Below are 288,358 nucleotides of genomic sequence, written 5' to 3'. Positions count from 1 at the left end.
CATGAATGGTTCATCGCCAGGAAAATCACACTTTCAGATTCAGAATGTCAGGGAACACACTTTTAGGTTCGATATGTAGAAGAACCATAAATGCTCATCCCTAAAATGGTAAGTTAAACCTTAATGGTTAAAGAATTTTTCAGAAATCACACCTTCAGATTCAACATGTCAGGGAACACACTTTCAGCTTCAACATGTTGGGGAACCCTGAATGCTCATCCATAAAACGGGAAGTTAACCCTAAAAGGTTAAAGAATTTTTCTGAAATCATACTTTCAGATTCAGCATGTCAGGGAACACACTTTCAGCTTGAATATGTTGGAGAACCCTAAGAACTCATCCCTATAAAGGTAAGTTAGTTCTAAAAGGTTAAAGAATTTATCTGAAATCACACTTTTAGATTCAGCATGACAGAGAAGTCATACATTACTTTTCAACTTCTTTTATATCTAAACACCAAATTTTCGCAATGAAAAAGAAATATATTACAGATGAATTCTAATTTTTTCCTGAAAAAATAAAAAGGTTCTACTTCAGTTCTTAATTTCTCAAAGACATACAAAATTTAAAGTTCTGTTCTAAATTTTTACATCGAAGAAAGAAAAAGTCATAGTATGATCGTGAATATTTTCAATGAAGATAAAAAGTTTCACTTTAATTCTTAATTTTCTTAAATTCAGTTTCGATTTTTTCTCAAAGCGATGAAAAAAATTTAAAGTTTTGTTCAAAACTCTTCATCTAAGATAGAAAAAGTTGTACTATGATCGGGATTATTTTAAATGAAGATAAAAAACACCAGTGTGAATATTTTCACTAAAGACAAAGTTGTACTTCAATTTTAAATCTTTTAAACAAAGTGAAGAAAAATTCCGCCTCTTTTCTGAATTTTTTCAATAAGAAAAGAAGATAGTTTTTAATTAAATCTATCTTTCCATATAATATAAAAAGGCTTCACTTCAGTTCAGATTTTTCCCCAAAGACATAAATTTAAGGTTTTCATCCACATTTTTTGTAGAAGATATAAAAATTTACACATTTATCGTGAATATTTCACTATAAAGATAAGGAGCTCCACTTTAATTCTGAGATTTTTCCCAAAGACATAAACAAATTTAAAGTAATGTTCTAAATTTTAGTGTTGAAGATAGGAAAAGCTATACTATGAATGTGAATATTTTCCAGGAAGGTAAAAAGCTTCATTTTATTTCTAATTTTCTCAACAAGGTGGAGAAAAGTTCAAGTTCTTTTCTGAATTTTCTCAATGAAAAAAGAACTAAGTTACAGATCAATTCTATTTTTCCAGAGGAAATAAAAATTTTCCACTTCAGTTCAGATTTTCCCAAAGAGATGTAAAAATTTAAAGTACTGTTCCAAATTTTTCATAGAAGATAGAAAAAGTTATACTTTGATCATGAAAAGTTAACTCAATTCCGAATTTTATTAAAGAACTTACAATTCAATTCTAATTTCTCCAGAGAAAAATAAAAATCTTCCACATCAGTTTTAAGTTCATCAAGACATAAAAAAAATTTAAAATTCTATTCTAAATTTTTTCATAGAAGTTAGAAAAGTCATACTATGAATGTTAATATTTTCCAAGAAGATGAAAAGCTTCAATTTGTTTCAAATTTTCTCAACGAAATGAAGGACAGTTCAAGTTCTTCTCTGAATTTTATCAATGAAAAAAGAAATAAGTAACTGATGAATTCTATTTTTTGCAGAGAAAATAAAGATTTTCCACTTCAGTTCAGATTTTCACAAGGAGATGGAAAAATTTAAAGTACTGTTCCAAATTTTTCATATAACCTAGAAAAAGTTATAATTTGATCATAAAAAGTTAACTCAATTCTGAATTTTATTAAAGAACTTACAATTCAATTCTAATTTCTCCAGAGAAAAATAAAATATCTTCCACATTGGTTTTTTAAAGTTCATCAAGACAAAGAAATTAAAGTTCTATTCTAAATTTTACCGTAGAAGATAGAAAAAGTTTTTATATCTTTTCAGAACAAGTTCTTTTCTTAATTTCCCCCCTAAACCAATTTTACAACTTGAACTTCTCATTCTTTTCACACAAAACTCTACTTTATTACTTTTTGAATACCCAACATCAAGTAATACTTTCAAAAGGCTTTTATATATCCTTTCAGAACCAGTTCTTTTCTTAATGTCCCCCCTGAACCAAGTTTACTGGTTGAATTTTTATATTTTTTCAGAACAAGTTCCTTTCTTAATGTCCCCCCCCCCTAAACCAATTTTACAACTTGAAGTACTCATTCTTTTCACCCACAACTCTACTGTATGGCTTTTTGAATACCCCAACACCAATCAGAGTTTATACGACAAAGTGAAGAAAAAGTTCAAGTTATCTTCTGAATTTTCTCGAGAAAAGGAAAAAAGTTATAGTCCAATTCTAATTTTTTCCAAAGAAAATAAAAAAATCTCCGACTTTTCTAATACATTCTAAGCATTGACTTGCTAACGTATCCTAAAATAATAGAAATATAACAAAGTAATGCATAAAATATTTTTATTGAAATAACAACATGTAGAATATTAACATAAAAGACACTACACTACATACATTATTAGACACTTTTCATATTATTGAGCCACTTTGAACATTTTTGATTCTGATCCAATAAAATAAATCATTAGATTCTCTCTTGACACTAAAGTTACTCACTTCTCTTAGCTCATAATCCCCTTGGATAATAATCATTATTCCATTCTGAGTCATATACAATTTTTACTGGGATGTCACATACAGGTTCAATACACATTTAATCCTTGCAATTATTTAATTCAATGACCTTATGATCTTTGGTAGTAATAATGTTCACTTACACTTTATTCTCCATTAATTTATCTTGACATTCATTAGTGATATTGGCTGCCAATGCTCTTTTTATTTTGACTGTGATGTCATTGTCTATTATCACATTATTTTTACAGAGGTAACAGTTCTGGCACGTAGACAAGATATGATTTATGATGTTGGTGCAGCAGTATGCATGTCTTCTATTTCCTTTTGCTTTCATTCGAATGCTAACACCGGAAAGATGACTATAAGATCTATCAACAGCTAACATGTTACCAGAACCATTAGCTAGAAGTTGTCCCTTTTCATCAACTATTATTTTTATGTTAGCATTCTCTTTGAGTACTAACTTCTCTGAAAATGATACTTTCTTATATCCGCCAATTGACATACGGAAATTCTTGAGTACTCCAAAGGAATTTCCAAAGGAACTCCTCACTTTCGTGACAACGTATGCATACATTCCCAATAAGATCTCCACAACTACTTTTTTCATAGTTCAAATATATCTCTTTGTCAGCATTCAAGGCAACGATGACTTTATCATGCATACACACATTTCTTGAATAATTCATTTTCACTTCTTTTTAAATTTGATGTCGATGTTTATCCGTTCAATGGATGAAAATTACTAATCTAATACATGCAATTAACTAGATAGTCTCGATAAACTACCATGGAGTACCACTGGGAAAACCACTTCCAATGTAAGAGCAAGCATAGAGTACGATCGCTATAGCCGCAAGCTTATTTAATGGTGTCATAGATGGCAGCACACCTGCTCAGACACACACTCATAGTGAGAGACAGGCAAAAAGTTAGGTTATTTTAGGTTCACTTAGGTTAGGTTAGGTGAGAGACAGGCAAAAAGTTAGGTGTATGGTTAGGTTAGGTTAGGCTAGATTAAGTTAAGTTAGGTTAGGTTAAGTTAGGTTATATCAGGTCAGCTTACGTACGCGCGCGTACGTAGGCTAACCTAACCTAACTTAACCTAACCTAACTTAATCTAGCCTAACCTAACCATACACCTAACTTTTTGCCTGTCTCTCACCTAACCTAACCTAAGTGAACCTAAAATAACCTAACTTTTTGCCTGTCTCTCACTATGAGTGTGTGTCTGAGCAGGTGTGCTGCCATCTATGACAACATCAAATATGCTTGCGGCTATAGCAATCGTACTCTATGCTTGCTTTTACATTGGAAGTGGCTTTACCAGTGGTACTCCATGGTAGGTTATTGAGACTATCTAGTTTAATGCATGTATTAGATTAGTAATTTTCATCCATTGAACGGATAAACATCGACATCATATTTAAAAAGAAGTGAAAATGAATTATTCAAGAAACGTGTGTATGCATGATAAAGTCATCGTTGCCTTGAATGCTGACAAAGAGATATATTTGAACTATGAAAAAAGTAGTTGTGGAGATCTTATTGGGAATGTATGCCTACGTTGTTACGAAAGTGAGGAGTTAAATTCCTTTGGAGTACTCAAGAATTTCCGTATGTCAATTGGCGGATATAAGAAAGTATCATTTCCAGAGAAGTTAGTACTCAAAGAGAATGCTAACATAAAAATAATAGTTGATGAAAAGGGACAACTTCTAGCTAATGGTTCTGGTAACATGTTGGCTGTTGATAGATCTTATCGTCGTCTTTCCGGTGCTAGCATTCGAATGAAAGCAAAGAGAAAAAGACGACATGCATACTGCTGCACCAACACCATAAATCATATATTGTCAACATACAAGAACTGTTACCTCTGTAAAAATAATGTGTTAATAGATAAATAAATAACAGACGAAATGAAAAGAGCATTGGAAGCCAATATCACTAATGAATGTCCATATAAATTAATGGAGAATAAAGCATAAGTGAACATTATTACTACCAAAGATCATATGGTCATTGAATTAAATAATTCCAAGGATGAAATGTGTATTGAACCTATATGTGACATCCCAGTAAAAATTGTATATGACTCAGAATGGAATAATGATTCTTATTCAAGTGGTTATGAACTAAGAGAAGTGAGTAACTCTAGTGCCAAGAGAGAAGCTTATGATTTATTTTATGGATCAGATTCAAAAATGTTCAAAGTGGCTCAATAATATTAATAGTGTCTAATAATGTATGTAGTGTAGTGTCTTTTATCTTAATATTCTACATTTTGTTATTTCAATAAAAATATTTTATGCATTACTTTGTTAGATTTCTATTATTTTAGGATACGTTAGCATGTCAACGCTTAGAAGGTTTATAAAGAAGTCGGAGATTTTTTATTTTTTTTTGGAAAAAATTAGAATTGGACTATAACTTTTTTCTTTTCTTTGAGAGAATTCAGAAGAGAACTTGAAATTTTTCTTCACTTTGTTGTGTAAGCTCTGCTTGGTGTTGGGGTTTTCAAAAAGCCATAAAGTAGAGTTGTGGGTGAAAAGAATGAGTACTTCAAGCTTTAAATTTAGTTTAGGGGGGGGGCATTAAGTAAGGAACTTGTTCTGAAAAAATTTAAAAATTCAAGCTGTAAAATTGGTTCAGGGGGGACATTAAGAAAAGAACTGGTTCTGAAAGGATATATAAAAGCCTTTTGAAAGTATTGCTTGATGTTGGGTATTCAAAAAGTCATAAAGTAGAGTTTTGTGTGAAAAGAATGAGTAGTTCAAGTTTTAAAATTGGTTTAGGGGGAAAATTAAGAAAAGTACTTGTTCTGAAAAGATATAAAAACTTTTTCTATCTTCTATGGTAAAATTTAGAATAGAATTTTAAATTTCTTTATGTCTTGATGAGCTTAAAAAAACTGATGTGGAAGATTTTTATTTTTCTCTGGAGAAATTAGAATTGAATTGTAAGTTCTTTAATAAAATTCGGAATTGAGTTAACTTTTTATGATCAAATTATAACTTTTTCTATCTTATATGAAAAATTTGGAACAGTACTTTAAATTTTTCCATCTCCTTGTGAAAATCTGAACTGAAGTGGAAAATTTTTATTTTCTCTGGAAAAAATAGAATTAATCTGTACCTTATCTCTTTTCTTCATTGAGGAAATTCTGAAGAGAACTTGAACTTTTCTTCACCTCGTTGAGAAAACTAGAAATAAAATGAAGCTTTTTGTCTTCCTGGAAAATATTCACATTCGTAGTATAACTTTTCCTATCTTCTACGGAAAAATTTAGAATACAACTTTAAATTTCTTTATGTCTTGATGAACTTAAAAAAACTGATGTGGAAGATTTTTATTTTTCTCTGGAGAAATTAGAATTGAATTGTAAGTTCTTTAATAAAATTCGGAATTGAGTTAACTTTTCATGATCAAAGTATAACTTTTTCTATGTTATATGAAAAATTTGGAACAGTACTTTAAATTTTTACATCTCTTTGAGAAAATCTGAACTGAAGTGGAAAATTTTTATTTTCTCTGGAAAAAATTGAATTGATCTGTAACTTATTTCTTTTTTCATTGAGAAAATTCAGAAGAGAACTTGAACTTTTCTCCACCTTGTTGAGAAAATTAGAAATAAAATGAAGCTTTTTACCTTCCTGGAAAATATTCACATTCATAGTATAACTTTTCATATCTTATACACTAAAATTTAGAACATTACTTTAAATTTGTTTATGTCTTTGGGAAAAATCTCAGAATTAATATGGAGCTCCTTATCTTCATAGTGAAATATTCACGATCAATGTGTAACTTTTTATATCTTCTACATAAAATCTGGATGAAAACCTTAAATTTATGTCTTTGGGGAAAAATCTTAATTGAAGTGAAGCATTTATATATTATATGGAAAAATACAATTAATTAATAACTAACTTCTTTTCTTATTGAGAAAATTCGGAAAAGAGGCGGAATTTTTCTTCACTTTGTTGAAAAGATTTAAAATTGAAGTACAACGTTGTGTTTCGGGAAAATATTCAAACTTGAGTTTTTTATCTTCATTTAAAATAATCACTATAATATTATAACTTTTTCTATCTTAGATTAAAAATTTAGAACAGAACTTTAATTTTATTTTTCGATCTCTTTGAGAAAAAATCGAAACTGAATTTAAGAAAATTTAGAATTAAAGTGAAACTTTTTATCTTCATTGAAAATATTCACAATCATAGTATGACTTTTCCTATCTTCTATGTAAAAATTTAGAACAGAACTTTAAATTTTTTATGTCTTAGAGAAATTAAGAACTGAAGTAGAGCATTTTTATTTTCTGAGGAAAAAATTAGAATGCATCTGTAATATATTTCTTTTTCATTGCGAAAATTTGGTTTTTAGATATAAAAGAATTTGAAAAAGTAATGTATGACTTCTCTGTCATGCTGAATCTGAAAGTGTAATTTCAGAAAAATCCTTTAACCTTTTAGAGTTAGCTTGCCTTTTTAAGGATGAGTATTTGGGGTTCTCCAACATGTTGAACCTGAAAGTGTGTTCCCTGACATGCTGAATCTGAAAGTGTGATTTCAGGAAAATTCTTTAACCTTTTAGGGTTAACTTACCTTTTTAGGAATGAGCATTCAGGGTTCTCCAACATGTTGAAGCTGAAAGTGTGGTCCCTGACATGCTGAATCTGAAGGTGTGATTTCAGAAAAATTCTTTAACCATTTAGGGTTAACTTACCTTTTTAGGGATGAGCATTTATGGTTCTCCTACATATCGACCCTGAAAGTGTGTTCCCTGACATGCTGAATCTGAAAGTGTGATTTTCATGGTGATGAACTATTCTCTAGAATAAAGATGGTTGAGGCTTAAGATGTTTATTGCTTAAACATATTAAAAACATTTTGAAAAAATACATATTGACATATTATAAAAAAAAGCTTAATCCATTTGATATGAGGAAGAGCATGATTTTAGGTTTTTTGATATCTGATGCATTTTTCCATTTCAGGTATCTTTTCGAGCACCCATTGAGCGAAATATCTAACTTCATCTACTGGATCATGTACTGATTGCAGGTATTTCTCACATTTGAAGTCTTCTAAATTGAATAATGCTATGTCTTTATCACATTTTTCTAGTAAGAGTTTATCAGTTGGTACGTTTCCCTTAACATATACAGCTTGCACACCGAAAAAACTGCATATTTCCTGAATTTCCTCTTGTACATGGTTTATTTCATAACCATTTTCATTACGTGGTCTTATGTTTTTAACATAAAAGCCGTTTTGATTTAAAAAATTTAGTGTTGGACTCCATCTGTTTTTCTCGTACTTATACATATTGTATATGACGTTCCATTTATAGCTATGAATTTCACGCCATTGTTCATCTAGGAGTAAGAATGCTGCTTCGAAAATAATGCCAGTTGAGGAATATTTCAGACCAATATATTCTGTGTCAATCACACCAAACATTATTATATCTGAAAAAAAGGGCTTAAATTAAAATAATATGTATTGTTTCTGAAACTCTAACAAATACAGCTCACTTTCTTAGAATAAATCATTTTCACTTAAGGAGGTTGGGTAACATTAAATCTACACTTAAAAACTACTGCTTTGCACAACGAAATATAAATTATAAATATAACCGCATAAAAAAAGTTAATGTTGAGTTGTTGACCAAAAAACTGCCCACTGTCCCTTAAAGACACTTCCCTCCTCCCCTGGAGTTCTCTTTTCTCATTTTCCCTTAAATCGAGTGTTTTATTGTTTTTTATTTTATTCTTTTATAACCCTTTTCTTCATAATTGGCCTTAAAAGAAGAAAAAATTTAGTATTGAAATAATTTTTCTCTTTTTTTTACAGAAGAAAAATTAGTACCCCCTAACCCCCTAACCAAAATTTTGTCTAGAAAGCATTTATCACAAAGAAGTCCCCCTCCTCAGCATTTTCAGTAAAGCAAAAGGTAAAATTTTCGACAGTCAGAAATGCTCCTATTTTTACCATGCTCAGAAAAATTAAATACACAACTTGTGAGAAATAAACCCGAAAAGCGTAGAAATCCTATTTTTACCATTTAGAAAATAAATTAAAAAAAACTTTCATTATTCCTTAGGGCCAAAAGCTGCATCAAATCAAATACAAACTTCAGGGTTATAAATATATAGGAATGACTACATTAGTTTTCTTGTCAAAGGGTGTACATGTCTGCACAATGAATCCATCCCCTTGTAGTTCACGGAGGGACACAGTTTTTTTTCACCTTGCAGCGAGGCACTGCCCCTTCCCCACCCTTTTCTTCATAATTGGCCTTAAAGAAGAGAAAAAGTTAGTATCGAAATAATTTCCCCCTTTTTTACAGAAGGACAATTAGTATCCCCCTCCCCCGAACCCTAAGTTTGTCTAATTTGCATTTATCACTATGAAGCCCCCGCACCCTAAGCCAAAAGCAAATCAACAATTAGCATTTGCGAGAAATGCTCCTATTTTTACCTGATTGAGAAATTTTTTTAAATGTTCCCTTCTATAGGCTTTAAAATAAAAAAATATTGTATCGAAATAATTTCCCCCTTTTTACAGAATAAAAATTAGTACCCCCATCCCCCTAGCCATAATTTTGTCTATAAAACATTTATCGCTATGAAGCCTCCTCCCCTAAGCCAAAATCAAGGCAAAAGATAGAATTTATGAGAAATAGTCCTATTTTTCCCTTGTTGAGAAATTTGTTTTAAATGTTCCTTGCTATAGGCCTTAAAATAGAAAAAAGATTGTTAACTCAGTAGCTCATAGGCTTAAATTTACAATCTTAGACGTAAATGGTATTCAATTTACACATAATAAATCTATGTATTCAGTTTCTTAGAAATCCCAGCCCCTTACTTTTCATGTGAAGAAACAGTTTGTTTTCACATTATAATGCGGTTGATAGATTTGAGGCATAACCCCTCCCCCCTTTTTTACATAGTGTCCTAAAATATATTGTTAGCACTCATTTTGGGGGGTAACTCGGTTCATTCTTCCATATAGGTTGCGTAGGCCTAGCTTAATTATTACAATCTCATTTTGCTTGCAACTGTTTTATTTTGACGGGGGAAACAATCCTTTTGGATCTGTGAAACCTTTCGGCTAAACTGCTAACATAAACAAACAGGAAGTGCTTTAGAAAGGGTGTCAGCTAATTATAACCTTACGGAAAGCTTATGTCAAACCAGAGTGGCTTAATAACTAAGAGTTGACGGATGTTGTCTGCCCCTTTTAGCTAGAAATAGAGAAAGCATGAATTTATCGAGAAACAGAGTTATTTCTAACGCAAGAATTAGTCTTTAACAGTGGGGGGGGGGGCTTATGTGGTAAAAAAGAACGTACTTTAAGTTTTCTAGTAATTATAAAGATAGTATAGTGGAGTTTGTATTGTGTGTGGGTGGGTGGGGGGTTTATGTGGTAAAAAGAGCATACTTTACGTTTTCTAGCGAGTATAAAGATAGCATAGTGAAGTTTGTATTAGAGTGGGAGGGGGGGATTTACCTGAATATACTGGAGGGTGACCAAGGAAAATAATTTTATTTTGAAAATAAAGAATGAAAGTGTACTCACATTGTAAATCGATGTTGCCAAGGCTTCTAACTCATCAATAATTTCAGGTGCTCTATCCATTGTGTCTTGGAACTATATGATAATTTAATCACAACGCATGTCCGTTATATATGAAATCTCAAGGGTGAATTGCGATGTAATGGGGGAAACAATATGTAACCAGCCCTCTGATTGGCTTAGACGGAGATGTACCCGACTCTCTGATTGGTTTAGAAGGAGGCATATACTTCCTGTTTCCTATTCCCGGATCAAAACATTCTTCCTAGCGTTAATGCGCATGTGCAAACTTCGCCCCGGAGACAATACACTTGGAAACAACAAATAAATCGACCATGAAACCTCCATCAAAGTTAGAAAAATCCTGTTTTTTCATTCTCAGTGACAAAAACCATAAAACAGACATAAATTGCTGTTGACATCCAAGAAAAACAACAAATAAATTGACAAACACTCATAACCATCAATGAAACATCCATCAATGTGAGAAAAATCCTTTTTTTTCATTCTCAGTGACAAAAACCATAAAAAAGACATAAATTGCTGTTGACATCCATGAAAAATAACAAATAAATTGACTAACACTCATAACCATCCAAGAAACATCCATAAAAGTGAGAAAAATCCTGTTTTTCAAGTGAGAAAAATCCTTTTTTTTCATTCTCAGTGACAAAAACCATAAATTATGTCCTGTCAACGTTAAACTAAATTGTAGATCGCAGCACATGTGTTCTCGTGGAAGATATTATGGCCCTTCTGTTAATATGACCACCCTTCCACAAAAACCCTATATTCTAATAATAGGCAACTTATATAAGTTACAATCCTTGCCCAGGGGGCTATGGAGGATTTCTCAACCCTTAAGCTATAGTTCTTTGAATTTAGGATTATTTTGAACAAAATAGCTATTTGAAAATTTTTATAAGATGCATTTGGGGAAAACAGGCACAAGGGAGGGGGGGTGATGCTAAGGCTTGGGAAGGACTGGCTGTGTACAACCTTCTCGTAGTGGCCCTGTTTTTACTAATCTTAGTGCATAACTAAAAAAAAACAATAAAATGTCAAAACCTTATTGCCTTTATGACCCTTAGAATTCTATTGTCTAAAATTTAGTAACTGAAAAAAAAAATTAATTACGAAAAACAAAAATAAATTACATAAGAGATAACCATTCACAAGCTGTTGGCTATATAGAACTATCCTCTCATTTTCGCTACAAATTAGATGATATTAGGGAGTTGGATTGAATGCTAGGGGGTGTGTCATTTGAGTCCCCTCCAAAGTTTATACGACCACCTCCTCCATAAGAACCTTATATGCCCCCGCAGCATAAGTTAGAGCCCGCACTCTGGGGGGGGGGGGCTGGTTATGTTGAACCAAAGTTTTGTTATCTGATCGTTGGACTACTTCTAACAAACTAGCAATCTCAAAATTTTTATCAGATGCATTTGGGGAAAAAACGTGCGTGTGGGTATGGGGGGGGTAGATGCCTTCTGATACCTTTTGAATCAGAGAAAGGTAACTAGAACTTTCAATTTTAAATCAAATGAGCCACTTCTGAAGTTTATACCACCTCTCTTTGCATAAAAACCTTATATGCCCCGGGGTATAACTTGAAACACTTGCCCTTGGGCTCTGGGGGTTTGTGTCAACCTTGGAGTTTTTATTATCTTATGTTTTAACTGTTTTTACGAAAGTACTATCTTAAAAAAAATTTACATGGGTTGGGGAAAAATAGAGTTGGGGGGGATCTAATTGCCCTTCGATCTCTTTTGACTCTTCAAAATTGAATTAGAACTTTAAATTTACAATCAAATGAGCCCTCTCTGAAGCTTATACGAGTATCCCTCCTAAAAGAACCATATATGTGCCCATGACATAACTTACAACGCCTGTCCCCGGCCCTGGGGGGTTGTGGCGGCCCTGGAATTTTAATATCTGGTGTTTGAACTATTTAAAAAAAAATGGCAATGTAGAAAATTTTATCCGATTAGTCTGGGGGGAAAGGCGTGGAGGGGGGCTAGTTTCCCTCCGTTCTCTTTTGACTCTGAACAAGTGAACTACAACTTTTAATTTTCAATCAAATGAGCCCTCTCTGAAGTTTATACGTACATCCCTTCTATAAGAACCATATTTTCCCCAGGGCATTACTTAAAACGCCTACCCCCGGGCCCTGGAGGGTTGTGTCGACACCGGATTTTTTGTTATTTGGCCTTTGAACTATTTTTGACAAAATTTCATTTCAAAATTTTTATCAGATGGGTTTGGGGGAAAAGGCATAGAGGGGGGAGGGGCTTGTTGTCCTATGATCACTTTTGACTCTTAAAAACTGAACTAGATCTTTCAACTTCCAATCAATTGAGCCCTGTCTGAAATTTATACAAGCATCCCTTCCATAAGAAGTATATATGCCCCCAGGGCATAACTTACAACGCCTACCCCCGGACCCTTGGGGGTTGTGTCGATACCGGGGTTTTTGTTATCTGATGTTTGAAGTATTTAAAAAAAAATGGCTTTCTCGAAATTTATTCGAATGGTTTTGGGGAAAAAAGGGTGTGGGGATGTGCTAGTTGCCCTTGGGTCTCTTTTGACTCTAAAAGGTGAACTAAAACTTTCAATTTTCAATCAAATGAGCCCTCTCTGAGGTTTATACGAGCATCCCTTCCATAGGAACCATATATGCCCCCAAGGCATAATTTGCAATGACTGCCCCCGGGATTTGGGGAATTATGTCGACACCAGAGTTTTTGTTATCTGACATTTTAGCTATTTTTAACAAAATAGCAATCTCAAAATTTGTATCTGAGACATTTGGCGAAAAGGGTGGGGGGGGTGGGTGTAATTTCCCTCCAATATCCTTTGACTCATAGAAAGTGAACAAGAACTTTCACTTTCCAAACAAATTAGCCCTCTCTCAAGTATATATTAGAATTCCTTCCATAAGAACCGTATTTGCCCCAGGGAAAGTTTTGAAAATTTTGTTATCTCACCCTTGAGCATTTTTAACAAAATGGCTATATCGAAATTTTTATCTGATGCGTAACGGCCCTGGGGGGTTGTGTTGACCCCGGAGTTTTTGTTATATGATCTTTGAACTATTTGTAACGAAATGACTACTTATAATTTTTATCGGATGTATTTGGGGGAAAATGACGAGGGGGGGGGGGTGCTAGCTGCCTTTCGATCACTTTTAACTCTTAAAAAGTGAACTAGAATTTTCAATATCCAATCAAATGAGCCCTCTCTGAAGTTTGTGCGAGGATCCCTTCCATAAAAACCTCATATGCCCTAAGGGCATAGCTTACAGTGCCTGTCACCGGGCCCTAGGGGGTTGTGTCGATATCGGAGTTTTGTTATCTGACCGTTGAACTATTTTCAAAAAATGAATATCTCTAAATTTCTATAGAATGTATTTGGGGAAAAAAGGCGAGGGGGGCTAGCTTCCCTCCTATCACTTTTGACTCTTAAAAAGTGAACTAGAACTTTCAATTTCTAATTATATGAGCCGTCTCTGAAGCTTATACAAGCATCCCTTCAATAAGAACCTTATATGCCCAAACGGCATAACTTACAATGCCTGCCCCTGGGCCCTAAGGGGTTGTTTCGACATCAGAGTTTTATTATCTGATCTCTGAACTATTTTTAACAAAACCTCAATATCAAAATTTTCATTTGATGTATTTGGGGAAAATAGGAGGGTGGGGGGTCTAGTTGCCCTCCGATCTCTTTTGACTCTGAAGAAGTGAAGTATAACTTTTAATTTCCAATTAAATGAGCGCTTTCTGAAGTTTATACCAGCATCCCTTCCATAAGAACCATATTTGCCCCCAGGGCATAACTTACAACGCCTGCTCCCGGGCCCTCAGGGTTGTGTTGACTGCGGAGTTTTTGTTATATGATCTTTGAACTATTTTTAACAAAATGGCTACCTCAAAATTTTTATCGGATATATTTGGGGGAAAAGGGCGTGGGAGGGCTACGTGTCCTTCGATCACTTTTGACTCTTAAAAATTGAATTATAAATTTAAATTTCCAGGCAAATGAGCCCTCTCTGAAGTTTACACGAACATCCTTTCCATAAGAACCTTATATGCCCCAAGGGCATAACTTACAATACCTGTCCCCAGGCCCTAGGGGGTTGCATCGACATAGGATTTTTTTTATCTGACCTTTGAACTATTTTTAACAAAATGACTATCTCAAAAAAACTTCTGGTGTATTTGGGGAAAAGGGCAGTAGGGGGGCTAGTTGCCGTACGATCTCTTTTGACTCTGAAAAAATGAACTAAAACTTTTAATTTCCATTCAAATGAGCCCTTTCTGAAGTATTTACGAGCATCCCTTCTATAAGAATCTTATTTGCCCCCAGGGCATAACTTACAACACCTGCCCCCGGGCCCTGGGGGATTGTGTCGACCCAGAGTTTTTGTTATATGATCTTTGAACTATTTTTATCAAAATTGCTACCTCAATAGCTACCATTCAGTCAAATGAGCCCTCTCTGAAGTTTATGCGAGCATCTCTTCCATAAGAACCTCATATGCCTCAAGAGCATAACTTACAATGCCTTTTCCCTGGCCCTAGGGGGTTGTGTCGACAACGGGGCTTTGTTATCTGACCTTTGAACTATTTTTAACAAAATGGCTATCTCAAAATTTTTTCTGATACATTTGAGGAAAAAGAGCAGGAGGAATGGGGGGGCTAGTTGCCCTCCGATCTCTTTTGAATCTGAAAAACTTAACTAGAACTTTCAATTTCCAATCAAATGAGCCCTCTTTGAAGTTTATACGAGCATCCCTTCCATAAGACCCTTATATACCCCCAAGGCATAACTAACAACGCCTGTCTCCGGGCCCTGGAGGTGTGGGGGGGGGTGTCGACATCGTAGGTTTGTTATCTTACCTTTGAACTATTTTTAAAAGAATGACTATCTGAAAATTTTTAACTGATGTATTTGGCGGTAAAAGAGCGCGAGGGGGGGGGCTAATTACCCTTTAATCTCTTTTGACTCTAAGAAGTTAACTAGAACTTTTAATTTCCAATCAAATGAGCCCTCACTGAAGTTTTTATGAGCATCCCTTCTATAAGAACCATATTTGCCCCCAGGGCATAACTTACAACGCCTGCCCCCGGGTCCTGGGGTCTTGTGTCGACCCCGGAGTTTTTGTTATATGATCTTTGATCTATTTTTAACAAAATGGCCACATCGAAATTTTTATCCGATTTATTTGGGGGAAAAGGGTTGGGGGGGGGGGCTAGATGTTCTCCGATCACTTTTGACTCTTAAAAAGGGCACAAGATCTCGTTTTCAAATAGAATTAGCCCCTTTTGAAGTTGCTACGACGACCCTACCATATGAAGTGCCTCTTGGAAAAAAATATTAAATAAATAATAAAACATTGGAGCCGTATGGCCTTTACTATAGGCAACGCTATAGCATTGCCTCTGATTATCACTTGTTTACATAAATTTCATAATTAATTCGTGAGAAGAAATACAACATTTTATGTGTAGAAAATTGAAGTTGGACCTTTCTTTAAAGTAGAATATATTTTTTGTTCATTATTTGCATTGTTCTATACATCTTTTATTCATTAAACTCAGGACTTTTATTACAAGTACCTTAGAGATGCTAATTGTGATGTGAAAATGAAGACATTAACCCAAAAATAATCTGTAAGTAACGCTGAGCTCATCTATGGCAAAGCCATATATATGACTAGCTAAACTTCCATACCTTATCCCGTGATTTCCCAGACATCTGTGACTAGGAGAATTTCCTCGCATGTAGAATTCAGTGGATTATGGCCACTAATATTTGGTAAAAATGTATCCACACTTGAAAACCTTCTGTTGAATTTGTTGGTTACATTAATTTTAAAACTTAAAAAAAACAAAATAAATATGAAGTAAGTTCATATTCAATTCAATTCAATTCAATTTATTAAATACTACAATAAATACATAAATGCACTTAAGCGCTAGAGGTCCCAAGAAGCATAGCTTGTAGAGGACCTCGTAACAATCACATAATCCACACAAAACAAATCAGGGAAGGAAAAAAAAATACAACCACATCTCAAAATATAAACACAATGCGAGAAAAATAAACAAAAAAAACAACAACAAAAAACAAACAACTGCTACACAATAACCTTTGACTCAATTTTATCTGAACTAAAAATGTCCTGTAATTTATTAAAAATCCAAACCAAAAATAATACTATTAAACACCGGGGTTCAAATCTCATTCAACATATTGAGAGAGGAGAAAAGAAAAAAAAACTACATAAAGTAAATCGGAATAAATAGATAAAGCAAAATGAATAAAGAAATAAAGAAAAAAAACGAAATTACTTCACGCCTTAGAGAATATTTTTCTGCAAAGGGACGAAGAGTTTTTGATAAGGTAAAGTCCACTGGGAATAGAGTTCCAAAGAGCAATTGCTCTATAAATTGGTGACCTCTGAGCTGCTGAGGATACCCTTTTAGGCAGCCGAAATTGGTGAACAGAGCTCCGAAAAAAAGTCTGGCACTTACGTGTTGATGCTAGATCGAAGTAGGATAAGATGTTTGGAGGAAGCGAGAAATTGAAGGCTAGATGAACTAGTTTTAGGTTCAGCTTCTTGATAACCACATCTAAGGCATCTAGACCTGTATGACTGTAAAAACTAGTTGTAGGATAGAGTCAGTGAAGGTGAAAAGTTGCCTTCATAGCTCTATTTTGTGTTCTTCGGAGTTGCCGAAAGGAAGAATAGTTAGTGTTGCCCCATAGAGTGCAGCAATAAGAAAGATAAGGAAGGACAAATGCATAGTAAAGAGAAAGCATTACATCGGGAGGAAGAAATTGATTGGCACGATGAAGCATAGACACTTGACGAGAAATTATAGAATGTGCATAGGAAATATGAGTTTTGAAAGAAAGAAAACAATCAACATGTACGCCAAGAAGTTTAACACAAGAGCACAGGAGAATCATATCAGTACCATAAAAAACAAGGGTTGTTGGGGAAGGTTCCGACATGGGGCATGGGGTTCGAAAATGAATGATGCTACTCTTGGAGCTATTCAACAGCAACCCCTTCTGGTCACACCAATCACACACATGGTTGAGCAGAAGCTGAGCCTTAGCAACAGCAGAGGGCAGATCATTGGAAACCACGAAAAATTACTATCGTCTGCAAACATAACAGTGTGGGTATCAAGGTTGGGAGATGGAGGAAGGTCATTAATATAAATAAGAAAGAGGAGTGGTCCCAAAACTGAGCCTTGAGGTACCCCTTTGGAAACCGAAGCTAGATCAGAACAATTCCCATCATAACACAAAAACTGAGATCTATTAGACAGGTAAGATTTAAACCATTCAAAGGCAATTCCCCGAACTCCAAGTAGAGACAGTTTTCCCAGTAAGACAAAATGATCTACCATATTGAAAGCATTATAATAATCAAGAAACAGTCCTAGAACACAACAACCCTTGTCTATGTTAACACGCACGAATTCTGTAATGTCAACTAGAGCACATGCAGTAGAGAGTTTAGGTCGGAAGCCATACTGATGATCAGACAGAACAGAACCACTTCCAACTGAAGCACCAGTAAACAGGAATGAAAAAAGCCTCTTATGCACAACTTTTTCAAGTAATTTCAAGAAAATTGGGAGAATTGATATAGGTCTATTATTTGACACTAAGCTGGGGTCACCCTTTTTAAAAAGAGGGATTACTTTGGCAATTTTAAACAAATCAGGGTATACACCTTTTGAAAAAGATGGATTAAAAATATGGGTAAGAGGTTCAACAACATAAGAAGAAACAGACTTGAGCACATGGTTTGTTAGTCCAAGCGCATCAGCTGTATTACTGCTACTTAAAGAAGAAATAAAATCACAGATCTCTATGCTTGTACAAGGAGTTAGAAAAATACTTCTCTCAGCTGGTGAAGATTTACCTAGTTTAGGAAAGGAGGGGGTCTTAACAGTTGGTAGGGTGGTAAAGTAAGAGTTGAAGGCACTAGATACAGCTGCTTTTTCAATAGTTGAACTGTCTGCATTCTTGAAGGCCGTAGGCTGTTTCTTTGATTGTTTCGTACGAGATAAAGCTTCATTAACTACACTCCGAACTGTCTGTAAATTACCTTTTCATTCCTGAATTTTCAACAAAAAATTATTCTTCTTAGCTAGTCTAATTGTTGATGTTAGTACATTCTTATAATGCTTATAGTTTGATAAATCATCAGGATCAAGGCTGTTGCAAGCCAGCTTAAAAAGCTCTGACTTCTGAATTGTTGATCTCACAAGACTAGGAGACATCCAAGGCATCTTGGGTTTATATTTACTTGAAGATTTTACAAGGGGAAATTTTTTTTCAATTAGTGTTGTCAGTCGACTTATTAATGAGGCTGAAGCCCTATTAACATAATCAGAATTCATTACGGAACACCAATCACTAGCACTAAGATCAGACATAAGGTTATGAACATTGCTTTGACTATAAATTCTTGAATAAGACTCACCTCTGGTATCCTCATGGCTCAGCATTTTCAATTTGGGAAAAGAACAATAAATTGGAAAATGGTCAGAAAGATCAGAGAAAATAATACCAGAGGAAAATTTAATATCATTTTTAGAAGACAGAAAAATGTTGTCAAAACAGATTTGCAGAATATCTGACTGAATCAACACGAGTAGAAAAGAAAGTGCAAGGAACAAGGCCAGGGGAAGCAGTGGATTAAAAAAAACGGCCAGACTCACTGTCACACCCTATTTTCAATAAATTGCAGTTAAAGTCTCCAAGCATAAGAACATTTCTTGAAGCGAGCTTATCAACTGAGTACATTTCATCAATTAATTCAGAAAATTTCGCAATTGGGAAAGGTGGAGGCTTATAAAATAAACAAATATTGTCACAACTTACTGTATCACATGACAGATCAACAATCAAAGCATACACACTTCTATTATTTATGACTGGATCAAAAATCTTCTCAAGATCTGTACGTCTCCCAACATTAAGATTACTTCTGACAAAAAGGGATATACCACCAGAGCACATAGTTAGAGATCTGGTTGAGTGGTATGCAGTAAAACCTGGTATGTCATACACAGACATATCATCACTTGAAGACAGCCAGGTCTCTGTGAGACCTACTACATCATAAGGGCAGTTGATACCACCAATATATTGCAGAACATTATCCCATTTGTACCTTAAACCTTGCTCATTCAAAGTAAACACATTAAAGTCTTTAACAGAAGACATTGAAATCAACACTTTGTCGAAATAACACTGATAAGAATAGAAAAAACAGTTATACCTATGAAGAGGTTGTGACAGAGGACTATTTTCACGATCATCCTCGGATACAAAAGTTGATTGGAAACAGACTGACTTAAAAAGAAAAAGTTTAGTTGGGGAACAGAAAGAATCTTGAGTATCATCCTGAGTATCAGCCCCCGGGCCCTGGGGGATTGTGTCGACCCAGAGTTTTTGTTATATGATCTTTGAACTATTTTTATCAAAATTGCTACCTCAATGGCTACCATTCAGTCAAATGAGCACTCTCTGAAGTTTATGCGAGCATCTCTTCCATAAGAACCTCATATGCCTCAAGAGCATAACTTACAATGCCTTTTCCCGGGCCCTAGGGGGCTGTGTCGACAACGGGGCTTTGTTATCTGACCTTTGAACTATTTTTAACAAAATGGCTATCTCAAAATTTTTTCTGATACATTTGAGGAAAAAGAGCAGGAGGGATGGGGGGGCTAGTTGCCCTCCGATCTCTTTTGAATCTGAAAAACTTAACTAGAACTTTCAATTTCCAATCAAATGAGCCCTCTTTGAAGTTTATACGAGCATCCCTTCCATAAGACCCTTATATACCCCCAAGGCATAACTAACAACGCCTGCCTCCGGGCCCTGGAGGGGGTTGTCGACATCGTAGGTTTGTTATCTTACCTTTGAACTATTTTTAAAAGAATGACTATCTGAAAATTTTTAACTGATGTATTTGGCGGTAAAAGAGCGCGAGGGGGGGGGCTAATTGCCCTTCGATCTCTTTTGGCTCTAAAAAAGTGAACTAAAACGTTTAATTTCCAATCAAATGAGCCCTCTCTGAAGTGTATATGAGCATTCCTTCTATAAGACCCATCTATGCACACAGGGTATAACTTACAACGCCTGTCCCCAGGTCTTGGTATGTCGTGTCGAACCCAGAGTTTTGTTATATAATGTCTGAACTATTTGTGACAAGATTGCCACATCAAAATTTTTATCGGATGTATTTGGGGAGAAAAGGGCGTGGGGGGGCTAGATGTTCTCCGATCACTTTTGACTCTTAAAAAGGGCACTAGATCTCGTTTTCAAATAGAATTAGCCCCTTTTGAAGTTGCTACGACGACCCTACCATATGAAGTGCCTCTTGGAAAAAAATATTAAATAAATAATAAAACATTGGAGCCGTATGGCCTTTACTATAGGCAACGCTATAGCATTGCCTCTGATTATCACTTGTTTATATAAATTTCATAATTAATTCGTGAGAAAAAATACAACCTTTTATGTGTAGAAAATTGAAGTTGGACCTTTCTTTAAAGTAGAATATATTTTTTGTTCATTATTTGCATTGTTCTATACATCTTTTATTCATTAAACTCAGGACTTTTATTACAAGTACCTTAGAGATGCTAATTGTGATGTGAAAATGAAGACATTAACCCAAAAATAATCCGCAAGTAACGCTGAGCTCATCTATGGCAAAGCCATATATATGACTAGCTAAACTTCCATACCTTATCCCGTGATTTCCCAGACATCTGTGACTAGGAGAATTTCCTCGCATGTAGAATTCAGTGGATTATGGCCACTAATATTTGGTAAAAATGTATCCACACTTGAAAACCTTCTGTTGAATTTGTTGGTTACATTAATTTTAAAACTTAAAAAAAAACAAAATAAATATGAATTAAGTTCATATTATGAATACAATCCAGAAAGATAAAGGACTCCCTACTTTGCATTGTTATTTGTTAAATAGCTGTCCCCGCGTGGGATGGACTTCAAAAAATTTTCAGTTTCGTCTGACAAAAGAGAAAAAATCTTGTTCCTTAAAGCATTTCTTAATCCACAAATTACAAGTTCTATAAATTAGTCGTAGCACCAAGTCACCTAAAACCAACACAATTATGCATTTTCCTCCTCCACTCCAATGTTTTCAACGCTTCACTCTTTACTCTATCCTACAAAGCGTCTGTATTATTTAGATTATTTTTTTACCTCTACACCCTATTAGGGGAAACCATTGTTTTCATTGGTCCCATATCGATGACCAAAAAAGATAATTTTTGGCAACCTTTCATCCTTAATCTGTGAAATTTGATCCATCTATCTCAATTCTTGCTTTTATTACAGCCACAGAAAAGGGAATCGAATAATATTTTTGCAATGCTTATTGTTTTATTTTCAGTCATTCAAACAAGTAGGTAAACGATCTTTACATATTTCCTCTTGAAAATAACTTGGCTCAACCTTTTAAAGGACCCGCGTTTCAAAGCCAAACTTGACCTTTGTCACTACCATGGCTTCTAGTTTCCTTGTTTTTGTTTGAAGATTTGTCTTCCTATTCTTCCAAGATTTTTTTTTCCGTCGTTAAAAAAAAAAGAAAAAAAGTGCCTTGACCAATCTACGTTTTACTTATTCGGCGGATCCACCATCTTTACTAATAATGCGACCTATGTCATCAACTTCTCCACTCTGTTGATTTATGCCTAACATTACCTCTGTATCCTAATTTATTCGTACCTTAAGTGACTTAGTCTTCTAATATCAATTTTTAAATCTATTATTGCACCTTGAACTTTTAAAACTTTTGAAAATTCATTCATTTAGCTAATATTTTAATCTAGGATTTTCAATATTAACAATCTTGTAATTGTGGTCAACAAAGCACTATTAACTATTGGATACTCGGGAAAATTCAGGATACCTCTACTATTTCACAAAGACAACAGTACGTCTTGCTTGTTAAGAGAATCAAATCTCCAAAAAAGATGAGTTTTTGCAAGGGAATTTTTTAGTATAAATTAAAAAAAGGTCCGGCTGAAAATAAATTTTACTTTCCTATACCAAAAAATCCGTTAAACACTAAATAAAGTAAAAAAGAACTAAATAATTGAAATATTTATAGAATAAAAATGGAAAGTGCGACAAAACTTACGGTTATTCAAGGAAGAATTTTATGCATGACCTGTTTCTTGTATTTTGGATGACTTATGTCTCGGTAGTTTATTATATTGTCACCCTTCGTTACCGCTGGATTTTATAACAGGGGTAACTGTTACTTCTTTGGTAAATTTTCTTTTCTTTTCTAGGTCAAAGAATTACAGTGGTCATCAGTTACAGGTTGGGTTGGCCAAGGTGGTGCCTTCCTTGGCACAAAACGAACCCTCCCCGAAGGGAATTATGAGAAGATAGCCAAAACTATAAATAAACACAATATCAATGGGCTGTTAGTCATTGGTGGTTTTGAAGCCTATAATGCGGTCCTTCAGCTAGCACAGCAGAAGAAAACTTATAAAGAATTTTGTATACCGATACTTGTAATACCATCTACAATCAGTAATAATGTACCAGGAACAGATATCTCACTTGGGTCTGATACTGCGTTGAATGAAATTACTGAGGTATACACTTTAATTGTATGATTAATTTAACTCATATGCTAACTTCTATACATTAAAAAATGAAACTTCCAAAGAAAACAAAGTCTTTTCATTTCAGAGTTTATATTGAAATAGATTAATGCAAAATGATTACTTCCAGAAGTCAAACATGTTATGTACAGCAAGCAAGTTTTAAGTGATTATAGTGTGAGATTACTATGCTATATTGAAAACGAAGGTAAAAGATACGTCTAAATTAAAGTGAATTGGATACGAAACTTCAACGCATTTCCAAAACTTTAAAAATAGATACAGATGCATTGATGACATTATATGGTGCATTTAAGGCAAAACCATAAAAATACATATAATCTATACTGAGTTGGTAGATAATTCTGTTGCGTCCGGGAGAAGATTTGATAATTCAATTGTTTTTAATAATATATTTTTATAGTTCCACTCCGTCAACCTTTTTCAATCCGGGAGCATTTCACATCACAATGAGATGCTCCAAGACAGAGATCGCTGTTATTTACTCTAAGGTTTTAGTAAGATCTAGAAGCGGTGAGATTTTGGGGAAGAGAGGGTGACAAAAAAAATATTTTTCTGCATAAATTACATATCACGGATTTTTGGACATATCACGGATTTCTTGCCCAGGTGTTTTAAAACCTAGTTTTTTCAAGGAGGTTTGTCCCTGAACTAACTTTTAGGGAGGAGGGGTCATATTTAGTCTTTACACCCTACCTTCTATCATGGGCGAGCACGGCATCAAGTACACCTAAAACCCTTCGCCTATAGCAGACAACAAACAATATCACTTTTAGTTTTGTAGTAGAGTTATGGTATTTCATTTTAAAACTTACAGTTATTCTAGTTCTTCTATAAGGGGAGAATGTAAAATAAAGCTATTAAGGTAATTGACAGATCTTTTGGTCAGCGCCTAAAGGCTTATAGTAAAATAGAAAAAAAGATCAGTGCAAGAACTCAGATGATTTTCCTGAACTTTGACAAATTTAAACCATTTAATAAGAACTTTCTACTTAGCGCTGTTATTATCACTTGCTTAGAAATCAAATACTAATAGAAATATTATTGCAGTAAAATATAAAACAGTCTTCAATAATGTTACAACTTACAATTGTCTTGTAAGAATAATTCATCAGTTTTTAAACCATGAACAAATGCGTGCCAACCGCATCACATCTACAAATATACTATTATATGTAACCATATAACCAATCTACCCAAGTAGTCTCCATGTACGTCTCCAAGTAATTTAATGGAACTGGACATCAAATGAATAACTCTAAAACATGTATATCGCCGTAAGCCCATCTCTGTTTTTGGTATGTACATAATTGATTTTAGTTTTTATTATGAATAAACTTGCAACTTTTAAAAATCTGATCGAAATCATTATGGGACATATTGATGTTTAAGAATCAAAAATAAAAGAATCAAAAATTTTAAAGAATTAAAAACCAATAAAGAAAAAATTAATTTGAGTCTACAGAATAGTCTAGAATACAAGACTTGGAACTATGAAAACAGTATAGAAATCCTATAAATCCAATTCTACACTTCAGCTCAGTTATAATACCCAAACAGAATGGCTCATGTATTGTAAGTTCATTTCTAAACTTAGCCTACCTAGACAAAAAACTTGTCGTCAAACTAGGCAAGCCTATAACTTAGCCTGTCTGAAATAATACCAATATTCTTCATCCAATTAGAAATCTATGCTTTTAGTTCAATTAAAAGTTTCCTTAAATTACCGTTTTTGCTCCATTTTAAGTCAGTTTTTTTTTTCGTTGATGCTGAGTAATCATCCTTTACAAATGGCTCTGTACTACTACCTTTATTATTCGCATTTAAATTTAATAGCGCATAAGAAAGGGGAATCGGTGACATCAAAATATTTTTTGCCTTGTTTTTAATTACAGGAAAAAGCAGGAGTGAATTGCATCAAACGGGTACCATAGGAGGATGGGTGGCACTAAGATTTTCCTTGTCCTGATTTTCCTTCATAAGATTTCGCGATTTTTATCATTAATATTTGTATCAACTTTTTGGTGGTGCTAAGATCTCAAGCAGGAGTTAAAATCCATCTAATAATCATGGTCTTCATTGCTAATAAACAGTTTATTTGATAATTGGTGCTGTGAACCAGGATTGTTAATGAAAGTTAACATTAATGAATGAACAGTGCGAATTAGCTGCCTATTCCAGTGAATGCTATTTTTGTGGCAAAAATATATTTTAATTCCATCAAAACCACTTCCGAATATTATAAATTATGATAATTGAACATTCGTTCTTTATTATACGGTTAAGGGGTCTGTCTACTTCCTTCTGCTAAAATTAGTTAAATACTGTACAAAAACAACGTTGCTTACCATTCTTTATAATTTTATGGGTGTTCGTGTGGCTGAACCACTGCTTAACTGAACCACAAGCAACAGAATCCCTGTAACTGAACCACGGTGTAACTGAACCACCGTGTAACTGAACCACCGTGCAACTGAACTCCTGTATAACTGAACCCCCTGTGCAACTGAACCCTCGTGTAACTGAACAACCAGGCAACTAAACCCCATTTGACTAAACTCTCGTGCAACTACAACTCCGTGCAGCTCGGCCCCATTTAACTGAACCCCCGTGTAACTGAACCCCCATGCAACTGGACCACCGTACAACTGAACCACCGTGTAACTGAACCACCGTGTAACTGAACCACCATGAAACTGAACTACCGTGCAACACAACACCTTGTAACTGAACCCTTGGGTAACTGAACCATCGTCCCACTCAACCACTGAACTCACTTCTTCAATATTCTACAAATATGAGGCAATATCATTTGGTAAAGCACAAGTTATAATTTTTACATGTTCAACCTTGTTGGAATTGTTGGTTTCTTAAAATAATTATGCCACCGTGTAACCACTTAAAAAGAAAGATCACTGTAAATTAGCCCGTAAATCAGCGCTGTAGATGAGCCTGTCAAGATCAGTCATAAAAAAGCGTGTTAAAATATTTGACCTTTGTGAATCTAGATAACGAATTTTGATCAGATGTCTTTGAAGAGATTGCAGCTAAAAAGAATATGGTAGGGGGACTGGTTACACTCCAGCTTTTTTTTTTCAATATCCCTTCAACATAACCAGAAAATTTAAACTTCATTCCCTCAGGTCGATAACCTCAGATGTTCTCGACATATTGCAAATACGTCGTCTTGTAAAATTGGATGTACAAAGTACCTCTTGATTTAGTTGAGAATGCTCCTAAACATTTTCCGACCGATGTGGCGGCTGATACCATCAGCCATTGTAGATATTGTCGGTATTTCCTTTTCACAACCAATAAAGGAAATAACATCTTTTGATTGTGTTTGGTATTCTTCTTTACATTTCCCTAAGGTTTGCTCCATGCTTCTTTTTTTTATTTATAGGATCAAACCCGCCCTCTTTTCTTGAAAAAACACCTTGTATATTAGTAATAGGCAACTTGTATAATTTACAGCCCTTGTACCAGGGGCTAGAGGGCTAGGGGTTGTGAACCCTGGAGGCATAGTTATTTAACCTTTGATCTGTTTTAAATAAAATGGTCATCCTAAATTATCGATCGGATGTATTTGGGGAAAAAAGAGGGTGGGGGTGGAAGCCCTTCGATCACTTTTAACTCTTAAAAAGTGCAGTGGAACTTTTGATTTCCAAACAAATGAGCCCCCGCCCCTCCTTGTTCATACAAAAATCTTTTTCATAAAAACCTTATGTGATAACAGTGAATAACTAGCTTCATTTATAGCCCTTGCTCCAGGAGCTGCTGGTGGGGCTGTTAACACCAGAGGCATGGTTATTTGACCTTTAGACTATTTTGAAAATTTTTTTTTTTTAATTTTGATCGGATGCATTTGGGGGGAAAATAGCGGTTAAGATTAAGAGGCTGGTTGTCCTCTGATTACCTATGATTCTTCAAAATTGAACTTGAAATTTCAATTTCAAATTGAATAAGCCCTCTCCAAAGTTTGTACGACCATCCCTTCTATAAAATCCTTGAATTTTAACAAAAAGTAACTTGCAATATCCTACAGCCCTTGCCCCAAGGACTATGTTTTTTTTTTGTTTATCACGTTTATTAATCGCATCTTATTGTTCGATTGGAAATTGAAAGTTTTAGTGCCTTTTTAACTGTCGAAAGTGGTTGAAGGGCAACCAGCCCCCCTCCCCGGAAAAACACCTCCTGTGGAAAATCTCCCCCTGAAAAATACCTCTTGCAGTTGGTTGGTATCCAATCACTTTCAACTTATAAAAAAAGACTAGAACTACCTGGCTAATTTCTAATTATAACTAATTTCTACCTCCATCCTCCTCTGGTCTCTCCCCTAGAGCTAATTCTGTATTAATCCGAAGGCGCAATGAGATTTAAGATGTTTTGGCATTAAAGTGTACCCTTTGAGGTATCTCCCTCTCTCCTCAGCTACAAAACAATCAGAGAAGCCCATTTCTGAGTGGATTATACGAGGGGGGGGAGAGAGTTTCTGGAGGATTTTCCATGAGAAAAATACTTTCGCACAGAGGAGGGGGGGGGGCAAGACTTACATAAATTCCTCTTTTCAACTTTCCTTAGCACTTCTTAGCTAAACTAACAGAACCCAAATAAAATATTCCAATTTGGAAAACCATATTTTCCGCAGACATAAAAAAGGAGAAATAAATCTGGCTTTAAGAGTTGTCAACGTCTAATTTTCTTTGTTTTTGTGACAACAAAACAGAGCTTTTTTATTAATCCTATTGATTATCATCCACATCACGACTTTAAAAAGCGAGGAAAACCCGCAAGGTTGAACATGTACAAAGTCGAACTTATGTTTTACCCAATGTAAGTACGGTGGTTGAGTTGCACGAGAGTTCAGTTATACAAGGGTTCAGTTGCACGGTGGTTAAGTTGCACGGGGAACCAGTTGCACGGTGGTTCAGTTGCACGGTGGTTCAGTTGCACGGGGGTTCAGTTGCACGGGGGCTCAGTTACACGGGGGTTTAGTTAAATGGTGTTGATTTATACGGAAATTGAGTTGCACGAGAGCTCAGTTAAACGGGGTTCAGTTGCATGAGGGTTCCGTCAAACGACGGTGCATTTACACGGGGGTTCACTTGCACGGTGGTTCAGCTGCATGGTGCTTCAGCTGCATGGTGGTTGAGTTGTACAGTGGTTCAGTTACAGTGGCTCAGTTGCTAGGAGTTTAGTTGCACGGTTGATCAGTTGCAATGGAACTAATTTTATGATTTTTGTTTATTTTTCTAATAAAATCTAATGACAGTCTTATATAGTATGACTTTAAAAAGCAAACAATTCCAACAAGGTTGAACATGTACAAAGTAGAACTTATGTTTTACCCAATGTAAGTACGGTGGTTGAGTTGCACGAGAGTTCAGTTATACAAGGGTTCAGTTGAACGGTGGTTTAGTTGCATGGTGGTTCAGTTGCATGGTGGTTCAGTTGCACGGGGGTCCAGTTGCACGATGGTTCAGTTACACGGTCGTTCAGTGGCAAGGGGGTTCAGTTGCACGGGGGTTCAGTTAAACGTGGGTTTAGTTAAATGAAGTTGATTTACACGGAACTTTAGTTGCACGAGGGCTCAGTTAAATGGGGTTCAGCTGCATGAGGGTTCAGTCACAAGACGGTTCAGTTACATGGGGGCTCAGTTGCACGGGGGTTCACTTGCACGGTGGTTCAGTTGCATGGTGCTTCAGCTGTAGGGTGGTTGAGTTGTACGGTGGTTCAGTTACAGTGGCTCAGTTGCTTGGGGTTTAGTTGCACGGTAGATCAGTTGCAATGGAACTAATTTTATGATTTTTGTTAATTTTTCAAGTTGTACGGTGGTGCCAGCCATATAGCTGGGCAATATGGGATATTTGATTCCCATGAGCTTTAGTATGTACAAATATAATTAAACCTTTCTAGATATGTGACGGAATCCGTCAGTCGGCTCAAGGTACGAAGCGTCGTGTGTTCATTGTTGAAACAATGGGGGGTTACTGTGGTTACTTGGCAACCATGGCAGGACTCGCCGGAGGTGCTGACCAAGCCTATATCTTTGAAGAAACTTTTGGGGCGAAAGACCTTCTAGATGACATTGAGTATATGATCAGCAAAATGAATGATGGTGTTCAACGTGGACTTTTTTTGAGGTGAGATTTAATTCTAGCCTTAATATCTAAACTAGTATAGATGTCTAAAGAAGATGTATAACAATCGTTCCTACCACTTAATTTAGATTAGACAGTAAAATATGAACTAAGGGTAAAATATAACAGTGACCGTAATCAGTAATAATATTTCGGTCACTGCATATGTGACCGAAATATCTGGTATTTTTGTGAATTTCTATCACTGTTTGTGAAACACTGTCTACTAAAAGGATTTTATCCCTATTTGAACTTTTATTTATTGAGCTATTAGCTTATGTTCTTTCGGTAGCATGATGATGCTTTTTAGACTGAGAGATGCTTTAGACAAAGTTTTAGGACAAGAACAGGGTGGTTTTAGGAAGGGTAGAGGGTTTGTCAACCAAATTTTCATTCTTAGGTTAATAATTGAGAAATGCCTGAGTCATCAAACACCTTTAGTCCTCAGTTTTATAGATTATGAACAGGTGTTCGATTTAGCTGATAGGAGAGCTGTCGCAAAAGTTTTATCCTTATATGGTATTTATACGGGACGTGATCGTCACTTACTAGGCTGCAAGTTACTGCTGCAGCCCGGATTGCAAACTACCGCTGCAACCCGGAAAACTATATAGATCCCTTATGGAATGATACCACGAACTGTTTGATTTCATATTAAAAGGTTTACTGTGCCTGGCTATGGCAGTTGGCTCGAGTTTGATTCCCGGAATGTGAAATTTTTACTTATGATGATTTCTTTAGAAATATACTTAAAATAGTCATATATACGAAGCAATGTACATAGTAAAGACATATAAAGTTTCAATATATTATATTCTTTCTCCAATAGGCACTTCCATTGGAAGGGGCGCTCGTGTAAACTTCGAACGAGGCTTGTTCGATTGGAAGTTGTAATTTTTAGTGCACTGTTTGGAATCAAAAGTGATTGGTCGGCAACTAGCCCCCTTCCTCAAGCCCTATTTTCTCAAAATGTATCCAATCAAAATTTTGAGACGGCCATTTTGTTTGAAATAGTCAAAAGGCCAAAACAAGATGCAAAACCACTCTAACGTACTTCACTGGTTTATTTTGAATTGGAATCGGGTTTCTGAATGTTTTTACAAGTGGGGATACCCCCATTCCAAACATATCTAACCGGTTCCTGTTTGTCATTGAACTTATTGGTTTTTTAGAACATTTTTTTTTGCCAAGAGTCTCCAGTCCCGGATTATTGCAATCTGCCATGCCACAATACGTCCATACCACCTGGATTTTTAATTGCTCCACCTCGTTTTCCGGGAAACCAATAGAGGAGATTTTTTTCTTTTTCTTACGAAATCTTTGACCACTATAAGATTTGAACCTGCATCGCAAACATAAATAGCTGAGACACTAACCGAGATAGTTGTCAAACTGCTGTTATAGAATTGTTCTAACTAATCCATTTCAAAGGTTTTGCATATTTTCGCAAAGAATTATGCAAATCCTTTCTCGTGATTAGAGAACCCTCTCAAGTTTCTATTTAACTAAAATCGGTCATATAGGTGAAATATGGTACATGGTCTGTCATCAAATTGGAACACTATGTTGTATGGCTTCATACTAATCCTAAGAATATTGCTCTCCTCAATTATCCAGAAAGTACATGTTTGGTTACCATGGAAACTAAGTCTTTTAAAAGTAAAAAAAAACGAGAATAGTTTTTTTTTTGTATTTCAAGCAAAGGCGCCTGAAATCTTCATTGTCCAAATATTACTTGAGATATATTTTTAAGAATAGAATGCCGTTTGAGGTATGAAGGTACATTTTTTCTAAAAATATTCTAACAAAAGTAATAAAATTGAATATATTTTAAGCAAATGCATCTGAAATGTTCATGGTCAACAAGTTATTTGAGATGTATGTGTTAAGTATAGACTGCTGTTTTGAAACTTTTCCGAAAGGTACATTTTACTAAAACTGTTCTAACATTAGTATTAAAAACGGATATATTTTAAGAAAATACGTCTGAAATATTCAAGGAACACAAGTTACATGAGATATATTTTTTAAGCATAGGACGCTGTTATGAGGCATGAAGGTGCATTTTTTCTCAAAATGTTCAAATAGTAGCAATAAAAATGTGATATTTCTTAAGCAAATGAATCTGAAATGATCAAATTCCACTTACATTTAGGCAATATTAAAAAAGAACTTTAAAAATCTAGACATGAACACAGTTAATGAGCCTCTCAGATAAAATTAAGTGAAAGAACCGGAAGTAATTATTTTGTTCTTACTAAATATGTTAATCCGAATTTTAATGATTTATTATTTCTGCTGATGAAGATTGTCGTATATGTCAAAATATCCAGACTTTTATATTTGTTTTCACTGTCTTATAATTGGACCTATCCCATTTGAACGTTTAGTTGTTCGTCATGGAAAGTCACACTGACTGAGAGATGGTGTAGACAAAGTAATAAGAGAAGAACAGTGCGGTTTTAGAAACGGTAGTTGATGTGTTGACCAAATTTTTACTCTTAGGTTAATAATTGGTCAGGGACTGAGTTATCAAACACCCTTGGTCCCCAGTCTTAGAGATTATGAGCAAGTGTTTTATTCTGTTGGTAGAAGAGCTTTAGCGAAGATCTTATCCTTGCATAGTATATTAGAAAAAAAAGTGACTAATATTTCCCATGTAACATTATTTAAAAGGTTGTAATTTTCATTCAGATTCATCTGAATTTACTTTGTAATTATTAGAAGAGGTATTGAGAATAAAAATAAATTTGATGCCGCTAAGAAATTACGACATTAGTAAATTAATATTTTTTTTATCCAAGTGGCTCTACTTGAATGGCTTCTCACCAGTGTGGATCTTCCCATGTTTGATAAGACTACTACTTTGAGAAAAGCTCTTGTCACTTGTATGGCTTTTCACCGGTGTGGGTTCTCATATGTGTGGCAAGAGTATTCTTGTGACTGAAACTTTGCTTGCATACTTCACAATTGAATGGCTTTTCACCGGTGTGGGTTCTCATATGTATGGCAAGAGTATTTTTGTGACTAAAACTTTGCTTGCATACTTCACAATTGAATGGCTTTTCACCGGTGTGGGTTCTCATATGTATGACAAGAGAATTCTTGCGACTAAAACTTTGCTTGCATACTTCACAATTGAATGGCCTTTCACCGGTGTGGGTTCTCATATGTGTGGCAAGAGTATTCTTGTGACTGAAACTTTGCTGTGGCTAAAACTTTGCTTGCATACTTCACAATTGAATGGCTTTTTGCCGGTGTGTGTTCTCATATGTATGGAAAGATTACTCTTGTTATTAAAACTGCGCATGCATACGTCCCACTTGAATGGCTTCTCACCAATCTGGATCCTCACATGTTTGATAAGATTACTATTTTGAGAAAAGCTCTTGTTACATGTATTGCACTTGAATAGCTTTTCGTCGGTGTGTGTTCTCATATGTATGGAAAGATTACTCTTATTATTAAAACTGCGCTTGCATACGTCACACTTGAATGGCTTCTCATCGGTGTGGGTTCTCATATGTATGGAAAGATTTCTCTTGGGATTAAGACTGCGTTTGCATACGTCACACTTGAATGGCTTTTCACCGTGTGTTCTCATATGTACGGAAAGATTACTCTTATTATTAAAACTGCGCTTGCATACGTCACACTTGAATGGCTCCTCACCAGTGTGGATCCTCACATGTTGAATGAGATGACTATTGTGCAAAAAGCTCTTATTACATGTATTGCACTTGTATGGTTTTTCAATGGCGTGGGTTGTCATGTCTATGGCAAGAGTATTCTTAAGATTATTGCATATAGATCGTTTCTCGTCAATTTGAAAAGATATTTCAATCTTCTGATTTGCCGCGTCCTCCTCTTTTTGTCAGGTAGTTTCTTCTTCTGGTTAGTCAGCTTCTTTGTGTCTGGATTTTCATCAAAAATGTCTACTGGTGAGATATTTGTATTAGATAGCTCAGTTACAGTACAGTCCGTTAGAAACCGATTGGACGGATTGGCTCCATTTGCAAAAATGATCGCATGATCACAGTCTTGTTCATTCAGTGAATTCATCTTTGAGGGTTCAAACCTGTAAGCTTAATCACGTATCGAGCTGTTTTTATCCAATGAAAAACAAACTAATTTTCAAATGTCAGGTATTTTTCTAATTTGAATTAAAACATTAAAATTATTGCTCAGGTACCATAAATAATTTTGCAGTTTACATAATAACTTTAGCGATTCTGAACTGAACTTAAAACTTTGTTCATCTTTTTTTCTCATGCCTTTAAAAAACATTGTGTGTACCTTAAAAAAATTGTTAATAATGTTTCTGGAATATGAAATGAAAATGGTATACGTATGCTGCTTGGGATTTTTTTCTTTCAGAATAACAACATTTGTAGACGTGTTATTTTTTAATTTAAAACGCTTTTTAAACATTTGGTAACGATGGGTTGCGGTTCACCTTTTACTAGGTTGCAGCTAGAGGTGCAACCATGATTATCTGAGGGATTGCACCGAGTCCGAAGAAATCTTTGGGAATTAGTGATCAAACTTGGAGTAAATTATTATTAATTATATTTATAAATTATGGAGGACAAATTATTCTTCGAAGAACAAATTCTTGTAGAAACTTGTAGAGTAAAAAATGAAAGAAAAAAAATATTATATTTAAAATCTTTTAAATTAAAGAATACCGAGGAAAGTATCTAAACCGACCAACAAAAAATTTCCTTCAAAACACAGCATTACAGATAAAGATATAGATAGCATTATGAAATATAATTTTTGGTTTTGTTTACTATGGACTACGGACCGCAGTCCAAAATATAAATGTTTTTACTTTTATAGCTTTAATAAATCAAGTAATATTAACATTTTTATTACTAAATATCAGTACATGTATATTAAACTGACAATGCTTATTCATCTGTATTTTTTTCAGTAAAGTGCAAATTATGTTCTGGCCTTGAGAAGGCATAGGGGTTTTGAGCCCAACTTATGTTAATTTCTACTCGTTTTGAGTTTGACTCGGTTATTTATTGTAATTTCTGTTCGTTTTGGGTTTCATTTAATATCGATGCTGATCTGCGGTAGTTTCACGCTTGGTAGATTATTTGATTTTATTTTTGCTCATTTTTTGTTTAATGGAGTTCTTTACTTTTCTTTGAAAAACTTATTTTGTGGAAAAAGTTTTTTTAATTAATTTCTGTTTGTTTTATATTGACATAGTCTTTTCAGGGAAAAAAAATAATACTTTAAATCTTTTCGTTTTTTAAGACTTTATAGTTTGGCCTGCTATTTGTATGCTGGAGAAAAAAATTTCAGCAATTTTTAACAAAATACACCCTTTTAAAAATCTGGACACAAATATTAGTGTTTAATTTCGTTTAATACCTCCTCTAGTTGACCTGAAATGGAAAACTTGATAGCATTCGCAAAAAAAATCTGCTTACTTTCTTTGATAGCTTGGATACAATTACGCTATTTTGACTGGGCTCAATTTTAAGAGCAGAAGTAGCCCCGAAAGTTTGAACATAATACCCTCAGTCGCTCTTGGGATATTGCTGAGATGCCTTATTGCAAATTAGCATTAACACAGTGCATTTTGATTTAATCTTAAGGCAACATTAGTAGAGAGGGAGGTGCTACTCCGATCGCTCACCCCTGCTGCCACCTACAACTTTTTTTAACACCAAATATGGGCATAGCCTCCCACGCGAACCACGTGGTTTATGGTTTTTGTCAGTGAGAATTTGAAAAACAGGAATTTTATCACATTTATGTCTGTTTTCTTGGATGGTTATGTGTGTTGGTCGATTTATTTGATGTTTTTCATGGATGGATATGGATGATTTATGGTTTTTGTCAGTGAGAATGAAAAAACAGTATTTTTCTCACCTGAAAAACAGGAATTTTCTCACATTTATGGATGTTTTCATGGATGGTTATGTGTGTTGGTCAATTTATTTGATGTTTTTCATGGATGGTTATGGATGATTTATGGTTTTTGTCAGTGAGAATGAAAAAACAGGAACTTTCTCACATTTATGTTTGTTTTTATGGTTTTTGTCAGTGAGAATGGAAAAACAGGAACTTTCTCACATTTATGTCTGTTTGTTGTCAGTGAGAATGGAAAAACAGGAACTTTGTCACTTTAATGGATTATTGAGTCTAATGGGAGCAGGTCAATGACACTTCCTTCTTGTTGTTGCTCGAGGCAAGTGTTATGAGTTTCCAGAAATTTGGAACACCTGTGCTGTCGACCTCAATTCCCCTATCGTGAATCAATAATTCCCCTTAGAAACAACAAATTAATTCCCTTTTCTTGACAGATCAATCAACCAATGACATCATCTGTCAGACTTTAAAATTTTCGCCTAGAAACGATTCTCCAGGAATAGATCCAAGTCATTAATGTCTTTGCCTCGGAAACAACTCTACTGGTCGAACTCCAAAAGATATTAATAACCAAACGCCATGGAAACAATTCTCCAAGAAACATCTTAGTGATGAATTGTTTTAGCGCGGGAATCAGGTCTCTTAGTAATTTGAAATGCGTCAGCGCAGAGATGCCAAAAACAAAAGGAACACGCTGAAATTACGTTTAGGGATTATTTGGGCGAAACCGTTTTAGACAGGTTATGGAATTATTTCGGCGAAACAGTTAGAGACATTTTAAAAGATGATTTAAAAGATGATTTTAGAAGAGGATTTGAGGGTGAAACTCTGTGGTCGTTATAATACATAAGCTGTATTTGAACAGTGTCGTGAGGTCCCCTACCCAAAACCCAAAGCGTTCCGATCCCCCAAGCCCTACTCCGAAGGAAGCCCCCGGACAGCCAAGGTTGTCTGGATTCCCAAAGGGCTCCCTGCGCCCCAAAGGCTCCTGAGCCTCCATTTTAAAACTTTTTAAGGCTTTATTATATCTTTTCAGAACAAATTATTATTTTAGGGAATTATTTCGGCGAAACAGTTAGAGACATTTTAAAAGATGATTTAAAAGATGATTTTAGAAGAGAATTTAAGGGTGAAACTCTGTGGTCGTTATAATACACAAGTTGTATTTTAACAGTGTCGTGAGGTCCCCTACCCCAACCCCAAAGGGTTCCTACCACCCTACCCCAACCCCAAAGGGTTCCAATCCCCCTACCCCAACCCCGAAGGAAGCCCCCGGTACTCAAAGGTCCCCCAAGCTCCCAAAAGGGCCCCCGGATCCCCTAACACCCTCCCCGGGCCCCCAAAGGCCCTCCCCCGGTCCTCAAAGGTCCGCGAGGCTCCCAAAGGGCTCCCGGACCCCCAAAGGCCCTCCCCGGGCCCCCAAAGGCCCTCCCCCAGCCCCCAAAGGACCACCCAGCCCTCAAGAGCCCTCCGGATTCCCAAACGACCTCCCTGGGTCCCCAAAGAGCCCCATCCCCATTTTATTAATACTTTTTTTGTGCATTTGAGACACAGAAGGGTCCCCACATTTCAAAGGGCTTTATTATATTTTTTCAGAACAAGTTTTTTTCTTAATGTCCTTCATAAATCAATTTTACAACTTGAAGTAGTTATCTTTTCCCCCACAACTTTACTATAAGGCTTTTTGAATTACCCAATATCATGCAATACTTTTCAAAGGCATTTCAGAACATGTTTTTTTCTTAAGATCCTTCCTAAACCCATTTTACATGTTGAAGTACTTATCTTTTCCCCCCAACTTTACTTTACGACTCTTTTGCACACCCAAACATCAAGCAATACTTTCCAAAAGGCTTTATTATATCTTTTCAGTACAAGTTCTTTTCTTAATAACCTTCTTAAACCAATTTTACAAATTCTAAATTTTTCCTTAGTAGAAGAAAAAGCTATATCATAGTTGCGAATATTTTCTCGGAAGATAAGTAGTTCTATTTCAATTTTAAATTTTATCAATGAAATTAAGAAAAGTTAAAGTTCTCTTCTGAATTTTCTCAATGAAAAAGAAATTAGTTATTAATCAATTCTATTTTTTCCAAATAATATAAATAATTTTCACTTCGGATAAAATTTTTCTCAAAGAGAAGAAAAAAATTTTAAATAATGTTCCTAATGTGTCACGGAAGATAGAAAAGTTCAAGTTCTCTTCTGAATTTTACCAAAGAACACACTCCAACTGTAATTTCTCCAGAGAAAATAAAAATCTTCCACTTCAGTTTTAAGTTCACCAAAGACATAAAGAAATTTAAAGTTCTATTCTAAATTTTTCCGTAGTAGATAGAAAAAGCTATAGCATACTTGTGAATATTTTTCCAGAAGATAAAAAGTTCTACTTCAATTTTTAATTTTCTCAACGAAGTGAAGAAAAGTTCAACTTCTATTCTGAATTTTTTCAATGAAAAAGAAATTAGTTATTGATCATTTCCATTTTTCCAAATAATCTAAATATTTTCCAACTTCAAAATGTGCAAACACAAAAAAACTTAAACACACACACACACACACAAACTTACACACACACACAGACACACACACACAAACTTACACACACACACACACACACACACAAAAACTTACAAAGACACACACACAAACTGACACGCACACAAAAACATACACACGCACACAAAAACTTACACACACACACAAAAAACTTACACAAAAAAACTTACACACACACAAAAACTTACACACACAAAAACTTACACACGCAAAAAAAAACTTGCACACACACACACAAAAATTTACACACACAAAAACTTACACAGACAAAAAAACTTACACACACAAAAAATTACACACACACACAAACTTACACCCAAACACAAAAACTTACACACACACACACACACAAAAAAACTCACACACACAAAAAATATTACACACACAAAAAATTTTACACACACACACAAAAACTTACACACACACACAAAAACTAACACACACACTCAAAAACTAACACACACACACAAATACTTACACACACACACACAAAAAAACTCACACATTCAAACAAAAACTTACACACACAAAAACTTACACACACACACAGAAAATGACACACACACAAAAAAACGTACACCCACACACAAAAACTTACACACACATAAAAACTTACACACACACAAAAACTTACACCCACACACAAAAACTTACACACACACAAAAACTAACACACACACGCCAAAACTTACACACACACAAAAACTTAAACACACATATAAAAAATTACACACGCACACAAAAAATTACACACACACAAAAAAAATCACAAACACAAACAAAAAACTTACACACACACACACACACACACACACACAAAAACTTACACAGACACAAAAACTTACACACACACAAACACAAAAACTTACACACACACACACAAATTTACACACACACACACAATTAGACAAAAATTACGATATTTATGCACAGTTTCAACTAACTACGGCTAAGTATCTTAAAAGTCGAGGTATTTTTCTTGCGAGAACACAAAAAATCATTAAGTGGTATTAATGAAAATGATGATAATCAACTGAAAACCGTCAACGAGAACACCGATTAACCATCACAAAGTGTCACAATGCCGTCAGTGTGTCGACATCCCTCGGAAAATAGGGGGGTAATGATCAACTGCGAAGATATTTAGCCTACAGAAAAAAATTGCTCATTGTTCCTTTAATAGCCACGCAATTAGACTAAAAATTATTATATTTATGCAGAGTTTCAACTAACTACGGCTAAGTATGTTAAAAGCGAGCCATTTTCTTGCGAGAAAACAAAAATCAGTACACACACACACAAAAACTTACACACGCACACAAAAACTTACACACACAAAAACTTACACACACACACAAAAACTTACACACACACACAAAAACTTACACCCACAATTACAATTACGATATTTATGCACAGTTTCAACTAACTACGGCTAAGTATCTTAAAAGGCGAGGTATTTTTCTTGCGAGAACACAAAAAATCATTAAGTGGTATTAATGAAAATGATGATAATCAACTGAAAACCGTCAACGAGAACACCGATTAACCATCACAAAGTGTCACAATGCCGTCAGTGTGTCGACACCCCTCGGAAAATAGGGGGGTAATGGTCAACTGCGAATATATTTAGCCTACAGAAAAAAATTGCTCATTGTTCCTTTAGTAGCCACCCAATTAGACTAAAAATTATGATATTTATGCACAGTTTCAACTAACTACGGCTAAGTATGTTAAAGGCGAGCCATTTTCTTGCGAGAACACAAAAATCAGAACACACACACACAAAAACTTACACACGCACACAAAAACTTGCACACACAAAAACTTACACACACACACAAAAACTTACACACACACACAAAAACTTACACCCACACACAAAAACTTACACACACACGAAAACTAACACACACACAAAAAATTACACAAACACACAAGAAAAATTACACACACACAAAAAATTACACACACACTCAAAAAATAACACACACACAAAAACTTACACACACACACCAAAACATACACACACACACACACAAAATAAAAAACACACAAAAACTAACACACACACACACAAAAACTTACACACACACACACACACAAAAAAACTTACACACACTAAAACACATACACACACAAAAACTTACGCACACACGCACGCACCCAAAAACACAAATACACACACACACACACACAAATATACACACACAGACAATTAGACAAAAATTAATATATTTATTAACAGTTTAAAATAACTACGGCTCAGTCTTTTAAGAGGCGAGGTATTTTTCTTGCGAGAACACAAAAAAATCATTAAGTGGTATTAATGAAAATGATGATAATCCACCGAAAACCGTCAACGTGAACACCGATTAACCATCACCAAAGTGTCACAATGCCGTCAGTGTGTCAACACCCCTCGGAAAATAGGGGGGTAATGGTCAACTGCGAAGATATTTAGCCTACAGAAAAAATTGCTCATTGTTCCTTTAGTAGCCACGCAATTAGACTAAAAATTATTATATTTATGCACAGTTTCAATTAACTACGGCTAAGTATGTTAAAGGCGAGCCATTTTCAAGCGATTACACCAAAATCAGAACACACACACACAAAAACTTACACACACACACAAAAACTAAAACACACACAAAAACTAAAAAACACACAAAAACTTACACACACACAAAAACTTACACACACACACACACAAAAACTTACCCACACACACACAAACTTCCCCACACACACAAAAACTCACATACACACAGACAAAAAACTTACACACACAAAAAATTGCACACACACAAAAACTTACACACACACACAAAATTACACACACACAAAAATTTACACACACACACACACACAATTAGACAAAAATTACGATATTTATGCACAGTTTCAACTAACTACGGCTAAGTATCTTAAAAGGCGAGGTATTTTTCTTGCGAGAACACAAAAAATCATTAAGTGGTATTAATGAAAATGATGATAATCAACCAAAAACCGTCAAAGAGAACACCGATTAACCATACACCAAAGTGTCACAATGCCGTCAGTGTGTCAACACCCCTCTGAAAATAGGGGGTAAAAGTCAATTGTGAAGATATTTAGCCTAAGAAACTAGAATATGACATTACAACCCTTCGCTAATAACTAGTAAAAACCAAGAACTCAAACGCAGATGAACTACTGTTCGCTATTTACTACATTGCAACTACTGTTGCAACATGATAACATGATAATCATTTCTAATTTTAACAATTCCTTGCATACATCCTTCAAACATAATAAACTCAGCCTTGGAGAGATTTGAGATTGAACACTAAATTAAACAAATTAAAGAATTCACATTTTAGAGTTAAAAAGTGCGCACAGAAAAAAAAGCAAATATAATAGTCGTTTAAAATCCACCCCCCCCCAACCAAACTCAAAAATTTCTGGGGGAACGTATTTTCAAGGTTTTCTTCTAAGTGAACGATCTTACCTTTTCAGGAGTGAGGAGTCGTTCACATTGGATTGGGAATAAAAGTCAAACTTATGCGCAAAGAGCGAGAAGTTTTAGTTTTGCTTCTTACTTCCAACTGAAAACTTATTTTTAATTTGATGTTTTACCATTTTTTCAAATCATGCCATAAATATCCGTTTGAATAGACCCTCACTTATCAGTTTAACACGATTCGAGTACCGGTTCGATTCGAACAGCAAACATTCTTTCTAATCTTTAGACTTTTCAAGCATAATAAACTTGATTACGATACGTAATTTGTAGGACCGGTGGTCTTTTCCTTCAAAAACTTTCTCGTACAGCTAACCGTTGATGTGAAACTATAAAACTAATTCATTTTAAATATTTGCAATTGGAATAAAAAGCAAATTTTGTGTGGACTTACTAGCTACCACAAACACAGATGGGCTGAATTAACATTTTAGAGAAAAAAAGTGCACAAAAAAAAACCGAATATAATAGAAATTTAAAATCCCCCCCTCCCCAACCTAAAAACTTAAAGGGGGGGGGGGCATATTTTAAATTTAGTTTTTATATTTTGTTTAGAAAACGCATCGAAAAGCCATATCAAGAGCTAAATTTGTGAGTTTTTTTTCACTGACAATTCCTTTTTTTTGTCAAGCCTTAACCTCCCTAATTGAAAGATATGAATTATAATCAAGAAACACAGTTCCTCATATTTTACATATTTTTGGATGGAAAACACACTGAAAATACATATTATTTGAACTTACATCAAATGTTGGAGGGTATACATTTGAGGAACCTTCCATTATTTTCTATCTTGTTCTATATTTCAGCCTATACTGACTTTTAAACCTTTCAAAACCCTGAAATATACTAACCTAACGGTTATTTATTTACGAAATCGTGCAAACTGATGATTTAAGAACAATAGTTACCTTTCTATATATCACTTAACACTCACTGGAATTGCCACTTATCACTCACGGAGAAAGGATTCAAAACAATACTTCTTACATCACATAGTCTAATTGCGTCAAACGAGACATCTTCAATGCAGATTAATTAATTGTTACGCCCGATTTTGTTTTGGACATAGGAAAGCGTAGATGGGAGTGAGAATTTCTGTAAAACTATCAAAGATTGATCAACTCTGTGATTTCACAGTTCTTGTGTAATCAGAAAGAAAAAAGAAGAATAATTGATAAAAGATATTTTGAAATATGTCCCAAAATCAGAGCTATTACAACTTAAATGACGCGAGGGGGGGGATCAGGTTTAAGAATATCCTGGATATGTCATTTTTATATTATCTAAGTACTCACAGAAGGAGTCATCACAGGAACTTTGAAAAGGGCTCATTTGATTGGTAATTAAAGTGGCTAGCACCCAATTCACAGGAGGGGGCGTGAAAACTATGGTTTTTAACTTTGATATGCAAGACTAGAAAGAAAAGTTCTTAGGTGTGGGGCTGCCCCCGCCTCAACCCTCGCTCTTGAAATTCCCCCCCCAACTCAACTTTTCCAGAGGATTTCAAAATCCCCCCTCCAAACTCAAAAATTTCTAGGAACGTATTTTCATCATATTTAAATATTTACCCACGTACGCATCACTTAGGTTAGATTAGATTAGGTGAGAGACAGGCAAAAAGTTAGGTGTATGGTTAGGTTAGGTTAGATTATGTTAGGTTAGGTTATGTTAGGTTAGGTTAATTTAGGTTAGACTAGGTTAGCCTACGTACGCGCTTGTACGTAGGCTAACCTAGTCTAACCAAAATTAACCTAACCTAACATAATCAAACCTAACCTAACCATACACCTAACTTTTTGCCTGTCTCTCACCTAATCTAATCTAACCTAAGTGATGCGTACGTGGGTAAATATTTAAATATGATGAAAATACGTTCCTAGAAATTTTTGAGTTTGGAGGGGAGATTTTGAAATCCTCTGGAAAAGTTGAGTTGGGGGGGAAATTTCAAGAGCGAGGGTTGAGGGGGGGGCAGCCCCACACCTAAGAACTTTTCTTTCTAGTCTTGCATATCAAAGTTTAAAACCATAGTTTTCACGTCCACTCCTGTGAATTGGGGCCTAGCCACTTCAATTACCAATCAAATGAACCCTGTTCAAAGTTTCTACGATGACTCCTTTTGTGAGTACTTAGATAATATAAAAATGACATATCCAGGATATTCTTAAACCTGATCCCCCCCCTCGCGTCATTTAAGTTGTAATAGCTCTGATTTTGGGAGATATTTCAAAATATCTTTTATCAAGTATTCTTCTTTTTTTCTTTCTGATTACACAAGAACTGTGAAATCACAGAGTTGATCAATCTTTGATAGTTTTACAGAAATTCTCACTCCCATCTACGCTTTCTTATGTCCAAAACAAAATCGGGCGTAACAATTAATTAATCTGCATTGAAGAGGTCTCGTTTGACGCAATTAGACTATGTGATGTAAGAAGTATTGTTTTGAATCCTTTCTCCGTGAGTGATAAGTGGCAATTCCAGTGAGTGTTAAGTGATATATAGAAAGGTAATTATTGTTCTAAAATCATCAGTTTGCACGATTTCGTAAATAAATAACCGTTAGGTTAGTATATTTCAGGGTTTTGAAAGGTTTAAAAGTCAGTATAGGCTGAAATATAGAACAAGATAGAAAATAACGAAGGTTCCTCAAATGTATGCCCTCCAACGTTTGATATAAGTTCAAATAATATGTCTTTTCAGTGTGTTTTCCATCCAAAAATATGTAAAATATGATGAACTATGTTCCTTGATTATAATTCATATCTTTCAATTAGGGAGGTTAAGGCTTGGCAAATAAAAAAGGAATTGTCAGTGAAAAAAAACTCACAAATTTAGCTCTTGATATGGCTTTTCGATGCGTTTTGTAAAGAAAATATACAAACTACAATGAAAATAAGCCCCCCCCTGAAATTTTTGAGTTTGGGGAGGGGGAGATTTTAAATTACTATTATATTCGCTTTTTTTGTGTGCACTTTTTGTCTCTTAAATGTTAATTCAGCCCTTCTGGGTCTGTGGTAGCTAGTAAATCCACACAAAAATTGCTTTTTATTCCAATTGCAAATATTTAAAATGAATTAGTCTTATAGTTTCACATCAACGGTTAGCTGTACGAGAAAGTTTTTGAAGGAAAAGACCACCGGTCCTACAAATTACATATCGTAATAAAGTTTATTATGCTTGAAAAGTCTAAAGATTAGAAAGAATGTTTGCTGTTCGAATCGAACCGTTACTCGAATCGTGTTAAATTGATAAGTGAGGGTCTATTCGAACTTATATTTATGGAAGGATTTGAAAAAATGTAAAAACATCAAATTAAAAATAAGTTATCAGTTGGAAGTAATAAGCAAAACTTGAACTTCTTGCTCTTTGTGCATAAGTTTAACTTTTATTCCCAATCTGATCTGAACGACTCCTCACTCCTGAAAAGGTAAGATCGTTCATTTAGAATAAAACCTTGAAAATACGTTCCCCCAGAAATTTTTGAGTTTGGTTGGGGGGTGGGGGTGGGGGGGGGTTGTGGATTTTAAACGACTATTATATTTGCTTTTTTTTCTGTGCGAACTTTTTAACTATAAAATGTGAATTCTTTCATTTGTTTAATTTAGTGTTCAATCTCAAATCTCTCCAAGGCTGAGTTTATTATGTTTGAAGGATGTATGCAAGGAATTGTTAAAATTAGAAATGATTATCATGTTATCATGTTGCAACAGTAGTTGCAATGTAGTAAATAGCGAACAGTAGTTCATCTGTGTTTGAGTTCTTGGTTTTCACTAGTTATTAGCGAAGGGTTGTAATGTCATATTCTAGTTTCTTAGGCTAAATATCTTCGCAATTGACCTTTGACCCCTATTTTCCGAGGGGTGTTGACACACTGACGGTATTGTGACACTTTGGTGATGGATAATCGGTGTTCTCGTTGACGGTTTTCAGTTGATTATCATCCTTTTCATTAATACCACTTAATGATTTTTTGTGTTCTCGCAAGAAAAATACCTCGCCTTTTAAGATACTTAGCCGTAGTTACTTGAAACTGTGCATAAATATCGTAATTTTTGTCTAATTGTGTGTGTGTGTGTGTGTAAATTTTTGTGTGTGTGTAATTTTTTTTGTGTGTGTAAGTTTTTATGTGTGTGTAATTTTTTGTGTGTGTAAGTTTTGTGTGTGTGTGTGTGTGAGTTTTTGTGTGTGTGAGTTTTTGTGTATGTGTGAGTTTTTGTGTGTGTGTGTAAGTTTGTGTGTGTGTGTAAATTTTTGTGTGTGTGTAAGTTTTTGTGTGTGTATGTTTTCGTGTGTGTGTGTGTGTAAGTTTTTGTGTGTGTGTGTTCTGATTTTTGTGTTCTCGCAAGAAAATGGCTCGCCTTTAACATACTTAGCCCTAGTTAGTTGAAACTGTGCATAAATATAATAATTTTTAGTCTAATTGCGTGGCTACTAAAGGAACAATGAGCAATTTTTTTCTGTAGGCTAAATATCTTCGCAGTTGACCATTACCCCCCTATTTTCCGAGGGGTGTTGACACACTGACGGCATTGTGACACTTTGGTGATGGTTAATCGGTGTTCACGTTGACGGTTTTCGGTGGATTATCATCATTTTCATTAATACCACTTAATGATTTTTTGTGTTTTCGCAAGAAAAGTACCTCGCCTTTTAAGATACTTAGCCGTAGTTAGTTGAAACTGTGCATAAATATCGTAATTTTGTCTAATTGTCTGTGTGTGTAAATTTGTGTGTGTGTGTGTGTGTAAGTTTTTGTGTGTGTGTGTGTTTGTGTGTGTGTAAGTTTTTGTGTGTTTTTTTTTTTGTGTGTGTTTATGTTTGTTTGTGTTTGTGTGTGTGTGTGTGTAAGTTTTTGTGTGTGTGTGCTTATTTTTTTGTGTGAGTGTAATTTTGTGTGTGTGTGTAATATTGTGTGTGTGTGTGTGTGTTATTTTTTGTGTGTGTGTAAGTTTTTGAGTGTGTGTGTAAGTTTTTGTGTGTGTGTAAGTTTTGTTGTGTGTGGGTGTAAGTTTTTGTGTGTGTGTAAGATTTTGTGTGTGTGTAAGTTTTTGCGTGTGTGTGTAAGTTTTTGTGTGTGTGTGTAAGTTTTTTTGAGTGTGTGTAAGTTTTTGTGTGTGTAAGTTTTTGTGTGCGTGTGTAAGTTTTTGTGTGTGTGTGTACTGATTTTTGTTTTCTCGCAAGAAAATGGCTCGCCTTTAACATACTTAGCCATAGTTAGTTGAAACTCTACATAAATATAATAATTTTTAGTCTAATTGTATAGCTTCTAAAGGAACAATGAGAAATTTCTTTCTGTAGGCTAAATATCTTTGCAGTTGATCATTACCCCCCTATTTTCCGAGGGGTGTCGATACACTGACGGCATTGTGACACTTTGTGATGGTTAATCGGTGTTCTCGTTGACGGTTTTCAGTTGATTATCATCATTTTCATTAATACCACTTAATGATTTTTTGTGTTCTCGCAAGAAAAATACCTCGCCTTTTAAGATACTTAGCCGTAGTTAATTGAAACTGTGCATAAATATCGTAATTTTTGTCTAATTGTGTGTGTGTGTGTAAATTTGTGTGTGTGTGTGTAAGTTTTTGTGTTTGTGTGTGTGTGTGTGTAAGTTTTTGTGAGTGTAAGTTTTTTTGTGTGTGTAAGTTTTTGTTTGTGTTAGTTTGTGTGTGCGTGTGTAAGTTTTTGGGTGTGTGTTCTGATTTTTGTGTTCTCGCAAGAAAATGGCTCGCCTTTAACATACTTAGCCGTAGTTAGTTGAAACTGTGCATAAATATCATAATTTTTAGTCTAATTGCGTGGCTACTAAAGGAACAATGAGCAATTTTTGTCTTTAGGCTAAATATCTTCGCAGTTGTCCATTACCCCCCTATTTTTCGAGGGGTGTTGATACATTGACGGCATTGTGACACTTTGTGATGGTTAATCGGTGTTCTCGTTGACGGTTTACGGTTGATTTTCATCATTTTCATTAATACCACTTAATGATTTTTTGTGTTCTCGCAAGAAAAATACCTCGACTTTTAAGATACTTAGCTGTAGTTAGTTGTAACTGTGCATAAATATCTCAATTTTTTTCTGATTGTGCGTGTGTGTGTAAATTTGTGTGTGTGTGTTTGTGTGTATAAGTGTGTGTGTTTGTGTTTGTGTGTGTATTTGTTTGTGTGTGTATGTGTTTGTGTGTGTGTGTGTGTGTGTCTATGTGTTTTTGTGTGTGTGTGTATGTTTTTGTGTGTGTGTAATTTTTTGTGTGTGTGTAATTGTTTGTGTGTGTGTGTATTTTTTTGTGTGTTTGTAATTTTTTGCGTGTGTGTGTAAGTTTTTGTGTGTTTGTAAGTTTTTGTGTGTGGGTGTTAGTTTTTGTTTGTGTGTAAGTTTTTGTGTGTGTGTAAGTTATTGTGTGTGTGTGTAAGTTTTTGTGTGTGTGTGTAAGTTTGTGTGTGTGTGTGTAAGTTTTTGTGTGTGTAAGTTTTTGTGTGCGTGTGTTAGTTTTTGTGTGTGTATGTGTGTAAGTTTTTATGTGTGTGTGTAAGTTTTTGCGTGTGTGTGTTATTTTTTGGTTGTGTGTGTAATTTTTTTTGTGTCTGTGTTTTTTTTTTTATGTTTTTGTAAGTTTTTTTGTGTGTGTGAGTTTTTTTGTGTGTGTGTGTGTGTGTGTAAGTTTTTGTGTTTGGGTGTCGGTTTGTGTGTCTGTGTAATTTTTTGTGTGTGTAAGTTTTTTTGTCTGTGTAAGTTTTTGTGTGAGTAAATTTTTGTGTGTGTGTGTGTGCAAGTTTTTTTTTTTCGTTTGTAAGTTTTTGTGTGTGTAATTTTGTGTGTGTGTGTAAGTTTTTTTGTGTAAGTTTTTTGTGTGTGTGTGTAAGTTTTTGTGTACGTGTTTAAGTTTTTGTGTGAGTGTTATTTTTTGTGTGTGTGTGTAAGTTTTTTTGTGTGTGTGTGTGTGTGTGTAAGTTTGTGTGTGTGTGTGTGTGTGTGTGTGTGTAAGTTTGTGTGTTTGTGAGTGTGTTTTTAAGTTTTTGTGTGTGCCCATTTTGAAGTTGGAAAATATTTATATTATTTGGAAAAATGGAAATGATCAATAACTAATTTCTTTTTCATTGAAAAAATTCAGAATAGAAGTTGAACTTTTCTTCACTTCGTTGAGAAAATGAAAAATTGAAGTAGAACTTTTTATCTTCTGGGAAAATATTCACAAATATGCTATAGTTTTTTCTATCTACTACGGAAAAATTTAGAATAGAACTCCGAATTTCTTTATGTCTTTGGTGAACTTAAAACTGAAGTGGAAGATTTTTATTTTCTCTGGAGAAATTACAATTGGAGTGTGTTCTTTGGTAAAATTCAGAAGAGAACTTGAACTTTTCTATCTTCCGTGAAAAATTAGGAACAGTATTTAAATTTTTTTCATCTCTTTGAGAAAAATTTGATCCGAAGTGAAAAATTTTTATATTATTCGGAAAAAATAGAATTGATTAATAACTAATTTCTTTTTCATTGAGAAAATTCAGAAGAGAACTTTAACTTTTCTTAACTTCATTGATAAAATTTTAAATTGAAATAGAACTACTTATCTTCCGAGAAAATATTCGCAACTATGATATAGCTTTTTCTTCTACTAAGGAAAAATTTAGAATTTGTAAAATTGGTTTAAGAAGGTTATTAAGAAAAGAACTTGTACTGAAAAGATATAATAAAGCCTTTTGGAAAGTATTGCTTGATGTTTGGGTGTGCAAAAAAGTCGTAAAGTAAAGTTGTGGGGAAAAGATAAGTACTTCAACATGTAAAATGTGCTTAGGAAGGACCTTAAGAAAAAAATATGTTCTGAAATGCCTTTGAAAAGTATTGCATGATATTGGGTAATTCAAAAAGCCTTATAGTAAAGTTGTGGGGGAAAAGATAACTACTTCAAGTTTTAAAATTGGTTTATGAAGGACATTAAGAAATAAACTTGTTCTGAAAAAATATAATAAAGCCCTTTGAAATGTGGGGACCCTTCTGTGTCTCAAATGCACAAAAAAGTATTAACAAAATGGGGATGGGGCTCTTTGGGGACCCGGGGAGGGCTTTTGGGGATCCGGAGGGCTCTTGAGGGCTGGGTGGTCTTTTGGGGGCTGGGGGAGGGCCTTTGGGGTCCCGGGGAGGGCCTTTGGGGGTCCGGGGGCCCTTTGGGAGCCTGGGGGACCTTTGAGGACCGGGGGAGGGCCTTTGGGGGCCCGGGGAGGGAGTTTGGGGATCCAGGGGCCCTTTTGGGAGCTTGGGGGACCTTTGAGTACCGGGGGCTTCCTTCGGGGTTGGGGTAGGGGGATTGGAACCCTTTGGGGTTGAGGTAGGAGGGTAGGAACCCTTTGGGGTTGGGGTAGAGGACCTCACGACACTGTTAAAATACAACTTGTGTATTATAACGACCACAGAGTTTCACCCTTAAATTCTCTTCTAAAATCATCTTTTAAATCATCTTTTAAAATGTCTCTAACTGTTTCGCCGAAATAATTCCCTAAAATAATAATTTGTTCTGAAAAGATATAATAAAGCCTTAAAAAAGTATTAAAATGGAGGCTCAGGAGCCTTTGGGGCGCCGGGGGCCCTTTGGGAATCCAGAGAACCTTTGCTGTCCGGGGGCTTCCTTCGGGGTTGGGCTAGGGGTATCGGAACGCTTTGGGGTTGGGGTAGGGGACCTCACGACACTGTTAAAATACAACTTGTGTATTATAACGACCACAGAGTTTCACCCTCAAATCCTCTTCTAAAATCATCTTTTAAATCATCTTTTAAAATGTCTCTAACTGTTTCGCCGAAATAATTCCATAACCTGTGTAAAACGGTTTCGCCCAAAAAATCCCTAAACGTAATTTCAGCGTGTTCCTTTTGTTTTTTGCATCTCTGCGCTGACGCATTTCAAATTACTAAGAAACCTGATTCCCGTGCTAAAACAATTCATCGCTAAGATGTTTCTTGGAGAATTGTTTCCATGGCGTTTGGTTATTAATATCTTTTGGAGTTCGACCAGTAGAGTTGTTTCCGAGGCAAAGACATTAATGACTTGGATCTATTCCTGGAGAATCGTTTCTAGGCGAAAATTTTAAAGTCTGACAGATGATGTCATTGGTTGATTGATCTGTCAACAAAAGAGAATTAATTTGTTGTTTCTAAGGGGAATTATTGATTCACGATAGGGGAATTGAGGTCGACAGCACAGGTGTTCCAAATTCCTGGAAACTCATAACACTTGCCTCGAGCAACAACAACAGCATGAAGGAAGTGTCTTTGACCTGCCCCCATTAGACTCAATAATCCATCAAAGTGACAAAGTTCCTATTTTTTCTTTTTCACTGACAACAAACAGACATAAATGTGAAAAAGTTCCTGTTTTTTCAAATTCTCACTGACAAAAACCACAAAAACAGACAAAAATGTGAGAAAGCTCCTGTTTTTTCATTCTCACTGACAAAAACCATAAATCATCCATAACCATCCATGAAAAACATCAAATAAATTGACCAACACACATAACCATCCATGAAAACATCCATAAATGTGAGAAAATTCCTGTTTTTCAGGTGAGAAAAATACTGTTTTTTCATTCTCACTGACAAAAACCATAAATCATCCATATCCATCCATGAAAAACATCAAATAAATCGACCAACACACATAACCATCCAAGAAAACAGACATAAATGTGATAAAATTCCTGTTTTTCAAATTCTCACTGACAAAAACCATAAACCACGTCGTTCGCGTGGGAGGCTATGCCCATATTTGGTGTTAAAAACAGTTGTAGGTGGCAGCAGGGGTGAGCGTGGGAGTAGCACCCCCCTCTCTACTAACATTTAGTTTTTAAACATAAAGGTAAATGGGTGGGTGGGCGTGGGAGGGGGATTAGTTTCCCTCTAATCACTTTCGACTATTAAAAAGGGCATCAGCCCTTTCTATATTCAATCGAATGAGTCCTTTTCGAAGTTCCTACGACAAAAACAAATCACACATTATACCCACATCGATCTTTACTATAAAAATTTCAAGCCTTTCCAATCCCTTTCGACTATTAAAAAGGGCGCTAGGCCTTTCGGTTCCCAATCTAATGAGCCGTTTTTGAGTTTCTACGATACGGCTTTCTATAAACACCTTATATGCCCCCAGGGCATAAATTACAACACTTCCCCTAAGGGCTGTTAGGGTGGTTGTCATCCTCTAAGAAATAATTTCCAGAACTTTCAACTACGTTAAACAAAATGGCTATCTCAAAATTTTGATTATGTTGGGAAAATATAGTTGATGTAGTTGGGAAAATGGTGGATGTGAGAGGGGCGTTAGTCACTCTCCCATCTCTTTCAACTATTAAAATAGGCCCTATCCCTTTCAATTTAGAATCAAATGAGATCTTTTGAGTTTTCTAAGACAACGATTTCAATAAAAACCTTATATGCCCCCAGGGCATAACTTACAACCCTTTCCCTTAGGGCCGGTGGGGGGGGGAGAGTTCATCCTCAAGGACCTAATTTCCAGAACTTTCTACTACGTTGAACAAAATGGCTATCTGAAAATTTGAATTGGATGTGTTTTGGGGAATGGTGCGCGTGAGAGGGTTGTTAGTTAAACTTCAATCACTTTCGACTATTAAAAAGGGCACTAGCCCTCTCAATTTTCAATTGAATGAGACCTTTTTGAAGATTTTACGACAACTCTATCTATAAAAACCTTATATGCCCCCAGGGCATAACTTACAACCTTTGCCCTGGGGGGTTTGTCATCCTTAAATATATAATTTCCAGAACTTTCAACTACGTTGAACAAAATGACTATCTCTAAACTTTTATTGAATGTGTTTGGGAAAATAGTTGGCGTGAGAGGGGGGTCAATTACTCTCCACTCACTTTCAACTATTAAAAAGGACAATTTTGAATTTCAAAACAAATGAGCCTTTTTTGTAATTTCTACAACAACTTCCTATATAAACCTTATATTCTCCCAGAGCATAAATAACAACCCTTGCAATGAGGCCTCTGAAGGGGTTATCATTCTAAAAGACATAATTTCTAGAATTTTCGACTTCGTTGAAAAAAATGGATATCTCAAAATTTTGATTGGATGTGTTTGGGGAAATGGTGAGCGTGAGAAAGGGGGTTGTTGCCCTTCAATCACTTTTGATTTTTAAAAAGAGCACTAGCCCTTTGAATTTCCAATTAAATGATCCCTTTTTGATGTTTTTGCAACATCGCTTTCTATAAAAACCTTAAAAGCCCCCCAGGGCATCACTTACAACCCTTGCCCTGAGGGTTGTGGGAGGGGGGAGGGGTTGTCATCCTTAAAGACCTAATTTCCAAAACTTTTAAATACGTTGAATAAAATGGATATCTAAAAACTTTGATTGGAAGTGTTTGGGGAAAAGGTGGGCGTGAGAGGGGGGTTAGTTGCCCTCAAATCACTTTCGACATATAAAAAGGGCACTATCCCTTTAAATTTCCAATCGAAAGAGCTCTTTTTCAAGTTTCTACGACAAAGATTTTAATAAAAACTTACATGCCCCCAGGGCATAACTTATAACCCATGCCCTGAAGATTTTTGGGGGAGTGTCCTGCTCAAAGGTATAATTTCATGAACTTTAAACTGCGTGAAACAAAATGGCTATCTCAAAATTTTGATTGGATGTTTTTGGGGAAAAGGTGGGCGTGAGAGGAGGGTTAGTTGCCCTCAAATCACTTTCGACTATTAAAAGAGCACTAGCACTTTGAATTTCCAATCGAATGAGCTCTTTTTCAAGTTTCTACAACAAACATTTCAATAAAAACCTTTTAAGCACCCAGGGCCTGACTTAAAACGCTTGCCCTGAAGACAGTGGTGGGAGTATCCAGCTCAAAGATGTAATTTCCTGAACTTTAAGCTGCGTGGAACAAAATGACTATCTCAACATTTTGATTGGATGCGTTTGGGGAAATGTTGGGCGTGGAAGAGGTGTTAGTTGCCTTCCAATCACTATCGACTATTAAAAAGGGCACTAGCCATTTCAATTTCCAATCGAATAAGCCCTTTTTGAAGTTTCTACGACAACTCGCTCTATAAAAACCTTATATGCCCTCAGGGCATAAATTACAACCCTTGCCCTGAGGGCGTAGGTGGAGTATCCTCCTCAAAAACATAATTTCTATCTAAAAATCAACTACGCCGAACAAAATGGCTATCTAAAAATTTGCATTTGGATGCGTTTGAGGAAAAGGTGGGCGTGAGAGGGGGGTTAGTTGCCCTCAAATCACTTTTGACTATTAAAAAGGGCACTAGACCTTTGAATTTCCAATCGAATGAGCCCTTTTTCAAGTTTCTACGATAAAGATTTCAATAAAAACTTATATCCCCCATGGCATAACTTATAACTCTTGCCCTGAAGACTGTGGGGGAGTGTCCTGCTCAAAGGTATAATTTCCTGAACTTTAAATTGCGTGGAAAAAAATGGCAATCTAAAAATTTTGATTGGATGTGTTTGGACAAATGCTGGGCGTGGAAGGGGTGTTAGTTGCCTTCCAATAACTTTCGGCTATTGAAAAGAGCACTAGCCTTTTCAATTTCCAATCGAGTGAGCCCTTTTTGAAGTTTCTACGACAACGTGTTCTATAAAAACCTTATATGCCCCCAGGGCATAACTTACAACCCTTGCCCTAGGGGCTCTGGGGGTTTTTTCATCCTTAAATATATAATTTCCAGAACTTTCAACTACGTTGAACAAAATGGCTATCTCAAAACTTTGATTGAATGTGTTTGGGGAAATAGTTGGCGTGAGAGGGGGGTTCAATTACTCTCCACTCACTTTCAACTATTAAAAACGACAATTTCAATTTCAAAACAAATGAGCCTTTTTTGTAATTTCTACAACAACTTCCTCAATAAACCTTATATTCCCCCAGAGCATATATTACAACCCTTGCACTGAGGGCTTTGAAGGGGTTATCATTCCAAAAGACCTAATTTCTAGAATTTTCGACTTGGTTGAAAAAAATGGATATCTCAAAATTTTGATTGGATGTGTTTGGGAAAATGATGGGCGTGAGAGGGGGGTTAGTTGCCCTTCAATCACTTTCGACTATTAAAAAGGGCACTAGCCCTTTGAATTTCCAATTAAATTAGCCCTTTTTGATGTTTTTGCAAAATCGCTTTCTATAAAAACCTTACATACCCCCAGGGGCATAACTCACCACCCTTGCTATGATGGCTGTGGGGGGAGGGGTTGTTAAGCTTAAGGACCTTATTTCCAAAAGTTTTCACTACGCTGATTGAAATGGATATATCAAAATTTTGATTGGATGTGTTTGGGGAAAAAGTGGGTGTGAGATGGGGTTTAGTTGACCTCAAATCACTTTCGACCATTAAAAATGGCACTCTCCCTTTTAATTTGCAATCGAAAGAGCCCTTTTTCAAGTTTCTACGACAAAGATTTTAATAAAAACTTACATGTCCCCAGGGCATAAATTATAACCCTTGCCCTGAAGACTGTTGGGGGAGTGTCCTGCTCAAAGGTATAATTTCCTAAACTTTAAACTGCGTGAAACAAAATGGCTATCTCAAAATTTTGATTGGATGTGTTTGGGGAAAAGGTGGGCGTGAGAGGGGGTTAGTTGCCCTCAAATCACTTTCGACTATTAAAAGAGCACTAGCCCGTGGAATTTCCAATCGAATGAGGCCTTTTTCAAGTTTCTACGGCAAACATTTCGATAAAAGCCTTATATGCCCCCAGGGCATAAATTCTAACCCTTGCCTTGAAGACTGTGGGGGGAGAGTCCTGCCCAAAGGTATAATTTTCTGAACTTTGATCTGAGTGGAACAAAATGGCTATCTCAAAATTTTGATTGGATGTGTTTGGGGAAATGTTGGGCGTGGAAGGGGTGTTAGTTGCCGTCCAATCACTATCGACTATTAAAAAGGACACTAGCCATTTCAATTTCCAATCGAATAAGCCCTTTTTGAAGTTTTTACGACAACTCGCTCTATAAAAACCTTATAGGCCCTCAGGGCATAAATTACAACCCTTGCCCTGAGGGCGTAGGTGGAGTATCCTCCTCAAAAACATAATTTCTATCTGAAAATCAACTACGCCGAACAAAATGGTTATCTAAGAATTTTGATTGGTTGTGTTTGGGGAAAAGGTGGGCGAGTATGGAGGGCTAGTTGCCCTCTAATCACTTTCGACTATTCAAAACGGCACTAGACCTTCGAATTTCCAATCCAATGAGCTCTTTTTCAAATTACTATGATAAAGATTTCAATAAAAACTTATATCCCCCATTACATAACTTATAACTCTTGCCCTGAAGACTGTGGGGGAGTGTCCTGCTCAAAGGTATAATTTCCTGAACTTTAAATTGCGTGGAACAAAATGGCAATCTCAAAATTTTGATTGGATGTGTTTGGGCAAATGCTGGGCTTGGAAGGGTTGTTAGTTGCCTTCCAATCACTTTCGACTATTAAAAAGGGCACTAGCCATTTCAATTTCCAATCGAACTAGCCCTTTTTGAAGTTACTACGACAACACATTCTAAAAAAACCTTATATGCCCCCAGGGCATAACTTACAACCTTTGCCCTAGGGGCTCTGGGGGGTTTGTCATCCTTAAATATATAATTTCCAGAAATTTCAACTACGTTGAACAAAATGGCTATCTCTAAACTTTGATTGAATATTTTCGGGAAAATGGTGGGCGTGAGAGGGGGGTCAATTACTCTCCACTCACTTTCAACTATTAAAAAGGACAATTTCAATTTCAAAACAAATGAGCCTTTTTTGTAATTTCTACAACAACTTCCTAAATAAACCTTATAATCCCCCAGAGCATAAATTACAACCCTTGCACTGAGGGCTTTGAAGGGGTTATCATTCCAAAAGACCTAATTTCTAGAATTTTCGACTTGGTTGAAAAAAATGGATATCTCAAAATTTTGATTGGATGTGTTTGGGAAAATGATGGGCGTGAGAGGGGGGTTAGTTGCTCTCCAATCACTTTAAACTATTAAAAAGGGCACTAGCCCTTTGAATTTCCAATTAAATTAGCCCTTTTTGATGTTTTTGCAACATCGCTTTCTATAAAAACTTTACATGCCCCCAGGACATAACTTACAACCCTTGCCCTGAGGGTTGTGGGAGGGGGAGGAATTGTCATCCTTAAAGACCTAATTTCCAAAACTTTTAAATACGTTGAATAAAATGGATATCTAAAAATTTTGATTGGATGTGTTTGGGGAAATGGTGGGCGTGAGAGGGGGGTTAGTTGCCCTCAAATCAATTTCGACTATTAAAAACGGCACTATCCCTTTGAATTTCCAATCAAAAGAGCTCTTTTTCAAGTTTTCAAAGATTTCAATAAAAACTTATAAGCCCCCAGGGCATAACTTATAACCCTTATTTTTTGATTTTTGGGGGAGTGTCCTGCTCAAATGTATAATTTCCTGAACTTTAAACTACGTGAAAAAAAATAGCTATCTCAAAATTTTCATTGGATGTGTTTGGGGAAAAGGTGGGCGTGAGAGGGGGGTTAGTTGCCCTCAAATAACTTTCGACAATTAAAAGAGTACTAGCCCTTTGAATTTGCAATCGAATGAGCCCTTTTTCAAGTTTCTACGACAAAGATTTCAATAAAAGCCTTTTATGCCCTCAGGGCATAACTTATAACCCTTGCCCTGAAGACTGTGGGGGGAGTGTCTGCTCAAAGGTATAATTTCCTGAACTTTAAACTGTGTGGAACAAAATGGCTATCTCAAAATTTTGATTGGATGCGTTTGGGGAAAAGTTGGGTGTGGAAGAGGTGTTAGTTGCCTTCCAATCACTATCGACTATTAAAAAGGGCACTAGCCATTTCAATTTCCAATCGAATAAGCCCTTTTTGAAGTTTCTACGACAACTCGCTCTATAAAAACCTTATATGCCCTCAGGGCATAAATTACAACCCTTGCCCTGAGGGCTTTGGGGGAGTGTCATCCTCAAAAACATAATTTCTATCTGAAAATCAACTACGCCAAACAAAATGGCTATCTAAAAATTGTGATTGGATGTGTTTGGGGAAAAGGTGGGCATGAGAGGGGGGTTAGTTACCCTCAAATCACTTTTGACTATTAAAAAGGGCACTATCCCTTTGAATTTCCAATCGAAAGAGCTCTTTTTCAAGTCTCTGAGACAAAGACTTCAATAAAAACTTATATGCCCCCAGGGAATAACTTATAACCCTTGCCCGGAAGATTTTTGGGGGAGTGTCCTGCTCAAAGGTATAATTTCCTGAACTTTAAACTACGTGAAACAAAATGGCTATCTCATAATTTTGATTGGATGTCTTTGGAGAAAAGGTGGGCGTCAGTAAAAAGGTTAGTTGCCCTCAAATCACTTTTGACTATTAAAAGGGCACTAGCCCTTTGAATTTCCGATTGAATGAGCTCTTTTTCAATTTTTTACGACAAGGTTTTCAAAAAATACCTTATATGCACCCAGGACCTAATTTATAACCCTTGCCCTGAAGACTGTGGGGGGAGTCTCCTGCTCAAAGGTATCATTTCCTGAACTTTAAATTGCGTGGAATAAAATGGCTATGTCAAAATTTTGATTGGATGCGTTTGGGGAAATGTTGGGCTTGGAAGAGGTGTTAGTTGCCTTCCAATCACTATCGACTATTAAAAAGGGCACTAGCCATTTCAATTTCCAATCGAATAGGCCCTTTTTGAAGTTTTTACAACAAATCGCTCTATAAAAACCTTATATGCCCTCAGGGCATAAATTACAACCCTTGCCCAGAGGGCTTTGGGGGAGTGTCCTCCTCAAAAACATAATTTCTATTTGAAAATCAAGTACGCCGAACAAAATGGCTATCTAAAAATTTTGATTGGATGTGTTTGGGGAAGAGGTGGGCGCGAGAGGGGGGCTAGTTGCCCTCAAATCACTTTCGACTATTAAAAAGGGCACTAGACCTTTGAATTTCCAATCAAATGAGCCCTTTTTCAAGTTTCTACGACAAAGATTTCAATAAAAACTTATATGCCCCCAGGGCATAACTTAAAACCCTTATTTTTTTATTTTTGGGGAAGTGTCCTGCTCAAAGGTATAATTTCCTGAACTTTAAACTACGTGAAAAAAAATAGCTATCTCAAAATTTTCATTGGATGTGTTTGGGGAAAAGGTGGGCGTGAGAGGGGGGTTAGTTGCCCTCAAATAACTTTCGACAATTAAAAGAGTACTAGCCCTTTGAATTTGCAGTCGAATGAGCCCTTTTTCAAGTTTCTACGACAAAGATTTCAATAAAAGCCTTTTATGCCCTCAGGGCATAACTTATAACCCTTGCCCTGAAGACTGTGGGGGGAGTGTCTGCTCAAAGGTATAATTTCCTGAACTTTAAACTGTGTGGAACAAAATGGCTATCTCAAAATTTTGATTGGATGCGTTTGGGGAAATGTTGGGTGTGGAAGAGGTGTTAGTTGCCTTCCAATCACTATCGACTATTAAAAAGGGCACTAGCCATTTCAATTTCCAATCCAATAAGCCCTTTTTGAAGTTTCTACGACAACCCGCTCTATAAAAACCTTATGTGCCGTCAGGGCATAAATTACAACCCTTGCCCTGAGGGCTTTGGGGGAGTGTCCTCCTCAAAAACATAATTTCTATCTGAAAATCAACAACGCCGAACAAAATGGCTATCTAAAAATTGTGATTGGATGTGTTTGGGGAAAAGGTGGGCATGAGAGGGGGGTTAGTTACCCTCAAATCACTTTTGACTATTAAAAAGGGCACTAGCCCTTTGAATTTCCAATCGAAAGATCTTTTTTTCAAGTTTCTAAGACAAAGACTTCAATAAAAACTTATATGCCCCCAGGGCATAACTTATAACCCTTGCCCTGAAGATTGTGGGGGGAGTGTCCTGCTCAAAGGTATAATTTCCTGAACTTTATACTGCGTGAAACAAAATGGCTATCTCATAATTTTGATTGGATGTCTTTGGAGAAAAGGTGGGCGTCAGTAAAAAGGTTAGTTGCCCTCAAATCACTTTCGACTATTAAAAGAGCAATAGCCCTTTGAATTTCCAATTGAATGAGCCCTTTTTCAAGTTTCTACGACAAAGATTTCAATAAAAACCTTTTATGCACCCAGGACATAACTTATAACCCTTGCCCTGAAGACTCTGGGGGGAGTTTCCTGCTCAAAGGTATAATTTCCTGAACTTTAAACTGCGTGGAACAAAATGGCTATGTCAAAATTTTCATTGGATGTGTTTGGGGAAATGGTGGGCTTGGAAGAGGTGTTAGTTGCCTTCCAATCACTATCGACTATTAAAAAGGGCACTAGCCATTTCAATTTCCAATCGAATAGGCCCTTTTTGAAGTTTCTACGACAAATCGCTCTATAAAAACCTTATATGCCCCAGGGCATAAATTACAGCCCTTTCCCTGAGGGCTTTGGGGGAGTGTCATCCTCAATAACATAATTTCTATCTGAAAATCAACTACGCCAAACAAAATGGCTATCTACAAATTTTGATTGGCTGTGTTTTGGGAAAAGGTGAGCGCGAGAGCGGGGTCAGTTGCCCTCAAATAACTTTTGACTATTAAAAAGGGTATTAGCCATTTGAATTTCCAATCAAATGAGCCCTTTTTCAAGTTTCTACGACAAAGATTTCAATAAAAACTTATATCCCCCATGGCATAACTTATAACTCTTGCCCTAAAGACTTTGGCGGAGTGTCCTGCTCAAAGGTATAATTTACTGAACTTTAAATTGCGTGGAACAAATTGGCCATCTAAAAATTTTGGTTGGATGTGTTTGGGGAAGTGGTGGGCATGGAAGGGGTGTTAGTTGCCTTCCAATCACTTTCGACTATTAAAAAGGGCACTAGCCATTTCAATTTCCAATCGAATGAGCCCTTTTTGAAGTTACTACGACAACACGTTCTAAAAAAACCTTATATGTCCCCAGGGCATAACTTACAACCCTTGCCCTGAGGGCGGTGGGGGGGGCGGGGGTCTTCATCGCCAAAGACCTAATTTCCAGAACTTAAGACTACAGTGAATAAAAAGGCTATCTCAAAATTTTGACTGGATGTGTTTTGGGAAATGCTGGGCTTGGAAGGGTTGTTAGTTGCCTTCAAATCACTTTTGACTATTAAAAAGGGCACTAGCCATTTCAATTTCCAATCGAATGAGCCCTTTTTGAAGTTACTACGACAACTCGTTCTACAAAAACCTTATATGCCCCCAGGGCATAACTTACAACCTTTGCCCTGAGGGCTCATAATTTCCAGAACTTTCAACTACGTTGAACAAAATGACTATCTCTAAACTTTTATTGAATATGTTTGGGGAAATGGTTGGCGTGAGAGGGGGGTCAATTACTCTCCACTCACTTTCGACTATTATAAAGGACAATTTCAATTTCAAAACAAATGAGCCTTTTTGTAATTTCTACAACATTTTCCTATATAAACCTTATATCCCCCTTGGAAATTCAAAGGGCTAGTGCTCTTTTAATAGTCGAAAGTGATTTGATATCTCAAAATTTTGGTTGGATATGTTTGGGGAAACGGTGGGCGTGAGAGGGGAGTTAGTTGCCCTTCAATCACTTTCTACTATTAAAAAGAGCACTAGCCCTTTCAATTTCCAATTGAATGAGCCCTTTTTGATGTTTTTCAACATTGCTTTCTATAAAAACCTCACATGCCCCCAGGGCATAACTTACAACCCTTGCCCTGAGGGTTGTATGGGTGGGGGGATGGTGGTCATCCTTGAAGACCTAATTTCCAAAACTTTTAAATACGTTGAATAAAATGGATATCTAAAAACTTTGATTGGATGTGTTTGGGGAAAAGCTGGGCGTGAGAGGGGGGTTAGTTGCCCTCAAATCACTTTCGACTATTAAAAAGGACACTATCCCTTTGAATTTCCAATCGAAAGAGCTGTTTTTCAAGTTTCTACGACAAAGATTTCAATAAAAACTTATATGCCCCCAGGGCATAACTTATAACCCTTGCCCTGAAGATTTTTGGGGGAGTGTTCTGCTCAAAGGTATAATTTCCAGAAGTTTAAACTGCGTGAAACCAAATGGCTATCTCATAATTTTGATTGGATGTGTTTGGGGAAAAGGTGGGCGTCAGAGGGGGGTTAGTTACCCTCAAATCACTTTTGACTATTAAAAGAGCACTAGTCCTTTGAATTTCCAATCGAATGAGCCCTTTTTCAAGTTTCTATGACAAAGATTACAATAAAAAACCTTTTATGCCCCCAAGGCATAACTTATAACCCTTGCCCTGAAGACTGTGGGAGGAGTGTCCTGCTCAAAGGTATAATTTCCTGAACTTTAAACTGCGTGGAACAAAATAGCTATCTCAAAATATTGATTGGATGCGTGTGGGGAAATTTTGGGCGGGGAAGAGGTGTTAGCTGCCTTCCAATCACTATCGACTAGAAAAAAGGGCACTAGCCATTTCAATTTCCAATCGAATAAGCCCTTTTTGAAGTTTCTACGACAACTCGCTCTATAAAAACCTTATATACCCTCTGGGCATAATTTACAACTCTCCGTAAGGGCTCTGGGGGAGTGTCCTCCTCAAAAACATAATATCTGTCTGAAAATCAACTACGCCAAACAAAATGGCTATCTACAAATTTTGATTGGATGTGTTTGGGGAAAAGGTGGGCTTGAGAGGGGGGTTAGTTGCCCTCAAATCACTTTCGATTATTAAAAAGGGCACTAGACCTTTGAATTTCCAATCGAATGAGCCCTTTTTCAAGTTTCTACGACAAAGATTTCGATAAAAACTTATATCCCCTATGGCATAACTTATAACTCTTTCCCTGAAGACTCTGGGGGAGTATCCTGCTCAAAAGTATAGTTTCCTGAACTTTAAATTGTGTGGAACAAAATGGCAATCTTAAAATTTTGATCGGATGTGTTTGGGGAAATGCTGGGCTTGGAAGGCTTGTTAGTTGCCTTCCAATCACTTTCGACTATTAAAAAGGGCACTAGCCATTTCAATTTCCAATCGAATGAGCCCTTTTTGAAGTTACTACGACAACGTATTCTAAAAAAACGTTATATGCCCCCAGGGCATAACTTACAACCCTTCCCCTGAGGGCTCTGGGGGGGGGGGGGGGTCGTCATCCTCAAAGACCTAATTTCCAGAACTTAAAACTACGTTGAATAAAATGGCTATCTAAAAATTTTGATTGGATGTGTTTGGGGAAAAGGTGGTCGCAAGAGGGGGGTTAGTTACCCTCCAATCACTTTCGACTATTAAAAATTGCTCTAGCCTTTTGAATTTCTAATCAAATGAGCCTTTTCTGAAATTTCTACGACAACGCCTTCTATAAAAACCTTATATGCCCCCAGGGTATAACTTACAACCCTTGCCCTGAAGGCTGTGGGGGATTGTTCTCCTCAAAAACTTAATTTCTATCTGGAAATTAATTACGCTGAAGAAAATGGCTATCTTAAAATTTTGATTGGATTCGTTTCGGGAAATGGTGGGCGTGTAAGGGGTGTTAGTGGCCTTCCAATCACTTTCGACTATTAAAAAGGGCACAAGTCGCTCCAATTTCCAATTGAATGAGCCCATTTCGAAGTTTCTATGATAACTTCTTCGATACGAAGTGCCCTGCACTAAAGGGAAAAAAAATAATAAATAATACATTGTGCCAACATCGTTCTTATATACCCCCAGGGCATAACTTAAAAACCTTGCCCTGAGGATTGTGGGGGAGTGTCCTCCTCAAAAACATATTTTCTATCGGAAAATCAACTACGCTGAACATAATAGCTATCTCAAAATTTTGATTGGATGTGTTTGGGGGTATGTTGGGGGGGGGTGGGGGGGTGCTAGTTGCCCTTCAATCACTTTTGACTATTAAAAAGGCACTAGCCACTCCAATTTCCAATCGAGTGAGGCCTTTTCAAAGTTTCTACAACAACTCCTTCGATACGAAGTGCCCGGGTATGGAAAAAAAATAGTAATACATTGTGCCAACATCGTTCTCTACTTAGGCAGCGCTATTGCGCTGCCTATGATTTTTTCAAAATAAACTTAATTACTTTTTTTTTGGAACGTGAAGATTTGTAGGTAGTACTTCGTCTTCTTGAGGGAAGGAGAAGGGGTGGGTTAAACACAGGCAACTCAGGCATGGCTGGCAACCCTGCTCCTGAGACCATGTACGTATATAAGAATTTAGTAGGGAAGGGTGGATTAAAAATAAAAAAGACAACAACAGAGAAAATAATTTTAAAAAGGAAGAAATTATAGAAGAAATTCAAAAGAAAATACAAATCCATTCAAGCACTTTATACTCGAGCCATTTGTGAATCTTCGCCCCTGATTATAATGTTTAGCTGAAAAGCAGTGAGGATGTAGAGCAGGCAGCGTTTTGTCAAAGTCGCTAATCACAACCGGTTTACTATACCAAGGAGTGAGCACAGGTGGCGTTTTATTAGCAGGAAAGCAATTTACTGGTACTAAGCAACTTGGTCTACGCGGTAAGACTTTAGTCTTGGTCCTAGTTGAAATTAACACTTGTATCTTCATCCACTTTTTGAGTCTACCTCCACGTTTCCCGCTGAGTGTTTGATAGATTTTGTGGTTATGGTATTGCTATCTGGTGGCACTTGTAGAAGTCCAAATTGCAGTAAACTATAAAATGTAGATGGCAGCGCCACCAAGCAAGGTGAATAAAGTTCAAATAAAGTTCAGTATCTAGCTATTGCAGAGTGAACTCCTATAATCAGATTACTTTTTCAAGTTAAAAGGATTAAATTTGACATTGTTTTGGACTTTGCCATTGCGTAATTTGATGCAAGTATAGACTTCTACGTGCGGATTATAGCACTCATTATGGCTGTCACTCAAGCAAAATTTGATGAAAGAATGAAACGGATTCAGGCGTGGCTGGATGAAATATTAGCAGAGCAGAAAAGTTTTTCTGTGTCACTAATTTCCTTTCAAGATGAAGTAAGGAAAACGTCATCTGAAAATGTAAATGAACAAGAGGACTCTAAAAGGCTTTAAAATGATCTGTAGCAATAAAAATTGTAGAAAAACGATTTTGAGAATAAGTTCCTTGGCACCGAAGTGAGAAAAAGAAAGTTTAGTTTGATTGTTCATAGTCTGCCTACTGAAAAGCATCAATCAGTGACTAGCAACTTAAAGTCTCTTCTATCTGACAAATTGCAAGTTACCGAGGACATTTCTCTTACCAAGTGTTATCGCCTTGCGAGAAATAGCAGTTCAAACATCACTAGTAGGAAAACTAGTGTTCGACCGGCCCCTGTTTTTATATCGCTAGACACAGATCATAGCATTCAGGCGATTCTTAGTGAGGTGAATAAGTTGAAGGGTAGTGGGATTCGGATTTGCACTGATCTCCCACCAAAGCTAAATTTCCTACGGAATGAGCTATTGTCTAATAGAAAGTACAAGCGTAATTTGGGTTCAATTGATCTTACTCGTATTGAACAAAAAGGGAGCAAACTACGGCTCGAGTATAAAAAGTTTCCATTTTCAAAGTGGGTTAAGATTGACTAGTTACGTTGATTAATAATGACATTCGTTTGGTGAGATTATTTTTATTACTTTATGTAATGTTTCTCTGTTCATAGGATCTATTATTTTTATTTCTTGTGAGGTTTTTTTGCCCCTCTGTAGACTTATTATAAGTTTATTTTCTGTTTTTTTGTGTGTTTCTATTATTTTTATTTCTTGTGAGGTTTTTTGTCCCTCTGTAGCTTATTATAAATTTATTTTCTGTCTTTTTTGTGTGTTTCTATTTATATGAAGTAATTGAGTACAATAATTGTTTCTGTATCCGCATTTCATGTTACAAGGAATAAGTTCAGTTTCTTTCCCTTTTTTCTATTTATTTTCAAGCAGTTTCTTTTTCTTTCATCATTATTTTCGAGTTCTCGCTGGTTCAGTTGTTTTTGCTACGTTAAGACTCAGACGGTGTGCATTTTGCGTAAGTTTCTGCTAGTCCTGATCATAATTCTGATTATTTACATTGGATGATAATTGTATTGGGGATAGACTGAGAGACCTAGAGTCTAACCCTTTTGACTTTTCCATTTTCCAAAGCCATGATAAATTTTTTGGAAATGAGATAAATGATGGTGGGCTAATTAATTTTCCAAAATGTAGATATAAATTACCTTCCGAGGTTTCTGATCTTCCCAGTACCGGGGTTGTGAGAACAGGATTTTTAAATTGTAAAGGTTTTTTTGTTCGCAGGATGATCTTGTCGATGTAGTTCATAAGCTATCTTGTCATGTCGTTGGATTCTGTGAGACTTTTCTTATAGACACGGCTCCTCATATTGCTTTGCCTGGATATCAATTTACTTTCAAAAACCGACTGACAAGGCGCCAAGGTGGTTTGGCAGGATTAGCTAAAGATGGTATCTCTTTTCGACGCCTTGTAAATCTAGAAGGTTCTCATGAGGAAATGCTTTTTGAAGTAATGGTAACTGAAATTAGTCTTAGAAAAAATTATATAGTTTTTTGCGAAGTATACCGACCTCCTTCTTCTCCAGTCAAGTCTTTCCTCTCTAAACTCCATGATTTTTTGCATCAACCTCATTTTCAAAATAAAGATGTTATCCTCTCCGGAGATTTCAACATTGACCTTCTAGAAGCTTCAAATAAAGCTTCTGTTGATTTATTGTCTTCTTGCTTTTCTGCATATCTGCTTCCTACTTGCCTGATACCTACAAGAATTTCACCTAGTTCTGCTTCTCTCATTGATAATATTTTTACATCCTTACCAATTAAAGCAAATTTTGCTGTTTTAAGTGATATATCAGATCATTTCCGGCTGGTTTCAGATTTAGCTTTTACTTATAAAATACCGCAGGTAAGTAGGGAACGTCAAGTACGGTTAATAAATAAAATAACATTAGAGCACCTGAATGAAAGCCTTGGTCTATTGGATTGGCAGGATGTAATATCCACGGAGGATACAGATGTGGCAACTGATACTTTCCTAAGAAATTTCAATTGCTGCCTTGATTCTAGTTGCCCATTTGTTACGAAGAAAATTTGCAGAGAAAAATTTCCTATAAGGCCGTGGATCACGTCTGGAATTTTGATATCAGTTAATAAAAAAAACCAGTTATTTAAAATACAGTTAAAGAATCCAACTGATTATAATATTAAAAATTTTAAAATCTTCAAAAATAAATTAACCGCACTAATACGACTGTCGAAACATAGGTATTATAAAGAGTCTTTCGAAGAAGCTCAAAATTCTCCCCACAAAACGTGGTCTTTAATTAATTCTATTATAAAAAAGCAAAGGAATTCTAAGTTTCCTGAAGTTATTAGTTTAGAAAATGCATCGACTACTAACAAATTGGAGAAAGTGGCTGATGTTTTGAATACTTATTTCGCTAGTATAAGAGAGAAAATTGTTTCATCGGTAATGAACCAATTTGATTCACATAGTAATAAACATTTTTCTTCATACCTTCCATCTCCTCAAAGTAATTCAATTTTTCTTGCGCCTATTTCTCGGTCTGAAATAACAAAAATAGTGTGTGATCTAAATCTATGTAATTCAGGGGGAATTGACGGGTGTAGCTCTATAATTGTTAAAGAAATATTGTCTGCAGTAATTTTGCCATTACAGCATATAATTAATCTTTCATTTCAAAATGGAGTTTTCCCGTCTGCTTTTAAAGAAGCAAGGATAATTCCGCTTCACAAAGGTGACTCTCCTGAAAACCCATCAAATTACCGCCCTATTTCTATTTTGTCAGCATTTTCTAAAATATTTGAGAAGGCGATTTATAAGAGGATCTATGACTTTCTTAAATCGTTTAATTTTTTCACAAATTCCCAGTTTGGTTTTAGGTCTGGACACAATACTAAGCACGCTATCATTGCTCTCATCCAATATATTCATGAATGCTTAGATAGAGGTGAAATTCCAGCAACAATATACTTGGATTTCAAAAAAGCATTCGATACAATATCCCATTGTATACTTTTTCGTAAATTGAATAATTGTGGTGTGCGCGGACCGGCGTTGGATCTAGTTAAATCTTATCTTGATAAGAGAAAGCAACGAATAGATGGAGGTAATTTTCTCTCTTCGCCTGTTCCTCAGTCCTCGATGGTTGGGGTGCCTCAGGGCTCTGTCCTAGGTCCTCTGCTTTTTCTAGTTTATATAAATGATTTTTACCGCGCTTTGGCAATCCCATGTCTCAGCACACATTTTGCAGATGATACGGCAGTTTCAATTTCTGAGAGGAATGACGAGGAGTTGTAGGCAAAACTTGATACTGCATTTTCTAATGTTCTTGAATGGTGTTCTGCAAATTTTATTGCTTTGACTTTATCAAAAATTAATTTCATAATTTACGGCAGGAAGTCAAATATATGCCCTCGTATTACCCGAGTTACTTCTTCAAAGTATCTATTATCAATATCTTGGGTGAATGTGATAAAGTACCTTGGACTTATGATTGATGAAAGATTATCTTTTAAAACACCCATTCAAAATATACGCTTAAAGATTTCAAGGTAAGTTGGTTTAATGCGGAGGTTGAAGCATTATTTGCCCTACTCTGCTTTACGAAGCATTTATTTTGCTCTGATTCAGTCTAATATTAATTATTGTTCTCTAGTATATTTATCTACATTTAAAAGCCTTATTAAACCAATACAGATTTTACAAAATAAAGCAGTAAGAACCCTCAAACTTTTTATTTCATCGCCTATTTCACTTCCAAATAAGTCTTCTACAGCATCTTTATATACTTATTTAGACATACTTCCAGTTTCTCAACAATTTACTTTTGGAGCAATTATTTTCAAATTTAATTATGACATTAAGAAATTACCGCCATATTACCTTAATCAAAGTTTGTTCTCCCAAACACAAGATTTACATCGTTATATTATGACACGCGACAAAAAAAAGAGTATCTACATTGACAAGTATAGTACTGAGAGATCTAAATTCGCCCCGTTTGTGTCAATAGCCCGGTGCTGGGATGCTCACAAGGATTTTATTGATAAATTTTCTTCTATCCATTTAATAAAAAGGAATCTTAAATTTCATTTAGTTCACGATTACTTTTAATTAAGTGTCTTTTTAATATGACTAAGTTATTTGTTTGGATTGTTGTTCTAAGTGAATTTGGGCCTCTCGGCTATCTTTTAGTATGAATTTATATTTAATAATATTGATCTTTTTTTTATATATATTTATATTTATATTTGGATCCCGGGCTAGCTACTACTTTCATATTATTGCTGTATTATTGTATCTTTGCCGTCGTAATTATCTTTGTATTGTAGCGTAATTTTTTATTGTATCTTTGTCTAGGCCTAGTTTTTCGAGCTTGTCTCCCCATGGGCCTATGTCAATTATATACATGTATATGTTAATAATAAAATGATTGAACTTGAAATAGGGTGATCTTCTCGTATTTAATTTGCATGACAATAGTATTAAGCAAGGTCTGGAACACTAAGGCTTTGGTTACTTAAACCATCACTGCAGGAAACTCGGAAAAAAACAGGACAAAAAGAGCTACAAAATGTAGCTGGCGCCACCACCAAGCAAGGTGAATAACGCTAAAATAAGGTGATCTTCTCTTGTATAATAATATATTATTTGGATGTTCCTTTGTTTTTAAGCCGAGGCAGATTTTCTCTAATACGATGAATCTGATAGTTTGATTTTCTATAAAATTCTTTGACTTTTAGGTGGTGTTTTCCCCCTTTCTCGAAATCCGGCAAATTTTCTCAAGCTCGTAGCTTTTGATGGGTAATACTAATCTTGTCCATGCGTGAAGAACGACAACTGTTCCTTGGATATGGTACTGTTGCTACTGCACGATGGCATATAGTAAAAAAAAAACTATTTTAGATAACAGTCTTCGGTGACATTGAATCGTTCCAAGTTCTTTACATTGTTTTTACATTAATTTGAAAATCCTCTTCCCTGATTAATAATAATAGGAATAAATTCTTGATTTTTTTTTTCGTCCCCTTTACGCTCGCTATTTTTTCAGGACTTAAGGCCCGTTTTAGGGGGGTGAGGGGGCATCTGCCCCAAGTGCAGAAATTTTAGGAGCGCAGAATTTCAAATAAATAATCGAAAAGTTATAATCAATTATAATTTTCCCTCCAAAATTTCCCCCCTCCATAAGAGGCATGAACCAAGGAGGGGCCTAATCCCTGCAGGTGCATAATAAAACTGGGGAACCTTCGCCCGGGGGTCGTAAATACAGGCAGAGAAGGAAGAAGGTCTTTCGAACTTACACTCAGAAAGGGCCCGCCGGTGTGTAGACAAAGATAATTTCTTTAAGAACTAATTAAAACTATATATAATTTCTTTTGCTTCCCTCATGTTGTGTTTTAGCCTTCTTCCATAGATGCTTAGGCTTCCTATGTTCTTATAGAAAATGCTGTACCAACATTGTCCTTGTCTCATTCGTAAACAAAAAGAAAAAAAAGGATAAATTGAAAATTTCCAGACAAATAAATCGTTTTAACTTTTTTTTTTATTAATATACATTAAGGAACGAACTGTAGCCCATAGTAACTGAAGTATTAAAATAAATCATTATTTAGATGACAAAATTTAGATGGCAGTTTTGACTAACTTCCATTCAAAAGATGATTTTATTATCTTAGCTTTTAGTTACTATGTGCCGTGCTTTGTTCTTTACTGGGTTTTCATTTATATCCGATGAAACTAGTATAGGCCCCATTTATAATGAAATGTATCGGTCTTTTATGTAAATTACATTAATAATTATTTTTTTTATTACAAAAGATTTCTATATACAGCAATTTCGTTTAAAATGAGCCATTACACAGCTCTATATTATTATGATTTTCAAAATTAAATTAGTTACTATAGCCTAGACTTCGTTCTTTACCATAACAAACAGGAAAAAGCCTACAGCTTTTTCTTCTTCGGACTAGTAAGAGACGATCTTCAAGGAATCAGGCAGATAACTGAGTCCATAATTTGTTCTTTAGCATAGACTTCATTAATCAGATATTTTAATATATTGGTTAATATATTGTTTGTCTAGTGGACTGGATAGCTGACTCTCACCCAGCGGGCTCGAGTTCTATTCTCATTATGGGAAATTTTTATTTATGATGATTTCATAAGGAATACAATTAAAATAATATATAATGATTCCCTTTATTACTTCAGTTACTATTGGCTACAGTTCGTTGCTTGACGTAAAAAAAAGATACCTTTTATGCAGGATATCGTAGTAGCCACCTCTTTTCTTGATTCTCAAGCTTTTATATTTCCCTTGTTGTTCAATTCAAGGGATGGTAAGTTTCCTATATAGGGGTTTTGGACAAGATATCTCTAACGGTGTACTTTTTGTTTTGATCTTACTCTTTTTTTTAGGAGTTATGGGTTATTATATTTTTAGCATCGGAAATGATTGTCTCTGACTAGGTTGCCAGCTACCGCTTCAACCTGGATTGCCAGCTATCGCATCAACCTGGATAGTTCTTTACTATAAAATAGGATTTATATCGTTCTTTGCTATATCTCTTACTAGGCTGCTAGCTACCTCTGTAATACGGAAAGCTGTTCGGATTTATTTAAAATCAAATGTAACCTCGTATGACGTCATATATACCACAAACCTATTTTTCTTTTCCCTGTTGTATCAGGCACTATGAGATAGACTTCAGTCCTTACTGTAACCTTGCTGTTAAAGTCAAATGACAGAAAGTTTCCTCTAATGGTATACTTTTTGTTTTGATCTGACTTTTTTTTAGGAGTTATGGGTTTTTATATTTCTTAACATTGGACGTGATCGTCTCTTGCTAGCTAGGTTGCTATCTACCACTGCAACCCGGAATAGCCACATTAATGTCCTTTAAAATGAGTGATTAAACAGCTCTCTATGATGTTCCAGTGCAAATCTGTCTGACGGGGAAAAGAAATAACACTACTTATGATTAACTTGACTGATCCTTTATACAATAATAATTACTAAGGGTTTGAGTTCGTTCTTTAATATAATTAAATAAAAAAAACAAGTTTTTTAAACTGAAAGTAAGGAGCGACATTAAAACTTAAAACGAACAGAAATTACGCCGTATATGAAAGGGGCTGTCCCCTCCTCAACGCCTCGCTCTTTACGCTAAAGTTTTTTATTGTTTTAAAAAATAAAGTTATGAGACAAAGTCAAACTTTAGCATAAAGAGCGAGGCGTTGAGGAGGTGACAACCCTTTTCATATACTGAATAATTTCTGTTCGTTTTATGTTTTAATGTTGCTGCTTACTTTCAGTTTAAGAAACTTGTTTTTTTTGTTTAATTTCTGATCGGTTTTTAGTTAACGCAGCTTTTATTTTAACTCACAGTAATTGAATAAGTAAACAAAATTTGCGTAAAAATTTTACTTTTCTTTTGCTAAATAGATGTCTCTAAATTTGGTTACGACGTAGTTTACAAATTAACTTACGCAACTAACTTCTATATTCGTATATTTTTCTTCTAGCAAAAAATACAAAGTTGAAGATTTTTGCAGATATGAGCTTGAAACCTATGTAATAGGGTTTTCTGATACGCTGAATCTGACGGTGTGATTTTCATTAAAATTCTTTCACCTGTAGGGGATGTTTCCCCTCTCTTTAAAAAATCGGGTAAATTTTCTCAGGCTCGTGGCCTTTGATGAGTAATACTAAACTTAATAAAATTTATATATTTAGATTCAGCATTATAAACCCATTCTTTGATACATTTATTGACATCAAAATTCCGTTTTTAAAAGTTTCAATCACTATTGAGCCGTATCGCTTTTTTTTTTATTGTTTTTTTTTTATTACGTACATGTTATAACGTATATGAGGGGGGTCTCCCCTTAGTCAAGACCCCGTTCTTAACATTAAAATTTAAAAACAAATTTAATTAACAAACCCCTGAATCACAAAGGCCGTTTAGTTAGAATAGATAGCTCTTTTGAAAGTACTAAAAAAAACTGTAGCGTAAAGAGCGAGGTATTGACTTGGGGAGAACCCCCTCATATACGTTATAATCTCTGTTCGTTTTAAGTTCTAATGTTGCTTCTTATTTTCAGTTGAAAAAAACTTGTTTTTTTTTAATTTAGTTTCTGATGGTTTTTTTAATAATGCTTGGAAATCCGGCGCCCCCTTCATAGAAATGTCCCCTACGCCAAAGAAACTACCTCCACGGAAAGATTTTCCTGAGTAACTCCCTCCTCCAGAAAAAAATCCTTCCTGAAAATGTCTGTATACTTCCCAATAACCAATAAATAATGCTGGCAAGTCTGGCGCCCCCTTCATGGCAATTCCCCTTCCCCCATGAAAACTTTCTTCATGTACAGATCCTGCAACGTAACCCCGACCCATCCCCCCCCCCTCCCACCGATAAAAAAACCTCCTGAAAACGTCTGTATACTTCCCAATAACTAATACTATATGTTAACATTGGGTAAAGTTCATAACTTTTAGCCCTCCCCCGGGGACTTCGGGGGATTAAATCATCCTAAAAGACATATTTATCATATTTTTGACCATGATGAACAAAATGGCTATCTCAAAATTTTGATCGGATGACTTTGGGAAAAAAATGAGCGTGGGAGGGGGCCTAGTTGCACTCCATTTTTTTGTCACTTAGAAAGGACACTAAAACTTTAAATATCCGTTCAAATGAACCCTCCTACGATATTCTAGGACCACTGGGTTGATACGATCACCCCTGGGAAAAAAAAACAAAAAAAAAACAAATAAACACGCATCCGTGATCATTCTTCTGGCAAAAAATGCAAAATTCCACATTTTTGTAGATAGGAGCTTGAAACCTCTATAGTAGGGTTCTCTGATACGCTGAATATAATGGTGCGATTTTCATTAAAGTTCTATAGCTTTTAGGGGGTCTTTCCCCCTATTTTTGAAAATCAGCCAAATTTTCTCAGGCGCGTAACTATTGATGGGTAGCACTAAACTTAATGAAAGTTATATATTTGAAATCAGCATTGCAATTTGATTCTTTTGATGTATCTATTGGTATCAAAAACCCGTTTTCTAGAGTTTCGGTTACCATTGAGCCGGGTCGCTCCTTACTTACAGTTCGTTACCACGAACTGTTTGAAATACAAATATAATTTCAATATCAAAAAGTTTTCAACCCCTTCAATTTCCTTTTCAATTAACTATTAAATTAGGTCTCTACGATGTTCCAAAGGTAAGCTATCTGTCAAAAAAAGATACCGTACATAGAGTATATCATGGTTGCAGGCACTTTTCTTGACATTCAGCTCAGTATATTTCCCTTGTTGTTCAAGCCAAGGGACGGTAGTTTTCTACATAGGGGGTTTCGGACAAGGCGGTTCTTATAGTGTTCTTTGCTTTTGATCTGATTCTAGTTTTAGGATTATGGGCTTTTTCACTTTTCACTATGGGGTATGATCGTCTTTTACTAGGTTTCCAGCTACCGCTGCAACCTGGATCATATATATAATGATTTATTTTACTACTCCAGTTACTATGGGCAACAGTTCATCCTTTAATGTAAAAAAATCAAATATCTTTGAAAAGACTGCAGTATGAAAAGACATCAAAAATGCAGCTTTTAGTGGAAAAGTATATTCTGTTTTAAAAATAATTTGTTTAAGTTACAAAAGGTTTTTAACCTCATTAATTTCCTTTAAAATGAGCTATTAAACAACTTTTTACGATGTTCCAGTGCCAAGCTATCTGTGGAAAAGAAAAAAAAAGAAAAAAAGATGCCGTTTAAGCAGAATGCTGTAGTAGCTGCCACTTTTCTTGATTTTCAAGCCAATATATTTTCCTTTTTGTTCAAGCCAAGGGACAGAAAGTTTCCTATACAGGTACTTCGGAAAAGGCGGTTCTAATGGTGTACTTTTTTTCTGATCTGACTCTTTTTTTAGGAGTTATGGGGTTTCATATTTCTTAACATTGGACGTGATCGTCTCTTACTAGGTTGCTAGCTATCAATCTAACCTGAGAGAAATTCAAACTTCTTTTAGACTTTTCAGGTATTTCTCTAATTTCAATTAAAACATTAGAATTAGTGATGAGACATCGGAAATATTTTTGGAGTTTACATAATAACTAACTATATCTATAACGATTTAAAGAGTAGAATTTGTGCTCAAACACTAAAGAATTTTTTTTTCTCCATTTGAGTCTTAAATTATAATCTTATTTTAGTTACTATGGGCTGGAAGTTTGTTTTTTACTGTAATTTTCTAGTTTCAGTTAACAAATAAACTTGTTTGTTAAAACCCCCCAAAAATTACTGCATTTTACATAATAAAGGATAATTATATAAAAAAAAAACCTAATTGACAAATACCATTTATGATGAACTATATCGGTCTTTTATGTAAATCATTTTTTAACCTGTCTTCGGTGTCAACATTTAAAAATATGTTTGTTTGCGTCTAGCAAATCCTCCATAGCATCTGATGCTCTGTCAATGACTCCTCACTGAATTGCATTTTCTGGGTCATCTTCAATATTTTCATCAATATTTTCTGCCTTCAGAATTTCTTTTGCACGTTCTCGGACCCTTTCTTCAAATTCAATATCGCTTTTCCTCTTAACAACAAATTTTTCGTGGTAAACTACCATGTCGGGATAGTTTACACTTTCAACGCAGTAGGTTTCGTAGTTGCTATTTCCACTGACTGCTAGTTCATTTTCATTTCACCAAGGTTTAAACAATTTTAAGATACTTGCAACGCTGTTTAATGGTGGACATTTTCCGAAACTAATTTAACAATTTTGTTATTTTTGGTCGGAAAAAGTTCGATAATTTGTTTTTTTGTGGGTTGAAAGGAGAGAAAAAATTGTCGTGAGCAGAGTGATAAGTGTTTTAAAATTTGTATTTGTGTTTAAATTTGTATGAGTGCGTTTTTGTGTTTGATGTTGAGATAGGAAAGGTGAGTCATTGATGACGTGTAGTTTGTGTTCTTAGTGCGCAGGGTTGCCAGCGTGGATGTTTGGCAGGAGAGCCTTGCGCGTCTAAAGATAAGTTTTTTGGGTGCTTTTTTGAGAAGTGATTTTTTTTTCTGGGTGAGAGGAGAGCTTGTGTTTTGTTGTGAGAGTGTGAGATCGTGAATATTTAGGGTTTTGTAAAGGAGAGAGAAAATTGTCGTGAGTAGAGTGATAAGCGTTTTTAAATTTGTATGAGTGCGTTTTTGTGTTTGATATTGAGATAGGAAAGATGAGTCATTGATGACGTGTCGTTTGTGTACTTAGTGCGCAGGGTTTCCAGCGTGGATGTGTGGCAGGAGAGCCTTGCGCGTCTAAAGATAAGTTTTTTGGGTGTTTTTTTTTAGAAGTGAGTTTTTTTTGGGTGAGAGGAAAGCGTTTGTTTTGTTGTGAGAGTGTGAGATCGTGAATATTTAGGGTTTTGTAAGGTATTTGGATTTTTTTTTATTTTTTTCTTTTATTGTGATAAGATGAGTAGGAACACAGTGGTTTTCGCTTTTCGCTCGATGGATGATGGGGCCATGAGTGAAGTTAGAGAGATGAATATTCACAGGTTTCTGAAGCAGCTGAATCTTAACCGTGGGAACGTGAGGGTGATAGATTCAGATGATTTCAAGTGCTTTGGTCAAGTGCGAGTAACAATGAATTCCGCGGTGTTGGCGGATGACCTAGTAGCGCACAGCAAGACGCAAGAACCAAAGATGGGCTTCAGAAACGGTTTTTGTCCGGTAAGTGTTGATAGAACCGGGAGACGCCCTGTAGTCATGCAGCTAAGAAGGGTCCCAGGAGAAGCAACTAGCGATGAGATAAAGAGGCAACTCCAGATTTACTGAACAGTTCTAAACATAAGGAGAAAAGTGTATACTGGAAATGAGTTTATCGAGGTATATACGGGAAGAGCAACAGCTTTAATGTATCTCGATACCCCCATCCCGCCGTCTATTCAGGTTCTTGGGGGGGAGGAGAAAATTAACGTCTTTTATCCCGATCAGCCGAAAGCGTGTTTTATTTGCCACGGCGAGGATCATGAGGCCAAGGACTGTCAGAGAAATCGTAAAAATCAAAGAAGGCAGAGTGTCCTGAGTCCAAACCCGGAAAGTTTAGTTTTGGCTTGGGGACCACAACCTATAGCAACACCGAATCCACTGCAAGGAAATGAAGAAGTTAGAGGCATTAGCGCACTCTTACCATCAGCTGCGGTAAACATGGTACTGGAAAGTGCAAAGATAAATGCTAAGAAAGGAGGTGGAACAAAAAAAAACCGGACCCAACAAAAGAAGCGGCAGAAAGTGGACCAGCAACCAAATAAGCAGAGAAACATGGCAATTCAGAAGCAAGAGCAAGCAAACAAGTAGCAGAAAACCAAAAGTGGGTTTTGAGACCACCAACCAGAACCCAACAAGACCAAGTACAAAAAGGAGCAACAAACCAAAATGTACCTTCACCAAAGAGAACCCATAGTCAGCATCCCTTGGTAGCACGGGGTGTAATCAATCAAAGGAGAGGAAAACAGAAGGAAGGGGTATCGAAAAAGAAACTGGAAATAGAGAAAAAAAGAGGATATAGGTGAAAAGGAAGAAAAGTTTTGTTTTTCTTTTTTAAGTAACTAAATGCGGATAGCTACATTAAACGTGAATGGAGCAAAACAAGCAAAAAGACAGAGTTTCAATACAGAATTTGTGAGAAAACAGAATATAGATGTGGCGTGTCTATAAGAAGTTGACTTGAAAAAGTTCAAAGCCCCGACAGGTTACCAGTATGTTTATGGAGGGCTCAAGCCAGACGTTGGTTTCCTTTTAAAAGACAGTGTACAGTGTGATCAAGGAAGTATGAGTTTTGAAGATGAGGGAAGCATTTGTAGTTTGCGTTGTGGGTCATTGGCAATAGTAAACGTCCACCTCCCGTCAGGAAGGGGTTACTTCACACAACAGGAAAATGCCAATCATGAAATATTGCAAAGGTTCCTTTGTGAAGAAAATTTGATAATGTTGGAGGATTTTAATTGTATCGTGTCCAAAGCGGATGCCTTAGGAAGGAATGGAACAGTAGCAAGAAGAAGATGCAGCGAAGGTTTAAAAATGTTGATAAGTGCTTGGAATTTGAAAGATGTGTGGGTTCATTTTGGGAAAGGATCTGGATTCACCAGAATGGATAACCGAGGATTATTTGGTTTATTTGTTTTATTATTTTTTATATTAATTAGTTTATTTTGATTTTTTTTATTATTATTATTTGTTTTTATAGGACACACGTAGGATCACCATCCGGAAGAGTTTAGATGTATGGTAAGAAATAGCCACCGTATGAAGGGCTTCCTGTTGGGGGAGGACGCCCTTTTCCACGGGAATGGCAAAAGTTTTTCTTTTTTTTATTGAATGGTTTTTGGTAGTGTATGCATGGGCGTAGGGAGGGTGGGGCGGGGGGGGCAGCTGCCCCCCCCCCTAGACCTTCAAATTTACATTAGATATGGCTGAAAAAGCAGATGGTTTGGAAAAAGCAGTTGATAAAACTCCATCACACTATCGACTGCCCCCCCTCTAGACAATATCTGCCCCCCCCCCTAGACAATATGCTGCCTACGCCCATGAGTATATGGTGACTTGAAATGTGTCCAGTTCGGCTACTATTTAATAAAAAGAGTAGGCGATGTCTAAAGTTAAACTTAGATATATTTTGAATTTAAAATTTGTCGTCACTGAGAGGAGAGGAAATGGGTTTAAAAAAAAACTAAAAAAAAAAAAAAAAAAATCTCCATAGTAAGCATTCTTCTTCTCGTCAGATTCAAATGGGTTTACCTTTCTGTGCTGTATGATCTACGGTTTAAAAAGCCTTTTTCTGAGGTAGAAGGACCTGTCACTTAACGTCATATTATCATCAGAACCATTACACTCCCGTTCGTACCAAGACAATAACTGAAAAAGACTGATGTTTTCCTTATGTTCCGGTCTTTTAGGGTGGATATCAATAACCCAGTGGGCAATGTACAAATCACTACTTTGTGGATCGTTTTTAGCAGGCTTTTCAAGCTCCTCATACCTTCTCAGTGTTCTCTTCACGTCGCTCTGTTTCGCGAGGTCAATATATCTAAATTGCCTAGAAATACTATACAATTTAGTACCAAGAAGCCTATCAGCAGCTTCAACTGCTCCAACTTGACGGGTTTTATGGACTTCAACAAGTAGGACATAGTTCGTTGACCCAGACTTTTGCCTGCATTATTCACTTCCTCCCACATTGCTTCTATTTCGACACTCTCTGCTTTAGTCATGTAATCGATAATGTAATACGTCAATTTAGAGCCCAAATGGCCAATATATTGAACATCAATGTTTGCTTGATTAGCAATTAGTAACGCAGGAGAATAGTCATTTATATAACGCTCGTCATCTCTTCGAAGCAGATGATATATTCTTTTTCTTGGCTTTTTACGGTCTGTACCATGAGCCGAGCAGTCAAGGATGTCATATAATTCTGTTTGTTCCTTTGTAGGACGAGGGAAGCCAAACTTACAATACGTAGCCCATCTTCCTCTTTTTCTCTTATATTTTCTTTGACAGTATTTATTACAGTGGTGCACTTGATGGTCTTTGACTAGTTTGTGAAGAGTTGGACTTGTCAATCTATTTGGTATTTCACAAGTTATAATACTATCAATATACTGAATCACTTCAGATGCTGTTGATTTCCCAATAATAGGAGCATCTTCAATCCACAACACACAGTGTACATGAGGCACGCCTCGTTTCTGATACTAGATACGCCAGAAATGATCCTTAATTTTACCAAACAAAGGATTTGTCTTTGAACAAATTAGCTCATTAAATATAGGTGTCCATTTTTTGTCAAAGTGCATGGAAACTGCAGCTGGATCTAGACATGTCAACTCTGCTGGAGTCATTTTTACCACACCAGGTACGTCTTTATGGACAGTCCGTAAATAGTCAATAAATTCAGGAGAGTACCACTAAGCACATGAAACTGTCAGAAACAAAGTCGGTGGACCCAATTGCTCAATCATTGACTTTACTTTATAGGAAAGAGATTAAAAATACAGCTGAGATCCTCTGATTTTTGACTGAACAGAAAACAAAGTAGCTTCCATCTCTCCATCACGGGAATGAAGCCTGTCTATAAATTGACGAGCATTTTGATTTGGTTTCACAGTTCGCAACATATGACCGACGCTATTACACATGTAAGAGAATTCTTGCAATTGGAAGCTGTGAAAAAGAAACAGTTTGTCAAGACGAAACTTATTATGTCTCCTAAGAAGCCTTGATCTAAAATATTCTGCATTCCTAATCAGAAAAGGTCTCGCCTTGTCACGCAAGCCATATTTGCCTTTCGGGAAAAGATTTGGAAACATTTTTAGATCAAGTTCTTCCTGAAATAAGTCTTCGCTTTCACCTTTTAGTTTCTTGATTTGAAATTGGTCAGTATCAAGATCTTTCATTTGCTTAAAATCTTCTATGAAGTCTTTTGGAACAGCTGAATTGAGCGGCTGGACAGAAAAATGTTCAAAACATTTTTGAACATTTGAATTTGAACAAAATGTTCAAATTTTTTATTTAAATCTTCTAGGGTGTATGCACGTATTGTCTTATAGAGACTGTTGTTCTTTCTTAACCACAACAGTGCTTCATGGACTTTTCTCAAATCTATTAGTGCAGTCCAAACATTCTTGTTATAAGTAGGCTGACCATTGACAATGAATACAAAACTATCAATATTAAGAAGTTTTTCAGGCTGAATTTCTGCATTTGCTTGCACATCAACAGGTAGATATACTATTCTACCCTTAAGAGGGTCAACAAGTTCTGTTCTAGGTCGCTTCAACGCAGTTACTTGCCCTAATCTGACGATCGTATGACAAGGCATTACAAATCGAATCATTGCCATTTCAAAATTATTTATACACTTCATACATTCCGGTGTACAGTCGATATAAAGGTTATTTAATACTGATCGGACATTCTCCTGTCTTTTCAACATTTTCCCAGCACAGTAATCACAGACAGAGAATGAATCTATGTACAATGAATCAGCTGTTCTCTGTCATCTTTGGGTATGTCTTGTTGGAGGTGTTCTAAAATCGTGGCCAACATTACATCAAAACCTTTCCTATTTGAAAGGGATCTTAAACTCTTCAATTGGCATTTTGTTTTTACCTGCTCGCAATGAAAATCACATCATCAGAGAACCCTACTAAAGAAGTTAAAAGCTCCTATCTGGAGGCTCATTCGAACGGAAGTTAAAAGTTCTAATGTCCTTTTTAAGTAGCCAAAAAAAAAGAAAAATGGAGGGCCCCTAAGCATCCTCCCCCGCTCATTTTTTCCTCAAATCATCCGCCCTGACATCGGCATTAGACAAACCCCGTGTATAGCAAGGTCCAGTGAAATTTAATCCCCTCCTCAAAAACTCTCCCAGTCGTTGTCACACGCAAGCTTTTCTTTCAAACCAGAAAGATACATCATTTTAGGAAAAAGCTTGATTCTGAATGATAAAAAACTGTTTTTCAAAACAATTAAAACTTGTAAACATACCCATGGAGGAGAGATTTTATTTACATAATAGAAAAAAGCGTGCTTTGCCGTTTCTATCGAATATAGTCGTCATATTCTTAAGATTTTGTATCGTTGGAGGGGAGGGGGGCTAAGTCCCTCTGAAATTTGAATTTACTAGTAAAATGTTTTTCTTTAATTTTTTTTTTGGGAAATAAAAGAATGAAATGTGTATCCACATTGAAAATTGGGGAATCTATTATTTTCAAAAGATAATAATATATGGTGTACTATAAACAATGTCTTAAAGCATAATGAAAATAGGAATGCAGTGTACGGACATTATATGGTTTTTTTTTTAAATTGAGTACATTATATCTTGGCAAGTTTTTTTAAGAAAAACCGACCAATCAAGTTATTATATGGGACTAACCACCAAGCTTTCTCTAATCGCCTGACGCACAAAAAATGAATGACATAATAGAAAACCCGTCTGCCTCCCCAAGTAGAGTTCATTGTAATAGGCATAGGCCCTGGTAACCCAATTACTTGAAAATTTACACACATATCCATGCCTCAGGCTTGTAAAAGTGCATGTGTATTCAGTGGTAATTGGGGCTTTACTACTAACGTCATACTGTTCTTGTTTTTGTCCGTATTTTCTACCGTCTTTATTTGGGCAATTGGTGCTATAGTGGCCGCTCAAGTTACAGTGGTAGCATGTTACTTCTCCTTGTGTTTGCCATATTTGGCTAGCATTCTTTTTATTTTCTGTGTACGGGTATTCTTTTCTACCATTTCCTCCTAACCTTGGTTTTTGTGGGAAATCCTCCCTTTTAATTTCAGTGTGCCTGTCTGCTAATTCGGACATTTCTTCAATTATTTGTGGGTTTTTCTCTTTTAAGTACATCCTCATATTTGGATAGGTATTTTCTAAGAATTGTTCCATCGTTGTTTTATTAACTATTCCCGTTATTTTATCTTTTATTTCTTCCGGGTCTTCTAATATTGTATAGTTCTCTATCTCTAGCCATTTTAAACACATATCTTTCAATTTGTACCCGTCTTCTTTATAAGTTTCGTTGTCTCGTTTTCTTTCGCTTCTAAACCTTCTTTGAAAGTGCTCGGGGACGAGTTGAAATTTTTCAAAAATGGCTTGTTTTAGCCTTTCAAAATCTCTTGAGTATTCCATTGGTAATGCTTTATATGAAAGTTGTGCTTTGTAGTTAAGGAGGGGCTGTATTCTTGTCACCCAATTTTCTCTTGGTAATCCGCTTAATTCCGCTGTTTTATCAAAATTATATATTTCTAAATGGACATCTTCCTTTTCCTTCATTGGTTGAAGGTTTATTGCCTGCATTATCTCTATTGTAGACGGTTTCTGAGGCTCTTGGTAATTTCTCCCTGCAATCATTTCCATTATGTATTTTCTTTCCTCTCTGTCTGCCTCCTCCTTTTTTTCCCTGGCTATCCTATCAGCCTCTTCCTTTTTTCTCTGGCTATCCTATCAGCCTCCTCCTTTTTTTCCCTGGCTATCTCTCTGTCTCTCATGAAATTTAATATTTGTTGCGTTGTATCTACTTGAGTACTTTTTCGTGAGCTTTTACTGGAAATTGAGCTTCTACTACTCCTGCTACTTGGCCTACTCTGGATATCACTGTTTTTATATTCTCTTAACTCGTTTTCTGAGTCTACTCGTTGTATAATATTTTCTTCTCCCCCCAACTCCCCTACTTTTTGTACCTTCTTTGAAGGGTGAATTTGTTTTGTTATACCCGTTCTTTCTTGTAATAATTTTTCCTCATATATTATTGCCACTGTTTCTTTTGTTTCGATTTCCCTATCTGCGAGCAATTCTTTCTGCACTGGTTTTAGACTTTTCTCTTCTTCTCTGGTTCGTACCGGGGATCGCTATATTACTGATTTTGGTTTGAAGATATTCTCTTTACGTGTCCCAGAAATGTCTATTTCACCTGTTGAGTGATATATGGTTCTATCTGATGGTGTTTTTCTTATGGTAGTTCCAGCGGGAGTCGCATATAATTGTGTGTCTGAATCTACTTTTTGTTTTACCGCGGTAGATTTTGTCTGAATTCTTCGTTTGTCCGCCATTATTTCAAAGTTTATTTAGCGTCTTTTATTCAAATGAAAATTCTTTTATCAATGTCTCTTTTTATCCTTTTGTGAAAAATTATTTTCTTTTAATTTGTTGATTATTTTTGGGTGGCGCAGCCTCCCTTGTCTCAGAAGTTAATTATTCGCGTGATTTATTGATTATTAAATTTTTTTATCTATTATTATCCGACTAGGAACAGCTCAGATAAAAAATTTCTCCTTACGATTTTTATATATAGCCTCTGTAACTACAATAGGCTACTTTTGTAGGCTAAATTACCCTGTCTCTTCGAAAGCGCGGAATTCTTTTATTATCAGATTTACTGATAGGACCTTAACTCGCTGCCACCACTTATTGGATGTTTACCGTGCGGGGTCACGACTTTTAAAGGCCAAAATGGCGCAAGGAGTTGCTATGCCACTTACTGGAGGGGGAAGATCCCTCTTTGGCCCCAAATTAGTGGGATTTCCGCTGTTACTCCAATGGTTCCGTATACTAACGTGATCGGATGGTCTATGGCCACATTTAAAGCCAAAGTTTACCGATAATATTTCTAACTAACTCTTTTAGATTTTACCTAAGCTGAAAAATTAAAAGAGTACATAGAAAAATCTTACTGTATTAACAATCACGCTGTGTAAAAAGAACTGAACTCAAAACTCTCTTTCTTCCAGCCCGCTAGCCGCGTGCTTCGGCGGGGGTTACTAGGGTGGTAAATGAATCTTTCCAGCCAATCCTAGGACTACTAATTTACTGGTCAACCTCCCTAACTGCGCAATTCTTTACCTCGTGGTCTATTAAACACGTACGCAGGTAAGAGGACCCAAAATGGCGTCAAAAAATAATACGAAAATTAATATTTATTTTTTAAGGAAGGAAAATAATTAAGGGGCCAAAAGAAATGAATCTGGGAGGGACATTTATCTGACAAAACAGGGACCAAGGGTTCCAACACTACGAGTATCGACAACCTAGCTGAATCAGATCCTGTCATTTTTTATTTATTAATAATGGGATCTTTCATACCATTGTTTTTTGTTTTTGTTTTTTTATTGTTATTGAAGATGCAGAAGAGAATTTGACTGTTAAATAAAAATTGCCCAAGATTAAGAAAATTGCTTTAATATCTAAATAATGAGAAGAAATAAAATACAGACCCCATTCTGATTGGAAAAAAAAACTTGAGGTAAAGCTACATAACTAAAAACGAGTTTTCTCGTTAAACAAATCATTAAGACAAACTACACTGTCAAACATGCAGATTTAGGCAAACGGACAGATTTTGTAATACTTTCTTGACAAAGAGGGATCTAAGGACCATAAGAAACATTCAGGAAGATGCTCAAGCAGTTTCAAATGGACACCATGAACCTCAGCTTTAACCTTATTATTAATAATATTTGAAAGCAAGGATCAAACACTAAAAGTTGACATTTTTCCAGCCAAGAAATTCAAGGACTACTCTCATGTTTCTTTATGACTTCCCGAGTTTTTCATTTTAAATCCTAAGGAAATCTTATTTTTTCTAGTTTGAAGGAAACCCTGAAATTATTGCTTACTTTTTGTGTAGTTGGAGATTTTTTTTTTAACTTTCTTAAATATTTCTTTTTGAGCGACTGTAACCTGACTATTACCATCTTATGTGATCTACCATCATTTCATAAAATGATGAAAGTATTTCCGATTCATTGGTAGAATTAATACTTTTTACATGTTAATTAATCTTAAATGAATGAATGATCAATCTATTGAAAAAGGTATAGCATTTTTCATTGAAACTTGAAGCGTTTTTTCTAGAAATGGAATACAGTAAAAAAAAGTGACTTATATTATTTGATATAAAAATTGTAAATATCTAAGGAAGGTGTGTCATTACAGTAGAATCCGGGTTACAGCGGTAGCTAGCAACCTTGTAAGAGATCACGTCCCATATCTTGATTAAAAATTAAGATGTTTACCAAGACCGTAGAAGACATTATTGCTTTAGATATGTTTCTTTTTTCCCCAAAGATGGTATGAATTGTGGTTGCACAGTTTCCCATGGTTATGAACCACAAATTCTGTCATATGGCAACGATATACTACTAACAGTTCACTAATTTTTTTCTTTTTTATATTTTCATGTAGACTTCGTAACCAAAAATTATTTCAGAATGTTCACCAGCAATTAGCATCTTTCTTCAACCACCAACACAAGGAAAATGCTAGACGAAATCATCGTCAACGTGGAAAATGGACACAGGAGTTTTTGGAGGCAAGAATCCAGGGACTTATTCTAAGGGGGGGCAACAGGACGATTGCTTTCCTCAGCAATTTGAAGAAGAAGTGTCCAGGAAAAATTTAGGATTTCGGAGAGGAGGGGTTGACCTCCACACCATCCCTATGTACGTGTCACTGTCTTTGAAACCAGTCAAAGCTTTTACCAATCGACCAATCTGGCACCCCAGGAAATTGTTTTCATGGCTTTTATTATAGACTTTATCCTTCAAGGCAATAAATTAAATAATAGTTAACAACTCTTAAACATACAAAGCAAATCATTTCCCCTAACTTAAAATACACAAAGCTCACTCATTTCAGCTTGCCGTAATGGACAGTACATTTCAGAAACCCTGAGACTCCAGCAGAGCACAAGAGAGTGAAGAAAACAACTATTCTAGAAGAAAAAATTATCAGTAGAGCCAATTAGGGGTCGGGTCAACAGGATACCCCCCTCCCCCAAATTTTAAAGTCGCTGAAAAGAATTGTTTAGCTTTCGACTACTGATATAACGAAGCTGTTTTTCTGTCATTTAAGCTATATTTAGAGCTTTTGCTAAGCATCTTCAGATGTGCGAAAAAAAGTACCTCGATATTTACAATACTTTTTTCAATTTTTTCAGTTAATCCGCATGTTTTAAAAGTTGTTTAGGCAAAAAAAAAATAAGAAAGAACATTTTTGAATATTTTTTGGGGTAAATCATAAATATTTTAACCTGGGAAGGATTTTCAACGTTCAAAAACCGTAAAAATTCTCCGCTCAAACAAACAAATAAACAACACTTTTACTCATAGGATGGACGCACATCATGTGGACTAAATAAAAATGATTTCGGTGACAATCTTCTCTGTGTAGAAGTAAAGAAAAATGATATTTTAATGAAAAGTTTACATTACCGCACAACCAACCAATGATAACTGAGCCACTCTATTATTAAAGAAACTTATTGGCCAACGCTCAAAAACATTGCACGTTGGTATTTAACATAAAGGTGAAGAAGGGAAGTTGGAAAACAATAGGGTTTCAAAACTACTAACATTAGTGAGGTTTATATTTAAAGCTGGAAAACACAAATTGAGAAAATCCAGCATAGTTAAAGCTGCAACGTCTTAAGAAAGCTGCAAGCTATTAATGCTGCATCCTTATATCACATGCTATTAAAAAGATGGGGGAACTAACTTGTGTGAGACTTAGACTCTGATGCAATTAATTGAAGTTTCGACTGAAGAAAAATCGAAGAGGAGACATCTTGGATCTTCTTGGACTTCACTAATTCATAGATCAAAACAGGGTTCATTATTAAATTTGTTTAGGTCTCCCGCAGATCTTGGCATTGTCTTAGCTTCTTTTTTCAATTATGGAATGGCCTCGATAACATAACACTTCTAGGTGAGAGTCATTGGTCTACAAGAATAAGGTCAGAATTACATCAAAATACTAATCGTGGAATTTTTAAGGTTGTAGGTCTATACTATATTTTAAAAGTTGAATTCATACTTTTAAGTCACTGAAAAAAAGAGGATTATACGGTTTGGTGAAGAAAAAGACACTAAATTGGATCTAACGAAAAGTTTAGAATGTTTACTTAGAAATTAAATTGTTAAAATACTTTAATTTACCTATAACTACAAATTCGTCTTTGTACAATATTGTTCAGATTAAAGTTTTTGCTTGCATTTTGATTTACAAATCTTGCAATTTTTTGCTGATGAAAACCATTCCAAATTGATAAATTTCATAGTTTCTGGCCTTTAAAAGCTTTTCCGGGTTAAAATAATCTGATGACAAACAATAAAAAAAATAAAGTGATTTTTTTTTCAAGCTGTAGGTTAAAGCTCGGTTGGGACCGGTGCAAGGGCCCGGAAATTTTGGAAAATTTATTCTCAATTCTAATAAAGTAAACTGCGGTAACTATTAATTATGAATCAATCCTTGTAACTTTGTTTGCCAACTAGGTAGCATTCTAGAAATGAAGTGGGTATTACCGCGATGACTTCATCTGGATTTGTGCTGATAGCTATTCATATCAGCATTCAAAAACGGCTCCATATTTTTCAGGAAAATTTGCATCCTGAAATATTCTGGCCTAAGAAAACGATCTAGATAGGTCAGAAGTTTTAGAGAAGCCTTAATTTTGGGAAAAAAATTATTTATGTGAGTGACGTCATTTTGATATACATCAGTATTGCAATGACGTTGTCACACTTGTTTGGAAAAATTTAAAATTTTCATGCATAGAGGAGTTACATTAAAGTGCTTAAAAAGCAAAAACTGGTAATTGCAAAAATATTTGCATGTATTTTGACAAGGGATTGCTACAATTCAAAAACCTTAAAAAAGAAAATAAAAAGTTTGAAACTTAATAGAAATCGTTGTTAGTACTCGGACTTGATTCAATAATGTCTTTTTAAGACATGAAAAAAGAAAATAAAAAAAAATCTTTAAGTTCAGTTCAGAATCGCTAAAGTTATTATGTAAACTGCAAAAATATTTATGGTGCCTGAGCAATAATTTTAATGGTTCAATTCAAACGTGAAAAATACCTGAACATTTTTTAATCAGTCTTTTTATTGTTAGATAAAATTTTTGTATACATCAGTATTGTAGTGTCGTTGTCATACTTCTCACAGTTATGTAGAAAAACTGAAAATGTCCATGTATGTATAAGTTTGTATTAAATTGCATAAAAAACGAACAGCTTTGGTAATTGCAAAATTAAATGCAGACACTTTGACAAAGGATAACAACAATTTAAAAACCTTAAAAAAGAAAACCAAAAGTTTGAAGCTTATTAGAAATCGTTGTTAGAACTCAAACTTATAAGTATACGCAATGTCTTTTTAAGACATGAAAAAAAAAGCTGAAGAAATTTTTAAGCTTAGTTCAGAATCACTAATGTTATTATGTAATCTGCAAAAATATTTATGGTGCCTGAGCAATAATTTTTATGTTTTAATTCAAATATGAAAATTACCTGCAAATTTTTAAATTAGTTTGTTTTTTTGTTAGATAAAATCAACCCGCTACGTGGAACACAACCTGTGAACACAACCACTTGTACAATTTTGGTAGGAAGGCCCAAAAATAGAAAATTTACAATTATTACAAATGATGATTGGTTGGAACCGCTTGAATTATAAAACGTGATAGGACCTATAGAACGGCCCGAACATATTAAATTTACAATCGATGAAAATCAACAACTTGGATCATCAAATGAGACAAGAACAATACGAGCAGCTAAGCAATACGGACGGCGATAATCAAAATGTGTAAAAATTGAAAATGATAGTGATGATGATTGGGTTTGGGATTTCGACATGGATAATGTCGTCAATGCCTACCATACCTTTGTTAAAAAAAACAAAGGTTTGGCGATATGGGTTTTGTACATGTATTTCATAAAATATAACTCACTTGGAGTCTGTTACTTACAGCGAGAATCAATATATACAAGCTTACCACTTGCCGAGGGCGGGGGCTCGTATCAAAATCGACTACATAGTTGTTTTTTTTTATTATTATCTGGTATATTGACATTTCCGGCCACTAAAAACGATCTTAAAAGGTCACAACTATGGAAGAGTTTCTGTTTTTCCCATAATGGTTGTATCTAACCTATGGCTACGTCAAGACATCAAGGAGGAGAGGCTCACACTGCCTATAGTCATAAGATAAGTGACAATGAGAACCAATATAGAAAAGCCTGCAGCATAGGAATGACAGGGCCTGGCCTCGAAATAGGGTGCAAAGATTATTTTCTTCTTAAAACTGGCAAAGTGATATTTCTGGACACAAAAAAGATCTAAGTAGGTCGCAACTTTAAGATAGAATTCGTATTTTTCCCATAATGGTTGTATCTAAACTATGGTGACGCAAAGACATCATGAAAAGATTCAATTTGTCTGCGGTTAGAAGACAAGCGACAATGAGAATCCATATATAGAATCCTGCCGCGTGAGTGCCGGAGCCGGCGGCAAAGCTACCATGCTCCCGGTACTATAAACACATAAATATATATATATATATATATATATATATATATATATATATATATATATATATATATATATATATATAATGTTCATTTATGACACTTTTTTCATATACTAGATTTTCTCGGTATCTTATCTGGGCGTTTCTAAACTTGCTTTCTCCTCTCTTTTTTTTTAAGAAATGAAAAAGCCAACGCAAATTACACTTCCGAATTTATGTATAGATTTTTCTCTGAAGAAGGAAAGGATTATTTCTCCGCGAGGATGAATATTTTAGGTAAGTTTGTATAGTAACACGTCATTATTATTCAACTACTCCGAAATATTTTTATATATTTAGATGATACGACTTGAAATATTCATTTTATATAAGCAAATTTAGGTAATTTCAGTTTAAGTTTCATAATCTAAACGATATTGGAAATTTCGAAAGTACCATTGCTATCTGGCAAAGGAAAACTTCTGTTAAAGATTTTTTCAACTTGTTTTTATAGCACTCAATTGATTTAAGAAAAAGGAAGTTCAACGTAAGCTTTATTTTCAATGCTTATGTTTTCTACAAAAAGAAAAAAAAGAAAGAAAAAAATATCAGAAATCTTCCTAACATTTAAAGTCTGAACAATCAACTAAAATAATATATTGGCAATGTCAATGTTGTAAAAATTAAAACAGGAAAAGAAGAAAAGATGGATGCATACACAGGGTGGTGGGTGTTTAATCCCCCCCCCCCCCCCTCACACCGGAAAGTATCCTTGAAAAATACTCCACCGCAGAGAATACCCCCTCGCAAAAAATACCCCTCCGAGGAAAATATCCCCTGTAAAATACCCTCGGATAGCAACCATCGCGGAAAATTCCCCCCTCCCCCTGCGAAGTATATTCTAAAATAGAAAATGATGGAGTCTAACAGAAAAAAAACAACAAAAAGATGTAAAAATTTCCATAAAAAAGACTTTCATTGTCACGGGGGGTCCATAATAGAAACTTGGGCACCCTCACCTGGGACCAATAAATACAGCTGGAGGAGGAAGGCCCCTCAAAAGTACACTCAACAGGGCCAACCGGCGTGTCCACAAGTCCCATGAGTAACAAAACTTCTCCCAGTAATGGGTTAAATTGCATGGTGATGCAGAAGACCTTCGTGGGAGGATCATCTATAGGAGAACAACTGCAGTAGGGTGTAAGATCTAGATCTATGGACAACGGCCTCTGCAAAAGGCTGCCTCGATCCTTTCGGGGTACTTGCAAGACTGGGCACCTTGCGGTCAACTCTATTCTCACTTGAGGAGTGGCATATCCCGAGGAAATTATAGCAAAGTAAACGACACAGCATTCGCACGGGATCTTGTTTAATGGACAATTATTCTGGTCTTGGTCTGTCTTGATGGGCTTTCTCGGGTTAAAAAGCCTATTCCTAGCTAATTTATATACTATGGGCTGTTTCCTCGTAGTAGCATAATAATTGTAGGCATGAATGGGTCAGAGGTAATAGGCCTGGGACTGTCTGTGCAGGATTTTGACTCTTGTTGATGGAAGAGCATCGCCAAGTGCTGAAAACCATGTTGTGACCAAGATGGTCCCAGGATTGCACAAGGATTTCCATTCATACTTGTGGTCCCAGGGACGTTTGCTGTCCAGTTCTAAGCTGGCTTAAGCGCTTCGGTGTAGACTTGAGAAGATATGTTGATCCCCGTCCTGCACTGGTATCCGGTATCATTGCTTTTCCTGAGGCCAAAATAATTTCAATGATTTAAAAAACATGAAAATTGGCACTTGGAATGTTACGACGTTAAAAAATGACAAATTGTATCGACATTTCGACTGATGAAATCCGACGATTCAAACTGGACTTATTAGGAGTTTCAGAAAATCAGATTCTAGGGGTAGGAAGTATGAAATTAGGCCGTATAGAATTTGTTTACTCAGGCAGGAAGGATGGGTAGTAGGGCTTTAGATGAATAAGGAAGCTGCTAAGTCTTGATTAGGCTGGGAAGGTATTAATAATAGAATACTAATTGCTCATTTTATGACTAAAAATTTCAGGATAGTTACAGTAATATATGCCCCTGTAGAACCGACTGACGGGGATACTAATAACTCAGATTAATTTTACTTACAGTTACAGGAGCAAAGAGACAGGGTCCAAGGTAGAAATATGGTGTTTTTATTAGGATATTTTAACACCCAGGTTGGTAGAAATAGGGATAGATAGTATCCTAGCCTAGGTAAATTTGGTGTAGGAAAAGAAAACAGTAATGGCTGCAGACTTTTGCAATTCTGTAGGTATAGCAATCTAGTTATAACCAATGCGGTGTTTAGTGATAAAATGGCCAATAAGTTGACATGGCATACACGTGATGGTAAGACAACAAACCTGATTGATTGTGTTATAGTAAACTAAAGACTGGCAGGATCAATGCAAGATAATATAGGAGTGCTAGCAGTGCTATTATTTATGTTAAAAGTAAAGATCACCATCTAGTAGTGTCTAGGGTTAATTTAAAGCTGAAATTTTGGAAGGATAACTATCTACCGGGAAGTTATGATGTTGGTAGACTCCAGGATAAGAGTTTGAGAGAAGCTTTCCAGGAACAGTTGAATACTAAATTTGAGAGTTTAAAATTTGACAATGTGAAAGATGGTTGGAATAACTTCAGAAACACAATTTGTGAAGTTGCTGATGGTGTCTTAGAGAAGAAAGTTAAGACTGCAGCTAGGAATATTAGGGAAAAAGCTTTATATTTAATAGAGAGCAGAATGGGTTTATACAAGAATTATCTGAGTAATATATCACATAAAACAAAAGGAATGTAAAGAAAATGGAAAATGCATCAAAATATGCACTAAGGTGGTGTGAAGTGAAGGCCACGAATAAAATTGCCGAGGATCTGGAAAATGCAGCTACATGGCATAATAATAGAATACTGTATTGGCGTGTTAATAAATTGAGAGGGAGTAGTTAATCCGGACTTGTCCTGGTTAAAGATTGGAACGGGGCCACAATTAGTGATAAGAAAAGAGTTAAAGAGAGATGGGCGGAACACTTTGAGAATGTGCTGAACCAAGATACAGTTGCAGGAAAAGATATATAGTAAAATAAAAGTCTGTGATACCTTGTATGTGGAGGAAGATTTGTTTTGCGAGGAAGAATTTGCGACAGTGCTAAAAGGATTTACAAATAATAAGGCTCCAGGTGCTGATTGTGTGGTAGATGAGTTTCTTAAATATGGTGGCTATGAGGTTAGAAATAAACTACTGAAGATTATAAATATGATTTTTGAAAAAGGGAAAGTATCTAACGATTCTAGGAAAACCTTAATTAAACCACTGTATAAGAAAGGTGAGAAGAGTGAGTGTCGTAATTGTCGAGGCATTAGTCTGGTCTCTGTAGGTAGCATATTACTTAGTAATATGATACTGTTTATACTGAAACATGTTGTACACAACGTTTTAAGAGAATAGCAGTGCGGTTTTAGAAATGTAGAGGATGTCGACAAAATCCCTTAGGTTAATAATTGAGAAGTTCCTTAGTTGTCAAACATCTTTGGTCCCCAGTCTTATAGATTATGAGCAATCGTTCGATTCTGTTGATAGAAGAGCTTTAGCAAAGGTCTTATCCTTGTATGGATTACCAGAAAATTACATTTAAGTGTCTAATGCTATGTACGAGAATAACACTGCTGCGGTTAAGGTAGGAAATGAGGTTAGCAGCTGGTTTTGTATTAAATCAGGTGTTAAGCAGGGTTGTGTTCTATCCCATTTATATGGATCATTTTGATGGACTTTGTCTTAAGGAGCACAGGAAAAGGCAATGGGAGACCACGAAATCAAATGAGGAGGAAAAACTCTCCTGGACTTAGATTGTGCTGATGATTTAAGAATCCTAGATGAAAGTGTGAGCAAAATGTATGAAATTTTAGAGGTTTTGCGACTTCAGGGTGCTAGAATAGGTTTAAAAATTGATGTTAAGAAGTCTAAGTCACTAAGGCTAGGAATAACTGAAGATGAAAAAGTGACGTTGGGTAACAAAAAGATTGATCAGGTGGGCAGCTTCACTTACCTTGGTAGTATTATTAATAAAGACAGTGGGAGCAGTGGAGATGTTAAAAGTAGAATAGCCAAGGCTCAGGGTGTTTTTTCCACAGTTAAAACATTTTTGGATGAATAGGAAGATAAGTCTGCAAACCAAGATTAGAATATTGGAAGATTGGATTGGAAGATATAGTGATGATAGTGGTCAAATATGATTCTGAAGCATGGGCGCTCGGAAAAGTGGATGAAGATTTACGAGATGTTTTCCAGAGAAATTGCCTACGGATAGTTCTGGGTATCCGGCAGACTGACCGTATTTCAAACAGTAGGTTGTATGGCTGTGGGCTTGCAACCCACACCCGAGACCTCAAGGGCCTGCCCCCGGGGAAAATCCTAATTGTAACCGAAACATCAAGTTTGAGCCTCTGATTTTCGAACCCCCTTTTGATGGCGACCTCTGCATGCCCACGGACAAGATTTATGAATGCAAAACAACACCTCAAATTTGGTTTCTGGAACGTCCGCACAATGTCTCAAGAATCAAAGACTGAACAAGTGCTTTGAGCACTGGAAGATTACCACCTCGACCTTCCGGCTCTGTCAGAAGTTCGATGGCTAGGATCTGGATCAAATAAACTGGATGGAGATGTGACCATTATACACAATGGATCACAGCAAAAGCGTGAATATGAAGTAGCCCTAATGATGACAAAACAAACTTCCCAAACTCTACTAGAGCAGACACCGGGGTCATCTAGAATACGAACAGTCCGGTTCATCGATGTGCTTGCGAAACTGTGAGTAGTAATATACTGCGCACCTACCAATAACGCCACAGACGAAGCAAACGACGAATTGTACAGAGCTCTCAGCTCCGAAGCAAACGACATACAATGGTATAATATAGCATGTTTTCTAGGAGACTTTAACGCGAAAGTAGGGAAGGACCGATCGTTTTCCCCTGAAATTCTGAGCGATCATAACCTGAGTTAGCGAAACGAAAACGGAGAACTCCTCATTGACTTCATGCTGCTTAACGACTTTGTAATTGAAGGTACCCTGTTTTCCCATCGAGTTGTACCTAAATAGTATTGGATATCTCCCGATGGCCACACCCGAAATAAGATTTACCATTGTCTTTGGAGCAGGAAGTGGAGACCAAGCCTGCTTGATATAAGAGGATATAGAGGAGCTGACGTTGGTTCAGATCATAATCTGATGGCAGCAAAAATCCACCTCAAATTGAAAAGAAATAGAAACGCAAATAAGGCTCCCTTAAACCCAGTGTTTGACTCGGAGAAACTCAGTGTGAGAGAATTCAGCAAAGCCTTTAAACTAGAGATGTGGAATAGATTTGAAACCTTGTGTGTGCTAGATAACGCTGATAGCAATAAACAATGGGAAAACATAGAGTTGGGCTTTCACGATGCCGCAAAATTCACCATTGGGTACTGCAAGAGCCCAAAAGACCAGTGGCTATCTGACCAAACGTGGGAACTCATAGAGACAAGGAAAAAAGTAAAAGCATCACTTATCCAAAGACAAACCCCCGACCAACAGATCCTCAGAAACGATGAATACAGAGCCGCGGATAAAGAGGTAAAGAAGAGTGCCAGAAAAAAAACCCAGAGAAACCTGCTGGAGCGAAAAGCAGCGCAGGCAGAAGAGGCAGCGGAGAGAGGTGATTAAAGAGCAGTCTATAAAATCACTAATGAGATTATTGGAAAGAAATCCTCTATTCAACATGGACCAGTAACAGACCCCTCGGGCATCCTGATAACACAGCAGTCTGACGTAAAAAAAGTTTGGGCCAGTCACTTCGAGAAGCTGTTGAATAGACCTCCACCAGACGATCCCCCGGAGATCCCAGCAACAACACTGTTTTCCTTAGATATCAGTACGGATCCGCCGTCATCCACTGAAATTATAGCAGCAGCAAAGAAGCTGAAAAATGGGAAGTCGCCTGGCGAAGACAGGATATCCGCAGAAATGATCAAAGCGACTGTTATGACCTGCCTCAAGTTCTGGACAGCGTTGTTCGCAGTAATCTGGACGACCGCCAAAATACCTTCGGATTGGAAACGCAGCACCCTTGTGAGGATCTTAAAGAAAGGCGATTTGTCCTTCCCTGGCAACTGGCAAAAAATTTGCATGCTTTCCATATCTAGCAAATTGCTGACGCACATTTTACTTCGGAGAATCAGCTCGCATCTCGACAGACACCTTCGCGACGAGTAACATGGATTCAGACCGAACCGTTCATGTGCATACTTGATATTTACCCTGCGGATACTGACGGAAGAAAGCAGAGAATGGTGCTCCAAAATCTATATGATATTCATCGATTTTGAGAAGGCATTTGACTCAGTAGACCGCCAAAGTCTGGAAGATCCTACTGCATTACGAAATCCCTGAAAAGATACTTTCACTGATTGTTGCGTTTTTTGAAGATAGCGAGTGCTGTGTAAAGACACCAGATGGCCAAACTCGTTTCTTCCGCATTCTGTCAGGAGTTAAGCAAGGTTGCGTCTTGTCACCGCTACTTTTCGTAATCGTCCTTGATTACATACTGCGAAGTACAAGCACAGACGGAAACCAGCTGAATCCAGAAACACGCCTCAGGGATGTAGACTTTGCTGACGACATCGCCGTCCTAGAATCATGCAAGCAAAGACTCCAAGAACTCCTTGACAAAGTGAGGGAAAGAGGTGGCCATGTTGGCCTGAAAATAAATAATGAGAAAACAAAATGCATGGCTACCACAGATCTACCCCTGAGCATCACTTGCGGAGACCAACACATAGAGCAAGTCGTCCATTTCAAATACTTGGGAAGCATAATAGAAAGTACTGGATCGACGACAAAAGAAGTGCTCATAAGAATCGACCAAGCCGATGGGGCCTTCAATAGATTACAGAAGGTATGGCGGTCCCAAAGCTTCTCTATACGGCTAAAGTTATGACTCTTCAATTGCAATGTTATGCCAGTGCTGCTTTACGCAGCCGAAACCTGGCACCTGAGCCAGCAATAAGAGAGAAGAATACTTGCTTTCGAGAACATATGTCTCCGAAGGATTCTCAACATTCGATGGCAGCAGAGAATAACAAACCAATCCATCCGTAAAAAGACTGGCCAGCCTCTTGTGACATATATCATAAGAGTCCACCGATGGAGATACCTTGGCCACGTGCTACGTATGGACAATCTCCGACTACTAAATGCAACGCTCCATTGGCAGCCATCGGGTCCACGCCGCAGGGACAGACCCAGAAACACCCTGCGTCGAACGTAGCAGACAGATCTCCGTAACCTGCACGCATCAATTCAACCTCAGTGGGAGGACATACTTGCAGCAGCAAACCTGTGGGAAGATTGGCGGCTCCTTCTTGATGCCCTGGGTGCCTCTGGAGGCACAGGCGCATCTAAGGTAAGGTAAGGTTGTACGAAAAAAGTGGTTCAATCCCGATTTCTAGGGCTATAATGAAAAAAAGATTGAGATGGCTAGGGCATATTCTGCGGATGAAGAATGATAGATTCCTAAAGATTGTACTTTTCGTTTAACTGTCTACGACTTGACGCAAAGCAGGTCGTCCTCGTCTGGGATGGAAGTATGTCACAAAGAAAGGTTTAAAGGAAATGGGAACTTCCTGGGAGGGTGTAGAGGGAGGCTTTGAATAGATTGGGATGGAGGAGAAGCGTGCGTAGCTACGTCGCCCTCAGGTGGCTTGGTGCTACGGTGAGTTGTTAGTAGTAGCAGTATATTTCCACCTTATTTTGTGGAAAAAGTTTTTTAACTTTATGCCAATAAAGAACGAACAGAAATTAATTTAATTTTTTTTCCACAAAACAAGTTTGTCAAAGAAAAGTAAAGAGCTCCATTAAGCCAAAAATGGGTAGAAAAAATTCAAATAATTTTCCAAGCTTAAAACTATCACAAATTGCCATCAATAAATACATTAAACTCAAAACAAACAGAAATGACAATAAATAACCAAGCCAAACTCAAAACAAGCAAAAATTAACATGAATAGGGCTGAGACAACCCCCACGCCTTCAAAGACCAGAACATATTTTGCACTTTACTGAAAACAAAATAGAATTTAATTTTTCCACTTTTTTTACTTTAATAAATAAGGAAATATTAAAACTTCAAGACATAAATATCAGAATATGTATATTAAACTGTCATTCCACAGTTATTTTTTTTTTTTTTTTGTAAAGTGCAAATTATGTTGTGGCCTTGAGAAGACACGGGGGTCGTCAGCCCTACTCCTTTTAGTTTTTGCTCGTTTTGAGTTTGACTATGTTATCTATAATTTCTGTTCGTTTTGGGTTTCATTCATTTATTAATGGTGATTTGTGGTGGTTTTACACTTGAAAGATTAGAAAAACTAACTCATACAAGTGAACAATGCTTTCGTCCGTAAGAACTAAAAAGATAATAATTTGTTGGTTCCCAAAGCCAACTATGCTTTCAAAGGAGATAAACCTTCTTAAACTTTTTGTGGTAATATTTTTTTTAGGTAAAGTCGGATGATGTCATGCCTACACTTTTTTTCCTCCTTTTTTTTTAATTTGGTGCCCGCTACTGTCAATAATTTCAGGAATTCATATGGAAGTCTTCTCAACAGAATGGATTTGTGTTTTTTTTTCTTCTAAGTTTTTAACATACTTAATTCTCAAATTTCATAAAATTCTCAAATTCTCAAATTCTCATACTTAATTCTCAAATTTGGAAAAAACAATTTTCCACGGGAGTATTTTCCGGAGGAGTAAACGCCTAGACGCCATACTAATAGTCCATCACGGAGGTGGAGGGGAGCAGGTAAATACCACCTAGGATTAGTGCAGAGAAGCAGCTCCCAGAAAACAATGTATTTACATATAACTTTTCGCCTTTTAACCACCCCTCTCCCAAGAAAGATATTATTTTCTAATTCAGCTATGGGATGAGCATGCGCTAACCAACGGCTTGATTGTCAAACTAGTAGTCGGTCTGGAACTTTCATCTTTTTACAAAAGTAGAAGAAGCATCAATAAATCCTACCTCAGGAAAATTGACCGTACAAGTTTATCAGTGGCAGGGGGGAGGGTTGGTAATTTTAAAAAATAATATGTTTGGTCACAAAATGACAATGCTTGTTATGACTATAAAAAAGAAGAATGTATACGAGAGATAAAGGAGTTTTTGGGATGATAGTCCCGTTTTAAGCACCAAACAACTAACACGCTACCTCTCTGGTGGCAAAAAACGGGTTTTCCGTTCACCGGGAAAAAATTGTCCCACCAAGGTCCACTTCTTTAGGTGGGGGAATAGTTGCCTTAACTTATTTTGTAAATGAATGGTTAGCAAGGTTATAACTGATCTCTGACGCTTTTTTTTTATCTCACCCTAATGTGAAGACGCTTTAAATCTGAAATCCCTTCCGTGTGATAAGGATGTGTATTTGTTAAAATTATGAATTATTGTTAATTTTGTGGGGGGAGGTTTCACTGACTCGTGAAGTTCACGATATTTGCTTTCGTCATCTATTTTGTATCCTCCTCTAGCTTCCGTATTTTTTTGTTTTATTGCTGTTGAGATAGGTCTTAGTATTTTTCAGAAATATCCGTTCTATTATTGTTTGTTTCTTTCCCGTCGAAATAACACATTTCGATAAATTCTTCGACAAGATAATTAAATATTCCTTTATTTACTTTTACCGTTTACTATTTTTTTTAGCATTATAGAAAAACAGTGTTGTGTTACAAGATCTTTAATTGTGCATTTTTGGTAGGTTGTACACTCCATACTGTTACTTTCAACTCTGTACAAGTAAACATACAAGTTTCTTGGATGGATGAATAATATCTTTTTTAAAGGTCATATGCAACAAGGTGGATCCCCATCCCCATTTGACCGAAATATGGGAACAAAAATGGCAGCAAAAGCGACCGAATGGCTTATTACAAAAATATATGAGTGTGCTCAAGTGGATGGGTCAATAAATGCCAGCTCGCCTGATACAGCAGTCCTTTTAGGAATTATTGGAAAAGATTATTGTTTTTCTCCTGTTGAAGACCTTCAAAAGGACACCGACTTCGTGTAAGTATAAAGTAATTGTCTTAATTAAGGCATATATTGTTCGTAAATACGTACTGAGTCGGACAATTCAAACTCATGGAGAGCGATTTTTGTAACTTATTTAATAATTATAAAATTATTTTCCAGCATCACATTTGTTGTAATGTAAATCTCTCCATTATATGGAGTTTTCTTATAATATAAATAAGGCACTAGTCAAGTATTTTTTCCAGTGTCAAACTTCAACCGCTTTCCAAGATTTCCATGATCAAATTTTTGCCAAGATTGCATCTTTTCGCTTATCACAAATATAGATGTCTTAGTAACTGGCTTTGCTAGCCCGATAGAGAAAGGCTGTCCCCAATCACCCTAGTAATTAAAACTAGGTGAAAAATAAATTGGCTTTTAAAGAATATAAAATTTTGCCACTGATGCGCACTTTCTCAGTTCTTTTTCGCGATTATAAGGTCTAATGTATCGAGCCGCAACTCTAGACATGGCGAAAGAGTAGGCAGCTTTCTGACTTAGAATTTGCCAATGACATAGTCTGGTTAGAAGGATCTACATAGAGATATCGAAAGCTACGTGAGACAATCATAGAAAACTCCAACTCAAAGAGCATGTTCATCACAAGTTTATTCCTTGTTCTGTGTTGCAAGAATAAGAATTTAGAGTACGTCACGGATTTCAAGTACTTGTGCAGCTGGATTGATTGTGATGGCCAAATAGGGACCGAGATAAAGCACAGACATGGGGAGTCAACATGACTCTTTAATAGATTAAAGCCCATTTGGGGGAGCAACAGATGTTCACTAGGACTGAATTTCTGCTCTTCAATAGCAACGTACTCTCCCTGCTCCTCTATGCTAACGAGTGTTTACCAGCAGCTTAAAAAACGGTTCTCTCATTCGAAAAATCGTGCCTGATTAGAATTCTATAAATAAGCTAGCAATAAAGAGTAAGCAATTCTGAAATTCATGGTTGAACGTGACAAGTTGTTACTGCGGCGGTTCAAAGTAGGCTTAGTGGCGGATATATTTGGAACATGTCCTTCGTGTGAAGGCCACCTTCCTCTGACAACTTATGATTGAATACCAGGTAGCTGAAGAAGACGAGATCCTCCAAAAACATGTGAAACAAACTTATGCCTGACACCTAAGGATGGCCAAGACATCGTTAGTACCGGAATTGGGACACGTTACCACTTCGGTCCAGCTTTGAGGCGAGTGGAGAGGCTTCGTAACAGCGCTATACTCCATAATTGGCTCTGGAGGATTTAAGGTAAGGTAATTGAAACTTATTTGGATAGCTACTTTCACGCAAATTTTAAATCATCTGCCCAAAGAAAAAAGTACACATATACCATATTCTGTCACTTCTAGAATTATTCACATGATAGTCCGAAAAAGAAGAAAAATTAAACCACATAAGTCTTCAAACAAAGATTAAAATATTGGAAGCTAAAGTAATGACAGTAGTCAAGTATGGTTCTGAAACTTGGACGGTTTGGAAGACGGGGGAGGATTTGCTAGATGTTTTCCAGAGGAATTATCTACAGATAGTTTTGTGTACATGTTTGACTGACCCTATTTGGAACTGTAAGCTGTACGAAAAATGTGGTTCTATTCCCTTTTTAGTGCTATAATGAGAGAAAGGTGAAGATGGCGAGGACACGTTTTTTTTTTTTTTTGAAGAAGAAGAAGAAGAAGATTTATTGAAAAAAAAACATAGCAACAAAAAATTATTACTGCCTCCCCTAAAAAGCAAAGCTTGTCCGTGGGGGAGGTAGAGAAAACAAAATACTTAAAACAAAGAACACTTGGCCACCGACACCACTAATACCAACACACTAAACAATAAATACAAAATAATGTCATATATTATACATCCTCTGGGAACAACATATCAACAAAACCCCCACAATAAATAAATCAATTAATCAGTCAAAACTCATATTCAGCAAAAAGCAATTCCTTAATGGTTTTTCTAAAAATATTGGGGTCACCAATAGTCTTAATATCACTATTCAAACTATTCCATTTCCGCGTACCTCTATAAAGAACAGAAAAACATGAACGGGAAGATATACCACTAGGTACACAGAAGTCCGCGCTACCCCTTGTATCATGATAATGAACAGTAGACCTAATGGACAATAAATCCCCAAAACAACAAGGCTGAACATCCTGCTGCAGTCCAAAAATAAACCACAATGCATAGAATTCACGAAGGCCTGCAGCTGGCAAAGTTTTTAAAGTTGGGTAAATTTCTCGAACAGACATATGTGGAGATATACCAGCTAAAATTCTTACTGCCTTATTTTGGTTGAACCCTTATTGGTTTTAGGGTATAAGAAAACGTAGAGAGCCAAATACTTGAGCAATAAAGTATATACGGGTGTATTAAAGAAAAATAAAGATGGCGAAGGACAGACTTAGGAAAACAATGTTGGAGTTTCTTCATTATACCGAGATTTCTTGCCAGAATTTTGCTAGTTAAAGTAACATGTTCCTTAAAAGATAGAGTTTCATCTATTACAATCCCAAGGTATTTAAAAAACGCAGTCCGTTTTATAACGCCATTAGGCATATCTAATTCCTTGATCCATGGGTAAAAGTTAGGTGATCGAGAGAAATAATAAAGTTAGACTTAGCCATGTTAATCCTTAATTTATTTACCCTCAGCCATGCTGCAACTCTATTAACTGATTCCTTCATGGAAATCTGCAGCAGCTCCGCTGTCTTAGCTGTGCTAATGGCTGTTGTGTCATCAGCAAAAAGTAAAACTGTTTCATTAGTTGGGTTTACCGTTAGTTCATTTATTCTATAGCAAAAATTATTTAGACAATTTGGTAAATCATTAATAAATATCAAGAATAATATAGGACCGAGAACTGATCCTTGCGGAACACCTATTTCAATACGCTTTTTTTCGGAAGAAGAATCATTTAGTTGGACATACTGATAACGATTACTTACAAAACTTCTTAAAAACTTTAAAGATTTACCCCTCAAACCATACACCTCACACTTCTTAAGTAGAAGTTCATGATCCACAGTGTCGAAAGCTTTCATCAGATCTAAAAATATAGCACCTACTTTGAAACCTTTATCTAATACATCATTAATAATAGTTGTCAAATAAATCATTGTCTGTTCCGTTGTCCTTTTTCTACGGAACCCAAATTGTGTCTCTACCAGTAACTTATGATCCTCCAAAAAGCTCATCATTCTAATACTAAAACACTTCTCTAAAACACGGGAAATAATGGGTAAAACAGATATCGGTCTATACTTTCCTGGGTCATTTTGAATACCACCCTTATGAATTGGGTTATACGGGCAACTTTAAAACAATCTGAGAATTCTCCTTGACGAAAACAATCATTAATTAACCGACATAAAACTTCAGCTATTACAGCAAAAATACATTTAGGTGTTTTTAGAGTAATATGGTCGCTACCAGATGAATTACTATCAAACCCATAAATAATTTTTTTTAATTTCATCAACTGTTAGAAGTCTAAGGTGAAGAGAAACATCAATGGGGTCCCCCAATAAGGACTCGGACGTTGGATCACCACTATCAGGTACAACTGACATAGCTAAATTCAGACCAATATTCGAAAAATGACTCAGAAATTCATTGCATATGTCCTTTTCAGAATTCAAAGTCTTTCCCATTACACCAACTAATTCATCAGGTACACTATTTATTTTTAATCCAATCACTTCTCTTATTAGTCCCCAGGTTTTCTTAGGGCATCCTTTGACCTCCCTAAACTTTTTCTCAAAATATTTCTTTTTTTCATTTCTTAAAATTGTATTCAACCTATTTCGATAAATTTTATATAATTGCTTATTTTCTCGTGTTGGGTTAATTATTTGAGCTCTAAACAATTTATCTCTTACATTTATTTGCTTCAAAAGCACAGGACTAATCCAAGGTTTTTTACTTGAGTGTTTTCTATTAAACGGTTTCAATATGACTACTTGACTTATCAAACTCTGCAACTTTTCATAAAATAAAACAAACTTTGAATTAGCGTCCTGAACATCACCTAGAACATCGTACCAATCCACCTTTTCTATATCATTTTTAAGTTTTACCATCGCACTTTTACTGATCACTGGAATCCTTGATTTTTTGCCTTTAACCACCTTCATGACAGTTCTAAAGCTAGCTGAAACTTCAAAGTGGACAGATACATCATTGATAAGGACCCTGGGAAGACTCAAGGGTACATTAGAAAGGATGTTATCCAGAAGCTTAGCTGATGTTCCCGTAATTCTTGTAGGGATATTTATACAAGGATGAAACCCATTAGATAAACTTCTATTAATAAATTCAGTACTAGCAGATGACTGGTCTATAAGGTCAATATTAAAGTCCCCTATAATAAAACATGGCATAGAGTTAATTGGAAGTTTCATTAATTGTTCTTCAAATAGGTCTATAAAGTCTTGGAGCAGGTTCTGTGGAGGTCTATATACTACAACAATACAAAAATTCAAATTCTCTCTAGTTATATGTAAAACAAAACACTCGCAAACTTTCTCTCTATATATTGTAAGATCTTCTCTTATTGAAACCTTATAATCAGCCTGAATGTAAGCTGCTAGGCCTCCATGTTGGTAATACTCACGATTCCTTACATATAAATTATAACCAGGGATATATAGTAATTGTGAGTTATTATCCTTTAACCACGTTTCAGTTAAAGCGATCACCTGAAAGACATTAGTATTTATTAAGTGTTTGGCGGAAGAAAGATGATAGATTGCCAAAGATAGTCCTTTCGGCCATCCATCTAGGCCAAAAAAAAGCAGATCGTTCCGAATGGGTTGAGAAGCGGTCGTAGGGAAAGATTGAAGCTGATGGCCTCAGGCTCGTTCTGCAGTGAATTGTTGGTAGTAGTAGAATCAGAAATTACAAAAGCTTAATGACACTTTTTGCCAAATAATGACAAGAAAGTTCATTTTTCGTTCAAAAAGGTCCCCTTTAATGTTCTGTAGCCTAATCAAATTTAGCCCTAGTCGAATGAATCGATAATGAAATTTATGTGACTAGTGATGATGGTGAGAATAAGTAGGAATATAATAAATTTATCCACATGAAAGCGCTGAAGTAGAATAAGACCAATTACTAACAAAAAAAGTATCAACTGGGTGTAATGAACTGCTTCACTAAAATGCTCATCGTCAAAAGAGAAATATTCTCTTCAAGATTAGAAGAGCAGTTGGGAAGTAGATCGACTTTTTCTTAATCGAAAAACACACCTTAGATCTAACTTTGAGACGTTGTTAAATGTTTGGCGTGCATTTTAATAAAAAGATGTAGCAAGTATGGAAAGTCTTCATTAAAACACTCGTTTCTCGAAAGTTTCTTGATATTCATATTTTACGCTTAGAACGGTACTATTGTTATTATTCTTTTAGCAGGGGAATCGTTTGGGGAGGGGGCCGTTACCCCCACCCCCCCCCCCCAATAATGTGGAGCAGAAATGATTATATATTCCATGCCTCTTGACTATCCAGATATGGACCACTCTTGCCCCTCAATAAAAATACTGGAAATTCGCCCCTGTCCTTTAGGAAAAATTCCTGCCCATAAATTGTGCTTGAGAAGTAAATTCAGCACTCAGGGTACTAGGGTTGAAATACAAAGATGTGAAAATATAATACTGTTCCAAAGACATATAGAGTACTTCAATATCCAATATATTCCTTGTGCATCTACCAAAATTACTTCAACATTTTATTCATTTGTGGTTGGTGAGAGGAGACTGAGGAAGATTTCTTAGATGTGGACAATTTAAAGAAAAAAAAGGAAATTAAAATAAATATTTGAGGAAATTTCTTCTTACAGTTTTGCAAATTTGTTAGTTATATAATTACTTTTTTCCAGACACCGTTTGCCCAAGCAACAATGGTGGATGAAGCTTCGATCACTCTTACGCATTCTTAAAGGTTTAAATGTCCAAAGTACAGAAGAAACTGGGCAGTCTCTTACAATGTAAAAATTGAATTCTAACTATTATTGTTAATGTCTTCAAAACCGTTTCAGATAATTTAGTTGTTGTTTTTTCACGCATCATACGTTCTAGTAAATAATACTGCATCATTTTTTTCTTTTGTTTAATTTTGAAATGAAGACAAGGTTTATCTTATTAGAATACTAGATAAAAGTCAAGTTTTCATTCTCTTTCATTAGCTTTTTAAGTATTGACTATAGGATAAAATCTTAGATCTGGGCTAACTTTGAAATTTGTAAACTTAAAAATTAGGCATACAAGATTGGGATTCCAAGCCTTTTCTCTCTAAAAATTTTTCCACTGAAATCTTAATGAAACCCAGATTAAAATACGTTTAAATACAAGTTTCACTGTTTGAATCATCAATCAAACCTGTATGGATTGAAAAAACGACCAGGTTGCAACGAAACTAAAAGTACACCAAAAGCTTTTTTTCTTCTTTGGCAGCTTTCTTGGCAACTTTTTTTCTTTCTTTTTTTTTAATGTACTTAACTGCCTTTTTCTAATGTATTTATGCAAACAAAACTCACTAATGTATGTGTCATCACCATTGAATGCATCTGGCAACAACTCTATACAGAATTTATGTATTTTTTATTTCCAGTTTTTTCTATTTTAATACACAAAATTAAGTACCCGTTGTTCAAAATGCGATACGAGCAAATTATAAGTGTAAAATTATAAATTCAAAAGAATTTTAGAAGAAACCTTAGTTGGCAACCGTCAAAATTTTCGATCTCGACTGTGTATGAATTTAGATTGTTGATCCCTTTAAGGTTGTACTTCGAGGAAGGCGAGTTTTAGATTGTGAAGCTAGAATTAGGACAAGCGATGTTTCAATGTCAATAGCTCAGAGAGACTGCCTGACATAAATTTACTCACCTTACTGAACTGAAAACCATTATCCAGTTACGGTACAACGATTGCATTGAAAAAAAAAATTAAACTCTCAAAGAAAACATTGCTTAAGAGGAATTCCTGTTTCCCATCTATATCATATATGTAATATAAGCTTCCGTATATGGGCAAATGGTTTCTTAAATCTGTCCTCCCCTATAGCTACATTTTTAGCAATAATGCATTTTGCATCTTTTTTAAATCAGAATCATGCGTGGATCCTCAATATGTGTGATTCGAGGTACAAAATGAGCTCATGATACCTCGAACATTTGTTACATATCAAGAAAGTATCAAATATGCCTTTTCGTTTGAAGCTGAACAATTTGCCAGTTTTTTTGCAAAGTTTTCAAGCATTTGACCCTGGTAGCCTCATTTTTCTATTTTCTTTTTTCAATTCCCTTTTAAGGATGTAATTTATATATTTTTTTTGTCTCACTGACATATTTTGTTTGCTCATCTTTCCATTGCCATGTTGGAACGACATCTTTTTTTCCTTGAAGACACGGTTAAAACTAACTAGCGATAATAAATATCAAAAGCTGGATGCAACTGAAACTAAACATTTTACTTAAGAGCCAAATTCCCAGTTTTTTAGGAGGTCAAAAAGAGAAAAGGAAATACAAAAAAGTGAATATGAACCTCATTGGTTGATTTTTATGACAATTTTTCATTAGTGTTACTTTTATTTCGTTATCACTTAATTTATCATGGATTAGATACGTCACCAAGAAATCAAATGTGAACTACTGGATTAGTGGAAAGTTATGATTCTTCTAAAGCAAACACTAAAAATCATAATGGAGGTGAATTCTTATGCCCTTTTAGTATAGTATATTTGACACACAAAAAACGCAGGGTTATGGCCACAAAAAAAAACATACAAAAAACAAAAAAACATACAATACAATTAACAGTAAGCAAATACAGTTAAAGTATACAACTTAAACTTTTGCTCAAAACGATTAAAGCACAGAAAACCATTAAAAAACACTTATATAAACAAACAAACAAACAAAGTCATTACATAACACTCTCACGATGGTTTTATACCTACACGAATAAACCGTACCAGATTCTTAATACTAATAAAACACCCATTTCCCAGCAATTTTTCTACCCAAGGCTCATCCCCCCTCGTCCACTCCGAAAATTTCCTTTCTCAAGACCCTTAACCCTTCACACTTCCCCAGAAAATACGATAAATTTTCCTCCCACTCTCCACACATCGGGCAACTTTAAGGACCACTCTTCATTCTAACCCTTCCCAAATATCTTCTTCTCCCCCAAGTGGCATAAAATTGCCTCTACAAGAAATAACCCACTTAATATCCTCACTAGACAGGGCAGCTCTAAAATATGCCTACTCTTCCAATGCCTCTCTTACCCTAGAGTAGAAACCAAGAGAAGCTGACGCTCTGATCTGGTACCCCCACTTCTGCATTTCCTGATCAATTAAAATAGAATATACCTATTTGGACACATCTATTCCTTGTCTACCCCTACTGTACCCTCTATTCCATTCACCCAGCATTCCACATGAATTCAAAGTTGCCTTAATTTGTCCCATCCACAAACACCTTCTTCCGTCTAACAGAAACTCCGCCAATGCTTACCTAACCAACCTATGCTTTTCCATACTTACCCCTATTTCCCGGTACTTCGCCATTTTTGCTAGACTTCTACTTCTTAACGACAAGATTCCCAAATCACCTTTAATAACTAAGCTATTAAAGATTTTACTTCAACTTAGCATTCTTCTATAACATCTTAATTGTACCTTTCTAATATAATACCCTTGTCAAACCCCAAAACTTCTGCTCCATACTCCATTACCTAACTAATCTTTGACTCAAAGACCCGCTTTTAAAACCTAATATCTCCAAGACCTACTAACTTGAAGGATCTACTTAGAACCATTTGTATTACTCTGTTCCCCTTTTTTCAATTAATTCTACATGCTTGTCCCGCTTACTCTCCTTTGTTAACCTACACCCCAAGTAAATAAACTCATTCACAATAGGTAAATTTTCCATTCCAAACCTTACCTCCTCTTTCTCCCCCTTCTGACTTCCTCCAAAAACCAAAACTGCACATTTGCTAACATTATGTACTAACTTTTTCTCTCGTAGATTTCCCTCTAAAATGTCGAAAACTGTCTTTAGTTTTTTTGCTGAGTCAGCCAACAGGATCTGTTTAGGAACTATTTAAAACCTGCGCGTGCCTGGGAGAAAAACGTCTGAACCCTCTACTTTCATCGATTTGGTAAAATTCTACTTTATCTACTATTGGCTATCTTGGAAAGGGGTTAGGTTAGGAAAATGAAACTTTCACGGATGTGTCTACAGGCTAAAGTCTGTCGTGGGAAGGTATTATGAAGTACCTACTTCCAATCCTTCTCCCTCTGGAGGGTCCTGAAATTTGCCTATATGACAGGTCACCTATTGAAATTTTTACAAAACAACATTTTACCTTAAATTTCAGTTATCAGTTTTTTTTTCTCTAGGTTTAGTTCTGAAAATACAATTACTGTTATTTGAGTAGAATTTTGAGCCATATGATTTTTTTTTTTTTTTTAATTAAGGAAATGAATTTGCACATCTTTAAAACCTTATAAATTGGGATTGAGCAAAGTTGTGAAGCTGAAAACCATTTTTAGTCCATCATTTAAGCAGAAGATCTATTTTGCAAGGTTTCCCTTTTATAACACACAGATATTTAAGGTCATCAAAGGTCAGGACCCTCTAGAGGGAGAAAGAGTAGAGGCAGATACTTCAAATTACCTTCACGGGACATACTTTAGCAAATTGGTATCTAGGGAAAACTCGTATAAAAAACGATCTAGATAGGTCAGAAGTCTGAGAAAATTTGCCTTAATTTTGGTTTTTGTAAATGACGTCATGTACAATGTTAGTGCATCATATAAGCAGTTCTTATGACATCATATATGACATTATATAATTATTTTCGTGTATGGTGTAATGCATAGCATAAATAAGATTGTTGAGTTTCCGTTGGAAGGGCCAAAAAACGAAAATTTGCAGGGGCCGTTACTATAAATGATGATTCTTTGGAACCAACACCTGAACTATCAAACGTGATAAGATGTGAAAATCGACAACCTGGACCATCAATTGCGACAACGTCAATACGGGCAGCTAAAGCAAAGGCCATTGCTAAATTGTGCGAAGTATTCAAAATCCAAAGACATGTCAAAAATCAAAAACATCATTACTGAACTTTTTTTCTTATAAGTAAAAGCAATGTCTTTTTAAGACATAAAAAATTGTTAAAATTTTTTGAAGTTAAGTTCAGATTCGCTAAAGTTATTATGTAAACGGCAAAAATATTTACGGTACCTGATCAATAAATTGAACGTTTTCATTCAGACTAGACAAATACTTGAAAATTTTAAAATTTGTTAATTAAGCTTACAGTTTTAAACGCATTCAGTAATATAATGTCAGTAGGAAGGCCCAAAAAACCTAAATTTGTAATTATTACAAATGATGATTCTCTATTTTGACAAGGGATTACAACATTTCAAAAGCCAATCAAAAGTTTCTAGCTTAGTATATATCGTCGTTAGAAATCGGACGAGCTTCAATAATCAAATATCTTTGAAAAGACTCAGTATGAAAAGACATTAAATTGCGTAAAGAGCAAAAAACCGGTAATTGCAAAAATATTTATATATTTTTAACAAGGGATTACAATAATTCAAAAACGTCAAAAAGAAAACCTTTTTGAATGCAACCAGTTATATAATGTCAGTAGGAAGTCCCAAAAAAAACGAAAATTTTCAATTATTACAAATGATGATTCTGTATTCTGACATGAGATCACAACAATTCGAAAACCTTAAAAAAAAACCTAAAGTTCTAAGTTTAGTACACATCGTTGTTAGAAATCGGACGAGCTTCAATAATCAAGTATCTTTGAAAAGACAGCAAATTGCCTCAAATTATCTGCGGTTAGAAGACAAGCGACAATGAGAATCCATATATAGAAGCCTGCCGCGTGCCGAGTACCAGGGTTCAGCGGCGAAGCCACCGGGCTCCCGGTACTATATATATATGTATATGTATATATATATATATATATATATATATATATATATATATATATATATATATATATATATATATATATATATATATATATATATATACATATACGTATACATATTTATATATATATATATATATATATATATATATATATATATATATATATATATATATATATATATATATATATATATATATATATATATATATATATATATATATATATATATATATATATATATATATATATATATATATATATATATATATATATATATATGTTAAATTTGCGAAGCATTTGATGGAACTGCCAACATGGACAAGTAACTCTTTTCTATAGAGAAAGTATCAATTGATAAACACAGATGGGCTTATTGAGAAGCGTATTCGTGATTTTTCTACTGAATTCTAGGAGTCTTCCCATCTCTGATCATTTTTGTTAGTCCCGTTTTTGTAATTGTCGAAATATGTTTTTCTTTCTGTCGTTTCTTTTTTCTTTTTCTTGATTTTTACTTTGTCTTTTCTGGTTCCTCCTCAGTCTTTTTGTGGCTGGTTATAGATAAAATGATGATAACGATGATCATTAATTTCCTAATAGCGCATAAAAGTACAGCGAAGGTATAGAAATTTTTCGTTGCGCACGCGCGACAGAGTAGCCAAGGAGAAACGCGCTACACATGATATGTCCCAGAACTCTTCACTGGAAAAACTGGGAACGTGCATGACTGTATATATGCCTAGTCTGTGGGTCAGATGATACTCAGGCAAATTAATAAATATAAATAAATATGACAAGAATTCTAACAATGAGAAATAATGGAGGTCAAATGAACGATTCATCTCGTGAGATTTCACGCTGAGGAGACTTTGATTATACCAGAATTGTAAAACCTATAGCACGATAGAAATATATGGAAAAAGGCACAAGCTATCACAATATGACACAAATACAGCTGAAAAAAACAATGCGGGATAACATCATTTAAATTAAGATTTCCACTGTCATTTCCGTTCCCTCAAAATCATCTAACTGAATCTAATCACCTAATGACAAGACAATTTTATTTAAAGCCAAATCCACAACATACATCTAAATCATATTTTCTATAAGCATAATTTTAATCGATCATGTTCAATAATCCCAGAACTTTTTTTTTTTTTTTTAGTTTAAAAAAACACGTTCTGTGCGGCTTCTGGACTCCCTCTTTTTCTGTAATTAGTTGTAGCATCATTTCTCAGTAGCTATAAAGCAGGGATCTTTTTCCAGCTTCAGGACAATATTGAACAAAGCGCTAAATATATATCCTAAAGACCTAATGCTACCCAAATTTCTAATTCAAAGCTGTTTTCCATTGTTCTTGGAATTCTAAAACTATAAATCTATACAAATGGCATCCTCCGTTAAAACATTCTGGGATAAAAAACAAACTCGGATAACATAACAAATAACAAGTGTAGTGTGAACAAGCAGAATACCAGCATCCTCAAAGACCTAATTTCCACAACTTTAAACTATGTTGAACAAAATGGCTATCTCAAAATTTTGATTGGATGTGTTTGGGGAAATGGTGGGCGTAAGAGGGGTGTTAGTTGCCCTCCAATCACTTTCTACTATTTAAAAGGGAACTAGACCTTTCAATCCTTTTTTTCCTAAGGGAAAGGCTCCAAAGGGAAACAAAGTATAACAGACTTTCACAAATTGATCTTCTTTTAATGCTGACAATAAAATAGGACATATTTTTCTAAAAGCTATAAATCTATCTATAAATCTTCTAAAACTATAAATCTATACAAATGGCATCCTTTGTAAAAATATACTGGGATAACAAACAAACTCTGCATACAAGAACTGTAGTGTGAACAAGCAGAATACGATTTTTTACTTGCTTTTTTCTTCCTAAGGGAAAGGCTCCAAAGGGAAACAAAGTATAACAGACTTTCCCAAATTGATCTTTTAATGCTGACAATAAAACAGGACATGTTTTTCTCAAAGCTAACAATTAGATAATGCTTGCATAAAACATTTCTTAAAAACTGGAATTGCCTTTTGAATCTTCCTTGCACAGATTTCTTTCAGTGTGTAATTAATACCTAACCTCATAAACTTCACATATTTACAATAGAAACTAAAAGCACAATTGTTTCACTGTTAAAAAAAGCAGGAAAATATAAAACTTAAAGTTCTTTTTTGGTTGAAATTCAGAACTTTATGTCCCTACAGGTAAAGACTACCCTAAACTAACATAATTAAAATTTTAAATTGTTTGTATTCGGCCAAATGGAATGAGAAAATGATAAGAAAGCTTAAACTATTACTAAGACATTTGTCACACTCTAACGACCTGAACAGTCCATCATAAAAGCAATGTAGGCCTACTTACATGAAACACATAAAACTAATTTTTATTTCATAAGCCTTTTTCTGTTGATTTCAACGAGCTGCAGGAAAGAGCCAGCTAAGCAGAAAACCATGGATATCAGTGTTGCCAGCCCTTCAAATATGAAACGAGGAGCGAAAATTTTCCAAGTCATCAGATGCCGCCGAAGAATGAAACATGAAACCATGGAACATGAAAGCTAAAAATAGAAACATGATAATTATTGTAGCACATTTCAGCAACAAATCTCACGACGAAAAAACTACATTGTATTGACATACCCAGCAGCAAAGCAGCAAAGTACGTGTCTGATTCTGTTTTTTTCTTTACTTAAAATGTAAGTTATTCTTCACAGAAGTCACCCAGTGGATCTTTGTTCACTTTGGCGCTGTACACTGTTTATTTTGTCCAATGGGTCCTAGTGCAAATGTACATTTAGTCCAGAAAAAACACGGAGATTGACAATGAATGTCATTTAGACACCAAATATTGTAGCAGTACAAAATCCACCCGACACAACTGCTGTACCGTGAGTGAAATATGATATATTTAAAATACAAAAAAATAAAGTTCCTTCCCTTCTAAAGATAATTCCGACTTCCTCTAATTAAGTTTAAATCTAGTTTCAAAAAAAAGAGAAGTCCTTAATCAGCAAAGAGAAAAATTGCATTTTAACTTCAGTCAAACAATGACGCTAGACGGTTTTAAATTTCGCTAAGATCTTTGGCAATAAGAGAAATGATAGATAGAATGTTTCGCAGGAAGCCTAAGCTATAAGAGTGTGTGAACGTTGGAATCATCGAAATATTTAAAACAAAATTATTGGACAAATAGTTCACATAATGTAGTGAGTTCGCTAACATAATTACAGGTAGCGGCCCTCCACACGAGTTGGGCCAATTGTGAATTAGCTTCTAGGCACAGAAGCAGGACTTAATTTGATATAGTGAAGAAAAGTGTTTTTCGCGGGATAATTATGGTCATTATTATTCGGGCATTCATAGAGGAGAATTATATTGGCATTGAGGCATTGCGATTCAAATTATTATGCAGTCATTGTAGAGACTTGGTTATTATTTGCCGTCAATTGAAGTGAGCCCTGTTGTACACCAAAATGTAAGTTACAATAAATCTATTGCTTTTTACCTGTGTTTATTTTATTTTATGTGTCTGTATCTAGCCACACGACAGGTAATTAGTTCGAATGTCTCCAAGGTACGTTCCCAGGATTCTGATATCCAGATAGCTCGAGGAAAAGAGGTTACATTTATATGGCTACTCATTTTATTTTCTTTCAATAATAGAGGGTGGTATGATCATAAATTTACTTCACTCTCCATTACTGTGGCGCATGCCTTAATGGCAAAATATTTGGCGCCGTAAGCGGCGCTATCGGAGAACTTATAAGGTGTAAGTTTGCAGCTTTAAAGTACGATATTGGATTTGACGCGATCAATCTTTATCACCACAATTAAGCCCTGTGCCCAATAAAAGTTTATCGCTACAAATGGCGCGTCGGAAATTGGAGAAAATCATGCGAACTAATTACACTATAAACTTTGTAATTTAAATTCAATTATTGGAGAGATACAGACATATAAGTAAAGCGATCTGGCATATAACCGTTTAGCTACTACAGTAAAACCTTTAAAATATCTCATAGGATATATTAGCCTCACCGGAAATAGGTTAAGTGAAAAAATAAATTTATTTTGAGATATTCAAACGCAAAAAAAATATCAGAAGTTTTAGACGGACAATTAAAGGCGAAAAAGTTATTTGCAAAAAATGTAGAAATAGCAAAGTCTATTTCACAGCACAATGAACAATTGGATGTTGGCGAATTTAATATCAAATTGGCCCAGTTTGTAGAACTAACAGAAACAGAGCTAGAAACGTTAGTTGGCATGCTTCTATTAAGATTAAAAGGCCAGGCCTTAACCTTTCTAAAGCAGATTGAACGTACTAGAGGTGATGACGCCAACTTGCCAATAAATACGGTGGACAAATTGTTAACAGCATTTAAAGACAGATTTATCGAAACCAGTTCTACAAATAAATTAAAACACGGAATGGTATGCTTTGACCATTCACAAAACATAAGAGAATATCTTGATAATATACGGATTTCAGTAGAAGCAAAATACGGAAAAGATTCGGGAGAGCTATATGAAAAAGTCATATTACATACCTTTTTGCAAGGGCTACCCCCAAAACTATATAGAATGGTAATATCCAAAAATATTCAGACGTTGGATCTTGCAGTTCAGGAGGTAGAGCGATTGATCGAAGTTGATACGATGGTAGCTAATCACAGTAAAGCAAAAATAAATAGCCTAGGCGAATCAAACGCAAATATGACCTTCAAGGGCGATCAGGCTTCTCCCAATTTCTTTTCTAGTGATAACTCCCCAGTGCCACAAATAAATAAAACACAAGAACCCGCTAGGCAGAAAACAGTTCGTTATCAGCCCGTCAAATAGTTCAGTTATGAAAATGACCCTAAAAAACTAAGACGCTATATTTGTAATCGTGTTGGGCATATGGCGAGAGCGTGCCGTTATTTTCCCAATCGAATACCAAGAGTTGCCCTCGGTAGTACGCAAAATTATGGCAACCATTTGTTCGGAAGAACAAATTTTAGCGCCGGCGGTGCACTAGGCTATAACCAGGGAAGATTGCGCCAATCAGTACCTTACAACGCGTACCAACCAAATTTGTACAACCCTCCCCGCAATAGACAAATTAATTACCGATTTGAAAACCCAAATACTCTCCAAACCCAATATAATGCGAGAATGCTATATAGAAATCACAAAAATTTGCCGACGGGAAATGAAAACTTTTCAAGCCAGCGGCATTGGCAGTCAGCGCCAGCAAGCGGCACTGACACAACACATCCAAGTTACCATAATAATACATGGCGAAGGCAGACAGATGTAAATCAGTTAGATGCACCTAAGGACCCGCATATGTTTGAATATCTACTGCAGGCACAGACACATGAAATAAATCGTCACGAAAATATCTCAGGCACCCCAGAAACAAAAATTGGACCCAAAGGGTGCCGAAAATATTTAATAGGTTCAAGCTCATAGTAGTACCGTCTTGTAGTAATAGTATTAACAAGTTACCTATATTTAATGATGTTTGTGTAGCAAACGTTTACTTTAAGGCTTTAGTTGACAGTGGTGCCACGGTTAATATCATAAGCTCATGCGTATTTAATATGTTGACTCCGCATATTAGGCAACAAAGAAATTTTAATAATCCCAATTTAACTAGCGTGACAGGACATCAATTGGATACAAAAGGTTTAATTCGCCTTAATGTAAAAAGGGATAACAGAATCTTTCCGACAAATTTTAGAGTATGCGATAGCTTTCAGTACGAAGCCATTATTTGCACAAATTTTTAAGGTCTAATAGAGTACTATTAGACGTGGCTAACCAAAGGTTTGTTTGCCCGACTAAAGTAGGGGAAGAAATTTCTACCTTTAGAAATTGTAACAGAGGTTACGAATTGAACGTAACAGTAAATAAAATTTCTGGTGGCATAATCAGAAATTTGTTCAATTATTCTGAGAGACATTGCAGAGATGAAGTAAATTTAAATAATAAGTGTATTAAATCTGCAAAAATAAAAATAGGAGACATACAACACCATAGGTCAAACAAAATTAAGAAAAAAGCGGAATTATTGAAAATCTTAGGAAAGCCCAATTTTACATCACATGGTTCCACAATGACGCTACAGCGAGCCAGTTTGAATCCTATAGACACTGAAAATAAAGATATATATTACGGATTCGCGATAAGGAAAACAAAAGTCCCTCCCAAACCATTCAAAGAATTCAAATATCACAGATGATAGAACCAGTGGATAGCAAATCTGAAATATGGTTTGCGACCCCATCTGAAATTCCCGAAAATCTGCAATGCGAGGAACAGATTATATCTTACGACAAAGGAGAAGGTTTTACTTGAGTAACTAATAACCACGAAAATGATACAATTACAATAAAAAGGGGACGTGTTTAGTTCAAATCCAAGTTATCTCGCAAAATGATTTAAATAGATGGGAGAATTCCAAAAGAAACCTAGTTAGCGGCATTAAAACCTCAAATAAAAAATATCCTCTATCTAGATCGCAGTTTCCAAAAAAATTTATTATGGATCTTATTACGGACTTGGAACTTAAGAAAAAATCATGCGAATTATTATGGAATTTTAAAGATGTATTTTCCGCATCTGAAGATAACATCGGACTGATACCGTTTTATGAACACTCAATTTTAACGACTGGTAACCCCGTAGCAAAACAGCCATATCGTGTGCCGTATAAGCACAAAGACTGGTTAAAAAATAAAATCCATGAATTAAAAAAAAATGAAATTATACGCCCCAGTATAAGTCCGTATGGTGCACCAGTGATCTTTGTACCCAAAATAGAATGGTGATCTTAGACTTGTTGTATATTAAAGATCCCTTAACAAACAAGTAGTTAGCGATAAATTTCCTTTACCAAGAATAGATGAAATTCTGGACTCCATTTCAAGCAAAAATAAAATCTTTACTTCTTTGGACCTTACACAAGGCTACCACCAAGTGAAAATAGCCGAAAAAGATGTCCACAAAACTGCATTTTCAACAGCTGAATATGAATATTTAAGAGTACCTTTTGGACTTAAGACAAGTTCAAGCGCGCTATGTAGACCATTATTACATCTATTAAGAGGATTAAAGAATATCATTCATTTTGTTGATGATGTCATATGCGTGGGAGAAAACACTGAACAACACTTAGCAACATTAGCTAAGGTGTTCGAGAAATTCAGACAGGGTAATTTAAAATACCGGCCTGAAAAAGTAAATTTATTTCCACCAAAAATTAAATTTTTCGGAGTAGTAGTGACACAAGGAGAGATATCGCCAGACCCAGATAAAATAAAATGTGTTGAAAACCTCAAACCCCCAAGAACTACGAAAGAATTAAGAGGAATTTTAGGTCTTACTGGCTACTTTAGAAAATTCGTGCGCAATTACGCCCAAATTGCGAAACCCCTCACGGAATTAACTAAAGGGAACTCCCAAAATATTACCTGGTCCCAGGAAGCTCAAACTTCCCTAGACCATCTCAAAAAGGCACTCACTTCTGACCCAATATTATCACTTCCTGATTTCGAAAACGGACAATTCGTGGTCACAACCGACGCTAGTTCAAAGGGCATTGGCGCTATTCTTTCGCAAATAATCCCGGTAGAAAACCTTAGTCCTCTAGAGGGAACGCCTAAACAAAAAAAAATAGAAAAGGTCATATGCTATTCGAGTAGAACCTTATAAATAGGCGAAAGTAGTTATGCCGCCACAAACATAGAATTATTATCTATAATCTACTACTTGCACATATTTAGACACTATTTAATCGGTAGAAAATTTAGGCTACGATCAGACCATAAAATCTTGCAGTACCTGCGCACATTTAAAAACCCCACGGGCATTCTAGACAAAAGAATTATTAAAATTAAAGACCTAGATTATGAATTTGAATATTTAAAAGGCAAACAAAATATACCTTATGAATTTGAGTAGACACCCAGAAAATATGTTTTTAGAGAATAAGAAAAATTATGTTAACGCTATCAATGCTATAAGCCAGCGTTGATGTAAGAAGAGTAAAGTCAAGCACACAGAAAAAGAATATAAGACTAACTACTGTCCCTTGTCTTTATAAAATATAAAAAGAAAGCAAAAAAAGGACGAAATGTGTGTAGAACTAATCAATTGTGTCGTAAATGACGATGCGCTGCAAGATAAATTAAAAAGTCTAATAAAAGAGATAGATAATTTTCGCTATGATCATGATAAAGAAATACTATGTAGAATCGTGACTGCTGAGACAAATAGAAACCAAACCTCAATAATACCTGTATTACCACAAAACTTAATAATACTTGCATTCGAATATCTTCATTCAGATATAGGTGGACATTTAGGAGTAACGAAAACTTTCCATAAATTAAAACAATATGTTTACGTGCCGTCGGGAATAACAAAACTTAAAGAATTTGTAAGTACGTGCGAAGCGTGTAACTTAAGAAAAAAAACCCAAGCTTATCCTAATCCTCCAATGGGAAGAGTACCGGTAGCGAGATTCCCCTTTGATATTGTCTCATTTGACTTATATGGAACAAGCGGAGGCTTGCCTGTTTCCAACAGAGGCCATACTTGCATTCTTTCAGTTATAGACCATTTTTCCGGATTTACTTTTGCAAAAGCATTAAAGAATCAAAACGCTTACGCCACAAGTAAGGCGTTAGTGAAATTATTTTTAAAATTTGGCATTCCAAATAAGGTTTTAAGCGACAGCGGAAGCAATTTTGTTTCAAAAGTAACAAAAGACTTAATGAGTTTTCTTAAAATAGAGAAAATGGTGACAACTCCGTATCACCCACAAGCTAATGGTAAAATAGAAAATAGGCATAAAATATTTTCTCGTTATTGAATCTCGGCAGTATTATAATAACTCGGAGGATTACAAACAAGAATTCATAAATAGGATGAGGAAAACTTATAAAATAGTTAAGGAAGAGTTGGAAAAATGTAAAATAAACCAAGAGCTAAGAAACCAACCCAAAGTCAAGGGGAGCATAGATTTCAAAATAGGAGACTGCGTCTACCTAAAGAACGAGGCAAAAAAACGGAAGGCAAAAAACTTTCCAACAAATATTCTGGACCATACAGAATAGTCAAAAAGTACGATAACGATTATAGTTTTAAAATGGTGAACCCCGATAGTGGAAGAACATACAAAGCACATGTTAGCCGAAAATGAGCCCCCTCGTCTACTGAGCCGAAAGATGGGTACCACGTCCCTCGTCTACTGATTCGTCAGATGCCGAAAATGAGCCCCCTAAATCAAGATTGGCAGAGCTAAGACCCTTTAATTTCAAGCAAGACTATTTCGAGAATGAGAGCGATGAGGAAAATTTCGAAGAATTTTTAGCTATGAAAAATCTAGTTATTCCCAAGAGAAAATCCCTAATACCAGAGAGAGTAAAAACTCCAAAAGATCCAAAAAGTTCATCATAGGAGAGCGCGGGAGAATTAGATTATACGATATCTCCCAAAACCCAAGTGTTCCCTAATAAAATTTCGACCCCTTGTTCCCCCAAAAGATTTCCAGATGACATGGTTTCCCCTACAACACCAATAAAAAGGCCCCTGTCATTGCAGGGAGAATTGAACAGAGCTGTAGAAAATCCGGGTATTACTGTAAAGAAAACTCCGCCCAAAGATTCAACTAAAACAAATCTGCGAGAAGCTATGGATTTAATAAATTTCCCAATAAAAAAGAGTGAAAGTACATTGTCTAAGAATAAAACTCCCAAGAATGACCAGCAAGGACAATATCATGATATAACTGTGTCCAAGGTCAAACCTAAACAATGGACTTCATGGAGGGAAACACTAGTGCAAAGAATGCCCCACCCCTCTGAAGACATGGCATTTAAACAGTGGAGGAACCCCGCAAAAACTTTTGATTCCCCTCAAAGCTCTCAAGAATCTTTTAAATCTCCAGAGCTGAAAACTCAAAGCGAGGCCTTAGAGAATAAACCTTCTACTTCCAGAGGAGTAAAAATTTACGAAGGAAGGGCAGGTGATACCTCAAAAAGTGCCACCTCTAAAAATTCTAATGTGGATTCGTCGGAAATCAGTTCCAAAGAGTCTGGCGGTGAATCAGAACATATAGTAGTTACAGAAACAGGGAAATCAAAACCGACTTCAGCGGCTGCGCACGCGAAAGAAACATAATTAAAAGGGCAAGAATTTTTGAAAAACAATTCAAAAAAATTGATTTTATTTCGTTAACAAAACCTAAAAAGAAAAAACCGCAAGAAACAGAACAAAAAGTAACGACACAGTCAGGTAGAACGGTTAAGAAACCGGACAGATTAAAATACCCATAAAAATACAAAAAAAAGATTTTAATGGATAGGCGTCAAAAAGGAATAATAATTTTTTTAAAAATTTTAATTTACGAGTAAAAATCATACAATTATAAAAAATGCTATAGAAAAATTTTGTTCAACATATATCATGGCTTCGCATGAATCAAAATTGTCTGATACCGTCTGTTTAACACAAATCAGTTTCGGAAAATAAATTCTAATAAGAAATTTGCATAAAATTAATTCGAATAATTTCCTTTTATATAAAATGTCTACCCATACCATTCTAGTACGACGTACCCAGTCTAACTGAAAGAAGACTCATTAGAAAGCAATAAGTGAAAAATATTTATACATATTAGAAATGATTTTTGGTTATTTTCTGTTCCAAGAGAAACTGTTGGAACCATGTCTTGTTATAATAATACAGAAAGAATAAATCCAAGTTACAGGACGGAATTACTGTTACAAGATGAGGGAACGATAACCATAAAACAAGGATGTCGACTTGTAACTAAAGAGTCAACTGTTCGAACACCATTAATTACCACGAGCGCAAATGTAATAACTCCTAAAATCATCAATTTTGAGGCAATTAACCTGTCATACACTATTCCCAATATAGAGAGTGAGGAAATGAAAACCTCAAAATAGATAAAAATAAAGGGACAGTAAAGCTTACAAAAATAAGAGAAGCATTAGACTCCCAGATTCCCCTATTTACAAACGAGGACCAGAGATTAAAGTATGTGGATAATAGATACGGATTATTCTCAACCAATTGCTGGTGGAGCATACTACTGACTGTATTCTTCGTGTTCGTGACTTTCCTGACCATAAGAACCTTATTGAGTTTTCATCATGGAAAAATCCTGAGACTAAGAAGGTGAAAACCAAGAGAAGAACACGGGGACACGGCTGAAATGCAGAGGTTAAACCCGGAACCCCATGAGAACGTCTGAGCCAAGAAAAAGGAAAGATATTAGAAAACGAGTGGGTATAGAGGTCTCCACTCTTCCTTGCTATGTCTTGTTCCCTCATTGTAGCGTCGTTTACGTAAAACCGTGCCGTTACGACGCTGTAAAGTGCGTTTCTTAAACAGCACGGACGTGCGTGAACAATGCAGGCATGAAAAATGTTGTAAAATTATACCTCAAACTGAATAATGTAGAGTAACTTATTTTTAAAGAATTTTTTTAAATCTAAGGGAGAATTTAATAAGTATTGAAGAATTAAATAAGCTTTTTATCGTTGTTTCCTTTCTCAAAACAAATTTTAAGACATCTCTGTTTTAGATTTCCCAATGGGAATTATACGCATATGAAACCAACATGATAATAATGTCGTTTTATTATAACTAATGTATGTAGTAATATCAGTCTATCTTTTTATATTATCTTTTAGGGTAATCTTCACCCTAAAATGCACCCAATCGTATTGTTTATTATGTATTAAAACTATTTGATTTTAAATAACGTGTGATTCTGCCTCGTTATTTTTATTATAGGAATTGGTTTGAGATGTTGCAAATTGATCATTAAAATGATTTTTCCAGTGCAGATACCACATAGTACCATTTGTTTTTATCTTTCCTCAACCAACGAAGAGTACACACCATAGTCTCCAGCCAATTTTCATCCCAGCTACGTCTACGAAAATTACAGTTACCTTTTGATCGTTGTTTCCTCGACCATGAACCATAATACGTATCAGGTAACATTATATTTGAATCTCAGTATCCAGTGCGTTATCAAACTATATAATCACATAAATCCTGAGAACCCCATCGACCAGTACAAGATATAAGTACCTAAATATCACCCATGATAATCCTTATGGACACATGAACCATTTGACTGTATAGTTATGATATTTGATGATCCCAAAAATTATTTCTATGACGCAGATTCACGCGTCGAATCCCTTTCGACCATATCTCGGAATCCATCCTATCCCCTCTGTGTGGAAAGTTCATATCTCTGTTATCCCATAATATTACGAGATAATTTCTGAAAAATGGACCTGGAAACCAACCATTGAATTACAGAAGCCAAAATTAACCCCAGTGACTAACCCCTCAGTGACAATATACCCCTCCCACAAGTTAAAGACAATATGTTGAAGGAGTCACTATAGTTTGATGTCGACCTGTTCCAAATCCAAACTTCAATTCCCCTGTGATTAACCTAGGAATCACCGCAAAAGAGAACTATAATCTCTAAGTGCACGAATGAACAATTTTATATGAGAAATACATTCTCTATGTGCCTTAAAATATCCCAAAAATGATATGCTGAGAAGAAAATGAACGCACTCCCAGTGTTCAACCCCTTAATGATAAGGCACCCTATGAACTATCAAAAAGCAGGTGAGAATGAACTCTGACGGCACATTCCCACACCTGTAGTTAGAAGCATCATTTTCCAACTAACAATTAGAGAAAGCTCGTCGTGTGAACACAAGCATGCTCGAACTGTTTCATGACGAAACTATATTGTGAGTGCTTTAAAAAATTTTGCCAAGACAAAAGAAGTGAAGGACCATAATTTACAACAGGAGGATTGAGTACGCTAAAGAGACTCGAAGGTGATGAAATAGGTGTGAATTTACAGATGTTACATCTTAATAACTTTGATAACTCAAAAATACCAATATCCTATCATTAACGTTGCGTAGCAAATATCCCCAGTCATAGTGTTTTAATATTACCACTGAACATGGTAAACCAAATTTTGTGTGTTTTAAATTATTCTTGTATGTACTGCTAGATCCCTAGATAGAGTTAGCTGTAGCGTTGTCCTGCCATTCCTTTAATGTAGAATAAATAAAAAGAAGAATGCCCTATAGACAGCAAAATCAAAAAAAAAACTTGTAAAAAGTTAATTCTCAAACAAATCTTATGTAAAGGTAGAATAGCCCCAACCTTGTTGGAAATGTAAAAGTAATTAGTGTTAGATGTAAAAAGAAAAAAAAATCCTTAGTATAGTAAATAGGCTAGAACCATGAATAATCTTAGTCCGGAAGATGGATTTTAGATAAGGATGTAGAATAAAATAAGAAAAGTAATAGAGAATTTATTGCACTCCTGATTAAGCCAAAATAAAAATATGAAATACTACAATGTCAATCAAAATTATGCAGAATAAATAGTTAATAAATTGCGAACATTTCAAAAGCCCAAAGGCAAGCAAGTCCTAATGACGGGACGTCATTAAATAATGGGAAGGGTAATATGTACCGTGAGTAAAATATGATATATTTAAAATACAAAAAAATAAAGTTCCTTCCTTCTAAAGATAATTCCGACTTCCTCTAATTAAGTTTAAATCTAGTTTCAAAAAAAAGAGAAGTCCTTAATCAGCAAAGAGAAAAATTGCATTTTAACTTCAGTCAAACAATGACGCTAGAGGTTTTAAATTTCGCTAAGATCTTTGGCAATAAGAAAAATGATAGATAGAATGTTTCGCAGGAAGCCTAAGCTATAAGAGTGTGTGAACGTTGGAATCATCGAAATATTTAAAACAAAATTATTGGATAAATAGTTCACATAATGTAGTGAGTTCGCTAACATAGTTACAAGGTAGCGGCCCCCTCCACACGAGTTGGGCCAATTGTGAATTAGCTTCTGGCGCGCAGAAGCAGGATTAATTTGATATAGTGAAGAAAAGTGTTTTTCGCGGGATAATTATGGTCATTATTATTCGGGCATTCATAGAGGAGAATTATATTGGCATTGAGGCATTGCGATTCAATTTATTATGCAGTCATTGTAGAGACTTGGTTATTATTTGCCGTCAATTGAAGTGAGCCCTGTTGTACACCAAAATGTAAGTTACAATAAATCTATTGCTCTTCTATCTGTGTTTATTTTGTTTTATATGTCAGTATCTAGCCACACGACAGGTAATTAGTTCGTATGTCTCTAAGGTACGTTCCCAGGAATCTGACATCCAGATAGCTCGAGGAAAAGAGGTCACATTTATATGGCTACACATTTTATTTTCTCTCAATAATTGAGGGTGGCACGGTCATAAATTTACTTCACTCCCCAGTGCTGTGGCGCAGGCCTTGATGGCACAATATTTAGCGCTATAAGCGGCGCTATCGGAGAACTTATAAGGTGTAAGTTCGCAGCTTTAAAGTATGATATTAGATTTGACACGATCAATCTTTATCACCACAGTTAAGCCCTGTGCCCAATAAAAGTTTATCGCTACACTGCATGCACAAGGGCTTATACACAGGAATGAAGGCATATTGTTCAGCTAAATATTTTAATTAATGTTCTCATGTTCAACTTCCCAAATTTTATTGTCTTCTTTTCGTAAAACCTTTATGCCCTTAATGCTCTAATATAAAACATGGACAATTCAAAAGGTTGACGAAAATATGCTACACTTTTTTTCGGGGATTGCCTAGTATTTATTTTTCCTGCCCATGACCCACCAGGCATGCGCCCCACGCTGTGAATCACGGGTGTAAACAAGTTTAATATTTTCAATTCAATTCTGTTTTCAATTCTACTAATCCAAGTGGCTGCCCAACGAAAGACATAAAAGCACCTGATACTGGGCGACCACATATATAACAAACACTTAACAGACAAAACTCTTAACAAACGAATAAATAAAAAAAAATGGAAACTAATAATAATAAATTAACAACCAAATTATGACCAATCTCTAATTATAAAAAAAGAAAAAAAAAGAAAAAAAAACATCTATGAACCAAGACCCCAAAGAAAATTTATCATTTTCTTTTAAACAAACCAAGGTGCTCCTCCACCCGAATCCTCACTGGAAGATAAGTCCAAGCCTTAGGACCTATATATCTGACAGAAAAACCTGCTCTATTTCCACTCCTGTATTTAATGACTAGATTGTCAGCATTGCGGGTACTATAACTATGAAGTGATTTATTTTCTCTGTAAAAACCATGAAATACCTCAGGACTGATACATTTCCACTGATACGACTGATACAATTCTTCAGGACTGATACGAGAATATTCCTGCTTGGTAGTCACGAAGTTGCCCAACATTAAGCACTTTAAGTTTATTATAACATGCCTCAGTGTCATTGACTTTTTCTAAGTATCCACCAATAAGTCGTATAGCTTTGTTCTGAAGAATTTGTACTCGTTTAAAATTTGAATAAAAGCTGCTTGACCACAACACACATCCATATGAAATGTATGAATGGACTAAAGAATTATATAAAATTAATTAAATTTGTGGTGGTAAAAAATTCTTAAAATGTCGAATTGCTCCTTGTGCGATTTTCGTTGCAACAACATCACTATGTCGTTTACACGAAAGATTGTGATCCAGGTAGAAACCAAGGTATCGCGTTTCGTGCACTTGTTTCACTGGCTCCTTCGCAAACAAAATTTTTACATTAATGTCCAGGGGCTCACCTACTTTTGAATATAAAATAAAACTAGTTTTTGCAATATTAACAGCTTAAACTAGTAAAAATATAGAAACTTTTAAAACGTGATTAACCTTCAAAATCAAACTATATAAACACCGACTAGAAAATGTTAATACAGTGTCATCATCAAACGAGGTGAGACAGGAACCTGGCAGATAGAACCTCATCGTATAAACATATACCAAATACAGTAGATGACCAAGCACCGAGCCTTGTGGGACTCCACAAGCCACAGGAAATGGGACAGAAGCGACATCATCAATCATAACATTAATAAACCTACCATTCAAATAATTTTCAAACCATTTTAAGTATGATCCTTTTATGCCTATATATTCCAATCTTCGCAATAAAATACTAAAATCTACTGTATCAAAAGCTTTTTTAAAATCAAAGAATGCTGTTAGAGGATTTTCACCCCTTTCTAGACAATTATTTACGAAATCAGCGAGGTGAATAAAACCATGACTAGTAGAGTGGCCTCTCCGAAAATCAAACCGCGTCTCAGATAATAGGCCATGCTTCGTAAGATGAGCATAAAGGCGTTGTAAGATGACCATCAACGCGTCGGTAATTTGAGCTCTTTACTTGTTGTCACTTCATTTGCTTGTCATTCTTGCTAATAAAACGGTAACGGGGGTTCTGCAAAAGGTCCGAATGGTTGTCCGCCGGTGGGGCATGCGCCCCACGTTGGGAATTACGGCCCTAAAACATGGGCAATTCGAAAGGTTGACGAAAATATGCTAAATATTTGTTTCGGAAATTACATAATATTTGCTTAAGGTACTCATTTAAATGACCTTATGTCACACAATAAGATGTTGAAAAATATGGTCAATCCCACTTCTTGGGCTACAACGAAATAAAATGTCAAGTTTTATGGATGAACATGATCGGTTTTCGAAGATCGACCTTTTTGGAAATCTATCAGGAGACAAACGAAAATCAGGACGTCCTTGAATGGGCTGTGGAGAGGTCATAAGAAAGGATATAAGAGAATCGAAAGCTTCAGGAGAGGGAGTAAGGACTGATAACTTTTATCAGAGTGGAGTGAAGGAAAAGCATACGCATCTGTGTTGGCTTTAAGCGATTTGCTGGTATGATGAATTGCCAGTAGTAGTGGTAAAACCTCAGAAGCCTCTTATACACTCATTGGTTTCAGACATGACAATGTTAAAATAGCATAATCAGAGGAGCCGTTTAATAATTAGCCGAGAATCTTCGTTTAATTATCAGCCAAGAATTTGGATCCGGTTGTCATATAGGTGAATGATTTACCCCAGAGCGAAGTTTAGGTTATTTAGGTTGTTTTTACCGTCCAAAATAAAACATACACTATACAAAATAAATCTTTCGGGAATGGTGGTTTCAATATATTAACTTATACGGAAAGGTAAAATTGAATACTGTTGGGGCTTCCAGCCCCTTTTGTTTGTTTTTTCAGATAAATGACCTATTTTCCTTTTCGTAATTAAATTTGCTTACATTTGTCTATAATATAATTTTCAATTACAAGTCAAAGTCCCGTTGCTAAGCCAGTGGTGTTACAATAAGTAAACTTCCGGGATAAAATCTATTTCTGTCTTTCTGGACTTAGCCATTGATAGTTTATGGCATGGGTCGGCAACCCGCGGCCGGCGAGGCGTCTTGGTGCGGCCCGCAAGATCCGTGTCACAACACACCTGACGGACCATATTACACACCATATCAATACACAATGGAGTGTAAAAAGGGACCATGTAGCATTCTGCTATTTAGAATTCTTGGAAAAATCCGTAAACACCATCTATGTTAGTAAGTTTGATGTTCAACCACCCAGATCGGTTATTTTGGTACTTTACAATTTTTGTTTCATAGTAAATCTACCTCAAAGCGTGGTAAATACCCCCCCCCCCAAAAAAAAATGCCTTTAGATTTTCTTTTTTTTTTTTTTTTTTGTTCAATAAAATTTAGTATTTGTGGTACAAAATGAAAGCCAAATTATCTGGTCATGGTATGTGGCCATCTTGTAGCAAAATATTTAGAAGAAAAAACAACGCTTGATTCTGAAGATGGGTGTCATCCAGTATAGTGATAGTGGGACAGAAAAAAATAGTACACACTTGGCCTATTCCAGTGTGTACCAGATGACGCCCATCTACAAAATCAAGGGTAATTTTTTCGTCTAAAATTAATTTTCATCAAAAGGGTTTAAGTATATCGAGGTTGTCAAAGGAGCATAGATACAATGTCTCAGGAACAGAATAAGGTATTAAGTATGAATTTTCAAGGACAATAGAGGGAGACTAAAACTAAGCCAAAAGCTACAATACATATCAAATATGGATGTTGGATGTAGCCTATCTGCAATCTCAGATGGCTAGGGACATTAAGGTGATATTACATTGTATATTGAATAAAATCAAAATGCATTCTATGCATACACGTTGTCAAAAAGGCATATGAACAATATCTGAGAGAAAGTATTTTCATGCGGATTGAAATAATAGTTCTTAGCTGAATTTTGAAATAATGTCGGTCAGAGATAATACAGATACGAAACGAAGAAATATAGACTGTAAGATACCGGGCTATTTATGGAGTAGAAGTTCGGACATAGATCCTCGCTCAAACATATTGAAAAATGACAAATTTCTACATAAGATCTGTCAGAAAGGTAACGATAAAGAAATTTGGGAAAAATTAGAGAAACAATACAGCGTGGCATTTCAGATGGAATCCAGGTTTTTAAAAGGCCAATGGGGCAATTGCAAAAAGAAATAAAAAGTTATAAAGAGGTTGTTGAAAGAGTTGAAGAATATCGATCAGAAATTTTTCTAAGGTTGCGTGTGCTAAAGAAAAATAACATATTGAAAAATGACAAATTTCTACGTAAGATCTGTCAGAAAGGTAAACGATAAAGAAATTTGGGAAAAATTAGAGAAACAATACAGCGTGGCATTTCAGATGGAATCCAGCTTTTTAAAAGGCCAATGGGGCCATTGCAAAAAGAAATAAAAAGTTATAAAGAGGTTTTTGAAAGAGTTGAAGAATATCGATCAGAAATTTTTCTAAGGTTGCGTGTGCTAAAGAAAATAAGATAATTAGGGAATATGTCGGTAACCCTGAAGAGCGTATTCGGGATATAGAAAATGAATTAGATTTGGCTTGCCCGTCTACTCGAGAGGAGAATATCACTTTCGAAGAGTATGAGGAAGTACGGGAAAAAGTGACACAAACCTACGAAGAGGTAAATAAAAACATTAACGAAATACAATTGGAAATTGGAATTTTCTAAATGAAAGAAACTCCAGAACACAAAAATTTTACACCTCCACGTTACAGAAAATAGTAGAATAGAAAATAGAGGAGGAAAGACAAGAACGTTGAGGCAGAAGAAGAGAGAGATCGCCAAGAGTTCAAAAGAACCATGAAGGTCTAATAAAAACTTGCTGGGAAAATTCTAATAGAACTTGCCGGCCCATAAAACAAAATGGGAGGCTAAACAAAATCGAAAAAACGAAATACTTGATACTTCAGTTCGAAATGTGGATAATCCGGAAAAATGGGATGCGGAAGTGGCTTGGCCACATAATTTTGAAAATAAGACGCATGAAACTGGTGCGTCGGGAAAATCATAGGCAGCGCGATGATGTATTATTTTTTTTTTCTCCATAACCGGGCACTTCGTATCGAAGGAGTTGTCGTAGAAACTTCGAAAAGGGCTCATTCGAATGGAAATTGGAGTAACTAGTGCCTTTTTTAATAGTCGAAAATGATTGGAGGGCAATTAGCCCCCCCCCCACGCCTTTCATTTCTCCAAACACATCCAATCAAAATTTCGAGATAGCCATTTTGTTCAGCGTAGTTGATTTCGAAATAGCTAATATGTTTTTGAGGAGGACACTCCCCCACAACCCTTGGGGCAAGGGTTTTAAGTTAGGCCCTGATGGCATATAAGAACGATATTGGCACAATATATTTTTTTTTTCCTTTATAGCAGGGCACTTAGTATCGAAGAAGTTGTCCTAGAAACTTCGAAAAGGGCTCATTCAATTTTAAATTGGAGTGCCTTGTGCCCTTTTTAATAGTCGAAAGTGATTGGAAGGCAACTAACACCCCTTCCACGCCCACCCTTTCCCGAAACACATCCAAGTAAAATTTTGAGATAGCCATTTTGTTCAGCGTAGTTGAGTTCCAGATTGAAATTATGTTTTTGAGGAGGAAACTCCCCCACGCCTTCAGGGCAAGGGCTGTAAGTTATGCCCTGGGTGTATATAAGGTTTTTTTTAGAAGGTGCTGTCGTAAAAACTTAAAAAAAGGCTTATTCGATTGAAAATTAAAATGGCTAGTGCCCTTTTTAATAGTCGAAATTGATTGGAGGGCAACAAAACCCCCCCCCCCCCTCTCACGCCCACCTTTTCACCAAACACATCCAATTAAAATTTTGAGATAGCCATTTTATTCAACGTAGTTTTAATCTCTGTAAATTAGGTTTTTGAGTATGACAACCCTTTCACCGCCCTCAGGACAAGGGTTGTAAGTTATGCCTAGGGGGAATATAAGGTTTTTATATAAAGCGTAGTCTTAGAAACTTCAGAAGAGGCTAATTCAATCGGTAATTGAAATTGCTGTTGTCATTTACAATACTTTAAATTTATTAGAAGATATCGAACACCTCGTCCACACTCACCATTTCTCCAAACATATCAAATCAAAATTTTGTGATAGGTATTTTGTTCAACGCAGTTGAAAATCCTGTAAATTATACCTTTGAGCAGGACACTCCCCCCACAGTCTTCAGGGCAATAATTGTAAGTTATGCCCTGAGGACATATAAGTTTTTATTGAATCTTTTGTCGTAGAAACTTGAAAAAGGGCTCATTCGATTGGAAATTCAAAGGTCTAGTCCCCTTTTTAATAGTCGAAAGTGATTTGAGGGCAACTGACCCTCCTCTCTCGCCCACCTTTACCCCAAACACATCCAATCAGAATTTTTAGATAGCCATTTTATTCAGCGCTGTTGATTTCCAGGTAGAAATTATGTTTTTGAGAAAGGCACTCCCCCACAGTCTTGATGGCAAGGGTAGTAGGTTATGCCCTGGGAACACAAGGTTTTTATAGAAACCGTTGTCGTAGAAACTTCTAAAACAAATAATTCGATTGGGAACTAAAAGGGCTAGTGCACTTTTTAATAGTCGAAAGTATTTTGAAGGTAACTAACACCCCTTCCACGCCCAGCATTTCCCCAAAGATTTCCAATCAAAATTTTGAGATAGCCATTTTGTTCTACGCAGTTTAAAGCTCAGGAAATTATACCTTTGAGCAAGACACACCCCCCACATTTTTCAGGGCAACGGTCATAAGTTATGCCCGGGGGCATATAAGGTTTTTATTGAAATCTTTGTCGTAGAAACTTGAAAAAGGGCTTATTCGATTGGAAATTCAGTGCTGAATTCACTATTAGTGGAAATTCAGTACTAAAAGGGGCTACTGCCCTTTTTAACAGTCGAAAGTGATTTGAGGGCATCTAACCCCCCTCTCACGCCCACCTTTTCCCCAAACACATCCAATCAAAAATTTTAGATATTCATTTTATTCAACGTAGTTGAAAGTTTTGGAAATTAGGTCTTTAAGGATGACAACCCATCCCCCCACAACCCTCAGGGTAAGGGTTGTAAGTTATGCCCTTGGAGCATGCAAGGTTTTTATAGAAACTTGTTGTAACAATTTCAAAAAGGGCTCATTTGTTTGGAAATTGAAATGGCCCTTTTTACCACCACAAATCAGCATCGATAAATAAATGAAACCCAAAACGAACAGAAATTACAATAAATAACCGAGCCAAACTCAAAACAAGCAGAAATTAACATGAGTAGGGCTCAAAACTCCTATGCCTTCCCAAGGCCATAACATAATTTGCACTTTACTGAAAAAAATACAAATGGAATGTGCATTGTCAGTTTAATATACAGTTTGTCAGTGTCAGTTATAAATTGTCAGTTTGTTAATCAAAATGTTAATATTATTTGATTTATTAAAGTTATAAAACTAAAAACATTTATATTTTTTTAAGTGAAGTGCAAATTATATTCTGGCCTTGGGAAGGCATAGAGGTATTGAGCCTTACTCATGTTGATTTCAGCTCGTGTTGAGTTTGAATCGGTTATTTATTGTAATTTCTGTTCGTTTTGGGTTTCCTTTATTTATCGAGGCTGATTTGTAGTAGTTTCACGCTTGGTAGATTATTCGATTTTATTTTTACTCATTTTTGGTTTAATGGAGTTCTTTACTTTTCTTTGAAAAACTTATTTTGTGGAAAGTTTTTTTAATTAATCTTCAGAAAACAATAGACTTCAAAACACATTTAACGAATATGAGATACCGACAAATACATACCAAGGTGAGTAACTCACCGTGCCAGAGAAAAATGAGAAGAAATTCATCGTGCGCTGTTTTCTTCGGAACGTTCGAGAAATTTTAGTACAATATGAAAAACCAAATGTGGGAATCCTATTCCCATTTGAAGAAGATTTATTCAATACTACAACAAAAGAACATAAAACTAGAAGGGAGAAAGGAAATATTAAACGCAAATACAATAAAAACATGCAGTCAAAGATGGTGGACACTGGAGTTCCATAAATATAACGGGTCACATAGAGATTGGGAAACATTGAATTTATGGTTGAATTGGAAAAGCTTGGGAAAGAATCTGAGATTAGTCCTATCAACTCTATTGGAGAGCTGTTCCCTTTATGGGGGAGGAGCCCCTTTGGGGAGGCATGGATGATAGACGTTTCGCTCAACGGACAACTGGTTTGCCAGTTGTGCCCCTGTTACCGAAATTCTGCCTCTTTGATCTGGAGTCCTTGAGGGATAGTCTCTGCCAGTCACTTCACATTTCACCCAAACCTTTGTCAAGTAACCCTATTCACGGTTTTAACTCTTCATGGGAATAGATAATTATTTCCTGCAAACCTTATTCCGTGAGTTACGTATTCAAATTTCATCTTCAATTGGCATCAAAAACTGTTCTTTACTCGGCTATCCCAGGGGAGGGGACCACAAAGAAATTGATGCATGGTTTGTTGAGATTCCTACCTGATTTCCCTGAACCCCTCTCGTTTTCACAGGCCTTTGTATTTTCGGCCATACATTATTTCAAATTATGTCAAGGTATAATTCGTGTTTTAATTGAGAAGCGGTATTGTTTCCACCGATGGAGATTAAGAGGCTTCAGCCAGTTTTTCTTGATGACTGGCATCATCGAATGTGTCAGAGCCTGATTCTCTACACTTCTCTCAAATGTAAATTAGTGAGAGCGGGTAAATCTTTATTTAATCATGCTAAGCACGATATTTGCTGCTTATCTCGTGGACCTCAGTTTTCAAAACCTCATAAGGATGTCAATACGATCGAGACCTGGTTGTTCTGCAGTGGAGACGTGTGGATGACGACCGATCCAGAACCAAGTTGTGGAAGCAGTAGCACTGACGCTGGTAATGAAAAAAGTCAAATGGATATTGTAAAGTTGAAATTCAGTGTTTACGTTTGTAAGGCTGGACGAGCGTGGCACATGGGTGGTTATTTATCTTACGGGGGGAGGTGTTGGGGCTTCCTGTTCCTTTTCTTTCTTTTTTCAGAAAAATGACCTGTTTTCCTTTTCGTAATTCAATTTTCTTAGATATGCCTATGATATAATTTTCAATTACAAGTCAAAGTCCCGTTTCTAAGCCAGTGGTGTTGCAATAAGTAAACTTTCAGGCTAAAATCTATTTCTGTCTTCCTGAACTTGGTCATTATAGTTAATGGCATTCAAAGAGTTTGATTTTGAAGCTGTCATTTATAGGATTAACCAGGGTCAATTTATGGTCTACCCCTACACAAAGTTCTTTGTACAGAAGTGGTGATTTTGGTTTTAGTCCGTTTTCAGAGTTTGTATAGTTCGTTCCTAGAGTGCAGAGTCTGTTTTCAGAGTTTATAGATATATATTTTGTTGAAGTGGCCTTTGGGATAATACAGGTCAGTTATTTTCTACAACTATGTAAGATTATTTTCTCTGAAACCAGGTAGGGTAGGAAAACAGTTCGCGAGAAATACCGTCATTAGTATATCGACAAGGGGGTCTGTTTACCCTCCAAAGAGATAGCTAGAGATATAAGTGGTGACACAGGTTGTGGCACCCTTGGCACAGAGTTTGACCCGTTTGATCATTTGATGACGTTACCATACCCTAACGCAACCCCTAGTGGCAGCAACGTGGTGTTAAAGAGATCAAGTAGCTGGTAACCCCAAGGCAACCAGCACGAACAGTGGTACCAGTGGTGGTCCCAGTACGAACAGTGATGCCAGTGTTGGCTGCAGATATAATTGTGGTACCAGCGGTGGTCCTATACAGCTATAACACATAATGATTTCAGAAAGATACTCATTGATAAGTTTTTTAATACCTCATTTATTGGCGCAACAGAGTCAGTACCAATCACGTGCTTTCTAACTCCCAATCATGAAAAATCGTTATTATCTGTTTTAAATTTGGAAAATCAAATTATGTTTGGTCTCTATTTGATTTTAGTTTAAGACGAAACACAACATGTGCAGCAGAGAGAAAGACAAATCTATGAACAATAAATACGAAGGGGAAGTGATAAATTTCAGACCTTTCTAGGAGTCAGAGTTTACAATGCTATCTTGAACATGCCACAATTTTTATCATAACAAACGTCAACGCAGTTTTTTTAGATCTTTATTTAGTCCATGGACTTGAGAGGACAGAGACTCAAAGGAAATTAAGCATCAGAGCCATCTGTTGGTTACTTTAGGCGAAGGTATACCAGAAATATTCAAAACGGCCTATCCCAATTATCCACATTTTGAGTGCTCATAGGACTATGTCAGGAGTCATCTACTCAATTTTTTTTAGGGAGGAGCCTCACCCAGTTTCTTCAATCGTTTCTAAGATATTTAACGATAGTATCCATAACGTGGCTGCCTGACACACCCCTAGTGTTATGCTGTGACTTTAATGACTATATTTTCCGGTGCTAAATTAGGTGATGAAGGTAAACGTGGACAGAAAAGAACCATTTTTTTGGGCCAAAAACAACTGACACGGGATTTCCCGGGACACGGGAGCTTCTACTACTCCTGCTACTTGACCTACTATGATTCTGTCTGTCTTAATATCCTCTTAATTCGTTTTCTGAGTCTGTTCGTTCTATAATTATATTTTTCTCTTACCCGCAACTCCTCTACATTTTGTACCTCATCTTAAGGGTGAGTTGGTTTTTGTTTTACCTGTATTTTCATATAATGATTTTTCTTCATGTATAGTCGCCACTGGTTCTTTTGTCTGGGTTTCTCTCTCTGGGAATAATTCTATTTGAATTTACCTCAAACTCTTTTCTTCCTCCACGGTTTGTACCGGAGATCGCTCTATTACTGATTTTTTTTTGAATATTTCCCCTTCACATGTGTCAGAAATGTCTATTTCACCCCCTGAGTGATATATGGTTCTATCTGATGGTGTTTTTCTTAGGGTATTTCCAGCGGGAGTCGCATAAAATTGTGTTTCTGAATACGATTTTTGTTTTACCGTGGTAGTTTTCTTTCGAATTCGTATCCGATTCTTCCAACTGTCCCTTTCCTGATCTTGTCTGAATTCTCCGCTTGCCCGCCATGACTTCAAGGTTTACTTAACGTCTTCCGTGCAAATGAAAATCCTTTTAACAATGTCTCTTTTTATCTTTTCGTGGAAAATTGTTCCGTTTTAATTTGCCGATTCTACGTGGGCGGCGCAGCCTCCCTTGTCTCACAAGTTAATTATTCGCGTGGTATAATGATTTTTTAAATTTTATTACTTATTGTTATCTAACTAGGCACAGTCCAGATAAAAAAATTTCTCTTTGCGATTTTTTTATATGTAAACACAATAGGCTACTATGTAGGCTAACTCAACTTGTCTCTTCGAAAACGCGGAATTCTTTTACTATCAGGTTTACTGATAGGACCTTTCTTGCTGCCACCAGTGTTGGTGTTGTAAGGCCACGGGTGTCATCACTTATTGGTGCAAAAATGGTGCTACACCACTTACTAGAGGAGAAAGTCCCCGGCGGCACCAAATATTATAATGGGATGCCCGCACTTACTACATAGGTTCTGTAAATATAGGGTTTGTTAGTACCCAATTTACAATACACCCTGCCCAAGGGTATAGTAACGTGATCGAGCGGTCAAATGGCCACTTTAAGGCCAAGAGTATATCCGACCCGGGTCACCACTAAAAATCTCTAACTATCTCCTTGGAGATAACAAACCCCCCTGTCAATACAATAATGAATGTATCTCGTAACTCTGTTCCTACCCTGTCTGGGTTCCGGGAAAATTATTACACATTTCTTAGAAAATATCTTACTTGTAATCTTCCAAAGGTCACATATAACAAAAAGAATAGGCTTCCCCAAACGGGGTCTAAATGGAGACTAACTGAAAAATTCATTCTGTACAACAATTTTTCATAGGGGTGAACTTTCGCTTGGCCCAGCCAATCCTCTCAATCCCCATTCAAAATCCATTCTGTTTTTTCTTAACTTTACATTTCAATGGCTCAGACCAGGAAGTCCAAAATAGAATTTAGTTCAAAGCTTACTTATTGCAAAAGAATCTAACTTAGCAACCAGAATTCAACTTAGGATTAGAAATTATCTTAAAGGCAAATATAATTACCGAAAAGAAAATGGATTATTTATCTGAAAAGAAAAGAAACAGGGGTAGAACCCCAGCAGTAGTCTGTGTAATAATTTTAATTAATGACCAATGCTTCTTTGCTTGAGTTTTAGAAGCCGGATCTGGATCGTTTTTTCTTATGACCATCTTGTTTCTAGATAAATTCTCAAAAGAAAATTTTAAAGACACCTAACAGGACATAAGTTATCCTTGAGATCAGGACATACACTTGAAAAGCAGAAAAACTGAAAAATGTACGTAAATATCCCTAGTTATTTAAAAAGAGAGCTTGCAGATTGTTACCTCCAGAATACGGTACGACCCGTCTGGAATTTTCGACCATATCTCATAAAAGAAAGAGATGTAAAAAATAAATAAGATAGAAGCACCTTTATAACAATGGCATAATTTCGACAAACTCCTGGGGGGGGGGGGGGGGGTAAAGTTGGAGCCAATTTTCCTAAATCAAGTGAACATGGCAGGAAAAACTGAAAAATGAGCCATTTGGTACCATAAAGGCACTATATAGTACTATAAACGTACTATAAAGATACTTTATAGCAATTTAAAGGTAAATATATAAAAAAGGAAACTGGTCCGTTTCTGTTGATGCTTTAATTATGCAGGCTTATCTTAGTTTAAGACAAGCTTTTGAAGAAACAAAATTTTAGCTGGAGGGGGGGGGGCATGGGTCGGGGGAGGGGACAAACCGAGGTCTTGGAGGGAGAGTAGCCCCCCTGCCCCATAGCAAATTACTCCCCTGCTTTATAACCAAATTAGATACAAAAAATAGGACGGGGCTATCAATCTCAGTCTGACCAAATAAGCTAAATCAGCTAACTTCTATCCAAGCATAACGCTCTCTATAAGAAAAAAATTGGTGATCTTACCCTTAGAATAGTAGCAGCAATAAAAAAATTGGACTGCTGCAATGGGAGTCTATATCCAGCTACTGAAGCGTAAATTATTTGAAAGCCAAACGTTGCAATTGAAACTTTTATTCCTTGTGCTACATATTTTAAGACCTGCTAGAAGAAAAGAACATTAAAAAACATTTAATAACGTTTTAAAGTCTGGACTTGACATTTTGTCACTTTGAGTAAGAAATATTTTAGGAAAAAGACTAACAAGAAGACATATTCACTGTCAAACCTAAATTTTGATTGTGATATTTTCACCCTCCTAAAATAGCTGGCAAAAATTGTTTTCCAAGCTGGCTTCAAAGGGAGGATCAGCTGGGCAATGTACGATCAACTACACTTTGATCCACCTGATCGATATTGCAACGTTAATCCTACCATTGAGAAAAGCTTTACAGATGGTTTTGGCAGCTATCTTAGAAATTCGAAAATGTCTACGTCCTTTAAACATGACAGCGATAAGACGTTGAAAGCACTTTATCTGCAACTGTAGGATATGTATTCGGTTTTTCTCCTTTTTTTATAGAAACCGTTGTCCATTTTAAAAATTCAGTAGAAAATTCATTTATTTCTAAAGAATGCTTCATACTAAGTGTCACTTATTTCCTTAAATGTTTATTCAAAAAATGTCAGATACGTCCTTTAAGCATGACAGCGGCGAGACGTTGTAAGCACTTCATCTTCAACTGTAAGATATTTATTCGGTTTTTCTCCTTTTTTATATAGAAACCGTTATACATTTTAAAAATTCAGTAGTAAATTCATTTATTTGTAAAGAATGCTTCCTACTAAGTCTCACTTATTTCCTTAAATGTTTATTAATTTAAAAAAATAATAATAAAAAATCATAGTTTTCTAGTGACAATATCTGTTTTTGCTTCTTTTTTAAACATGGTCTGTGTAATTTTGCATTTCAAATATACATATATGTAAACTTTACAATGTTTACAATATTTTAGTAAAGAGCAGTAAAGAGCAATAAACTTTACAATGTTTTAGTAAAGAGCAGGAAAAAAACAAATGATCGAAAACACAAGACAAATTAGTTTTATGCAATACTAAAAAATTTTAGTAGTAAAACGATTTTTATTTAATACAAAAGGGGTAACTAAGGAAGGTCAAGATAAATTATGCTACAAAACTGAGGTTCGAACTCAACAACAAAAAATTATTATCGACACATAAAGATGCTTACATTTATCAAAAGAAAAAGAGAGATAAAAAAAAAACTTTAATCGTAATGATATCGCAAAACAGTGTTTTTGTGCGTGTATTTTCATTAAAGAAAAGGGTGAGTTAAAAAATTAAAGATAAAAAATTTAAAGTTAAAAAATAGCTCTTCTTCTCTTTTTATTCATTGCTTTTATTTCGTCAATCAATCTCTCATCCACCGCGCCTTTGAATCCCGATATGTAAAATAAAGTCAAAATGAAAAGCAGTGTTCATGTACAGGTTTAGAAATTAAAAATAAAATCCTTAAAACAAAAATCTCAAGCTAAAACGATACTATGTGCCACAAGTTACTTTTTCTTTTTCCTTTTCTTATATTTTATCTCATACTATCTTAGTTCAGCTTATTAAACCATAAAACGCAAATTTTCTTGGAATTTTTTTTAGGGAAGTCTGAAGCCTTTAACCAGCCAGCCTATGGTCAAGAAAAACAGAGAAGTAAATCAAACCTTCAAAATTCCAGTTTCGCCAGGAAAAAAAGAACCAATGAAAGCAGCGTTCCACTGTATTGATGAAAAAGTTGCATTCCTACCAGAAAAGAATCCATGCCACGAAAGAAGAACGAAGAAGATCACATCATTGACTGAAAATGAACACCTCTATCAATCTATATGTATATACATATATATATATATATATATATATATATATATATATATATATATATATATATATATATATATATATATATATATATATATATATATATATATATATATATATATATATATATATATATATATATATATATATATATATATATATATATATATATATATATATATATATATATAGGCTATAAAAATATTTAGGTGTTTCATCAAAAATTACAATTTTTTAATTAAAACTAGAGAAATACCTGAAAAATTTAAAAGAAGCTTTATTTTCTATTAGGTTAAATCCACTTATAGCACAAAAAGAGAGATACGACAGAATAAACACCAGTAAGCTTACAGTTTTCAACGCAACAAAATGAATTTAATGAAATAGAATTACCGGAATTACATCTATGACGAACGAAACATTACAAAAGGAACATGGCTTAGTATAAAATACCAAGTGTAATCAGTTCAATTTACAAAAGGTGTATTAGGTAGTTTCATTATGCCTAGAGGACGAAAGAAACACCTATACCTAACAATGGATTAAAAAAAAATTAAAAACCTTAAAAAAGAAACAAATAAAATTTTAGACCCTCGCATAGCTGCTTTTCAAAATGATTCGGATGATTTTTGGATATGAAGCAATGTTCAGTCAACAATAAAAGAACAAGTGATACCGTAGCTGATAGACAACATGTAAACAAGAAACTAAAGAAGAATTTATCCCTAACCACAGACAGGATTTAACCCACAAACCGCTGATCATGAGACACACTTTCATCCACCGTACTGTACTAAGGTATTCAAAAATTTGATTTTTCTGCAAAACTGTGAATATACGTTGGATAAAGGAATTGTAATGGCAATGCAACTTTTTTTTATAAGCCATTGGGACCCTTCAACGCTCTGTATTTCCTAGGGAGCCCCCCATTTTCCCGAAGAAAGAAAAACAACTTACCGAGTGCCGGGGCCCGGCTTCAAAATAAGCTACATAGGTTTCTTTTTCTTAACTGGCATACTGACATTTTTGGCCAATAACACGATCTAAAAAGGTCACAACTTTAAGAAGAATTTGTATTTTTCCCATGGGTGTTGTATCGAACTAATTGTGACGCCATGACATCAAGAAGAGGCTCACATTGTCTGCGATTACAAGATAAGTAACAATGAGAATCAATATATACAAGCCTGTCGCTTAGCCATGCCGGGACCTGACCTCAAAACTGGCTCTGATCACATACATACATACATACATACAAATATATATTTATATGTATATATATATATATATATATATATATATATATATATATATATATATATATATATATATATATATATATATATATATATATATATATATATATATATATATTTCTTTCATATATCTGTTTAGTGTTTGCTTTATGCTTATGATTTAAACATCCTAGATGAAAGTGTGAGCAAAATGAATAACCTTTAAGAGGTTTTGCAAATTCAGAGTGCTAAAATAGGTTTGAAAATTAATGTTAAGAAGACTAAGTCGCTATGGCTAAAACTAAGTGAAGATGAAAAGGCGACGTTGGGTAACGAAAAGATCGATCAAGTGGACAATTTCAATTACCTAGGTAGTATGAACTACCTAGGTAACTGAACTCTGGTTCCGAAGCATGGGCACTCCTAAAAACGGAGGAAGGTTTGTAATTTCAAACAATAGGCTGAACAAAAAGTGTGGTTCAATCCAGCTTTCAAGGGCAATGATGAGAGAAAGGTTGAGGTGGCTAGGGCACGCGTTGTGGATGAAGGATAATATATTGCCAAAGATTTCTTTTTAGCCAAATGTCTAGGGCTAAACGAAAAGCAGGTCGTCCTCGGTAGGGTGGTAGGTTGTCGTAAGGAAAAATTTAAGGGAAATGGAAACTTCCTGGGAGGTTGTAAACAGGGAAGCTTTTAATAGACTGGGATGGAGGAGGAGCATGCGTAGCTGTGTTGGCCTCTGGTGGCTTGGTGATGTGGTGAGTTGTTTGTTGTAGTAGTCGTAGTTTACTTGGAAAACAACACGAAACTTTAGAGGGGCTATAAAACGTAGGGATTTATATATTCCTTTTCAAAATGTACTTCAATATTTAGTACACACTATAAATGACTTTTCTAATGTAAAAAGCAGTGTTGAAAGTAATTTAGAGCCACTTCTTTCAAAGAGTCTGCCATTTTTGCCTTCACTTATCCAATAAACTAAAAATACGTTCCCTCAAATGTGCTTTTTACTTCAAGCGTAATAAACTAGATAGAGGGATAAAGCCTGCACCAAACCAAAGAGGCAACCCAAAACCTAACGTGTCACCTGCACTGGACGCATCAAAGTCAATTTTATTTTTTCTCCACTTTGCAACACCAAGCCTAACGAGCTAGAACGTGATATTTTTGAAAAATATTTTTGGAGCCATGATGATGTAAATATGCTATAAAATCACAAAAAAATATAAACTTTTAAAAAACAGAAAAATGACGTCACGACAAAACACGTACAAAGCCTGGGTTGCTGCCCTTAGCAAGCGAAATGAGGTGAGGGAGTTGACCTCACGCTATGCTTTTATAAAATGAATACCAATATAAACATAAATAAAAATTACCATTCCCGCTGTCATTATCAGCATTCCAGAATTCTTAAGCCAAAAGACAAGAAACGACAGAGGGCGCCAGCCCATCTCCAACCAGTAACATCACCGTCAATTGAATAATAAAAATTAAATCTTCAAAATCCACAAGGCCATTTAAGCCGCAACACCAAAACGTCAGAAAACTTGCTAATACAACATTTGGCAGAAAACTATGAAATGAAGATGGCAGTAACTTAAAGGATTCACAAATCCAATAAACATTCACACAGAAAAAGTTTAGAGCTAAACATTTAAACAACTTTGAGTTTTTCTTTAAGAAAAGTAATAATGACGTTGAAATTAACGCAAGTAATAAACGAAACAAAACAAAATAAGCGCTGCTATTAAGACTAGACTGTGGCTTGTACAAATCATTATTAAGACATTCTGAACCATTTTCTTCTCTGCAATGCTCAAAATATTGATTTAATTGGACTAAAGCTGTAGCTAAAATAGTATTAAATAAATTTCTTAAATTTCGCTTGCCATTTAGCGTCTTTCTGTGAAATATTAGAGTTGACAGTAAAAATCTTAAAATAACTGGTTCTGCAATTACAAAACTATTAGAAAAATAGATAAAACAGGAGAAAATTAAAATTAGTAAGCTAAATTTTACATCGCCAAAACACACAGAAGAGTGTATTTCTATAATATAAATAGAAACAAAGCTCATTACGCATATTAATACAATCTCAATTAAAACAGCTAAGTATTCATTATAAACTAGAAACAGAGTAAAACAATTACTTAAAACTAAGACTAGTGCAGAAGCTACATTATTACTGTACGTCACTTTTTTTGAGAATACCGAAGGACATATAGTAATTGCTGAAAGGAAACAACCAATCAAAATAAAATGAACGTTGAACTGTGTGCATGTCTGCCGGAACTTCATTTGAATAGATTTAAGCACATTTTCTGCTTCGTTCATATTAGGTGCCTCTTTGACTCTGTCTACTCTGGAAAATAATTTATCCAACTTTAACCCTTGCGTGGCTGATGGCGCGTAAGAAACGTACTTGTCCAGGTACTGCCTCACCTGAAACAAAAATTTAGTGTTTTGAGCAGTCCAGTTATACCACATCTACTTACCTAGGTTTTCTCCCTAGAGTAGTGTTTGTTTAACTTCCACTTATAGGAATCAACAGATGGAGTTTCAGTACTATTACCTTTAACTCAAAATTGAGGTCTGGTGTCTTAAAAAGCTGTTCTTCTAATACCCAGTGCGGGGTTGTCAACCCTTAAAGGTGATCCGATCGTGCCGTGTTTTTGCGTTTCCTGTTCCTGTATTGGCTTGGCAAATATCAGAACTAGTAGAGATTGCTCATCAGAGGGAAGATAATAGGATTGATACACTTAGCTCTGCTGTCAACGAGCAGGGGATAGTGGTAAGAAAGGAAACTTTGAAGCTTTAATATGGGTTTAATAGGAAGAAAAGCTACAAGTACTACTCACTGAATCGCCTTATCCGAACGAACTAGAAAAATTCAAAATAAGCTTAATTTCGCTTTCGAAGAACTTGGATTTCTGAAAAAGTCCGAGTTTATTTGGATCCAGCTTGATATTGGTTGCAGCTTTTACACACAGAATGAATTGGCTGGAGCAGTTAAAAGCAAATCCTAGCCCATTGTAACCCAAAATAAAAACACATTTTGAAGAAAAACTGTCATTTGAGAAAGTAATTATTTTAAATTGATTCAGGAATAATAACTGTTACTGTGGTTAATCTTAATAGCAAAAGTTTAATTTGCAAAACAAATTTACGGGAATTCCATAAAAGAGCCTGAAATTCCTTGAAAATGGTATCGGGTCGAAATGAAAGCTGCGTCATTGGAATCACCATGGTCAAAAACTCTATATCGGAGAATTTCAGTCCGCCATCTTGAACAAAAAGGAATCTTGAACACTATTCTGCTCTGGAAGCTGTGATACGTTTTCTTTTTCCTGTTTTTTTTTTTTTTTTTTTTTTTTTTTTTTTTTTTTTGGTACCCTGCCAGGAGCCATAGGGTATTGAGGAAAAACTGTGTTGACTGATAGTAACTAAAAAAAATTGCATTAACCATGTTTGTATAAAGAGATTGGGGGTTGGGTTAGAAAGCGTGCAAAGACTCCTTCCCCAAAATAAAACTTTGTAGCAAAAAGGTGCAACAAAGCACCAATTATAAAACCATCCATGAAAAGTATCCAAAGATCCCCTAAGGGAACAAGTGTTCTTCAGGGGAAAATCTTTTAAATAGTATATTACATGTATTTTATTTTTAACGAATAACAAAAATGTAAATAGCTGAGTAAAACAAATCAAACAAGAAGGAAAAATACTAACTAGGAAAAATATAGATTTTCAGGACAGTGGGACGGAGAAAGTTTATTTTTAACTGATATCCGAAAGCTTACTACTTAGCAAGATAACTTTACTAAAAACATCATTCCTCCTAAGTGTTGATATAATCTTCCTATTACAGCACCATAGACGGAGAAAAAGAAGAAATTTAAAATACCGGAAATACTGGATGCACAAGGAAGAAATATCGATCTTTATAACACGGGATAAAACCCAGAAAGATACAGAACAGAATGATCACAATGAGCTGAAAATCACTTGCATAAATTCTTACAATTATATTTATATCTGTTTGAAGCAATTCTCAGATAACTAAACTGAATTTTCATCTTGGGTTGGAAATCAGCCCTGAATGGAATGTTCCTAAATTGTTAATAATATTATTGCCCGACACCTAAAAGACGCCACAAAGGGGACGGAAAACGTTTACATGCCAGAGACGTTGCAAAGAAGAAGACCAAGATCCGAAAGTAAGCGACTTGCACTTGTCAACATTAAATAAAGATCAATCCGAACAAAAGCTTCAAAAAATGATTAATAGATTGGAAAGACTATTTTACCTCAAGCTGATAACAAGAAGGTCATCCGCACATGCTTTGATACGAAGTATTACACAACCCAGGTAAATATGTCGGAGGTATATTATTGACTACTTGAGAAATAAATATTTTGAACAATCTAGGTGATAAAGCACCTCCTTGTCTGACCCCTTTCTGAAATGGTGTCTTTTTCTAAAAACTAACCATTAACTTTAAAATTAAGAAAAAATTAATGGTACCAATACTTCAGCAAGAAAATAAAAGAAATATGCATCCCTTTTTTACTTACTCTTAGGATAAACTTGGCAAAAAAATAACAATTTTCGAAAATTTGGGTATATTTCAAACTTCCGTTACATTCCATTCCACAAAGTCCAAATTTACCCTGCGTTTTGGAGAAGAAAGTAATAATTTTTGATAATAACTTAGGCACCAGATAAAATAGATCAAATTAAGAATTAGATAAATGTCAAAATAATTGAAAGGAATAGTAGGAGCTGATATGCCAAAAATTTGTAGCATTATCTAAAAAAATATGTGATATTATGTAGCATTAACTTTAGAGATGTCTGCATGAAGGGCTAAGGTCAACACTGCTTAAAAAGTATGTAAAGACTCCTCTTGCAGGTGATATTAAATGCAAAAAAAAAAAAAAAGCGTAATGATGTATAAATAACAATGCGTCCATAACAAGCGTCCAAGGGTTCCACATGGGGAAAAGTGTCTTCTAGGATTATTTTATTCAAGATTAACCATTAACGATAATTTGAGTATTTTGACCTTTAATTCAGATAAATAAAAAAAACAAATTTTACAACTGAAAGTAAGGAGCAAGATTAAAACTTAAAACGAACAGAAATTGCTACGTATATAAAGAGGGTTGCCCCTTCTTCAAAACCTCGCTCCTGGCGCTGAAGTATTTGAGAACTTTTAAAAAAGCGTTTTATTGTTATATTTAAACGGCCCTTTTGTTTCAGGAGTCATTATTAAAGAATTGGGACAAAGTTCAAACTTTAGCGGAAAGAGTGAGGTGTTGAGGAGGGGGAAAACCTCTTTATATACGCAATAATTTCTATTCCTTTTTGAATTTTAATGTTGCTCCTTACTTACAGTTGAAGAAATTTGTCTTTTTTTTATATAATTTCTGATCGTTTTTTAAATAATGCCAGGAAATCTGGCCCCATCTCCACGGAGAAACCCCCTCCCCACGGAAATATCATCTAGACAATTCAAAACCCAGTGAAAATTGATCCCGGACAATTACTCTTAACCACCCTGCGCGTAAAATTGAGACGGAAAAGAGAAAGCAAGACACATAAAAAGAATTTTGTATAAGAATTCTGGCAAATTCCCCCAGTGTATGATTTACCCTGGCAATTTTACTCCCTGGAAACTTCCCTCCCCGTGGAAAAAACCTCAGCAGAAAATGTGCCTCCCCCCCACCCGAAAATGTATGGCTGCATCCCAATAACAAATACTATGCACAAACAATGGACAAATATTATAACTTAACGACCTTTCCCGTGGGGCTGTGGAAGGGTCATGTTATACCCAAAGGCATAGTTCAACTATGATGAACAAAATGGCTATCTCAAAACTTTGATCATAAAATTTTGGGAAAAAAGGGGCGGGGGAGGGGGCATAGTTGCTCTCCAATTTTTTTGGTCACTTAAAAATGGCATTAGCACTTGTAATTTCCGTTCGAATGAGCCCTCTCCCAATATTCTAGGCCCATTGGGTCGATAGGATCACCCTGGAAGAGAAAAAAAAAAAAAAAAAAAAACCCATCCGTGATCTTTCTTCTGGCAAAAATACAAAATTCCACATTTTGGAGATAGTAGCTTGAAACCTATACAGTAGTGTTCTCTGATACGCTGAATCTGATCGTGTGATTTTCATTAAAATCACTTGACTTATAGGGGCTGTTTCCCCCTTTTTTCGAAAATCAGGAAAATTTTGTCAGCCTTGTAACCTTTGACTTTCAAAACTAAACTTAATCAAATATAAATATTTGAAATCAGCATAAAAAGCGTATTCTTTTGATATGTCTTTTGGTATTAGAATTCCGTTTTTAGAGTTTCGGTTACTATTGAGCCTGGTCGTTCCTTACTTACAGTTCGTTACCACGAACTGTTTGATACCCTGAAATTTTAACTCTTCTCTTTATTATATACCATAAATTTACAATTTAGCCAGTTGTTTTTTGAGAAAAAGTACCGATTTCAAGCATTATCAAATATTTGAGGGTTCTATATTATGCTAAATTTCCACTTTTGAGACATTCTCCCTTGAAATAATGGTGCTTTTCTCACCATTGCTTCATAGTATCATTGACATGTCTCATATACCTGGAATAATATGAATACTCGAAAGCCTATATGCGCCAACAATTATGGAATTTCTAAATATTTTCACCAAATTTGATATCTTTGAGATATACATCTCGCTATCTGATAGACATTTGCACACTTTTTTTCTGGAATTCTTTTCTCCGCCTGGACTATACAAAGCCTTATTCTAAAAATAGATTTTTATCATAATGTCTTCTGACAGTTTTCCCTCTATTATCTCCACCCAGATATTCTATAATAAACAATTTTTTGTGTTTGATATATTCTCCACTTCTTCCATATCCCTTTGCTCCGAAATTCCAACATATATCCTATTATGTCATTGGCATGTTTCATACACCTTGAAGAATGTGAACAGCTGCAAGAGTTACTTGCGCCAAAACTATACTACTCCTAACAACTTTCACCAAACTTCACACCTTTGAGACATACATTTTTTTCTGGAATTAATCTTTGCCCAATCATCGAACTCTATTTACCCTTATTCTAGAAATGGATATTCACTCTTATTTTACTTCAAAAAGAGACTTGGGTAAAAGGGTAGCATTAAAATAAGGTTCAATTTTGGCAAAAAGTTCAATATTTGACAGCACAGCCTTTCTTGACAACGTGGTTCGTTCTTTACTAGTTTCTTGCAAAAAAAAATCCGAAGGCTTTATGTGGTCATGGTTGCCCCCAACCTAGCAAAGTATGAACCCAAGCCCGTAAAAACCAAAAATTTTTAAACGGATTTTCAAAAAAAATGTGTTAAAACCAACTAAAGAGATAAGTGTCTAAAGGGGACACTTTTCTTCTTGGAGATATTTTTTATCTGATTATATAGATATGAAAGTTATGCTGAGCCTACAGATTCTTTAAATTCGTCGTAAATATAAAATCGTTATTAAAAAGAGAAAAAAAAATCGGCCACCGAGCTAAGAACCAGAGCTTGTCTGAGGAGGGTTGGTTAAATAATAAGATACCTATAATATATTATAAATATTTGTTCAAACTTTGAAACTGGTATTAATTGGTCTGGTTGTTGCTCTTGTTCATGGGTTTTCAGATAAGGGTGAAGGTTTTTTGCGTCTGGAAAGGACAGAGAAGAAAATGGATTTATTGGAAGCTTCAATTTTTAAAGAAAAGAGAAAATGGTCAGATGTAAGAGCTGTCTTACTTCTTCACTTTTAAAACATGCCAAACTTAAAGGATATCACCAACAGAGAGTAAGAATGACCAATGAGGAGACATTTATATCCCATCACAAGGAATTCATAGAAGTCATCAACTCCAAAGTTGTTGAAATGATTCAAAATGGAAAAGGAACTTCTAGCTTTGCTTGAAGACAGAAGCCAAAATCGGATTGAGGAAAACTGTCGGCTGGTTAGAGATGGCACGGAATCCCTTTATAACTATGGCTAGCTAGATGGGATTAATTATATCAAAGACTTATTGCAAGATCACCACTAGCTCCGTGAAACAAACGAGACAGAGATATAAATAAACAAAAGAGAGGTGTTTATCATGAATTTGTTTTACACTGATGAAAATTGTGAATCCCTTTTGGATAGCATTCATTCAAAAGTACAAGCATTGAAAACAGAATCATATCGTTACTACAGAGCGGCTAAAACTTGAATTCTCCTTCTCTAGAAGAGAGTCCCATAGCCGCTGTGCTCTAGTAACTGTTGATCAAGGATGTGCTGCTATTTTTGACATAATACTATATCTGGATATGACCCACGCAGTCCCAGGAGCAAGAGTCACAAATTAAGAATCTTATTCATTGTTTACACACAGGTTTTATAGTAGATATTATTATTTGGTTTTATTGTAGATGTTATTATTTTTTTACCATTAAGATTAGTTGAAATAATAATTGTCATTCCTGAATCAGCTTCAAATGACCATTTACCCTCACTTGACAGTTTTCTTTCCAGAATGCGTTTTTAATTTTCGGTTACTATGGACTAGAGTTCGTTCTTTACTAGGTTGCATCTGAGGCTGTGACCATGCTCATACACAAGAAAAAAACTTCGGGTTTTTCTTATTTAGAACACAGTATAGAGCGAATCATATTGTCAATGATGGCTCTGATAGCGAAAAAAAGTATAGTTTTGTTAAAAAACTCTTTTATAAGGAAAACAATGTTCTAGGAAGTTTATTCCTGATTTTCCGCAGATTTCGTTCAAAAATTATTTAGTATTTTATAATTCACTAAGTTTAATCATAATGCCAATAAATCAATTTGGTATCAGCGATGGAAAATTTTAACTTTTAAAGATTAGGACTGTATTCTGAAACTAATTTACATGGAAACTGAATTAACTAAATTAAAGAACTAAAGGAAAAATCGGGCTAAGTTATATAAATTAACTGATAGTTTCATGATCTTTAAAGCATAATTATATTTGCATTATCCTGTTTGGTTGAAAAAACTACCAGATTCAGTACTTTTGATGAATTCGGTTAGTTTTCACTTGAAGCAGCCCCCAGACCTCTGAAACTACGATTATAGATTGATTTTCACGGGCTTCATTAGTTTGAGTCACCGATTGAAGCACACCGATTTAACACACAAACTGAAGGTAATCAAGCACGCATTAAATCTCTGACATACAGAAAAAACTGAACGAACAAAAGAAAAAGGAGGTCCACTCATGGTTCTAACATATGGAGACCAGCCTTCAAGAAAACAAATCCCGATCCACAAAATCTCCATATTTTTCATATTTCCTTTATAACTTCTCATGTTAAAAAAAATTACCTGTTCTTAGGTTGTTTCGAATCGCCCCCCCCCCCCAGCTTCTTCAAAAACAAATCAATATCTACGCGCCTGGTAACAAGTCAAATATTTTCTCGATTTGGGAGCATTGAGAGTACAGTGCTCTTGAATCCTAAGAAACTGGGAAAATAAACATAAAGATTTGTTTCTGACATTAAGCTGTTTTGATTTGGTGAGAGGGTTCGGGATGTCTAATCTGTCATAAGCTTTTTACTCCATCCCTAATCCCAGAAGGGAGACCCTACTCACGTGGTCTCATAGTGGGGTTAAGGTTGACTTTTTACAAGTTTGCCTAACCAGAACCCCGACTTCAAATAACGCTGCAGAGCGACTTTGAGATGTTGCGCATCTTGATGAAATTATGGCCCAGGAAACACCATAGCATTTTTTTTACCTTTGATGATTCTTCTGGGTTTTGTTTGTTTTGGTAGACCTTTTTTGGGCTGGATAACTTCTCCTTGGTTATGCTATTTGTTGTGAGTTGCCTCCCCAGCGTAATGTTTGCATGCATGAATATATAATAAATAGGAAGTAATAGCCTTGAGATTGCTCGTGCAGGACGCTGATTCTGATTGAAAGAAGAGCATCGCCAAGTGTAAAAAAATGTAGTGAATAGATGGGCCAAGAGTTGCACAAACCCTCCATTCAACTGGAGGTCAATGTCCGTTTCTAGTGCGGCTTAAACACTTCGTATAGGCTTGAGAAGTTATTATTCCCTAATGTGCAATGGTTGAGATAATTGCTTTCCCGTAGGCCATAATAACTTCAATGATTTAAACAACATGAAAATTGCGACATGGAGTGTTGTGACAGTGAAAGACAACTATTGTTCGTGACGTTTTGACTGACCAATGCAAAGGTTCTGAACTAGACTTGTTTTGAGTTTCAGAAACTTATCTCCCAGGTTAGGAACAAGAAATAGGGCGATATAGAATTTCAAATAAATCAGCAATACATCGAGATATAACCAAAGGTGTTCGTGATACAGTGAATAAGATCCAGTGTGCTCGAAGCTTCAACTTTTAGAACACGAGAAGGATTATGCAAATAAAAAAATTGACAGAAAAAATCCTTAACCACTCTACTCATAGCTTATCTTATAAACTGGTAAGAAAAGGTTAGAAAATTGAAAATGGAGTTTCTCGAATGTCATCAATATTTATTAGAAGACTAAGAGAAATTTTCTATTTCAAAAATAGCTCCATTTCACATGTTGGGTCCTTTGACCTGAGAAGACAATTTTAGAATTCTGTCCAAAAACGAAGTAAAACACTTGATAGAAAAAAAAAATTGGTACGAAAAAAGCTTAGGTTTTCAATTTTTAATATAACTTTTATGCCGAGTAATTCAACACCATTGGCTATACAAGTTTCTGATTTTAAACAGAATAAGGTCGAAATGCCTTCTTGTTTAATTTCACAAAGAATAGATGATGATACGAAACTAAATTTGGAAAGAAATGTGGAAATAAATATGAAAAATTTGAATTAAGGAATAATCAGAGCAAACAGTCAAATATTTAGGCTGTAGAGCTAACGGATTATCTGGGCTCGGAAAACTGGGTAGATTCCGATCCAGAATGAAAATATAAATGACGGTCATTATATCATGGACAATCTCAGCAATGAATGCTGATGAAGACCGCACTGCCTTTCCATCATACAAAACAAAAGAACATAACGAGGAAATTTGTGAAGACAGTGAATAACACAGAGAATACAATCTAAGCGGATATTTTCGCTATATATGCAACAGCCGTCATAAGCAACAAATATACAACAAATGCAAAGAAAATAAACTGCGGGGAAAAAACCTCGTTGATACAATGAATTTTAAAACTAAAATCATAAAATAAAATTTTGAATGATTTATTCCCAAAATTTTCGAAGTTTACTTCCTCGTTACCTTCTCTCGTTTTGAACAACCCTAGTAATCTTTGTGGAAACCCTTGGATTATAGTGTTACATAGTTCTTGGATCATGGATCATTCCATTCAGAACTTTAAAATATATAAATTAATGATACTTTAAATGTATTATGGAGCAAAACAAATTGAAAAACTCTATTGTTTTTCTTCTGTATTTTCTTTTTTTCAGGAGATTTTTTGTCAAAATCATGCTTAAACTCAAAATTTGTCTAAAAAACTCATATTGAACGATTAAAAGCCCTTCCCCACTTTTCTAGTTGTATTTTGAATTTTTCCTAATAAGTAATTATAAGGCGCGGCGTACCTACTTAAAGCTGTAAAAATACATGGAAGCTTACTTGGGCTATATTTTGATTCAGTGCCAAAGAATAGAGTCGGTCCTTAGGTGATAATGGTAAAAGTCCTTTTACAACCCGGCCAATGTTAGAAAAAGGTATTGGAATACCAACAAGTATTGATAGTGTGGGTACCAAGTCCACCTAGAAAATAAGGGTTCCTAATTATTGTAAAGGTGTCAAGTTTTAGCTTTGCAACACCAGCTAGAAACATGAAGAAAATTCACCATTCTTTGGAGTATTTACTACTACATTGAAGCTCCGTATTTAATTGAATTTACAAGCAATTTCAAAAATGAGTTAGATTTTTTTTTATGCTTTAAAGCTTTTAATCCTAATCGTAGGAAAATACAGGTCAGTTTACCATTGGAGGGTGTCATGAACAGGATTGTCACCCAGACAAATGTTCAACCACCCAGTTGTTAAAATATACAATGCTAGCCCGATAAGGAGCCAGATACTGAAAAGGTATCAAATTTACATTTTCCAAAAAGATTATTCACGTCAAAGCAGACTTAATTTGTCAGAATAAGAACCGAAGTTGGTAATAACAAAGAAGAAAAATGGGAGCCATATCAAGGCAAAAAGCATTAGCATAGATCAGAAAAGAATGCGCTCCTACTGAATCGAAAGATTTTTCACTTTTCAGAAGGTTACCATTTCTAGGACAAGAAGATAAAATCATATGCTACAAAGAGTGAGTTCAAAACCCGTTCGTTGAACTGAATTTAAAAGGAAGATCAGCAAGGCAATGTACGTTCAGTCACACTTCGATCAACCTCATCTAGAATATCCTGATCATTCTCACTTTGAGAACAACTTAGCAAACAGTTTTTGGCAATTACTTTACTTTAAGTATGTCAAAATGTTAGATACGAGCCTTAGGCGCAATAACGCCGACACATTTTTCAAATATTCAGCTAAAAGAAAATTAACCAAAATGGTTATCCCCGAGTTCTAGAAATGACTGCTAGTCCACAGTAAAGGCATAAAGGTCTGATGACAAAAACCTGCTAATTGTGCTGCTCTATTGGCAGCTAATGTGTCTGTAGTATTAGAATAGGACCTAACTTTATGAGTAAACCTTATATAACTTAGGCAGTTTTCTTCAAAACACGTTTTTTAGTTGTAACTTATTAAAGGAGTCGGGAAAAGGGTGCAGACAAGAGAAAGGAGTATAAACCTCCTTCAAGGATTTTTGACCATTGAGATTAAAATGGTACCCCTGTTACGCTTCCCAGTCTTTCCGCTATAGAAATGGCAGCAAAAACTGCCCTTTTGGTGCCATATCCAACTTCATTGTGAAATTGTTAAGGCAAGCTTAAAAAGTATATAAATATGAGCAATAGCTTTTAAACGAGCCATGAAACAATTCTCTACAATCTTGCCGTAGAACGCGAGCCCTGGTGAAAGAAAAAGGCAATAAAAAAAGAAAGGAAACAGAACAGTGATAAGGAACTACAAAAACGATTTTCCTTGTTTTTCAAGACAGGAGAAGGGAGAGGTGAGAGCCTCCGATTTAAGATTTTGGCCTAAAAAAACTGACTAATTATCTTAGAGTTTGCATTTTCTGGTATTTTAGCCCTCTTAACGCGAAAATAGACGTTCTGCTGAGCAAAATACCGGAAAACAGCACTTTGTTATGGCACAATCTCTTCAAAATATGCACTCGATATTGAGAATTTCCTTCCAACTACTCTCTCTCTCTCTCTCAATATTCTACCACTACTTGTTCGATACGATCACCCCTGCTAATAAACAAAGAGCAGGGCACATCAGTGCTACACATACAACAAGCGATTTTTCGTTTTCGAGATGGGGGATTGTTATTCTCCATTGAAGAGTTTGGGACAAAAGCGATACCAACGGTGCCCTTTCCATTTCGATCGGAATTCACTATTGAGGGTTTCTATTTTTTTTATTTTTTTTTTTAATCCACAAAACTTTATTTTCGCAAAAACCTTTAATTAACATAAAGCTCATTATCATTTAAATTTTTTGAGGAATCAAAACCCAGCCTTTTCAAATAGATAAAAAAAAAAAATAAACCTGATTAGTTAATTATAAGCAGTATGTCCGAGAAAAGGAAATTTTTTTAGTCATGTTTTTATCTCCCCAAGATAAAACGGACGGGAGGTAACAAAACGATAAAAAACCGTAAAGAAGAGAGAAACAAAGATAATAACAAGCAGTAAAACAATACAGATTACAATGCAAATATTTCGGTCAAGACATCCGCTTGACCGTCTTCAGTGCAAAATAATAACAAAAAAAAATACAAATAAGAATCCAAAGGATAATATAAAAACCAAATCTTAAAACTAACACAAAACTAAAATAGGGAAACCCTCTCAAAGCAACAGTAAAAGGACAACTGAATAAAATATACAATACTGAATGGCAATTCAATCTTTCAACTACATGGAGCATTTTTAAAAGCTAATTGTTTAACAGGTATGATATTATCAGAGATTAGGTCGCAAAATATGATTTTATGGATTGATATAAAAACGATCAGAATAAATAAGTTCATTATAAATGGGGCTTAGATTGGTTTATCCAGTATCTCTATTCAGGGCTACCCTTTGGTGAATGTGCTTTTTATTTAATGTGTTTTTTTCCTGATCTTTAACAGGGGCAATAATGGAGGCGTTATCAAATAAAACAAAATGGTGTGGGTTGTCATAGACGTGTTGAGTCAAGGCGGCATCAAAAGTCGCAGGTCTTTCACGTGGCCCCATGGCTTTTTCGATTGAGGACCTGTGTTCTGACAACCTTTCCCCAAGTTTTGTTGGCTTCTTCCAACATAGAAACACCTGCAAGAACAGGGAGCCTTATAAGCATCACTCCCCAAAATGGGGCTGGTTTATCTTTGCTGCAGTTGAAAAAGCTTTGCATTTTATTAGAATTTATAAAAGTGACATTAAGGTTAGGTTTTTTTTAGGATTCTTCTCAGTTTGTCACTCAATTTAGGAATATAGGATAAAATAGTGAAAAGTTTCTTATCACACGCCAAAGGGATTATATCAGTTGGGGGTCGTGGAGTTGATGCATCCTTTTCTGCCTTTTTTTGTCTTTTTTCTATGATGGATTCCAAAATTTTATGGGATATTCATTACAAAATGAAATGTCCTTGAGATAATTCAGTTCTGGGACTATATGAGCTCCTGAGCATATTCTAATTACATGATCAACCAAAGATATAACTACTCCTCTTTTTACGCAAGGAGAGTGGTTGGAAGAGAAATTCAAATACCTATCATTATGTGTAAGTTTTTTAGAAATCAAAAACTCAAGGTTGAGAGATCTATCGAAGATTAAGACGTCTAGAGAAGGCAGCTTATGCTTATCCAAAGTATTAAGATAAGTCAAAAAGGAGTTAAGTGACATCTCTCCATGATGCCACACGGAGATAACGTAATCCACAAACCGGCCCCAGAAACAGCGTTTCGGAGAAAAAATTTTCAAAGCGGAGATTTCAATAAATTCCATGTAAAAAAGTTACCAAAAAGATGAAAGGCTAGCACCCATTGGTAGACCCATAATTTGGGTGAAAAATTGATTGTTGTATCGGAAATATAAAGAACACCTTTTGCAAAGTTGGACAAGACCCATAATATTTTTGATATTTACTGTTTTGTAGTCCATTTGGTCAACATTATCTTCTAGTTTCCTTTGAAGAGCAAGTTCACTTTTTCTAATATCACCAGTAGTATACATATAAATAGCATCGAAACTGGCCAAAACTGTATCTTTTTTTACATCATGGTCTTATCTCAAAGACATTTTATTTTGCAATGAATATCCCATAATATTGTTGGACTCCATCATAGAAAAAAAGACAAAAGAAAAGAAAAGGATGCATCAAATCCACAGCCCCCACCAGATATCATCCCTTTGGTGGGTGATAATAAACGTTTCAATGTTTTATCCTATATTCCCAAACTGAGTGGCAAACTGAGAAGAATCCTAACACAAAATAACCTTAATGTCACCTTTAAAAATTCTTATAAAATACAGAGCTTTTTCAACAGCGGCAAAGATAAAACCAACCCCGCTTTGGGAGTGGTGTTACAGGGTTCCCTGTTCTTGCGGGTGTTTCTATGTTGAAAGAACCCAATAAAAATTGGGGGAAAGGTTGTCAGAACACAGGTCCTCAATCGACAAAGCCATGGGACTAAGACAAAGACCTCTGACCTTTGATTCTGCCTTGTCTCAACACGTTTATGACAAACCACACCATTTTATTTTATTTGATAACGTCTATATTTTTGCCCCTGTTAAAGGTCAGAGAATAAAAGAACACATTAAATAAAAAGCACATTCACCAAAGGGTAGCCTGAATAGATACTGGAGAAACATATCTAAGCCCCATTTATAATGAACTTTTTAATTCTGAACGTGTTTATATCAGTCCACAAAATCATATTTTGCAACCTAATAGAATCCCTGATAATATCTTACCTGGTAAGCAATTGGCTTTTAAAAATGTTCTACATAAATTGAAATATTGAATTGCCATTTGGTATTGTATTTTTATTCTGTTGCCCTTTCACCGTTGCTTTGAGAGGGTTTTCTTATTTTAGTTTTGTGTTTGTTTTAAGGTTTGGTTTTATATTATCCTTTGGATTCTTATTTGTATTTTTTTTTTATTTTGCACTGAAGACAGTGAAGCAGAGGTCTTGACCGAAATATTTGCATTTTAATCAGCATTTTTTCATGGCTGTTATTATCAGCGTTTCTTTCTTCTCGTAGTTTTGTCACGATTAGTCAGTGTGGTCTCAGAAATTATTCACAGGAGGTAACCCAGAAGTTCGTTGGTATTATAGCAGATTTGAAAAACTAATAAATCGATTTTAGGAGAAGGGACGAATATGAAATAAAACAAACACAATAAAGTCGATTTTATGAAACTTGATGTACCTACTATTGGTCACCGATACCATTTGAGGATAAGAAAAATTTTTTCACCTTCATCATAAAGAGCAACTTGTACAGACTTGTACAGGAGAACTATATAGCAACTGTAGCTATGATTAGGAATTTCTCTTAATTTTTTTCTTTTAAAGTTTCTCCGAGTTTATTCTTCTTTTTTTCTTTACAGGAGCAAATCAATTGGCCAAAAGATTATTACAAGCTCTTAAATGTCAACCTTTACATCTAAGAAACGTTCCAAGACTGATGTTTTAACCCAATTCATTGTTATTTATAGCACGTCCAGACTATCCATTTTCTGGAAAAATGGGACGGAAATCTGGAAATGTAGACAAGTCTTCCGTCCCATTTTTCGATTTTTTGGGCAGGAATAATCAGAGGGTCAGAAAATGAAAAAATGGGACGGAAGCGGTAATGTGGACAGCTTTTCTGGAAAAAAAAGCCAGAAGAAGGAGACGATTAGACACGATAAGTGATAAATAAAAATAGTTGTCTAAGATGGTTTTGAATAGAAAAAAGGTAAATTGTCTAACTGAGGCTCTAAATTTGTTTTCTATACGTTTTGGCTCAGAATAACACATTTGATGAGGATGACTGATTAATTTGTACAGATATTTTTTTAAAGTACCACCGTGTTTTTGAAAAAACCGCCTAGTCTGGACGACTATTCCTTTTTCCAGATTTTCGTGCCATTTTTTCAGAAAACGGATAGTTTGGACGCGCTATTAGGCTTTGAAATCCAAATTTGGTTTCAAAAGTAGCTAAAATTTAGCCCTTTCGTTTGGATACCGACCGAATCAGATAGTTATAATAATTTCTGTTGTTAATTCTTGCCTGGGGAATCTCTCTGTTTGCATCATTCGTGAAAGGGTGGCTGTTGCTATATGCAAACAATGCAGCATCTACTTCATCGTTGGTGTCCCCTCCATGATCCCCTGTTGACGTCATTCCATGGTCGCCAAATACAAGAAGTAGACTATTACGTGGGAGATTCTCCATGACTAGCCTAAAGTAGAATATTAATCGGATAGTCTATCAATCTATATAAAACTTTAAAAAAGGAACTATTACTGAGTTCATTCCTCGTCGCTAGTAATATTTCGTAGATGGCACTGAAGTTAACACAAATCCAGCTTCTAATCTAAGAAGAAGACGGTCAGAATCTATGCATAGCAATTTCACCAATGCATTAAAAGACATCATACAAAACCATTAGGTTTCGGTTAACAGCCCCTGTCATAATTATTCCACTAATAAATCAGTCCCATGAAAAGACACAGACAGGAAACAAAATTACTTATACAAACAGCAAGCTCCAAAAATTAACTGTCATTAATAGTAGTTTATTATTTGTTGTTACTGTATTTGCAAGACACTAGATAACACAAAATTATGAGGAATTTGCATTACTTATAGGGACGTAAAGGATTACAATTTTAGCCTTTTTTTTATATTAGATAAAGAAAAACAAGTTTTTTCAACTCAAAGTAAGGAGTAACATTAAAACTTAGAACGAACAGAAATATCACCCCACCTTCACGGAGAAATCCCCTCCCCACGGAAATATCCTCAAAACAATTCAATTCCGGTGAAAATTTACCCCGGATAATTACTCCACGCGTAAAATTGAGACGGAAAAGAGAAAGCAAGAAACATAAGAAGAATTTTGAATAGGAATTCTGGCAAATCCCCCCAGGGTCAAATCACCCCTGACTAGTTCACCCCCTGGAAACTTCCCCCGTGGAAATCCCCCAGCAGAATATTCACCGTCCCCCACCCAAAAATGTATGTATACTTCCCAAGAACAAATACATTGCGTAAACAATGGACAAATTTTATAACTTAAAGACCTTTCCCCTGGGGATGGGGGGAGGGCGTATGTAATATTCAAAGGCATAGTTATAGGGCCTTTCAACTATGATGAACAAAATGTCTATCTGAGAATTTTGAGCAGACGGTTTTGGGAAACAGAGGGGCGGGAGAGGGGGCCTAGTTGCCCTCCAATCAATTTTATATCAGCATAATAAGACGATTCTTTTGATATATCTATCTGTATCAAAATTCCATTTTTAGAGTTTCGGTTATTATTGAGCCGCATCGCTCCTTACTTACAGTTCGTTATCATGCACTGTTTGATAGGGCAACCCTGATTACAAGCATTTTAGGGGATAAATACCTATTTTTCGGTCATTTTAAGCTGAAAGTAATAAAAAAAATCTTTAATAAAAATAATAATTATATAACAAACGATTAATTATAATCGATGATCATTAACAATAATTGGGTTCTGGAACAGACCCCTGAAACAAGCCTGTTATAACTGACGTGATCCTTCTTTGCTTCATTATTGTTTAGCCTCACTTTTACAGTCTTTGATCTAACTTAAGTACAATATAACATTTTACCTTACAAATATATCCATTTCCTTAAGTTTTCTTTCCATTTCTTGATGATTCGGGCCATACCTATGACCAGCATGATCCACTCCAAGACAATGTGCTATAAGTAGTTTCCAGTCTTTTTTCTTCAATTCGTCAAAGATCTGACGTTCAACGCCTCTATCTACCGTGTCTAAGTCCCATACATCAAACGAAGGATAGGGATAGGACCGCAAAAACCTAAAGACAAAGACATGTGTTTCTTAAACCGAGAAATTACTAAGAGCAGTTTAAATATTATATTTTTTACGGATTATTTAAGCAAGACAACCTAAAAACACTCACCTATGAGTCGTCGGGCGAGAATCTAACTTAGACTCAAAAAAAAAACCTTGCTTAGTTTATCATAGAAATTACAGGGTATAATGGAAAAATTAGACTTTCTATATATCATTCGAGCTAAAAACAAAATCCTAAAAATTCCAGCATAGATATCCGTCAAAGCAAGAAATTACTATCTTTTGGAGGATTAAAAAGTGTAACTATTCTTGCAATGATATCATAGTTTATATTATATATTTTTGGTTTCATAGCCAAGTGGTTGCCTCATCTGTCTTTCACACAGTTCAGTAGGTGTATGGTTCAATATCCAACCTTGCTTATTTTGGCTTGTTTGATTATAATTTGTCAAAGACGTAAATTAAAAAAATCTATTTGTTTTCTTTCAAAAATTGTTGTATATTTTAGTAAAAGTTTAACAAAATGATATGATCAGTAGGAACCAGAGAAAAATACGGAATGAAGGGAAATAAAAGAGATAGAGAAGCATAGAAAAAAATACCGATTTATTCATTATTAGAGTTCTCCTCACACAAGGAGAAAAGAAAAACCCATTTGGAAAACATGAAAACTAACCTGAGAGAAAAAGTAAACATTTAGGACATGAGTTATGAACATTTAAGGTGACAAAAACATTATCGATGGAACCTAATTTTTGGCAGCAAGTAGCGTAATACAGCTAATGGTAATGATTTGATGGTAATGATGGTAATATGTAATGGTAATATGATGGTAATTTGATGGTAATATGGTAATGATTTAATAAGAGCTTTCTATGAAAAATCTGCAACTTGAATAATACATGAAAAATCCAGATTTACTCGTGTTACTATTCACAATACCCACTTATTGCTGTTTGCTTTTTATAATCACTCACACTAAAGTGCAGTACGCAATATCTGTATTTCAAGCGCAATATTAGCTTCACAGATTGCAAGAGATAGTGCCACTAAACGTGTTAGATAAGTGACAGGTTGAATTACACCCTGTAATCCTGGATAAACTGGAAAAAATAGGACAATTGATGGCATATTGCTGTTAAATGGCCATTTCTATACCCTATCATATAAACCACATCACACTCTGCGAACATTTTTATGAATAACTATCTAAATAGTTCTAACAGAAATATGGCAGGGCAAGAAAATGTTATATTTATGGTAAATTATATCTGGAAAAGTAGGAACCAGTAATGTTGACACAATCATATACAGCGCTTGTGGCGCTGAAACATATTTTCAAGGTTTTCTGTTATTTAAGATATAGTTTGATTAAAAAGCCAGGTATAAACATGGAAAATTATTTAGGTGGAGGGCATACAACAAGAAAAAAAACTTGAACACTCCTTTTAGGCTAAAGACAGGATAGTTGGTGAATAAATAGGCGCCCATAAGGGAGGGGGATAAGGGGGGATTCAGTCCCCCCCCCCCGGCTGAATTACGCTGCCTTATATTTGCATTAATTTAAAAAAACTTTTTCCACAAAATAAGTTTTTCAAAGAAAAGTAAAGAGCTCCATTAAGCCAAAAATGGACAGAAATTAAGTCAAATAATCTTCCAAGCGCAAAACTACCACAAATCACTATAAAAAAATAAATGAAACTAACGAGCAAAAATTAACATTACTAGGGCTGACAACCCCCATGCCTTCTCAAGACCAGAACATAACTTAGGATTAGCAGAAAAAAAAAATGACCGTGGATTGTCAGTTTGATATACCTATAAACTCAAAACGAACAGAAATTATAACAAATAGCCGAGTCAAACTTAAAAGGAGCAAAAATTAACATTTACTAGGGCTGAAAACCCCCCATGCCTTCTTAAGACCAGAACATAACTTAGGCTTTACTAAAAAAAAAAAAAAATACCGTGGATTGTCAGTTTAATATACGTATACTGATATTTATTCCTTAAAATATAAAAAGGGTAAAAAAAAGTGAGTATAAAAAGTGTTTTACTTATTTAAAGTAAAATAAGTGAAAACATTTAAACATGTTTTGTTTTCAGTAAAGCGCAAATTATTTTCTGGTCTTGATAAGGCATGGGGGTTATCAGCCCTACTAATGTTAATTTTTGCTCGTTTCGAATTTGACTCGGCTATTTATTCTGATTTCTGTTCATTTTGAGTTTCATTTATTTATTGATAATGATTTGTGGTAGTTTTACGCTTGGATGATTCCTTGACTTCATTTCTGCCCAGTTTTAGCTTAATGGAGCTCTTTACTTTTTTTTGAAAAACTTGCTTTGTGGAAAAAGTTTCTTTAGGTTAATTTCTGTTCCGTTTTTTATTGACAAAGTCATTTTCATGTAAAAAATAATATTTTATATCTTTTCGTTTTTTTCTATTAAAATCCGTAGTTTGGCTTACTATTTGTATGCTGGGAGAAACTTTTTCAACAATTTTTAATCCTGACACAAATAGTATTTTTAACTTTATTTTATACCTGCTCAAGTTGACCGGAAAAAATAAAACTCAATATCATTCCCAGAAGATTCTATCTATGCTCTTTAACAACCTGGATACACTTACACTCTATTTATTTATTTAGATTTTAAGAGCAGAAGTAGTAACAGTAGCAGCCTCGAAAGCTTCAACTTAATACCCCCAGTCTCTCTCGCTGTATTGCCGAAGTGTCTTATTGGCAACCGCAAACACAATACTTTTTATTTAGTTTAAAGCAGCATTTAGTCATATAGCATAATGGGCCAATTACATAATTGGGGGGGGGGGGGGTGAGCATGCCTAATATCCCTAAGGACATAGTTGCTGGACCGTTCTTCTATGCTGAGCAAAATAGTTGTCTCAAAATTTTGACTGGATGTGTTTGGGAAATAAATCGGCTTGTGAGACGGGCTAATTGCCCTACAATCTCTATTTAATCTTAGAAAGGACACAAGAACTTATAATTTTGAATCGAATTAGCTTTTTTAAATGTTTCAAGGATATTTCTAGCTACTATAGAGTGGTGCTGCCAATGATATTGCTTACATGCCTTTTTGAAAACCTGCATGCATACAGTGTTTTCGTTTAATTGGAACTCCCCCTAAATAATTCCTACAAGTTTCACCTTAATACTCTTAGCATCATTAGTTACATTAACTATAGTGGTAGTACTAAAAGTATACACATAGTGCCTTCTGGCTAGTTCAACATCCCGACAACTTACTCTTAAAGGTCTAACTTAATAATATAAGTTGTTCTTGAGATATTGCTTTGTCTCCATTTTGAAAGTCCACACGCTCATAGTTTGTTTTTATTTAGTTCGACGTCCGCCTAAATATTTCTTATATTCGATTACTGAAAACATTGTTATATTATCTTTGGACTATTGGTTACAAAATGGCTATCTCACAATTTCGATCAACTGTTTTTGGGGAAAAGAAGATGTCAGGGAGGGGAGGGGGCTATTTTCTCTCCATCACGCTTGACTCTTAAAATGGAACTAGAACTATACATTTCCAATCAAATGGAACTCCTCTAAAGTTCACACAACCACCCCTTCATAAAACCCTTATATTCCCCGGGCACAACTTAGGACCCTTACCCCCATACTCTGGGTCAACCCCAAAGGCCGTGTTATGAGATCTTTCGACTATTTTTGAACACATGGCTATCTCAAAATTTTTATCGGATGCATTTGGGGAAAATATGACGTGGGGGTAAAGCTACCCTCCCATAAATTTGACTCTAAAAATGGCACTTAAACTTCTGATTTCCAATCCAATGAGCCCCCCTCTGAAGTTTATACGGCCACTGTTTCCAAAAAAACTTATATGCCCCCGGGGCATAGCTTACAACCTCCGCCCTGAGGACTGTGGGGGGGGGGGTCTCATCCTCAAAGACATAATATCTGGACTTTCAAACCACGCCAAACAAAATAACTATCTCGAAATTTTGATTGGAAGTGTTCGGGGAAGTGATTGACGTGGGAGGGGGGGGGCTGGTTGCCCTCCATGAGCTCTTTTTGAAGTTTCTATGATATTACTTTCTACAAGAAGTGCCCTGGCCTAAAACAAAATATATATATATTGTGCCCAGACCGCTCTTTGCTCAGGCAGCGCTATCGCACTGCCTATGATATTTTGTCTTGAGATTTCAACTATACAGCATTGAAATTGCCGATTAGACCAGGTAAGCCCCCTCCCCCCTAAAATTCAGCCTATGGGCACCCATGGGTGATTAATTAATTAAGTAACTTTAAAACACAGTATAGAATGAGCATTAGCAGGAATAGTATTTTATAGAAAAATTAGCAAGTCATATCTACATTGACAAAATATACGAGAGAACCAAGGAAAAGAAAACTGTAGTTAAGATACACATACGAAAACGAATAGGGAAACACAGGCACAAGGACTCAAAGAAAAGGCACGCATGCAAAAGTGAATAGAAAGGGGGTTATTTAATTTAAAAGAAACTTCATTAAATACATAGAGCACAGCTTTCTTTCAATATTAGAAAGAAACAGTGAAAGTTGACAAAATAGAGGAAAGATTGATTTGTTTCAATTTGTGAACAGAGAAGTACACTAAAGAGAGTATATCTAATGCACATCCAATACACTAAAAAAAATTCCCAGGTTAAATTTGACCCTTATAAATCAATTTATTTACGGGTATTTACAGCAATTATATTTTCTGAAAAATGAAAAATGTCATTTTTCAGAAAATATGTCTTGAAAAAAGACTTGAAAAATGTCTCTAAGCTCTATGGTTCCGTCTAGAGTCAAACCACGAATACAGTGTAGAGTCAAAACATAAATACTAGTAAATTCCTCATTGTAACGCTAGAATAATTCGAATCTTATTTCTTCTTAGATTCACCAATGTGTATGCATTTTGCAACATTGACTTAAGTACTAGTATGCTCTAAAAAATTACACTTTGGCTACTTAGTGATTTATTTATCTTATGGACATATCTTACTTGCCATAAGAATCCAAATATGGCCGCTCTAGTAGAGATTGGCACCAAGAAAGAACAAAGAGTTTTTATTCTACTCTCCTGGCTGAAAGAGTAGGTTCACATGCGTATGATGTAGGCAGAGTATAGATGGCAATGTGTGTATTTTGATTTTAAATATTATGTGGATACTTACAGGGATTATTCAATTGGTGAAATATACTTCCTTCTTCTTATGGTATTATATTTCGTTATTCCTACGAACATCCTCTGAATTCCCATCTCCCTCCCAAGAAGAAAGGTATTTCTTCTGGTACATGATTGGGGCTTAAATTCGTCGCAATGTAATATAAAGGAACCGTTTTGTCAACAAAGAGGTCCATAAAAATTCCTCAAGAAGTTTAAATACAGACAAACAAGCGTAAAGCACAAAGAGACAGCAGGTTGTCAGTGTTAAAAATATTTACAATCCTAAGCAACCTCTTTGACCATAAAATTATAAAGTTAAGGACTTACCCACGGTTATTCCCATTACTTGGTAAAGATGAATGAATCAATGTTCGTACTTCTGGCTTAATCTAGAATATCTTGGCCAATAGACCATGACTAATAATCTTTAATTCGAGCTTTAAAATAAGCCATGATAGCTTTAGGACAATTAAAGAGCCTTAAAGAACTTCCACATAAGTAGCCCCGAGGAAAATGTTTGCGAAAAGTATAATAACGTTCTAGGAGAACTGAAAATAATATGTCAAAATAAAGCTAAGTGAATATGGATCATAATTTTTCCTTAAGGAAATTTGATATTTTCAAGCGCTACAGCAACTTCTCTAAGACATCTTAGCAAATGCAAAAGTAGGAAATGAATACAAAGAATAATTTAAACGTTTCATCTATGCTGGAGTGTCAGCACTTTGAAAAAAAAATAGACCTTATTTACTTTAGTATTGAGCCTTCACGTTAGTACTAGTACTACCAAGAGCGGATCCAGGATTTTTGTTCGGGGGGGGGGGGGGGTTACTAATTTTCGACTCGGTTTTCGACTAATTTTACTAGTTTTTACTAATTTTCGACTAATTTTTGACTCAGTCAAAAATTTCGGGGGGGGGGGGGCTAAAACCAGGTAACCCCCCCCCCCTGGATACGGCCTTGAGTACTACCCTAAGTATTTCTCAAACGGCTAGATTACCTCCCAGGAAATATGGAATCCCAAGTGTCATCTCCCATTTGTACAATGTTACTCTTTTGTCTCAGCAATTGGTCAATGATATTGTCCTCACTGATCTCAGAGCCGCCAAAATTAAGTGCAGCCTCAATGAATGTTGGCAAAGTTCCAGTAGTCATACTTTTCAACCTTTGTAATGTGGTGGTCGGTGGATCTGCTACAAACTAAATACGAAATGTTCTAAAAAAACTTTCTTATACGTTTGTAGTTTTAATATTCGTACATAAACTTCAAAGATGTTAACTTAAACAAAGATAATTATCCCCCTCTCCCCCTTCAAAGATCTTTCTTTGACAGCATAAATAATTTACAATAGTCTACCGCCCGTATATGCCTTTTGATCCTGTTATTAATATTATTTCTCTAAATTTTGCATCGTCTTTGTCCTAGTTTACCGTACCCTTTTAACAGCTATACGTGTAACTGAACCTTCATGCAACTAAACCCTTAAGTAACTAAACTCCCGTTTAACTCAGCCCCCGTTCAACTTAACCTCATTTAACTGAACCATAGTTTAACTGAGCCCCCGTGCAACTCAATGCTCTTTCAACTGAACCCCGTTCGACTCAGTCCATTTAATTTACCCTCGTTCAACTGAACCCTCATTCAATTGAACCCCCGTGCAACTCAACTCTATTTAACTGATACCCAGTTTAACTCATCCCCATGTAGCTCAATCTCATTAAACTGAGCCTTCGTTCAACTGAGCCATCGTGCAACTTAACCCCATTTAACTGAGCCTGTGTTCAAAGAAAGAAACGAAGATATCTCTGATATCTCCAGTGTCAGCACTTTTACGGAATTCCCGAGAATATATTTCGTAATTAATTTTGGTGTTAATATGAAAATAAATAGTATCTATCATTAACGAATCAACTTTGTATTTGAATGAACATTTTTTAATTAGTAGTTTTTCATAACTCTTTTTTTTACTTTCCACTCGCAAAGGGGAGTATTTAAGAGGGGGATTTTAAACAAAATTTTAAGGGTTTTCAATCATGGAGAATCAAGGGTAGACCTTATATGGTTTCAAGCTTTTACACTCCAGAACTGACACTTAAGTCGCATTGTGGTTCCGCAAGGCATTTTATGATGGTGCTGCCATGACAAAATTATAAAAAGGGCGTAAATACTAGCATTTGCTTTCATATGACCTTAAACAGCTTACTACCATGTTCTACGATGCGCACTATTAGTTCTGGAGCAATATAACAGAAAAAAGGAGATTTATCAGCGTTCCCATCTCTTTTTCAAGATTCCCATATATCTGTTTCTGCAATGAACTTTTGCTACAAAGATAAATCTAAATAATAGCTGTCATTCCTGAATCAGCATTAATAGTAAATTTATCTCGCGAGACAGCGTTTTTTACGTGTTTTTAAGGTTTTGGCAACTACGGGCCGTGGTTTTCGCTGTACTAGGGTGCAGCTATTCCTGCAACCATGAAATTCAAGTGGGTTCTGGGCATGAAAAGTAACGCTACTTTTCAGATATATAAGACAGACAACAACAACAAATTGTTGTTGTTTAGACGGAGAAAGAATAGATTTGCGTTGAAGCAGCAAAGACTAAAAACGGCGGTTGAGCTGCACAAGGGTTCAGTTACACGGGTACAGAGGCACGGGGTTCAATTACACAAGCGTTCAGTTTTAATAGAACCCTTTCAACATCCTTGGTTTTGTTTGAGTTGTGTTTAATTGCATAATGGATATGCACGGAAGCTCATTTCTTGTTACCATTTTTATTTTGTAATTGGAGTTTTGATTACTCAAAAATGTAATCTCGAGGCTTTTTTCCCTTTCTTTTTTGTTGTCACTGTTTAAATTAAATTTTCATGTATTGTATCTAAGGTAGATCGAATAAGACAGAGAACACAACAAATTATTGTTGCTTAGACGAAGGAGAAATAGATTTGCCTTGAAGCAGCATAAACTAAAAACGGGGTTTGAGCTGCACAAGGGTTCAGCTACATAGGTACAGATGCACGGGGTTCAATTGCAAGAGCGTTCAGTTGTAATAGAACCCTTCAAACATCCTTAGTTTTATTTGAGTTGCGTTTTATTGCATAATGGATATGCATGGGAACTAATTTCTTGTTACCATTTTTATTTTGTAATTGGAGTTCGATTACTCAAAAATGTAATCTCAAGGCTTTTTCCCTGTCTCTTTCGTTGTCACTGTTTGAATTAAATTTTCTTTTATTGTATCTAAGGTTGATCGAAAGTGTGATTAATGATCGGATGAGCATGCAACTATGGCTTTTATGATGTGCTCTTTACGGTTGAATTGATATCTTAAACTCCGTAACGAGACTTTAAAGCAAAACTATGTAAGGTAAATCGTGGGAAGATGCTTACCTCTACCAATCCTGTGTACAGGCATAACTTAGTTTAGGATATGAAACATGAAATTGTGAAGATATAAATGAGGGATTAATTTTTGCTTAACAGTACAGGATTTTTTGGTCATTCTTAACTCAGCTTACCTTCTTTCTTTCTTTTTCCCTGATTTGTTTTAGCGGAATTTAATGATAGGCTGCTAACCTTGGAAACTAGAAGAGTCATATGGGTAGTCAGCATATGCACCAGACAAGAATACTCCAGAGATAAAAAATTCGGACATGACCAATGGGTTAAGAACTATCAGAATTTAAATGCATAGATTATCCATTTTGGACCATGCCAAAGAAAAGCTCTGATTTGTGCCATTTTGTGCAAAGCAGAAATTTTGGCTCAGGTAGAGCTAAAATGTTGTCGAATAGAGATTTTTAGATATTCTCAGTTTCAGAAATTATACTGGTATGCAGTGACGCATTCATCCCCAAATAATTAAACATTTATACAGTCCATAAAAAAATGAATGGCCATTATGTAGATAATAAAAGCAGTTTTTCTAAAAGTTGCACACACGCTATTTGGGGGAGGAAGAGGTGAGTTGATTTTTTGGATGGGAAGGGGGTGCCCGAAGTTTTAAAAAGAGTACTTTTAATGTCAAACCCTCCGACTCTTGTGAGAGCTCCTTTGGATGAACATGGAGGATAACTTAACTTGAGGAAGAATACGTTTTGACCATGTATGCACTATGAATTCTATAGGGAGAGCAGATCTCATCTTCATGCAGAATTTTTTTAATGAACCCAAATCATAAATTGATATTTTGTGGTTAATTTGAATATTCAGGGCAGTTTTCATAATGCAATGACCCAAAAAACAAGGCAATTTAATAATATTGTATTTATCTAATGCAATCTAGGAACACTTTTTACATTGCCAGTCATTATAAAGACTGCACTCACTTCTCAGGTTATTTAATTCATTCACGGCAAAGCTAATTCTTTGGCAGAGCTAGGTATAAGTAAACATAACAAGGAGGAGATACTGTCACTTGATTGCGTAATTTGTCAGTAAAAATTTATGCAGTTCATGTCAATGAGTGTTTACATAGTAAATACTGTTTAATCAGTTATGTTAACAGCAATAAAGCCTTGCATAGATGCATCCCAGCTACTAAAGGAGATTTATTTGATCTTTTTATTGGGATAGGGAGTGACTGAACCCTCAAAGACAGCATTTCTAGGGCCAAATTTTCAATGTTGCATAAGATGTCAGTTCCAAAAATACAAACTCCCTGTAAAGGAGCCTTTTATCCCATATTTAGATATTTTAATTGTATTGTATAAAGATAATACAAGTTAATGAGCCATTATCTTCAGGGCATAGTGATACAAAAGTTAAACTTTAGTGTAAAGAGCAGGGATTTGAGGTGGGACATTTATCTAAGACTTATTTATCCCAAATATGATATTAGAAAAGAACACAAAGTAAATATACAAAAACAGTTTTCTTAAATGAAAGAAAACAACAACAACCAAACTAAACACTAACAGAAAACAGAAATGAAGGGCTCCTATTTGTCAACCCTGTCTCTTTACACTAGAGTTTTTTTTTTTTAGTAGGATATTTCAAGAATAAATGTTATTCACAAGAGCAATGCAATAGAAAGTAAAATTTATTTCATCAGACAGCTAGATGAAATAATTGCCTTGCTAGATTAGAATCAAGGCGCTTATTTATTCATATTTACTTTCAATAGTACAATTTAATGTTTAAAATTGTTAAGAGGCAGTCAGCAAATAAGACACAGGATTCAAAATTTAGCATAAAGGGCAAGAGTAGAAGCGGCACAAGCCCACCTCACGCACGGAAATTTACATTTGTCTGGTTTCAACGTTGCCTTTAACTTTCATTTGAAAAAAAAGAATTCTAAAATTCCAGATTAAAAAAAAAACAGTCAATATTGGGTTAGATTTTTCAATTTTTAATTTTGCTAAAGTTTGATGTTACTTTTTTAAGAGACAAAATGACAAAAAAAAATTTCCTGTCCTCAAAAGAAAACATAAATTTCAACAGACTTGTGAAAGAAAAAATTCAGTACTTGCATTGTTAACATCAACTCATATCAAACACACAATTGTTCTATGGTAAGATTTTAAACTGAGCAAAAGTCAAGTATCCTAATATTTTGAATGGTATACTATTTCATTTATGAATAGTAAATCGTTGTCATCTGAATTTGATTCTTTGGTTTGGTTGTTGTCATCTGAATTTGGTCAAATATCATTGATTCAGATCGTGGGTTGTATCTAAATGCTTTGGATGTAACTTATAGTCTGCAAACTGTATTTTTCCCCCCAATAAATGACCCAAGGCATAACTACAGAAATAAAAATTTATTTCTCTGCTTAAGAGGTCCTCTCTGCTTTTAGTATATTTATAACTTCTATTACAGGACAATTATATGAAACAAAGATAATAAAATCTTACCTTATAAAATCTTGAATGGCTGGTTTTCTGTTTTGAGAAAGTGTAGACTTCAGTAAGACCAATGGAGCTTATGAAATCATACTTCAGGGCATCTATGATAAGCAAAACGACTTGATCCCACACTGGATTTCCATGATCTGTAGATAAGTTATTAGTATCAGGAATCAAGACTTTTTGCAGCAGAAATCCTCTGCAGAAAAAGACAATGCCAAATAATGCCACCTGACATGTGAGAACCAAGCTTAGCCACAGGCTTTGGTTTCTTTTAGATAGTATTTCCATTGCAACAAGCTAGAAGTTAAAAAAATAAATCTTGATTGTTTCTATTTTGATTGTTAAAAAGTTTGTTTTGTTGAATATTCCTATTAATGCTATTATCTCACCTAATCTTCAAGTCATAGGTACTGAAAATTATATAATTTTGGCAATTTGAGCGAAATTATCAGGTTTTAATGGTTGGACTATCCAGTGTGTGCCCAAATAAATACTCGGGGTAAGTTCAAGCTAATTCGAGCACAGTAGGATTGCTTCGGCCAATAGTTCTTATGCATGGAGCTGTTCAAGGGAAAAGTAGATAATGCTATCTTGCAATGTGGTGAAGGCCTGTAAATCTAAGGGTCAAACCTTCTAAAACTAAGACAGTAAAGAAAATTCATTAGTTTCCACCTCTATCCCACTGAATCTATAGTTTCTGATTGGACCACCTCCCATGAAAGCTCTAAGAATACTAGGTTATTTTCATAGGGCCATCGCAACCCCATCTGGAGTGTCCTTGTTATGATGTTTCTCCCTTAGGGGCTATATAGTAAAATGGATAAAAAAAGAGGATAAAGATCTTCCAGAGCCATTGTTGGTGCATAGGGCGTCATATCGACGTTTCAATTGCTGGTTTTTTTTTTACAGTTTTTTTTTTTTTTTTAAAATTCCAACCCTTCAGGTCATTGTGTTTCCAAAAACAACCCTGTCAGTTGGTATACTCAATATCAGAACCCTTACCAAACAAAGGAACATGGACTTACTTCTGAGAGAGATAAACCAGTACAGCTGGGATGTTGTTCATCTATCCCAAACCAACCACCCAATAACTGGCAAAGAGAAACATGGTGATGTCCCCCTTATTCTTCTGAACATAATGATGGAAAACATTGGCAGGAAGTTGGCTTTCTACTTTCCAGAGAGACTAGAAGATCTCTGATTACTGTAACTTCATATATAAATGGCTTATGATGACCCTGAAAGGCTCACTTCAGACATCCACGTTTATGTTATGGACTCTAGCAGAGACAACAGAGTCTGAAAATTTTCTATCTCCAACTTCAAGGTCTAGTCGGTTATACCCCCCTAAAAGGGAATGATCTTTGTCATAGGGGACTTTAATACCACTGTTGGAAACGATTACAAAGGCCATATAGACTTGATTGTTAAATTTGGCCATGTACACACTACTCAAGACATAACCCCAATGTAACTACATGGAATTCCTCTGACGGAAGAACTCTAAATCTCATGCACCACATTCTTGTGTCTAAGAATTTGAAGTTGTCTATTATTAGCATTGTCCTGGTGGCTGGTGGTGACTTCAACAGTGAACACTTGCATCTTATGTCTAATGTCCAAAGTAGGCTTGAAATGGTTTGAAAACTGAATAGGAGCCTCCCCAAATTTCAACTAGATCTCCAGAGTCACTAATCAACCCAAACACCATAGATTGCAGCCCTGTCTAACCCAAACAGCCTAGATTAAAGCCCTACCCCACAGAATGTCAGAACTCACATCGACCTCTACACTAACTCACCTAATCTAAGAACATCTGAGGAATGAATGATGTCTAAGAATTATATTGACAACATGGTGACTAGCCGTACATCGACTGTCAGCAATGCTACTCTTTCCACACTAAGTATCAAAATGGCTGACCAAAAGCAATAGATCACAGACAAGATCATTCAACTGTCTAATGGAAAGCGCAGCCTCGCCAACAAGCAAGACACACATGCTGTGATACAGGCTTTAGGGAAATTTATGTGCTGTGTTCATCTTGCCTTTATCAAGGAAATGTGTGAGCAGTACAAAATAGTTTTCAAGAAAGGCAAAACATATTCCATGTAATGAAGAGAGAGGGAATTGGCTAAAAGAAGGATCTCAAGACATGCCCCATCTTTGACAAACAAGGCATGCTGCCTCTTTAACAAACAAGGCAACCAGATAAACTTCACAGGTGGAATGCACTCTAGATATCAAAAAAACTTTTAGCCCACCTCATCTATAATTAGAAATAGAATCAGCCACTATAGATCTAAAAGCAAATGGATTTGCTGGTCCTGACGGAATACAGCCAGAGTTTCTGTAAGTCAGCTGCTAACCCCTGCACACCTTCTTTAGCAGTTCGGTGTTTTCTACTCTTGTGTAGAAGATAATTCAGGAAAGCTGATAAAGCCAAGGATGATATCTATTGCAAGCAGCAGCAGTTGTGGCCTTCTGTTGCTGCATGTGATTATTTAGTTTTGTTGGGGACTTTGACACAAGACATGGCCAATCTGGCCAGACTGCAAGACAAGTCTTTGAAAAATTTGGCAAAGGCTGGTAAAACGCGCCTTGAAGAATTCGCTTGTCATCAACAATACCATATTTCAACATAAGCCTAGGCACCTTTTAACTTGGTATTTCAATGATGATGTCACTCAGGCCCAAATTCACTTCATTAGTGTGTGCCACATCTGGAGAAACTCTGTACAGGACTTTACGCTCTTACAACAGCACAGACAAAGGCTTGCAGTTTGGGTCTGATCAAGGCTTGTTGGTGCAAAAATTTTACTACATCTTCCAGCTCAGAGAAAAAATAGGCCTTCTTCAAAATTAGCAACCGACACGATAAAAAAGTTTGGCAGGCCCTCAACTTGGAACTGAGAAACTCATTGGACACACTCAATTCTGATAATAACTTAGATCATGATAAGAGATGGGAGACATAAAAACAAGCAATGACAGAGGCTGGCAATGAGATCCAGGCTGAGAAAAAATTAAATAATAGCACTGAATTACTGCTAGAGTCCTGTCAGTTGTCAGTGAGCAAAGACAAAAGACATGTGGCCCAAAAGAAGACACAAAAAAGCTATGAAGACAGGTCAAATGCTAAGTTTGTCTTGACTGCCACCAAATGTGGGAAGATGCTACCTTGTGGTTTGAGAAAACAGCATGTTCTTATGATACCTACAAGCTTTACCACATTCTAAAGGATTCCGTTGGTAAGAAAGCGGCTGTCTCAGAAGTAGTCAAAAACAGATCAGGAATAATCCTCGGCTCTCAGAAGCAGTGTTTTATGAGACAGAAAGATCATTTTCAGAACCTACTTAATAAATTCCAATCGTCATCTTTTTATGCTATCCTCTGACTGTCCTAAAAGAACCCTATAATGTTGAGCTGGATACTCTAACCAGAGCAGAAGTACTCAAAGAAATCAAGACCCTGAAGAAAAGCAAAGCCCCGGGTGAAGATGGTCTCCCCATGGAACTATACAGACAATACTCTGAGGTCACTGATGAACAGATCCTTGGCATTCTAAAAGAAGTCTGCAGGACTTATTATTTTTCAAAAGATTGGAAGACATCAGTTATCCTCCTTTTTTTATAAGAAAGGAGATAAAGCAAAATGCACAAATTACAATGGAATAAGTTTTATAGATATTGTAGTCAATATATTTGGGACTATACTCTTGGACCACTTCAAAGAGGCAAGGGAAAAATGAACTTAAGGGAATTCAGCAGATTTTTATCAAGGTAGAAGTTGTAATGATAATATATTTGCTCTTTGCCTCATCATCCAGTAGACTTTCAATGACTGACCTCAATTACAGATATGATATTGGCCTCCTCTTAGACCCTGAAGATAAAAACATGATTGATGATATAGCACCTGGGAAGACCTGATCGGCTTGAAAGTCAGCAAAGAAAAAAGAAAATTTATGGCTATTAGCCACACAAAACCATTCTTACTAAACATCCATCAAGTTCAGCTAGAGAAAGTCAGCTGTTTGTTATACTTAGGTTCCCAGCTTTGTACTGATGGATCTTCTGATCCTGATATCCTACAGAGAATAAAGAAAGCACAGACAATCTTTGGTTCCCTTTAAAACCCCCTATGGAGTCGCCATGAAGTCAGTTTCTGAATGAAAATTCATTAAATTGCACTAGTCTGAAGTGTTCTCCTCTATAAATACAAATATGGTCAGTAAAGTTACAGTATAAGAATACACAGAAGGTGTTTAAGCATACCTGTCTGTGAAGAATTCTCAGAATAGAACTATGCAACTGCATCTTCCATGTTAATTTATTTCAAATGTTCAATATTCAGAGGGATGTTGTACTGTAACGGCCTTTAAGTCTATATCCATGATTCCCTTCAATCCCATGGCCTTGATAACAGCATGTGATTCAATACTGCCACTTTACAACCCCGTACTCTTTCCTCACTTACCTTAATTCTGAAGGATACCAAATTAAAGTGGATCCTGGCCCCAACAGATCAGGGACGGCCAAACAGTTACCTAGCCCTCCAAGTTCCACATTTACTCAACAAAAGCTAAAAGACCAGCCACTAATTTATTATAGACTGACAACAATATAGGTAATAATCAAAGAAAGACAACCTGATGAAGGTAAAAAGGTAAATATAAACATATTAGAACAATACAGCTTGCCACCATGATCTGGTCCTAGTCACCAAATAACACACTTGATTGAAATACTATTTCATTACTGAATGAATCCCTATAGGTTTTTATTCTCCCACAGCTGACAATGCTTCTCCCGTGGGATCTCATAGCATGAATATACTTCATTACAGTACTCACTTTTAGAGAACATTGTTTGAAACGGTTGAACAGTTTATTATAGAAACAGCCAGAGTACTTACCTATCCAAATACTTCTAATAAAGCCTATTAGCTCCTGGAAGAGATGCCAAAGACAAAAGACAAAAAATGGTGGAACCAAGTCAAGTCATATGAAGCCTCTCAAGGGATTCAGAAAGCTTGGTTGCAGATGGTGAACTCAGTGGCTTCCATTTGCAGAGCATCTGGCAGAAGATTGTTCATTATGGTCAAATGAGGTCTCCAGCATCATTGATGCTTAACAATTCTTCTGATTTTTCTTTATTTAGGATACCTAAACACTTATAAAATAAACCAATAAGCAAAGCAATATATATAACACAATGCAATAAGCAAGCAGATAATGAGCAGGTAACAAGTAGGGGTGGATGTTTAACTAAGTCCCAACACTGCATTTCCCTTCTTCACAAGTTGAGCTTGTAATCTCAGAACTTTTGAGGTGGCTTTCAATCACGAGCAGGTCTGCAACGAGTTTCCGTAGAGGGTCCTGTTCCAAGAAACTGGGGCACCTAGTGGATGCTTGGCAGGAGTTTGGGTTCAGTAGTTTGTTAGCTCTGAGGCAGAGGCAATGTTTGTGAGATCGACCCCGCCGACTCGCGAATAATGGAGAGATCTCTCTTTTTTGAATTTCAGAATCAGGGTCAAAACGTGGAAAAGTTTATTTCATAAATCCAGAATTAGGCTTGGAGCACGGGACAATATCTTTAATGTTGTTTTGGTACATATTCCCAACTTCTGTTTTGACTTGATCTGATCTGGGGGTATCAGCTGCTGACAGAACTTTTCCTGGTTCCCATTCTTTTCCAGGAACAACCCTAATCCAAACGGGTTGATGAGGATGTAAACTGTGCATATTTTTTCATCCAATGTCAATTTTTTTGGTAGATTCTGATAGTGGTATCTAGCTTCCTTAAACTCTGTTCGGGGGACAAGATTTGGTTTATAGAAATTTGGGTGAGCTAGCAGTAGGGACCTCAACTGTCTGCTCATGAGAGGATGCCATGTTATCATCTGGCATATTCTGATATTCCAGGAGCGCGAGATACGGCTTTGTTCTGCTCTGGTAGAACTGCTCAATAATTCGTTTTGCTGTTTGTACAGTTTTTTCTAGTAATCACTTAGATTATGGGTGGTGGGGGCTGGAGGTAATGTGCATAATTCGCCACTCTTTTCCAAATGTACTAAACTCAGCTGAAGAAAACTGTGGGCTGTTGTTGGTCATTAACATCGGAGCGTGCATAGCTGTGTTGGCCTCAGGCGGCTTGGTGCTGTGTTGAGTTGTTAGTAGTAGTAGTAGTAGTAATGCTGAAACGTGCAAAATGTGACTTGAATTTTTGAATGACTGCTTTCAAAGTCATGTTAGTGAGTCTGTGGACTTCGAAATACCTGCTAAAATAGCCCACTACAATCAAATTTTCTTCCCCCTTGAATGAAAAAAAATGTCAGCTCTGAGGTGTTCCAAGGGGTAATTGGGTAGATCCATGTTTACAAGTGGATGCTTCTGAGGTTGCATCTGTAAGTGGCCATAAGTGATGCACTGCCTAACTGTTTCTTCAATATTTTGGTGGATACTGGGCCAGTAGACAGTTGACCTGGCCTGTTGTTCTGTTTTCTCCATTCCCATATATGAGTAGTGCAGTTGTTGTAGGATCTCTCAGCACATGGTCAAGGGAATGGCGATTTTTTCTCCTTTTAGAAAGATACTGTTGGCTGTTAATAGTTTGTGACAGGTGTTGCAGTATTTCTGAATTTCCTCAGAGCAGTCAGATCTGGCTTCTGGCCATCCAGTGGTAATGATGCTGATTAGGGAAGATAGTTCAGAGTCAGATTCTATTGATGATTTTATGCCTGCCAGTTGATTGCTGCTTATCAGTATGTTCTTGAACAGCATTTGGACAAAGATTTCTGTTTCTCATTCAAAATTGGCATTTGTCTCAGAGACTGGGAGGCGTGATAGAGCTTCTGCCACAGGGATGCTTGTTCCAAGAACATGCATGACTGACAAATTGTACAGCTGTATCTGTAGCATCAGACGTTGTAGTCGTGGAGGCGCAGCTGAAATGCCTTGAGATGGGATGGATTCAAGTGGTTTGCAATCAGTGAAAACTTTGACTGGCTGCCCATATACACATTAGTGGAAATGTTTGCATGCAAATGCAATTACAAGTGCTTTTTCCTCAATTTGTGAGTATTTTTTTTCGGCTAATGACAGCAATCTTGATGCAAAATCACAGATTCCACTGTTGCATATCAATGTAGCTCCAAGACCATGTTATGATGTGTCAGCTCTGAGTACAACATCCTCAGAATGTGGGTTGAACTATTTGAAATTCCACAAATGGTGTCTTTGATCTTGATGAATGTTCTGCCATGCTCTGATGTCCACTTGAAACTGCCATCAGGTCTGTGTTTTTTCAGAAGGGTTAGGTGGGGATGGTTCAAGGTTGACAGGTTTGGAATATATTTTCCAATATATTTAATAATACCCAGTAGCAACTGTACCTCTTCTGTTCCCTTAGGGTTGGGCATTTTGCAAATAGCATCGACTTTGTTTGGGTCTGGTTTGTTTCCTTCTGAAGTCAATATGTGTCCAAAGTATGGAATTTCTGTCTTGCCCAAGATGCATTTTTCTCACCTGTGTTGCATGCAAACACCTTGTTTGCATGCAACTTGTAAAGTTTTTTTTCATCAATAACGAGGCCCATTCCTGCCTTCTCAATGAGTTCAATGAATATTTCTTCCCTTTTTCTTTGGAAGTCATCTTGGGTGCAATTTAGGCCAAAGGTATATTGCCTAAAGCAAAACCTTTTAAATGGTGTGTTAAAAGCAGTTAAATTGGCTTACTCATCATTGAGTCCCATGCTCCAATATCCATGTTGTGCATCAAGCTTAGAAAATTTCTTGGAATTTGCACATTTTATGTCAATATCTTATAATGTAGGCATTGGATGGTATGGTCTCTTGATGTACTTGGTCAGGCTTCTGGGCTCAAGGAACAACCAGAGACTGCTGCCAGGCTTCTCAACAATGATTATGGAATTAATGCATCCTGTTGGTTTTGATACTTTCTTGATAACACCAAGTTTTCAAGATGGCTAAACTCTGCGTTGAAACAATCCTGCATTGATATGGGGATACTTTTGGGTGGCTGTACTTAGTGTTATAATAAAATAAAAACTTGGCAAGTAAAATTGATAAAATAAGGTACTCCCTAGGAAGTATAAGGTAAAGTTGGTGTTTTAGCATTGCCCTGTAGCCACAAGACGAGTTGAGAGTTTCTTTTTAAGCATCACTTTCAGCTTTTAATGAAACATTTTAATGATTCTAATTTTCCTGGGCTGAAACAAAGATAAAACTCCTTCATCTAGAGTCTCAACAATTTAATTAAGTCTAGTTTATCACTTTGGTTAAAACACATTTTGATATGTTTCATAAAATTTTTTGTGTCTCCCTCCCAAACAAAAGTCCTGGTTATGACCCTGAGGGTTATATATAAATTTTTGTCTCCACCCTCCCTTTGTCTCTCCATTAGAACTAATTATATATTTTTGTGAAGATTCTTTCAAAACAACTGCTGAAACACAAGGATTGATAAACTACAATAAGAATTTCTTAATGACACTGCAGTTGGTAACAAATCCTTCAGTGGCAATTGCTTGAAAAGCAGGCTAAATCTTAAGAAAGAGGACTGGAACTTTCAATTTCTGACTGACTGATCCCCCTCCAAAGTTTATTCAACCATCCCTTACACATGAAGTGCCTCTGGGATAAAATAAATGAATAAATACAAATACATTGAACCCTTAGGGGTCTTTACTATAGGTAATGCTATACAATTGCCTCTAACTTAAAAAGGAGAGTAGAAATTTCAATTTCCCTCTTAATGAAGATCTGGAATTATCCAAGGGGAAAATAGGGAGGAACTTCACACATTTGGTTGGAGGCAAGTAACATAGGGTCTTTGAATGAGATGTAATCCTCATCTTGCAACTATTGTCTAAGCCTTTAGCCCCAGAAGGAAAAGAAAAAGATTTTGATTACAGCTAATTAGGAAAGAAGACATACGTGATATTTGCTGCTGAAATAAAAAGAATGTAAAAGGAAGTAAAAAAAATACCTTTCTTTTGTGCCAAAAGGTGCCATTTTCAGGGACCCCTTGTTCCCCAAAAAAACTTTTGGTTGAATTTCATGAAAATCTTAGATTTTTTTTGAAGTTTTGGAGCATTATTTTCAACTAGAGAAAATAGAAAAAAAGTACACCATCTTTTGTCCCATAATAAAGGTTAAGTAACAGAATTTTCAGCCATCCTTGCTAACTATTTGGCATGCTGGGTTGGAAATCCTTTGGGTAAATTTTTACCAAATTATATTATTGACTTAAGAATAAAGTGAATATACCACTCAATGCCTTGTTTTATGCTCTCTCCAAATATAATAATCATTTTTGTTGGAAATGAATTTTGCCCCCACCCCTATATATGCTAATTCAGGGTACATATTTGCACATTAGGGGGGGGGGGTTAGTGCAAATTTTATTTCTGATTTAAAGTAACTAAAGTAGAATTTTACCCAGATAAAATTCTACTTTATTTACTTTTGGCTATCTTGGAAAGGGGTTGGGTTAGGAAAATGAAACTTTCAGGGATGGATGTACATGCTAAGGTATGTCCCGGGAAGGTACTTTGAAGTACCTACCTCCACTCATCCCCCCTCTATATAATGGTAAATTACAGCACATTACTAGTTGTTTTAGCTCACATTTCATCCTATATTACTATCATAATTATAAATCACTGCTTACCTTACACAACTTCAGCTTTTAACCTTGTTCATTAAAATATATTCCAAAATCCTATTTTCATTTAACATTCATCTTTTTAAACTTACTTACTATATAGCTGACCTGCTTATGAAACCCGTTTGTGATGTCACAACTTTGCTTATCATAACCCCTTTAAGGGTAGCATGCAAATGCCATGGGGTAGAAGAGTGTGTCGATAAGCCATTTAAACTATTAATTAGGGAAAGAATTTGACAAGAGATAAGACCAGTAAAAAAATCCAAATTGTTTTTAAAGGACAAATTATGTTATGAGAAGATGTTTTTATTTTTATAGGTCCATGCACTCATAAAGCTTCTGTTGAGTCTATTGAAACACTAGCATGGACTTTGTGTAGTTATGGACTCTCCATAAAACGTTTGAAAGTGCAAAGATCCAACTTAGCCAGGGGGGGAAGTTGTGCTTGGGGTGGATTTCTAAGGGGAGAATTTTCCTTTGGGAGATGAATTTCAGATGAGTGAATATTCTGGGGAAAATGTTAGACTGGGGGGTATTGACGGAATTGCTATATGAAATTCTTTTTAATTGTTTTACATTCTCTTTGCCAAATTTTTTATTCGGAGATGTTCCGGGGGCTTTTTCCTGTGCGTTTTGTTTTCTGGGAAATATTTCTATAGAACAGAGCTATTCTGGAGGGACCGAGAAACTGATGTATAGATTAAAGTTTTATTCCAATGAAAAAATACTAAGGAGAATTTTTCAGGGTGAATTGTCCACAAGCAATTTTACAGAGAGGGGAGATTCTCAGCGAGGAAAGAATTGTCTGGAGGGATTTTGACGGGGGGAGGTGCACTTTACATTGGATGAAATTTCCACGGAGGAGTTCCGGTGAAATTTCCGGGGAGGGGTATATTTCATAGAAGGTGAGCCAGATTTAGCAGCATTATTCAAAAACAAACAGAAATTATGCCATATATGAAGGATTGCCCCTGCTCAATACCTTATTCTTTACGCTAAAGTTTGATTGTTTGCTAAAATTGAAACACAGGGGCTTTTTAATTAGAATAGGAAGCTTTTTTAAAAGTGCTAACAGCTTTAGCACAACGAGCAAGGTATTGAGGAGGGGCGACCCTTCATATCCGGAATAAATCTGCCAAAACTACTGAAAGTAAGGAGCGACGTTAAAACTTAAAATGAACAATAATTATTCCGTATATGAAAGGGGCTGTCCCCTCCTCAACCCCTAACTCTTAACGCTAGAGTAACGTAAAGAGCAAGGCGTGGCGGAAGTGACAGTCCCTTTCATATACTGTATAATTAACGTTAGTTTTAAGTTTTAATGTCGCTCCTTACTTTCAGTTAAAAAAAAACTTGTTTTTATTACTTAATCTCATAAAGACGATACTTTTGTCAGCATATGAAGAACCGTGTATATTGCAACTAGGCTATATCTGTCTGGTTTATATGCAAAGTAACACAAGAGACGAAAATTAACGTACAAGAGAGTCGTGAAGAATTATGGTATACAAAGTAACATTTGGCAGGGATAGTCACTAGTGATAAATCACTAGGGGTGGCAACATGATTGAATGATTTTCGGGGATTTTGGGAACCAAATTTTTTTTGGGGTGGCACATAGATTTTTGGGGAAATCCCTGAACATTTGGGAACAGTGCAAGCCCAGCTTGAGTTCTAATCAGGATAATCAAAATACTTAACCACACGAGAAAAGAAAAGCTTCGACTTAGCGGTTAACGCAATAAAGAATTGCCGCAAAGTTAATTCAAAGTCAACCAAACACCGCCGCCTCTTCCCGCGGCGCGCGTGCGGCACGCCAGCGACGTTGTGACACTTCAGTGGCGGTCAACCGAGCCTCTCGTTGGCGGCGTTTGGTTGATGCGCCGGCTTGGTGCTTGGGTCTAGGTAAGACACAGAGCGCTACACACATCAGAATCGACTTTAGAGGACAAGTTATGTCATGGGAAGATGTTTTTGAAATCCCCCTTTGCCCTAAACTCAAAATTTTCCAAAATTTTACTTTACAGGTTTCTTTAAATATTTGTAAAGCGCTGTAAAATAGAGAAGTAAAGATATCAGAATCAGCTTCAGAGGACAAATTATTTTATGAGAATATGTTTTTGAAATCCCCCTTCCCCCCAAACTCAAAATTTTCCAAAATTTTATTTTAGAAGCTTTATTTAAATATTTCTAAAGCGCTAACACATAGAGCGCTACAAACATCAGAATCGACTTTAGAGGACAATTTATGTCATGGGAAGATGTTTTTGAAATCCTCCTTCCCCCCAAACTCAAAATTTTACAAAATTTTACCTTAGAAACTTTTTTAAATATTTGTGTAGCGCTAAGACATAGAGCACTACAAACATAAGAATCAACTTTAGAGGACAATTTATGTCATGGGAAGATGTTTTTTGAAATCCCCCTTCCCCCTAAACTCAAAATTTTCCAAAATTCTACTTTAGAAGCTTTTAAAAAATTTCTAAAGCACTAATAGATAGAGTGCTAAAAACATCAGAATTGACTTCAGAGGACACGTTATTTCAAGGGAAGATGTTTTTCAAAATCCCCCTTCCCCCCAAACTCAAAATTTTTCAAAATTCTACTTTAGAAGCTTTTTTAAATATTTGTAAAGCGCTAAGACATAGAGTGCTATAAACATCAGAATCGACTTTAGAGGACAATTTATGTCATGGGAAGATGTGTTTGAAATCCTATTTGCCCCAAACTCAAAATTTTACAAAATTTTACTTTAGAAGCTTTTTTAAATATTTCTAAAGCGCTAACACATAGAGCGCTAAAATTATTAGAATCAACTTTAGAGGACAAATTATGTTATGGGAAGATATTTTTGAAATCCCCCTTGTCCTCAAACTCAAAATTTTCAAAAATTATACTTTAGAAGCTTTTTTAAATATTTCTAAAGCGCTAAGACACAGAGCGTTACAAACATCATAATCAACTTTAGAGGACAAGTTATATCATGGGAAGATGTTTTTGAAATCCCCCTTCCTCCAAAACTCAAAATTTTCCAAAATTTTACTTTAGAAGCTTTTAAAATATTTCTAAAGCACTAATAGATAGAGTGCTAAAAACATCAGAATCGACTTCAGAGGACACGTTATGTCATGGGAAGAGGTTTTTAAAATCCCCCTTCTCCCCAAACTCGAAAATTTCTAAAATTCTACTTTAGGAGCTTTTTAAATATTTCTAAAGCACTAATACATATAGTGCTAAAAACATCAGAATCAACTTCAGAGGACACGTTATTTCCTAGGAAAATATTTTTTAAATCCCCCTTCCCCCCAGAATCAAAATTTGCTAAAATTCTACTTTAGGTGCTTTTTAAATATTTCTAAAGCACTAGTTGATAGAGGACTACAAACATCAAAATCGACTTTAGAGGACATGTGACGTCATGAGAAGATGTTTTTGAAATCCCCCCTCCCCAAAACACAATAATTTCTAAAATTCTACTTAAGAAGCTTTTTAAATATTTCTAAAGCACTAATAGATATAGCGCTACAAATATCAGAATCGACTTCAGAGGACAAATTATATTATGGGAAGATTTTTTTGAAATCCCCCTTCCCCCCAAACTCAAAATTTTCCAAAATTCTACTTTAGAAGCTTTTTTTATATATTTGTAAAGCGCTAAGACATAGAGCGCTACAAACATCAATTCAGGACAATTTATGTCATGGGAAGATGTTTTTGAAATCCTCCTTCCCCCCAAACTCAAAATTTTCCAAAATTCTACTTTAGAAGCTTTTTTAAATATTTGTAAAGCGCTAAGACATAGAGCGCTATAAACATCAATTCAGGACAATTTATGTCATGGGAAGATGTTTTTGAAATCCCCCTTCCCCCCAAACTCAAAATTTTTCAAAATTCTACTTTAGAAGCTTTTTTAAATATTTGTAAAGCGCTAAGACTTAGAGAGCTACAAACATCAGAATCGACTTTAGAGGACAAGTTATGTCATGGGACGATGTTTTGAAATCCCCCTTCCCCCCAAACTCAAAATTTTCTAAAATACTACTCTAGAAGCTTTTTAAATATTTCTAAAGCACTAATAGATAGCGCGCTACAAACATCAGAATCGACTTTAGAGGACAAATTATATTATGGGAAGATGTTTTTGAAATCCCCCTTCGCCCCAAACTCAAAATTTTTTTAAATTCTAGCCTTCTTTTCCATGAGGGGGGGGGGGGTATTTTCCCATGGGGGTTAAGTATTTGGAAAGTTTGATGTAATAAAATAATTTATTCTCGGTAATTGGGCAACTAAAATATTAAATAATAATTGCAAGGTATCTGGAAATGGTGTTAACTAAAAAAAAAAAAAAAAAAAACATGATTTTATAAATTAAATTTAATTTTTCATTTAAGTTTTTTTTGAACTAACATCAGTGCCGACCCAAAGCATTACGGTTTCTGCCAAAGTTAAATTTATGCAACCTGGGACTAAACAAGCCAAATGATTCAATTTTCTACTGTTGAGGCAGTCTTAGTTGTATTATAACCATGGCATGTTATTGAGAAGCAGCAATTGTGATAACTGTGGCCAGATTTGCGTAAATATAGACATTCGTTCCATTGCCAGAAGTCTAGGCTTATACCTATCCGAGGTGGCCCCAAATATTCTCAGGTTAAATGTAATTTTTTCAAAATCAATCTATGACGAAACATGGATGGATGGTTCACGCCTTTCTCTGCTAGAAAATTTCCGTTTTTTTGATGATTTGGCTTCAAATACTGCCTCCAAAGGAGGATTTCACGATCAACAATGTTACTTGTTGTAAAAAAAAAAACTTTGTGGATTGGAGCCAGTTCTGCAGAGAGGTTTTTATGTGCGTATGTCATTCAAACTCCGCTCCTTTGGGAGGAGAAGGAGTCATTGTTGAGGTAAATGAAGCCAAATTTGGGAAGCTTAAATATAATTATGGTCGTATTGTCACAGGTGCTTGGGTATTTGGTGGAATAGAGCGAGGAACTGGTTTCATTCATGGTTTTTGTGCTGGATAGAAGTAGTGCCACATTGTTGGGAATTATTCAAAACCGAATCCTGCCAGGGACAACAATTATCCGTGACTGTTGGAGGGCCTACGATTGCCTGGCTAGCCAGGGCTATCAGCATTTATGCGTCAACCACAGCATAAATTCTGTTGACCCTGCAACAGGTGCTCACACACAAAAGATTAAAAAACACTGGCGTGAAGTTTAAGACAATATACCCAAATATGGCAGAAGAGAAGAACATATGGCAGAGCACAATTTCAAAAAAAAAATATTCCATCTCCTCAAAAATGCACCATTTCATGAAACATATATCGGAGCTTTATAACCCCAACTAATTTGTTTTTAATGGGTATTATTTACTAATTAATTTTTAAAACGTTGTAACAGAAAATTTGGCAATTTACGATATCTAACCCCATTTGTTCTTAAAGCAATTCAAATTTTTTTTTCCAAATAGTTTAGTGTACAAATCTTCATTCTTGAAGCTACGAGACGTTATTGAAGTGTAAATAGGGAGGGGGAGAGAGGGGGAGGAAGTAAATATTTAACTATAGAATAATCGGTACTTGTACATTATAAATAACCCATCACTATACACAAAAGAAGTCAAGTTTGGTTACTGCTAATGAAATAAAATAAAAGAAGATAAAAATATAATAGTTTAGAAACAAATTTGGGCTATATATTTGCACATTCGGGGGTGGGGGGTAAATCATAGTATATATTAAATACGTAATCTAACCCAGGTACCTTTTCCCCTCCCTAAATCTAAAAAAACAACAGTTTAAATATTGTAAACGCAATAAGAAATCACGCTTTGCGATCCATTTATCTAAAAAAAACCCGTTTGCCTGGTTTTCTTGTATAGTTTATAGGGGTGGGTTATTTATAATGCACAAGTGCCGAATAGTCTATATTCGTTTTGATTATTTTTTTGAAAACCCCTTAACATTTTGAGTTGGGTAACCACATAAAACATATTCAAATAGCTTAATCCTATAATGTTGAAAATTTTTTCTTTTCTTTTTTACATCCGCTATTTCAAATATGTAGAAAATGCTGGAACTTATATAAAAATTTTCTTTCGAGGGTGGAAAGGTTAGCTGCAAGGGGATTTGATAGGAGGGGGAGGGTGGGGGCAGTGGTCAGCAACCTGATGGCGGTGCACCTGCTTGTACTAATCTAAGCTGACCATTTCGTTGCAACGTGTTGCACCGGAATCATACTCTAAAATCTGGTTGATAATTTGCCTGTCTAAAAAATTTGTCTGAGTTTCGTAAAAGGGGGAAACAACCCCTAAAAGTCAAAGATTTTAATACAACTCATACCATCAAATTTGTGGTTCTTGGCGAATACCCGCCGGAAAATCCCCCCCCCCGGAAATTACCTCCCCACGGAAAATACCCCCCCCCACGGGAAATACCCTAACAGAAAATCCCCCCTCCCCCCCCCCAAAAAAAAATACCCCCGTGGAAAATAAGGCTTTTCAAATTTCAAATTACCAACCAGATTTTAGAGTATGAAGGGGGAATGGGGTGAATGGTAAGGGGGATTTCAAAAACTTTGAATGACCTTTAAAAAGCTGTGAGTTATAGCAATGGAGCCTTGCAAAATAGATCTTCTATTTAAATGAAGTACAACAAAATTGTTTTCAGCTTCAAAACTTTGCTCAATCCCAAGTTATCAAGGAGGCACACTTGTCCCTCTTTAAAGAGGCGACCCACCACAATGTTAAGCGATTTCCGGTCCTAGCGGTCAAAGAGAGACGGCGGTGATCGCATTTTGTAGCCTAAGCTCAAACTCAGAAACATGCAAAATTTCACCCCCCCCCCCTACGACTTTATCTTCATGGGGGAAAGTGGGCTGGAAGTTTCGACCCTCCCACCATAACCCCCTTTAACGTTGTCCGATTGGGCTGAAAATTTAGAGGATAAACTTTCCTAGGGCCTGGGAGCTTATCCTCAAAATTTTAGCTCAATCCGTTCACTCCTTCCCTGTTTTCCAAAAACCAAATATAGCCGCTTAATTTTCGTCAAATTATTTTTTTTTATCTGACACGCCTACAGGCCACATTTGGCAACGGATCCGAGTGAATGAGGACTCATTCGAAGCGGAATTCGACCTGTTAGAGCCTTTTGATATTTTCAGACCAAAAAAATTATCCCCCGAATTTACATTTACGAAAAACCTCTTTTTTTTGCCACGCCGACAGGCCACAGTTGGCAACGGATCCGGGTGAATGAGGACTCATTCGAAGCGGAATTCGACCTGTTAGGGCCTTTTGATAGTTTCAGACCAAAAAAATTATCCCGCGAATTTACATTTACGAAAAACCTCGTTTTCCTATAAGAGCCCATGTTAATTTTTGAAATTCCTTAACGAAAAGTATTTCATTATTAAATTAGATCAAAATAGTCCTCTTAACCTGACAAGACCAACTGCAAGCTTCCAAAAATTTCAGCTCTTTCCCAGAAGAGACTTTGACAAAAAACCGTTGGGTTTTTTTCTGTTGCCGAGCCAATAAAAATAACTAAACAAGTCTCTGTTAGTACAGTGGTCAGTATACCTGTCTGTCAGGCGGAAGACCCGGGTTTGATTCGCTATCTGAGTAAATTTTTTATATATTAAATTTAAAGTAGAATCTCTTAAATTTAAAGTTTAAAAAAGAAACTCAGTTTCTTTTTTAAATCCAATCTATTAAATCTTTCGGCTCAACATGCGTCTCCAGAAGAACATCACAGTCGGCCTTCAGCTTACAGGTAAGTCTCCACTGCTTTGATAACATGCCGTATACCTGCATGCTCGAAGAAAAGTTGAAAAAAGAAAATCTTACTGTGCATTTGATTTGAGTTTTCAGGAATTAAAAGCCTTAACACAAGAATATTCAAAATCGGGGGTTTTGGGGGGCGGCAGCCCCCCAACTTTAACTCCTGACACGATCAGCTAACAGTTAGTCAAGCAATAATAAGTAATAAACTGTACAATAACGTGCAGAAATTATTTGAAAAAAAACTACGTTTTCTAAAGAGTTGAAGAGGCTGAGTCACAAGTTCGAACGTTAAAACGTAAAGGGGTAAGGAGGTATAGTTGGGGGGCTGCCGCCCCCAAAACCCCCGTTTTTGCAGCCTTTATATAAAAAAAACATATTTTTTAAACTGAAAGTAAGGAGCGACATTAAAACTTAAAACGAACAGAAATTATTCCGTATATGAAAGGGGCTGTCCCCTCCTCAACGCCTCGCTCTTTAAGCTAAAGTTTTTTTTTTATTGTTTAACAAAAATAGAGTTGTGAGACAGTCACACTTTAGCGTAAAGAGCAAGGGGTTGAGGAGGGGACAGACCCTTTCATATACGGAATAATTTCAGTTCGTTTTAAGTTTTAATATCGCTCCATACTTTCAGTTTAAAAAACCTTTTTTTATTTAAAGGCTGCGAAAGCGGGGGGTTTGGGGGGAGGCAGCCCCTCAACTGTACCTCCTAACCTCTGTACGTTTTAAGGTTTGAACTTTTGACTCAGCCTCTTTAACTCTTTAGAAAATGTAGTTTTTTTCAAATAATGTCTGCACGTTTTGTGTCTTAGTGCTTTACAAATATTTAAAAAAGCTTCTAAAGTAGAATTTTGGAAAATTTTGTGTCTGGGGGGAAGGCGGATTTCAAAAACATCTTTTGAAATCCCCATAATATAATTTGTCCTCTGAAGTCGATTCTGATATTTGTAGCGCTCTATCTAATAGTGCTTTAGAAATATTTAAAAGCTGCTTAAGGATAATTTTTGAAAATTTTGAGTTTGGGGGAAAGGGGATTTTCAGAACATCTACCCCGGGAAAAACGTGTCCTCTGAAGTTAATTCTCATGATTTTAGCACGCTATCTATTAGTTCTTTAAAAATATATCAAAAACTTCTAAAGTATATTTTTGGGAAATTTTGAGTTTGGGGGGAAGGGGGATTTCAAAAACATCTTCCCATAACATAATTTGTCCTCTAAAGTTGATTCTGATAATTGTAGCGCTCTATGTCTTAGCGCTTTAGAAACATTTAAAAAAGCTTCTTAAGTAAAATTTTGGAAAATTTTGAGTTTGGGGCAAAGGGGGATTTCAAACACATCTTCTCATGGCATAAATTGTCCTCTAAAGTCGATTCTGATGTTTATAGCACTCTGTGTCTTAGCGCTTTAGAAATATTTAAAAAAGCTTCTAAAGTAGAATTTTAGAAAATTTTGAGTTTGGGGGGAAGGGGGATTTCAAGAACATCTTCCCTTGATATAACGTGTCCTCTGAAGTCGATTCTGATGTTTTTATCACTCTATCTATTAGTGCTTTATAAATTTTTTAAAAGCTTCTAAAGTAGAATTTTGGAAAATTTTGAGTTTGGGGGGAAGGGGAATTTAAAAAAACATCTTCCCATGACATAAATTGTCCTCTAAAGTCGATTCTGATGTTTGTAGCGCTCTATGTCTTAGCGCTACACAAATATTTAAAAAAGTTTCTAAAGTAAAATTCTGGAAAATTTTGAGTTTGGGGGGAAGGGGGATTTCAAAAACAACTTCCCATAACATAATTTCTCCTCTGAAGTTGATTCTGATATTTGTAGCGCTCTATCTATTAGTGCTTTAGGAATATTTAAGCAGCTTCTAAAGTAGAATTTTGGAAAATTTTGAGTTTGGGGGGAAGGGGGATTTCAAAAACATCTTCCCATGACATAATTTGTCCTCTAAAGTTGATTTTGATGTTTGTAGCGCTCTATGTCTTAGCGCTTTAGAAATATTTAAAAAAAGCTTCTAGAGTAAAATTCTGAAAAATTTTGAGTTTGGGGGATGGGGTATTTCAAAAACATCTTCCCATGACATAATTTGTCTTCTCAAGTCGATTATGATGTCTGTAGCACTCTATGTCTTATCGCTTTAGAAATATTTAAAAAAGCTTCTAAAGTAAAATTTTGAGTTTGGGGCAAAGGGGGATTTCAAACACATCTTCCCATGACATAAATTGTCCTCTTAAGTTAATTCTGATGTTTTTAGTGCTCTATGTCTTAGCGCTACACAAATATTTAAAAAAGTTTCTAAAGTAAAATTCTGGAAAATTTTGAGTTTGGGGGGAAGGGGGATTTCAAAAACAACTTCCCATGACATAATTTCTCCTCTAAAGTAGATTCTGATGTTTGTAGCGCTCTATGTCTTAGAGCTTTTGGAATATTTAAAAAGCTTCTAAAGTAGAATTTTTGAAAATTTTGGGTGTGAGTGTAAGAGGGATTATTAACACGTCTTCCCATGATATAAACTGTCCTCCAAAGTCAATTTTGAAATCTTTGTAACTTTTTGTGTTAAGACTTTATAAATATCAAAAAAAGTTACCAAAGCAAATTTTGGAAAATTTTGAGTTTGGGGGGGAGGAGGATTGCAAGAACATCTTTCCATAACATAATTTTTCCTCTAAAGTTGATTCTGATGTTTGTAGCACTCTATGTCTTAGCGCTTTAGAAATATTTAAAAAAGCTTCTAAAGTAAAATTTTGAGTTTGGGGGGAAGGGGGATTTCAAAAACATCTTCCCATAACATAATTTGTCCTCTAAAGTTGATTCTGATGTTTGTAGTGCTCTATTTCTTAGTGCTTTAGAAATACTTAAAAAATATTCTAAAGTAAAATTTTGAGTTTGGGGCAAAGGGGGATTTCAAACACATCTTCCCATGACATAACTTGTCCTCTTAAGTCGATTCTGATGTTTGTAGCACTCTGTGTCTTACCTAGACCCAAGCACCAAGCCGGCGCATCAACCAAACGCTGCCAACAAGAGGCTTGGTTGACCATCACTGTAGTGTCACAACGTTGCTGGAGCGCCAACGGAAGAGGCGGCGGTGTTTGGTTGACTTTGAAATAATTTTGCGGCAATTCTTTATTGCGTCAACTGCTAAGTCAAAGCTTTTCTTTTCTCATGTGGTTTAAGTATTTCGATTTTCCTGATTAGAAATCAAGCAGGGCTTGCACTATTCCCAAATTTTTGGGGATTTCCCCAAAAATCCATGTGCCACCCAAAAAAAAATTTGGTTCCCCAAATCCCGAAAATCACCCAATCACGGTGCCATCCCTAGTGATTTATCACTATTGACTATCCCTGCCAAATATTACTTTGTATATTCTTCACTACTCTCTTGTTCGTTAATTTTCGTCTCTTGTGTTACTTTCCATATAAACCAGACAGATATAATTGCAATATACACAGTTCTTCATATTCTGACAAAAGTATCATCTTTATAAGATTAAGTAATAAAAACAAGTTTTTTTTTAACTGAAAGTAAGGAGCAACATTAAAACTTAAAACAAACAGCAATTATACCATATATGAAAGGGACTGTCCCCTCCTCCACGCCTTGCTCTTTATGTTACTTTAGCATAAAGAGCTAGGGGTTGAGGAGGGGACAGCCCTTTTCATATACGGAATAATTATTGTTCATTTTAAGTTTTAATGTTGCTCCTTACTTTCAGTTAATAAAACTTGTTTTTTATTTAATTTCTGAACGTTTTTCAACTAATGCTGGTTTGATCTTGGCTCACAGAGCATGAAAAATTGAAACACAATTGGCATATTAGTTTTAGCAGATTTATTCCAGATATGAAGGGTTGCCCCTCCTCAATTCCTTGCTCTTTGCACTAAAGCTGTTAACACTTTTAAAAAAGCTTCCTATTCTAATTAAACAGCCCCTGTGTTTCAATTTTAGCAAACAGTCAAACTTTAGTATAAATAATATGGTTTTGAACAGGGATAACCCTTCATGTATGGCATAATTTAAGTTTTTTTTTCGAATAATTTTGCTAAATCTGGCTCCCCTTTTATGACCTATGCCCTTCACCCTCACAGAACTCCTCTATGAAAATTTTGTCCAACATAAAGTGCACCTCCCCCGTCAAATTCCCTCCTGACAATTCATTCCATGCTGAGATTCTCCCCTCTTTGTAAAATTTCTTGTGGACAATTCACCCTGAAAAATTCTCCTTAGCATTTTTTCATTGGAATAAGACTGTAATATATATATCGGATTCTCGGTCACTCCAGAAATTCCATCTTCTATGGAAATTTTTTCCTAGAAAACAAAACGCACAGGAAAAAGCCCCCGGAACATCTCCAAATAAAAAGTTTGGTAAAGAGAATGTAAAACAATTAAAAAGAATTTCATATAACAATTCCATTAATACCCCCCAGTGTAATATTTCCTACAGAACATTCACTCATCTGAATCCATCCCAAAGGAAAATTATCCCAGTTTAAATCCACCTCAAGCACAACATCCCCCCGGGATAAGGTGCATCATAGCAGTTTTCAACCTTTAATGGAGAGTCCATAACTACACAAAGTCCATGCTAGTGTTTCAATAGACTCAACAGAAGCTTTATGAGTGCATGGACCTATAAAAATAAAAACATCTTCTCATAACATAATTTGACCTTTAAAAACAATTTGGATTTTTTTACTGGTCTTATCTCTTGTCAAATCCTTTCCATAATTAATAGTTTAAATGGCTTGTCAGCACACTCTTCTACCCCATGGCATTTGCGTGCTACCCTTAAAGGGGTTTTGATAAGCAAAGTTGTGACATCACAAACAGGTTTCATAAGCAGGTCAGCTATATAGTAAATAAGTTTAAAGGGATGAATGTTAAAGGAAAATAGGATTTCCTATTTTAATAGGATAATGGAAAATAGGATAATGGAATATATTTTAATGAACAATGTTAAAAGCTGAAGTTGTGTAAGGTAAGCAGTGATTTATAATTATGATAGTAATATAGGATGAAATGTGAGCTAAAACAACAAGTAATGTGCAGTAATTTACCAGTATATAGAGGGGGGGATGAGTGGAGGTAGGTACTTCAAAGTACCTTCCCGGGACATACCTTAGCCTGTACATCTATCCCTGAAAGCCAAAAGTAACTAAAGTAGAATTTTACCCAATCCTGCATGCTCACTCAGAGTTGACCCAGCTCTAACTGAGTACCTGAAGAAATCTGGGGAAGGGTGTGCAAAAGCACAGGATGACTGCCCCCAAACCCCCCATTGCACTTCCTTTTTCTTTGGCATTCCAGAAAAATAGCAATGGCTTTTTGAACCATCCCTATTTTCAGTAACAAGAACTCTGCCTTCTTGGACAAATTTTCATCAATAATTTGTCAATGTCCATTAAAAATGTGGCCTCTGTTTTGACAAGCAGCCTACATTGGTGGAGCAGACCTCAATGGTAGACTAGACTGTCCTATCATTGCTGTACATTTTGATTTTCTTAATATGCTAATGGCTATCCTTGCAAATCCATTTCAGCCTCCCCTAATGGGGCTGGATATAGGCTAGCCCTAGGGCCAAAAGTTAGGTAATTTTATTGGTTTGCAGCATATTTTGCTATTCTACTATTTTAGCTCTGATAAAAGATATTTTTACCAAAATTAAAGAAAATAGGCTAATTTCGTCACCTGTCACTTAATAGAGGGTTAAAAACTTGTTAAAGTTAAAAACTGTATTCCACGTTGCTTATATTTGAATTTTAAATCGTAAACAACATCTTTGGCTTTGAGATTTCTCCGGAAATCAAGTCATAAGAATTGCGTTTAGGGCTCCATCAACATACTGCAGTGGTGTAACTTAGAGAGCTTGCTGAACTACCTGCTCTGAAAGGTAGGTTACGATGCATAGAAGCCGATATTTTAGGATAAATAACTAAAAAACTTTTTCCACAAAAGAAGTTTTCAGAGAAAAGTAAAGAGCTACATTAAACCAAAAATGAGCAGAAGCAAAGTAAGATAATTTCCAAGCGTAAAATTGCCACAAATCATCATCAATAGATAAATGAAACCCAAAACGAAGATAAAATGCAATAAATAAACCGAGTCAATCTTAAAACAAGCAGAAACTAGAATGAATAGGGCTGACAGCCACATAATTTTTAAAGACCAACAAATAATTGGGACATTACTGAAAGCAATCTTTATTAGGAGTAAAATGTTTCTATTTCTCATGATATCGAAAATACACCATCATATCTAATAATACTGAGAAAAAAACAAATGAATGTGGATTGACAATTTAATATAAACCGTTGGTGGTTTCGACTTATCTTAAGTGAGGGGAAAAATCTTGATTAGCAAAATCATGTCCGTGTTGCGCAATTAGGGTGAATCGGGGAAAGTCCGACACCTTAACATGTTTTTTTTTGTTAAATTGACTCTCAAGATTTTTTTTTTATGAGTATCTCATATCATCTTCTATCAACCTTTTTTTTACAACAGTGTTCCATATTATTAACTTTCTGATTTTACCATATACTGTGCTTGTAACCCATCACCAGGTCTCAAAGTTGGTGCAGCCTGCTATGTTGGACTTACCCCAGCTTTGGGGGAAGTGCAACATATCCTCCTAGCTTTTTTCAACAATATGTCAAAAATGATATGACTTCACCATCTTATAGGGCATCAAGGAATCACTATAAGTCCATAAGCAAACAATTTTTATGTCAAACTGACTGGCATCAAAAGGCCAGAGCATACTTTTTTCTGCTGCTGTGGGGTAACTCTGACAGTGTCGGACTTACCCAACAAATAAACATTACAAGTATCATGGCCGAGGTGCTCAAATCACTGAATGTAAATGATTGCTTGTATTTTAAAAAAGAAAAACATATCACACACATTATGGTTTGACTCCAGATACAAAAAGTTACTAATATATGTTGTAGATTATGTGTATGGGCATAAAACAAAGATCTACTGACGCTTGCCAGTAACTGCCTTGTACGATACAATAACCTGACGGATTTGGGGTATTTCAAATGGTCCGGTTCCCACTAAGTTTACTGGTCCTGCAAAAATGTATTTGTCATCCACAGTATCGATATCGTCTTTCTTTGGCCAATTGAAAGAGTAGGTGGCAAGGCTCAAGCAGTGAAGAAACTTGAGCTTAACTTGTCCCTCGTCAGGAAAGTCTAGAACCCTTCCTATGTACCAACCTTGTTCATCATTCCTGGCATCGTATCTAACTGCATAGTACTCATTTAGCTTGGGAACAATCTTTTGCTTATTGGGTGTCTCCTTGTCATCACTGTCACTTTCTTGAATAGTATCTTGAATACTCTGCTCATCCTCATCAGAGCCAAGTTCAAGGCTGATGTCTGATTCGGTATCACCCATATCTCTATTGGCTTCCCTCTTAGGAAGAATTTTTTTTTTCGATTTTATACCCTTCCCATCTGAACTTTTCTTCTTCCCTTTGCCTTTTGCTTTCAGATTTTCTTCCCTCTTAAGCACCTCTAGATGCTCTTTTGATGTTATCACTTCTGCCTCTCTTGCAATTTTCTTCCATTTTTCTATTCCTGAAACTGATGGTAGGTCGGGCCGCTTGATTGAGTCAAGAAGAATCTCTTCAAAAGTTTTTGATTGGTTGCCAAGCAACTTCCTTAGACTAATGGTAACAGAACATGTAATTTTTTCTAGTTAAGTGTTGATGGTGGTTGTGACTTTAGATGTGCCTGAATTTTCCTCTTGCTCCTGTTTCATTTGTGCATAGCGTCTCAACTTGGTGGGTTCAAACTTTGTCTGGTCAATTACGGATGGGTTTACTCTCATTGGAACACTCAGATCAAAGATTCCAGTTGCTTTGAACAACTTTTTGATCAGACTAGGAGTGAGATAGGTATCCCATACTTTTGATAAGAGACATACAAAATCCTTCTTTGACAGAATGTTGCCAGGGTGCTCCCTCTGCCATTTCGAGAGATTCTGATCATAAGACGTTTTCATTCCCTTGAAAACCACTTTATCGAGAGGTTGAAGCATGTGGGATGCATGTGGAGGTAGCTTGAGAATTGTCACGTTATTTTCGTTTGCAAGTTTTGCAAGAGCAAGAGAAAGATGTGAGCCATGTCCATCTAAGATGAGAAGTGCCTTTCCCTTTACATGAGGAAGAAACTGGATTTCAAACCAGTTCATAAAGAGATCAGACGTCATCCACCCTTTATTGGTAGATGAGTAAGATGCACCAGGGTAAGCTCCATCTACAGGTATCCATGAGGTCCAGGTATTCTTTGCAGAGAAAACTATCAAAGGTGGGAGTTTTTCTCAGTTTGCACTGATACAAGCCAAGACAGTTGTATTTTCACGTCCATTACCACCTGTTCTATGAGTGGCTGGTGAGCCTTTGGCTCCAGCAACTTTTGTGTTGCCAGGATCCCTGCAGAAAGATGTCTTGTCCAAATTAAACCAGCACTGGGGCTTGTCAAGAATATCCATTGCCATGGCAGTTTCATACAACAGCTCATAAAAACCATACATTATGAAGGGGTCACATTGCTGCAAAAGTCTTTTGTTTTCTAACCTTTCTGGTTTCTTTAGTGAAATTTTGTTTCGGCACTTGAACCCCACCCACCAGTCATGACCAGGTTGGTTGTCCTTAAATCTTGTTTGAACTTTGTTCTTGATGAGATAGTCTTGGACTTGATCAAGAAATTCCTGCTTGCTGAGACCTATGCCCCTCTTTTCAAGTATTTGGAGACCCTGAGCCATATCCTTTAATATTTCAGCAGGAATTTCTTGGCCCTTCCCTCCACCACAAACTGGTTTTGTGACTTGTGTCTTCTTCATAAGATGGTCATGCAAGGTTGTGCGCGGTATCTGAAACACTTTCGAAGCCTGTAGCATAGACATTCTCTTTGAAGATATCTCTGCTAGTGCGTTTTGTAGCTGAGTTGCATCATATGTTCCTCCAACCCCGCGTTGTGTTTTCTGAACATAATTTCTAGGCACCTAGAAAAGACAAAGGAATTATGAATGAATGGATGAATTTATTCGAAGGGGAATTATGAATGAATTGATGAATGTATTCGAAAATCTGTCACAAGCAGGTGTGCAAAAAATTCCAAAACTGCCAGTAGCAGAATTCCAAAAGCTGCCAACACTTTAGCAGCAAAATCCGTGTTTTGACAGCTTTTCTTTGAGCAAAAAGTATTTCTATAGGTAAAATTTGCAGAAAAGTAACAAATGTAACTTAGTATAGCTTGTGGTTAGAAATATCAATAGTTTTCTGAATCATATTTAATCATATTAAAGTACTGTCTCATATTTATTTTAATACTGCTAATGGTGTATAGTATTTTATATGTAAAAAGGGTATTTTCAGACAAAATCTGCCAACAAATTTGATACATGCCAAGTAGCATTTCTACTTTGCTACACTTTTTGCACGGCAGGTCACAAGTAAAGGTTAAGACGAAAAAAAAATTACAAGTGAGAAAGAGAAACGAAAGCAGGCACAGAACTGCAAAACATGAATGATCAACACAACACTACATTCCACTAAGTTAGTAAAGCCATCTAAGTATGGTTACTGGATTCAACCTTTATTATCTAAAGCTTAGAATCTGTTCTACCATTTAAAATATCAATCTTTGGTAACATGGGGTAAGTCCGACACCCCAGCCAAACTTCCCCCGTAGGGGGTAAGACCGACATGTCGGACTTTCCCCAGATGGGCTTTTTCGGGGGTAAGACCGACACCCCTCTTATCTGTTCAACTCATAACATTAGCTTGTTTTAAAAAATCAGGAAGATGCTCCTGGTCTTCTAGTTTCTAAGAAAGGAAAAAAAAATTCTCTATCTCTCTTACTTTATAATCTGCATAAGTTAAGGTAAAGTCAGTTACCTGTGTTCCTAAAAAAACGCCGTCCAAAAAACTTCAAAACCCTCTGAATAGAAGGCGTGCTAACTCTGCCGGAAGTTGATGGCACTGTTGCCTACTGCTACTATTATGGAAGAAAATATGAAAGCCTCCCACAGATACAATGAACCATAGACAAGTTGAAGGCCGGTATCGGACTTACCCCACTGTCGGACTTTCCCCGATTCACCCTAATTGTAACACATCTATTAGTTTCTATGAAGAAATTTGTTGGTGTTGGAATTCACTTTTGCAAATTTTGGATATTGTGGAAGAGGTGAATGGGATCTAAATAATCGAAACATTTTTCACTAAGTCTTAGGCAATCCGTTTTATATCATCAACATTGGAGCCATTTTGAAATAACTTTTCAGTATTAGGCAAAAATCCAAATTTAGTTTTAAATCTGAAAGTCTTTTGAATTGGTCATGGGTTTCTAACTATTATCAGACTGTTCGTGGTAACGAACTGCAAGTAAGGAGTGACGCGGTTCAATAGTAACCGAAATTCTAAAAAAGAGTTCTGATAATAATGGATCAAACAGTTCTTCATAATGCACTGCAAGTAAGAAGGAACTCGGCTCAATAGTAACCAAAACTCTAAAAAGCGGAATTTTGATACCAAAAGATACATTAAAAGAATCATCTTTTTATGCTAGTTCCAAATATATAGAATTTATCAAGTTTAGTCTTACCCATCAGAAGTTACGAGCCTGAAAAACTTTACCTGATTTTGAAAGAGGGGGAAAATACCCCCTAAAATTCAAGGAATCTTAATGAAAACACCACCATCAGATTCATCAGACCAGAGAACCCTACTGAAGAAGTTTCAAGCTCCTATATACAAAAATGCAGAATTCCGCTATTTTTGCCAAAAAAAAATCAAGGATGCATGTTTACTTGTTTGTTTTTTTCCCAGGATTAATTGTATCAAAATAATAGTCCTGGAAGTTCAAACGAGGGTTCATTCAAAAGGAAATTAAGATTTCTATTGCCCTTTTTAAGTGACCAAAAAGATTGGAGGGCAACTGGCCCCCCTCCCACTCCACTTTTTTCTCAAAAGTTATCGAATCAAAATTTTGAGATAGCCATTTTGTTCAGCATAGTTGAAAGATCCAATAAATAAGTCTTTAAGGGTAAAATTACCCCCATAGTCCATTGGGAGAGGCCTGCAAGCTATAAAATTTGCCCATTGTTTGCGCATAGTATTTGTTATTAGGGATTATACAGGCATTTGTGGGGCAAGGGGGATGATTTTGCGCGTGTGGTGGCTATCCATAGGAAGAATTTTCCTTGGGGAGGGAAATTTCTGGGGGGGTTAAATTTTTCAGGGAAATTTTACACTAGAGAGATTTTATACAATTCCTAAAAGAAATTCTTGTTAACTGTCTTATATTATTTTTGCTAACCTCATAGTATGAAATACTTAATACTGTTGTATGGAATTTCTGAAATATATGATATTATATATACGATATATATTATAAAATTATAACAATATAATATGGAATATAATATGGAAAATATGGAATATCTAAATACGGAAATGATCCACGGGAATTATCCGGGGGCTATTTTCCATGTGTTTTAATGTCCGGGAAAAAAATTCCAAGGAAAGGGGCATTTCCGGTTTTATCGAAAAACCGATTAGAGATTAAATTCTTTTTCAAATGAAAGTTTGCTAAGGAGAATTTTTCAGGTTGAATCGTCTGCAGAAAATTTTACGGGGAGGGGGTTTTTCAGCAATGATGGAATTGTCTAGAGGGAATTGACACTTTATGTGGAATGAAATTTCCACGCAGCAGTTTCCTGCGAGGGGGGGATGCCATTTCATGAAGGGTGAGCCAGATTTGCTGGCATTATTTGAAAAACAATCAGAAATTAAAAAACAAATTTTTTAAACTGAAAGTAGAGAGCAACATTAAAACTCAAAACGAACAGAAATTATTCTGTATCTGAAGGGTTGTCCCCTCCTCAACACTTTGCTCTTTAAGCTAAAGTTTGATTGTTTGTCCCAATTTTTTTAAGAACGGCAACTGAAACACAGGGGCTATATAATTAGAATAGGAAATTTTTTTAAAAGTGCTAAAAGCTTTACAGTTTGTGGTAACGAACTGTTAGTAAGGAGCGATGCGGCTCAATAGCAACCGAGAATATTAAAAAAACGAATTTATAAGCCAATTAGATATATGAAGAAAATAGCTTATTATGCTGATTCCAAATATTTAATTTTTTTTAGGTATAGTGTTACCCATCAAAGGCTACGAGCCAGAGAAAATTTGCCTGATTTTCAAAACAGGGGGTAAACACCCCCTATATATGAAATGATATTAATGAGAATTATACTATCAGATTCAGCGTATCAGAGAACCCTACTGTAGTGATTTCAAGTTTCTATCTGCAAAAATGTGGAATTTTGTATTTTTGGCCAGAAGAAGGATTACAGATCCGTGTTTTTTTTTTTTTTTTTTTTTTTCTTTTTTTATTACCTGAGAACTTTGACTGTTTGTCCAATTTTTTAAGAACGGCTCCTGAAGCAAAAGACGTGTTTAAATAGAATAGGAAGTTTTTTTCAGAGTGCTAAAAGCTTAAGCGTAATTGGGCGATCGTAACAAACCAATGGTCTTAGAGAAGCAGGAGAGGGCTCATTCGAACAGGAATTATAACTTTCCAGAGGAAATTCTACACGGGGGGGGGGAACCTTACAAAAATGAATATGCAAATTCTCTTTTAATTTTCATGTATGGTGAGCCTAATGTGAAACTGCATAAGTTGAAAAACGTTTAGATTCTAACTAAAAAAACAAGTTTTTTAAACTGAAAGTAAGGAGCGACTTTAAAACTTAAAAAGAACAGTGATTGTTCCGTATATGAAAGGGGCTGTCTCCTCCTGAACGCCTCGCTCTTTGCGCTGGAGTTTGACTCTTTGTCACATTACAGATTTACCGACATTATTTGAAAAACAATCAGAAATTAAATATTAAAAAACAAGTTTTATTTTACTGAGATTAAGGAGCATAAATAAAACGCAAAACGAACAGAAATTCTTTCGTATATGAAGGGTTGCTCCCCCCTTAATACCTTACTCTTTAAGCTAAAGTTTGATGGTTTGTCCCAATTTTCGGAAAACGGCAACTAAAACACAGAGGCCATTTAGTTAGAATAGAATTTTTTTTTTTTTTAAGTGCCAAATTCGAACCTGCATTAGTTGAAAAACGTTCAGAAATTCAATAAAAAACCAGTTTTTCAACTGAAAGTAAGGAGCAAACATTAAAACATAAAACAAACAGAAATTATTTCGTATATAAAATGGGCTGTTTCCTCCTCAATGCCTCTCTCTTTACACTAATGTTTGACTTTTTGTCACAACTCTACTTTTTAAAGTAATAAAACACTTTAGCGTAAAGAATGAGGCGTTGAGGAGAAGACAGCCCCTTTCATATACGTAATAATTTCCGTTCGTTTTAAGTTTTAACGTTGCTCCTTACTTTCAGTTAAAAAAAATTTTTTTATTTAATACATTGGAAGAATGGAATTTTTATGCTTATTCAATATATATAAAGTTCTTTAAGTTTAATGTTACCCGTCAAAAGCTACGAGCTTGAGAAAATTTGCCCATTTTTTAAAAAAGGGGGAGAAATATCCCCAAAACGTCAAGTGATCTTAATGAAAATCAGACCATCAGATTCAGCATATCAAAGAACTCCACTGTAGAAGTTTGGAGCTCTCATATACAAAAAATATGGAATTTTCCATTTGTGCCAAGGAAAAATCCCGGATGCGTCTTTATTTAGTTTTTTTTCCGGGGTGACCGTATGACCAGTGTCCTTTTTAAACGACCAAAAATATTGAAGGGCAGCTAGCCCCCCCTACCACGTCCATTTTATCCAAAAGTCACCCGATCGAAATTTTGATATAGCAATTTTGTTCAGAATCTTAGTGTCTACTCGTTTTAAGTTGCTAGGTTATTTATGTTACTTTCTGTTCGTTTTGGGTTTGATTTACTTATCGATGGCGATTTGTGGTAGTTTCACACTTTGAAAATTAATTGACTTGCTGAGAAATTACTAATACACTCCTCTAATAGCCCGTATGTACATACTGTGTTTGAATTCAGTTCAACACCACCCTCATCGTTCTCTGAAAGTTTAACTAATGCTCTTACCATTAGTAATGGTGGTAGGCACAATTGCAAAAGTAATAGTAGGAGCAATAGGAGTAGTATTAATGATAGCAGTTGCAGTATTAGTCATGAGCAACAATAGTATTCATATTGTGACATTTGGATCCCAGTTCAACATCCCTCCTCATGCCCTGGTAATTCGAACTTAATACTTTGATTCGTTTTATAATGTGTTTTGATCAAACAGTTCGTGGTAACGAACTGTATAGTAAGAGCGACTCGGCTCAATAGCGACCAAAACACTAAAAAACGGAATTTTGATACCAATAGATACATCAAAAGAATCTAACTTTTATGCTGATTTTAAATTTATAAGTTTCATCAAGTGTAGTTATACCCTTCAAAAGTTACAAGCATGAGAAAATTTGCCTTATTTTCGAAAAAAGGGGAAACACCCCCTAAAAGTCATAGAATCTTAATTAAAATTACACTGCCGAATTCCACGTATCAGACAACTTTACTGTAGATGTTTTAAGCTCCTATCTGCAAAAATGTGGAATTTGGATTTTTTTTTTCCAGAAGAAAGATCACGGATGTGTGTTTATTTTATTTATTTTTTCCCAGGGATGATCGTATCGAAACAGTGGTCCTAGAATGTTTCTAGAGGGCTCGTTCGAACGGAAATTGAAAGTTTTAGTGCCTTTTTTAATAAAAAAACTAAAAATTTTAAAAACAGATTCACTTTATAAAAAAACTGCAATTTTGATTTCTTTTCATACTGCAGTTTTTCAAAGATATTTGATTTTTGCAGCACTTACATTAAGGAACGAACTGTGGCTCATAGTAACTGAAATAATAAAAGGAATCATTATATACATGATTATTTTAATTATATTCCTTAAGAAATCATGATAAGTAAAAATTTCCCCTACCGGGAATCAAACTCGAGCCAACTGGGTGAGAGCCAGCTATGCCAACTACTAAACCATGTAGGATATATTAAAATATCTGATTAATAAGGTTTATGTTAAAGAACAAATTATGGACTTAGTTAGCTGACTGATTCTTTAAGGATCATCTCTTACTATTCCAAAGAAGAAAAAGCCGTAGGCTTTCTCCTATTTGTTACATTAAGGAACGAATTGTAGCCCGTAGTAGCTGAAATAATAATAGGAATCATTATACAGATGATTATTTTAATAATATTCGTTAATTACATTGAAAGACGATCATTGGAATAACAAACCATTCCATACATTGGACTTAGACAGCCTTTGGAATTGAGGAAAATTTTAGAATTCTCGATAGGGAGCATAAACGTATTGGTCTTCGATTTAATGAGAGTAAGAATGAGTTCCTGGTGTTCAATCGCCGTTCAGATTGCCCGAGAAATGTTCAGTTAGGTGAACATGTTATTAAAGCACAAGATACACTGACGTATCTTGGTGTACTGATTGGGTCAAATCTTCGCGCCACGGGTAAACTTCTGAAAGTTTTTTTTTGCCAGAAAAGCTAGGAATGTGTATGGTTTACTAGTTTCATTAAAGTTTAAATTTAACCGTCGTATCTTAGCTAGCGTTTATAATGCATTTGCTGTTCCGCATCTACTTGCCCTTGGACCATTTTGGTCTCTTCTTACTGCTTCAGATATTAGGGATATACGGAAGTGTTTCTACAAGTATGGGAAATATTTTCTAAGGCTCCCTCTCTGGACTAACAACAGCTCACTATCCTTGCAGTATGGAGTTGCTAGTCCAGTGTCTGCAGTCCAGAAAAGAAATGAGAGATATAACAGGCACATTATTGGTGAAAGCACCTATGAAATTGTACTTTGTTGATCATATATTTGTTCTTACATAAAATTGCCCTTATCTGTGTTTTTTTTTCTTGTCAGTTCTTCTTTGTTTTGGTTCTGTTTGTATTTGTCAAAATTTATTTCTTTCTTTCCGTTTTCTTTCTTTATTACTCCATCAGTCTTGTGTTTTACATTTATGATGAGCATTAAATTTATGCATACATACATGCATACTTAGTTTGCTACTTGATTGTTTGAGGTTCATCTCGTAATACTTCAAAGAAGAAAAAGCTGTAGGCCTTATCCTATTTTTAATCATATAGCATAGAACGGACCCCAGTTGCAACTGACGTCATTACATAATTTAGCTCAACATTTGCCTCCACAGTCCCTGAAAATTCTACATTAATACATATACCCTTACTAATATGGGTACTAACAGCAGTTGTAATAGCACTACTACTAGTTTTAGTAGCATACACATACACCCCTTAACATGTGTTGTACGGCATTTTCATTACTACAACACACCCCTCAACATGCCGTAAAATTTTCAACATAATGCTTTAAGCTGTTCTATTGATATTGCTGATACGGCCTTTTGATAGCCTGCATACTCACAATGTGTTTCATTTCAATTTGACATACTACACAACATTTCCAATAAATTTCTTCTTAATATCTTTAGCCTTAGTATTATTATAAGTACTAGAACCTTCTGAGTCAAAGTTGTTTAGAGATTGCATTTTATCAATTATTTAGCGTTTTATTGGGTATAATTTATACTAGCACTAGTAAATTTCTTTGGGTCATTTAGCACTAGTAAATGATCAAGATAAGGTTTTTGCTAAATTGTAATAGAATCAACATTAAATTGATTAACATTAATTTCTGCCTTATATGGAACTAATATATAGTAGTAAACGTTGCTCTGTAGTTCAAGTAGTTTGTCTTAGTCTCAGTTCATCCTTCTCACTTCCAGCTTAAGGACAGGAAACACGGATGGCTATTTACAAACTATCAGCATTCGCTGTCCTTTTTTAATTCATTTTTTTCATGTCTCCTTCGCTTATCTAGTCTGTTAACTTAAACCTAAACTGTAGTACTAAACCTAAAATTCTTGAAATACTTAAAGTAGGCCTTGGGAATCTGTTCCTGAGGTCATGAACTGACGCGTAAACTCACAAACTTATCGACGATAAATTTTGCAGTCGGAGCAACCCTACATGGTTCGCTTGGTGAAGTTGTGGATTCGCAAAATGACCGCCATTCAAAGTTAATGGTGAAATCTGTTTCTGCTGGCTGGTAGACTTGCACGCTCTCTGGCTCTTGTGATTCTTGCCAAGATACTTTTTTGTTGGATACCTCCAAACCACAGTATTTATATGACGGACTAAAGCAGGGATCTAATCAAAAGAATCAGGGGAATAAGATTTATTACTGCTTGACTGATATTTCAGCCTAGGCTTGATCCGCGATAATTAAAAAATTGTGTAAGACAAGATATTTATTTCAAAAAAATCGCTATCACAGGCCCACAAAGGGCCGAATTCGGACTTTGGAGTCGACAATATAAATGGTTACACTAAAAATGCAAAGAACAACAACAAAATAGAGAAAACCATAATGAACAATCATTTAAAAGTCAATAATTAAAACCGTAAAAAGTCAATTAAAAAATTAAAAAGAAAAAACTGGTCAAACTAAACTTAGAGCGAGACATAATTGCATTAAAAATTGGTCAAACTAAACTTAGAGCGAGACATAAATGCATTTAAATTAAAAGTGATACTAAGAAAATGTCAATAATTCAACTACAGTAAATCAATAAAAGAGTTAAAAACAATAAAAACAGGTCAAAAAAAAGGAGGGGGGGCAAGCAAATGAGTGCAAGAACCTGGACAGTACCATCAGCTAATAAACAAAAAAGAGGGGGGGGAAGAAACTATTGAGGCATTTTATTTATTTTTTCTGTCATGAAGGGGATAAAAGTTCTCTCGCATCTGGAAGTAACGCAGCAAAGGGGGGACAAAGCAGGGATGGGCTCAGAAACAGCTCGAGGCGGCCGTAATCTGGATGGGGAGTTACGTTGGGGAAAAATATTTGCCATCCGAGAGTTTGTTATGGCATTTTTTGCAAAACAGAGGCACAACGAAACCCTCCTTTGCTCCAGGGTTTTCAGACTAGCTTTTTTTAGGAGCAGAGAGTGTTGCACCTTGCCTTCTTTGAAAATTATTCGCAAGGCCCTTCTTTGAATTGATTCGATTTTTCCAATTCTTTGCGAGAGATACCAGGGTGCCAAACTGGTCAAGCATATTCTAGATGCGGGCGGACAAAAGACGTGTAAATTTGTAAGGAGTGGGAAGGGGGGACGCTGAATTTATTTAGGAGCTTAAGGAGGGCGATAGACACATTAGCTCTATGGATGATGTCTTTAACGTGGATATACCACTTTAAATTTGAAGAAATTGTGACGCCAAGTAGTTTAAATGAGGACACAGAAATTTCAGGAGAGATAGGATTAAGAAAATAGGGCGAGGATTTGAGGAAACTCTAAGCATTATCATGGACTTAGAGGCATTTACTGTCATATCCAAGTCTAATGCTTTATCTCCAATTTGATTGAGGATGGTCATAGGATCGCTTATTAAATTTCTGAAGCAATTTTCAACAAACGCTAGGTCATCAACAAATTTACATCAGTCAGAAAATTCCTTTGTGAGGTTGTTAATCATTACTGAAAAAAGGACAGGACCTAGAAGAGTACCTTGGGGTATGCCGTTGTGGACAGGGAGAGGATTTGAATGATGGTTTGGTATTTGACAACTTGCGATCTATTTGTTAAGAAGGAGGCAACTAATTTCACCAGTAAGGGATCAATATTGAACTCGTTGACAAGTTTCTCAATTAAAATACTGTGGTTAACAAGGTCGAATGCTTTCTGATGGTCAATGGAAATTAAATTTAGCCAGGAATTAGGCTTTTCAAGGGTTTTCCCGATGTGATCAATAAGATAAACGATGTAATGGGAAGTAAAGGTGGATTTTAGGTTCCCAAATTGTTTCAAGTCAGTAAGAGGTAGGATTTTTTCCTTTAGCCAATCTGCAAGTAATCCTTCATAAAGTTTCGAGAAAATAGGAGTAACAGTTATAGGCCGAACGCCTTCAAAACCAGGCTTTCCGTTTTTGTTTTTCAAAGGGGTTATGAAACCCTGTTTCCAAATTGTAGGAATTTGCCCAGACTCGGTAATTTTGTTAAACAGGAAAGACAAGGGCTTAGACAAGAAATCACCGAAGGCACTAATAAGAGGAAAGGGGATATCCAAAGGACAAATACTTGTCTTTCTTATTTTTTGAATTCTTCTTTCTATCTCAGACGGGGAAACAGTGGGTAAAGAAGGGTAAAGGGCTCTTGATGGTAATTGGTCGGACAGTGGTGGAAGTTTTTGGACAATGAAAGCGAGGAATTTATTGAGATTATTGGCAGTAATATCAGGGGACTCGATTAGACTGAAGTTAAGCTGTTCAAACCTCATGCCACATAGATTTTTAACCTCAGAATACCAGTTTTTTGGTTTATTAGTGAACAATACTTCGACCTTATTTTTTAGTAAGATCGTGCCAATTTGCGAACTTCTCTTTTAATTGATTTTCTTAGTTTATTGGCTTCATCTTGTTTACGATTTTAGAAAAGCTTCAATTTGGTTCTAATTAGTGTTTTTATAGTTTGGTTAATAAAGGGTCTGTCACTGGAGCACTTTTTAAATTTTTTTTCAGGGAAACAAATTTGATATTTGTCAATTAGCTTTTTGTGGAACAAAACCATTTTCTCATCAAGATTTTTTAAACTATAAACATCGGACCAATCTTCAGTATTCAGCCACATACCAAAAGAAAGAAGACCAGAATTTTGAAGAGGGCGATAACTGCCATAAGTTATTGAGAAAGAATGCTTAAAATTTGAGGAGGGGTATAAAAGAATTGAAAGATGATAATTCCTACCTAATGGAGGCAAAGCTGAGGAAGGGCTGTAAAAATTATACATATTAGTTGTAATAACATCAAGAGAGGTATTTCCCCGAGTCGTTGGTATTTTAACAAATTTCTTAACTTTAAGTGAAAAGCAAACAGAATCCATTTAAGGTCGTTTGCATCGCCAACTAAAAATAGACCAGCATTGGGGTATTTAGAAATAAAAAAATCAGCACTTGTCTGCAATTGCTGGATGAATTTACGTTTTGACTCGAAATTTTGATTTGGGGAGTAATAGAAAACAGCTATTGCAATAATATTAAATGGACGCGGAAGAACTTTTGGTCTAATACTTAGCCAGAGGATTTCATTATACTCAGATATACTAGGGACTCGAATAAGCTTTGGGTAAAGGTTACTCTTAGTAAAGAACAAAACACCGCCACCTTTTTTTCCAAGTGGGTGGTCTAAAGGACGGAGTTTAATAAACTCCGTATAATTTGTCAGGCGCAGAGACCCTGGGTCATGGGACTGTACTTCCGTAATAGCTATAATATCGATGAGATTTGATTCTGAAAGCACCTCGAGTTCGGTAAGCTTTTCAAAATTAAGACTTTCAGCATTCGTAACTAAAAGTTTAGGAAAAATAAACCGATTGTGGAATCTTGACAGGGATACTTGGTGTGTTTTAGAATTTCCTGGGTGGGGTTTCAATTTAATATTATGATGCTGCGGAGAAATAGGGTAAGAGAAGGATTTACCAAGGGGATTTGGAGGTGGAAGGAAGGGCGAAGATACAGACGAAGCATGATGAAGAAGGTGCGACTTGTTTTCAGTTGTCGGGAAGTGCGAATAATTAGGATTTAATACAAGACAATTATTAAATGCAAAAGGTCTCAGACCTGAGTCACACTGGTAGGGTGGGTACGCGGGGTGAAACGAATGGGTCGGAGGCGGGGTTTCATGGATATAGGGTAAGAAGTAGTTGAATCGGGAGGATTTTCGGTAGGGAGGAAAGGGGGAGATGGGAAGGTAAGAAGGTGCTGGGAAATGGAAGTGGGGTGGGAACTTTCTGGGAGGAGGGAGGATGGATTTGCTTTGGCAAATGATGGATGGAGGCCAGAACCAGTCAACAGCATCTTGCTCACATGGAGCGGGTAGGGTATGCAAGGGGACTTGTGACTGGGAGGGATATGAGTAAGAGGGGATTGTGGGAGGGTTTTGGTGCAGTAACGTTTGTGATGATGATTTGATTGGTCGTGAGTAAAATTTTGGGTTGGAGGGGCGTTTCGGGTAGAGGATGCCTGGGGCATGTTGCTTTGTAGAGGATAGGGAGGTAGGTCATGAGGGGTAATTAATGAGGGAGGAATGGGGTCCGTAGTACTGCCTAAAAAAAGGGGCTTTCCAGTGTTGAATCCTTGACTGGTAACAGCTGGGACTGCCCAAGTTTGTGCACTTGTTTTTTGCTTGCAGCTTGATTTATTTCTTAAAAAGGACGGGAGGACATAAATATGCAGGCTATCACACCCAAAACAAAGCCCACTTGATTCTAACTTACATAAAGGAACGTGGTCAAAATTACACTTTGTTTTAGTACACTTGCCAGTGAGGTAAAAACGACATAAGTGCAATAACGAGCACTTCTTTTGGTTACACTTGTTATATAAAAATCGAGAACAAACTCTTGGACTAGCTTCATTTTGTTTTTTGAAGTTATGGGTAATCGGTCCATGATTATAGAGGCACTTTGGACCTAATTTACAATTTCCTTGCTTAAAAAACTTGCAATTTTTTATAACACTATTATCAGGAATACTTTTTTCCTGCAGCTTGCTTGGACCACGATCATGTCCAAAATGACATTTATCAGCTAATTTGCAAAAACCTGCCAAAATTATATTAGCACATTTGCGATTATTTGCAGAGAAGTCCTTATTATTAGTCAGAATCACTTCAGTACTTTCAAAACAAATTTGGGCATCTCTGATTGAGTTCTCAAGGTCAGGATTATAATTAGGTTGAATAGAGGTGATATTGGGATCAGGTACAGTTTCTGAACTTGGGTTTATATCACTCGTAGTGGCTAAAGTTAATGAACTTAATCCTCTGCTTCCTTTATTAATATTCATTGAGCTTGGGGACAATGCACTGTTTTGACGTTGAGAATCTAAGGTGTTATTTACCTCTTTTGTGATGGAATAATTTGTAAGTTGACTGCTTGAATCATTTTCATAAATTGACAAAAAATCTCTAATTAGCATTAACACATCCGTTAGCTTTTCTTTTAAAGTCAAAATTTTTGCAAAATCTGCTTGTGATGAGGGGGTGTCGTGACACTGTCCGTTTGAACATATTTATCCATGCTGCATTCAGTGGTTTGGCATGATACATGCATTGGGCCTTTGGGAAGAACTTCAAGAACTTGGCACTGGGGTGGGACAAGGACAATTGTAAGACCAACTGAACTAGCCTCCTGGGGCTTGTTTGATTTTTCTGTTGAAACAGAAAGCTGGCTGTGTGGAGTGTCATGATAAGGAGTAGGACTGCTTAGGTCACTTAGGATGCCAAAAATTCTTTTTCTTTCAACTGGGGTACGGAGCGTTCGGGGGAAGCCAGAACTGGGTACAGAAAGACCCGGAGAAGAAGTAAGGTTTACCTTGGATTTAGTGGAGCAGTCAAGGCACATCCAGGAGTTACTCAAATTAGTAATGTCTATCCTGGCACACTTTTCGGCCCCTGTGTGGAACCAAGAGTCACAATTGGCACATTTGATTGAGTTAGAAGTAACTCGTTGTCTGCTTTCTGGACAGTATTGTTTTTGTTTTACCATTTGGACAAAGGTCACATTCACTGTAGCTTTGAACTTAGAGAGGTGTTGACAGGTTGAACTCTGACAAAGAACTGAAAAAAATTGACACCATTTCTTTGATTTTTGTCAAAGCTAAAGTTTACCATTAAACATGCCAGCTGTGGCGCGGGGAGTAAAAACACTTGAAATCAAACGAGATTCAAGTTGAGGAGCAAAAGAGGAGTATCTTGGTTATTATTTTCAATGGAAAAGAAGACAAAAGCAAAACCATATGATTATGCAAAATGAAAAATAAATAGCAGGTAAATCAATAAAAAGTCAGTATTTTTGTGATACGCCCACTACCTAATATTCTTTGAATATGTTTCTCTTACGCTCAATCCTAGTGAAATTAAATATAACAAACAAGTTTTTTTTAACTGAAAGTAAGGAGCGATGTCAAAACTTAAAACGAATAGAAATTATTCCGTATATGAAAGGGACTGTCCCTTCCTCAGCGCCTCACTCTTTACGCTAAAGTTTTGTATTGTTTAAAAAAAATAGAGTTGTGAGAAAGTCTAGCGTAAAGAGCGAGGCGTTGAGGAGGGGACAGCCCCTTTCATATACGGAATAATTTATGTTCGTTTTAAGTTTTAACGTCTCTCATTACTTTCAATTAAAAAAACTTGTGTTTTTTTATTTAATTTTGGAACGTTTTTGAGTTAATACAGATTTTGATTTTGGTTCACCGTACATGAATAATTAAAACATACCAGCTGTGGCACGGGGAGTAAAAACACTTGAAATCAAACGAGATTCAAGTTGAGGAGCAAAAGAGGAGTATCTTGGTTATTATTTTCAATGGAAAAGAAGATAAAAGCAAAAAAATATGATTATGCAAAATGAAAAATAAATAGCAGGTAAATCAATAAAAAGTCAGTATTTGTGTGATACGCCCACTACCTAAAATTCTTTGAATATGTTTCTCGTACGCTCAATCCTAATGAAATTAAATAAAATAAACAAATTTTTTTAACTGAAAGTAAGGAGCGATGTCAAAACTTAAAACGAATAGAAATTACTCCGTATATGAAAGGGGCTGTCCCCTCTTCAGTGCCTCACTCTTTACGCTAAAGTTTTGTATTGTTTTAAAAAAAATAGAGTTGTGAGAAAGTCTAGCGTAAAGAGTGAGGCGTTGAGGAGGGGACAGCCCCTTTCATATACGGAATAATTTATGTTCGTTATAAGTTTTAACGTCTCTTATTACTTTCAATTAAAAAAACTTGTGTTTTTTATTTAATTTTGGAACGTTTTTGAGTTAATGCAGGTTTTGATTTTGGTTTACCGTAAATGAATAACTAAAACAAAACTTGCATATTAATTTTACTTTTGTTTGGTTAAATGGCTTTCACGAAAGTTGTTTAATTTTATTTACGAACGTTTTTATTAGTAATAAATACACGTAACTTACGAATTAACTTACGTAAAGAACTTCTATTTTCATATATTTTTAATACGTATATTAGCGGTTTGCCCCCTAGTCAATGCCTCGCTCTTTACGCTAGAGTTCGAATTTTTTTCCTATTCTTTAAAAATGACCCTTTAATCATAAAGGCCGTTAATTAGAATAAATAGCTCTTATGAAAGTACTAAGGAATCTTTGGCATAAGGAGCGAGGTGTTTAATAGGGGGTGATTCCGATCATATACTTAATATTTTTTATTCGTTTTAATTTTTTATGCTGCTCCTTACTTTCAGTTGAAAAACTTGTTTTTTTTTATTTAATTTCTGATCTATTTTTTAAATAATGCTGGGAAATCTGCCGCCCCCTTCATATCAATGTCCCTTCCCCCTTGAAAAAGTCCTGCATGAAAGATCCTCCCACATAACTCCGACCCCCCCCCCCCGCACTACCAGGAAAAATTGCCCCTAAAAACGTCTGTAAACTTCCCAATAATCAACACTATATGTTAACATTGGGTAAAGTTCATAACTTTCAGCCATTCCTCCAAGGACTTTGGGGGATTAAGTCATCTTAAAGACAAAATTATCATATTTTCGACCATGCTGGACAAAATGGCTATCTCGAAATTTTGATCGGGTTACTTTGGGGAAAAAATGAGCGTAGGAGGGGGCCCACTTGCCCTCCATTTTTTTGGTCACTTAAAAAGCGTCCTAGAATATTAATTTCTGTTCCAATGAGCCCCCCCCCCCCCACGATATTCTAGGACCACTGGGTAGATACGATCACCTCTGGAATAAAAACAAATAGGCATGCATCCGTGATCTTTCTTTTGGCAAAAAATACAATATTCAAATTTTTGCACATAGGAGCTTGAAACTTCTACAGTAGGATTCTCTGGTACGCTGAATCTGATGGTAAGATTTTCACTAAGGTTCTATATTTTTTAAGGCATCTTTCCCCCTTTTTTCGAAAATCGGACCAACTTTTGTCGCATAACTTTTGATGGCTAGGACTAAATTTGATGTTTTTAAATTAAATTAATTTAAATTATATATTTGAAATCAGCATTAAAATTTGATTCTTTTGATGTACCTATTGGTATCAAAATACCGTTTTTTAGAGTTTCGGTTACTATTGAGCCGATTCGCTATTTACTTACAGTTCGTTACCACGAACTGTTTGATTTACCAAAGTAATATAAAAATATAATAATTTAGAAACAAATTCGGTCTATATATTTGCAAATTAGGGGGGCGGGGGTAAAGTATAGCGGGTCTGCATGCCTAAAGTGTTAGGTACAATTATTCAGAATATTATGTAGTAAAAATTGTTTTCTAACTTCACAATGTCCAAATACTTTACACCCCCCCTCCCCAATGTGAAAATATATAGCCTATATTATAAGTTTTTCATCTATTCGGTTACTTCTCTTTGTCTTGTCTCATAATAAGCTGAAACAAACTAACCAAAAAAAGGTCCTATAATGTGTCCGTAAATGAACAACTTGAGCGGTAGTGGGTTTATCATACAAGTGCCAAAGAGTGTTTTTTACTGTCAAGGAGGCACACTTGTGCCTCTATAAAGAGGCGACCCACCACAATGTTAAGCGATTTCAGGTCCTAGAGGTCGCAGAGAGACGGCGGTAATTGCATTTTGTAGCCCAAGCTCAAACTAAGAAACTTGCAAAATTTCATCCTCCTCCGACTTTATCTTCATGGGGTAAACTGGGCCGGAAGTTTGGACCCTCCTACCACAGCCCCCCTTTAACGTTGTCTGATTGGGCTGAAATTTAGAGGTTAAGCTTTCCTAGGGCCCGGGAGCTTATCCTCGAAATTCCAGCTCAATCCGATCACTCCTTCCCTGTTTTCAAAAAACCAAATATAGCCACTTAAACTTCATTTCTTTTTTTTTTCTTAGCCACGCCTACAGGCCACAGTTGGCAACGGATCCGGTTGAATGAGGACTCATTCGAAGCAGAATTCGACCTGTTAGGGCCTTTTGATATTTTCAGACCGAAAAAATTATCCCCCGAATTTACATTTACGAAAAACCTCGTTTTCCTATATTAGCCCATGTTAATTTTTCCCTCCACCACCCCCCCTGTAACGTTGTCTGATCGGGCTGAAATTTAGAGGATAAGCTTTCCTGGGGCCTGGGAGCTTATCGTCGAAATTTCAGCTCAATCTGATCACTCCTTCCCTGTTTTCCAAAAACCACATATCAAGATTTTTGGGAATTTGCTTGCGTCGAAAATACCTTCTATTTGCTAAACAACAATTACTATTGTGTTTGTATAGTCCAGCGGCTGAGACTTCAGACTTTCAGGCGGAAAACTCGGGTTCGATTCACCATCAGAGCAACTTTTTTATATACTTTGAAAAGAAACTCAGTTTCTTTTTTAAATTATTTGAAAAAAATTACGTTTTCTAAAGAGTTAAAGAGGCTGAGTTACAAGGTCGACCCTTAAAACGTACAGGGATTAGGAGGCACAGTTGGGGGGCTGTTAAAGAGGCTGAGTCACAAGTTCGAACCTTAAAACGTACAGGGATTAGGAGGCACCCTGTACGACGTGATTTGAGTATTCAGGAATTAAAAGCCTTAACACAAGAATGTTCAAGAGCGGGGGGTTTGGGGGGCGGCAGCCCCCAACTTTAACTCCTGACACGATCAGCTAACAGTTAGTCAAGCAATAATAAGTAATAAACTGTACAAAAACGTGCAGAAATTATTTGAAAAAAACTACGTTTTCTAAAGAGTTAAAGAGGCTGAGTTACAAGGTCGAACCTTAAAACGTACAGGGATTAGGAGGCACAGTTGGGGGGCTACCACCCCCAAACCCCCCGCTTTCGCAGCCTTTAAATATAAAAAAAATTTCTTTAAACTGAAAGTAAGGAGCGACATTAAAACTTAAAAAGAACAGAAATTATTCCGTATATGAAAGAGGCTGTGCCCTCCTCAACGCCTCGCTCTTTACGCTAAAGTTTTTATTGTTTAAAAAAAGAGTTGTGAGAAAGTCAAACTTTAGCGTAAAGAGCGAGGCGTTGAGGAGGGCACAGCCTCTTTCATATACGGAATAATTTCTGTTCTTTTTAAGTTTTAATGTCGCTCCTTACTTTCAGTTTAAAGAAATTTTTTTATATTTAAAGGCTGCGAAAGCGGGGGTTTGGGGGTGGTAGCCCCAACTGTGCCTCCTAATCCCTGTACGTTTTAAGGTTCGACCTTGTAACTCAGCCTCTTTAACTCTTTAGAAAACGTAGTTTTTTTCAAATAATCTAGGTAAAGGATTTTAAATCATAGTTTTTCATTTCTGTTTTTTGCTGAAACTCAGGTTTCGTATATAAATTCTCTTTCTTGTTGAAACAGTTGAAAGCCTTTTAAAAAACATAATCCTTTACCTAAAGGTCCCCAACACGTTTTATTAGTGTATACTGTATAAGCCTATCATTATTTACTAACGATTTTCTTTTCATTTGTTTGGTGAAATGCTCGTAATTATTTTGTCTGTGTTGACAACCTTGGTTTGCTTGAGTGACTTTTTTAAATATCAGACAAAATTGTTTTTTTTGTATGTAATTTTACATATTCCGTTAAAATGCTCGTTGGCTGTGTAAGGCAACGCTTAGTTGAATCTTATATGGAGTAAAATTGGTTGAGGTTTATTATAGCCAAATAAAAAAAATCTAACTTACCATTATGTTCTTCACTTGGGTTAGGCTAATGCTATTTTCAAACATAGCCTAGACCTAGCTCAATAATATACATTTGTATTTTCGGTAAATTTTTCGAAATTCATATTATTGACTTAAAAATAAAGTTAACATACCACTCAATGCCTTTTTATGCTCTTTCTAAATAATCATTTTTGTCAGAAATGAATTTTACCCCCACCCCTGTATAGGCCTATACCAATTCAGGGTATATATTTACACATTAGGGGGGGGGGTAAATTTTATTTCTGATGTAAATGGGAGGTAAGTTTAAACTTTACCCTCACCCCCCTAATGTGCAAATATATACCCTGAATTGGTATAGGCCTATATAAAGGTGGGGGTAAAACTCATTTCCAACAAAAATAATTATTACATTTGGAAAGAGCAAAAAAAGGCATCAAGTGGTATGTTTTTTTTATTCATTAGTCAATGATGTGAATTGCTAAAAATTTACCTATTTTCAAAGCTACAACTCATTTTCAATAGCAAAACTCTTGTTTACTGATGCTTATATACTGTTTGTAAAACTAAATTAATAAAAATACTGTAAATGTTAAGAATACCTCTCAACAAGTAGACATGCTGGAACAAAAATAGAGACATTTTTATATTGCTAATTTTATGCTCTTTTTCATGATTTTGTTGGTATTTTTGACAGTTGTCAATGGTGTCTGTGTTTGACCATTGACAGTTGCAATTGGTATCAAAGCATTTTTGACATCTTTTGATTTCTTATTTTATGCTCTATTTCACTATATTTAGATATATATTGGTTTAGATTCAGGATGCAATTAACTAAAAAAAAACAAGTTGTTTTTTTTAGGCCTGTCCCCACCTCAATGCCTCACTCTTTACACTAAAGTTTTTTATTGTTTTAAAAATTAAAGTTGTGAGACAAAGTCAAACTTTAGCATAAAGAGCAAGGCACTGAGGAGGGGACAGCCCCTTTCATATATGGAATAATTTCTGTGGTAAGTTTCTACCAAATCATATTATTGAGTTAGGAATAAAGTGAATACACCATTTGATGCCTTTTTTATGCTGATTACAAATATAATAATCATTTCTATCAGAAATTAATTCCAGCCCCCCCCCCCTAAATATGCCAATTCAGGGTTAGGTTAGGTTGTAGAAATATATACCCTGAATTGGCATATATAGGGGGGGGGGGCTGAAATTCATTTCCAATAGAAATGATAAGTATATTCGTAATCGGCATAAAAAAGGCATTGAGTGGTATATTCACTTTATGTATCAGTCAATAATATGATTTGGTAGAAATTTACCATTTCTGTTTGTTTTAAGTTTTAATGTTGCTCCTTACATTCAGTTAAAAAAACTTGTTTTTTTTTAGTTAAAGGGCTAGGCACATGTAGCTGATTTTGGGAACCAATTTCAGCAAGGGTTATTCCATGTCAAGTGATTCTAATTAATGATGCTAAGAGGTGGGGCTTAGTGAAGTTTTTTGCTGATTAATGATCATTAATTATGTTCTAGACAAGGAATGTACTAGGGCTTTAGAGCTTAAGGCATGCAATTAATTGTATTTAATGATTACTTAAAATTATTTGTAATTAATGTATAGGTTCCATTCTAAGAAACTCATGAATTTCTGAGAAAAACAAGGAAAGAAGTGAAGATAAAAGTTCTCCTGCTGCAAAATGTGTAAACTAGGATTATTCTGCATATTCTGAAGTAAGAATTGTTTCTTAACATGCTTCCTTATGTATGGCTGGTCTCCTAGGCTTATAGGTCTACCCAACATAATAATTATTGCTAATGAGCAAGTTGATTTCATGAATCTTAAATTTTGAAAAGCCAGCACTTTTAACAAAAGTATTAAAAAAGTACTACTTTTCACAAAAAGTTATGAAAAGTACTACTTTTACAGGAAGTACTACTTCAGTCAAAAAGTATTAGAATAGTACTTTGGTACTTCTTGTGGCAACCTTACTTAGAGGTATCTAGTTTAACATGAGTTTGCTGACCAACAATACCTTGAAGCTCAGCATATATTAGCAACCAAATTCATAAATACTTTAGTGCTCAGAACCCACAGCCCCCAACTTGAAAAATAAATATAAGCATACTGTAGTATCAGTTTACCTCTAATACAGTGAACTTATAGTTGTTTTTCTTTAAAATTAATCAAAAAAAACTCCACAAAATAAATTTTTCAAAGGAAAGTAAAGAACCCAATTAAACCAAAAATGAGCAAAAATAAAATAATCTACCAAGCATGAAACTACCACAAATCAGCATCAATAAATAAATGAAACCCAAAACGAACAGAAATAACCAAATCAAACTCAGAACAAGTAGAAATTAACATGACTAAGGCTCAAAACCCCTATGCCGTCCCAAGGCCAGAACATAATTTGCACTTTACTGAAAAAATATAAGTGTTTTTGCTCTTATAACTTTAATAAATCAATTATTATTAATATTTTGATTACTAAATATCAGTATATGTATATTAAACTGACAATGCGCATTCATTTGTGTTTTTTCAGTAAAGTGCAAATTATGTTCTGGCCTTGGGATGGCATTGGGTTTTTGAGCCCTACTCATGTTAATTTCCACTCATTTTGAGTTTGACTTGGTTATTTATTTTAATTTCTGTTTGTTTTGGGTTTCATTTATTTATTGATGCTGATTTGTGGTAGTTTCATGCCTGGTAGATTATTTTATTTTTGTTCAATTTTGGTTTAATGGGGTTCTTTACTTTTCTTCAAAAAACTTATTTTGTGGAAAAAGTTTTTTTAATTAATTTCTGTTTGTTTTATATTGACATAGTCTTATCAGGGAAAAAAGAAAATAATTCTTTGATTTTTTTTATTAAGACTATAGTTTGGCTTACTATTTGTATGCTGGAGAAAAATTTTCAGCAATTTTTAACAACATATACCCTTTTAAAAATTTGCAAAAATAGTAGTGTTTAATTTAGTTTCATACCTCCTCTAGTTGACCTGAAATACAAAACTTGATACCATTTGCAAAATAAAGCTGTTTACTTTCTTTGATAGCTTGGATGCACTTACGCTATTTTGATTTGGTTAAATTTTAAGAGCAGAAGTAGCCCTGAAAGTTTGAACATAATACCCTCAGTCATTCTTGGGATACTGCTGAAATGGCCTATTGGGAATTAGCATTGACACAGTGCATTTTGAATTAATCTTAAGGCAACATTTATTTCTTAAACATAATAGGCAAATGGGAGGGTGGGCAAGGGAGTGGGAATAGTTGCCCTCCAATCACTTTTGACTATTAGCCCTTTCTATTTTCAATCAAATGAACCCTTTTCAATGTTCCTAAGACAACTCCTTTGATATGAAGTGCCCTGTTCTAAACAAAAAATAATAATACATTGTACTCACATCAATGTTTACTATAAAAATGTCGAGCCTTCCAATAATTTTTGATTATTAAAAAGGGCACTAGGCCTTTCAATTCCCAATCAAATGAGCCCTTTTGAATTTCTACAACAACCCTTTCTATAAACACCTTATATGCCCCAAGGGCATAAATTACAACCCTGCCCTGAGGGCTGTGAGGGGGTTGTCATCCTCAAAGACCTAATTTCCAGAACTTGCTACTGTATTAAACAAAATGGCTATCTCAAAATTTTGGTTGGATGTATTTGGGGGAATGGTGGGCATAAGTAGGGTGTTAGTTGGTCTCCCATCACTTTGAACTATTAAAAAAAGTACTAGCCCTTTTAATTTCCAATCAAATGAGCCCTTTGGAAGTTTCTATGACAACATTTTCAATAAAAACCTTATATGCCCCCAGGGCCTAACCTACAACCCGTGCCCTGAGGGCTTTGAGGTGGTTATCATTCTCAAAGACCTAATTTCTAAAACTTTTAAATACATTTAACAAAATGGCTATCTAAAAATTTTGATTTGATGTGTTTGGGAAAAGGTGGGCATGAGAGGGGGGTTAGTTGCCCTTAAATCACTAATATAAGGTTTTTATAGATAGTGAGGTTGTAGAAACTTTAAAAAGGGGTCATTTGATTGGAAATTAGAAAGGCTTGTGCCCTATTTAAAAGTCAAAAGTGATTCAAGGATAAACTAACACCCATTTCACACCCACCATTTCCCCAAACACATCCAATCAAAATTTTGAGATAGCCATTTTGTTTGACATAGTTAAAAACTCTGGAATTATATTTTTGAGGAAGACACTCCCCCCACAGCCCTCAGGGCAGGGGTTGTAAGTTATTCCTTTGGGGTATATAAGGTTTTTTTTATTATAGAAAGCATTGTCATAGAAACTTGAAAAAGGAAATATTTGATTGGAAATTGAAATGGGTAGTAACCTTTTTAATAGTCGAAAGTGATTGGAGGGCAACTAACCCCCTCTGACGCCCACCATTTCCGCAAACACATCCAATAAAAACTTTGATATAGCCATTTTGTTCAACATAGTTGAAAGGTCCAGAAATTAAGTCTTTGAGGATGACAACCCCCTCACAACCCTCAGGTCAAGGGTTGTAAGTCATGCCCTGGGGCATATAAGGTTTCTATAAAAAGCATTGTTGTAGAAACTTCAAAAAGGGCTCATTTGATTGGAAATTGAAAGGGCTAGTGCCCTTGTTATTAGTCGGAAGTAATTGGAGGGCAACTAACCCTCCTCTCACGCCCACCGTTTCCCCAAACATATCTAATTAAAATTATGAGATAGCAATTTTCTTCAACATAGTTGAAAGTTCTAAAAATTAGGTATTTGAGGATGACACCCCCCCCCCCAGCCCTCTGGACAAGGATTGTAAGTTATGCCCTGGGGGCATATAAGGTTTTTATTGAAAATGTTGTCATAGAAACTTCAAAAGGGCTCATTTGATTGGAAATTAAAAGGGCTAGTGCCTTTTTTAATAGTTGAAAGTGATGGGAGACCAACTAACACCCTTCTTATGCCCACCATTTCCCCAAACACATCCAACCAAAATTTTGAGATAGCCATTTTGTTTAACACAGTAGAAAGTTCTGGAAATTAGGTCTTTGAGGATGACAACCCCCTCACAGCCCTCAGGGCAGGGGTTGTAATTTATGCCCTTGGGGCATATAAGGTGTTTATAGAAAGGGTTGTTGAAGAAATTCAAAAGGGCTCATTTGATTAGAAATTGAGAGGCCTAGTGCCCTTTTTAATAGTCGAAAACTATTGGAAGGCTTGACATTTTTACAGTAAACATTGATTTGGGTACAATGTATTATTATTTTTTTTTTGTTTAGAACAGGGCACTTCATATCAAAGGAGTTGTCTTAGGAACATTGAAAAGGGTTCATTTGATTGAAAATAGAAAGGGCTAATAGTCAAAAGTGATTGGAGGGCAACTATTCCCACTCCTATGCCCACCCTCCCATTTGCCTATTATGTTTATGAAATAAATGTTGCCTTAAGATTAATTCAAAATGCACTGTGTCAATGCTAATTCCCAATAGGCCATTTCAGCAGTATCCCAAGAGTGACTGAGGGTATTATGTTCAAACTTTAAGGGCCACTTCTGCTCTTAAAATTTGACCAACTCAAAATAGCGTAAGTGTATCCAAGCTATCAAAGAAAGTAAACAGATTTATTTTGCAAATGGTGTCAAGTTTTGTATTTCAGGTCAACTAGAGGAGGTATGAAACTAAATTAAACACTACTATTTGTGTAAATTTTTAAAAGGGTGTATGTTGTTAAAAATTGCTGAAAATTTTTCTCCAGGATACAAATAGTAAGCCAAACTGTAGTCTTAACAAAAAAATAAAAATTAAAGAATTATTTTCTTTTTTCCCTGATAAGACTTTGTCAATATAAAACAGAAATTAATTAAAAAACTTTTTCCACAAAATAAGTTTTTCAAAGAAAAGTAAAGAACCCCATTAAACCAAAAATAAACAAAAATAAAATAATCTACCAGGCTTGAAACTACCACAAATCAGTATCAATAAATAAATGAAACCCAAAACAAACAGAAATTAAAATAAATAACCCAGTCAAACTCAAAATGAGTAGAAATTAACATGAGTAGGGCTCAAAACCCCTATGCCATTCCAAGGCCAGAACATAATTTGCACTTTACTGAAAAAACACAAATGAATGAACATTGTCAGTTTAATATACATATACTGATATTTAGTAATCAAAATGTTAATAATATTTGATTTATTAAAGCTATAAAAGTAAAAACACTCATAGTTTTTCAGTAAAGTGCAAATTATTTTCTGGCCTTGGGACAGCATAGGGGTTTTGAGCCCTACTCTTGTTAATTTCTGCTTGTTTTGAGTTTGACTTGGTTATTTCTTGTAATTTCTGTTCGTTTTGGGTTTCATTTATTTATCGATGCTGATTTGTGGTAGTTTCATGCTTGGTAGATTATTTTATTTTTGCTCATTTTTGGTTTAATGGGGTTCTTTACTTTTCTTTGAAAACTTATTTTGTGGAAAAAGTTTTTTAAATTAATTTTAATGAAAAAACAATCATAAGTTTACTTTATTAGAGGTAAACTAACTTAATATTTAGTCTTATGAACTGATACTACAGTATGCTTATATTTATTTTTCAAGTTGGGGGCTGTGGGTTCTGGGCACTAAAGTATTTATGAATTCGGTTGCTAATATATGCTGAACTTCAAGGTATTGTTGGTCAGCAAACTCATGTTAAACTAGATACCTCTAAGTAAGGTTGCCACAAGTAGTACCAAAGTACTATACTAATATTTTTTGACTGAAGTAGTACTTTTTGAATGTACTCTCTGTAAAAGTTGTACGTTTCATACCTTTTTGTTAAAAGTAGTACTTTTTCAATACTTTTGTTAAAAGTGCTGGTTTTTCAAAATTTAAGATTCATGAAATCAACTTGCTCATTAGCAATAACTATTATGTTGGGTAGACCTATAAGCCTAGGAGACCAGCCACATAAGGAAACATGTTAAGAAACAATGCTTGCTTCACAATATGCAGAATAATCCTAGTTAACACACTTTGTAGCAGGAGAACTTTTATCTTCACTTCTTTCCTTTTTTTTCTCAGAAATTCTTGAGTTTCTTAGAACCTATATATTAAAAGAGTATATGCCCCACCTCCATAGTGTTCAAATCTATTCCCGTAATTTTGATACCAACAGATACATCAGAAAAAAATCTGTTTTTTATGCTGAATTCAAATAAATAAAGTTTCATCAAGTTTAGTCTTACCCATCAAAAGTTACACACCCAAGAAAATTTGCCTCATTTTCAAAAAAAGGGAAAACAACCCCTAAAAGTCATAGAACTTTGATGAAAATCACACCATCAGATTCAGCATATCAGAGAACCCTAGTATAGAGGTTTCAAGCTCCTATCTGCAAAAATGTGGAATTTTGTATTTTTTGCCAGAAGAAGGATTATGGATGCGTGTTTATTTTTTTATTTTTTTATTTTTCCCAGGGGTGATCGTATTGATCCAGAAGTCCTAGAATATCATGAGAAGGCTCATTCAAATGGAAATTAAAATTTCTAGTGCCCTTTCTAAGTGACCAAAAAAATTGGAGGGCAACTTAGCCCCCTCCCATGCTCATTTTTTTCCCATTGTCACCCAATAAAATTTCTGAAATAGCCATTTTGTTCAGCATAGTCAAAAATCTAATTGATATGTATTTGAGGATGACTTAATCCCCCACTGTTCCCGGGGGAAGGGTTGGAAGTTATAAACTTTGCCCATTGTTTATATATAGTATTGGTTACTGGTAAGTATACAGGCATTTTCAGGAGAAATTTTTTTCTAGTGGGGGGTTGGGGTCAGAGTAGGGGTTACAGGGAGCATCTGAAATTAAATAAAAAAACAAGTTTTTTTTCAACTGAAAGTAAGAAGCAACATTAAAACTTAAAACAAACAGAAATTATTACATATATGAGGGGGTCGCCCCCCTAGTCTATAGGTCACTCTTTACACTAAAGTTTTTTTAGTAGTTTCAAAAGAGCTATCTGGAAGGTAGCTGCCCTCTGATCACTTTGACTCTTAAAAAGAGCACTAGAACGTCTGATTACCAATTCAATGAGCTCCCTTCGAAGTTTATATGACCACATTTTCTATAAAAAAAAACTATATGTCCCCAGGGCATAACTTACAACCCTTGCCCTGATGGCTGGGGGCATTTTTTATCCTCAAAGTGGTTATATCAAAATTTGATTCGATGTGTTTGGGGAAATGATAGGCGTGGAGAGGGGCATTTGCCCTCTGATCACTTGACTAATAAAAAAGACACTAGTCCTCTTTGTTTCCAATCGAAAGAGCCCTTTTTGAAGTTTTTACGACAACACTTTTTATGAGACATTATATAGCCCCAGGGCATAACTTACAATCGTAGCCCTGAGGGCTATGGGGGGTTGTCATACTCAAAAACATAATTTCCTTCAACTATGTTCAACAAAATGGCTATATCAAAATGTTGATCAGAAGTGTTTGGGGAAATGAATGACAAGGGGGACATTTACCCTCTGATTGCTTTTGACTATTAATAAGGGCAGTAGCCCTCTCAATTCCCAATTGAAGTTTCTACGACAACGCTGGCAAAGACATAATTTTTAGAACGTTCAATAATGTTAAACGAATTGGCCATCTCAAAACTTAGGTTATATTTGTTCGAGGATACCATTGGAGTGAGAGGGGCATTAGTTGACCTCCAATCCCTTTCGACTTATACATAGGACACTACCACTTTCCATTTCCAGTCGAATGAACCCTTCTTTAAGTTTCTACGACAACGCTTTCTATAAAAAACCTTATATGCCCCCAGGGCATAACTAACAACCCTTGCGCTGAGGGCTGTGGGGGGGAGTGTCATCCTAAAAGCTAAGAACAAAAGGGCATAACTTACAACCCTTGCCTGGAGGGATATGAGGAGGTTAAAGACATAATTTCCGGACTTTTCAACTACTTTGAACAAAATGGCTATATCAAAATTTTTATTGGATGTTTTTGGGGAAATGGTGGGCGTGGGAGGGATGTTAGTTTTCCTACAATCACTTTTGACTATTAAAAAGGGCACTAGCCTTTCGAATTTTCGAAGTCTGTATGACAACGCTCTCTATAAAAACCTGATATGCCCCCAGGGCATAACTTACAACCCTTGCCCTTATCATCTTCAAAGACATAATATCCAGAACTTTCAACTACGTTGAAAAAAATGGCTGTCTGAAAATTTTGATTGGATGTGTTTGGGGAAATGGTGGGCGTGAGAGGGGGGTTAGTTGCTCCCCGAACACTTTTGACTATTAAAAAGGGCAATAGCCCTTTCAATGTCAAATCAAATAACTTTTTTCGAAGTTTCTACGACAATACTTTCTATAAGAACCTTATATGCCCCCAGGGCATAACTTACAACCCTTACCCTGAGGGATCTGAGGAGTTTATCATCCTCAAAGACCTAATTTCCAGAACTTTTAACTACGTTGAACAAAATGAATATCTTAAAATTTCGATTGGATTTGTTGGGGGAAACAGTGGGCGTGAGAGGGGGGTTAGTTGCCTTCCAATTACTTTCAAATATTAAAAAAGGCACTTGCCCTTTCAATTGCCCTTGCCCTTTCAGTCGAGTAAGCACCTTTTGAAGCTTTTATGACAGCGCTTTCTATAAAAAACCTAATGTGCCCCTAGGGCATCAACTTACAACCCTTGCCCTGAGGGCTGTAGGGGGAGTTTCATCCTCAAAGACATATTTTCTGGATTTTTCAACTACGTTGAACAAAATTTCTATCTCAAGATTTTGATTGGATATGTTTGGGAAAATGGTGGGTGTGAAAGGGGGGTTAGTTGTCCTCCAATCACTTTCGACTATTAAAAAGGCCACTAGCCCTTTCAATTTCCAGTCAGATGAGCCCTTTTTAAAGTATCTGCGAAGATACCTTCTATAAGAAACTTACATGCCCCCAGGGCAAAACTTACAACCCTCGCCCTGAGGGGTTTAGGGGGTTTGTCATCCTCCAAGACATAATTTCCAGAATCCTCAACTACGTTGAACAAAATGCTTATCTCAAAATTTTGATTTTTTGATTGGATGGGTTTGGGGAAATCACTTCCTAATATGAAAAAGGGGACGAGCCCTTTCAATTTCCAATCAAATGAGCTTTTTTTGAAGTTTCTGTGACAAGACTTTCTATCAAAACCGTATATGCCCCCGGGGCATAACTTACAACCGTTACCCTGCAGGCTATAAGGGGGTTATTATCCTCAAAGACCTAATATCCAAAACTTTTAACTAAGTTGAAAAAAATGGATATCTCAAAATTTTGATTGCATGTGTTTGGGGAAGTGGTGGGCATGAGAGGGGGTTTAGTTGCCCTCCAATTACTTTCAACTATTAAAAAGGGCACTCTCTTGTGTGATTGTTCTGATTTGCATTTGTAGTTCTTTATATTGATATTGTTTTGCATGTGTTTTGTTTTGTATGTGTTTTCCTTTTATTTTCTTTTGTTACTCCACTTTTTTATAATGTTAGTGGGTCAAAAATAAATTATTAATTATTATTATTATTTCCAATCGAGTGCGCCCTTTTTGAAGTTTTTACGACAACGCTTTCTATAAAACCTTATATGCCCCTAGGGTATAACTTACAACCCTTGCCCTGAGGGCTATGGGGGGAGGGTCATCCTCAAAGACATAAATTCCGGACCTTTCAACTACGTTGAACAAAATAGCTATCTCAAAATTTTGATCGGATGTGTTTGGGGAAATGGTGGGCTATAGAGGGGGGTTAGTTGCCCTCCAATCATTTTCGACTATAAAAAGGTCACTAACCCTTTGAATTTCCAATCGAATGAGCCCTTTTTGAAGTTTCTACGACACTGCTTTCTCTAAGAAACCTTATATTCTCCCAGGGCATAACTTCCAACCCTTGCCCTGAGGGCTGCGGGGGGAGTGTCTTCCTCAAAATAATAATTTCCAGATCTTTCAACTATGTTGAACAAAATGTCTATCTCAAAATTTTGATTGGGTGTGTTCAAGGAAATGTTGGGCGGGAGAGGGGGGTTAGTTGCCCTTCAATCACTTTTGACTATTAATAAGGCCACTAGCCCTTTGAATTTTCAACCGAATGAGCTCTTTTGAAGTTACTACGACAACGCTTTCTATAAAACCCTTATAAGCCCCCAGGGCATAACTTACAACCCTTGCGCTGAGGGCTTTGAGGGGAGTTTCCTTCTCAAAAACATAATTTCCATCTGGAAATCAACTACATTGAACAAAATGGCTATCTCAAAATTTTGATTGGATGTGTTTGGGGAAATCATGGGCGTGAAAGGGGTGTTAGTTGCCCTCGAATCACTTTCGGCTATTAAAAAGGGCACAAGGCCTTCCAATTTCCAATCAAACAAGCCCTTTTCGAAGTTTCTACGACGAAGTGCCGAAGTGAAGTGCAGGGCACAATACGAAGTGCCCTGGTCTAAAAAAAAACAAAAAACAATAAATACTACATTGTGCCAACATCGTTCTTTACTTAGGCAGCGCTATTGCACTGCCTATGATTGGAAAAACTCACAACAGTTTTTATTTGTTTCAAAATTTGCATACTGAAAACTGGAAGGATAGTACTTTCAATCGTTACTTCTGTTTTAAAACGTAGATGGAAACTATAGCTCAGATCAACGATTCAAGTTAAGAATATTTCTAAGAAGTTGTGAGTTGAAAGTATATTCTTGAAATCTTGCAACCAAGGTCGTATTTTGCTTATTTTATTGGGGCAATAGGTCAAACTTTAGCGTAAAGAGCTGGGTATCTAGGAGGGGGCAACCACTTTTATATATGGAATAATACCAAGGTCATATTTTGCTTATTTTATTACTGCAGAAGGTCAAACTTTAGCGTAACGAGCTGGGTATCTAGGAGGGGGCAACCACTTATATATATGGAATAATTCCTGTTCGTCTTAAGTTTTAACATTGTTCTTTACTTTCAGTTGTACAGTCTATTTATAATTCATTTGTCATTGTTTTTTTTTTCAATAGCGCCGGGAAATCCACCCCGCCTCTCCATTGAAATTTCTCCCAGAAAATTGTTTGCTGACTGCCTGAAAAATTCTTCTTAGCATACTTTCATTAGAAAAAAAGACTTTTTTTTATTTTACTTCTGATCATTTTTTCAAGTCATGCCAGACGTCCCTCCCGTGTGTGATTTCCGCCCGGAAATCCGAACCCTCCCCAATGGAAAGTTTCTTTGGTAGAAAATTCCCAATGGAGAATTTCTCCTGGTAATATTTCCACCAAGGAGAATTCCTCTCGTGGAATTCCCCCCCCCCCACAGAAATATCCCCAAGAGAATTCACACCCCGCTGAAAATTTCCCCGGGATAATTCCCACAAAATCTCCTGATATAAAATTAAGTCATCAAAGAGAATCTTGTTTTGAATATGGATTCTAGGAAATTCCCCCGTGTAATATTTCCCCTGAAATATTCACCCCTCTCCCCGGAAACTTCCCCCAATGATACAGTCTCCCTGTAAAATATACCCCCGCAGCCCCCCCCCCCCCCGAAAAACGTCAATATATTTCCCAACTACAAATACTGTACGTAAACTATTAGCGAATTTTATAACTTGTAGCCCTTTCTCCGAGGATATGGGGGTTATGTCATCCTTAAAGGCATAGTTATTGGAAATGGGAACTATTTCCAATACTATTATATATACAAAGAGGGCGGCTTTCAATAGATTGGGATAGAGGTGGGGCGTTCGTAGCTCTGTTGGCCTCGGGCGGCTTAGTGCTGTGGTGAGTTGTTAGTTGTTAGTTGCAGTAGTAGTAGTAGTAGTAGTTTTTCCCCCTTTGTGAAAATCAGGCAAATTTTCTCAGACTCGTAGCTATTCAGGGGTAACATTAAACTTAATCAATTTTATATATTTGGAATAAGCATAAAAAGCCAATTCTGTTAATGTATCCTTTGTTATCGAAATTTTGTTTTGTAGAGTTTAAGTTACTTTTGGGCCGAGTCTCTCCTTACTTGCAGTTCGTTTCCATGAACTGTATGATTTATTACCGGACTATTTGATCCCATCTTCGGCTCAATTTGCCTATGGCTTCTTATTCGGAGCACTCCAAGTTCCAAAGGGCTAAAATGTAGCTGTAATTACTCCATCTATACAAAGCCTTGCTTTCATTCTATTTCAAGTAAAATACCATTGAAAAATATGAAAAAATGCAAAGAAAAACTATTTTTATTGATCCCCAGCAACAAGGTTTTATGACACTAGTGGTTGAATTTAAGACCAGTGGTTCAGTTGTTAAAGCTAATTGGTCGGGCTCCGTTTTGTATGGACTGCTAGTTCAAAGTAGTGAAAATGGTGTGTTCTAATTTTAAAATGTCTGTGAGACCAGCGGACCATTTTTGCCACTCTGAGTTGCACTTCCAAGTGTCTAATATTGAGTTTATTTATATAATTAATTTACCTTAATGTGCAGTTAATTTGAAGGAAAATTGAAATCCCTGGTGTATCTGTTTTGAAGAAATTGGCTAATTCTCCAAGAGTTGTAGGCTATGCTTAAAAATGTATACTATCATAATTAGAAGGGCATAAGGGCATAAAAAAGTGATGAATTTCTATGCCTTAGATTTGTTTCTCCCAAGACAAGAAGCAGCATAATAATGTCTTTTTTCTAGCAATGCCACTGCCCCCTCCTCTAAGAAATAGTTTTCTTCTCATCTTCCAAGGCTTAAAATCGTCTGCACTCATGATGAGTAATGTATTCTCATCTCTGTTTTAGGCCAAGATTTAGTGTCATTTTTCAAATAGTTGAAATGCTTGAATTATATTAATTTGATAATATGAAATAACCAACAAATAATTCAACAGACTAGTCTGCTATTATTGTCATTTAATGCTTCATTTGTTATATTGTTTGTTGTTATTTCTTATTTCAGGAACCTTGTGATCACAGGAAAATGAGACTAATTTTTAGTTGCTTCGTTGCTGTTTTTGGGTTAGTTGCATCTAATATGTCTCCAGATGTGGACTTTTACTCATTTCAAGTCAATGACTTGGATGGCAACCCATTGTCGCTTGAGAAATATAGAGGAACAGTAATGATATTTTGGCTTTCCTTTTTACTATGTTTGTGATATCTATGTATTCTTGTGTATTCTTTTTATCACGGATATAATATTATCCCTTTCGCCTCTCGAAGCTCTGTATAATCATATTTATATTGGGGGAAATTGGGAGTAACATATTTGTTTAAGACATTGGATAGGCCCGCCTTTTTTTTAGCGTCAGAAAATAACACTAAACATTGCAATGTCAGATGTTGACAGTTCTAAGGTATACCTATAGAGCTCTTAGCGTAGACGTAAATAACGACAAAGACCACACTGCTTTTCCATCATAAACATCAAGAAAAGAAGAACAATAGGGAAATCTTTTCGTAAGAGAGTGGTATTCTATATTTAAATGAATATTTCGACTCTATGTCCAAGGGCCGTCCTCAGCAAAACATAAATATATAAAAGAAAGAGACTTATAATAAAATACGACATGTAACTTTTGGCATGGTTGTTTGTGTCTTGCAATATTTCTTCCAAGAGATCCATTAGATTACGAGAGATTCCATAATTTAAAGGATATGCAAGGCTTTCTTTAACAGCTTCATCGGGGTCTAAAATGAATCTTTGATCATATGAAGGTGGTTAAAAATCACCTTCAGGGATCTGTGATGGATGTGGCGCTAGATTGATTTTGTGATAAGCTACGTTGAAGCTGAAAACATTACAGCTATCGATGGTTCGATCATCGAATACGTTGAATGAATCTAAAGCACAACATGAGTTCAAGTTTTGTATTTGTTTCTGGAGCTCTTTAGAGAGCAAGTGACGTCCTATAAAAAGGCCAAACCAATCAACTTGGAAATTGTGGAGCTGGCAATGCAATTCGATTAAGCAACAACCTCCAAATAAATTGCCTTTGTTGGTTACTGTTTCTGCGGGAAAATGGAGGACACCACAGTGAATACATACAACGTTGAAGGGTCCCAATGACTTCTAATTAACACTTGCGTCGTTTACGGCATCTTTGTAGGCTTGTACTGAGTTGTGTGCCACAGTTTGTTGACGTCGAAGATTGCGATAGGGTTGTTCGTCTATCGTAATATTTCTTTCTTCTTCACTTTCATTTTGGACTTGTTCTGATTCTTGCTGTCACTTGTCTTCTAACAGCACCGTTCTTTGTTCTTCACTTCAATTTTTGACATGTTCTGATTCTCGCTTTCGCGTGTCTGCTAACCACAAAATTCTTTGTTCTTTACTTTCATTTTTGACACACTTCGGTTCTCCCTGTCGCTTGTGATTCTAGCTGTCGCTTATCTTCTAACTGCATTTGTTTTGTTCGCGCTGTCACATATCTTCCAACCACTTAATTCTTTGTTCTTCACTGTCATTTATGATTCATTCTGATCCTCATTGTCGCACGTCTTGTAACCACATGTTTTTGTTCTTCACTTTGGTTTTTGTCTCGTTGTAATTCTTGCTGCCGCATATCTTTTAACCTCATATTTCTTATAACCTCATATAACCTCATAACCTCATGTTCTCCAATTTCGTTTATCATTACTTCAAACATTTTTTAAGTAACCACATTTTTATTCTCTTCTTCACTTTCTTTTTTGACTCGTAATTTGCGCTGCCACTTATATTTTACCTGCACATTTCTTTGTTCTTCACTTTTGTTTCTGAGTCTTTGTAATTTTTTGTTCTTCACTTTGATTTTTGCCACTTTGATTTTTGCCTCGTTCTACTTCTTGCTGCCGCTTATCTTTTAACCTTTTATTTCTCAGTTCTTCAATTTCGTTTATAATTACTTAAGACATTTTTTAAGTAACCACATTTTTTTCTGTTCTTCACTTTCTTTTTTTGACACGTAATTTTCGCTGCCGCTTGTCTTTTAACTGCACATTTCTTTGTTCTTCAATTTTTTTTCTGAGTCGTTGTAATTTTCGTTGCTGCTTATCTATTAACCGCAAATTTCTTTGTTTTCCACTTTAACTTTTAATTGTAATTGTCGCTTTTCCTAGTACTCTAACTGCATATTTTTTATTCTTTATTTTCGTTTATCATTACTTCAGATATTTTTCCAATGCCCTTTGCCCTAGCTGCTTGGATTGTTTTTGTCACATTTTACGGTCTAGGTTTTTTCAGTTTCACCTTTTGTGAATTTTGCATGTCTCAAGTCGTCCTCTTGATCTTGTCTCATTTGATAGTTCAGTTTGTCCATTTTGAGCAATTTTTAATTTACGTTTCTGTCCTCCAGGTATTATTAAACTGCTGAAAACACCTTTTGTAAATAGACTCATTAAATTTGGTATTTTATATTTAGCTATGTTTGTTGTGTATTTTTAAATGCGTCATAGATCCTAAAAGCAATAGAACCACCCCTGAGGTGGAAATGGCGCATTTGTGCTTTTGAAATATGCTCATAAATATGACATTACTCATGATTTTTTTTTCCGAAGTTAAGGCTCTTGACGAATTTTCTCAAATTTTGACCTATCTAGATCTTTTTTTCCAGCCAGAAAATCCCAAGGTGCCAATTTTCCAAAAAAAAATACGGAACTGTGTTAATTCTAAAATCCTGGATTCTAAAATCCGGAGTATTGACAGTAGTTGAATATGGCTTTTGAGTAATGTGGATATTTCGAAAGGCTAAGGAAGACAGGCTAAATGGTTTCCAGTTGAATTTTCTAAGGATAACTTCTGGTACTTGTTTGAATGATTGCATATCAAATAATAAGCTGTAGAAAAACATAGTATGATCCTCCTCTCTGGGGCTATTATGAAAGAAAGTTTTAGATAACTGCCGTATACAAAGTTTTATGAGTTAAGGATTATAGATTACTAAACTTTGTGCTTTTTTGGCAATCCATTTAAAGCTGAACCAGAATATGAGGTCTTAAGAAAGAATTGAAGTAAAATAGCAACTTCACGAGAGGGACAAGGGAGGGGGAGCTCTGAAAAGATTAGGTGAAAAATAAGCTTGCATGGCTGCGTTGGCTCCAGGCTGCTTTGTGCTGGAAGAAGGTATCGGTAGTAGAACTATTAATATTTGACCCTTTGTTCTTCTTTTCCTTACAGTTGCAATGGTTCCGTTTTAAAAATTACTTGTTATATTTCTTTGTCATTGATCTTGGTTGTTTTAAGGTATCGCTGGTCGTCAACGTTGCTAGTCAATGTGGATTCACCGATTCTCATTATAAAGCTTTAAAACGAATGCAAGATATACTGGGCTTCGAATATAAATTTCAAGTTTTGGCATTTCCGTGCAATCAGTTTGGAGACCAGGAGCCAGGTACCAGCTACGACATCAAGAATTTTGTGTACGGAAATTATCGTGTTGAGTTTCCTGTGTTTTCGAAGATAGATGTCATTGGTGATAATTCACATCCCGCGTTTAGAAACCTTGTTGGTAAGTAGGTAAAAGAAAAGAAAAAATGAACAATTCACTGTAAAATGATAGCATTTTAATAATATTAATGGGACGATGCCCAAAATTGCTCCTAATCCTGCTTCGACTAAAAAGAACTGATTCTGATCCATTGGACCAAATTGAGCTTGGTTCGGTATTTATATATTTAATATGTACTTAGCGGGAGGGACTGAGTGGTGCGATAGTCCTCCTCCAATCAAGCTAAATTGTTGGCTGTTTGAACTATAATCACTTTACCTTTAGTCTAAAATTTTGATAATTTCCGTTTAATTGCTGGTTGAATTTTTCCCTTTTCTGCTTATACTTGGTCAGAGTTTAAACTTTTTTGATTTATTTTAATGTTTGTATTTTAATAGCATTCATAAATATTGTCAGTCGTACTTGAAGCAATGAATGGCTGAAATTTGGAAACCACCCACCCTATCAAAATAAGGATTCAGCGAATTAAAAATTAGTGAGAGAAATCAGGATACTTGAGGGCTTTTGAGGAACCTATTAAGCTTTGGAGAAAGAGAAAAGAAAGAAGAGGAGATTGAGAAGTAGGAGGAAAAGATGGGCTGATTGAGAAATGGAAAAGCATGATAGGACTAAGCTAGTTTAATTGAATGACCTCACTTTCTGAATGGAATTTCACAATAGGATAGAATTTATTACGATTAAACCGCTGAGGTTACCCTTAGAATGACCAGAAGTAGCAGCCTAAGTAGGACATAATTTAGTTATCGATTTAGCCATCAATAATTAGCTCCCTGTAGCTTCTTTATAGCACAACTTCAAATTCAATTTTTATAAACTCCCTATAGATGTCCCAAGGTAGATGTGTTAAGATACAAAAACGCTGTTTTTTCGCACCAAATTTGTTTTTGCCTCTTCCTGGGAGTTTTGTTGGATTAATTTCATTACAAGTTTGATTTTGAAAAAACGACTGCTGAAATACAAGGGTCATTATATTGGAATAGCAAGCTTTTCTTATTATTTTCTTTACTTTAAAGACTAAACTTTCTTTGCTTAAACTATTGCTTGCTTATTTGGAATAATTAGTTGTGTTAATTTCAAATTTGCTGTTTTCTAGCTTGGAGTTTGACTCCATATTATTTAATTTTTTTTTTTTTATTTCCCTTAGAGGTACCTTATGATGTACGCCTGGTGGACGCACTCTCGATCGTAAGGGGTGAAGTGGCATCATGTACTATAGTTGTCTGTACTAGACCATGTCCATGGGAAGTAATTAATCGCACTTCTTAGTCCCAGCCTGTTACCTCTGTGCACTTCCATCATAGGAATTTTTTTTGCGGGGGATTTGCCTTGGGTTAATACTCCTAGCACAATATATATAGGCTCATTAAATCTTATGCTTCTGTTTCTCTATTTATTGGAGGACTTGGGTGTCAGTTGGGCCTTAACTCCGCTATTAATACCGATAGATTTCCTCTTGCTGCTAAAATATGTTTACATTATTTCATCACAATTCTTTGTATTCCAGTTGATTGAACCATCAGTCAGTTCCTGATTAGCTATCTCTCTTACAGAATTACCACTACATATGCATCCATAGTTACTGCAAAAATGTCAGCCGATGTCCCAAACTGACTCTTTATTGGCTTTTTTCTCAGGGAGACAATTACCTCCTCCCTTTAATGGTGCCTATAGGAGAGGGGGACTTCAACTATGCAATTATTTAGACTAAAATCTGCAAGGTCTTTATTAACAATGTAAAAATATCCTAATGTTCTACTAAAGTCTGTTTATGAAGTGTTTGTTTTAAAAGAGGACATCTGCTTTATTTTCGAACCTTGCTCAGTGACTACTACCTGGAGAGCTGTCAGGTTTCAAGTTCAGCACCATTTTATAAATAGTAAATTAAAAACGCCGAAATACCAACATGGAAAGAAATCAAAAATCATGTTTAAAATAAATATGCGTTCTAATTCTTGGGGCAGTCACATGATCATTTAAAACCATTCCTTAAAAGATGCCTGAATGATCTCGAGTTCAATTACTAAGAACAACATTCGTAAGGTCATGCTAGGCTATAAATAAGAGATGGAATGTTTCACTTCAAAAATTAATAAAGGGGGAAATCACATGTCAAATATGTTTATAATTGTTTCATGTTCATAGCATAATATGTTGTAACTGTGAGAACAAGTCCTTATTTTTGGTAGCAGCCTTTTATACCAAAAAATTAAATAATATCAAAAATATAGATAATTACCGCAGTTGAGTGGTGACAAGGCTTTCATATGAAATTAAAGAATATGAAATTGAACCGGTTTGCGTTAACAAGGAAAAACATATTGTCAGATCTTTAATAAGTAGCAACAATTTTTTTTAATGAGAACTTCTAGTTTTTATAGGGATTTCTATGTTTTTGAATTAAACTTGCAAACTTTTACAAAATAAAACATCAGAAAATATGAAGAGAGACATCAAAATTTGTGGTACTTGTGCATTATATGGTACACACGAAAGAAGTCCAGTTTGGTTAATGCTAATGAAATAAAATATAATAGGATGAAAATATAATAGTTTAGAAACAAATTTGGGCTATATATTTGCAAATTAAGAGGGGGAAGGAGTAAAGCATAGCATATATTAAATACCTAACCTAGATACCTTTTCCCCCCTAACCCCCCCCCCCCAAAAAAAAAAAAACAACAACAATAGATTAAACATTGTAAACGGAAGGACAATCACGGTTTGCGATCCATTTATCCATTGGAAATACCCGTTTGTCTGGTTTCCTGAAGCATTTCCCTATGCAGTATATAGCGGTGTGTAAGATATAATGCATAAGTACCAAATTTGTTAATTTAGGGAAGGAGGAATAGGCTGGAAGCATCCCCCCACCTGCAGAACTTGCATGCATTCAATCGCAAAAAATAACTTTTAGAAGGGGAGATTCTGGAAGGATAATTTTTTCTGAAATTTATAAACATTTCCCGAAATATTTTTCATTTTGAAATCGTAAAGGTCTATTCCTCCCCTTAAATCTAGAAAAATAAATAAATTTTTATTTGGATCAGAATACTAAAGCTATAGAATCTTGTAATGTAATAACATTTTTTTTTCGTTGTTTCTCTTTTGCCTGTTCTCCATGTGGTACAATGCTCATTTTGGTATTTGGCAACATGAGAAAATTAGCTTTTCAAAGAGACAAAATGAAATATCTAGACATTTCTTCCCCAAATCATCAGAATGAAGTGATCTTGCGTTCTTACTGCTAGATAATAGAATACTAAAAAAACCGTATCTTTACCAAGTGTCGCGGTCTATCGGGAAAAAAACCCGCCCAAGTTAACTTGTTTTCAAACTTAAAATGTTAATTTGATTATTTTAAACACTTTTTCGTTCTAGCTGGGCATATCCCTGATCGTCCCCTTAAATTGCATGGAAATATCTAAACATCCCTTCTCCAAATAATATTTGAATGAACCGATCTAGCATTTTTACTGCTCGATAATGGAATACTGAAAAAATGGCATCTTTACCGCGTGTTATGGTCTATCTGAAAAAAAAAACAGCCCAAGTTAACTTGTTTTCAAACATAAAATATTAATTTGCTTTTTTAAACTCTTTTTGCCTTTGCTCCCCCCCCCCCCTGAGGCCCTATTTTCCCCAAATACATCCGATAAAAGTTTTGAGATAGTCATTTTGCTAAAAATAGTTCAAAAATCATATAACAAGACTCCAGGGTCGACACAGCCCCCCAGGGCCCTGGGGGCAGGCGTTGTAATTTATGCCCTGGGGGCCTATATAGTTCTTATAGAAATGATGCTCTTATAAACTTGATAGAGCGCTCATTTGATTGGATATTGAAAGTTTTAGTTCACTTTTTAAGAGTCAAAAGAGTTCGGGGGGCAACTAGCCTCCCCACGCCCTTATTCCCTAAATCCATCCACATAAAAATTTTGAGATAGCCATTTTATTAAAAAAGTTCAATGATCATATAACAAAAATTCTGGGGTTGACACAACCCCCCAGGGCTCTGGGGCAAGCTTTGTAAGTTATGCCCTAGGGGTATATGTGGTTCTTGTAGAAGGGATGCTCGTATAAAATTCAGAGAGGGCTCATTTGATTGGAATTGAAAGTTCACTTTTTAAGTTCTCAAGTGGGGGGATCTTTGGGGTGGTTAGTAGCGTGATTTTACACCATAATTTGAGGGGGGATTTCGTGTGACGGGGATTAAAACAACGGGTCAAATAGGGAGCATATGTTAGTAACAGCTACTGAGTCAAAATCAGATTATACGGATTCAGATTCCTTAAGGAGCGGTAGGAGACACAAGGACTAATTATCTTGAGAAATACTAACATGAAAAGACATGAATAAGAAAGTAATGTGTTTATTTTCTACTTACATTTGCGGTACAAGGCTTGTTCAGGAATATCAAATAAATGGTACTTCAATTTACTGGTGTAGGCACTATGGTTTATCATACACTGAGAGATAGATTTTCAACACGGGTCTATATAAACTACTAGTTCAAAGTTTGGTTTAAACATAGCAAAAGACTCACATAACACTGTCGAAAAAATTGATAGTGGGTTGCTAATAGGTTTACTCAAAACTCGCATAAGTTTGATCAAGCACTCCAAAAAGACTCCTCGAGACTGGCGAAAAACTGCCAAATCCTAACTAACTATACTATCCAAATTTCGCCAGAGGTTACGTTAAGGCGTTGCTAAAAGTATGTTATCCTTATTCCTATTGGACCGGGAATACACCAATTGGCTACTTCAACTTTCACACAATTTATAGCTATAAGATTTGCATCTTGGAATTTTTCTCTTGACAAACAAAGTATTACTTTCGTAAATTTATTGCTAACGTTTTGTCACTTAGTTTCCAGGTGGCTTATAATTTATCGCGATGAAACTTGTTGCAGGACAATAAAACTTGGTTACATTGGAATACCTAAGCTAAACTTTGTTTCGGAACAATATAACTTGATTACACGAAAATACTTTGTATCTCTCGTGGCTATTCTTTTCTAATAAATTCTACCTTTTCCTGACCGTTTGTCGCCTAACATTTAGTCACACTGATATTTATTGCATATTTTAGTGACACTTTGTCCTTCTGCTTCAAGATAGATTTATTTATTGCTGCTACATTTGCTGTGGGAAAGATTGTACAAAGTTTATTCGGTCAAAATACGTTTGATTGCTACTTTTTAAATTGCACGACTAAGCCTTGTTTGATGTCCGTGGGTAACTTGACTATAGATTAATAGTTTAATCGGTTCTATTTTACATGGGTAACTTTAACTTGGAAGAGGGGAAGGGAGGTTTGCAATGAAATTTGAGGTTTGAAATTTTGATCCCGTTACATATTACCCTTCCCATTGTTAACTATGTCCCCATCGTTGTGTTTACTACTTCTCTTTTCATTTTGTTGAATTTTGATCCCGTTTTACCATTGTTAATTTTAAAATTTAACACTTATTATTTTAATTAACGCAAATTTAGTAAGACGTGAATTTTTCACATTCCTGATTAACTTATGCGATTATATTTATGAAAACGTTACTTAAAGCTCCGTCAACTATTCACTCTATTTGGCGAAAGGGCCAAAGAGTTTCTTACTGATTATAATATATTGATTATATAATTGAATAACTAAATATTGTTTTCCTCCACCTAATGCTGAAAATACTTTCACCTGATATGCTAATATTTCTACATGATTTAATTATCTCGTTTCTGATACTACAATTATATGATACTGATATTGAAATTACACTTTCACTATTTCTAATTCTAAATAATATTTCCACCTGACGCTTTACTGACACTATAAGCTACTGACTTCTAAGAGCAGCTTTTTACATCTAACTTGTAACTCATATATATGGATTAAAAACAACTTGCAAAAGAAACGAATTTGACACATTGATAGATTTTAACTTAATATCTGGGAGCAACACTGGAATAATGTCACTTGCACTTGTTTCATCTGTTTCATGAAATGTTTCTTAAGATTCACTAAAGTTACATGGTAGATACATAAGATATCACACTTACTTCATCATCCTACGTGTCTCTATAATACTCACATTTGTTGTCACTTTATTTTGGGCTTCCAATGAATTAATGTCTGAGTCGGCTAATTGTTTATGGTTTGTCATCTTGGTTTCCTATTTTTGGCACTTATCGTTTGGGGTAAGACTTTTTAAAATGTACATAAGTATGACTTCTTGCACAAAATTGTCCGTGTGTGGTTATTCACATCATATACGAGGGGTTGGTGTTATAGAATCGTTGATATTTTTACAAGGTACATATCGGTTGGGGAATTAATCACAAGGAATGCTTATGTTAATAGCTGGGCTGGGTATCTCTTCTGAGCACTTTATCCTCGGGCAAAATCTAATACGCGTACAGTTTATGTTTCCCGTAAATTGTTCACGTTTGGCTCTTCTTTTTTTTTTGAACGATGAGCTGTGTTACGACATCTAAAGGCAATTACGGTTGGATCAAAACTTGATTTTAGGGTTTTGGTTCGACATGTTGTCTTTGATTCGTGATTTAGGATACACAGTCGTTGAGGGATTAATCACTGGGATTACAATATTAATAGTTGGGTTGGGTGTCTTCTCTGGACACTTTATTCTGGGGAAAGATTTAACATGTACAGTTTATGTTTCCCACAAAATTGTTCATGTATGGCTCTTCTTTTCATGGACGATGGGCTGTTTTGCGACATCTAATAATAATTACGGTAGGGTCAAAAGTTGATTTTTGAGTCTTGTTTGAACATACTGTCTTTGATTCGTGGTTTATGGTACGTAATTTTTGAGGGATTAACCTCCTGGATTATTCGTGGTCCTTAGGATTTAATGTTTGGAACCTTGCCGTCTAAGGATAGTTATCGACGGATGTTATGCAGTTTTGCGACATGCTTAGGTCGGGGTGGTTTTCTAGATAATCTTCGATAGATATATGTGGGGTATTCAGTTTGACGATATTGTTTGAGGTATTGTTACCTGGTACTAGGTTTTGGTAACCGCGATTGTCATCATTATATTGTCTTCAGGGATTTACTTGGTGAGTACTTATCGTTGGTTGACGAATGATGAAAGTAGATGCTACTAGGTTGTATGTGTGGTGTGTGCCTGTATACCATGATTGAGTTTCCATTGGGTTACTCCGCTTCCTAGAATATAAATACCTAGGCAGAATCGCATGCTCTTTGCAATCAAGTAGATTAAAACACATAAGGCACTAGCACAGAATCTATAGGATATTATACAGGGGCTATTATTTGATGCAATAGTCGTAAACAATCATATTAACGATATTAAATATATTAGAGCGATGTTAAATTTAAAATAAAAATTCACATTTGTTTTGGCATATTGTGGCAATACTGGATTACTTGTGAGACAGGCTCAATATGGTACCCGCTGCGCTTGCCCCTTAAATTTCGGGGACAAGGTAGACAGCTTTCAACGCTTCAGTTACTTTTCTTCCAAGGTAACCACCAGAAAAATTTTGAATATATAGTTCAACCCTCAAATATCTGCCTAGAATTTGATATTATTAATTATCAAAGAAATTGGTGAATGTATTTTGGACTTAATCTAGATTAATGAAATGAAAACTGTGCTGGTATTGAATCCAGTTTTAAACTTTGTATCTAGATGCATGACGAAGGGTATTAAGACTGATATGTTCGTTAACAAAGGAATAGAGTTTTTTGAGCATGCCAGTATTATGGAAGCCAAAAAAACTGCTGTGGACTTACTATGAGGTTGAACTCGGATATGAAGAACGATTACGCGAATGCAAAAAAGACTGTGATAACTTGAGGGATATCGCAAAAGCCATGTGGCACTGTGCTAAGGACGGTAAAGAGCTTCCGACTTTCGTTATTCTCGAACCGGAGTCTGTTCCCACGTGCGGTTACGAAATTGCAGTCTTTATTACTACCAAAGTGAATGAAATGAAGAGAAAAATGGACAGTGAGCTGCAACAGTTTTCCCGCAAGTTAGATAATCTGAACAATGGTTTGAAAGTTATTGCTGATTCTATGAATCAGCCTACAGCCTCCTCGTCAGTACCTAAAACGCCAAATGTGGAAAAACAGCTGTTCTCGGTTGTCGTGAAGAATAAGACTCCTGAGTTAGACGATCCAGGAAAGCGTAAGGACCTTATAACAAGATTGGCACCGGGTGATACAACATTAGCGGATGTAATGCTCAGGCGGAGAAATAAGGAATGGCAACTGTCAGTCTCTTCGAAGCAGGCAGCAGAAAAAGTCTCGGCTGCCCTCAAAAGTAACCATAAAATTGACAATCGACTTGTTAATTCCCAGTTCATCGGTATAGTGAAACGTCTCCCCAGCAACGTGACGGAGGACCTTCTGAAAAGTCTGTCAAAAGACTGTGAAAAAGCAATCAAGTGTGGCAATTTGCAAGCGTTTAAAATGTACTACCCCTCTAAAAGTGCATTGTCCGCCGCCTTAACGAACCCGATTAAAATTGGTTTCGAACTATTCCGTCTAGAAGAATTCTGATTTTTGTCTCGAAGGTGTTATCGGTGTCATCATGTGGGGCACATAGCGGCGGACTGTAAGGAAGCTGAAACTTGTAGCCGTTGTGGAGAAACTGGCTACACAAGCTCCCCTGAGTACCCTTGTCAAAATCCTACTCGGTGCCTGAATTGCAATTAGACATGCTACACATGTTATTACTATGCCTGTCCTGATAACAGAAAAAACATGAAAGATGGATCACGCTCCCAAAATGTGTAGTATTCTATGTATTCTATCTTGGAATATAAATGGGAAAGCACTTGAGAAAACAGTTCTGCTTGATACTATGAGCATAACAAATGAAGTAATTTGTATACAAGAGCACCTGCTTTCCGAAGACAATACTAACCTGCTCAAGTTCTCAAGTTCACTCCAGTGTTTTATTCGGCCAGCTGAACGTGTGAAATCCGGAGGTCGGCAATCTGGTGGTTTAGCCACTTTGGTGAGAAAGTCTCTTAAGGCTTAACTTTTAGCATCAAGTAAACACTTCCTCGCTGTTAAATTTCGCGATACTGTGATAATAAACGTCTATCTTCCTACTAATAATAGATCTAGCCTCTCGGACAGCAAGTTCACGGCTGCATGTACTCAGCTAAGCCGTTTCGTGAAGGCTCAAATTCCTGGGAATACAAAAGTTCTATTAATAGGGGACTTCAACTGTGACCTATTTAATACCGAATCTGAAAGGACTCAAATCGTAATAGGTTCCCTTCCTGATCAGTTAAATGTCGTTGATAAGGAAAAAGCTTACACATTTATCAGTGTTGCCAACACTGTCTCAAATCTTGACCATGTGTTAACGAACTTCGCCGGTGAGAGACGAAGTAAAAGTTGCAGCTGATGGTTCATACTCTGACCATTTGCCTTTGTCATTGTCAATAACACTGGACTGTCCAAAGTTGTTGGGTCCGTGCAAATCTCAATGGAGAGTATACAATGGCCGGAAACAAGTGTCGAATGATCTCTTTGCGGCTACTTCAGGCGATATCCTGAGTAAAATAAACGTCCCCTTCCATCTGCTGCAGAGAAATGCAAACTCGTATTGCAGTGAAAGTGAAATACGTCTGCAGATAAACATGTACTGTACAGAAATATCGCATGCTCTGAGTATCGCGGAGAGTGTAGCAGTTCCTATGAAGCGTATCCGTAATAGATCGCAGGTGAAAGGGTGGTCTAAAATCCGGAGCTAACGGCGGCTTCTGCGTCGGCGAAGCTATGGCTGAAAGTTTGGCATGATAGCGGGAAGCCAAGAAGTGGAATAGTGAACGAGATTCGAATCCATACTAAACGAAAGTTCAATAAAGCGTTAGATGCCCACCGCGCAACCCTCAAAGAAAATTTTGTGCAAAAGCTCAGTAAGAATCCGAACCTTATTTGGTCGCTTCGGTCTAAGCCTGAAGAAGCTAAGCCTACGTCTATATATTTCTGCTAATCAGTGGAGTACTCACTTTGAGTCCGAGTTCAAAGCGCCTGATCCAGTTCTGCAGTCTAATTACGAGAATGAGCTGGTTTCTATGCTTACCGACACCTTCGACGATTTCTCAGTGTCACCGGTCTTAATTTGCCAGGCCGTTAAAAAGCTGAAAAAGTTATACTCAAAAGGCTGCGATAGTATTTGTGCTCTACATATTTCTTTAGGAGGTTATGTTCTACCATCACATTGCCCTTCTGTTTCAGATGATTTTGACACAAGGGATAGTCCCGAGTTGCTTTAGTCTGGGTATGGTTATCCCGATATTAAAGAAGGGGAAGCCAGCCGAACAGCCCTCTTCGTATCAGCCAGTAACGATATCTTCAGTATTTTGTAAAACTATTCGAGATTGTTTTGTTTGATGAGATTTATGATAAGTGTGAGATGCCTCCACACCAGTTTGGTTTTCGAAAAGACCTTGGGTGCACCCATGTACTTTATTTTCTTGCTAACATATTACTCGATGCTCATCTCTCGCGAGAAACTTTGATCTTAGGTCAGTATGATGTCAGGAGAGCTTTTGACTCTGGTATTCATGCCCGGATTTCGGTTGAGGTGTGTAAGCGAGGCGTGCGTTCTTCTATTGTAAGGTCACTACGTGATATGTATAGGAACCTCAAGCTTCGTGTTCGTTTGCAAGATGGTGAGCTTAGTGGGGAGCTTCCCGCTCATAAGGGAATTAAGCAAGGGGCTATAATATGTCCTACTCTGTATAATAACAGTGTTAATGATGCACAACAGGTTATCTCCCCGAGTTATATTTGCAAGCATATTGACTTGTCACTTCTGAGTTTTGCAGATGATATTTTAAATATGTCTCGGTTGCTTTCTTCATTAGAAAATAATTTTCCGCGTATTGAAAAAAGTTATGCTGATATTGGTTTGCAGTTTAATGTATAAAAGTCTGCTGTTTTGTTTTTTAATTTCCCTGAAGGTAATGCTGCAGTCAGGCTTGATGGAAGTATCGTAACACCGTCGAGTCACATTACGTACCTTGGCCTGCCGATTGGTCGTAATCTTCGAGAGACCCGGTCTTTGCTTATTGAACACCTTTCTAAAAAAGTGCGCATTGCCTATGCGGGTGTTGTCACTAGCCGTCGCAATTCAAGCCATAAATGTTTGGCTCGTCTTTATAATGCTGTAGCTTTGCCTCATGTCTTGTACCTGTCTCCTTTTTGGAAGTTCCTGAGTGAACGAAACAAGAAAGACATAAGGTCGGTATTTTTCAAGTATGCCCGATATCTTCTTCAAGTGCTGTCTTTTGTTAGAAACCGCCATATTGTGGCGAAATATGGAATTGTTGACCTTCTGAGTGCCGTGGAGGAGGTAATTCAGAATTACGTGAAAAAAACTAGAGCTTCTGGATCACGAGTGGGCCCACCTTCTCTAATAGTTATGTTATTATGTAGTTCTTTCTGTTTGTATTTGTTTTTCTTGCCAGTTTTGCATTTTCTTTCTTTTTTTGTTTGTGCTCTGTCTTTTTCTGTTGATTGTAAGACAGGTTATTAATAAAATTCATTCATTAATTCAATAACCGTTGAAAAAATGATTAAGTACAAGGAAAATAATACAATATGAAAATTTTGACAACAATACTTATATATACTTTCAGCACATGTTTCTGCGCTTAACTTATTTTAAACGTTCTTTAACACTCTAATTTCGCGTTTAATTTTCAACTTTCTAATTAAACATGAGGTAGCTTACATGGTTTAATAGGAGGTCTTAATTTACTATAAATTTTCATGCCTTTACCGTTTACGCACGCCCATGCCGCTTAAGAAACCCATATTGCATCGTCACAGCTGCATGGCTTTACGCAAGCAATAATTAAAGAGGTGGGACTGGACATAGCATGACGAATGAGGACCTCTATACCCATTCGCTTGATAATGTCCTCCTGTTTTTTGGCCTAAGGTTTATCAGGGAGTTCTGAGGTTAGGTTCTGCATCTAACTCGACTCAATATGATCTTTCTTTACTCTTTTCCTATGTGATCTAATAATTTTTCCATAATTCAGGGTTGGTAACATTCTTATAGTCAGGGAAATTGTGAACATGAAACCTATTATCAGGAATGTATTCCACCAAAAATTTTTTTGAGAATAGTCCGTATCTACCCTCTACGTATGTTAATCTTTGGTCTTCATTAGTGAATAGGGGAATTTGGGAGTCTAGGGCTTCTCTTATTTTTGTAAGCGGTAGAGTTCCCTTGAAATTCTCTATTTTTAACCATATTGAGGTTTTTACTTACTCGTTATTAATACTTGGAATGGTGTACGATAAATTGACTGGTTTGAAATTGATCACCTTGGGACTTATTATATTCGTGCTTGTAGTTATCAATGGTGTTTGTACTGTGGTTTCTTTGGTTACCAATCGACACCCTTGTTTTATGGTTATTGCTCCCACGTCTTGTAATAGTAATTCGGTTCTGTAAGTTGGATCAATTCTATCTGTGTTATTGTAACATGATATGGTTCCAACTGTTTCCTTCGGAACAGAAAATAGCCACAGATCATTTCTAAGATGAATGAATATCTCTCGTTTTGTACTTCCTACTAACGCTTCACATGAATTAGGGATTTCTTCCTGTTGGGTTTCATCCTGTTGTTTTTTTTTTAATATATCTAACATACAGGATCCGGATTTCACATTGTAAATAGGCAAGGTTAGCTGACATACTAGATTTTTGAATGTTACGAATTCCTTTAGGTCCTGAGGGTTAGCCAATGCACATTTTCTTCTATCTTGATCGACTAACAAGTATTCTGCTTCGGGCGTAATAGTCATGAATGAATTGGTTTTGCCTATATTGGCTGGAAATGTAGAAATTTTATATAAGTCATATATAGATTACTGATTTATTAATGGAATTGTTACCACTGCAAATAGTTGTTCGGTTATCTCCGTGATGTGAACCTTCAGCTTTGTGTAATAGTGGAATAGGTTTGCTACTTCTGGTTCTGTAGGTATGTACAAACCGAATGTTTAGTGCGTCTTTATTTCATCCAAGATACTTTTCAGGTTCGAAGGATCTACTTGGTCTTAGGATAAAGTTCCTCCAGTAAGGGCAAATAATGCGATTTCAAGTTTGCTAACATCTGTTGCTAAGTTATGTAACGACATTGTCACTATGTCGAGTGACACCATGGTGAGGCTCGAATCTGATATCATGTGATCCACCTCGATAAATAAAAGTTCAAATAGGGATAAAATCCTTTTAATAGACAGTGTTTTTTATAACAGTGATAGAAATTCACAAAAATACCAGATATTTCGGTCACATATTCAGTGCCCGTCATCAGTGGTAAAACAGTTTTACCACTGATGACGGTCACTGTATATGTGACCGAAATATCTGGTATTTTTGTGAATTTCTATCACTGTTATAAAAAACACTGTCTATTAAAAGGATTTTATCCCTATTTGAACTTTTATTTATCGTCATGGAAAGGCAGTGTGGTCTCCGAAATTATCTACGTGATCCACCTCGTTCTTCAAGTAATTCATTATATTTACTGTCGTTGAGATTTTCTTTGAAATTGCTTCAATTTAGTCTCTCTGATAATTGGCTATGCTGGCTTGTATTTTTTGGACATGTAAGGTCACGTTCATAGCGTTATTTAGTTTCCTTGCGTTTTCCCTTAGGATATCCAAGTCTTCTTCTGTTGATAGCCCAAATAAGCGAGAAGCCAATTCTCCTATAATTGGAATTAGACTAGTAGACCTGTGGTATTTGCTTTTTCGAAAAAATACCTCGAAGATTCTCGTGGTACTTTGCTTCAACTTTTGTATTTCTGTATTGAACAATTCGAATAATGCTTGTAGTCTCTGCCTATACAATATTAACAAGGACTCGTGAATTGTTACTCTTAGGGCGTTTTTCTCATTTAGTTCAGGTAATGATTCGACATAGTCTTTGGCTGGCTCGTCGGCCATGGCTATTCTGGCACACATATATTTACCGTCAATTGTCCAACATTTCTTGGGTACGTATTCTTCTTTTTTCTTCTTTTCGGGGCTTTTCTTTTTGCTATTGGTATCGTACCCTTGAACTAATATGGTTTGTGTCTCAGTATGGATTATTGGGATTATTGCTCTTGCTTGTATAAAGACTTTGCCGAAAGAGTGGGTATCCGTAAATGTTGGTCCTGTAGACTATGTCCATTTTCTAAATGTCATTGGTTTCTAATAAGTCAGGGTGGTTAATTTTCTTCGTGAGTCACCATCGAGTTTGATTAGTTCTGGAACTGTATTTGTTGTGATTTCCGATAATGAGGATTGTACTTCCTTGGCTTGGGCCTCAGGTATGGGTGTGGTTGTCGTGGTATCTTTCTTCGTGGTTTGTTAATATTTTCCTTTTTTCCTTTCGATGATGTTTGCTTAGTAATGTTGCTCGCGGTATGGTCTTTCCGCAGTTGTTTAAGGTATTTCCATATGCTCGGCAATTCGTTTAACATGGCGTAATTTCCATCATAGAGTTTGTTTTTCTTGGAAGTAGTTGCGGGAGGGCTTTTGGTTGATTTTATTGTAATAAGTTCACTTATGAAATCTTCCATTTTACTTAATGCTCTTCTTCTTCGGCTTTCTCTGTTGTTGGTTCCTAGAGCCTTATCAATTTCTGCCATTTTCTTGTCAAAGTCGTCTATTATGAATTTCGATTTTAGTTTAGGAATAATGGGGGATGGATCTCCTTTTTTCTCCTTGTTATGCATGCCTTTGGTTGATTGCAGGCTCTTATCCGATTTTAAGATTTGAATATAGAGTCCTTCAGTTCATTAGTATTTTTCTCCAATCTCATAACTTGTTAGAACAAGGTTTCGAACGGTTTTGGATCAAGCTTCATAAATATTTTCCAGGCATTATGGCTTGCTAGCAACGAATTTTCGTGTTTGAAGATTATTCCATGTTTTACAATATCTTGGGCTATGGCGTAAACAATGAAGACTGTCATGAAATTCGTTAACCGCATCTTTTCGTTTGTTATTTGCGGTACAAGGCTTGTTCAGGAATATCAAATAAATGGCACTTCAATTTACTGGTGTAGGCACTGTGGTTTATCATACATTGAGAGATACATTTTCAACACGGGTCTATCTAAACTACTAGTTCAAAGTTTGGTTTAACATAGTAAAAGACTCACATAACACTGTCAAAAAATTGATAGTGGGTTGCTAATAGGTTAACTCAAAACTCGTATAAGTCTGGTCAAGAACTCCTAAAAACTCCTCTAGACTGGCAAAAAACTGCAAAATCCTAGCTAACTATACTATCAAAATTTCGCCAGAGGTTACATTAAGGCGTTGCTAAAAGTATGTTATCTTTATTCCTATTGGACCGAGGATACACCAATTGGATACTTCAACTTTCACACAGTTTATAGCTATGAGATTTGCATCTTGGAATTTTTCTTGACAAACAAAGTATTACTTTCATAAATTTATTGCTAACGACTTGTCACTTAGTTTCCAGGTGGCTTATAATCTATCGCAATGAAACTTGTTGCAGGACAATACAACTTGGTTACATTGGAATACCTAACTAAACTTTGTTTCGGAACAATATAACTTGATTACACGAAAATACTTTGTATCTCTCGTGGCTATTTTTTTGTCTAATAAATTTTACCTTCCCCTGACCGTTTGTTGCCTAACATTTAGTCACACTGATATTTATTGCTGCCACATTTGTTGTGGGAAAGATTATACAAAGTTTATTCGGTTAAGATACATTTGTTTGTTACTTTTTAAATTGCACGACCAAGCCTTATTTGATGTCTGTTGGTTACCTGATTTTAGGTTAATAGTTTAATCGGTTCGATTTTGCGTGGTTAACTTTAAATTGGAAGGAAGGGAGGCTTACAACGTAATTTGAGGTTTTTGACATTTTGATCCTGTTACAGTTCTAGTTCACTTTTTAAAAATACTAAGGAGATCGAAGGGCAACTAGTCCCCCCACAATTTTTTTTCACCAAATAGCCTACATCCAATAAAAATTTTGAGAGAGCCATTTTGCTAAAAAAAAAAAGTTCAAAGATCATATAACGAAAACTTCGGGGTCGACACAACCCCCCAGGGGCTGGGGGCAGGTGTTGTAAGTTATGCCCTGGGGGCAAATATGGTTCTTAATGAAGGGATGCTCGTATAACTTTTAGAGAGGGCTCATTTGTTTGGAAATCAAAAGTTCTAGTTCACTTTTTAATTGTCGAAAGAGATCGGAGGGCAACTAGTCCCCTCGCGCCTTTTTTCTCCAAATACATCCGATAAAAATTTTGAGAGAACCATTTTGTTAAAAAGTTTAAAGATCATATAACGAAAACTCTGGGGTCGACACAACCACCCAGGGCCCAAGGACAGGCGTTGTAAGGTATGCCCTGGGGGCATATATGGTTCTTATAGAAGGGATGCTCGTGTAAACTTCAGAGAGGGTTTGATTGGAAATTGAAAGTTCTAAGCCACTTTTTAAGAGTCAAAAGAGATCGGAGTGCAACTAGCCCCCCATGCCCTTTTCCCTAGATACGTCCGATAAAAATTTTGAGATAGCAATTTCGTTAAAAACACTTCAAAGATCATGTAACGAAATCTCCGGGGTCGACACAAAAAAAATGAAAGTTTTAGTTACCTTTCTTGAATAAAAAGGATCGGAGTGCATCTAACACCCCCCCCACACACACCCTCTGTTCCCAAAATGTATCTGATCAAAAGTTTGGGATTGCCAGTTTGTTTGAAATAGTCCAACGATCAGATAATAAAAACATCGGGTTCAACATCACCCCCCCCCCCCCAGAGCCCAGGTAAGGTTTGTAACTTTAACCCTGGGGGCATATAAAGTTCTTATGGAAGAAGTTGTCTTAAAAACCTCGGAGGGGACTCAAGTTCTAATTCCCTTTTTAAGTGTCAAAAGGGATCCAATGACAACTAGCCCCGCTACCCCCCCCCCCCCACCAACCTTCTTTTCCCCAAATGCATGCGATCGAATTTTTTATAAAACCATTTTGTTCAAAATAGACCAAAGACCATAGGCAGCGCAATCGCGCTGCCTAAGTAAAGAACGATGTTGGCACAATGTATTATTATTTTTTTCTTCCATACCAGGGCACTTCGTATCGAAGGAGTTGTCGCAGAAACTTCGAAAAGGACTCATTCGATTGGAAATTGGAACGGCTAGTGCCCTTTTTAACAGTTGAAAGAGATTGAAAGGCAGCTAGCACCCGTTCCACGCCAACCATTTCCCCAAACCTATACAATCAAAATTTTGAGATAGCCATTTTGTTCAGCGTAGTTGATTTCCAGATAGAAATTATGTTTTTGAAGAAGACACTCCCCCACAACCCTCAGGGCAAGGGTTTTAAGTTTTGCCCTGGGGGCATATAAGAATGATGTTGGCACAATGTATTATTTATTATTTCTTTCCTTTAGACCAGGGCACTTCGTATCGAAGAAGTTGTCGTAGAAACTTCGAAAAGGGCTCATTCAATTGGAAATTGGTTTGGCTTGTGCCCTTTTTAATTGTCGAAAGTGATTGGAAGGCAACTAACACCCCCTCCACGCCCACCATTTCCCGAAACACATCAAATCAAAATTTTAAGACAGCCATTTTGTTCGGTGTAGTTGATTTCCAGATAGAAATTATGTTTTCGAGGAGCACACTCCCCAACAGCCCTCAGGACAAGGGTTGTAAGTTATGCCCTGGGGGCATATAAGTTTTTTATTTGAAAACTTTGTCATAGAAACTTCAAAAAAGGCTCATTCGATTGGAAATTCAAAGGGCTAGTGCCCTTTTTAATAGTCAAAAGTGACTTGAGGGCAACTAACCTCCCTCTCACGCCCACCTTTCCTCCAACACATCCAATCAAATTTTCGAGATAGCCATTTTGTTCAACGTAGTTGAATGTCCTGTAGATTAGGTCTTTTAGGATGACAACCCCCACAGCCCTCAGGGCAAGGGTTGTAAGTTATGCCCTGGGGGCATATAAGATTTTTATAGAAAGCGTTGTAGAAACTCCAAAAAGGGCTCATTCGATTGGAAATTGAAATGGCTAGTGCCCTTTTTAATAGTAAAAAGTGATTAGAAGGCAAGTAACACCCCTTCCACGCCCACCATTTTCCCAAACACATCCAATCAAAATTTTGAGATAACCATTTTGTTCCACGCAGTTGAAAGTTCTGGAAATTTTACCTTTGTGCAGGACACCCCCCCCACAGTCTTCAGGGCAAAGGTTATAAGTTATACCCTGGGGGCATATAAGGTTTTTATTGAAATCTTGGTCGCAGAAACTTAAAAAAGGGCTCATTCGATTGGAAATTCAAATGACTAGTGCCCTTTTAAATAGTCGAAAGTGATTTGAGGGCAACTAACCCCCCTCTCACGCCAACCTTTTCCCCAAACACATCCAATCAAAATTTGTAGATAGCCATTCTATTCAACGTAGTTGAAAGCTTTGAAAATTAGGTGTTTAAGGATGACAACCCCCCTCCCACAGCTCTCAGGTCAAGGGTTGTAAGTTATGCCCTGGGGGCATATAAGGTTTCTATAGAAAGTGATGTTGTAGAAACTTCAAAAAGGGCTCATTCAAAATTGAAAGTGCTAGTGCCCTTTTTAATAGTCGAAAGTGATTGAAGGTCAACTAACCCCCCTTTCACGCCCATCATTTCCCCAAACACATCCAATCAAAATTTTAGATATCAATTTTGTTTAACGTAGTTGAAGGTTCTGTAAATTAGGTCTTTTAGGATGATAAACCTCCTCAGATCCCTCAGTGCAAGGGTTGTAATTTATGCCCTGGGGGTTTATAAGGTTTATATAGAAAGTTTTTGTAGAAATTTCAAAAAGGGCTCATTTAATTGGAAATTGGAAGAGCTAGTGCCCTTTTTAATAGTCGAAAGTGAGTGGATAGTAATTAACCCCCTCTCACGCCCACCATTTTCCAAAACACATTCGATCAAAGTTTAGATAGCCATTTTGTTCAACGTAGTTGAAAGTTCTGGAAATTATGTTTTTGAGGATGACAACCCCCCAGAGCCCCCAGGGCAAAGGTTGTAAGTTATGCCCTGGGGGCATAAAAGGTTTTTGTATATAGCGTCGTCGTAAAATCTTCAAAAGGGGCTCATTCAATTGGAAATTGAGAGGGCTAGTGCAATTTTTAATAGTCAAAAGGGATTGGAAGGTAACTAACCTTCTCTCACGACCACCATTCCCCCAAACACATCCAATCAAAATTTTCAGATAGCCATTTTGTTAAACGCAGTAGAAAGTTTTGGAAATTAGGTTTTTGAGGATGACACCCCACCCCAGCCCTCAGGTCAAGGGTCGCAAGTTATGCCTTGGGGGCATATAAGGTTTTTATTGAAAGCGTTGTCGTAGAAACTTCAAAAGAGCTCATTTGATTGGAAATTGAAAGGGCTAGTGCCTTTTTAAATAGTTGAAAGTGACTGGAGAGCAACTAACGCCCCTTTCACGCCCACCATTTTGCCAAACACGTCCAGTCAAAATTTCGAGATAGAAATTCGTTTAACGTAGTTGAAAGTTCTGGAAATTAGGTCTTTGAGGATGACAACCCCCTCACAGCCCTCAGGGTAAGAGTTGTAATTTATGCCCTGGGGGGCATATAAGGTGTTTATAGAAAGCGTTATCGTAGAAACTCGGAAAGGGCTCATTCGATTAAAAATTGAAATGCCTAGTGCCCTTTTTAATACTCGAAAGTGATTGGAAGGCTTGACATTTTTATAGTAAAGATCGATGTGTAATAGTCGAAAGGGATTGCTGAGATTGTTTGTAGAGATTTGTGTTCGTTTCAAGCTTGATTTGCATATTCAGTTTAAGTTTCACTCGTTTTAAGATTTACTTACTGATTTGTATATTAGTACCTGCTGTATGTTTGTTTGTTATGATTGCTTATTTAATTCATGTTCGTTTTGGGTTTCATTTATGCTTCAATAGCAATTTATTCATTTTTCATTAGCAGTTTATTGTAACTTGTACAAAAAAAAAATCCAACTTTCTTGAAAATATATTACTAATGTGTTATAATACTAGCATATTACTATTGATAGTCTGCCAGTGTACCGATTTTGAATAGTTTTCATCTTTTATTTTCCTTTTATTTATTTTCATCTTTTATATTCCTTCCACTTTTATACTTAAACTTAAACTTTATTTAAACTACATAAAAATGCAAAAAAACATTAACCCCCAACAGAGAGCAGAGCTCGTAAGGCTGGGTGTTCAAATAATGGGACATACACAAAACAAAACATCTCGTCATAATAATAATAATAGCAAAATTAACTTAATTAACAAAAAAAATAACAACAAAAACTTAGGAAACTAGGAATAAAAGAAAAGAAGAGAGAAAAGAAATGCTGGGCAGGAGGGGCATGGAAGGCCGTCCCACTGTGGATACAAAACAAAAAAACACAAACAAAAATATCATAATTTTTAGAATTCCATCATTAAAGGTAAATAAACCATCATTAAAGGTAAATAAACCAACATTAAAAAACAGTCTTTAATAATTGCTTCTTTAAATACAGCGGATATTTTTGGGATTGATCAGTCTGAGTTTTATCATTTAGCTTATATTTATTCGCAATGAATGGCATTAGACACCTAAGTGAAAATCTTGACCTTTTCCATCTTCAAAAAGGAATTCGGTATAATCCCGCCCACCGACGAGCCGAATGAGGGGGCAAAATCAACAGAGATTTGTCCTAGAAATAATTTTTAGGATTTTGAATTTGAAAATGCCATAAGGAAATATTTACATCACGTATACGTTTTAAATCCGACAAATTTAGGAAAAAGAACATCGTTTTTGTTTCAGATGTATTTTCCAGTTTTGATGGTCGATGTAAACAAATTCCAAGTATACTTTGTACTTTGTAGTACCTATAATGGTTTTGAATGCGTCTAAAAAGTATTAAGATAAACAATTGAGCTGTAATTCAAGTACAAAGCAATTAAAGAGTGGTAAATTATTTTTAGTATGGAAACACGGTACATCGACCCAATATTTTGAGCAAGTTTGATGATCTTAAATGATCATTGTGATTACGAAAAGACAACAATGGATCAAGAAAAACCCCTAAATGACGATATGACTGAACCCTACAAATTTTATTCTCACCAACCTGAAGCTCCTGACAAGAAATCAATTGAGTGGCGCATTTTGAACGACCAAAAACCATAAATTCAGTTTTAGTAAAATTTGGTACTAGATTATTAGAAGCAAACCATAGATTAACTGAAGTGATAGTTACAATCAAATTTTCAATTAATGTAGTTGAATCACTCGCTTTAACAGATATAGCTGTGTCATCAGCAAATAGAATAGGAAGACTAATAATCCCCTGCAAACTTTGCGGAAGATCATTAATATATATCAAAAATAAGAGCGGACCTAATACTGAACCTTGAGGGACACCAATATCATCAAGGTTCTTTTTATTTAGACAGTTTTCCATCGACATCTACCGCAATACTACGTCCACACAGGTATGATTTTACTGAGTCTAGTCCTATTCCACCTTATGCCTGCATTTTCCATTTTATCGGAAAGAATTTCATAGTTTAATGTGTCAAATGCCTTCTTAACATCGTAGAAAACAGTAGCCACATGGAAATCATTATCCAAACAATAATTTAATTCTAATAAAAGAGCTGCAACTGCGTGTTGTGTCGAATGACTTGCCCTAAATCCAAACTGGTATTTGGTAAAAAAAATTAACTTATCCAATTAATTAGAAATCCTTTCTTTTAAAATTTTTTCAAACACATTAGATAAAGGTGATAAAATTGCAATGGGACGATAATTATTTATATCATATTTATCACTTTTTTTATGTAACGGAATTAGCCAGGCAATTTCCATCTACCAAGAAACATATATGAACTGATACACAAATTAAAAATATGAATAAGTGGTTCAAAAATTACTCTAGCAATATTTTTTAACAACTTTGTTGATATTCCATCATATTCCACTGAATTGTCACTTTCTATATTTTAATAGCCTTATGGAATTCTGCAAAACTAACTGGGGCCAGAAATATACTCGTACCTTCAGAGGGAGGGAAATAATGTTTATGCATCCTGCGAGAAGAAAAATCCATATCTGCCGAAAGGATAGATTGTCCAACGCCAATAAAAATAATCACTAAACATATTAGCAACAGCTTGCGGTCCTCTAACTTCTTCACTATTTATGTCATATAGTACCTCGGGATGCGACAACTGTTTATTTCGTCCAGTTTAATCCTTAATCAAACTCCAAGTTTTCCGGGGAGAATCATGAAATGAATCTATCTTTCACTTTCTCGAAGAGTCCATATCAAAAATTTTTTTTAATTTTTAAACGTATTATATTTATTTCTGTAGGATACTTCATTTTGATTTTATATAAACGTTTTTTTTTTCATTAATCAACCTCAAAAGGGACTCATTTACCCAAGGTTTTCTTGGAGCATTTCTCTTTCCAATTGGGATTCTATACTGATCAAACTTTTCAGTCAATATATCATAATACTTATCTAAGGATTTATTTGGATTACTTAGACTTAGGTCCTCCTACGCCTGGGGGCGCATAACGCAGCAACTGTGGTTCGCCACGACGACCTCTTCTGAGCCTTCAACCATAGCTCCTCCAACGAGGACCTCGCCAGCTTCGCCTCCTTCATTAGTGACATGCCAAGGGTCATTTTCGGTCTCTCTGATTTGCCGAGACCGGGGGGTGTCCAACACCATGCGTCGTGCGGCAGCCTTCCGTCCCCCAGTCGCACCATATGCCCCCAATAAATCCATCGCCGCTTTCTAATAAGATCAAGGAGGGGGGTCTGATTTGTCATACGATATATTTCATCATTTCGTATTCTTTCTGTCCAATGTATATTTAGGATAGACCTTAGGCAATTATTGTCGAATGCCTGGAGTCGTCGTTCTAGTTGAGCAGTGATGCTCCAAGTTTCGCAGCCGTACATAAGGACAGAGACCACATTGCTATTATAAATTCTAAGCTTTAACTTCTGGGAATATTTATTATTTCTCCAAACATTTCTAAGGTAGCTGAAAGCAGACCCAGCCAATGTTATTCGGCACAGTATTTCTCTTTCGGAATTGGCATCTTGCGTAAGAATGCTGCCGAGATACTTGAACTCTCTCACTTCCTCAATTTCCTCGTTGTTAACCAAAAGTCCTTCGGCTAAGTCAGGTATGACTGCATTCGACATTGATTTGGTCTTGTTAGCATTTATGGAGAGTCCGACAGCATTTGCCACACGACCGAGTTCATTAATGTTGCGTTGCATATCTTCAGGGTCGTGGGTAATAAGCGCAACATCGTCAGCAAAATCACCATCATTGAGTTCTCTCAGTGGATTTAATTGTATACCGCCACTAAAACTGCATCCACGGATAACAAAATCTATCACTATGGCAAACAGTAATGGTTATAGAATGCAGCCCTGCCTTACACCTGACTTAACAGAAAACCACTCCGTTATGCCACCCTCTGTCTGTACTGCGCACATGATATCATGATATAGCGCTTTAATTATATTTACAATTTTGGTCGGAATTCCATAATGCACTAAAATCTTCCATATGGGTCCGCGATGTATCGAGTCGAAGGCTTTGAGAAAATCTATAAATACTATAAGTAGCTGAACTTGCCATTCATTGGATTCATCCAGCAGGACTCTCAGGCTAAATATCAGGTCGCAACACGATCTATTCTGGCGGAATCCGTGCTGCTCATCTCTCAGAACTTTCTCCACTTTACTTTGAATCCTGTTAAGAATTATTTGGCACAGAACTTTGCTGCCAACAGACTGTAAAGCAATACCTCTCCAATTATCACACTTAGTCTTTTGTCCCTTTTTGAAGAGTTTTACAATTTTCATTTTCTTTTCAGAGTTTTTCTTTTCATTAATTACTAGACTCCACTCAACGTCACCAAGCCCTTCTGTTAAATTTAACAAATTTTTATGCGAAAAGTCTTGACGCTTTGTACGACTTTTTTTATTAAACGAGAAATAAGGCGGAAAATCAGCCACAATTATCCAGTGATCAGATGAATCATCAGGAATGACATATGTATTAACAGCGTTGTAAGGTGAAAAATATTATCAATTAGTGAAAACGACCTATCAGCTATCCTGGATGGCATAAAACATACAGGGTTTAATCCATGAGCTACCGGACACTCTAAAAACTGCACAGTGTTTCTATCCATTCTGTTCTGGTTAGCAGATGCAAGGCTCATTAAATCAATATTAAAATCTCCCATAACTAAATAAGGACTATTAAGACTACCTAATTTATCCAACAAAGTTTCAAAATGATTCATAAATTCTACCTGACTTGCTGACGGAGTCCAATAAATAACTGCGATGAGCAGATTCTGATTATTTGGAAAAAAAATACTCAACAACACAAGATTCAAAAAGCATTTGAATATTCATTGGCAAAAAATCTAGCTTTGTGCGAGCTGGCATTCAATTTTTAACCAAAACACCAAGACCACCTTGCTTTTGTCTACTTCGACCGACATGAAAAAATTGATAATCTTCAACATGAATACTTTCAATTGAAAATTCGTCTAAAAAAGTTTCACACAGGCCGAAGATATCTGTATTAGATGTCGATAAAAAAGTTTCAATCGTATCTCGTGCAGCCCTCCAGCTCTGACAATTCCAAAACGATATCTTCCTTGTATTAACATTATTCTTTGCCAAATCATTCAAAAATAAATATTGATATATAAGATATATTAGTGACATAAAGCTTTCAGTTTAACTAGTCTATTTGGTTTCCAGTAAATCACAAATGACACTCTAGACTTTGGAGTGAGGAGGGTAGTAACAGCACACTTGTTTATGGTAATTTATGTTCGTTTTAAGCAGGACTTTAATTATGAGTTAGTTTCTGTTCGCTCTAAGTTTCAGTGCTGCCCTTTCCATTTTGTTTAAATACTTTTTTTTATTCCTAGAAACAGAAACTTGTAGAAGCATTTGTCGGAAAAGAGTTTATTTTCCCGCTGATTCCAAATATTTTTTTATTCAAATACTGGATTAAGATTGGCGTTAGATATGAAAATAATTTACATGTTTTCAGTTAAAAAAATGGAAGCTTAGATCTCGATGAAAAATTAAGAAATACAATAAGAACCTCTCTAACCCTAATCTGCTTGCACTTTATCAAAAACGAATTCTTTATTTACCGTGCCCAAACGGACAAATTTACCCACCGTTTTAAAATCCTCAAAATTTCTACTGGAAAATTTTTTCAAATCAATTGGACAGGCTTATTTGCTTTTGCCAACGCTTCTCGGATATGAGATGTGAAACAAGAAGCTATATAAATAAAAAAAATTATTCCATCCCGTTGTCCTGGTAACGTTAAGATATAAATGGAAAAAGAACGTAAAGCTATGGCTTGGGTATGTTTTATGACTGAAAGATGATATACTACAAAAAATTATGCATTTTGTTAATCAAACTTGAGCCAAAAGTAAAGCATTTCGTCCTCAAAGAGCTATAATGAGAAGAGGTAACACGACAAGATTTAGTAAGAATATCATGGGGGTGAACTGAGATTGAAACTCTGAATGGAGTTGGTTGGAGGAGCGATATGTACAAATGCGTGGACCTCGGTCGATTTTGTGCCGTGCTGAGTTATTAGTAGCAGTAGTAAGAATATAAATAATCCTTTTCCTATGAGAGCAGCCATTAGAAATGGTAACCAATCATTTCTAATATTAACTGCTTTTTTTTTTAGCCCAATCATCTATACATCCAGAATGGAACTTCTACAAATATTTGGTCAATCCTGAAGGGAGAGTGATCAAAGCTTGGAGCACTAAAGTCACAATTGATGAGATATTCAGTGACGTTAAACGTGCTGTAGAAGAAGCAGGAAAAGATAATACTACGAAATTTCAAATTAAAGAAGAAGTTTTTAGTGAAGAAAGAAATAAAAGTAGTGATGAAGTTCTATTGACTGCTGAAGAAGAGTCGAAAACTCCTAATCCAATGGTAGTCAATGAAAGCGTAAAGGATGAATTATAGGATAGTTCTTTCATAATTTCTGGGTTGTGGTGGTACCGTGTCTTCAGTATCAAAATTTTCTCGAAGTACTTTTATTTCAATTGTTTTCAAAAGTACCCATTCTTTTTTCAATGTTAGTAAAAATTGATATTCTGTGATACTATCTGTAAATATAAAATTGATGACAGTAAAATGGATTACTTTTTGGAATTTTTTCCTAGATATGGGAATTTCAGTCCTCAGCTTAGGAGAACCAATAAGAAATTCGTAAAGTTTTACGAATGCCATCTCATGTTGCTTAAAATTTAATTTCTTGTTAAGCAAAGAAGTAATAAGTCAAAAAGTTTGTTAACTTTTGTTTTATTCTTTCTAAGTCGACGAAAACAAAGTAAAGAAAAATTTACGTGGAAAAAAGAATTTTTTGAATATGTTTGGTTAAATATTGCATGAAATGCCTATGATTTTAGATCTGTTGTTAGCTCTATTTTTTGGTGTCTTCTATTTAAGATGTAAGCTGCCTTAAAGGTGATGGTCTATGATGTTATATTTCCGGTTCTGTTATTGTTATTTTTTTCACCTTGTATTTGAAATTTCGTAATAAAATGGTGTCAGATACAGTTACAACTAATATATAGATAGGTATGTTTTTTGAAATCCGAAGGTTCGTAGAAAAAATAAACAACTTGAAAATGTAATGGACTGGAAGACAAAATAAAGTAGAAGACAAGTTGAATACTCAAAAAAATATAATAAACAGTACCAGGGGTTATACGCGAAGTTGTCTACTGTTTGAGTTTTTCATTTAACAGGTGCTTTATTAACAGATTCTCCTATCACATTTGCGGGAGTTTCCACAAAAATTATCAGTCATGTTCACCTCTAAATAGATACTAAGATCAATCAGGCTAATTGGCACATTCAAATGTTTTTTTTTTTAAATAGCATTGTAGAAAAGGTGCAGATAATAAGACATTAGAAATCCCTCTTCCAAGAAATATCAGGACCACAACTTTTTGAGATGTAGTTAGGGCTTGAGCAAAAATTTTATAGCATGGATTCGTTCTTCCTCCATTTAAACCTAATGATTCCAACAGGATGTATTATAAGCTGAAAATTGGAGCTATTATGCTTAATGCAGTTTTTTAGTTGTGGTATCTACCATTCTTCCCTTTGAAGAAATTGTAATCTGACTACTGAAAACTCTCAGCATGTTTTCTTTGATTGTAATCTAGTTGATCAAGATTCTAAAAGACTAAAATTTTCAACCATCAACTGGGATTCCCTGTATCATTTGATCAACTGTTCCCTATCCTCCCATTTGGAATCAACACTATATAGTTTAATGATAAATATCCTAAAGAAGCGTTGTCATAGTCTTCATTTAGATATCACATAAAACCCTAATAGGGACCCTAACATTGAGTGCAAGAAATTGAGAGAAAAAGAATAGGTGAATGGATCCTCCCACCGGTAACGAGGGACCTCGTAAATATATGAAGAAGAAGATAGATATGTGAGCGATTTAACTCAGTTATTCAGTTTAGCTCGTTCATGTTATTTAGGACTAATTTTAATCTCAAAATGTTTACATTTCTTTCAACGTTTATGAGAATAATGCATCTTCAATAAATAATAGAGGAAACCAACAGAATTAACTAACCAAAGGCCAACAGTAGGGGGGGGGGGGGTAAACCGACAACACACACAGTCTTTCTTATTCGTGTTGAAATATTTTATTCAAGAAGAAATAACGTCTTATTTTATCTATTTTCATAAAGTATATGAAAATTATTATTTTCCTTTTAGTGTAATTTTACAAAGAAAACTGGTGGCTCTTACAAATAGTGTACATATTTTCAACTTAAGGAATGTAACAAAAATAAATGCTGACTCAGTCGATTTCCTCACTTTCTACCGTATTCAAATAACATGACGTTAAAAGCGTTTACTTTGAGAACTTTGTTTATTTTATTACATTTTAGTTGTTTTTTTTTAAGTATCGAGTGAAGTCCTATAGTTTTTGGTATTTTGGATAAACAATAATATCATATATATTAGCCACGAAACGATAAGAATCAGGATACGAAGTTAGTCAAAAAGGGTAAGTTTTTCTAATATTGAAAGTACGTCAACCTGGTTATTCGTTTATTTTAAAGCGTTTGCAGGTTATATGCTAATTTATGCATGGATTCAGCTCTTGCTAAAAAGAAAATAACCTTTTCTTACAAATATTGCCCCTTTTTTAAGGATTAAGAAAGGATGTGGCTCTCATTGGTCCTTGTTGGTCACTTCGTTTGGTCCTAATTGAATTGCCAAAAAGCTTGATTTTCGGCAGCGTTATATTTGTTACTCGTAAAACATTAAGCTATTATTTAGTATAGCCTCGGAAGTGGGATTGAACCATTCTTTGTTGCGCTTGTTTTATGTACGGTTGTTTGAATGAGTACCTAAAATTTTCTTTAAACAAGTTCCCTGGAAAGCATCTAGTTCATTCAAAGGTTAATTTTTCATATTCATTGCATTCATTCTATTTATGTTAAAGAAGGTATCCACTCATTCAATATCCTTGTTGCCTTGCCACTTAAGCCTCGTTTTTCCCTAATTTAAGTGACCTAGTTCTTCTCAATGTTGATTTTCAAGCCTGTTCTTGCACCCACAACTCTTAACCTCTAAAAATTCCTTCTTTTCTCTGACAATTTTATGGAGGACATTCAAACCACCTGCTCCGTGTAATTGTAGAGTTTTACCTTCCCATTGAATACCATTTTCTCCCATGCCCTTTATGACGTTTGTTAGGACGAAGGCCATCAAATAATCCATGTAAATGGAAATAAAGCACAACCCTGCTTACCTACTTATTCCACTTTGAATCAACTATTAACTTCTCTCTCTACCTTAACTACAGCAATATAAGACCTTAAAAGCTCTATTCAATTTAAGATACTTACCTTGTACATCATACAGAAATAGGACCTTCGCTAAAGCCTTTCTGTCAGATAAGTCAAATGCCTGTTCATAACCTATAAAACGCAGGCCTAAAGGAGTCTCTATTCAGACAGTTTTCTGTTTTATCAGAAGAGCCTCGGCCTAATTCTCTTGGAAATTTGGTTGACGGATCATCTCCCTTTCCTAAAGTCCCATTGTTTTTTTTCTCTAAAAAGTTTAATAAGCATCACAATGTTAAGCAATTTACTTCCTTACCAAATGAAGCTAGTGTCTCTTTTTACTTACTACGCTCACTCTTTTCATCTCTCTTTAAAGAGGCTTAATACAAGTTCTCTAAATCACCTGTGCTTTTTCTTTACCAAAAATAATGTTCATAATTTCAACTATATCACTTCTAATTTTGAATTCATCAGGTTTAAAAATACAATTTACTTGTTAGCGCTGGCAATTTTACCATTTTTCAAATCTTTTAATGCCTTATCCAACTGCTCAATGAATAAAGTTCCTTTGCTTCTAAATCTTCAAAGCTTATTTCACTTTTTTATATATCATTTCTTACAACTTTGTCTCGGTTGTTAAACGCATTCTCAAAAAGTTCTGCGTACTGGCCCTTAACACTCGTGTATCAATAATTGAGATCCCGTTTCTATCTTCTACTGGGACAAGAAACTATGGACTGACTACATCAATAAAAAAATTCAGATTGACAGTATGAATCAATAAGAGAATTAGGCCAAGGCCCTTCTGTTAAAACAGATAATTATGCTCAATTCATTTTTCTAAGACTAGAGGGCCTTGAGGTACATTGCTCCATTTTAAAACTAATTTAGTGGTACTCTTGACACAACAAATGGAGGAACGATGGCTTTAGGTATTATAAAGATGAAAAAAGTTTTATCTGTCTAATCGTGTAATCTGTGTAATCTAATATGCCAAGCAGGGTTGAGAAGAGTCAGGACTAGGCCAAGGGCGGATCCAGGACTTGTTTAGGGGGGCACAAAATCGGTTGATCCGATAAACTTGCGTTAGAAGCAATAACGTAAACTTGCGTTAATTAAGTAATTTACACTACTTTAGACGACGTTAGGGGGGTGCCAGCCCCCCTCCCCCCACCCTGGATCCGCCTTTGGACTAGGCCCAGAGAACAAAATTCTGCATAGTTACTCTTCTACTTTTTTGGTTAAAAATTGAAATTTATAAAGTGAATCTCTGTATTAAATAAAAAACAACCTAAGCTGGTCCCCTCTTAGACTTAGGCATCGGAGGCATTCGGTTTTTCATCCAACTCAGGCATACACACAAGGGTGGAAGGGGAGTTTGCACCTCTAACCCCTGAAATCTGGATATTTTTTTTTATTTTTATATTAGAGTTTCATGTACCTTCCTCGTCACTCACCTTATTCCTACAGCTTGCCCCCTCCCCCAACTGAAAAAAATCGCTGTTTACGTTGCTTACCCAATGTTATCGTCTCAGAAACGGTGTATAAAGAAGACCTATGGAATAAGCTAATTTTGGCTACTCGAAGTTCCTGGGATATCCATTTAGCTTTCGGAAAGCAGGATTCACGATAAAAATTTAGGTTGGTGTGCTCTTTGCATCTTCAATTTCTTTATGTGCTTATGAGCCAATTTACTGAACAGATGTCGTATTTAATTCGATCTTGTTGCATAGTTTTCTTTCTTTTGAAATTATTTTTCTGACTTTTTTTGTTGCTGTTTTTTTTTCCTGCTTCCTAGCTTAATCCATGTTGACCAGTCAATACAGAGCACATAGTTGCCAAAATTCAAAATTGATAATCTCTGCAAAATTGATGGTGAATTGAGAGCCTTTTGTTCCGTTCTATCCGAATTGCTTTTGTTAAGGTTCGAGCTACATGTGCCGTTCAGGTAGTAAATTTACAAGATTCAAGACTTTCAAGATTCAACAACTTTACTAAAAATGATTCATGCCGGCTTTACGACCGGTTACAAATAAAGGACATATATGCTTGAAAAACACAACCAGTATACATTTACTAAATTATAAAACTAACCAAATCATCACTGAAATAAACACAAATAAAGAACAATAAAAAAATAGATAATAATAATAACTACTGACTAATAAATTATGAGAGAGAAAAAAAATAAAAATAAATAAAAAATAAAAAAATAATAGAATAAAACAAATTTGTCAATAACAGAACAAAAAAAATTACTTAATTTGTCCTCTCTCGTCTTCCAGCCCCACACTCACCAACTGCCCGCAAGGAGATGCTTCTTTAACCGGTTTTTAAATTGCGGGACACTTTCCGCTTCCCGAATTGAGTCTGGAAAAGTATTCCAGACCACCAGATCCGAGTGCCTTGCCACATGGCTAGAGTGAACCGTACTTCTTGGCTCACTTACAAGGTCTCCAGCATTTTATCGTAGCATATCCATGATAAAATGAGTTAAAACGAAAAAAATTACTGAAAACATCAGGCGCTAAACCATTCAAACTCTGAAACACAAAAATACCAATCTGAAAATCTCTAATCTGACCTATATTCAAAATCCTAAGTTTCCTAAAAATCGACTCTGTACTTAAAACTCCTGTATCATACTTACCTATTAATCTCAATGCTTTATTTTGCTTAATCTGCACTCGATTAAAATTGCACGTATAATTACTAGCCCAAATCATGCATCCATAATTTATATACGGCGCAATCAAAGAATGGTATAACAGAACTAAAATATGAGATGGTAAAAAATGTTGAAAACGTCGTAAAATCCCAATACTCAGCGCTACCTTACGCGCAATCACATCAGCATGTCTTCGCCAGTTTAGGTTCTGGTCGAAAATGAGTCCTAGCTAATCCACTTCCTCAACCCGCTTTAGTACATCACCATTTATTGCTATTTCACTGGGAAGATTTGGGGATACACCAGTCCGACTAAACAGAATATAGTTACTCTTTGCCGTGTTAATGCTAAGTAAGCTAATGCCTACAAAGTCACTCAACCCTTGCAGAGCTCTGTTTGCTTTCTGGACCAATTCTTCAAGAGTCTTCGCTGCCATACCAAGTGCTGTATCGTCGGTGAAATATGTCATAGACGCACTAGGAGTATAAAAGCGCATACTGTCAACATACACTAAATACAACAGGGGTACTAAGACGGAACCCTGGGGATCTCCACAAGAAACAGGGAAAAACTTAGAAAACTTCTCCCCTGGATATACCCTAACTGACCCACCATTTAAATACGAACTAAACCAATCCAAACATCTCCCTTTTACACTCAAATCCCTTAATCTATCCAATAAAATACTAAAATCAACGGTATCAAACGCTTTTTTAAAATCTATAAAAATACTAGTACAAAATTCACCCTTTTCCAAAGCTAAATTAATATTTTCTAACAAGATGTTGAACAGCATGCGAAGTCGAATGGCCCTTCTGGAATCCAAACTGCCCATCATACAATGCATGCATGCTCGTGAGGTAGTCTTCCATGGATAAAGTCTTCCATGGATGACTTTTTCATACACTTTCGAAAACACTGGCAAAATAGAAATAGGCCTCCAGTTTGATATATCCGTTTGAGTGCCCCCTTTGTAGAGAGGAAGAATCTTTGCTCTTTTCAATAATTTTAGAAATACTCCCTTCTCCATTGATAAATTTATTAGGTGCACGAGCACAGGAAGAATGTACACCAGAATTGATCGAATAGTCTTCAGGTTAACACCATCTAAACTGGCACTGTTGGATCCAATCAAACTGACGATCTTTGTTAATTCATGAGTCACAGGGACGAAATTCCATTTCCGTTCCCTCGCCCCTCCCATCAGCACACGAGTTGCTACCAACAAGAGCTTGGGAATTTCTAATTTCCGCTTGTATCTTTGTTCCAATGTTACTAAAATAATCACCAAACTTGTCACACAGCTCTTGTCTATCCTCTACAACCACTCCTTCGATTTCAATTTGAGGGTCTTGAGTTCTCCGACGCCCGCTAACCAGTTCATTAATAACTTTCCAAGTTCTTTTCAGATCTGCTTTATTTTCTTCAAAAAGTGCCGAGTAATATTGTTTCTTTTTTTCCTTTTCAGTGAGTTCACCATATTCCGAAGCTGTTTAAAATGAGCATTATTTTCCTCCTTTGAAGATCTCAGATAATCCTGAAACGCACTGTCACGCTGTTCAAATAAGTTAACTAGCTCTTCATCGGCCCATGGTTTTCTCGGCATATTGGGTCTCTGTCTGAGTGTCTTCAGCGGACAAGTTTTGTCAAATGCAGTAGTTATGATGCTACTAAATTGTTCAAAAGCATCACAGGGGTCATTCTGGTTCAATACAGATTCAAAAGATGTTGCACTTATTTCTTCTTTAAACTTCCGAATGTTTTCAGGCTTTACCTCTCGAACAATTTTTTTTTGCTTTTTCTGGCGTGACACTTGTAAATCAAAACTAAATACCACTGGAAAATGATCAAATGCCGAATTCACTACAATATTAGAAAACGCCTTTCGGATATACTTTTAAGAGACAAACACTTTGTCAATCAGGGTAGCAGAGTGGTCCGTGATCCTAGTAGGAATTTTTACAGTGGGAAAAAGATCATTAGAAACCATAAAATTTACAAAATCTAAATTAAAACTACCTGTAGATAAAAGATCAAAATTAAAATCCCCCATACATATTAACTCTTGCTGCGACTTCTGAACTATCATTAGAAGACTTTAGAAACCTTCTGTGAATTCCTCATACGACGCACTTGGAGATTTATAAACTACTGATAGGATAATTATTCTCACACCAAGCCTCATACCAATCTCAATTTCAATAGAAAGTGTTTCTACTTTACCTTCTCTCCAGACATCAAGATCCTCCCTGGGCTTCCATTTAAGTGAATCACTTACTGTCAAACCGAGTCCGCCGCGGTTCATTGAAGCTCTACTCCTCCTGGTAAGCTGATAGCCGCGAAAAGTAAAAGACGAGTAAGGACTATCCTGACTCGAAAATGTTTCACAAAAGGCCACAACATTGGAGATTCTTAAATTTCAAAAGAAAATCAAATAACTCATCATACGAAGAAGTAAGGTGGCAGTTCCACAAACACGCATTAAAACCAACATTTTGCCTAATTCCAAGATAAGAAGAATCACAATATTTACTAAACTGCAAAGGTCTATAACTCACTGTAGACTCTTCATTCGCCAAATCCGAAAGTAAATAACTACCAATATCAAACGGGCAACTTTCCAACTGGCTCAGCCTCGATGTGGTACCGATTGGTACATCACACATATTTATATCTAATAAACACTTTCATAACTTTCATTGTGAAAAAAAAGAGAGAGAGAAAAAAAAAAAAAAAAATTAATAATAATAATTTTTATAACAAAACAAAAAAGACAAAAAAGGGCAGCTGAACTCTTGGAACAGATAAATAATAATAGATGAAAAGAGAACAAAATATTGACAAACAATAAACCAAAACTACAAAATTACCATAAGCAACTAAAAGCGATCCACCAGTGATTGAGTCCTGCGAGCAATGGTTTATGTGGGTAGTTTTGCAAGAATTAGCCCACAATCAGACCAGCCATTTCGCACTCCTAAACTATCCCTTACTGTATTCAGAATGTCACGACGGCGTTTCTATAGGGCCTCAGAGACTAAAAGACCAGACATAGCAAATTTAATTTTGGTCTTGAAAACTTTCTTTGCCATTCCGCTGCTTCTCAATTTCACAAGCACCGTTGCAACATCTCTTTGGCCTTGTGCAGTAGAATTATTTAAACGGTAGCGGTAAATACTCTGAATGTCATTTTGTGAAAAACCGGTGACTTCCATTTTCTGTGTTATGATATTCACAGTTGTTGCTTTCAAATCATCACCCGGTAACTGCTTCACACCGTTGAAAACTAGGCTATCTAGAAGTTTTTCTTGATCAAATCATCTATTCTACTTTCCATTTGTTCCACGCGATTTTCCAACCCTTGAACTTCTGCTTTCAAAGTTTTGTATGACTGTAATATGCTCTGAAACTTTGGTGTAAGCTCAAGGGACACTGAGGCATAGATTTCATTAATTATCATCTCGCACGATTGCTTTAGGGAATCCCCACTTTTCTGTTGTTTATCCCCGCACTTTTCTAAAACCTTCTCAGTAATTAATTCCATCATGGATTTTTGTGTTCTTGCAATTTCATCCTCGCTAGCAACAATTCTCTCCGACAGCCGAGATGACGAGCTCGCTGGCTCGCTGATTTCAAGCGCAGCGTACGATTTGCTTTGTTTGTAGATTTCGGGAGAATTTTTAGCTTCTTCAAACGCAAGCTTCGCTCCTTTTCCCGTTTTTTGCTCCTTTTCCTTTATATTATCTTCATACGATACTAAACTTTTTTCAGTGAGCCTAATTTCCTTGTGATCTCCGTAGCAGAAAACAATGAAGTTTTCTCGGCCTTTGCTATCTTTAACGATCCGCAGGACTCTGACTGGCCATAACGGGAATCCTTGGAAATGAGCTAGGGCTTAATCAAACTTTTTAAAGGGCATCTTGAAGACACAAACAAGAAAAACTCCAAAATCACTTATCTTTTACTGAGCAGGCCGACGGATGGCATTGGCGATCACCTTTGTGGCCGGTGGCCCGATGGACCGTGGAGACCTGCAAACGTTTATTCCACCGTACTCTGGCATCCACAGCAACAGTTGTAATATTATCCAAAGCAAATTGTTCACTGCTCTATGCAGTATTGTACACAATTTCACTTGTTGCGCAATGAAAGAAATATCCAAACAATAATCCTCTTTGAAAGCTGGCATTGAATGGTATCATACTTACTGATGAGTATTCAAGGAAAATTCTTCATCACTGGTGTACTTGACGTGCTGATAAAAGTTCAAAAACTAGCAGAAAAATTAATTCCCTTCCGAATTTTAAGTTTATTGCAACAATATAAATAATAGCAATATAATAAAACAATTTTGAGATTTTTTGGGTATTTTCTTATGTGCTTGAGTATGGGAAATGCTGTCAAGTCTATTTTAAAACATGTTTCGTCATACTGGCTTCTAAAAGATGATTTGATGTTCGACGAGAAGAAAGTTTGGCATCTTGACCCTTATTTTTAGAAAATATACATTATAAGTTTGAATATACAAAGTAAAGTCAATCATATTGTAGTAGTAGTGGTAGTAGCAGGAATAACAATTTATTTTCAAAAACCAGATCATTTTTAATTTCATTCAATCTCAATCTGTTTCGAAGGCATGCTTACCAAGCAACCACAAACGTAGCTTGGATTGAAATTGACTATTGCATAATTTCATAATACTTGGGCTAAGCTTACTCTAAAGCTTAGCCCCTCTATATATAACTGAAAAAGCAGTCCTACTTGTAACTAGGTGAGGAACCTCAATATCTCCTCTTGTCCGAGTACTGTGATAATGAATATTCGACATTTCAGGAATTAGATTAAATTTTAATAAAACCCAGATGACGCAGTAGGCTTTAGACTTTTACAGTTAGGAGAGGAGAACGAAGGCAGTTGCCAAACTCTTGTTTCTGGTGATTTTTGTTCGTTTTAAGTTTTACTTGAATATTCAGTTTAAGTTTTACTCGTTTTAAGACTTATTTATTCATTTATATTAGTACCTGTTGTATATTTTTCTATGATTGTTTATTTATCTATTTACTCTTTAATAGTACTTTCTGGTCGTTTTGAGTTTGAATTATTATATGATTTTATTGCTGCTCGTCTTACGTTTAATATGGCTCTTTACTTTTCTCTGAAAAACTTATTTTTTGGAAAGTTTTTTGATTAATTATTATTAGTTTTCGATTGCCAAAGTTTCAAGTTTTTCAAGTTTTCCGATTTCAATATATAAGTTTTTTTTTCAACAATTTTTTTTTTTTTTAAATATCAGAGTTTGAAAGTTCACATGTCCTCAACATTCCCTGAAAGTAGTCACAAGTAGATGTAGTAGTAGATGCAAGCAGTCCCAGTCACAGATACAAGTTGTCGCAGTAAAAAGTAGTCACATTTGCAGTCGCAACCAGTCTCATTTGTAGCTGTAACAGTAGCAGCAGTGGTAGAGGCCCTGAAAGTTCCAAATTAATATCCATACTCCGTGGTTCCGCAACCGGCATCTAATATCACGATTCTGCCTCCCTGATTTTCGGGAAAAAGCGACTGTGCTTGCGGGAAAGCTTTCGTTATCTGCAGGTCTAACTGAGCACCATAATTTACGTCGTTTTATGTAAATAATTGTTAAGTGTGCGAGTTTGCTTTTTTTTTTTTCTTGATGTACTCCGCTTCTTTTTTATAGTGGGTAATAAATAAATTATTATTATTATTATACCTGTTCCTAAAGTATTGCAGATACCTCTTTTTGATAATTTGGGTACAGATAGTTTCTTTTGATTTTGCTCAACATGCCCCTTAACGTTTCCCGAATTTTTGACTCAATACCCTTAGCCTTTTTGGGCACACCCAGGATCAAAAATCCCCCCCCCTCCCCCTTCCCAATGATAAATCCTACTTGTAAAAAATGGACAAATTGCATTATTTACTTTCCTTTTCCCGGGGGCATGGCATTCCCAAAGGCATGGCTATTAAACTTTGTGGCTATTTCGAGTTAAATGGCTTTCTAAGATCTCTATCAGTGTCAAGGATAGCATCTGAAAGGGCAAGAGAGGAAGGGGGTTGCCCTTCGTTCCTTTTTCAACATTCTTCTCGACATTTAATTAAAGTTTAAGCTTAATACCCTTAGCTGTTCCTTAGATATTGATCTTGTGTCCTTTTGACTACCGTCCTGAACACAGTGTGCTTTGATTATATTTGACATCCCCCTCAACATTTTCTAAAGTTTCACCTTAATATTCTTTGCCTTTTTGGAGACTCAGGATCAAACATGTCCCTTTTTCCCAACAAACAACCCTGTATATAAACAATGGGCAACTTATATAACATAAAACACTTACCCCAAGGACTATCGGGGTTACGTCATCCCCAGAGGTATAGTTATTAGACTTTTCGACTATTTTGAAAAAAATAGTTATTCCAAAATTTTGAGCAGATGTCTTTGGAGGGAGGGCAGCTAAAAAGGGAATGGGAGGAGGCCGGTTGCCTTCCGACCACTTTTTATAATCCTTCTCAATATTCCAGTCAAATAAGCCTTCTCCAATGTTTTGTACGACCAGCCCTTCCAAATGAAGTGCCTCTGGTAAAAAAAAAAAAATAATAATAATAATAATACGTTTAAGTCTTATGGCCTTTTACTATAGGCAACACTAGTGCGTTCTTTCTGACAAACAACCAACTCGTTTGTGCATCTTATTTAAAGGTCTTCAATTTTTCCTTATTTTTGATTAAGTTTAAACTGAAAGTTTAAACTTAATACCCTCAGCTGTTCTTGTGATATTGCAGATACACCTTGTTGATAAACAGGATGGGTAGGCCTATAGTATCTTCAAATTTGGTTTAAGGCTGGACGGTATGAAAACCGAAAATTAGCTATGCAGAAAAGATTTTACTGTGCAAAATTGGGCAGTTATCTTTTGATGAATACAAACGGGTTTAGAAGGCGGTCCTTAACTTGACTGCAAAATTTGAATAGCAGGGTTTCAAGCTCTCACCCGTTTTTAAAAGACAAAATCGCAAAAAGGTAAAAAGCGGACAGATATGTAGAATTTTGTTTCCCGCTTGTTATTAGCCTTTAGTCAAATTGAGAAAAGATTAGAAATTTAAGAAGAAGAAGGATCAACCAGTGCTTCTATTTCTACTCTATTTTAGAGTAGACTACTTTATTTTGAATGTTTCTTCTCTAATATTTTTAGACCTACTTTAATACTTTATTTCTACTCTAAATTTGGATTTTCCACTTTTTTCCATGCCGAACCTATGAATTTTTGTTACGGAAATAGGACTTTTGGATACAACGGCGGGATTTCGGCCAAAGTGGTTGAAAAACTTTTTTGGTGGACTTGGATAGACCCGCAAAATTTGAAACAAAATAACCAACGTGGAAAGACCGACGTGATAGACAAATAAAAAAACAGAAGCACCTATGCACATTTACAGTCAAATAGACTGAACAATAGACAGTAAGAAATAATCCGTTTTTATTAGTGCTTCCTTTTCTGCATCTTTACCAAACTGAGGACAAAGATTTGGACAATTTTCTCCGAAAGTGCCCGGTGCTCTCTGATTTAAGGCAAAATTACTTACATGGGATTGTTTTGCTGCTTCCTAAAATTTTACAAAGTAGTAATCCAACCACAATATTTCGTATTGGTGCGTACATAGAGAAGGGATTAGAAAGAAGGAAAAGTTTTTTTACAATTAATTATTATTAATTATATGGAATTAAACTTATTTTCTCGATAAATTACCATAAGGTAATTTTGCTATGCATCATGTTAATGTGTGTTTCGTAATTTTTTCTGTTGTGATTTCTTTATTTTTAATAAATTTTTGTGTATATGGCTCTTGGACTTTTGAAATACACGATTTATCTATCTATCTATCTATCTATAGCTGATTATGTCAGGTATCATGTCTTCAATGAACACACAGCCTACAAGTTTGGCTATAATGTTTCTGCATTTTGAGTTGATTTGAATTCTTGAATGATTTTGTGTAGATTGTCTCATACCTTCTTAGCTTACTTATAGCCGAAGCATAAATTCAAAATAAAACTTTGAATTAATAATTAATTGATTTTTTTCTTAACTTAAAAAATATTGTTATATCATGAAACAGCCAAGTTGTTTGAGTTTAGCCTTAAGATATATTATTTCTTTCAGGTTATACTTTTTTTTTTTGGGGGGGGGAGTTGAGATGGCCTCTGAAGATCCTAATTGGGCAACCCCCTTTGCTCCATGGCAAATGACGTCCCTGACCTCTATCTTAGTATTCCTTTTATTCTCTTTTGAGTAAAAAGTTAAGTGTGAAAGAACAAGCCATCATAAATATAACAAAAGCTTATGTTTTTACAGCGTATTATAGTTTGCTAATTTATGTTCATCAAGAGTAGGATAAACATATTGCAATGCACTTTCAAAAATATTGGTAGCCACGCAGAGCATGAAAGAATTTCGTTTCGGATAGAAACATAAATAGTTTGTCTCTGTATGATGACTTGTGGCCCACCCTGTTGAACTAAGCTAAAGTTTATTTTCCATGAAAATCTAAGTCAATAATGTATAGTATTTTGGCCATTTACTTGGTAGGCAGGCTAAAGTTTTTGGCAAAATGTGTCTTTTTTGGCAAAAATGTGTCATTCTTGAAATCTAAAAAACTGGAGGTTAATTTTTTTGCCACTTGCATTGCTGAACAAAAGACGCATTGCAAACCTCTTTCAAAGTGGTCAGTTAATATAAAATATTATGGAACAAAAAAAAAATTAACCAGCCTTTCCTTTTCAGGTGAAGAAAAATAGTTCCGTAAGAATGGAGGATGAGTTTTACAAAGTCAGTGACAGTGATACTGATGATGAAAAAGAAAGAAAATCTAAGCCAGTGACGAAACCTGGAAGTTTTTGTAAGACTGTTTAAAAGAAGTATGAAGAGAAGTACAAAGTGACTTGGGAAAAGGAGGCTCAGTTTTTGGAATGGATTGGTAGAGGGACGAATTGGTTTAGTGCACCATCAGACTCTATAGCAGATTGCAAGTATTGTACAACTACTATAAATATTGGTAGCCAAGGAAAACATGCTTTGATTCAGCACATGAAGGTTAAGAAACACAAAGAAATGGAGGGAGAATTTTTGAAATCCAAAAATTGAAGCCTATTGGAACATTTTTTGATAAGTCCCTAGAGGACAAGGTTCTGGAAACAGAGGCAAAAATAGGAGAGTTCCTTGTTGACAACAATTTGCCTTTCTCACTGTCAAACAAACTTATCCGTCTCCTCAAGTCATTACCTGGGAAGGATGTCCTAAACTGTGTGACGGGAGGAAAGCAGAAAGTCACAAATATTGTTCTACAGGGATTGTACCCCCACTATCGGCAAGAGCTGGTAAATGACCTCAAAGCCTCCACATTCTCGATTATTATCGACAAAACAACGGACAATACTGTTTGCAAACAGCTAGCTATTTGTGTGACTTTTGTAGACGAGAAACTAGAGACAAATGTAGACGTCCTAGACATTGTCACCTGTCCCGATGGGACTGTTGAAGGCGTCTTCCAGAGTGTTGAGAGTTGTCTGCCATCGCTAAAGGGTGTAAGTGTTTATCTTAGGAACTGGGTAGACTTTTGCGCCGATACAACAAATACAATAATGGGCATAAACAACAGTGCGGCAACAAAAATAAAAGCAAAGTATGATTGGGTCATCATTATCGAATGCTCATGCCATTTGTGTAATCTCTGTGCTCAGTATGCTTCAAAGATGTTACCAAAAAGTTTGGAAGACCTTTGCCACACCATGACAAGTCATTTCCGAACAAGCCCAAAGAGAATGGACAAGTTCCAAGAGCTCAGAAGGGCCGCTGAAGAGCAAGAGATGAAGTTTTCAGCCGTAGCTCCCACTGGATGGCTTTCCATGTAACAAACTGTGAGAACCATACTGAAAGCATGGGATACTCCAGAAGTTTATTGGCAAAAAGTGGCTGGACAAGACCTGACTCATGGCAACGACCAGACAGTTTTAAAACTGAAGAATCCATACCAAAGGATTCTTTCGAATTCGTTGACTATGCTTTGGGCGTATTCAATGACTTTAATACTCTGTGCCAGGCAGATGCACCATGATTTTACTTGCTTAAGAAAAAGTACTAGAAGTTGCGAAGAGCCTTTGCCACAATTTCATGGTAAAAGACTATGTGAAACAACTTGAGTCTGTTCAGTCTTTGAACCTTAAAAAATAAGAGCTCTTCCTACCCACCTTTAAGGTTTACCTGGGACCAGAAGTGACCACCCGTCTGTTTTCCTTACAAGGAAAAGATACGAAGTTCACGGAGAAATGTAAGAGCATCAGCCATCAAGGAGATTGCCGAGAAATTTTATATTGAAGCTGTGTCCCAGCTAGTCAAACGGTTTCCATTTGATCACAACATTTACAACTATGTAGAGATTGTAGACCAAAAAGTCGCATTGGATGGTGCTATTCCATCGTTGCAGCTTTTTTGCCAAAAGTTTGGGCACCCCTCGTGGGATTTTGGGCTGGTTGAAAAAGAGTGGAGGACGTTGATGCTGCATAGTCCAGACGACAGTCTGCTCAGTGGCGGGAACCCCATTGATTTTTGGAACTGAGTGGGGTCCATCAATATGCCAAGTGGAGTGCTAAAGTTCACTAGCGTTCCTCATGTCATTCAGTTTATTTTTGGACTTCTCTGCTCAAATGTTGTTGTGGAAAGACTTTTCAGCATTCTGAAAAAAGTAAAAAAATGAAAAGAGGAATGGGCTCAAAAACGTAACTTTGGCTGCGGCAATTTTTGTCAAGTATGGGATGAAGCGTAAAGGTATCACTAAGTTTACCGAGAGTTTAAAGAAAAAAACAAAGTCCACAAAATCCGATGCGACTTCGTCCGAATGCGTCGCTTTTTTAGGCGTTGGAAAAGACGATGGGGACGGCGACGACACCGCTGACTCGGGGTATTAATTTTAGCATTCGGTGTTTTCTCTTAAATCTTATCAATTGGTAATTCTCATTAAATTTTTCTGAATACAGTTTAAAGTGCCTCAACGTTTGGCATTTTCTGGAAAACTGGGAGGCAGGTAACAGTCTACACTAGTTAAAATCGAATAATTCACAAGATCAAAATGCAGGCGCTGTCCTTAAATCAAGCTTTAACTGATTATTTTTGCCACTATACTCTGCTTCAAATTAACAAATAAATATAAAAAAAGTCAAAACAAAATACTGGTTGAAAAGCGACCGGTTGGATATCATTCATGCCAATCCTTCGTACCAATTCAAATAAAAACGAGGGTGTTGCAAAAGTAGTAATAGAGAAGGAAAAAATAATGGCAAAGACAAACAAATAAATAAAATATATTCACATGGTCCAGAATCTGAGATCTGGACCCGGAATCTATAAATCAAAATTGAACTTAGCTAGTGGATAAATACAAAGCATTGTTTTAAACATCAAAAAAAGATATTTTGGTGCACGTAAAAGGTCTTGAGTTACAAAATAAGTCGTCTTGAACAAATGCTATTAAAAGTCAGCCTAACAAGGATTTACTTGTAACGTGGAAAGAAGTCAAAAAATGGAGAAACTCTTAGGGATTTTGATATTGAAAATAGGGATTTCTAGGGATTTTCCACCAGCCTTTTAGGGATTGAAAAAATTTGAAGTGGAAACACTGGTACTATAGCGTAAGAAACAATTTTGTTAACATTCCTGTTCAAATAGTAAGTATATACAAAGCAAATACTACTCTTTTTTTGCACTTACATACTTTATTTCCACATTAGTGAAATGGAAGCACTGAGATCAACTAAAGAAAAACGTAAAGACGTTTGATAAAACATTGACAGGAAAGAATACACTTATTTAGCAAGGGCAACGGCAGAAAACCTTCCAGGGGGGCCATACGCCAAAATACCAGTGGTGGTTGGGGGACAGGGAATATATTTCAGGATATTTATTTTTGTAGGAATAAGTTTATTTTTAAATACTTTTAGTGAAATAAAAAGAGCAATTAAATTGCATGCAAAATGAAACAAAATACAGTAAATTTTAAACAACAAGGATTCCTGGCAAAGGTATCGGTTTATTTAATCAATGATATATGTAATTATTATGCATTTAATCTTAAAAGCAAATTAGATTCAAACCAAAGTTACTTAATGATTTATTGCTTCCATAGATTATGATAGATGCAGGCTTGTCTTTGTACAATTTCCTGCGCCTGTGAACAGTTTACAGAAATAGTAAAGATACGCAAAAACCATTCGGTCTGTATAAATACAACATTTTGATTTTAGACCGGCCATGTAAAATGTACCTCTTTCATAGCAGGACAATTCTCGACCTCGAACTTAAATCCCTTTTATATTCAGACATTTAACAAATTTACAGAACAGTGAAAGAAAAACTAAATTTAAACTTACTAATCAGCTGTCAAATTGATCCTCTTTCTTTTTATTAGCCTATTCAACAAAATAAATTTTGTCCTAGGAGAATCTTATCAAATAGTTTGTGATAAAAAGACTGGAAGTAAAAAGTGACTTGGGCCAATATCCACCAAAACTAAAAATGGAATTATCTTGACAATTGCTAGACCGACAGTATTGGCTTTTTATACTGATTCTAAATATATATAATTATTTCAGTTTATTGTTACCCACCGACAACTAAATAATTTAGAAAATTTGCCTAGTTTTTGAAAAAAAAGAGGAACACCCCCAGAAATATGAGCGATCTTATTGAAAATCCATTAATAAAAAGAATCATATCAGAGAACTCTACAATAGAGGTTTCAAGCTCCAATCTTCAAAATGTGGAGTTCGCATTTTTTTTTTTTTTTCAGAAGAAACATCGTCGATCATGTTTATTTGTTTTGCTTTTTCCCAGGGGTGATTGTATCCAAGCGAATGTCCAAGATAATTGGGAGGGATCCCATTCAACTGTAAATTGAAAACTCTTTTTTAAATGACCATACAAATTGGGCCAGAGGAAAGTCTAGTTTTCTGCCATTTTATGGCACCAAACTACGACTTTAGTAGTATCTATATAGGGAATCCAGATCCTACATTCAATCCTACAAGAAAAGGGACAAGATAGTGCTGATTCAGAAGGGACAAGAACACAAAAAAGTAGTGTAACCAGTGCTTTGACTTACCAAGGCCAATCAGACAGGTTTCTGGTGGGTATAGTCTGGTTTGGAGTGTTGTTTCTTGTTTTGTGGGTTTAGCGGTATGGGGTGGGTAGATTGGTGTTGGTCGGTTTTTGTTAGTGTGGGTTGGTCTAGTATGTTTTGGTTTGTATAGTATTTTGTGTCGGGCATAGTATGGTTTGGTGGGTATAGTCTGGTTTGGTTTTTCAAGGAGAGAGAGTATTATGCTTTACCTTTTAAAATCGAAAACTAGAGATTGTCAAATTGCGTATTTAGGGATGGTTTTGTAGGGAAAGCTGTCTATCACCCATGTGTTATCCACAGTTCCATTTCTTTGAAGTCTGTGCTATCAAGAGCGGTTTCTGATTTTTTGTGGACAATTGCCCTTAGCCAACAATAGTTTGATATGAATGTGTCGGTAGATAGGATTTGCGAATTTGATCCTATTAAGGTGAAGAAAAAAAAAGTTTTAGCATTTGCGAATACTTCGATGTGTACTGTATAATACACAAGTGGTGTTTGAATAGTGTTGTCAATTTAAAATAGAGTTTAACGAGGGCTTGTTAACTCATGCAATTTGTTATAAATTTGAGACAACCTCAATCTATGAAAATGGTTAATGATGATAGAATGACATTGCGAGTTGACCTAGCTTTACCTCTCCGATGTGTTCTGTATAATACACAAGTTGTGTTTGAACAGTGTTGTCAGTTTAAAATAGGGTCCAACATTATAGTATACTTAAAAGTTGATACTAAAAGAGATGTAGATGGCAAGAAAATAATTTTAATAAAGAAATTCAGAACAAACCATAGAAATCCTTGCAAATTAAGTAGTAAGGTGTATGTGAGTACGAACCATCAAGGATCATAAGCACCAATGACCCTAACCAGCAGAGACATCAACCCTCCATAGGTCCCCTATCCCCAAACTCGAAGGGTGCCCCCTCCCCTCCAACTTTTTGACCCCCACCCCCCTATTTTTTTTTTGATTTTTTTTCTTTTTTTTTGGCAATTTAAATTTTTTCTTATAAAAAGTATAATTCATTAAGATCAGAGCTTTAAAATTTGAAAATTCAGTCCATTTTTGGATTGAAAAAAAAACTATTTCTGTAAAATCTGAGTTAATAAGGGTTTTTGACCGTAAACTCTAGTTTTTTTGTAAGAAAACTATGGAAAATACACTTATCTGGTTCAAATATGAAACTTAACTCCATTTATGGATAGAAAAATAAAACTATTTCCGTATAATATGAGTTAACAATCGTTTTTAACCGTAAAATCTAGTTTTTTGTAAGAAAATTATATAAAATAAAATTAGATGCATAAAATTTGAAATTTAAGTCCAGTTTTGGATCGAAAAATAAAAATATGTCCGTAAAATATAAGATAATTGTGGTTTTTGAGAGTAAACTCTAGTTTTTTTTTGTAAGAAAGTTATGGAAAATACAATTCTCTGGTACAAATGTGAAACTTAAGTCCATTTATGGATCGAAAAATAAAACTAAATCCGTAAAATCTGAGCTAATTAGGGTTATTGACTGTAAACTATAGTTTTTTGTAAGAAAATTATGGAAGATACAATTCTCTGGTTCAAATGTGAAACTTAAGTCCATTTTTGGATCGAAAAATAAACTATTTTTGTATAATCTGAGCCTAATAAGGGTTTTTGACCGTAAACTCTAGTTTTTTGTAAGAAAATTATGGAAAATACAATTCTCTGGTTCAAATGTGAAACTTAAGTCTTTTTTTGGATCGAAAAAAAAACTCTTTCCGTAAAATCTGAGTTAATAAGGGTTTTTGACTGTAAACTCTAGTTTTTTTTAAAATAAAATTATGAAAAATACAATTCGTTGGCTCATAGGTGAAACTTAAATCCATTTTTCGTTAAGTTTCAGAGTGAATAAATTCGTTATCAACATCCTTTGTCAGATGCATCAAATAAAATTGACAAAATCCAAATTTCAGAATGAATAAATTCATTATCAACATCCTTTGTCGTATATGTCGGATAAAATTGACCAAATATAAGTATCAGAGTGAATATTTTTTATTAACAACATCCTTTGCCAGATACATCGAATAAAATTGATAAAATATAAGTGTCAGAGTGAATAAATTTTTCTATCAACATCCTTTGTCAGATACATCAAATAAAATTGACAAAATCTAAATTTCAGTACAAATAAATGCTTTAACAAAATCCTTTATCGGATATGTCGGATAAAATTAATAAAATTTAAGTATCAGAGTGACTAAATTCTATATCAACATCCTTTTCTCGGATACATAGGATAAAATTGACAGAATCTAAGTGTCAGTGTGAATAAATTTTTTTTTATCAAAATCCTTTGACAGAAATATCAAATAAAATTGACAAAATCTAAATTTCAGAATGAATAAATTCATTATCAACATCTTTGGAAACTCGATATCCTAAAAGTGCTCGATTCAAACCTTTACCTTGAGAATAGATGTTGTTAGCAGAATTTTGTTTTTCAAAAGGATTGTTTATGAGTGTTGGCGTATCTGATGAAATAATTTGGGTCGTATGATAAATTTAATTTTTTTTTTAATGCAGTAATTTTTCAGTAAGGACACTCGATATGCTAAAAGTGTTTGATTCAAACTTTTACCTTTAGAATCTATGTTGTTAGCAGAATTTCATAAGGATCGTTTATGAGTGCTGGCCTATCTGATGAAATAATTTAGGTCGTATGATAAATTTAATTTTTTTTTTAATACAACAGTTTTTCAGTAGCTTTTATTCTGTGTGTTTTTTTTTTCTTTACTTGGTGATCATTCAAAAAGCGAGGATTTCTGTTAAATAAATAATTCTTGTACCTTTTAAAATAGCTTTACGGTGTTTTATACAGTGTTTTGACTTATATCTAGTGATAATTACTTTACTTGGTGGTCATTCAAAAAGCGAGGTTTCTTGTTAAATAAATAATTCTTCTATCTTTTAAAAGGGCTTATCGTGGTACGTGTGTCTCATCTGTTCTAGACCGTGAGACTATGTATTAACTCGATTGCCAATAAGATAGCGAGGATGATCTTTAAATAAATAATTCTTTTATCTTTCAAAATAGCTTTACTGGGTTTGAGAGACTCTGTTGTTTTATACCGTTTGATTTTTTCTTTACTTGGGGGTCATTCAAAAACCGAGGATTTCTGTTAAATAAATAATTCTTGTACATTTTAAAATAGCTTTAAGGGGTTTGAGGGACTCTTTTGTTTTATTCTGTGTGTCTTTTTTCTTCACTTGATGATCATTCAAAAAGCGAGGATTTCTGTTAAATAAATAATTCTTGTACCTTTTAAAATAGCTTTACGGGGTTTGAGAGACTCTGTTGTCTTATTCCGTGTGATTTTTTCTATACTTGGTGGTCATTCAAAAAGTGAGGATTTCTGTTAAATAAATAATTCTTATACCTTTTAAAATAGCTTTACGGGGTTTGAGAGACTCTGTTGTTTTCTTCTGTGTTTTTTTTTCTTCACTTGGTGATCATTCAAAAAGCGTGGATTTCTGTTAAATAAATAATTCTTGTACCTTTTAAAATAGCTTTACGGGGTTTGAGAGACTCTGATGTTTTATTCTGTGCGATTTTTTCTTTACTTGGTGGTCTTTCAAAAAGTGAGGGTTTCTGTTAAATAAATAATTCATATACCTTACAAAATAGCTTTACGGGGTTTGAGAGACTGTTGTTTTATTCTGTGTGATTTTTTCTTTACTAGGTGATCATTCAAAAAGCGAGGATTTCTGTTAAATAAATAATTCTTGTACCTTTTAAAATAGTTGTACAAGGTTTAAGAGACACTGTTGTCCTCAGCGATTAAAATTAAATTACAATAAAGTTTCTTCACCTCTTGAATACAAAAAACTGAAATTTTATATAACGTTAACGTATGAAAATTATAAAAAATACAATTCTCTACTTCAAATGTGAAACTTAAGTCCAGTTTTGGATACTCATAATGAGGAGGACTGATGGCTCTAATTCAATATTTTTTTTCAACTTTTTTCTCAACTTTATTCAACTTTTTTTTTGTAGGTATCTTAAAATAACAAAATATGCTTACGGCTCTAACAATTGTACTCTATGATTTCTCAGAGACACGATGCGGCTTTCCCACTGGTACTCTTTGGCCGGTTATCGACACTACCTAGTTCATTGCATGTATTAAATCAGTATTTTTTACGTCCATCTATGTAAGAAAAGGAATTTGCGTACATCTATTGTCAGACACATGGGATAACATTATCAAAATCTAGGTGTCAGAATAAAAAAATTGTAGGTAAGTAAGTAAGCAAGTAAGTAAGTAAGGAAGTAAGTAAGTAAGTAAGTAACAAACTCTTTCTTGAATTCACCACTTGGATACACAATACAGAAATTTACATGCACAGAGACAACCCAAACACACACACACCCAAACACACACATACACACACACACACACACACACACACACACACACACACACACACACACACACATACACACACACACACACACACACACACACACACACACACACACACACACACACACACACACACACACACACACACACACACACACACACACACACACACACACACACACACACACACACACACACACACACACACACACACACACACACACACACACACACACACACACACACACACACACACACACACACACACACACACACACACACACACACACACACACACACACACACACACACACACACACACACACACACACACACACACACACACACACACACACACACACACACACACACACACACACACACACACACACACACACACACACACACACTTTTCTTTAAAAAAAACTAGAGTTTACAGTCAAAAACCCTTATTAACTCAGATTTTACGGAAATAGTTTTATTTTTCGATCCAAAAAAGGACTCAAGTTTCACATTTGAACCAAAGAATTGTATTTTTCATAATTTTCTTACAAAAAACTATAGTTTACGGTCAAAACCCTTATTAGCTCAGATTTTACCCAAATAGTTTTATTTTTTGATCCATAAATGGACTTAAGTTTCACAGTTGAACCAGAGAATTTTATTTTATAATTTTCTTACAAAAAACTTGAGTTTACGGTCAAAAACCCTTATTAGCTCAGATTTTACGGCAATAGTTTTATTTTTCGATCCAAAAATAAACTTAAGTTTCACATTTGAATCAGAGAATTGTATTTTCCATAGTTTTCTCACAAAAAACTAGAGTTTACGGTCAAAAACTCTTATTAACTCAGATTTTACAGAAATAGTTTTTTTTTCTATCAAAAAATGGACTTAATTTTAAAATTTGAAAGCTACTATCGTAATGAATTATACTTGTTATCAGAAAAAATGTCAATTGCCAAAAAAAAAAAAAAAATCAAAAAAAAAAAAAAATAGGGGGGGAGGGAGTCAAAAAGTTGGAGGGGATGGGGTACCCGCCGAGTTTGGGGATAGGGGACCTTTGGGGGGTTGATGTCTCTGTTGGTTAGGGTCATTGGTGCTTATGATCCTTGATGGTTCGTACTCACATACACCTTACTACTTGATTTGCAAGGATTTCTATGGTTTGTTCTGAATTTCTATATCAAAATTATTTTCTTGCCATCTACATCTCTCTTAGTATCAACTTTTTAGTATACTATAACGTTAGACCCTATTTTAAACTGACAACACTGTTCAAACACAACTTGTGTATTATACAGAACACATCGGAGAGGTAAAGTTAGGTCAACTCACAATGTCATTCTATCATCATTAACCATTTTCATAGATTGAGGTTGTCTCAAATTTATAACAAATTGCCTGAGTTAACAAGCCCTCGTTAAACTCTATTTTAAATTGACAACACTGTTCAAACACCACTTATGTATTATACAGTACAAATCGAAGTATTCGCAAATGTTAAACCCTTTTTTTTCCACCTTAATAGGATCAAATTCGCAAATCCTATCTACCGACACATTCATATCAAACTATTGCTGGTTAAAGGCAATTGTCCACAAAAAATCAGAAACCGCTCTTGATAGCACAGACTTCAAAGAAATGGAACTGTGGATAACACATGGGTGATAGACAGCTTTCCCTACAGAACCATTCCTAAATACGCAATTTGACAATCTCTAGTTTTCGATTTAAAAAAGTAAAGCGTAATACTCACTCTCTTTGAAAAACCAACCCATACGCTACATCCCAAACCCGACTAGCCCAACAAAACCAGACTATACACTAACTAGCAGAATTACCAATAATAACAATTCTATACCCCACTACCATCAAAAATCCTTACCATACATACAATACCCACCAGAAACCTGTCTGGCTGGCCTTGGTAAGTCAATGCACTGGTTACACTACTTTTTTGTGTTCTTGTCCCTTGTGAATCAGCACTATCTTGTCCCTTTTCTTGTAGGATTTAATGTAGGATCTGGATTCCCTATATAGATACTACTGACTTTGCCCCAAAGAGGATAAATTTGTAATCAATTTAAAATTATGAGAAGTTAAATGATTTAAAAGTACCAATAACTATATTTTATACTTCCCAGTTGCAAAAGAAGTAATGCCAAACGGTGGCAGTACTGGATTCAACAAAGTTGATTCACTTTATTTGTAATGAAATTAGGCTACCTTTGGTGATCTGTAATTGTGTATCAGCTGCAATGAGGGAGGGGGGAGGGGGAGTCATTCCTTAGTTGGGGATAGGGTAGCTTCCTAAAAAAGTACATATTAATGGACACACTGCTTACTCTTCATGAGGCTTCAGATAAACATTAAAAGAGATAGAGAGGAGTCGGAAATAATTAAAATGTTTCTCTTTACAGCTAAAATATTTGATTCCCATATCTACCAGCACATAGGGGGGTAAAAGCAAGGCAGGCCATCATCAGGCCCACCAGTAAATTTCTTTGGGGTGAAAAATACAGCTAAGAACTTAGTTTTCAGCAATTTCAAATGGTAATATTTTTCTTTTTCTATTTATATGAAGTACTTCAATGTATTCAAACAAATGAATGCAATGTACTTATCGATAAGAAAATCCTTATGCAGAGCTTGTTTTTGCTTCAGTTGTGTAAAAGTTCAAAATTCTGTCTCATCCTTAACTCCTTACTCTTTATTTTGAAGTTCGGCTTTTGTCCAAATTTTTAAAGAAAATCTGCAATTGAAAAAAAAAGATTTTTCAAAGCACTAAAAAACTTTCGTTTAATGAGCAGGGTGTTAAAAAGGGGGCAGTCCCCCTTATATACAAAGTAACTTCAATTTGTTTTGAGTTTTAAACTTGCTCCTTACTTTAGTTGAAAAATCTTTTCTATTTGTTTATATGAATGCAATACTTTTGGTAACGCAGAAAAAAAAAATCAATATTTCAATGATCTCTGTTTGGATTTTGATGTTAATCAAATAGTTCAAGATAATTGAAGGTAAGTAAGGAGAAATTATAACATATATGAGGGGATTTGCCCCCTCCTGAACACCTCGCTCTTTAAATTTTGTCCCAATTCTTTAAAAACCACTTCTAGAACACAAAGGTCGTTTAATTAGAGCAATACATAACTTTTTTTAAGTGCCGAAAAACCTTAGCGTGAAGATTGAGGTGGTGAAGAGGGGGTAACCCCACTCATATACATAATAATTTCTGTTCTTTTTAAATTTTAATGTTGCTCCTTACTTTCAGTTGAAAAATCTTGCTTTTTTTAATTTAATGATGCTTAGAGACAAACATTTTTCTAAAGGCAATGGAAAAAGTATATCAATTAAAGTAAAAGTATATAAAAATGAAAAAAGAAAGTAATTAAAAACGATAGACGAAAAAATAGCCTACTTATAAAAACTAAGATATAAACTCCCAGATGTCTGTTCTGTTGAGCAATGTCAAAGTGTTGGACGGATATTTTTTAACAATATCAACAGTTTTGAATTTGGTTATCAAACACCAAAATATATAACGCCTTTAGACTACCCAGTGTTTATAAAAAGTAACGCATTATCAAAGTAGTTTGGTCAAAGTAAAACGTTGAAACTAAGATTAAGAAAATCAAATAAAAATGTTTATTAAATATTTTTTATTTAATTTTGAATACCAAAAACCTATATATTTGACATCTTTATACTTCATAACCGTAGAAAATCAAATCTTTTTCAAAGTGGCAACTAGGTAAATACAATCACTCCTGGAAAAGACAAAAACGTATCCGTTCAGGGGGGAAAATATTCCCAGCATTCCGTTTAGGGGAAACATTTCTGATTAGGGTGGCTTTATATATCAGCTCAAGGGTACTCTTGCGATGCAAGCAAAAGTTGACGGCCTATTCTTACCGAGATTACCCTTTATTAAGTTGTTTACTATAATCATATAAACTTTCTTGTGTACTAATAACTGCACTAATTACTAATTAACAAATACATATTTAGGATCACCATAAGAAGCTGATTCCTTGATTTAATGTTATCAATAGGTAGGCTTTTATGCTTTCGTTATTGACAAGGATCGTTATTTACTTGCCATTCGTTACTATGAAGAATTTGATTATTTTTTTGTTGTTGTTGCTAGAACCAAATCATCTAGCAAAAATGTTTCTGGAAAAATATAAAAGGGTCACTTAGTTACAAATTAGAACTTGTATGCTCCTTATTAAGGGTCAAAATCTATTGGCAGGCAGCCAACAATGGAGCAACACGCATTTTTTCCATGGTTTTTCTCCATTCTGCTCTCTTTCCTTTGGTTTCCTTATAATTACTTTATAGTGCCAAATATCGCCCCTCATCATTCCCCGAAGTTTCACCTTAATACATTTAACCTTTTCGAATACACCTAGAATTAACATTTCCCTTTTCCTTATGATAAATGCTGCATGTAAAATATGGCAAATTGCAAAATTTGTAATCCTTGCCCTGGGGACGGTGGGGGGGGGATTGCATCCACGAAGGCACAACTATTGGAGTTTTTACTGTTTTTAACAAAATAACTTTTTCAAAACTTAATAAGTGATGGGGGAAGGGAGCATCTAAAAAGGGCAAGGGGGCTGGTTGCCCTCTGAAAACTTTTCGACATCCCATAAAATTTTCAACTTAATACCCTCAGCCATTCCTTAGGTATTGACGGTACGTCCTTCTGAAAACCAGCACGTACACAGTGTGTTTTATTGTGTTCAGCACCCTTCTCCAAAGCTGTAGGGGACTATGTCATCCCCATAGGCATAGTCGTTGAAGCTTTTGAGTACTTTTCAACATCTCCTGAATGTTTCAACTTAATACCCTTAACCGTTTTTAAGATGTTGCAGATCCTCCTTTTTGATAAGCTGAAGGCACATAGTGAATTTTGATTTAGCATAACAAACCCCTCAACATCCTCCATAATTTCAACTTAATGCCCTTAGTCTTTTCGGAGACAACCAGAATCAAATATTTCCCCTTTTCCTAATGATGAATCCTGCGTATAAACAATGGGCAAGTTCAATAATTTAAAATCCTTGCCCGGGGATATGGGGGCATGGCATCTCTCGAATTATAGCTATAAGACTTTTCGACTAGTTTGAGCAAAACGACAATCCCAAAATTTCGATCAGTGAGGAGCAGAGGGGGGCACTTAAAAAGGCCAAGGAGGGAGGGGGGCTGGTTGTCCACCAATCTCTCTTCAATATCTTCTCGACATACCTTCAAAGTTTTAAGTTCATACCCTTTGTCGTTCTTTAGATATTGGTGATTTTTTCTTTCGAACCAGAAAGTGCATAGTGTGCTTTGATTGTGTTCGGTATCCCTCTCAATATTTCCTTCCAGTTTCACCTTAATACCCTAAGACTTTTTGGAGACCCGTGATCAAACATACCCTCTTTTCCAGTAAAAAGCCTTATATGTTAACAATATACAACTTGCATAACTTATAGCCCTTGCCCCGGGAGCTGGGAGGGGGTTCAAACACGGGGGCACAGTTATTTGACCTTTGAACTATTTTGAACAAAATGAATATTTCAAAGTTTTGATCTGATACATTTAAAGAAGAAAGGGTGCGGAGGGGCTGGTTTCTCTCCAGTCACTTTTGACTCTTAAAAAGGTATTAAAACTTTCGATTTCCAATAGAATGAGCCTCCCTCAAGCTTTATACGACCACCCTTTTCATAAGAACCTTATACGTTAACAATAAGAAAATTGTATAACTTA

At 35.8% G+C, this 288,358-nt stretch overlaps 3 protein-coding genes and 1 pseudogene across 7 annotated transcripts in view; 2 read left to right on the top strand and 2 right to left on the bottom strand.

The window, feature by feature from the left end:
• LOC148939448 (ATP-dependent 6-phosphofructokinase-like) overlaps positions 1 to 105,148 on the top strand; it is a 255,175-nt gene extending 150,027 nt beyond the window's left edge. Inside the window, exons 8-12 of the mRNA XM_089107083.1 lie at positions 22,659 to 22,970; positions 28,917 to 29,143; positions 89,115 to 89,212; positions 98,830 to 99,052; positions 104,939 to 105,148. Coding sequence (XP_088963209.1) covers positions 22,659 to 22,970; positions 28,917 to 29,143; positions 89,115 to 89,212; positions 98,830 to 99,052; positions 104,939 to 105,050 — 972 coding nt within the window. The 3' untranslated portion in view covers positions 105,051 to 105,148. The remainder of the gene's footprint in view (positions 1 to 22,658; positions 22,971 to 28,916; positions 29,144 to 89,114; positions 89,213 to 98,829; positions 99,053 to 104,938) is intronic.
• Positions 31,950 to 32,912, bottom strand: LOC148939449 (uncharacterized; annotated as a pseudogene).
• A 5,192-nt stretch (positions 105,149 to 110,340) lies between the features above and the next one.
• LOC148939447 (GPI ethanolamine phosphate transferase 3, catalytic subunit-like) lies at positions 110,341 to 193,975 on the bottom strand. 3 transcript variants are annotated; one of them, XM_089106532.1, is made up of 10 exons: positions 193,911 to 193,975; positions 170,750 to 171,040; positions 165,891 to 166,090; positions 159,489 to 159,701; positions 157,918 to 158,089; positions 152,152 to 152,292; positions 142,639 to 142,930; positions 139,100 to 139,233; positions 137,391 to 137,528; positions 110,341 to 112,609 (listed from the first exon to the last, which is right to left on the bottom strand). In XM_089106532.1, exons 2-10 carry the CDS (start codon positions 171,029 to 171,031, stop codon positions 112,436 to 112,438), a joined length of 1,746 nt encoding a protein of 581 aa, XP_088962658.1. In that variant the 5' UTR covers positions 171,032 to 171,040; positions 193,911 to 193,975; the 3' UTR covers positions 110,341 to 112,435. The 3 variants fall into 3 exon arrangements, with proteins under 3 accessions (XP_088962658.1, XP_088962659.1, XP_088962657.1); XM_089106533.1 differs by having other exon boundaries at positions 137,391 to 137,525; XM_089106531.1 differs by lacking the exons at positions 110,341 to 112,609; positions 137,391 to 137,528 and having other exon boundaries at positions 139,098 to 139,233; positions 141,865 to 142,930.
• Positions 193,976 to 215,803: 21,828 nt separating this feature from the next.
• Positions 215,804 to 260,081, top strand: LOC148939446 (protein peroxidase GPX7-like). Of its 3 annotated transcripts, none has more exons than XM_089106708.1 (4): positions 215,804 to 215,846; positions 229,866 to 230,024; positions 233,130 to 233,394; positions 259,198 to 260,081. In XM_089106708.1, exons 2-4 carry the CDS (start codon positions 229,887 to 229,889, stop codon positions 259,485 to 259,487), a joined length of 693 nt encoding a protein of 230 aa, XP_088962834.1. In that variant the 5' UTR covers positions 215,804 to 215,846; positions 229,866 to 229,886; the 3' UTR covers positions 259,488 to 260,081. The 3 variants fall into 3 exon arrangements, with proteins under 3 accessions (XP_088962834.1, XP_088962833.1, XP_088962835.1); XM_089106707.1 differs by having other exon boundaries at positions 215,840 to 215,888; XM_089106709.1 differs by lacking the exon at positions 215,804 to 215,846 and adding an exon at positions 216,231 to 216,252.
• The last annotated feature ends 28,277 nt before the right edge of the window (positions 260,082 to 288,358 follow it).

This window comes from Artemia sp. Qi Xiang Cuo, chromosome 21, assembly GCF_049724085.1.
Source record: "Artemia sp. Qi Xiang Cuo chromosome 21, ASM4972408v1, whole genome shotgun sequence".
NCBI classification, from domain to species: domain Eukaryota; kingdom Metazoa; phylum Arthropoda; class Branchiopoda; order Anostraca; family Artemiidae; genus Artemia; species Artemia sp. Qi Xiang Cuo.
This window is presented reverse-complemented; position numbering and strand designations above follow the sequence as displayed.

Coding starts and splice junctions, on each gene's coding strand:
- LOC148939447 (XM_089106531.1), bottom strand. CDS start 171,031: ATGGAAATACTATCTAAAAGAAACCAAAGCCTGTGGCTAAGCTTGGTT. Junction 158,090..159,488: donor GAAATGGATATATTTGTAAG/GTAAAATGTTAT, acceptor ATTCTACTTTAG/GCTAGTCATGGAGAATCTCC. Junction 152,293..157,917: donor CAAACAGAGAGATTCCCCAG/GCAAGAATTAAC, acceptor CTTATTTTCTAG/GTGGACTTGGTACCCACACT.
- LOC148939446 (XM_089106707.1), top strand. Junction 230,025..233,129: donor TTGAGAAATATAGAGGAACA/GTAATGATATTT, acceptor GGTTGTTTTAAG/GTATCGCTGGTCGTCAACGT. Junction 233,395..259,197: donor CGCGTTTAGAAACCTTGTTG/GTAAGTAGGTAA, acceptor TTTTTTTTTTAG/CCCAATCATCTATACATCCA.